The sequence below is a fragment of the Pongo pygmaeus genome, chromosome 1 (genome assembly GCF_028885625.2).
Source record: "Pongo pygmaeus isolate AG05252 chromosome 1, NHGRI_mPonPyg2-v2.0_pri, whole genome shotgun sequence".
NCBI classification, from domain to species: Eukaryota; Metazoa; Chordata; class Mammalia; order Primates; family Hominidae; genus Pongo; species Pongo pygmaeus.
The window spans coordinates 109,535,493-109,810,632 of NC_072373.2; the positions used below are offsets into that span (position 1 = coordinate 109,535,493).

At 40.3% G+C, this 275,140-nt stretch overlaps 2 protein-coding genes across 4 annotated transcripts; both read left to right on the forward strand.

Moving 5' to 3' along the window:
• Positions 1 to 49,672: 49,672 nt before the first annotated feature.
• On the forward strand, positions 49,673 to 219,900 carry NOTCH2 (notch receptor 2). Of its 2 annotated transcripts, XM_054454415.2 has the most exons (34): positions 49,673 to 54,520; positions 96,202 to 96,283; positions 120,533 to 120,792; positions 135,067 to 135,402; positions 145,463 to 145,585; positions 162,775 to 163,008; positions 164,288 to 164,443; positions 164,898 to 165,086; positions 166,028 to 166,141; positions 166,968 to 167,081; positions 168,726 to 168,959; positions 172,470 to 172,580; positions 176,845 to 177,037; positions 178,390 to 178,535; positions 181,242 to 181,355; positions 182,942 to 183,061; positions 183,502 to 183,654; positions 190,295 to 190,523; positions 191,295 to 191,496; positions 194,009 to 194,162; positions 194,548 to 194,732; positions 196,402 to 196,534; positions 202,749 to 202,985; positions 205,352 to 205,464; positions 206,156 to 206,661; positions 207,973 to 208,320; positions 209,182 to 209,324; positions 209,514 to 209,724; positions 210,150 to 210,246; positions 211,555 to 211,723; positions 212,342 to 212,643; positions 213,402 to 213,549; positions 214,193 to 214,290; positions 215,263 to 219,900. In XM_054454415.2, exons 1-34 carry the CDS (start codon positions 54,448 to 54,450, stop codon positions 216,649 to 216,651), a joined length of 7,416 nt encoding a protein of 2,471 aa, XP_054310390.1. In that variant the 5' UTR covers positions 49,673 to 54,447; the 3' UTR covers positions 216,652 to 219,900. The 2 variants fall into 2 exon arrangements, with proteins under 2 accessions (XP_054310390.1, XP_054310412.1); XM_054454437.2 differs by lacking the exons at positions 145,463 to 145,585; positions 162,775 to 163,008; positions 164,288 to 164,443; ... (25 more) ...; positions 214,193 to 214,290; positions 215,263 to 219,900 and adding an exon at positions 135,671 to 135,756 and having other exon boundaries at positions 54,299 to 54,520.
• A 13,881-nt stretch (positions 219,901 to 233,781) lies between these two features.
• Positions 233,782 to 238,068, forward strand: ADAM30 (ADAM metallopeptidase domain 30). Of its 2 annotated transcripts, XM_054454460.1 has the most exons (2): positions 233,787 to 236,023; positions 237,254 to 238,068. In XM_054454460.1, exons 1-2 carry the CDS (start codon positions 235,511 to 235,513, stop codon positions 237,911 to 237,913), a joined length of 1,173 nt encoding a protein of 390 aa, XP_054310435.1. In that variant the 5' UTR covers positions 233,787 to 235,510; the 3' UTR covers positions 237,914 to 238,068. The 2 variants fall into 2 exon arrangements, with proteins under 2 accessions (XP_054310425.1, XP_054310435.1); XM_054454450.1 differs by having other exon boundaries at positions 233,782 to 238,062.
• The last annotated feature ends 37,072 nt before the right edge of the window (positions 238,069 to 275,140 follow it).

A 275,140-nucleotide genomic window follows, 5' to 3' on the forward strand; every position in this document is an offset into this window, starting at 1 on the left:
AGCTATTTAGAGATACAATGATTTCCCTCCTCCCCCTAAAAAAAGATTTAGTGAAAGCATTGAAAATGATTTCCTCTGAGGAGTGGGAAATGAAGGGGTGGAGTGGGAGAATGCTGTTTCTTGTAATTAGTAATTTAGAACTATTTGATTCTTTAAACTATGTGCAGATTTAACTTTGATGTTTAAAAAAACTAAATAAAACTTAGTAATCTTTTTTCCTTTGCTGTATGAAAAAGGGAGGAGGTGAGATGGAAAATCTGCCTCATTCCTAGCTGATAAGGAAACTGGGCAGGCAAAATGAAAATTGCTTGTTCCATGAGTCCATCAACCCAGCAGGGTCAATGTCTTTTCAATCTTCTTGAGACAGAAGAAAAGCTATGAGCAACTGGGAAATTAAAACTGAAATTCCTTTGAAAGAGCCATTGATGCCAAACTGACATGAAATCTGGGGCTACCCTAGGAGGGCTTTGGCCTAAATAAATGGTCCAGGGTAAGTACAAAGAAAGGATTCTATCAAATGCAAAAATGAAACCAGGATTATATTAAGGCAGCTAGTAACAGCACTTGAGTGTAAGTAGAATACATTCTTAATTATGCCTAATATGAATTTCTTTAAATTCTTTAAATGCCAGTTGTTTTAAAATACAGAAATTAAAAATATTACTATATTGATTTATAGTTTTAATTTTAAAAACCATAGGAGTACTTTGTACAGTCTTTTAATTAACCATATCTATGACTGAAATTGCACATCGTTTAGGTCTCTGGCCCGATCATGATACCAGAGTCTGTTACTTTCTGATTGCAGGCAAAATAACCACAGGAATGAGGCCTCCTGAAGGCAGAGTAAGTCCTCCTTTCTCTTCCTGCCTTCAATCTTTGCTTATTAGATCCTTCTCCTCAGCTTAGAAAAATGCTCAAAAAGTTCCAATCTAAAATAAAAATAAAGAAGAAATTCTCACTTATCACCCAAACTTTCTCTTTTCCTTCATCATAATACTTCTAAAAAAAATATGCTAACTTCCTTTTCTTCCTTTACTTCCTCACCACATACTACTTCTTAACTCCTTGTAATCTAGCTTTCACTTTGACCATTGCACTGAACCTGCTGTCTCAGAGGTCTCAAAGGACTTCTTACTTGCTAAATTTTGGTCCTGCTTACCCCTCATCCTCCTCAACCTCTCTGTTTTTGACTTTCAAAATGTCTCACTGTGTCTCTCTCTGTTGCTCCATCTCTCTCTCTTCTCTCTGTCTCTCTCACCCACCCACCCCCTAGCCCCCTTATTCTGTGTTATTCCTCTGTTTTGGTTTTCCTTCCTCCCTTATTACTCTTCCTTTGACTCTTCTGTCCCTCTCATTCTCTTAAGAATAGGCATCCAATGAGATCCCATGACTCCCTGCAAGATCTGGGATCTGCCTACGTCTCCAACCTCATATGCACCCTGTTCCCCCTTGTTCATTTCACTCCAGTTACACTGATGTTTCAGTTCCTCTAATGGGCCAATGAGCTCTTTATTACCTTAGGACCTGCTCTCTCTACCTGGGACACTCTCCCCCAAGTCCCCCCACCCCCAAAGTGCTTCATCTGGCTATTTCCAAATCACCTTTCAGGTCTCAGCTTCATATTGCTTCCTCAGAGTGGCTCTCCCTAAGTTCATCCCCTCCCCACCCCTCCAAATTAAATCTGTTTCCCCATTTTTTTCTATTTTAGAAATAGCTTTTATATCAAATTATTATATGGTTTAAAATGAAAGACTAATTGTGTATTTATTTGCTTAAATCTCTACCTTTCTTTCCAGAGTGTAATTTCCATGAGGACAGGAACCATGTCAGTTTTGTTTAATAGTGTCTCCTTAGCATTCAACACAGACCTTGAAGCAGCAGACAACAAATATTGGTTGAATAAATGAGTGAACAAAGTGCCAGGCACTACAATAAGTACTTCTTCCTGCCGGGCGCTATGGCAAATACTTTATATATATCATCTCCTTTTTATTCTTACCACAACCCTATGCATAGGTACTACTATCAGATGAGGAAATGGAAGCTTACAGAGACTGACCAATATGCCCAAAATCTCACAGAAAAATGAGTGTAGCTATCACGACGTGAAAAGCTGTAGAGGAACCTTGACTGCATATTATTAAGTTAAAGAAGCTACTCTGAAAAGCCTTCATACTGTATGATTCCAACTGTTTGACATTCTGGAAACAGCAGAACTATAGAGACAGTAGAAAGGTCAATAGTTGCTGGGAGTTGGAGGAAGGGAGGGATGAAGAGGCAGAGCACAGAGGATATTTAAGGAACAAAAATACTCTGTATGATACGTAATAGTGGATACGTGTCATACATTTGTCCAAACCCATAGAATGCACCATGCCAAGAGTGAACCCTAATTTACACTATGGACTTGGATGGTGATGATGGGTTGATGTAGGTTCATCAGCTGTAACAAATGTACCACTCTGTGTGGGGATGTTGATAATGCAGAGGGCCTTTGCATGTGTGGGGACAGGGAGTATATGAGAAATTTCTATTCTTTCTGCTCGATTTTGCTGTGAATCTAAAACTGCTCTATAAAATAAAATATTTTAAAAATGAGTGTCAAAGGTAGGATTTGAAAACATTTGTTTGACTCTATGTAGGCCTTAATTATAATATTGTACTGCTTCCCAGTTGACAAATCTAATACTTTCACCATCCAAAACTTCCCTCACACTTACTTCCTGTTGTCTGTTTCTATGGTTTCTCTTGAGTCCTTCTTCCAGGATCCATTCCAAGCCAGACAATGGTATGTGGGTGAGAACTGTGGCCATGGAGGAGACTGGACAGACCGGGAAGCTTTTCTTTTCTATTTCTGAGGAGCCCTCAGGAAGCCCGTGAAGCAGGAAAACCACGGTGATGGTCAGTGCTCTGACAGCTCCCCTGCCCCTTTCTCCATGCTCTTCTCCTGCCGTGCCTTCCCCAAGGCTGTGGGTTGCTCCCCACTGTGCTGCTCCCCTCGGGCCTTCTTTCCCTGCCCACATATGCATGTGCCAGTCCTTTCCCCTGACAAAAATGTCAACATAGAATGGTAAGTAGAAAAAAAAAAAAGATGCAATATTGTACAAATAGTTGTTATGGGTTGAATTGTGTCCTCCCAAAATTGATATGTTGGAGTCCTAAACCCCATTACCTCGGAAGGTGACCTTATTTGGAAATAAGGTTGTTGTAGGTATAATCAATCAAGTTAAGATGAGGTCATAATGAAGTAGGAGGGACTCTTAATTCAAAATGACTATTATCCTTATTAAAAGAATGCCATGTGGAGAGACAGACATGCACCAAGAATACTGCCATGTGGAGAGGAAGGCAGAGATTGGGGTGATGCAGCAGAAGCCGAGAAACACCAAAGACTTCCAGCAAAACAGCAGAAGACAGGAGAGAGGCCTGGGACATATTCTTTCTCACAGTCCTCACAAAGAACCAGTTTGCCAACACCTTGATCTCAGACTTCTAGCCTCCAGAACTGTGAGACAGCAAATTGCTGTTATTTAAGCCACTCAGTTGTGGTACCTTGTTATGGAAGTACTAGCAAGCTCATAGAAATAACAGAATCCTGATCTTGTAAAGCAAAATAAACTCATGTATTACGGGTTATCATCTTACATACGCACATACACATATGCATAGATGAACATGTAGAAACAATGAAAGGCAATATATTTTAAAAGTTATCAATACTTCTTTGGGGATAATGGTTGCTGAGTAATTTTGCTTTGTACTTTTCTCTGCACCTTTGGGTATTTTCTCAGTTATCTTACCTCTCTACAATATTATGCATTATTACATAGACCAGTGGTCCCCAACCTTTTTGGTGCCAGGGACCTGTTTTGTGGAAGACAATTTTTTCCACAGGTGGGGCAGCAGTGGGGATGGTCTCAGGATGAAACTGTTCCACTGCAGATCATCAGGCATTAGATTCTTGTAAGGAGCATGCATCCTAGATCCTTTCCAGGCGCACTTCACAATAGAGTTTGCGCTCCTATGAGAATCTAATGCTTCCACAGATCTGACCAGGAGGTGGAGTTCAGGGGGTATGCGGCCTGGTTCTTAACAGGCCACAGACTAGGACCTGTCCATGCCCCGGGGGTTGGGGATCTCCGACACAGACAGATCCCCAGACCTCAGTTTCCTCATCTGTAATTTGAGAATACTTATACCAATCTTCCAGCATTGTTGTGAGGAATAAAGTGCCTGACACAAATAATAGGTCAGTGGGTCTTCCTAGAATAGGGAGAACAGCTCCAAAGAAGTAAACCTGGACAGACCTCTGTACCTCCATTCATCATCAGGCTTCATTGTTGCTGCTAAGCAGGCATGCGGATGCTGCTCAGCACTGGCCTCCCTGTGTGGTAAGGGGGGATGTGCAGAGATGAGATGGCACAGGGGAGCTAGCTGGATGTCTTGGGTTTGGGAAGGTCAGCAAAGAAAGGTAAGAGAGGGTGAAAGTTTGACTGAAGAATGTTGGCTATGTAAGGACAACTTAACCCATTGGGGTAACATTTCTTAGTTTGGGGTGGGGTCCAATGGGGCAACTGAAAAGGAAAAAGGGACTAAGAGAGTAGAAAGCATAGCCAAGAAGCCCAACAATCCCCTCCCACAGGAAGAATGCCTTGCCTCCTCATTTCTTCTCTGAAACCCCTCTGGAAATGGGAGTGGACAATGTAACTTACTTATCATTTTCCACAGCCCATGAGAAGATGTTCTTTCCCCAGGAGGAGTGTTTCCCAAACAGCCCTCCTTCTGGCCATATCTGTGATAAGCTGTTCTTTTCTGGGGACTGTTTGGGTAGCCTTGACTCTGACTTACTCAGTAGGGCAGGTTAATTGTCTTGAATCTTAAATTTAGCCATCTGTGACTTCACATTAATCTTTGGTCTCCAAAAACATTGGGCTATTTTGCCTCTTTCTACTCACTTATGTCTTCTTTATCTTAATTCCAAATCCCAGCAACTCAGAGAAGAATTGGGTCCCGCAAATGATATTCACAATCTATTGCTTTATGGGAGGTCATTGAAGCCCTTTCCCCATTTACTTTGTCAAAATCTATATCTATTTTCATTCCTAATTTTTTATCTGCAAGATTATGTAGCAACATGGGAAACATTTATAATATTAAATAGTGAAAGAAGGGGACACAAAAATTGCATGTAAATTATGATTCTATGTGAAAAAAAGACTGAGCAAATAGACAAACAAAAAGACATACACACATACGAGGAAAATAAAACTGGAAGAAAACAAAACAAAAAATGAATAATGACTATGGTAAAGTGCTGGAATTGTGGATTTTTAAAATTCTTCTCTATTTACCTAAAAATTTTAAAGTAATAAGAAAATACTTTTATAATTAAGAAACAGACTTACTAAAATAAAGTAGGGGCACAAATGAGGAACAAAGTTTGCTAAAATAAATAAAACAGGAAAACTTGTAGATAAGGTTTTATGGAAGTAAATATACGTAGCTCCCAGCTTAGTGTGTGTGAGCTGATGGAGAAACATGACTACAGAGCTCTTATGGAAAGCATTTAACCATTTGTCACCCTTGCAGTCTACTTCAAGAGTGACTAAAAGGAAGAACAACATGAGGAAGACTTCAAACCTGTTGAGGATTTGAGAAGAGGGGCTAGAAGTCCATGCATGTTAGAGTTTTGGGGCTGTAGAGAGATACTGTAGAAGTTACTAAATTGGGGGTTTTATGGGAAGTGCTTCAAGCATGGCATTGTGAGGCTATGATACTGTTTATTTTTAGAAGTCCTATTGAGAGGAGTATCTTTCACCTCTCACTAAATTAGCTATGCTCCTTGGAACCATGGACATCTTTCTGCTGTAGCAGCAATAGGATTAAAGCACGTGTTTAGAAAGAGAAGTGAAAAACACCAGATGTGAGCAAAACCACAAGGGGAATTTCAGACAGGCAGCATGCACCAGATGACCCAATTTGGAATGTGGCCCAGGCCCCAGGACAGGCAGACCCTGTAAGGATCAGGCTGGACAGTCAGAGGTTATTGATCCCGATTTAAGCCAAATGTTGCTAAAACTTGATCTGTGACCTTGCTTAAGCCATTGACCTCCTCTAAACCACTTTCACCATCTGTAAAATGCAAGGACTGTGAATTTCCTCTCAGGAATAGCTAATGGAAACCATGCTAAAAACTAGAGATAAGAATGAAGCATGATCTTGCGATCTTGAACAATGGTGGTAAATTGTATTTGATTATATAAATACCACAACATACACACACTTACAGTGTATAGATGCACACATTTTATGAGAAGAATGTGTATAAAAAACATAGAATTGGCCAGGCGCGGTGGCTTACGCCTGTAATCCCAGCACTTTGGGAGGCCGAGGCGGGTGGATATCTTGAGGTTAGGAGTTCCAGATGAGCCTGGCCAACATGGCGAAACCCCGTCTCTCCTGAAAACACAAAAATTATTGGGGCACCCACCTGTAATTCCAGCTACTTGGGAAACTGAGGCATGAGAATCACTTGAACCCAGGAGGCGGAGGTTGCAGTGAGCTGAGATTGCACCACCGCACTCCAGCCTGGGCCACAGAGCAAAACTCCATCTTGAAAAAAACAAAAAAAACCCCTATGGATTAAAGATTGTGTTCCATCAACTCACAGAGTAAATAATCTATGTGTTGACAATTGAAGGGGTAGAAAAAATATTTTTTCTCTTACACATAGCTCTTTAAGACTCCTAGGGCAGGATTCAGCATACTGTCTAGCACAGTTAGTGACAAATGAATGCTAGTATAGAATAGAGTTTATGCTTCAAATTTCAACTGTCTTCACCACTTAGTTGCTATGTGGCTTTGGGTAAGGCACTCCATCATTTTGTGCCTTGGTTTCCTAATGTGTAAAATGGGGAAAATACTAGTATCCACCTCATAGACTTGTGAAGATTACATAAAGTGATATATCTAAAGAGCTTAGATGAGTGCTGGGTGGATAATGTTAGTTATTACTATCTTCTGAAGTCTTCTATGTGGACTTCAAAGCTCTCTGCATTTCTTTATTTCATCTCCATTTTCTCATTTAAATGTTTCCCACATTCTTGCTCCATTCAAGAATATTTCTTGTTTGTCTTATTCATCTATGTAGGATATTGCTCCCTGTAGACCTTAAACCAGCTTACTCATTCCCCCTCAAAGCCATTACTTTATTCCTATTTACGTCAATTTTGAGTCAGTCTCTAAGTTGACCCCACAACCAGAAATCTATGAAGTGTCACTCAATCCTCTGTTCTCCCACCCCTGGGCTTCTTATATAACAGGATGTCCTCTTAACCACAGGGGATGTTTCACTAAAATTAAAATGTATATCTTTATTTTCTTTAATAGAAGAAATAATCAGTTATGGCATCACAGTATATAACAGAAAATCATCTTGGGATCACTGTGCATGGCTGTCTTTAAGAGGATGGGGCAGGGAAAGGAGTCCTGGGTACAGTGAAAACGCCTTCCACCCCTTGGAGAGACGTTGTCATTGGAGAGAAAGAGGGATGCAGTACTGGGTCCAGGAAGGGAAGATGTTGGAATTCATCTTAGGTCTCACGTACCAAGGAAGTGACTCTGTATGAGAACAGAGGGGAAAATCAACAACTGATCAGTGAGAACTACGGTATTTTGGACTTAGACCTACTAGGGGATGATGAGGGCAAAACTGAGAGGAATGTTAGGGAATCACTTTCTCTAAAGTATCAGTATAAATGGACTCTACTTTTGGCACTCATGGAAACAGCAGAAAGAGGACATCACAACCCCTACCTGGACAACTTCTGATGAAGTTTCACCAACAACAGCGTCACTCCTTTCAAAGAGCACTCTTGTCTTCCCCTGTTACCTTGTATGATTATGTGATTGTTGTTATCGTCCTTATCATTATCACTTTCAAATCACTTGACTTTTCTTTCATCCCTCCACTATGTTATCTTCTAAAATAATTTTACTATAAGATGATTTAATCCCATGGAAATTTTTGAGCCCCTATTATGAAGGCTAAATCCTAGGGAATACAAAGATGAGTAAAAGACTCATTGCTCTTAAGGAGCTCATACCACAAGATTTAGGCAGATTGAAATTGCTAACTGACATTTAACCCAGGTCCAGGTGTTCCTAATTATCTTCCCTATTGGTTTGTCTTGTCCTGTTCATTTATTTAACACATATTTATTTATTTCTTTATTTGAGATGGAGTCTCGCTGTGTCGCCGAGGCTGGAGTGCAGTGGCGCGATCTCGGCTCACTGCAAGCTTCGCCTCCCCCGGGTTCACGCCATTCTCCTGCCTCAGCCTCCCCAGTAGCTGGGACTACAGGCGCCTGCCACCACACCCAGCTAATTTTTTGTATTTTTAGTAGAGACGGGGTTTCACTGTGTTAGCCAGGATGGTCTCTATCTCCTGACCTTGTGTGAAAGTGCTGGGATTATAGGCGTGAGCCACTGTGCCTGGCCTTAACACATATTTATTGAGCACCTACTATGTGCTAGGCACTGGGCTAGCCTAAGGATGCAATAGCAACTAAAATAAGCATCATATTTACTTTTAGAGAATATAATTGCAATGTGAAGAATTAGGCTCAATGATATACCTGGTTGACTACAGAAGAAATATTAAGTTCTCCTGTTTCTCCTCCACAGAGTGGGGTGCACTCCAGTGCACTCCTCTTCCAACCATTATGTAGTCAAGTTATAGCTGAGACATATTTAGTTCTTATGTGAGTCCAACTTGAGAGGCACCTGACAATAAGAGGACAAATCTCCACTGTAATGCTGAGTAGCTGGTAGTCTCATGTCCAATATTCCTGTGCAAACACCATTTCAGGAACCAAGTACCCTTCATATTATGCCCTGATTCTATATGGGTTAGACATACACATCAAATAATTTTGGTTTGTCAATAAACAATCTAAATAATAGAAGGTAAAGTCAATTATATAAAGTTTCCAAAGAAGGATAGGGGAAGAGTTTCCAAGAAAAGTTTTTTCTTATTGGAAGAAGCGTATCAGATGAAGGCAAGCATTACTTTATGTATGTATGTATGTATGTATGTATGTATGTATGTATGTATGTATTTTAAGGCAGGGTCTGGCACTGTCACTCAGGCCAGAGTGCAGTGGCATGGATCTCAGCTCACTGCAACCTCAGTCTGCTGGGCTCAAGTGATGCTCCCACCTCAGCCTCCCAAGTAGCTGGGACTACAAGCATGCACCACCACACCCAGCTAATTTTTGTGTTTTTTTGTAGAGGTGGTGTCTCACCATGTTGCCCAGGATGGTCTCGAACTCTTGGCTCAAGTGATCCTCCTGCCTCGGCCTCACATAGTTCTGGTATTACAGGTATGAGCCACCACACCTCGTGGCTCACTAATTTTCACTAATGGCAATAAAACCACTACTTACAATATCAGGGTGTACAACTAATGTATTAGCTGACTAAATAGGGGATGTAGTAAATTTACTCAGGGCTTCTGCCTATATAGAGTAAGACCCCAAGGCATGGAAGAATGACTCACTGTAATAAACTAAGCCAACTAAATATTGATTAATGATGCTCACATAACAGCATAGTATTAGAACAGAAAAGAAAATTATAGATTGTACTGGATAACTCATTCAAGCATAAAATTTGGAATCAGATGGTCCTAGGTTCAAATTCCAACTCAGCTTCCTCTTTGCCACCTCTGTGGCCTTGGGCAACTTGACCTCTCTGCTCCTGCATTTTTAAATTTGAATAGTACAGATCTGTATTCCCAACTAGTAGAGTTCTTTCTCTTATGGATTAAATAAAGTAATACAATTGAAGTCACATAGTGCACAGTGAGCACTTCATAAATACTCTAGTCTTCTTTTCATTTTACAGAAAAGGAACAAAAACCTGGAGGACTGATCTAACTTTCCTGAAGGCCCACAGTTAACCAATGTCAGATCCAGATGAAAGCCCCTGGCTTCCTGACTCCTGGTCCAGCTGGCTGTCTATGATTTCCAAAATAGGGCTGTGCCAAAGACAACTGAAAATACATTTACCGCTGTTTTTTTAAAGCTGAAGAGAGTGAAGTAAAAAGAGAGGAGGAGGCTGATGTGGGGTGAGAGGTGTAAGAAGCAGATTTACTTTCCTGGTTTTGCATTACCTTCCTGAGTTTACACTGCCTGAGCACACACCCACTAACGGTGGGGGGAAGTGGCAGAGCGTAGCCAACATGGGATTAAAAATTGTGTTACATCAACCCACAAAGTAAATAATCTACCTGCCCACAATTGAAGGGGGTGTAACAGGGTATTGTGTTTTTTCTCACACATAGTTCTTTGGGTCTGCTAGGGTCATCCCAGATCTAATTTTCCAGAAGATCCTATATATGCCTTTCTATTGGAGTTTTGAGCTTGCTAATGTGTGGATTTGGCAGATAAATGCAAATTAAAGAAGATATATATGAAAAATCACTTGTAGCCTAAACATGATTTCTGTGTGGGACTGGTGCTCCACATGGATAAAAAAGCCATGGGCCAGAGACAGGATGCTTGACTGCTTCCCTGCACTGCTGTTAACACTCAGGGGGACCCAAGAAAGGAGATTAACTTCTCTGGGCATCTATTTTGTCACCTATAAAATACCATCAAGTAGTCATTTGCTATACATTGAATGCAAAAGTTTGTTACATTTTATTTTTCTGTATCCTTTTAAGAGCTTCATGGGGCAGATTGTACTCCCACATTACAAGTAAAAAAAAAAAAAAAAAAAAAAAAAAGATCAAGTAGAGGCTTGTAGGTCAGATTCCTCATCCCCTAATTAAGTTATACTGTCTGTCTATAATAAGAGAAGTGCCATGTTTGTAATGTGGTCCACTGGATGGTAAATAAGAACTCAGGTTGGCAGTATTGTGGAGCCTTGCCATGAGCAGGAAGCAATACCTATTAAAATAGCAAAGCTGAAACTAAAAAAAAAAAAAAAAGAAAAGAAATAAGGGCTTAGAGATATTGTGACTTGTCCAACGTCATTTAGCTGGTAAGTGGCAGAATCTGACAGAACCTGGATTTGAACCCAGAATCTGCTTTCAACCTCCAAGCTATACTACTTAATATTGTGAGGGAGGGAAAGGATGTTAAACTTCAAAGTACTTTACATCAGCTTAAACAAATGTTCAATACAATCATTTATTAGGGGTATAATTCCTAGGAGGTGCCTGTACTTAAGTCATTTTCAGCTCATTGACTTTCTCATTCATTGCCTCTCATCTGACCTGTGAGCCTCAAACCACAGTTATCCTATTTCATTTCCTTTGTTTTTGGTGTCAGTACTCCTCCCACATTGGCTGATTTCAGGAGGAGCCGGCACCACTTCTCTTCAAGTAGGGGAGTGTAAGTGCAGGAAGCCACTCACACACACACACATAAATATGCGCGTGTGCATACACACACACACATTCATATTAGTTTGTGATACACATATGTGGTTTCAGAAATTGACAATTTAAGAACATGTCATTATTATGACAGTGCATATATCATGTATAAATAATTCCCCAGAATTGGGGTTGGGTGAAAAAAACAGTGTGATAAGGTGATAGAAAGTGAAGAGACATGTACTAAGGAGAATACTAAGAGACTTAGAACCTTCTGGCTTCAGCCCCCACCTTGAATTTTAATACAAGTTTATGAATTTTTTCCTGTTCATTCAGTCTCCTGAAAGATCCTTACCCTTGGTAGGAAATGAGCTTGATACAACCCAGTGTTGTATCAACTGATACTGAGCTTTCACTCTGTTATCTGTATCTGCATTCCAGGTAGTGGTGGTCATCAGACTGTAAACTTTGGAGGCTCAGGGTCACATCTGTGGAATTCTCTCTTCTGTGGTCCGGCATGGCATACAATTAGCAAATTGGTGATGACAATGTTTTTCATTCCTTCTATTGCTTTTTGTTTGGTTTGTTCAGGAGACAGACACAAAAGATTTTGAGACTCATTTAATTATAGCCCACAACTGTCATGGCATTCAACAAATGCAGTTATTCATTAAATATGTACTTGTTGAACATCATGGTAATATTATTGAACATCATGGTAATATTTCATTTTTTGCATTAACCCTTAATGGTTACAAAGTGTATCTATAATTAGTGTCACACCTAGGCTTCCTAAGAATTCTTTGAGAAGGGAGAAAGGGATAAAAGCATTACCTACCTCAGGAGGTTTGTGAGAATCATACAATAAAAGACAAAAGCGCTTAGCACTGGAAGCTGATGCGGTGTAAACAATCATGAAATGTTACTATTAGCACAGTTATTAGCCCGTATTACTGATGATATACCTCACTTCCTCAAGTTTGCACAGTGAAGTAGTAGAATTCAGCTAAGAATCTGTTTCCAGACCCCAGATCTGTCTTAGGAAACTATCAGTTGAGATTGCAATTATGGAAGGCAAAAAATCAGAGCCTTAAAGGGAGAGCAAACATGACAGGTTTTATGGTGGGTGAGTAGGCAGAAGTGTTTAGGGACCTTATGTGTATTGTCAAGTGCTCAGGGGAGAGGGTGAGGCCCAGGCTATGTACCACAGGCAGCTGTACCATTCATTTTTGGTTCCTCAAATGTTCTATCTTCCCTCAGCACCTTCACATAGAATGTGTTCCTTCTCCCCTGTCTTATTCTCTGTCTTCATCTCTCTTCCCAACACTTCACCCGAGTAACACTCACACTTCCAGGCTCAACCCAAACATCTCTTCTTCCAGGAGGCTCTCCCTGAGCCCCTGTCTGCACCTACTGACAGGCACTCACAGCATTCTGCATGCCTCCTTTGGAGAATAGTTGTCCAATATTTGTCTTCCCAGCCAGGAGGTAAGCACTGAGAAGTCTGCAACTTTCCCTTGCTTGCCGGCTGATGTCTCCCCAGCAGCAGTGTCTAGCACGTTTGTCAAGTGCAGAGCAGCTGCTGGCCACCATAAAGATGGAAAGGAACAAGACTGAAAAAAGGTTGGGAAGTCATGAAAACAAATTTAAAATGCTTTATTATTTTGCCCTAGAACCACTCGGGGTGGTGCTATTGGGAAGAGCTAGGCAGTGAGAAAACATAAAGGAGGCAATGGAAAGGAGCGAGAAAAAAGACACAAGAAAGGCATGGAGAAGTCACTTGATGCAAAGAGTAGCAGACACAGGTGTTCATCCTGAAGAAGCCATGGATGCCAAGCCTTCCGCAGACATATGAACGGTTGCTGAGAATTAGCCGTTTCTTTCTTTCAAACTTCCCCTTGTTTATGTCTGCCGTCTTTTGTCAGAAAGAGATTCAGGGGCCCTGCTCTCTCCAGAAGACTAACCCCTGCAGCAGTTCGTGGAATCCAGGGCTAAACCTGCTGAGGGGAGAGGGAGGGAGGGAGAGTTTCCACCAGGATGACATATTTCTGACTCTGCCCTCTGACAACAAAGGGTGCCGGTGGTGGGACTTTTGGCAGGAAGCACCCACCTTTGGGGGAGTCAGAATCATGCTGGGGGGTGATAGTGACCGAGGCAGACCCTGGAGCCCTGGCCGTCTTCCCTGCGCGGCCCTAGGCAGCGGTGCCTGGATGATCTCCTGGGCGCCTCCTCCGACGTTCGGGCAGGGCTGAGGGAGGATGCAATGCCCGAGCTCCGGCAGGGCCCATTTTGTTTATGTTCCCACTCCTTCGCCCTGGGAAGCCCCGAGTTCCCACACTCACTGAGGCAGGAAGGTCACCACGGACACCTCATCTGTCTGGGCCGTTGACTAACTACAGATAAGCAGCAGCTGCCACATCCATGTTGGGGTCACCTCCCAGTCTGCCCACCCTGGAACCAGGGGAGAAGCCCCCATCCCCGCCCGCTTGCACATGATGCCTCCCCAGCAAAGTCAGCTGCCCCTGAGGCCAGGAATGGCGACATGGGGCCCCAGAAAAACTTGCTTTTGCGGGAGAAGCAAGGCATGACTAAGGGATTGAAAGGTCTTAGACATGACTACCCGACAGCCCAGCCTTATATTTCCACCTTACTTTGTTTTTTGTTTTTTTTTTTTAGATGGAGTTTCGCTCTGTCGCCCAGGCTGGAGTGCAGTGTTGCGAACCCTGCTCAGTGCAACCTCCTCCTCCCGGGTGCAAACAATTCTCCTGCCTCAGCCTCCCGAGTAGGGATTACAGGCACGCACCCCCACGCCCGGCTAATTTTTGTATTTTTAGTGGAAATTGGGTTTTACCATGTTGGCCTGGCTGATCTGGAACTCCTGACCTCAAGTGATCCGCCCCGCTCGGCTTCCCAAAGTGCTGGGACTAAAGGTGTGAACCACGGCACCCGGCCTACCTTACATTTGCTGAGCACTTTAGAGTTTCACAGCGCTCTACTGCCTGCATCTTTTCACATGACTCTGACCACCACCCGTGAAGATCACAGAGCAGGTGTTTTTTGTGTCCATTTTGCAGATGAGTAAACAGCCCCAGGATGTTCGAGACGCTTGCCAAATTCACACAGATAGTTAGTGGTAAAAGTCATGTTCACGGGGGCTTTGTGCTACCCCGTGCAAACACACCACACCAACTGAACAACCCCAATTTTTATCCCTAAAAGAGGACTCTTTCTCCCAGGTTTAACCTGTTTTCCACCCAAGCCTGCCGTGTAGTGAGAAACATAGCAGTTTTGGAGCTTGAATCTGATTCCTCTTCTTGTTAACCAAATGATTTAGCAGTTGTGTATTTGGGACTTGATTTCCCTGAATATTTGCTTCCACATGTATAAAATGCAGATAATGCTGCCTAACTTGAACGGTTGTTGTAAGGTTTAAGAATAACAACAAACATCTATTCTCTGTTTTCCATACCCTAAGCTCGGTTCTAAGCACCTTATGTTCATTGACTTATTAAATTCTCACAACGTGCCTGTGTGATTTCATGCATGCTATCATTATTTCATTGTACGGTTGAGGAAACAATGGCAGAGAGGTAAAGAAACATACCCCAGGTTACACAGCAAGCAGATGGCAGAGCCAGGATTGCAACCCAGGCTACAGCGCCGAGTGCTTAATCTCCAAGCTATATTGACTATGCAAATTATGTTTACTGTCCACAATCGGCACTCAATCAATAGCTATTCCTAAGAATTGGGGAAGGGTTGGTTTGAATTACAAGCAAAATGATCAGCTAACTACCTGGACTAATTAGATAAATCAAAAGTCCTGTCTACTCAAAAATATTTTCTATGTAGTATTCTGGTTTCTAATTTCTTCCCACTAGATTCATTACTTTAGAGCACGAAGTCACCCAGGGGACATTTGGCAATGTCTAGAGACATTTTTGGTTGTCCCAACTGTGGGGTGCTACTGGCATCTAATGGGTTAGGCCAGGGATACTGCTAAACATCCTACACAGAAGAGTTCCTCAAAAAAGAATTATCTGGCCCAAAATGTCATTATGCTGAAGTTTAGAAACTTTAAAATTGAGTATTTAGAGTTGAGTCATGATTACTTAAGTTTTGAAGTGCCCTGCTGGATTTAAATTTGACACATACACCAATTTGTTTATTCAAATTGGACATATATACCAGTAAAGTAATGCCCTGTTTAATATCTAGTGATACATTAACATGGTTCCTTATATGTGATCATTTGTCATTACTTATTGTTGCTGCTGCTATTGTTACCAAGCAAAGCAGATGTGTGCCCTAGAAATGGTCAGGCTGATTTGGGGTTTGTGGTAGAGTTAGAAAATTGAAGCTGCTTTTCTGTTAAATTACGTTACCAACCTCCAAATTGCTGACATTTCTTCCAATATATTGAAGTAGGTCATAAATAAACTCACAGCAATGCCATTTCCTTTCAGCATGCAACTCTATGAATCCCTGGTATCTTTCAGTGCAGTCAGCTCTTGTTTTGTGTGTTATGTACACACCAAACAGATTTTTAAAGTTTAATTTTGTTGGCCCCTTTTGAAAACTCCTATAGCTAATGACATTTTCAAAATGATAAAAGTTTTATTTTGTCAAACAGAACTTTGACCAACAGAACACCCTTGGTACCCGATGCACGTGTGGTGCATCTGTGATGCCTGGCAGCATACTGAGCTTTCTTACTTTGTTGGAAAACACTGTGTGTCACATCATCAACACTCACTGATTTTCATATCATCATGCATTAGCTTCAAAGACTGTGTTTATAATCTTCAAAGGAGTTGTATCAGTCAGTTTTAGCTGGGTTGTGATACAGTAATGGATAATCCCCATATCCTAATAACAAAATAGATTTGTATTTGTTCATGTTACATGTACACCATAAATTGGCCACTGATTACTTCACGTCTTTTGCATTCTTAATCTAGACTGAAGGAGCTGGCCCTATTTGGGATATGGTAGCATCATAGCAAGGGAAATGAGAAAGATGAAACCACATGATGGGTCTTAATAGTTTCTGCTCAGCATATATCACATATGTTTGCATTCTATTGGCCAATGCAAGTCCATGGCGAAATTCCTTCCATAGGCCCCATAGGCAGGGGCAGCAAATATTTTAAACAATAAGATAATCTGCTATAAGAGTCTGTTTTTGCCACCAAAGTCACAAACTTCCTAAGAGCCAGGGACTTGGTCTTGAATCATTGCTTTCTAAAGATGTTTTTATCAAGAAATGGGGAGAGAATATAAAATGAAAAAGTTGAAGAAGTAAAATTGTCATATTCTAATGGTTAATTTGATAAGGAGCAGAGTTGGGTGGCAATGCCAAGGAAAAGACAGAAATGAAAAATAATTTCTAAGATTCCAGCTTGGGTGACTGAGAAATGATAGTGTCAACAAGTGAGGTAGAGAAGAGAGAAGAAAAAGAGGTTTAGAAGGAGACAAAACAAGTTTCATTTTTGATGCAATGAATATAAGGTGTCTTTGGAACATCCATGTAGAAATATGCAGTGGACAGCTGGATATACGAGTGTGGCTCCTGAGAGAGTACTAAACTGGAAACAAAGCTCTGAGATGCAAGACAATGTAAATAATAATAATCACTATTAGGGTTGCATTTATTGACTATTTGCTATGTGTCAGGCACTGTGCTAAGAATTTTCATACAATTTGCCTATGTTGTATTATTTAATTTTCATGTAACCATATAAGCTGGGTATATATATATATATATAGTCGATGTTATTTATACTCATTTGGCTGATGAGTTTAAAAGAGGGAAGCTTAGGGCCAGGCGCGGTGGCCCACATCTGTAATCCCAGCACTTTGGGAGGCCGAGTCCGGCAGATCGTGAGGTCAGGAGATCGAGACCATCCTGGCTAACATGGTGAAACCCCGTCTCTACTGAAAATACAAAAAATTAGCCGGCCGTGGTGGCGGGCGCTTGTAGTCCCAGCTACTCGGGAGGCTGAGTCAGGAGAATGGCATGAACTTGGGAGGCGGAGGTTGCAGTGAGCCAAGATTGCGCCACTGCACTCCAGCCCGGGTGATAGAGCGAGACTCCATCTCGGAAAAAAAAAAAAAAAAAAAAAAAGAGGGAAGCTTAAAAGATGATATAATTTAACCTAGGTCTCACAGCTAAGAAGTTGCAAAAAAGATGCAAGTGTTTAATTTGTGTAACTGACATTTTAGCCAGTTACAGTCTCAGTTGGAACCATGATGGCAAATGAGAACATCCAGAAACCAAAGATAGAAAGAAAAGAGAAGAGCAGTGGGCCAAGGGCAGGACCCTAAGGAATATGAACACTTAAGGAGCAGGAAGAAGAAGAGCCCTTGGAGAAGACAGAGAAGGAGCAGCTAGGGGGAGACCTGAAGAGCACAGTCTCAGAAGCCAAGTGTGCAGAGAGTGACAATGAAAGGGAGGGTCTAACAAAGTCAGGGATAACAGAGTAGTCGAAGAGCAGACCTTGGAAATGTTCCTTGGTGTTGAGAGTTAGGTCTGCTCCCTGACAGCATCTCTAATCTCAGGGAAGCATCTGTAACCAGCCTATTCCCCACCCACAACTCAGGAATAATAATAATAAAAAAACACAGGTGGCTAGTCACACACTGACTTTGGAAACATCAGTCTGTTGCTGGTTCACTCTCTGGACTTTGTTTCTCAAGACTGCCTTGAATTTTTTACCTGTCTGGGTAGATCTTTGTTTCTGGGTCTTAGTGACCTGGCTTTCAGACTCTACCTATGTACACTTCTCTGAGGTTCTGGACTGTTCTCTCAGCTTAGGAAACCCAGCCTTACACCACATCCTTACTTTTGGTTACTACCCACTCCCACCTACAGTCAGTGAGGTTGGGCACTGACCCTCGATCCACAGGACTGTATCTCCAGCTGATTCTCTGAAACTCAGCCTCCATACGGGAAATGAGTTGTGGTCTCAGCTGGTGGTTGCTGTATCTGTTCTGTAGATGTAGCAAATGTCTGACAACAGGGCTGCTGCCTTTGAGATCACAGGTTGCTGGTCAGACTTGCCAAGTCTTACACTGCCTGTTGCCAGAGCAAGCTGTCTGTCTTCAGGTGAGCCTTCCCAGTTGCCATGTTATTTTTTGTCATAGCTACAGTAGTTTATGGAGATACAAGGCTTATATTTGGGGAAGAAGGATACTTATGTAAATGGAACTTCTCATGTCTTCTGGATAGTGGCCTGGCTATAGTCTGGAAGCCCACACTGTGTGGACACCACTGGGACTTTCTCATAGCCCTGACTGATCAGCAAGAGTCCTTGAAATCTGTAGAGTAGGCAACTACAGCATCAGAGTGGGTAAGTATCCAGACCTGCCTCACTCTCAGAGATTTGAACCAAATGAGCCAGTATTATGAAGAAAAGCAAAAAGCATCTCCTCGAAAATCCTGCAAGGAGAGTCCCCTCTGATGTGAGGGCACCAGAATCCTGTAGCATCTCTATTATTTTTGTTTAGTTGGAGACTGCAACCATCCATCAGCCTTCCCTGACTATATCCCTCAGTGAGGGTTACCAGACTTAGAAGATGAAAATACAGGATACCCAGTTAAATTTGAACTTCAGATAACAAATACATATTTGGTATAAGTATGTGCCACACAATGTTTGGGATATATTTATATTAAGACATTATTCATCATTTATTTGAAATTAAAATTTAACTGGTGTTCTGAATTTTATCTGGCCTCCCTGTGGCCACCGCAACACCCATAACTTGAGACTTGGTAGGAATTCATAGGCCTTGAAATCCACTGGGGCCCTACCTCTCCCAAGAAGGCGGTGGAGCACTTTGTGAGGAAGAAAAGCAGATGACTGGGCCTCTGCTAGAATTACTGGGATCCTAATACGGTCTGGTTCCCTCATTCTCCTGGGCCAGCTCAGAAGGACCATAAAATTAGATCTTCTGAGTGCCTAGCACCTTGTCTGCTTTCCATCGTTGCATTTGGATGACAAAGAGTTTGCAGAGAACACAGTGCCTCTTGACCTATGGCAGCAGCATGATCAGTATCCTGTAGGACTTTCAAGGGGATGCTTTTTGCTCTTCTTGGAAAATGTCCTAATATACCCTGAAACACCCACATGCAACCTGACCAGCTATGCTTCATGCAATACTCTAGCCCCAACAGTTCTGAGTTACCTGAAACATCAGCACCTTCAAAACAGCACAGAAATGTGTGACATTTCTGAACCAACTTCAGTGTAGCCAGTTATCTGTGATTCTGGAGTGAGAGACACCCTGGTCACTGAGGTTACCTAGACATTTCAAGAGATGTCTAACACCATTTTGTCTTTTTCTGTGCAACTGCCCTAGTAATGACCTCCTAAAATAGAGAAGGAAGTTTCCTGATGTGCTGAGGTTGACACTATGTTTGGCAAGTCAAGACTCGCTGCACCTCTGCTCCAGTACAGCACAAGCAAGCACTGACGATGTGCCAGGCACTGCTGAAAGAGCTTGCCTATATTAACTAATTTAATACTTATGATAACCCCATGAGCTATATGTTATTATTATTGCTGTTTTGCAGATGAGGAAACTGAGACATGGAGTGATAAAGTAACTCCTATAAAGCCATACAGGTAAACAATTTACTAAGAATAGAAATGAATGCAAGCAACTCAGCTCCACAGTGTGTCCTCTGCACCTGCATGCCGGCTCTACACAGCTGGAACCTAGCTTCGTTCAGCATCACACTGTTGAGACTGGTGCTGCCAACACTGTAGAGTGGGCCACCCTGACCCAGGAGAAGCTTTATGCCACACTTCATTATCCCTGCATGGAAAGGGAAAAGGCCTGTGGTCAAGCATGTTTTCAAGCCCTAGAGGGTCCAATGTGTGATAGGGACTTCAGTCTGCCATAGCCTGAAAGCTCAGCTCATGCCATGCAAGGCAGCTCACCTTATCTGTGCTTGGGTGCTCCATCAGCTGTGTGCCCAGCACTCAGAATCACAGACCAGATTCTCTATCCTGAAAGCCTGAGTACAAGGGGTAACAGAGAGACTCGCTCTGGAAGACTATGGCTTGAGTATTTCACAATCATTCTGATCAAATGATGTATTTCAGACATTTATGCATGGTCTTAAACCTGATACAGGGCCTCTTGGGGGCAATTTGCATTGATGTTAAATGCCACAAAGGTCTTTATAGGAGTAAGGTAGTGCTCATCCCTGCTAGGAAGGCCAGAATGCAGCCTCAGCACAGCCACTGGCCCTCCCTGAGGTGATATGGTCTGGTACGCTACCAGAAAAGCACCTGGACCCAAAGCAAAGATACCTCAGGCTTCCTCTAGAGCAGCAGTGACTCCTTCTGATCAACACTCACATCTGAAACTCCAGTTTGGGGACTTCTATTTGTTGTCTGCCCGCTCCTTGGATTGATTGATTGATTGTTTTAGAGACAGGGTCTTGCTATGTTGCCCAGGCTGAACTCAAACTCATGGGCTCAGGTGATCCTCCCACCTCAGCCTCCCAAGTCATTGGGAGGTCTGCCCCTCTTGACCTCTTCCCTGACTCTGCCCTCTTCCCTCCCTGCGTTGCTCCTCCACCCACTGCAGTCATTTATACCCTGATGGGTAAAAGAGGGCTTCTACTCTCATGGTCGCTCAAAGCACTGCCTTCCAACCACAGCCCTCAGCTATGCCTCAGTTTGGGCCTATCAGGTCTACATCCACATACCCACCACCCCTAGACAGGTGACAAAAGTAGTGCTTAAGAAACACATGTGCTTTTTTGCCTCCCCCACACGACTGACTGCTCTGGCTAATATGACTGCTACACACTTTGCTTTCACTAATTATTATTGCCTGCCCTCCAGAACTGCTTTTTTGCATACAACAGTTTTTGTCCTTAGTGTTTTTTTTACACCTTTTCTTGGTATTATCATTATTGTTTTTTATTTTTTTATTTTTTGAGACGGAGTCTCGCACTTTGGCCCAGGCTGGAGTGCAGTGGCGCGATCTCTTGACTCACTGCAAGCTCCGCCTCCTGGGTTCATGCCATTCTCCTGCCTCAGCCTCCCGAGTAGCTGGGACTACAGGCGCCCGCCATCACGGCCGGCTAATTTTCTGTATTTTTAGTAGAGACGGGGTTTCACTGTGTTAGCCAGGATGGTCTCGATCTCCTGACCTCATGATCCGCCTGCCTCGGCCTCCCAAAGTGCTGGGATTACAGGAGTGAGCCACCGTGCCCGGCCGTCTTCTTGGTATTATTGATACTCCTGCAGCTAGACAGTGCCCGGGAAGGAATGCACCAACTAGAAGGAGCTTTAATGAGCCTACTGTGTTATGGCTGGCATCAGCCTTCAGAGAGGTTTGAGCATAGGATGCCATCTAATTTCCCCTCAGCCCATTCATTCTATCCAACTAATGGGAAAACTAGAGGATTGCTGATAATAATAGCATCAGCAAAAATAGTTACCATTTATCAAGCATTTACTATGGGCCAAGTACTATGCTAAATGCTCTGCATATATTTTCTCACTTAATTCTCAAAAAATGCAATGAAGAGAATGCTATTTTATCTCTAGCTCACAGATGAGAAAACTGACCTGCCAAAAAAGCCACATAATGAATAAGTGATAGAGCAAAATTTTGAACGCAAGTTAATTTAAAGCCTGGGCATTCAGCCACTCTGCTGCCATTATCATACATCATCTGACTTCCTTCATGTCTCATCTCCCAACTTCTGTTTTTTTTTCTCTTTTTCTGATTCTCCAGTTACCCACCCTAGCAGTGCAGGTGATATATATGAACTACATGCCAAAGTGGGTGTAGACTCATAATGACACCATAATGACACCAACTGGACCATGGGAAATGGTGAAGGCAAGAGTAGTTATTTTAACTTGGCCCTTTGAAACAGAGAACCTGCTGCAAATTATGAGAAGTTTAAGTATTTTCCTGTTTCATTCACCCATAGATCCCAAACACCTAGAACTACGCCTAGCTCGTAGTAGGAGCCCAAGAAATACCAGCATGGAAACCTAGAAAGCTGGGGTAAATCTGATGAAGAGCACAGGAGCCTTAGTAAATCTGGGTGATCTGAAACTGGCTCTTAGTTGAGCCAGATGATAGGATCTTAATGACAATAGTGCACCACTTCTCATTTCTTGCGACTCTTTGCAGGTTTGCTTCTTGCTGTCTTATTCCAACTAACAAATTCTGTTTACTTTTCATGTATTTTCTCTACCTCAGAATTGCTGCTTATTCATAAATTCTGCCTTCTTATCACACTGTTCTGCTTCCTCATAGTTTTGGTTTGCTATAATCCTCCATGGCTCCACTCCATTGTATGCCATCCTTTCAGCTTCAGCTCCCATGGCTAACTGCTTCTTTCTATCCATGTTTCCCAATTCAAATCCCAGAAGGAGAGAATCTGATTGATCAAACTTATCTTTTCCATTCAAGCCCTGGTTTTTGGGAAGGCAGCCCCTAATGTCAAGGGCCAATCACTGGTCCAATCAGGAGCCATCCCTGGGCAAAGAACAACCTACCTCTGCTTCTCAAAGCAGGGGGCTGTGGGTGGGGCACTTTCATCTCAAAGAGGAAGTTGGGTGTGGCAGGCACTGTGTTGACATATCCAGTATAGGAGTGCCCTGGGAGCCCATCTCTCATTTCTGAAAGAGATAACATTGTAGATCTGGACGTTTCATCACATATTCCCAGGAACGCCCAGCCAAATGCGGCTGGTAAGTTGCTGAATTTGGAATTCCTCTTGGCCTTCCAACTCCTTGCACTCTTCCTTCTGGGACTACTTTGGTTTTTCAGTTTATTACCTGTTTGGAGTTGGCTTGTTTCTGGACTCTCTCTTCTGCTCAGGTGAGCAGACTTCTAACTGGAATGCCTGGCTCCTGGACAAGGTGAGTGTTTGGATCCAACTTTGGTTCTGCACCATTCTTTCAACTTGGATGACATTGCCTCACCTCTTGTATCCTTGTCCTCTCCCTTCTACTCAATCCACTCTGCTCTGGGTTATTATTTACCTGAGGGTGCCTTCCCTTCCCAGACCCACCAACATACTCCTGAGGGAAGAACATTCAAAAGCAGCTGGTGGCTTCAGTGAGAGCAATTTTTAGAGGAATGATCGGGGCAGAAGCTAGATAGAAGCAAGTTGAGGAAGTGGAAATAGTGAGTGCAAGACACTTTTCTGAGAAGTTTAGATGAAAAGGAGGGGAAGAAAACAGCTATGTGTCAAGAGTTTGGTGTGTGTGTGTGTGTGTGTGTGTTTGAAAGAATTTGCTTCTTATTATATAACACATGATTTTGTAAAACATTTTGAGAAAAACAAAAATTATAAACAATATGTTTACAATTGCCCATTAAACTACTACCTAAGTAATTACAATAGCTACCAATTTTTGAATACCTACTAAACAGAAGAATTATGCTAGGAACTTCATGAATTATTTTTCTATTTCTTGTGCAATACAATGTCCCAGATGGGTCAGAATTCAGACAGATACGGCTGTGATGCAGAATAAGACAACGTCTCTTCCCTTTAAGCAATGATTGGCATCCCTTGATTTATAAGGGGGCTGAGAAGTTTGCTGGGGGCAAAATGGAAATATTTGCCTCAGTATGGTCTTCAGCATTCATGGGCATGTCTGGAGACAGTTCCAGAGGTAGGCAGAGTGCTGGCAGGAATGGTGGGGCCCCTGGAGAGAGCACCATTGGTTGAGGAAGGAGTTTGTAATGGTTAAGACTGGGCTTTAGACCTGGAAGGTCATGGTAAGTCTGGCTGTCACAGGAAAGGGCCTAACCCAGGTTCCTTGCATGTGTCTTCCCAGAAGAAAACAAAGAAGAGCCTCTGAGTCATGGAAAGAGCCATGAAACTCTTTAATGCTCTAGGGCCTATCGCCCAGTAACTGGTAACTCAATGTTACATTAAGGAAGAGAGCTTTTCTTTTCCCACTTTGAAAGAGGATGCTGACAGACATCACAGGGGCTATCATAGCCCTCAATTTCCCATAAAACCAGCACCACAGTGCCAGCTGTGATTGCAGAGAAAGGTTTTTATCCAAGTTGTGTTAAGGAAACAGTAGTTGATTTCTGTTAATTCAGTAATAACACTTTACCTTGAGCATTAATGCTGAAAAAGTCAACTCTCTTACTTCCTGTTTTTCAAAAGCATTATTGGCTAGGGTAACTGTGCAGGGCTCCACGCTGACACAGTTTGTGGACTTTTAGCTCACAGTGGTGCTGTCAGCGCCAGCATCTTGGTGTCTGGCTAACTATAACAATACACACGATGACAGCACTGGCTTAAGAACACAGATCTTATCTGTCCACCAATGACACCCAAATGTCTTTGTACAAAAACACCTACTCAATGAGGCCCTCCCTGACCACCTTATATAAAAACGAACAACCCTTCTGCCTTCCCACCCTCTGCCTACCCCGACTTTCTTTCCATAGCACTTATCATCATCTCGTGTTTTGTAATTTTTGTTTCTTTTTCTTCTTTTTTAATCATCGTTTTTCCTATCCCATAAAGCAAATGCCAAGAAAGCAGTGTCCAGGTCTGTCTGTTTATTATTGTGTCCCCAGAGCCCACATCAGTGACTCACACAGAGTGCTGAATATTTATTGAGTTAATCCATCTCATGAGTTTCTCATAAATATTTGGGGAAGGATAAGAACTATTAAGATTTTTAATTAACATGATCACATTTGGATTTATAGCTCAGGAGAACCAAGGATATTTGCTTACATTTATATCACCCTTACAAGGTCCATACTCTAATATGGCCACTTTACGGATGAGGAAACTGAGGATTAGAGTGAAAGCAACCTGCCTCAGCCCCCATAGATAATAAGGATCAGAGCCAATATAAACTGGTGTAGTAACTAAGAAGACAAAGTAGGCAGTATTGCTATAGGTAAAGCAAGAGCTAAGGAAAGCCTTAGTTGATATGGCAGAAATAGGAACAGAGAGAAAGGGACAGAAAAGGAAGAAACTGTGAAGGCTGATTAGAAATATGGAAGGCAGAATTCAATATACTACTAGAAGCATCCTATGAAAATAAAATGAAGAAAGAAGGATTTTTTTTTCTAAGAGGAAGGTGGCTTCAGTTTCTTTCAGAAAAGATTGGCTAACTGAAAACTAAGAAAAAAACAGACCGAATCCTTGTAGCTTCTAGCACATCTATTATAAAATTCTGTTAATTGGATTTCATACTTGGATTATAACTGCACAACACATGAGAGTAAAATGCCTTATGACAAAAAGAGTAAAAATTGAGTCATAATATGCAGACGATACTATTCTGGCAATAGTATTCAAAGAACGGACCAGGGAGCAGTGCACAGCTTTGGGAAGCAGGGATTTTCGACATTAGAACTCAGAGTTGTTAGTAATGAGGTTCCCAGGCAACATAAGAGACCCTTGAAAAAGGTCTTGGCTTAGGGAAAAAGAATTATAGGGGCCAGACGCAGAGGCTCACACCTGTAATCCCAGCACTTTAGGAGGCCGAGGTGGGTGGATCACCTAAGGTCAGGAGTTCAAGACCAGCCTGACCAATATGGTGAAACCCCATCTCTACTAAAAAATACAAAAATTAGCTAGGCATGGTGGTATGTGCCTGTAGTCCCAGCTACTCCAGAGGCTGAGACAGAAGAATCACTTGAACCCGGGAGGCAGAGGTTGCAGTGAGCTGAGATTGGGCGCCACTGCACTGCAGCCTGGGGCAACAGAGTGAGACTCCGTCTCAAAAAAAAAAAAAAGAATTATAGGACCCAAGTAAGAAGGTCTGGCTCCCTTGGCATTTCTCACCCCCTGGCCCATTAGCTGGTGTTACAGACTCCACTGTGGTACTCCAAGGGGTTTTAGAGAAAGAACCAGGGCAGATGACCATCCAAATCAGAAGGGCCAGGTAGGATGGTCAGCCACACATGTGAGGGGCAGATAGGGAAACAGAAGATTAATGCATATGGGAAGCCCCAGGAAGCTAAATCCATCCCAGATCACACTGGATACTGGCTCTGTTGAGGCAGGTGGTGGGGGGTCAGCCTGGTGACAGCATATTTGTTCATTCAATCAATATTTACTGAATGCTCTTTATATTCTAGGCACTGTGCCAGACATTGGGCTAGGTGCTGGGAATTGAAATAATAAACTATTTCCTGATTTCTTTTCTCTCTTCTGGGGAAAGAATTGGATTAGAACAAGGTATGGTTCTCACTGGTACGGAGATTGGGCAAGGCCGTCTGCAAGAGGCAGACATCAGCTTGGGCAATGGGGTCAAGTTGGGGACAGCAGGCCCTGGCTGATACAATACTTATATTTCACCTGAAATCTGTGTTTATTTTCTATCTTGAACCTGGTATTGTTTATATTTGATAAGCAAATTTTATGTTTTAAGTAATTCCTAGATATACAGTTAGGACATTTTGCAGGGGAGGGCTTTTGATTTTTAATCCTAAAAGCACTAGTGTGTCTGTATTGCTGGGCTTGACAATCACCTAAAATAAGTGTATTTCAAATCACTCAATAGGAGTGGCTGCAAAGAGGGGAAAGAACATGATCTATTACTACTTTGGATTACTACTTTATACTGGCAAACCATAAATCACAGTGGGGAAGCCACAGTGGAGTATAAGGAACTTAAATCATGGCAAGAGTGATTTAAGGTCAGTCAGTGCAGCAGATAATCTGGAGAGATGATCCCACTCATAACCCTTTAAGACATGACACTTGGTAAACTACCTAACTCATAAGGGTGTCCTGGCAGTGAACCTCCACACCTCCTGGTTGGGGTGTGTGCTCCATCTCAGCCAGCTTAAGTAGGCCTGAAAGACCACCCTGTTCTCTCAGGCAAGAGTATTCCTCTTCATTACTGGAAGGGAATTAAAGACAAAGTTGGTCTAATCAATAACTGCAGGCCCTTGTCTTACTGAGAAGAATAAAAACGAATACACAATTATTCGCCATTGTGGAATGTGTTTTCCCTAGTAACAATGCTGTATGTAATACTAAGATTTCTACAGCCTATTTAATATAGAATATATACATACACACACATGCAAACACATACACACAGATGTATATATATATATGTAGTTGCCTCTTGTATGGTATCCAGTCAAGTGTCTTTACTGTAACTGGAAATCAAAATTACATCAATAGAAAAAAATGCTACACCAGTAGAAAAGGTGGGGGGGAATAGGAGAATGACAAAGAGGAGGAGCGAAAATGAAAATTCACTTTTAAACAAATGTAATTTTGGCTATATGATTACAGGTATAGGTTCTGGCTGAAAAGATTTCAATGTCTGCTTTAATGTAAATTATAAGTATTCCAGAAGACAGATAATTTTATTTTACTTTATTTTTTTTGAGAGGGGGTCTTGCTCTGGCCCCCAGGCTGGAGTGCAGTGGTGTGATCTCGGCTCACTGCAATCTCTGCCTCCCGGGTTCAAGCAATTCTCCTGTCTCAGCCTCCCGGGTAGCTGAGACTACAGGCGCCCGCCACCACGCCCGGCTAATTTTTGTATTTTTACTAGAGATGGGGTTTCATCATACTGGTCAGGCTGGTCTCAAACTCCTGACCTAAGGTGATTCACCTGCCTCAGCCTCCCAAAGTGCTGGGATTATAGGTGTGACCCACTGCACCTGGGTGACAAGATAATTTTAGGAGCCACTTTAAAAAGTTTCCGGAACTGTAGTCTATTATTTCAGTCTCAGTCCCATACACCATGAAAAATTTAGGGCATTTCATTGCTACAAAGAATTTTAAAGCAGAATCAATCCATGTAATTAAATCTTAACATTTATTAAGTGCTTACTGTATTCCAGGTACTTTTACTTTTCTAATCATTGTACAGTTATTAATTCATTCAAATCTTACAAAAGTCTATGAATTATTGTTTCCATTTTACAGATGAGGAAATTGAGGCACAAATATTGCCCAAGATCTCACAGCTAGTGATTGACAGTAAGATTCACACTCAGACCATCTGACTCTGGAGGCCACACTTGTCATTCATGTTAATCTTACTTAACATGCTTCATGCTAACTACAGACTTAGTTATCTCTGTATGCATCTTTCAAGTAAATGGCTTATCACGACAACATTTAGACCTGTTTACATGTTTGGTGCTTATTTATTGAATGATTACCTATTACACACTGAAATTCGTTAAGTTTGTTTCTAAAAGTGACAAGCTTTGTTTTAAAAACAATTCATCTTCTTCTGCTCTTTTTTTCACAAGAGGTAGTTGTTTGGATAGTAACCTTTTGAGAACCAAAATAAGTGAAGGAGAGCTACTTTTGTGAGAATAAATGATGGAGGGCCATTCATTCAAGAACTTGTTTTTAACAGGTATCAGTTGTCAGTATGCAAAAGCAACCAGGTATACCAATGTAATTAATGTTCAATAAAAATCATAAAATTTATTTATATATATTAAAATCTTCCTGTGTAACAAAAGGCATGTTTTATTTTTATCTGCCACTTTTCTTAAGTCAGTACACAATTCCCTCTTCTTTCTCCCAGGTTTGATATGAGGTTAGCTTTTCACAATTGGTACTTCTGGGGGGAAAAAACAGGCAAAAAAGTGAATGGGAAAGCACTCAGACTTATTATTTATTAATTTGTGATATTTTAGACTTTCAGTGACTCTTTTCATGCTATTTTTTTCCAACTTCTGTGGGATGGGGAAAAAACTTATCCGGAGTGACAACATTTCTCTTTTCCATTATTATTTCTTGCATAAGATATTCAAAAACAATTGCTTTGGCATCATCTCACTTCGAAGATAAAGAAAGCAATAGTAAATATCAGCCTGCATATTGGGAATTCTTCTAGAGAATATTATTTAGACTTCATGAAACAAAAGAAGAGCTAAAATTATGCTTTGTGTAAATCTCAGATAGTGGGTTTGGCTTAAAATTTGCTACCCCAGCACTTTGGGAGGCTGAGGTGGGCGGATCACGAGGTCAGGAGATTGAGCCCATCCTGGCTAACACGCTGAAACCTCATCTCTACTAAAAATACAAAAAAATGAGCTGGGCGTGGTGGCGGGCGCCGGTAGTCCCAGCTACTTGGGAGGCTGAGGCAGGAGAATCACTTGAACCTGGGCGGCGGAGGTTGCAGTGAGCCGAGATCGGGCCACTGCACTCCAGCCTGGCGACAGAGCGAGACTCCGTCTCAAAAAAAAAAAAAAAAAAAAAAAGAACTTTCTATTGTGTTAAAATTAACTAGCGAGGAGACTCTTGATTCCTAAGAAATATTAACCTTATATCCCCAAATATATTTCATGTGCAGTTCAACAAATGAAAATTAGGTGCTCTGAATAGGTTTTGGGGTTCAGTCTATTAGAATACAGGCTTTTTGTATAGCAGCCTCGGAGAGCTAGCCCAGCTAGGCCCAGTTGCTGCTGTTTCTCAAGCACAGGAGGCTGAGAGTGGAGAAAAGTTCTCTGTAAGAAGGCTGAGCCCCTCACTGGAGGTGGAACTACTACCCTACATGTTTTATTTGTTTAGATGATATGCTGAGAACCAAATCTACCCTGTCAGCTTACTCTTCAAGAACAAGCCAAGCAACTGAAAACTGAGTCCACGCTCAGCTAAGTCAAAGCCCAGGGGATTACTGGCATCATCACCCACCCCACCTGGAGCATGACAATGTCTGTGAGAGAATAAGAGATGGGTGGTGTCACCACTATCTTTCTCTTTCTGTTCTCCAAATTATAATAATAAACAGTCTCTTTTCCTCCCCTAAACATTTTTTATAAAGGAGGTTGAACTCAGTTGAAATATCTTGAAATTACTGTGGCTGGTTTACAAGCCACTCTGGAAAGTTATGCCCTAGCATAAATTTAGCAGCTATGTTTTACTGTAAAAAGAAACCCAGGGACATAGCTTATTAAGAAAATGTGGTCAAAGTGAGAATTTTCTTTGGTTTTATGAATAAATATAGATATTATATTACAAAATTAGATTTATATTGTTGAGCTTGATACTAGACAGTAAATATTATTTCTTAGGAAAAGGTTAATACATCATTAAATTTTAAAAGTTGAACACAAAATCTCTAACAAATTAAATTTAAATATTTCCATTTCAATATCATTGCAGACAGTTCACGGTAGTGAAGTACATTGAGAAAACTTGTTCTTTAAGAAAACAAACTTCTGGGTAAAAGATAGTAATATATCAGCAAAAAAAGATATTTATCAAGAGAGTTGAAGGCTATAGCATCATCAAGATAAAGATCAAATAGCATGGAGGCTAAAATAAACCTGTGCTTTTTTGAGGGGGTGGTCAATAGAAATTGGCTCCGTTGCTGGAGGTCCTGAATTTTAAATTCTGGTGATCAGGCCAGTAATATGCTGATGAAGCAGAAATGTCACAGCATATTTTACTAAGTCGAAGACAGGCAAAAGTTATGAAAGGGACATGGAGAACCTGGTAGAGCTCTGTGTACTATGCTGAATTAGTAAATAGAGAACTAACTTAAGGTGGACAAAACTGCTGGGTGTCTCTCAGGCTTCTAACGTTTTCAAAATGTATTTGAAAACTTAAAGCCTTATAATAATAAGAAGACTAGTCCAAGTTCTGTTTATTTCCTTTAAAAAAGAGTCAACATTTGAGGAGACAATTCTGTACTCCCACAACAGGAAAAATGAATCCTTTTACCGTGTGAATAATTGAACCAGAGTCATTGCCCGCTCTTCAGGAAACGGCTCATGTAAACTTTTGGCCGACCTGTGCTTCACAGTGCACTTACCTCTTGACATCCACCTCTGTCAACTTTTATTTGTATTACCAAATATTGACTGCAAACAAAAAAAAAAAAAAAAAAAAGAAAAAGGAACCTCCCTTATACAATTACAGAACGTTAGAGCAAAAGAGAACTGAAAGATGATCTTGTGTAGGCCACCATTTTATAGATGAAGAAACAAAAGCACAGGGTGACTTGCTAATGCCTCACCAAGCTGGCACAGCCTGGCCTAGAGCTACATTTGCCTGTGTCCCAGACCCACATGCCAGCACCAACATCATGGATCTTCTCTCTCTCTCTCTTTTGAGACAGAGTCTCACTCTGTTGCCGAGGCTGGAGTGTAGTGGCGCAATCTTGGCTCACTGCAGTCTCTGCCTCCCGGGTTCAAGCGATTCTCCTGCCTCAGCTTCTTCAGTAGCTGGGACTACAGGCATACTGCCACCATGGCCGGCTAATTTTTTTGTATTTTTAGTAGAGACGGGATTTCACCATGTTGGCCAGGCTGAAGATCCTCTCTCTTATTGCTTGATGAAAAAATGTATTAGGCACTGGGAGGATAGAAATTAAAGAGCCCCAATACTTGACATCAAGGAGCTCACAATCCAATAAGAAAAGTACACATGTAGACCACCCTCCAATATTTTATTGTACTGTGTACACTGTTGCTAGAATGATCTTTCTGAAAATACAAATTGTAATGTATCTAACCCTGTGTAAAACCTTGCAGTGGCTCCTTGTTGCCTATAAGGTAAAGCTTTCCCCTTGTCCTCCAGCCTCCTGTCTAACTGGGTCTATGCTGATGCTTAGGAACTAGCCATAGAGAACCAATTGCTTTTCCCTAAATATAGCAGGCCCTTTCATCCTGCCAGGTCTTTGTTATGCTGTTCTCTGCCTGGAAAGACCTCCTCTCACTACCCTTCAGGAGGGTTATCTCTCTTGTAATAGATTTCCTTAGGTTTCTCTCCTTCCACCTCCAACCCCACAGGCAGAATTAACCACTCCTTCCTTCGTTTATTTGTCCTGCCCATATTTCTCCTACAGCACCTATAGTGCTTTGTAACATTGTTTTTTTTTTTTTTTTTTGAGACAGAGTGTTGCTCTGTTGCCCAGGCTGGAGTGCAGTGGCACGATTTTGGCTCACTGCAAGCTCCGCCTCCCGGGTTCACGCCATTCTCCTGCCTCAGCCTCCCGAGTAGCTGGGACTACAGGCGCCCACCACCATGCCCGGCTAATTTTTTGTATTTTTAGTGGAGACGGGGTTTCACCGTGTTAGCCAGGATGGTCTCGATCTCCTGACCTCGTGATCTGCCCGCCTCAGCCTCCCAAAGTGCTGGGATTACAGGCGTGAGCCACCGGCCGATTGTTTTAAAATACATAAATATACTTGCCATTTACACTTATGTCTTTCTCTACTAATTGAAGATAAGCTCCTTAAGAGCCATCTTTGTAAGGGCCATCTTTATCTTTGTACCCCTAGAATCTAGCTCAGTGCCTGGCTCAGAACAACTCCATTGAATGAACCATCCATAGAGGCCCTTACATCATGCTATGGGAATGCAACAGAAGGAGCAGTGAACTGTGCTTGGAGGAGTTGCCTTGGAAGCTGAAGCATGTATACCAAATAGAGAAACATCAGGGCAGGGCAAGGGTTGGTTCATAGCTGGTCGCCAGAATAGAATGCTCAAAGGTACAGGGGCCTGAGAAGTGGTAGAAAGGTTGGCAGGTTTGGGAAATTTGAGGATACCTGAGAGGATGAACTGTGGGATGTGGTGGTTTGCTGTTATTATTGTTATTGTTAAACCAGAAGAAGAGGCTATGAGTTAGTCAGGGGCTGTGTGTGAAAAGGCCTGGCAATTCATGCTGAGAAAGGAGTTTTGATTGTATTACAAAGAGCTAAAGAAAGAAGAGTTTTGAAGGTCAGTATTCAAGAGTAGGGATGATTGGATATGCCTGTCAGAGAGAAAGGACAATGCAGTGACCAGGAGAGGTTGCTCCAGGGAGGAGTGGGACTGCAACTCAGAGTCTGGGTGGGGCATTGCTGATCTGAGGGTTCAGAGAACTGAGAATGGTCCAGGTGAAAACTGATGAGGGCCTGAGGCAAGGCAGTGGAGATGGAGAAAATGAGAATGATTGGAGAAATAAACACAGCAGTGGTGGAATGGTGAGTGGCAATCAGTTGAAGATGGGGAATAAAGGGAAATGAGGAGTCAAAAATGATCCCAGGTGTTTATCTTGAATGTTTAAGCAGATGGCGTTGTCCTGATATGGAATGCACAAAAATAACATCGAGTTGAGTTTGTGATGCTTTCGAGATACTTAAATGAAAATGTTGAGAAAGCAGTTGAAATTACGTGTCTCATACTCAGGAAAGAGTTGAGGGCATGAGTTTCTCTAGATAATAACTGATTCCACAGGAGAGGATGAGAGCATCTGAGAGCATCTGAGGGCGAGAGAAGAAGGTATAGAATGAGGCCCTCGGTTAAGGAGGAGAGAGAGGAGACTGAGACAACAAAGAAATCCAATGTGGAGTCATGAGAGCCATAGAAAAAGAGTTTATTCACAGGGAAGAAAGAGTTTGTGGTGTTAAAAATCAAAGAAAGGATATGGATTGAAAAAAAGGTCCTGAAAGAACTGTAATATAAGGCTACAGACATACTCATTGGGGGCTGGAGGAAGTCCAACATAAGCCAGCCCCAGAGTTGAGCCAGTGAATCAGAGACAAAAGCCTCCTTCTCTTTTTTAGTCCCAGCCAGTTCATAAGCCTGAGGTTGTATTGCAACTATGATTTATGCTAAATAGCTTTATCTAATTAGGGCTGGTAAAATTGAAGTGGTTGGAATACCTCTGGCAAGAACTTGATAAAAATTTGAGAGTCTTTCACGTTAATTTTAATCTTCGTTTGCATGAAACGGGATGGTTAAGGAGAAGTAAAAGAAAAACATGAAAAGGAAGGCACAATAAGAAGCATTCATTCTTTAAAGGAAAATGGTGTACCAAAGAGTAGTCCCAGAGCTCTTCCTTCTCCTGTCTCCACATAGTCTAAGGTCTGTTTACAGGAAAGACATAAGCTAGCACGGCCAATATAGGTTTCAATGGGTGAGAAAAAAAAATGCCTTAATGGCAAAAATGCCAAAAGCAATTGCAATAAAAGCAAAAATTGACAAATGGGATTTAATTAAACTAATGAACTTCCGCACAGCAAATGAAACTATCATCAGAGTGAACAGACAATTTACAGAATGGAAGAAAATTTTTGCAATCTATTCATCTGACAAAGGTCTAATATCCAGAGTTTACAAGGAACTTAAACAAATTTACAAGAAAAAAAAAAACCCCATTAAAAGATGGGCAAAGGACATGAACAGACACTTCTCAAAAGAAGTCATACATGTGGCCAAAAACATATGATAAAAAGCTCAACATCACTGATCATTAGAGAAATGCAAATCAAAACCACAATGAGATACCATCTCATGCCAGTCAGAATGGCTATTACTAAAAAGTCAAAAAACAACAGATACTAGCGAGGTTGTGGAGAAAAAGGAAGGCTTTTATGCCGTTGGTTGGAGTGTAAATTAGTTCAACCATTGTGGAAGACAGTGTGGCAATTCCTCAAAGAGCTAGAGGCAGAAATAACGTTTGACCTAGTAATCCAACTATTGAGTATATACCCAAAGGAATAGAAATCATTATATTATAAAGATACATGCATGTTTATGTTCATTGCAGTACATTCACAATAGCAAAGACATGGAATCAACCTAAATTTCCATCAATGACAGACTGGGTAAAGGAAATGTACATACACACCATGGAATACTATGCAGCCATAAAAAGGAATAAGATCATATCTTTTGCAGGGACATGGATGGAGCTGGAGGCCATTATCCTCAGCAAACTAAAACAGGGACAGAGAACCAAACACTGCATGTTCTCACTTATAAGTGGGAGATGAATGATGAGAACACATGGACACATGGGGGGAACAACACATGATGGGGTCAGTCAGAGGAGGGTGTGAGGGGAGGGAGAGTGTCGGGAAGAATAGCTAATGGATACTGCGCTTAATACGCAGGTGATGGGATGAATTGTACAGCAAATCACCATGGCACACATTTACCTATGTAACAAACCCCCACATCCTGCACATACACCCCTGAACTTAAAAGTTGAAGGAAAAAAAAAAAGTAAAAAAATGCCATCACGATACAATTAGGCACTTATAAAAAATGTGTTCCAAATCCCTCAAAACTGTTTTAGTAAGGGGCTTACTAAGTATGGAGATTTCAAATGTGGTATGTGGATGGTGCTAAAATTGAGAAATCCCTCAAAACTGTTTTAGTAAGGGGCTTACTAAATATGGAGATTTCAAATGTGGTATATGGATGGTGCTAAAATTGAGAGTAAGCATTTAGAAATTTTTAGAGCAAATCAAGAATGCTGTAACATACAAGCACATTGTCAGTGTACTCATGTCAATGAGCAGGGTATGGACTGGTTTGGGTGTCGTGGAATTCTCATAGTGAGTCACAGGTGGCATGACCTGTGCACTAGTCATATGCAGGAAGACACTTAGACCACAAGCATGGAAATTAAAAAAAATTAACCACACAGATAGTTTGAAAATCACTGCTTTAGATCACAACCCATTTGTAAGTTAAGAGTGCCTACAGCTCGTTTGGTGCAAGGAAGTTGACAGAGAGCTTAAGCATACACCAAAAAATTTAGATATAAAGTGAGAGGAAATTTGAAGCCATTGTAGAAGATATGAATTGGAGATGGAACTACCCAAAATTACCTTCTATAAGAATCTTCTAGATTAAATGCAAGCTAACTTATCTTTTAAATTGTTTTGCTCATTATGATATGAACAGAGTCTATAACAGAACTGGAACATGGCAGGCACTAAAAAATATTTTATGAATATTGAATTAGTTGTTCTAACAACGTGGTGGAGAATAGCTTGAGAAGGGGAAAGGCTAGAATCAGAAAAAGTGGCTAGGAAGACTTTAAAGACTGTCTAGACATAGGTTGATGGGTGGATTAGCCTAGTGGATACAGAGATTCAGAAAATATGAATCTAAGAAATATTGGGAGGAACTTCCAGTTTTTCCCATGTCAGTAAGCACATGGACATTCACCGAAGTCCAAATCAGAAATGTGGGGTCATCCTTGACTCTTCCCTTTCTCCTTGCTCCTCATATTTGGTCACTCTCTGAATCCTAAATATCACTACCCTGCCTTCTCCTGCTATTCACACTGCTTTAGTTCAAGCCCCACCACGTCCCTCCAGGACGTTGTTACAGCTTCCTTAAATAGTCTCCCTGCCCCGGGTTCTTCCCCATTAAGCTTTTCTTCCATAATTGAAAATTCAGTGTTTTTCCTTTTTTGTGTGAAACCATGAAATGGCTCCTGATTTACCTTCTAAGCTTCAGCATACCTAAGCTCCATGGTAGGGCTGCTCCTTACCAGGCCTTGTGTCATCTGGTACTTGCTTTGCATGCCAGTGCATTCTTCTGCTCCTTACTTGGTGGTTCTTAAACCCGACCAACACTAAACAACTTGTAACCCCTGCCCCCAAAGGTTTGCCATGCTATTTCATGCCTCTGTGCCTTTGCTTATGCTATTCCTTCTGCCTGGAATGCTCTCACTCCCAACACCCTGGCTGCTTTCCCATCTGTATTCATTTCCTGTTGCTGCTGTAACAAACTATCACAAACTTACTCTTTTTGAGGTCAGAAGTCTGAAATGAGGCTATTTCATGAGGCTAAAATTAAGGCATTGGCAGACCTTCATACCTCCTGGAGCTAGAGGAGAGACACTGTTCTTTGCCTCTTCCAGCTTTTAACCACAGTTTTTGGTTTTTTTGTTTGTTTATTTTTGGTTTTGGCTGATGGTCCCTCATTGTCACATCTCTTTCTCTGACACTCCCACCTCCTTTTTCTATAAGGGCCCCTGTGATTACATCAGGCTCATCTGAATAATCTAATCTTCCCATCTTCCTTAAACTTAGTCATATCTGCAAAGTCCTCATTGACATGTAAGGTAACATTTACAAGTTTGGGATGTGGATATCTCTGGGAAGCCATTATTCTGCTTACTGCACCACCCAACCCCAATTAATCTCTTAAAGCTCTGCTATCACTTTTTCTCTGAAACATGTTCTGCTCAGAGCTAATCACGCTCTATTTTGTGTCATATACATACTACCTTCACTGCATGGGTTGGCTTGTATTGCACATAATAACTTTTAAAACACATCTACCTCTCTATTATATTGCGATTTCTTGAGGGGAGAGCTTATTTATCTTTGTATTACCAGCAGTAAGCATGTTACATGGTATATAGCAAGTAGTATGAGCTAAATTATACTTTCTAAAAATGAATGTCCCAGGCAGTGCAACGACCCATTTGAATGTTAACTAGACATGTAGGTTTAAATGGTGACGACAGTTGCGGTGCATTCCTAACTTTCCAGAGTCGTTACCTACCACTCCCCCTGCCCACTCTTGTCTACTTCCCCTCCAGTCACACGGCCTTTCTAACCTTCCTTGGTCATTCTGTTCTTGTCCCATCCTCATCTCTCTGTCTGTAATGCCCTTCCTCCAACTTTTCTTTTCATAAATCCCTAATTCATTCTCAAAGCACAAATCAAAACTTTTTCCTTCTGCAATGCCTTTTATTTTTCTCAAGACAGAATTCACCACTTCCTCTTTTGAGTTGCTAAGACATTTTGTACAGATCTGTATTACATATTTCACATTGTGTTTTGCTTGGTTTTATATATATATCTGTTCCATCACAAGAATGCACAAAAGCCATATCTTGCTTATATCAGTGCTAGGCATATAGCAAGCACTCAACAATGTTTATGACCTTAAAGCGAACATATAAACAGATGAAAATGGAGGGGCAACAGAAAGGAACCAAAAGATTAAAAGAGTGCCTTTGATAAAAGATAAAGAGGAAGGAAGAGACTGAGAAGACCCTCAAAGACAGCATTCAGAAGACCCTAGAGGCAGAGTGTGATGAAGGCTAGAGATAGAGTGCCTGACCTCTAATTAAAGAGGAGAATGTGAGAGGCAGCACCACATGCAGTGAGCTGCAGGCCTGAGAAAGAGAAAGGCTGTTGGATGTGACCACGCAGAGATCCTAATGGTTTTAGGAAGCATAATGAGAATGCCCAGTCAGGACCCTGGGTCTGCTCCTGTTTTTAAGTTAGGAGAGATTAGGTTAGGTTAGGATCTTCAGAGGATAAATGACTTGAGGAAAAGGAATATCACACCTCATATCCAATCAACCTGCTTGAATGCTTGAGGCCATGAACACCTCAGCACAGCTCCAAGTCAGTTTGGAAGGCTTGGTTCTTTCATCTGATACCACGACTTCAAAGTACTAGGAGATGTAGATGGTTCTCAGGGAATACAGGAGCCAACATAATGTATTCCCCTATAATAATCAGAGATTTTCATCAATAGGGCACAGTTGGCTGTGTAGTCCAGGCTCCTGAGGAACAAAGGCAAAATGTCTAAATCTGGCTTCAGACCTGAGAATAATTTCTCTTTCATGGAACTTTTCTGGATGATGAGATTTCTCTATATAAAGCATTCTCTGACCCAGTGGACAAATATTTCTCACATCTCTGCCTGCCTTGAACCTTGCCCTCCTATCTTCCATCAACACTGCTGTCAGCTGTATTCTCCAACCTGTGTCTTGTTTGGCTAACCTGTATGGCCAACTGTCTGTCTTTACCTTTATAAAGCCTGATCTAGACAAACTTCTATGCCTGACATCTGCATCGATTGTTGCCCAAATCGATTGTCTAGCATCTATTTATGTGATCTTCTTCTGCTGTGTCCTGAATCAGTCTGCTGTGGTCTGATAGGTTGCATATTCTCAATGGGAGTGAGAATTGTTCTTGGGGGATAAAAAACAACTTAATTTTTTAAATGTACAAAGTGCAGATATACATACAATGCATAAACTGATATCACAATATATCTGCGTGTATTAGGGCTCTCCAGAGAAACAGAACTGATAGCATATATTATATATAGATACACAGAAATAGATTTATTATGAGAGATTGGCTCATGCAATTATGGAACCTGTGAAGTCCCATGATCAGCTGTCTGCAAATTGGAAGCCCAGGAAAGTCAGTGGTATATTATAACTCCAGTCCAAGCCAGAAGGCCTGAGAACCAGGAGAGCCAATCCTGTAAGTCCCAGTCCAAGTCCAAAGGCCCAAGAACCAGAAACACTACTGATATCCAAGGGCAGGAGGAGATGGATGTCCCAGCTCCAGAAGAGAGAGTGAACTTGTGCTTCCCCCACCTCTGTGTTTTATTCAGGCCTTCAAGGGATTGCATGATGCCCACTCACACTGCCAAGGGTGATCTTTTACTCACTCTACCAATTCAAATGCTAACCTTTTCCAAGAACGCCCTCCCAGATACACCCACAAATAATGTTTTACCAGTGATCTCAGCAATCCTTAGCCCGCTAAAGTTGACACATAAAATTAACCATCACACTATGGTACCAAAATTTGATAGAGGAGAGCAATTTTTAAAAATGTCTGAAAAGCCTCCTTAGGAAGGCAATAATGAAAAGAAAAGGGTTGAGAAATATTGTGATAGGTGATGAGGCTGCAATTCCTGTAATAGAAGGAACATAAGGAGACTGGATGGTGAGGAAATGGAGGTAGTCACAGTTGATTATTTGACTGAGAAGTAGACTACAGAGATAATTCCGATGAAGCAAACAAATTATGAGCACTTATTATGTGCCATGAACTGTGTGAAACTCTTTCACATTTGTTAGCAAAGAGCTTCTCCTTTAGTAGTAATGTACATATTCCTTGCAGAAACAACAGCGACATTTTAAATTGAGACAGTAGCCCACCTATCTCTCCTCTGCTTCAGCAGCCTTTATGCTAATTATTCTTTTGGAAGTAACTCCTCATTCACTTTTTGCAACATAAGATAATGAGAAACACAGCCCAGATTTTGTTTGTAGAAGCTCCTTTCATGGCAGCCTTTCGACAGGTAGGGTAATTTAAAAGATGCAGTTGTAATCGTGACTAACTCATTAAGATGCTTGATGAGCATCTTAATGAGTTAAAAAACCTGGATATTCTTAACCCACTTTTGGAAAGAGGCAAGAAAAATATAAGAGTGGGAATAATCCAAGGAAAACATTTCAAGTCTTTGAACAATAGACCCTAGAATTTCCTTAGCTTGAGATAGGTTAGGACAAGAAAACAGAATGTTGCTTGAAAGAAGCCCAGTGATCATTTGTGTCTACTTGCACTTCTGGAATATGACTTTTGTTTGTTAGTTGGTTCATTTTGACTTAAAAAGTGTTTTTTTGGCTGGGTGTGGTGGCTCACACCTGTAATCCCAGCACTTTGGGAGGCCAAGGCGGGCAGATCACAAGGTCAGGAGATCGAGACCATCCTGGCTAACATGGTGAAACCCCGCCTCTACTAAAAATACAAAAAATTAGCCAGGTGTGGTGATGGGTGCCTGTAGTCCCAGCTACTTGGAAGGCTGAGGCAGGAGAATGGCATGAACCCGGGAGGCAGAGCTTGCAGTGAGCTGAGATCGCTCCACTGCACTCCAGCCTCAGCGACAGAGGGAGACTCTGTCTCGAACAACAACAACAACAACAACAACAACAAAACCCACAACATTTTTCTTTGTTCTCTCTCAGTACTCATTAAGAATTTACTACTGAGTCTTTAAATTTTATCTCAGGCAGATCAATGCTATGTATTTGTCCCCTGTACTTGATCCCTGTGCTTTCCTTCTCTCCTACTTTCCTACTCTTGTCGTGAGTGCTGAGGCAGGGATGATGTTGGGGTGGAAAGCTGAAGGGCGAAGATGAATGAGCCACAGTGTCCACTTAGAATCTACAGCCAACTCTTGGCAGCTTATCCGTGGTAATTCTTGTTGCAGCTTCTTGTTGACTTTATCACCCACTCAATGTGCTTAACTCTATGATGGATGTTATCACCAGCTCTGTTTATTCACAATGCCAAGAACACCAGTGGAACAGGGAAATATTCAGGAAAACCCACTTTATGGTGTCAACTTGACCAGAAAACAAAACACAACTCCTTCATTGCTTTATTGAATTTGGCATCGTTCTAGAAATAAACTATCATTTATATTTTGTCAAACAAAAAGAAGAGAAGAGAAGATTTCAAAAGCACTGCTTCTGGGGAGGGTCTGGATCAAAGGTAAATGTGTGACTTTAGGTGACAGAAAAGCATCTCCACTCAGATGCATCCAACTTTGAGGGGGCACTGACTACAGGACAGTAGAGACAAGGGACACTCATGAACAAGCAGCTTTTCCAATTCTGGGTCCTTTTCAAACTGTAGTATCAACATATACTTTTAAGTTTCATAAATTCTTGGAACATTAAACATATCCATTCAAACAGTTCTTTCAATATGGTGGATATTTGTAGGCTGCCCTGGAAATCAGAACACGTTGAATTTAATTCCTGCTATGACATTGGCTGACTCTGTAACTTTCACCTTTTTTAGTTCTCCAAGATGATATAAATAATGGAAAACATATAGGACTCTAAAATGGTTGCAACATAGGTTCAAATCTGACCCCTACCACTTATTAGCTTGTCAACCTTGGATAAGTTATTTGACTTCTTTGAGCATCAGTATCTTTATTTGTCAAATGGAGATAAAGATATCTTTCTTGCAGGAATGTTGTATGGATCTAATGAGATCATGTATGCAAAACACCCAACACATAGTTGTCACTTTATAAATGGCTGTTCTAGTAGCCATTTGCACAGAGATGGGGAAAGGCTAGGTGACAAAAGGCATGGGCATTCTGAGCTCATTAGTTGATAGAGGCTTCCTTAATGTCATAGCTTTATTAGACAATGAGGAGGATACAGCCCAGCCACATAGGAACTCAGGCCTGTTTTATTTCCGCAGGATCTGGTCACCACAACAATCAGAATGTGCAGGGGTAAGACTAAGGAAGAGAGAGAGAGGAAGAATGGATGGTGGCGGGGGCTCTCTTCTTGCTGGCAGCAGAGAACCCCCCAGCATTCCTTCAGTTGCAGAAACCAAATGGAAGGCAAATGGCTGTCTGCTTGTGGTGCATGCACCAAGACAAACTACTAAAGTGTTTCCTCTCCAGTCCCCACAGGTGTTGCTTCTCAGCTTTGGATAAGTCCTCCAGCAAGTACTTTGCTGAAAGCAAGAAAGGCAGCTGCATAACTGCCCAGTCCACAGAGCTGACAAATCACTGTGTCATCAAAGAAGAGGGAATCATGGGAAATAGCCTGTGGTTCACCCTCTAAGGCAGGGAGTCAGGAGGCTATGAGGTGGCACGTTTGATTCTTGCTCATTAACAAAGTTTCTCTTTGTGTCCTCCTCCTCCTCTTTGCCTGCTTGCCTGTTCCACCGGGTAAGCGGCAAGTGCCTACTCAAATCATTATTTATCAAATGTGTACTATGTTCTCAACATTCATTCAATACACCTATATTGAAAGCCTTTTATGAGAATAACAAAAATAACAAGATAGATTCAGAGTAAGATTCAGAGACTGAAGCAAGTCCCCATATAGTAATCACATGTTCAACTAGTTGTTAAGTGGTATATATAATACATAGAAATCAACCATGGAGGATCTCAGGAAAAGGAGTCAGGAAGCTGAGGAAGACTTTGGAGAGGAGATGACATTGGAGCTAGGCCTTCACCCAAAATTCCATAGGTATTGGTCCATTTTGCATTGCTATAAAGGGATACCTGAGACTGGGTAATTTAAGGGTAAAAGGGGTTTATTTTGGCCAGGACTGGTGGCTCACATCTATTATCCCAGAACTTTGGGAGGCTGAAGCGGGTGGATCACTTGAGGTCAGGAGTTTGAGACCAGCCTGGCCAACATGGCAAGAGCCTGTCTCTACTAAACATAGAAAAATTAGCTGGGTGTGGTGGCACAAGCCGGTAATTCCACTTACCCAGGAGGCTGAAGGATGAGAACTGTTTGAACCTGGGAGGCAGAGGTTGCAGTGAGCGGAGCTTGCACCAGGGCACCCCAGACTGGGTGACAGAGCAAGAATTTGTCTCGAAAAAAAAGAAAAAAAGAGGTATATTTGGCTCACAGTTCTGCAGGCTGTAGGTGAAGCATAGTGCTGGCATCTGCTTCTGGTGAGGGCCTCAGGAAGCTTACATTCATGGTGGAAGGCAAAGGGGAGCCAGTGCGTCATATGGCAAGAGAGGGAGCAAGAGAGAGAGGGGGTGTCAGGCTCCTTTTAAACAACCAGGTCTACTGTGAACTAAAGAGTGAGAACTTGCTTATCACCAAGGGGATGGCGCTAAGCCATCCATGAGGGATCTGCCCTCAAGATCCAACACCTCCCACTGGGCCCCACCTCCAACATTGGGGATCACATTTCAACATGAGATTTGGAGGGGACACACGTCCAAACCATGTATCACTATGGGTCCACTATATCACTATGGATCCAGGGGAGGATGGGATAGGGGAGGGGAGGGAGCAAGGGCATTATAGGCAAAGGGAAGTGCACATATGAAGGTGAAGAGGACATGAGCCCACAGCATGCCTGGGGACTGGCTGGTAGCTTGATGTGCCTGGAACACAGGCTATGCAATCCTGGGCAGCAGCAGGAGGAGAGGTAAATGTGGTTGGAACGCCAAGGATTTTCCATGCCAGTCTGTCCAGTTTGGGCTCTAACTGTAGAGAATGGGGAGCCATTGGTGAGTTTTAAGTATGAAGTGATGGGTTTATACTTGTATTTTGGACAATCCTGTGGGCTTCAGAGTACTGAATGGACTAAAAGAGAGGCTAAAAGCTGGGAGACAGTTAAGAGCTCACTGAAATTGCCAATGATGTCAAATGCTGCAAACTCATCATGGAAAATGAAGACTGAGAATGAGTTCATTGCATTTGGCAGTTGGAGATCTTTGATGACATCTAAAAGTAATTTCACTATAACGACTGAAGCAGAAGTGGATTACTAAGCCAGTGGTTCTCAAAGTGTGGTCCCCAGATCAGCAGCATTGGCATCACTTGAGAACTTGTTATAAATGTAAATTATCTGGCTCAACCCACACCCCTTCCAAAACTTTGAGAATGAAGCCTAGCAATTGGCATTTTTATAAGTCTTCTGGATGATTCTGATATATGCTAAAGTTTGAGAACAACTAGCCTAAATGATTCTTCATCTCTTCCTCAGACGTTCCTTACTCTGATGACACCTGAATTATTTGATATTTCCTAAGTAATCATTAATATGGTTTCTCAGTTATCTGCATAAATTGTTACTGTCAGTCATGTGCAATATATGTACAGTCTCTGCCTGGTAATATCGAACTCACTGTTCAAGGCCTAACTCAAATGTCACCTCCCTAGGAAGTCTCTCCAATTTCCTCCAGGCAGCCCCCCATGGATACTTGTGCACATATTTATGTCATAAAATGTATTTTATTTGTTGTGCTGATTTGGTTTACTGTCTTCCCTACTAACTAGAAGCTCTTCAGGAGTAGGGACTGCTTTATCGATCTCTATTTCCATATTGTTTTTACATCGTAAGTGCTCAATAAATGTAAGAAGAGGAAGCTGTAATAAATTGCAGAAATAAAAACAGCAAGGGACAAACCACTGTTTTAAGAGGTTTGGAAGTGAAAGATGAATTTGAAATAGAAATACAACAGAAAGTGTGTGTGTGTGTGTGTGTGTGTGTGTGTGTGTGTGTGTGTGTGTGTGTGTGTGTGTGTGTGTCTGGAAGAAAACTGTTGGCTGAGGGATTAAGCCAGTAGAGAGAGAAAGATGAATGAGGAGACAGTGGGAATCAGTGGGTAATAAATGCAAAATGGTCCTGGAGAAGGCAGAAGGGAATTAAATCAATGGCCAATGCTGAAGAATTAGCATTGAAAGAAGGAAAGACTATTTTTTTTTCTGAGATACAACAGAAGGAAGTAAAGGTGGGTACATAAGTGATAAGTTGTGAGGTTGAGATGGGAGATGGTAGGGGGTCCTTAGATGGCCTGTCAGTGTAGAAATGGTGAGGGCTAGGGAAGGTTTTGCAGGGGAGGTGATATTTGAGGAGGATGTGTTTAGTGATGTGAGGTGATATTTGAGGAGATGTCTTTAGTGAAGTAGGAAGTGAAGCCTTTTGCTGGGAAGAAAATGGGGAACAGAAAGAAGGAAAGAGGCTACAGGAGAGTGGTGAAGGCTTATAAATGCTAGGGAGGGGATTGGAGAGCACAGCAGGGGATTCTTTTGGGCTGATCCATCTCCCTGATTCAAGATAAAGAAAGAGTCCACTTATTCATCCAATTGTGATTGGCAATAAAAGAAGTATGGAGGGATTGTCCCCAAAGGCTGTCTTTGAAATAAGATGGACAACTTCTGGATACAGATCCCAATACTAATATAGAAAGTATTCTAGCTCTATATATTAATTAAGGCTGGAATATTTTGCAGACAACAATGCTATGTATGGCAACTATGTACAATAAAGGAAAATATTTATGGTATATGAATTGCCTAAGAAATCTGGATAAAAACTATATGTATGTCGGCCAGGTATGGTGGCTCATGCCTGTAATCCCAGCACTTTAGGAGGCCAAGGCGGGTGGATCACCTAAGGTCAGGAGTTCGAGACCAGCCTGGTCAACATGGTAAAACCCTGTCTCTACTAAAAATACAAAAATTAGCTGGGCATAGTCGTGTGCGCCTGTAATCCCAGCTACAGGGAGGCTGAGGCAGGAGAATCACTTGAAGCTGGGAGGTGGGGGTTGCAGTGAGCCGAGATCGCACCACTACACTCCAGCCTGGGCGACAGAGCAAGACTCCATCTCAAAAAAACAAAACAAAACAAAGCTATATGTATGTCTTGATTACAACTCTGTAAGAACATACATATGAAGAACAAATGAATAAAACACATGAAAATGCTATTAGTGGTGGTATTATAGGTCATTTTTCCTTTAAATTTTAAACTGATGTTTTAATGTTTATAATTAGTTGGCAATAAATAGAATTTTTTTTTCCTTGCTGGCTTTAAAAAATTTACTAGGAACACTTAGAAGAGAGTATTTCAAAATAAAAAGTTGTAAGGTGAAAACAATCAATAGAATTGTATGAACATCTCCCATATAAGGGGCAGATGCCAGGAAAAGAAGTCCTTAAGTTGACCCAGAGTTGGAAGCTGACAAGCAAGAGGTTGGTTGCCACGATATAGAAGAACACAAAAGAGGTATATGACCTAGCCCTTGACTCACAGTAAACTTGAGAGACTAGGCTTACAATAAATGATTCGAGGATAACTTATTCAGTGGTTAAGTTGGTCATCTAAACAACGGATGGCACTGGATCACTGAGGCAGTGACCTGTGGGCAGGCGGGACAATGCAGAGGTCAACTATGTGCCATTGGGGTTGATCAGATGGACCTGGGCTTAAATCCCTGTGCCACTGCTTAGCAGCTGTGTGATCTGAGACAACTTACTCAGGTTTCATTTTCTGCACTGTGAAGTAGAAATAATAATACCTACTCATAAGCTGTTGAAGCATTACGAACAATAAAACAGGTAAAGTGCTTAATACAATGTTTGACACACAAAATTGCCATTATCGTTATTAACGCTTTATTGTTGTGTCATCTATGAGTATTTATGATGGAGGAAACTGATTTAGACTAGGGGCATACTGAATTCTTTGGAGGGACTTCAGGGAGGTATCTTAAGGGCCATGAGAGAGTCTCAGGGGGCCGTGAAGACTCCCTCACTGCTGGAACAATGCTGTGGGCTCACCCTAGGCCTTCAGGAGGGGAGAGAGATGTGCAAGGAGGAACTCCACGGTGGTTCTTCTTTTGCTAGTGTTTGTGCTACTTCCCCACTTCTAAACAGGTGCATAGTACTCCAGAGCACCCTTTCATCTTCCTTTCCCACTCTTCTGTTCTGTTTTTCTTCTCTTCAACTCTTCTTACTTCCCTTTTCTCCTCAAAACCAAGTGGTGGATGGGTAAGGAACTATACTATCTTTTGTGTGTTCTAACTTTGCCTTTTTTTTGTGTGTGTGTGTAACTTAAAGGTTGTCTTCTAACTTCAGCACTCGGAGTTTACATAAGTAAGCCTGGGTTTACCCTACCCACCTCTTCCCTTACTTTTAAAATATCTATTTCCCCAACCATTGTCTTTAGTAAGTACGCTAAAATGACAGTCATCAGCAAAAACGCAAGGATTCCAGGCCATAAGAGTTTGATTAAGAAAGGATTTTTTGAGGTAGCTATATCTTGCAAAAGAAACAGAGGTGTGAACTGTCTGCAGGGCTCTTCTCGGCAATGAGGTGTTCCTTCTGGATTCAGATATAGATCTTAATGGGGTAAACATTCTAGGTCTTACCACCATCTGTTCTTCTTTTTCTGCTTAGACTGTTAGTACCTGTTATAAGAGGAAAGGAGGCAAAAGCGTGAAAGAAAAATGGTTGGATCAGTGGTCTGAGAAAGAGGATAAAGTAGTTATGTGACATTATTCTTAACAGAGATTAGAATGATTAAAAACAAAAACAAGTTGGTATCCAGGATATTCAGGTACAACCACCCCTCATCTGCTGATTCCAATTTCACATTCCATTCCACATTGATGAATAATAATAATAATGTACTTTTAGCTTTGTCAGAAATCCTATTTGCATATTTATAAGGTCATTATGTTTAGTTGTTGCTAATACCTGGTCTGAGTCCAGCAATTACCACCTCTGTCTCTTTGCACATACTAGTAGACATACACACCACTGATTTGTACTTTCCTACAAAATTACTCTTTCCCTTTTTAATTAGAGTGTTTTCAGAAGCAAACCCTGTCGTTAAGGCCATGTATGCTTCCATTATAAATACCTGTTTCCAGCCATTAATTATCTCCCGATGAATTACTTACTTAGAAGGAGATTTTTTAATGCATTTTTTTTTTTTTTTTTTTTTTTTCTGGAGACAGGGTCTCACTTTGTCACCCAGACTGGAGCGGTGGAGTGGTGTGATCATGGCTTACTGCAGTCTTGACTTCCCGGGCACAGGTGATTCTTCCACCTCAGACTCCTGAGTGGCTAGGAGGCCGTGCACCACCATGCCCAGCTAATTTTTGTATTTTTTGTAGAGTCAGGGTTTCAACATGTTGCCCAGGCTGGTCTTGAACTCCTAGGCTCAAGCGATCTTCCCGTCTTGGCCTCCCAAAGTGCTGGGATTACAGTGTGAGTCATTGTGCCTGGCCTGTGCATACTTTTTATAACGGGATTTCTCTTCCTTACTTTTGATGCCCCCTCTCTCATACTTAGTTAATCATTTTGAATTCCACTTAATAAGAAAAGTTTCCATTTTCTTTTTCTTCGGGGGACTTAGATATGATCTGCACCTAGATGGTAAGAAGATTTTCCATATTTTAAAGTAGAAACTTTCTGTATGCCTGAATCTTGCTGTCAAGAATGTCTTGGCTAATCATGAAGGAAGAATATAAGAATGTGAGTAAAAACAATTCAACAGTCCCTGAGAACAACGTCAATAAATATTCAAAATTGCATAACCATTTTAGTGACTAAAGCACTGAGACTCATCCAATAATACTGTGGTTTGATAATTACACAGTTGTGAATTTATGATACTGTTAAATTGGGGAGACATCTTGGTGCATACAGGTCAACCCTTTCATACATCATTATATACAAAAAATACACACCTACTTAGCAATTGAAGTGTAATACCTTCTAGCATAAAATGCTTAAAAGAAGATTTTAAGGGAGTGACACAGTGAGCATTCCTATATGAATTTTCCTGCTTATCTCATGCATAGCAGAAGATTTGAAATTTCTAGGTAAGTTTTTTTTTTTTTTTTTCTGTTTTGACAAGGTCTTGCTCTGTCACCCGAGCTGAAATGCAGCAGTGGTAACATGGTTCACTGCAGCCTCAACCTCCTGGGATCAAGTGGTCCTCGCACCTCAGCCTCCCGAGTAGCTGGGACTAGAGACCTGCATCACCATGCCCAGTTAGTTTTTTAATTTTTTGTAGAGACAGGGTCTCACTTTGTTGCCCAGGCTGGTCTTGAACTCCTGGGCTCAAGCCATCCTTCTGCCTTGGACTCCCAAAGTGTTGGGATTACAGGCGTGAGCCACTGTGTCCTTCCTTAACATCAATAAAATTGAGATAATCACGTTCATAAAAGGGCAAAACTATGTCAACAAGCCCACCGTATTAGTCTGTCTTCACAGTGCTGTAAAGAACTGCCCAAGACTGGGTAATTTATAAAGGAAACAGGTTAACTGACTCACAGTTTAGCATGGCTGGGAAGGCCTCAGGAAACTTACAATCATGGCAGAAGGCAAAGGGGAAGCAAGGTACCTTCTTCACAAGGCAGCATGAAGGAAAATGAATGCAGGAGGAACTACCAAACACATAAAACCATCAGCTCTCGTGAACTCACTCATTATCAGGAGAACAGCATGGGAGAAACTGCCCCCAGGATTCAATTACCTCCACCTGGTCTCTCCCTTGACACATGGGGATTACAATTCAAAATAAGATATCGGGTGGGGACACAGGAAACTATATCGCCCATATTACAATTACTTATATTACTGATTCCCTTAATTAGAGCAGAGGTAATTAATTGGGTCTAGGCTCAGTGGAAGGGTCTGGCTGGTTCCCAATTCTCGGAGCTAGTTTGAATCTTTAGGTTAACTTCTTGCCTTCTAGAACTTGTCCTGTGTTTGGCTGAACTTTGTGAACCTTTCAGAAAGTAGGTCTTTATTGAGCACATACTCTATGCAAGGCAAAGAACCAACTACTGTGGAGTTTACAAACATGAATAAGGGGTAAGAAAGGACTCTTGTCACATGGTTTACAGTCCAGCTGTGTAGGCCACCACAGTTCATATCTTTCAGGCTGGGGACTGGATGAGAGGAAAGTGGACTCAAAATTAATCCCAGAGCTCTCTACTTTCCCATATCCCTGTGCTTTATCTCTCTTGTAGTTGTGTTATTTGTATGTTGGCCTGCCTCAGTACTCTGTGATCTCCAAAGAACAGGGACTGGGTTTTATTTATTTCTGCATTGCCACAGAGCCTAGTATGTGCTTTGTAGAGAACAGGCTCTCAAAAAATATTTTAAATGAAAAGAATGTATTCACTTGTTTACGTTTCCTAGTTACAGTGGGTCAGCTTGTTCTGTACTAACAAGGAAGTGACAAGAAGCTGGTGTCCCTCTATGCAGAGGTCCCCACACTAAATATCATCTTGGATGTGCTTCACATTGTTGCATAAAGGTGCAGTGGAGTGAGACTGAGTAAGAGGACAGAAATAGTGGGGGGTTTGTCTCAGCTCACTAATTACTTATTTAACCTTGGGCAAGATACTTAAAGCTCTATCTCAGTTTCTTCATCTGCGAAATGGGGATAATAATGACTGGGGTGCCTATTTCCCACGATTGTTTTGAGGATCAAATGAGATAATATAATTAAAAGTGTTTTTGGAACGTCTAAATCACTGCGCAACTGCAAGGCATTATTAAAATAAATCTTCATTTTAATTCCTGCTTCCACAAACATCTCATCACACATCCTTGGGTTCCTGGGTTACATGGAGAGATTCGTGGTGTAGCTCAATCTATGTGTCATAGCTATCCCAGAATCTCTTCTTCAACTTCTCCAACACACCAAGACATTCTTCCAGTCTTGCATTGCTCCCCAGTTTATATAGATATATATGTTCCTCATTCAACATTTATGTAAAACATATATTATTGAGCACTTATGTGATAGAAACTGGGGCAAAACAGCAAATAAAACAGTTTTATTTTGAGAGTTTTTTACAGCTTATTGGCTCTGAGAGGACAGACATGAGAAAAAATACGTGCCCAATTCTGCATTTATTTTGGAAGGCAGTTTTATGTGAGTTTAGATGTATATAGATGTATATTTTTAGTTTTGATTAAAACTAAAACAATTGGTAGCCCTTATTCATATTTTTCTATCATTAAAACTTATCTTTAAAAAATGTCTTCAGTCATATTTTTCCCTTACTTCCATTCATATTTATTCTTTACTTCTCTTGTCCTTACCAGAATGTATGCAGTAAGTTTTCATATTGTAACACATTCAACAAAAGTTATACGTGAACATAACAGCTGCTTTCTTTAAAATGGTTACTTTGAGAAACTGCATACCTATTTTTTTCTTTTTTTTTTTTGAGACGGAGTTTTGTTCTTGTTGCCCAGGCTGGAGTACAGTGGCATGATCTTGGCTCACTGCAACCTCTGCCTCCTGGGTTCAAGTGATTCTCCTGCCTCAGTCTCCTGAGTAGCTGGGATTACAGGTGCTCGCCACCATGCCCGGCTAATTTTTGGTATTTTTAGTAGAGACGGGTTTTCAACATGTTGGCCAGGCTGGTCTCGAACTCCTGACCTCAGGTGATCTGCCCACCTCAGCTTCCCAAAGTGCTGGGATTATGACATAAGCCGCCACACCTGGCCTGCACATTTATTTTAATAATGTTGTCATAGCTACAGTCGCTTCTAGAGTTGCTCTTTGGGGATAACTATCTTATATTCTTCTGAATATATTTTAATAGTGACAAAACTTATCTTTGCAGGTGATTTTTAAAATTTGTATGCAGCCAAGTCACTATGAATTATCTTTAGTGAGTAAAGAGGAAGATCGAACTGGTAACACCGTGGGTAAACAACTGAAAAATAATGTTATGTTTCTCTGAACATACTTGCACAAGACAAATTCCAAAAATATTTTGACTACGTTATTTTTGAAAAGGGTTTCTAGTATTTCAATGTAACTACTTTCACTAATGGTACTTGCTTACCTAAAGTGCTTGTTAACATGCAGTTTTGGAACTTCATAGGTCTATGCCCATACTGACTTGCACTTGCTTAGTGTTGTTTTACATTCTAGTTGAACATCTATTATGTGATAGACACTGGGGATTAATAGGCTGCGGTCCTTGCCCATGAGGACCTCAAAACGTAGTTGAGAACACAGAAATACAAAGAGTCCTGTGTGAAAAATAAGTATCGGTGTAAGATAAAGAAGCGGCAGTGGAAGACAGTGGAGGGACTGTCTGTTAGGGGTAGGAAGTTATTGCGGTGTCGGCAAAGCCTTCTTTGGACTGAAGGATGAATTATGATTAGAAGTTCATTAAGAGGAGGAGGGAAGGGGACTACAGGAGTCATTCCAAGCCAAAGGAACAGAAGGTACAGGGACAGAAACAGCAAGATATATTTGGGGGAATCTCAAGTTAGTCAATACTGTTATTGTGTGAAGTTCACAACAGAAGCAGGGAGGACAGGAGATGGGGCCCAATGACGAAAAGGCCTTGTATGTACCATGTTTAGAAGTTTGAATTTTATCCTATAGGAGTCAGGGAGAGGTTCTATGGGTAGGATTTCCCATCCCAACAGGATTGTAAACTCCCACACCCAATTAGTCACACCCCCATTTTTTTTTCTGTTTCTTTAACATTGTCTCAGATTCATTCCTTCTGAAATCTACCTTATTAGTTCAGGTCTTCTTAAATTTGTGCCTGGACTGTTCACCAACTCTTGACTGGTCCTGGGGCTCCAGTTCACCTCTTGCTCCCAACAATCAATTTTCTACAGAATTATCAAAGCAATCTTCCTTTCCATCAGTCTCAACTCTGTTCAAAAACTTTCAATAGTTTTATGTGACCTAAGAGGTAGCTGCCTCCCCACCCTTTTAGCTTGCCATTCAAGGCTGCATAATTTGGTCCCAACCCCCTTTCCGTCCTTGACTCCTCTCACTGCTAACAGAGACAGAACTCATTTACTTACTCTTTTGACTGTACCTTTGCTTTCATGAGGGCTCTTTCCTGGAATGATATGTCCCTACAACTATTGTTGTTCTTACTTTTAGCTCTTTTCTTGGAAGCCCACTTGTACCCAGGTTTGATCACACCCCCTACTCTCCTGCCCTGGAAGTAACTACTATTCTGGTTATAGTCTCTTAATATCTATATCTATATATATGCATCCACAGATAATGTGTAGCATTGTTTTGAAAAAAATATACATAAATGGTATACTTTGTCTCCTTCTGCGATTAGTTTTTTCACTATCATTTAGTTTTTAAGATTTATCCCTATTGACATAAATAACTATAGTCTTTTCAATTACTGTGTTGCATTTCATTTTATAAATATACCATACATTATTCATCCATTCCTCTAAGGGTGGGCATTTATGTTGTTTTCAAGGTTTTGCTATTACAGTGTTACAACGAATATCCTTAGCTTAGCTGATCTCCTTGTCTTATATAAATTTTACTGACCTTTCTAGATCCTGCTTTCATCCCAGCTCCTCTGTGAAAGCCTTCCCTGAATCCCCCAGCCCACACCGTCAGAGTCTTGGTCCTCAAAGTTGCTTGTGCACCTTTGGTATCATCCCACTGCCAAGCACACAGTTACGCAAAGTAAGGCACTTAAGAAATATTCGCTACACGGATGAACAAATGAATGAATGAATGGGGCAGCACCACTCCGTGATGGCTCTATTCCTTTTTAATGGACTTTGGCGCCTTGGCCCACTTTCCTTCTTTGACAGCACTGGTCCTACTCCAGCGCATTCCTCTAGCTAGCAAAGCAGCGTGTGGATGTGTGGGTGTAGGTGGCGATACAGACCTCACTGGATGAGGGCCGCCTCTCCCTGCAAGTTCACGATCCCGGCAAACTCCAGTGCTTGAAGTTCAGAGTCCTACCCCACCCCCCTCACCCCCACGCCCCTTCTGCACTGGTCAAGCCAGCGAGCCGCTGCAGCCCTGATCGAGTTAAGGCGCGGCGGCTCCCGGGGCAGCTGGAGAAGGATGCGGCGGGGCCAATGACTCGTAGTAGATCCCTCCGCGCGGAGCTCGGGCCGGCGCTTCTTCCTGCGGGAAACCCCTGGGTGCCCAAGGCGGCGGGGCCGAGGCCGCGGCGACAGTGGGGCGGGGCTTGCGGTGGGAGGAGGCGGCAGAGGCGGAAGGACACATGAGGCTGCTTCGCTGCACAACCGAGAAAGTTTCAGCCAAACTTCGGGCGGCGGCTGAGGCGGCGGCCGAGGAGCGGCGGACTCGGGGCGCGGGGAGTCGAGGCATTTGCGCCTGGGCTTCGGAGCGTAGCGCCAGGGCCTGAGCCTTTGAAGCAGGAGGAGGGGAGGAGAGAGTGGGGCTCCTCTATCGGGACCCCCTCCCCATGTGGATCTGCCCAGGCGGCGGCGGCGGCGGAGGAGGCGACCGAGAAGATGCCCGCCCTGCGCCCCGCTCTGCCGTGGGCGCTGCTGGCGCTCTGGCTGTGCTGCGCGGCCCCCGCGCGTGGTGAGTATCGGGCTGAGGGGCGCTGTCCGCGGCGACCGGGGCCGCCACCTGGGGCGACCCTTCTCCCCCTCGGTCCTTCTCTGTGCGGGAAGGCCAGGCTCGGCCGCCGGCGCGGAGCGAGGCCACTCGCTGGGTTCCCAAGAGTTTGGACATCGCCGGGAGCCCCTCCCGTGGTGCCCCGCCGACCCCCGGGGTTCCCCGCCGCCTCTGCTCCCCGCGGCCCGGGACCCCTCACACACCTCTTCGGCAGGAGGGAGGCCGGCAGCAAGTCTCTGAAACTCCTTTTTCCTAGTGCCAGGGTGCAGGGAGGTGGGCAGTTTTGCTCTTGAGTTTCCTCGTTTCCTGGGGTCGAGCGAGAGCCGACGGCGGGCCTCGGAGGGGCTGAGCGAAGGAATGCCAGATTCTGGCGTGGAGAGCGGGGGCAGGGCCGCCAAGCCAAACGGCCTGTACCTTCGCGGCCAGCCTCGCCTTTGCCATGGGGCGGCACATGGGCCGGGTGTGTGGGCTTGGTTTGGATGGGGACGGGGTTTTGCGGCGCGCCTGTGTTTTGACACTCCAACCCCACCGAAAGTCCGGAGGAGCCGGGTGTGCTGCTCGCGTCTATGAAAGGTGGAGGCAGGAGAAATAGGGCAACTGGTGTGGCTGCATGCTGAGGCACATGATTTAAAAATCTCAACTGCTGTTATTCTTTCCGAGGCGCGGAGCTCTGCTGCTGTTTCAGGCTGTGTCCAGACCCAGGAATGTGGTGTGACGATCACCAATTCCTCCAACCTGGCAGCAGCATTTGCTGCTTCTTTGGCATGGCTGGGGGTGGGGCACGGGCGGGTGAGGAAAAGTGGATACGTTAATTCAAAGGGCTTCCTTAGAAAGCTTCTTTATGGTTGGATGTTTCTAACACGGTTGGACCAAGGAAAGGGAATCAAATCATATCTTCCCCATCCCACCCACACTTTTAGATTCTACATTTCTTCAGACTCTTTGTGGAAATAACTTGGGCTTTGGAGCCCTGCTCTGTAATCCTGGATTCAAATCCAGCTCTGCTATATGAACTCACCAATAAAATGGGAATGAACTTATCCAGCTAATAGGATTAATTAAAATAATGTATATTAAACGGATGACACTCCAAAGGTGTTCAGAAAGTCCTTTGAGGGCCGAGGCTGTGTTTTACTGTTTCTGAGATTGATGCTCCCAGTGGGATGGTGTCTTGTGCGTGTTTTGTTGAACGGAAAGGAGCCCCTTCTTTTTCTGAGCCTAATCTGAACAAAGATTTTTACCTTCACCAAAAAACTAGTACATGAGCTACATCTGTTTTCAAAGAAAAGGTTAGGAAGATGATGAGTTTCAGAAAAATATGGTCTTTGTTCATTGTTAACAGTCAGTCGACACGTTAATCGCAGATGTTTAAAAAGAGAACAAGGTTATTTATCACCTGAAAACAGTACTGGGTTGTTCAGCACCAACTAGATACTTCTTGGAAAGTTCAAATTTCATACACGTCTAGGTCACTAAGAATTTCAGAAGTGGACCAGGAGGCTTTGTAGTGATGAAGCAGAGCTGTTGTTTCTGAAGCATTTAATAAAGAGCATATATGATGTTGTTTTTACTTTTCCTTTTTCTTTGAGTGAAAGCTTTAAGTGTAGCTTTAGGATAGAGAGGAGTATAATCAATGAGACAGTCTGAGGGTCATAATCCTTGGTCTACCATTAACTTGTTTTGGTGAATAACTTAATCTTCATGATATGTAGTCTCCTCACCTATGAAGCAGGACTAAAGGAATAACCTGCTTTAGAGAATTGTAGGGAATAATAAATATGATTGTAAAGTGATTTGCAAAATTAAGTATTAAATAGTATGATGTCAGAAATGGGATTACTCTGACACATAGGGCTTCTTTTATTATAGGATCTCAGTGCATAAAACTATGCCCTCCACCTCTGCTCTGCTGAGGTGCTGCGATTATTAGCTAGCTTTCAGGTAGTCAAGTTGAGTGTTAGTCAAGTTGACTCAAAGGATAGGATTTAGATATTTTGATTTTTAGACAGGTGTTCTTTAGATGCTAAACTAATGCAATAGAAGAGATTTAGAAGCCTGTTTCTTGGTACAAATCTTAAATCTTCTTAGAGTCTACAGTGAAGGCTTCTTGAATCCTCTTAATTTATTATTGTGTTTTGCTAAGGTACCAATTGCAGCACACCCTTCTAAACTTTTGAGTGTTCCTGTGTTTGGCTTGTGGCCAATTGTTAATTTAAACATCACGGAGTTTCTAAGGCAAGGAGATGTTAGTAGTATGTCTGATTGTCTAAACAGCTATCCAGGACCATCCTCTTGCTCCTTGTTTTCTTTTGCTTTGCAATGGGAAGTGACTCCCTGATTTTGCTGCCTGCTAGATAATTTCTCAGCTGAATTCTTCTCTTGCTTAAACAAAATCGGAGTAATTTTCTTTCAGATGGTGATGAAATTTAACCTAAAACTATTTTTCCTTTCACTTTCTTATTATTCCTTTTTTTTGGTGTGGTGGAGAGAAGGAGAGTGATTCCTAGTCTCTCTTATTTTTCTGAATGTTTAGATTTAAAAAATATTTACCCATAACTTCTTGGGATCTCTCTGCTCCATTCCCTCCCTACTGCCTTTCCTGTAGGCCTCTATGACATAGAGGAGCAACTTTTGGTTCACCTGGGTTGTAGTTGCTGACTTCAGGACCTTTAGAGAATGTTTAAATTCAGTGGGATATGCTTGGATGGTTCAGAGCAGCCTTACAATACATTTTAAAAATATCACACCCACAGAAATTCTATTTTGCCCACAAAATTTGCATTGATCTAGTTCCCACTCTGTGTTGCCATTCCTAGTGATCCTCCTCCCTACCTCTCCCATTGTGGTAGAAAAAGGCTCTGTGTCCTGGCTACATCAAAATCTGTTGGGGTGGATCTTGGACTCAGTGCCCAGAGATTCTGATAAGGTAAGTTTGAGAATCCATATTTTTTCAAGGTTTACAGGTGATTCTGACAAGTAACTTGGTTGCAACCCACTGATTAAGTACTTTTTTTTTTTTACCTTCAGGTGTGTGTATGAGGTCTTTCTAAATTTAAGAAATTTCCATAACGAATGTAACCTTAGTCATTCCAGTGTTTAATGCTTCTGACTCAAGGAATTTTAAAATTGCTAACATAAGAGCTATAGAATATAATGTCATTTCTTCTGTTTATCTGGGTGCAGTGTGTCTGCATTGACTCTTCAGAAGGGCTTCATATATTTGGATGATATTATAAATTCTCCACCTCTCCTTTTCCCTTTTCTTCTGTTATCTCTTTTTCCTTAAATGTCATTCATATATGTCGTTTTTTGACCCTTTATCTATATACGTCTGAAATGATTTTAGAGTAAAAAACTACAAGGCATGTTTGAATAAAGATATAAGAAATTTTACATGATTTTCTTTATATTGTATTCACAGTCCATAGTTACATGCTTCCTTTCTTGATGTCTCAATTCGAATGCCTAAATTTGAACTATTAATTTTCCTTCCACCCTTTCCTGATTTTCCTGTTTTTGTTTCCCCCTCTTTCTCTGCAAATGACTTGAAACCAAAAGGTCTTCTTTTCTTTCTTTGTCAGTCTACCATATGTGTAGTATTTTGGACAGATCACTGAACTAGGAGCCAGAAGACCAGAATTCTTCTCCAGGTCTGTTATTAATTGGTTTGGTGACCTTGTAGGAGAGCCACTGTTTTGGTCCTCCATTTTCTAATGTTCATTGTTCATGGCCACAGAGCCAATCAGAGTTGAGACTAGAATTCCTTTCTTCTGGTGTCCAGTGCCTCATTCACTGTCCACACTGCTTCCATCTCGTGTACAAATGCGCTTATGTGCACAAAAACTCTTATAACATCCTCAAGTGCTTATTGTTAATGCGTACATGAGGAAGGAATCGTGTCTTTTCATTTATGTGTTTATTCTAATGCCCATACCCTACCCCTGTACCTGGCATGATGCCTTGGTATCTAATAGGCACACAATAAATACTTGTTCAGTCAAACAATTATTTTTAGCCATTTTCTTATTTTGGACAACTGTGGTACTCCTAGACATTTTAAAAATAGTATTTGCAAGAGTCATGCTTACCTTACATTTGGGGAAAAACCAAATTTTTCCCTTCCCCAGATGTTTCATTTAAACTTGTAATTTTGAATTTCTTTGTGTGTGGGGTTTCTTTCTTTCTTTTTCTGATCACTTCTGCAATTTATAAAGGTCACTTTGACTTTGGAATCTCACTTCAAAGGCACTGCCATCCACCCCCTGCCTCTCACTCAAGTTTGCTTCCACTGCTTCCTGTATTATTGTATTACTAGGCCAGCAATTTCTATTATTTTGTCCAGAATAGCCACACCTTATTGTAATTTCATCATTTTGGGGACTAGTCATTTTTGGAATACTATTTTTAAAATTAGAGTTAACTAAGTTTATGTTTGTTTTGATAATTTTTTTTGAAATTTTTTTCATTGAGTTGGATATTGCAAACTTGTACTGGACTGAGAGAATATGTACATTTAGTAAAGTATATTTGCTTTTTTTTTTTTGAACCAAGAGAGTCCCCTGAACACCCTACTGACAAAAACTAAGGTGAAATATGATGAATAAATATTTGAGAGAATCACATGGTGTTGAGTTGTCTCTGCCACATGATTTTGCTCCTTGAGGGCCAGGACTGTGCTACACACATTTCTTCTCTGTGCTACAGAACTTGTCTGGCATGCGCCCCAAATTCAGAGTCAACTGAGCAGCAGGTCTTAGTTACAGCATCTATGACTCCTGCTTTCCCACCTTTAGAACATTCTATAGGAGAGGCTGATGGTGAGTTGGAGTGTGTTTCTATATTCTTTTTTCCTTTGAAGAAATAGGATCAGTTGAAAGCTGACCCCACCCACAGACTTTTTTTGCTATCTCTTTTGATTAATTAAGGAGTAGCTGAAATTTTCCTCTTTGTTGACTTATGCACTGGCGGGAACTTTAAAATTCATCTAGTCTTTCTGTCCATCCCATGCTGGATCTGATGTTTACAACATTCTGGTCAAGAGGTACCATATTTTCTCTCTTCTTGAACATCTCTTGTGGTAGACAGCTCTCCACAGCAGTTTATTCCATCTTTGGCCAGCTCTAATTCTTAGAAAGATCTTCTTATATTCAGCTGTAATCTGTCTCCTCATGACTTGTCCTCGTTGATATCTACTCAGAAATTTGTCTCAGAGTCCTGAGACCTGTGCAGGTGATAGGGATCCAAAGAGGTGCTTGTCTGTAGACTTTACTGAGCTGACACCCAGCTCTCCATAAAAGGAGTCAAACCCAGTGAGGAGCACGTCTGGGATGATTGCTCAGGTAAAGCATCTTAGCCCTACTTGTTTCATACCTCCCTGCACAGTTGGGCACTGGTGGGAGAATAACATTTATCAAGCAGTGTTTCCCTAACCTCTCTTATGATAAGAATAGCTCAGGTGTTCTCATGGAGATTCTGATTCAGTGCATCTGGAATGTCATCTGGGAATTTTTGTGTTTAAGAAATAGCCAGGTGATTCTTACATTAGGAAAGTTTTACAATCACTGCAGAGTGAATCTGGGAAATCAAAGTGTTTGTTTTTGTTTGTTTGTTTTTTGAGAGTATTAGAGACAGGTTGCTTTGGCTAGATCCTGTGGTCATTTTTCCCCCTTGGAAATGCCTCCTACTTGCTGGCCTCACTTAGTACAGAGAAGGAAGCTGCTATGGTATATGGTTAGTAAAGTTGTTTGTTTTGTCTTAAAAGAAATTTGCGAAATCCAGCGTTTTCAGACTTCTGTTTGTGTTGTATGACTTTGTTGGAAGCCTCTTTATTTCTCCATTAGAATGTTACCTGAGATGTTAGAATGCATAGGAGTTCCACAGCCTTTTTGGTGTCCACTGAAGAATTCAGCCCTCAGCCGTTGCAAATGGTGCTTCCTTTGAGGATTTCTGCTTCATTAGCTCATGAACACATATTTGGTGTCAGCAGTTTCCCTCAGATGTGTTAGTGTGGAGAGATATAAAGGTCACTCATTTCTGGCGGTCCTGCTTTTGGGGTTTCTGGGCTGCTGCAGCAAATGAAATAAGGAAAGGAAAATAAAGGAGGAATCTAGGGCCTCTTGAGCAGAACAAAACAATCTGCAAGAAGGGGCACAGGATTGCTCCTCTCACAAAGACACTTGATAATACTGTCCTTGATAGGAAGAAGGAAGTGGCTTCAGATCTGAAAGGATATGCTCATAGGCTTGAGACGGGACAAACTGAATCACTGGTAGTGGTAGGAGGTTTGCTGTAGATCTGTTTTTTCTCCTGTCTCTCCTTTTTGAGGAGAATATTATCTGTATGGCAGAACATACATTGTGGTCTTAAAAAGGAGAGTAAAGCCAAGAAAGGGGGATGATAAAGCCATAGCTTGGAATAAGAAAAGCAAGGGAATTATTGTATTAATTTGTGTATGTAAATATATAGGTTTCCATGTAATTCACTGGTAGGATCACTAGCCCTTGGCACTAACATTTACTATCTTTGTAGCTCTGCTGTCTTAGTGGTGTATTGGGGGAGCATTGTGGTGTGTTGTCACACTTAATTTGTGTGCTTCCCTTGGCATCATGTGGTAGCAAGTACAGGGTATTCTACTCTTCTAGATGTGTGGGAATCATTGACCAAGTAGAAAATATGGTCCTGCTCCCAAGGAGCTGACATCATCATGGAGACAAGACAGATAAGCACACAATTAGGAATATGAAATACAGTTGTTTCATCATTTATCTATGCTCTCTGAAAGCAGTTTCCTGCAGTCAGGGTGACTCGGAGCTGTAGGGTCTTGGGAGTAAACTTCAGGTCTTAATACCACCAGGGAAAGGCGACCTCCAGCTCACCCTTGCTGGGCTTGTCTGCTGTCGTGAGCTGTCTGCCATTTTCCTCTGTGTTGTAATTTAGAAGTATTAGAACTTGGCTTGGGGAAAAGACAAAAACCCCTTTGTCTGGTGAGGGTGTAAATATAAATTTGGCACATGTTGTGGTGTCTATTATGTCTGTTAGTGGGTTTGTGGCAAGAGAGAGTGCTGTGTTCTTAGTCCCGGATGCCAAGCCTGAACTAGGACAAGTTATGGTGGAAATATCTTCTTCGGAAGATGCAGTTCTCAGTGGCAGTGGCTGAAGGAACTTCTCGTCACAGCCAGGCAGTGACTGAAGTGTGGTGTGGACACACCCAGAGTTGCTGCCTCAGGTGGCATTGATTAATCATACTAATATCTCCCTCACCCTTTTGTACTTGTCTTGGCAAAACCCTGTTCTACTAGCTCCCCAGTAGTTTGGCCTTTACTAGGTATGATTGAACAAGCTCTTGGGGGTTCACCTTGGTGTCCCTTGCCCCTCTCGCATTTCCGGCCAGCTACATCGCTCCAGCCATGGTACCCTGGGTCCTCTGGCCAGGCAGTGAGAGGCCAGGTTTTTCTTCCCATTGGCCTGAAGCACCTTTCCCTGGAGGCTTGCCTAGGGCAGTTTCTGGTCTCCGAGTCAGTTCCTTCTGCAGGATACTGGCAGCCAGCAAAACTCTGGGTTATTTGAATACATCAGCCAAACATCTTGCCAAGATGGACTCATTGTTGCACAAAGACAGGTTGGATCTATGGGTGTTGCAGAACCTGTTTCTGGGTTAAGAGTAGCTCTCTCACCCTTATATATGTTTATTCATATGATGAATGTATGTGTGTATTTTGTGAAGTAAGGAAAACATGATGATAATATTGTGGTTGGAGTTAGATACTGTATCCTAAATATGTTGTTTTTTAACAAATAGCATTCCTTTAAAATACAGTTGTGCTTGCTGAATAAGGTGTTGTACAAGAAGCTGTGTTTACATTCTAAAATAAACTGCCTTGTTCTGAGGCAGGCACGTTTTAAAATTGTTGTTTGCTTCTTTTTCATCTCTTTTTATTTTCATCTTTTTTTTTGTGAGAAGATTCTGGAAGTTTTTAAGCCTCAAATATTTTCAATAATCTATTTTAACTGGTACCTAGCAGGGACAGGTTGTTCTATTGGTATACCTAACCAACATTCAAATAAGAATAATTGGATACTGTTTACTCACTAATCTATTCTGTTGAATTTCTAAGTATGAATAATCACAAAACTAGATAGTGCTGATATATTAACTTCTCTAAATGGTAAATATGGTAAGCAGCAAAGACATTTTTGTTTAATTCTCTCCTTACACATGCTTTGGTTCAGATGCTGTCAAGACACATTGAAGTTTGAGGACATGTATATTTTGATTATTTTATTATATTTTTATTTGCTGTGAATATGGCTTTATTTGCTAGATCTTCTTTAGTTAGAAACACTAAGGGTATTTACTTTATTACAACATTTAAAGTGCATTCTAATCTTCATGAGGAATTTTAGGGAAAAGACTGTATCCTGAGAAGCATGCAAGTCTTTGGCATTATGTTACTATTTAAAGTAAGTAATATGTAGTGGCCCCTCTGACATATTCTTTCTAAGAGAGTTAAGGAAAATGGTTGTAACTAAAAACAAACATTGAAACAGTTTAAGGTAGGTTTACATAGCAACAGAATTATTCCTTATGTTTACACATAATTAACTCATATTTATACTTTGCTGATTTTCTCTGGCACCTTTACAAGATTTTTTTATTTTTGTAATATAAAAAGTAATTGTGTTTGAAAAAGTAGTTAAGGATGTTTGAAGAATCTAGAAAAGCATAAATGAAATGTCCGCAATCATGCCGCCATTAATTTTTTGGTATACATCCTTGGTTTTTTTACCCTTAGATTTAGAAAAGCTGTTGATTTATTTTATATATATATGTATATATATATTTATTTTTAGTTTATGAACAGATCTACAGATATATATATATATATATATATGCACACACACACATAATATACTATTGTCAACACTAGGTTTTATTTTTAAAAATCTTTACCATTTGATAAGTGGTAAATATTACTTAATCTTAATTTGCCTCTCTGATTACAGTGATATTGAATGTTTTTTCATATCATCAGTGGTGTTTGTATTGCCTTTTTTTCTACTTATTTTGGTAAATTGTGTCTTTTACTCATTTAATTATTTTCTTACTGGTTTGAAAAAGCTCTTTAAATATTAAAGGTGTTAGTCTTTTGTCTTAAATATGTCACAATATGTATGGAAATAATTAGCAGTATATAACATAACATCAAATTGCTACCAATGTTGATATAAAAATTGTTCATTTCATAGGTTAATTTTTTTTGATCCTTTGGTTTCTAATGATATTGGTTAATTCATTTGTTAACTGGTATTTTCTGTAGCTACTTTAAAGTTCTTATCTGTATCATAAATCAGCATGCTTTCAGCTGTATGTGTCTAGGAAATTTACATTTACTTTAATACTTAATAAAAAAATATGTTGGAGGAAAGCAGTGTATTGTGGAGTCAAATACGTGATTTTGGGTGGGTGAGGTAATCGGCTACTGTCCTCGTTTTCTATATAGCCAAGATTTTTGAAGCATTTAACATCCCTGAAATGCAGGACTAATGCTGTGTCTACCATGCACTGCTAATTCTGACACTTTGACCTAATGGATAAATGCCAGTACAGTGGGTCTAGCCAGTTAGCTTGGTCAGAGAACAAGATGACTAAGATTCTCTCCCCCTTTCTTCACCAAATTGATTAGTTGTAGGACAGAACTGACTGAAGCAACCTGTTGTTTTGGCAACCCATGGACACCACCTGTTTCTTCCATTCCTCTGTCCAGCCTCCCACTGCCCTAGTGCAGTGCTGTGTGCACAGTGGGTAGGAGATCAATGTTGTTGCTAAAGAATGTAGCAATAAAGAAGAGTAGATTGCTTTTTTTCCAAGCTTGTGTGTTTTTAAGGCACCCCGCTGGTTTTGACATTCGTTGCTCCAGCTGAACTGCTCTATGCTGAAGCCCTGCAGGTCTCAAGTGTTTGGTTCAGAGTAATTTCAGGCCATATGAATGCTTTCTTAAGTATCATTGGAATTTACTGGGCTGGCTGTCTGCCAGCTATTACCATATTTAGCATGAAGAGACCTGGGGAATGAGGACATTTCTGATCAACCAAGGAAGGAAACCTATTTGAAGGATTACAATATTTTCTTTTTTTTTAAAATGGTGTAGTTCAGAAAACGCCAGTTAGACTGAGACTCAAATTTATGTCCACTAGTCTTTGCTTCTGTGCCCCATCCCAAAATTAATTTATGAATAGGAAAAGAGATTTGATAGTTAAGTTCTTTCTGACTCTGAAGTCTAATACCGTTTCTGGGAGGAAGTAAGAGAACTATTATGCCCAGACTGTGCACTGAGAGGCTTAACCAGCAGGTGAAGCTATTGATTAAAAACATAGGTTGATGAGTATTCTCATTTTTCTCCTTTGAAGCTTTCAGAAATTTTCTGCTTTGTCCTGGTCTAAATTTATTTTGGCCCAGCCCTTGTCTCCACCCTACATTTCAAACCAGTAGCCTTCCCACTACGGCTCAACATTTCTCTGCCTCAGTTTTTTCCATTTTAAAGATGAAGATATTGTTTGGAAGGACCAGTAAATACAATTAATATAAAAATTACTTCTATAGAATCAAACAACCTCCAACGTTTCTGTTGGAAATTTATAGTTTATAGAGTATTCTTACACAATGGTCTCCTTTAATCCTCACAAACTTGGTGGAAATGGAGCCTCACAGGGGTTAGGTGACTTGTATACATTGTTTACCCCTACATAATAAGTGACAGAGCTGGTACTTAAACTCGTGGCTTGATTTTTCTTTTTTTTGAGTTGGAGTTTTGCTCTTGTTGCCCAGGCTGGAGTGCAATGGCGCAATCTCAGCTCACCGCAACCTCCACCTCCCGGGTTCAAGTGATTCTCCTGCCTCAGCCTCCCGAGTAGCTGGAATTACAGGCATGCACCACAACGCCTGGCTAATTTTTTGTAGTTTTAGTAGATACAGGGTTTCTCCATGTTGGTCAGGCTGGTCTCGTACTCCCAACCTCAGGTGATCCACCTGCCTCAGCCTCCCAAAGTGCTGGGATTACAGGCGTGAGCCACCGTGCCTGGTCCTTGCAGCTTGATTTTTTAAACATCAGATTTTTTTTTTCTTTTTTGAGTTTTTATTATGTGTCTGTCATTCTGCTAGGGGCTTTGCAAATATTGCTTTATTTAATTCATATGGCTGTCCTTTGGAGTAGACAATATTTTTCTACATTATAGGTAAGGAATTTGGAACTTAGGTTCACAGCTTTGGATGTTGGCCTATGGTTAGTGAGGGGTGTAGCCAGGATTCAAACCCCTGTCTGGCTCTAGGGCCACTGCAATAAATCATGGTGTTTTATGTGCATTCATACACTTAACACTTTGCAACAACCCTAAGAGACAGGGGTAGGTATTTAGGGAAACTGGGGCTTCTAACATGCACAGGATAATGCAATTAGTAAGTGGCTTAGTCGAGATTCAGAGCTAGATCTGTCTCCATAACCCTCACTCATTCCAGGATACTGCAGGTGCCTATTTTTGTGATATGTATAAGTAAAAATTAATTTAAAAAACTACCTTCTTTGAAGGGTCAGCCAGTTAGAACTCTTTTGTATCTTCTGAATAAGTAAGAAATGGATGGACATTAGCTGACCGATACATTGATGGCTTTTAACCTTCTATCAGTTGATTTCCATTACCAGGACAAACAAATATAATTTGGAGGGAAAAGGAGGGAGTTCCCATTAAGGATGAATCTTTAAGCCGAAAGGGGCCACAGTGATGAACTCTTCAGAGGACTGCTCTCAGGAGCAATGGCCCTTCTCCTCTGGGCTCTGCTTGGGGCATTCCTTTTTGTATTTATGGAAACATCTTTTTGAAAGGCAGATGCCAGCTTTGGTGGGGAGAAGGTTGGAATACATACAAGCCTTGCTCTAAATTTACTAGCCCCGTGTCTTTGGGCTAGTTTCTGAAGCATGCTGTGCCTCAATTTTATTATTTTAAAAATAAAGATAGTAGCAGTATATTTTGGAGTTGTTATGAAGATAATATCAGTTAATAAATGTTAGATTCATTGGACAGTACCAGGCACATAGTAAAAGTGCAGTAAATAGTAGTTATTGTTGGTAGTGGTGTTATTTTATGTTGCAGTACAGACTGGCTTCTTGGTGCATTCACTTTTCTTTAATCAAAAGTGGATGAGTGATTGGGAACCTTCATGAGGAAATAGGAACATCATCTTTGCAGCATGTGGATTTTTCACTGGTTTCCTGTGATCTAATAATTATTTAAGGGTTTCATATTTGAGTCTCTTCCCTTAATGAGGTACACTTTCAATTTGGGGAGATTTTATCTATAGGCATACCTCATTTTATTGTGTGTTCCCTTTTATTGTGCTTCACAGATTTTGTTTTATTTTATTTTTTACAAATTGAAAGTTTGTGGCAACCCTATGTCAAGCAAATGTATCAGCACCATTTTTTCCAAGAGCATATACTCACTATATGTCCCTGTGTCAGTATTTTTTAGCAATAAAGTATTTTTAAACTCAGGTATAGCATTATGCTTTAGACATAATGCTGTTGCATGCTTAATGGACTGGAGTATACTGTAAACATAACTTTTGTATGTACTGGGGAACCAAAAAATTTCTGACTTGCTTTATTGTACTGTTTGCTTTATTGCGGTGATCTGGAGCTGAAGCCACAATATCACAAAGGTATGCTTGTGTTATGCAAATTGAATTGATAGGTGTTAAATCATTTTCCCATTTTTTATTAGCCACACATTTGTGATTGGATGTTATGTTTAGTAAAGATATTGTGATTTTCTGAGGTACAGCTTTGAGAACAATATCAGGTCTAACACTCTTGTTCCCAAATTTCCTATGATATGACAAACATAATCACATGCCATCCAGTGTCACCATGCAGAATACTAATGTGAAGCCAAAATACTTGGTGTTTTAATTAGCCTTAAAGCAGTTAATGAACTATCTCTGTTAGACATTTTGAAATAATAAAAATATCCCATTGTCTTTTATTACAATCTCAGGGGCTCCTGGAGATTTTGGGATCTTGGTTGGGGAACCACCCATCTAATCCATCCTTGTTTTAAAGAGAGAAAACCAAAGAAGCAAAGTGACTGGCCCAAGTACCTAGAGCTGGGTCAGGGTTGGGACCAGAATCCAATCTCTTGACTTTTAGTCAAGTGATTTTTCCACTATGCTCAGTACTCAAATTATGTATCAATATGTCGGCCCTTGTTTTTTGAGGTGTAAAAAGGGTTAGTGCCAGTCAACAACAGTAAAGGAGTAGAAAGGGTGTTGGGAGGGGAGAGGTGTGGCTATATTTAAAATTTCAATGACAGCAGTGAAAATAATTTGCCTGTGAACCTCTGCCTGTCCCTTTGGATTTCTTTGTAGTAGTGGAGACAACCGGGCAGGTCTGGTGTCATTAGTGATTCAGAATTAGATTAGCCTGGACTGGTGGAGTTACTTTCTCAGAAAAGGGCTTTATATTTTAACATTTGTTTCCCTTGACAGTTTGCTTCTTCTGAAGTTTTGGCAGCCTTGAACAAGTGGTTGTCAGGTTTTTATTTTGTTTTGTTTTAAGAAAAAATTCCAAATTTTATTTTGCCGATTTAGTAAGTTATCCTCTACCTGCCACTCCCTTCTGCTCCCTCTATAATTATTTCTAAGACTTTATTTTTCCATCGTGGGAACATTATGGAAGGTTTTCTTTTACAGTCTGAGATATTTATAATTATGTGTAAGCACACAGTTTATAGAATATGTAAATGGTCATATGTTAACTTAAATACCCTTAAAATATTTTCCAATAATTTAAATCTTTCCATAAAAGTAGCTGAAGCTGCTTACAATGAAAGAGAAGTATACACGAAGGATAGCAGAATTTGGATGTGGTTAATATAGATAAATATGAATGTCACTTTGGAGGAACTGGAAGTATTTGCATGAATACTGATCGAGTCATGCCTCCTTGTTAAAAGAGTGAACAAAACACGAATGTTTCTGTTTTCATGAAGTTTATGTGACTATCAGTAGCTTCCATTTTCTGAGGGTTTATTATGTGACAGATGCTTGGGGACAAAATACTTTACTTGTTTCCTTTAGTCCTTAAAATAGATGTTAGGATTCTTGTTTACAGAAAAGTTAAGGAATGTTCATCCAAATCACCTAGCCAGTCGGTGGTAAAGAGCAGCCACTGGAACCCCTCTTTCCTGACCCGAAGCCAACATAGTTAACCATAATAAATAATGCCATTGTCTGGTGGAATCCTGTAGTCCCTTAGATAGTGTAATTTTGTATTTAACGTAAACATTTTGTGCACTAAACTGACTTACATTTTACTTTTTAAAACAATATTTTAATTCTGAATGAACATTTGCACAATAAGAGAATGATCTAAATTGCAAACTTCCATTTTGAAGAGTTGTAGTTCTTTTAAATCTTTTTGTAACTGGGAAGAAGAATGGAATTATGTTTGTTGTAATCCAAGGAAAGTTGGTTAGCATTCTTTCCTCTTACTTTTTGATCCCAAAAGAAATTCTTTAGTAGATTAAGACCAGGAATAAATGTGTGGTTTTTTTTAATAAAAAATTGAGAGAGATTGTAACTAGCAATTCAGAGCCAGATTTATATTCAGAAATGTTTGATGCTAGCCGTTTTAGTTACAAATAGCTTTTTCTTGACTGTACAGTTGTGTTCTTATGGTACCATTCTGAAAGTGATGTAAGAGACCATGTAAAATGATTGGAATGCCTCGGCATCTGAACAATGGACACAGCCAATTATTAAAATTACCCAGTACTAACCTGTCTTGGCTTGGGAACTATGGAATTAACTGTGGGTAGCATTTCTACACATATCATTACAGAACAAGCATAAAGACAACCTTGTTTTTTTCCTCTTCTGTGGATTTGTTTTTTCTTATTACCATATCTTTTGTTACTGAAAACTGGTGGTCATCTGTACTAATAGATAAGAGAAGTGTGTTTGACACCAATACCTAATCTTAGATTATCCCTGCTATTTTAAAACCCAGTCCTTCACCTGCATGCTCAGACATGTGGGTTCTTTCAGACATACTGGACTTCCTCGTTAGGTTTTAGTTGTGTTAGTCAATAGTTGAATGATGAAGGAGAGGATGCCAAGGGATATTAAAGACGGTAAAAGAGATAAGTGACAGTAAACATTATTTATTTTTAATTATCTCTCAGAATGATTTTTAGATACCCTTCCCTACTACATTTTGATTTTGCTTTAGCATAGCTGGTGAGTTTTGGAATCAGAGAGACTGGGCTCTGATTTGTACTAGCTAAAAATATTAGACAAGCCACTTCTTTAAGTCTCAGTACCCGTATTTATATAATGGGAATAATAGTAATATCTAACTTGCAGGATTGTTTGTAAAGATTGAAAGCAACATATTTAATTGTGCTTGCGTGGTTCTGGGCACAGAATAGGCACCCGAGTGTAGGGGCCCCTGAACTTTAAAGTTCATTACTTTCATGGTAATTCCTCCTTTGGAATATATAGTCTGGGAACATTTGTCTCTAGACCTTATTTCAATTTCTTTTAATGACTCCGTTTAGGCTCTGCTCCATGGCCAATGCAAGATTATGGATCACCTAAAGAGTAGACTAAAAGTACTATTATCTAGTAACTTCAAGTTTGTAGATTAACTCACTGTGAATCAAAAGCTTTTAAAAATCTTTTGCGTGGTCATAGTTTGTAGTGTCTTGTACCTCTCATCTCAGAAGCAATTGATTCATATAAAAAATTATTTAGGATTTCAGATTAAAGATGAAGAACTCTTTCAATAAGGAGGAACTGATTTGGTTGGATTATTTGTTTCTATCTTTCACTCCTGAGTCTTCATGGAAATCACGTTTGAAATGTTAGAAGCAGTTGGTTTTCAGCATTGGGAAAGCTTATCTAATCAGGCATGCGAAGTGGCCTGTGTCAGATTTCTGAGCTAGGAAAGGCTAGGGGAGGTTGAGGAGATTATTGTACTTGTAATTCCTGAGCATGGTTGAGACACAAGGAGAGGATTGTGGAAATTGTTTTTAAAAAGTTGTTGAAGTTAATGCATTCTTGGGTGGATTTGCAAAACAGAACAAAACAAAAAGTTGTTGAAGTTAGTTACACTGGTCTAACAACGTATACTTACCACCCCCATTTGGGCTGGAGGAATGGATCTAATAATAATATAGATCTAATTGTGATCTAATTTGAATCATGTAACCATTTATCATTTCTGGGTTAGATGGTAAGGATTTTCTGTTTCACAGATGTTTAGACTGGGAATTGTGCTATTATAAAATAATATTTTACATTAAATAATGCTTTCTAGGTTGTAATCACCTTAATAGACATGATCTTATTTGAGCCACAAATGAACTCTGGTAAGAATGGAGGGCTGGTTACATTATTTTAGTTTTACAGATGAAAATAATCAGTCTCAAATAGCTTAAGGGAATTCCTTTAGACCATATGGTTAGTATATGGAAAAGCCAGAGCTAGAACCCAGGTTCTGATTTCCAGAGCAGTTCTTATTTCATGATACCGCATAATTTTATAATGTCCCTAAATCTGAATTTCATTACTCATGATGTGAAAGGATTCTCTTCATTTCTGTTTGGTTAGCTGCGTCAGAGCATGACAGTAATGGAGCAGAATTTGAGTATTCTTTCCCCAGATGGGTCAGTTAGCTTTTCTTAAAGCTATTCTGTGCTTGCATTGTTAATCAGTTGTCCCTGGTTCCTAGACAGGATGTTGATCCATGTGAAATAGGCAGGAATATGTGTCTGACTCAGCTTAACTCATCACAACTTTCATATGTCCTGCTAGTGGGTCTATAATGTCACCCTCATTTACAGGCATTTTTAATTTTCTGATGTCTATTTCTTAGTATTTTTCCTCAGCCATTTTTAATGTCTCAAGCCATAGTTCTTCCTGAGTGGCCTGAAGTGATTTTGCTGCTCTTTAAAGTTTCCTTAAGGTTTCTCAAGAGCGTACAACATAGGCTGCTTCTAAATGTATTTTTATTTCCTAGCTCTTAGCTTTTCTCACCTTATCATTATAACTTTAAATTTAAACAGAATACAAATTGTGTACACAGATGGGTGTGTCACTATTGCACTGTCACTTATGTAAGTGCAGTTTAGCATTTCTTCTTTCCTTTTAATCAAAATGAGGAAATAGAAAATGTTTTGTTATGGTAGTTTTACACATACACCCACAAGGAAATGTGTATCTAGAGTCTGTGGGAACTGTAACTGATACATTTCAGGGAATAAAATGTATGATAGCTAAAATTTTAACTCTGCCAAGTGTTCACGGGGAAAGAAAAATTAACAAACTCACATTTTACACTTTATTTTAGCCTAGTCTCTGCCTTGTTTACATCTATATGATAATGAAGCTATACTTGTCTTTCCGCAACAGTGTATTTTATAAGTTGTACCTTTTGTTTAAGGGAGCCTTCTTAACAAACTTTCTTTCAGTTGTCCAGTGTACAGAAGCTTACTGGAAGGAGTGGCCAGCTAGTTAAAGGTTTGACACCTCAATATCAACAAAATGCCAAGTGGATCATTTTGACTCTCACAGCAATCCAACTGGACATTTGACCATGCCCTGTGGTCAGTGGAGAGCTTCTTCTCTGAAGGCCACTTTTATCTAGCACATCAGGGCTATTCACCTCTTTCACTAAGAATAATTTGGCAGTTTTATGTTGTGAGAGCTGAGATTCACCATTCTCCACCATCCTGAGAAGAGCTTTGATAGGAGGGCTGCTCCTGAGGTACATAGATTATCCAAAATACATATAATTTTTTCATAGAAAATTATATATATATTATAATTTTTATTCAAGACATGTTGAAATTAATAGATTTCTTACATTGACTGCATTAAAGGAATATTTATGGCTTTGGTAATATTTTAAATTTCAAATTAAAAAATTTCAGTATCTGAATTAAACATCTCTGATTTAACTCTATGTGTGTGTGTGTGTGTGTGTGTGTGTGTGTGTGTGTGTGTGTGTGTTGGGAGGAGGAATAGACCTTGGAATTGTTTTTTCAAAACTTTTTTTATAATAGTGCCTAATCTCAGTTGGCAAGGAATAGCTGTCCAGAATGCTGCATAGATCTAGTGAAAAGATTTAGGGAAGTTGTAACTAGTTTAATAACCATCTGTGGAGTGACATAGATTGACACACCCAATTACACAAGACCTGAGTCTGAGAACTGTTGATGTGCAATCATCCCATCAGCATCTGCTCGTCATTATCAACAACAATAATGGCTCAACTATTTCTTTGAGGCCACATGAAAAGACAGTGTGCCCATAGCAAAGGATAAGTCAGACCTGAAAAAAACATAGCCCTCTGCATCCCCTTGTTCCCAAACTTCTTTTTAAACATAACCTTTTGTGAAGTTCTGAAAGAATTCATTTTATGTTTTCTTTTTATTAATTTTTCTTCTTAAATACCTTGTCTTTCTGGCTGAAATCCTTGCCAAAACCAGGAAGGGCCAGTGTACTGTGGGTGATTTTTCTAATTCATTTCTTTGTCATTTGAAGCCTTCTGTGGCTTCATGCTGCTTTATGTGTATGTAAATATTCAGTATCTTTTCTAGTTTACACTTTTGTCACAACTGCTATTAAGCCACCTATGGACACATTCTAATATAAATTATTTTGGCCACCGTGAGTGGGAGGGAAAGAATCAGTTCACAGGGATAAATTTGCATGTTGAGAAGATAATATATAATAGTTTGCAAAACACTTCTATGTACATTGTATCTTTTATAGAGACAAGGCCATGTTTTTATTTGTAGAGACTGAGACAGAGACCCCATGAGATCTAATGCAGAGTCACATGACTCCAAAGCCAGGTCTTCTATCTGCTCTTTGGTATATAACTGGATCATTATTCTATTGACAGAAATAAGGAATCTTCTTATTTTTCAAAGGCACCCTTTTGCCCTTGGAGGGTATATTTAGAAATCCTTTACCAGAGTAGAAAGAAGACAGTTATATTTTCCTGCCTTTCGATAAAAAACAGCGTGTTTTTTCTAAATCTTGTTGTGTTTGACTAGAGTCTGATTAAGGTACCTTTTGGGAAATTAAGGTTCTATAGAAATTACTGGGCTCAATCTAGTGATACAAATATGTGTTGTTTGAATTATCAACACATTACAAACCTTAACTTTGGAGTTTTAATATCTGGTTATCTTTAATATCTGGTTATCTTCTTTCTGAAGTGTATATACACAAAATTGATGCCAAATGAGGTCTTGTTGTTTTGGCAGATAGTCAAATGCAAGGTATTGGTAGATCAGTACTGTTATAACTTTGGTACAGAGTTGCTGCATGCAGATTGGCTGTAGGACCTTGTTCATTTTTTGAGAACTAATGCAGAGTTTGAAAAAACACCCTAAGCCTGCATTCCAGAAGTTCTGGTATGGATAGTGTGAGCCCAGGGAATGTGCTTAGATAAAAGATCATTTAACAAATAGGTTTTGCATTTTTTTAGGAATCAGGCTTTGTGCTGAATATTAGAGTGGTTGTTTCAGAGAGTTTGCACCAGTTAGGCTTTATTGGTGCACTAAGGAGAAGCAGAGAGGAGAAGCAATTCTTGGTAACTTCCTTGGAAGTTGCAGCTAACTCTGAAAAGTCTGGTTTGAACTAGGTAAGTAACTAATTCCTAGGATCAATAAACTTTGCAGGAGTCCCTTTGATTGTACATGTAGCTCCCTGGAATTGCTATTGGTCCCTAAATCATCACAGTTTGTAATGCTGGTTTTCAAACTTGAGTGCACATCAAGTTTTGGAGGACTTGTTGGAACACAGATTGCTGGGCTCACCCCCAGAGTTTCTGATCTGGTAGGTCTGGAGTGGGACCTGGTAGATTGCATTTCTAAAAAGTGTTCAGGTAATACTGCTGCTGTTTGGGAAAGTACACTTTGAGAGTCACTGGCTTACAGCAATCTCAAGGTGTGTGGATTTTTGGGCAGGGGTGCTGTGCAGGCGTTGCTGGGATCTCTTCACAGCACCTCCACTGCATAGAGGTGAGCCTCCAGATGTTTTCGTTCTTTCAACAAATATATGTGCCTATTATGTGCTGGGCACTGCTTAAATTGCAAGGGGATATTGTGAAGAAAGTGAGCAAAACCCCTTTGTTTGTGGAATTTCAGTGAGCATAGTCCTGGGTTAACCTGACAACAGTCCTACTGGTTATTGATGCTTATAGGTGAGCCTATTCCTCTTTCTAGCTTTCTTACACTTAATTTACTTTCTTTTGGAATTCTTGAATTTAATAATAATAATATTGATGTTATTAGTCATCACTATAACTTTTTATTGAGTGTGTATTTTATGTCAGACACAGTGTGGCTAAGTGCTTTACATACATTATCTCATCTAATCCTTAGAAAAAACCCTGGCATATTAGTCTTAATTTAAAAGATATACTTTGGAAAGGTTAGTAGTTTACCCAAGATTATGCAGCTAGTTAAAAGTGGTGCTGGGGCTGGGCTTGGTGGCTCACACCTGTAATCCCAGTGCTTTGGGAGCCTGAGGCAGGAGGATTGCTTGAAACCAGGAGTTTGAGACTAACCTGGGAAACATAGCAAGACCCCATCTTTACAAAAAATCAAAAAATTAGCTAGGAGTGGGGGTGCATACCTGTGGTCCCAGCTACTTGGGAGGCTGAGGCAGGAGGATTGCTTGAGTCCCAGAGGTCGAGGCTGCAGTGAGCCATGATTGTGCCACTGCACATCTGCTTGGGTGACAGAGCAAGATCCTGTCTCAAAAAAAAAAAAAAAAAAAAAGTGGTATTGGGCCTGTCTAATTGCAAAGCCACATTCTTTACTGCATGCTTTAGTCCGTTGTTTTTTAAACTGCGGATCATGACCACAAATGGGTCATGAAACCAATTTGGTAGGTCTCCAACATCACTTTGGGGGAAAAAAAGGGTAGAATAGAGAGTATCACATAGTATGGATAAGCATTGTTTCTGGAAATTTTTGTTTTTGCTATGCACGTATATATGTGAATATTGAGGTCTGGTATAAGATGTATTTCTCACTGTAGGTCACAGTAAAACATGTTGGTAAGCTACTATTTTCTTGGCTATGGGACTATAGGTCATCTAATCACTTTTTAAAAACAGATTACAAACTGTAGGCCTTAGAAAGGTAAGTAATTTTTCAGCTGGGCATGGTGGCTCATACCTGTAATCCCAGAACTTTGGGAGGCCAAGGCAGGAGGATCACGAGATCAGGAGTTCAAGACCAGCCTGGCCAATGTGGCAAAACCCCGTCTCTACTGAAACAATGCAAAAATTAGCTGGACATGGTGGCGTACACCTGTAATCCCAGCTACTCAGGAGGCTGAGGCAGGAGAATCACTTGAACCTGGGAGGCGGAGGCTGCCATGAGCTGAGATCACGCCATTGCACTCCAGCCTGGGCAATAGAGAGAGACTCCATCTCAAAAAACAACAACAACAACAACAAAAAAAACAAAAAACAAAAAAAACCAAGGTAAAGTAATTTTTCAAGAGCACAAAAATACTCAGTGGCAGTACAAAAACAAGATGACTGACTTTTTTTTTTTTTTTTTGAGACAGGGCCTCACTCTGTCACCCAGACTGGAGGGCAGTGGCGCGATGTTGGCTTACCACAACCTCCACCTCCCAGGCTCAAGCAATTCTCCTGCCTTAGCCTCCCGAGTAGCCGGGATTACTGGGGTGTGCCACTACCACCCGGCTAATTTTTTTGTATTTTTAGTAGAGACGTGGTTTCAACATGTTGGCCAGGCTGGTCTTGAACTGCTGACCTCAAATGATCCACCTGCCTCAGCCTCCCAGAGTGCTGGGATTACAGGTGTTAGCCACTGTGCCAGGCCAGAAGTCTGACTTTTTAGCCGTTGGTCCACTGCTTTATCCTTCACACCATACCACTTCCTTAGAAGTGCACCTGGGAATGCCTGGGAATTGAATTTTATCTTTCCACATGATGGCAGATATGCTATGGAATCTTCAGGGATGTCGGTGAAACCTGAAAAGGGAAGTTGAATCTCAGCCTGCTCTGAGTAGGTGAAAATTCTGCCCTGGATCCCCCAAAGTCTGCAGATAAAGATGTGACATTTCTCGTGTTAGTTCTGCTGTGCTTGAAGGAGAGAGGGTGATAATCTTAACAGTGCCAAGCCGTAAGCATGTTGCATATATTAACTTGTTTAATTACTAATTATTTTGATAGAGTGGCCATGCCTGGGATATGAACTCAGCTGTTTTGAGTGAGAAGGGGCATCCTACCAGTGTGAGTTAACACTTCTCTTGTACTCTCCCGGGTTCCTCATTTTGTTCCTGCTGAGTTCAGAGCTATGTTCCTCATAGCCTGGCTTACCTGTGGATGTTCTCAGCCTCATTTTCTTTTGCTAGATCATATATCTTCATTAGGTGGGTGATTTTGGTTTCTGTTACTTTTTCCTTAATATTAGTGTATTGCTGATTTGGATCAGGGGCCGGGCTGTAGATTTTCAGCATGGTGAGGTGATGATACATGTTGGTCCCCCATGCAGAATGCTGCTGCAAGCACTTTAGCCAAAGGAGCTCTACAGTCTGTCCAGAAGTACTGGGGGACACTGGTAATAACCTGAGAACACTTACAGAGCCTTCCAGAAAGTACCCTTTCACATCATATAAACAGATCATGGGAAGCTGAGGGAATGCAAAGTCAAGGCCTCATTGGAGAGCGGAAAGGAGGCTGAGATTGGTGGAGAGGAGTGGCTGTTAAATTCTAATTAGAAGAATGACATGAAGCAACTGAAGATGGGATGAAAAACTTAACTTGTGAATCGCAAAATTTGAGTAGGAAAGAGCTGGAAAGGCCTGGAAGTGTGAAGTGATTGGCCCTTGGTCAGATGGCTAGATGATAGAGAGCCAGGCATAGAACCCAGAATCCAGGCCATCATTTTGTGGCCTCTTTTATCCTAAAGACATGTTAGCCAGAGGTGTCTACCAAAGCACCTGATTATAGGGAAGAATGAATGTCACTTACCCTAGAGTGAGTGAAATAGAGATGCCAGGAAGATATACCAGGTTTATCCAGTTTTTTTGCATTTTTTAATTTTATTTTATTTTATTATTATTATTATTATACTTTAGGTTTTAGGGTACATGTGCACAATGTGCAGGTTAGTTACCTATGTATACATGTGCCATGCTGGTGTGCTGCACCCATTAACTCGTCATTTAGCATTAGGTATATCTCCTAATGCTATCCCTCCCCCCTCCACCCACCCCACAACAGTCCCCAGAGTGTGATGTTCCCCTTCCTGTGACCATGTGTTCTCATTGTTCAATTCCCACCTATGAGTGAGAACATGCAGTGTTTGGTTTTTTGTCCTTGTGATAGTTTACTGAGAATGATGATTTGCAGTTTCATCCATGTCCCTACAAAGGACGTGAACTCATCATTTTTTATGGCTGCATAGTATTCCATGGTGTATATGTGCCACATTTTCTTAATCCAGTCTATCATTGTTGGACATTTGCCTTGGTTCCAAGTCTTTGTATATTTGCCTTGGTTCCAAGTATTGTGAATAGTGCCACAATAAACATACCTGTGCATGTGTGTTTATAGTAGCATGATTTATAATCCTTTGGGTATATACCCAGTAATGGGATGGCTGGGTCAAATGGTATTTCTAGTTCTAGATCCCTGAGGAATCACCACACTGACTTCCACAATGGTTGAACTAGTTTACAGTCCCACCAACAGTGTAAAAGTGTTCCTATTTCTCCACATCCTCTCCAGCACCTGTTGTTTCCTGACTTTTTAATGATTGCCATTCTAACTGGTGTGAGATGGTATCTCATTGTGGTTTTGATTTGCATTTCTCTGATGGGCAGTAATGGTGAGCATTTTTTCATGTGTTTTTTGGCTGCATAAATGTCTTCTTTTGAGAAGTGTCTGTTCATGTCCTTCGCTCACTTTTTGATGGGGTTGTTTGTTTTTTTCTTGTAAATGTGTTTGAGTTCATTGTAGATTCTGGATATTAGCCCTTTGTCAGATGAGTAGGTTGTGAAAATTTTTTCCCATTTTGTAGGTTGCCTGTTCACTCTGATGGTAGTTTCTTTTGCTGTGCAGAAGCTCTTTAGTTTAATTAGATCCCATTTGTCTATTTTGGCTTTTGTTGCCATTGCTTTTGGTGTTTTAGACATGAAGTCCTTGCCCATGCCTATGTCTTGAATGGTAATGCCTAGGTTTTCTTCTAGGGTTTTTATGGTTTTAGGTCTAACGTTTAAGTTTTTAATCCATCTTGAATTAATTTTTGTATAAGGTGTCAGGAAGGGATCCAGTTTCAGCTTTCTACATATGGCTAGCCAGTTTTCCCAGCACCATTTATTAAATAGGGAATCCTTTCCCCATTGCTTTTTTTTCTCAGGTTTGTCAAAGATCAGATAGTTGTAGATATGCGGCGTTATTTCTGAGGGCTCTGTTCTGTTCCATTGATCTATATCTCTGTTTTGGTACCAGTACCATGCTGTTTTGGTTACTGTGGCCTCGTAGTATAGTTTGAAGTCAGGTAGCGTGATGTCTCCAGCTTTGTTCTTTTGGCTTAGGATTGACTTGGCGATGTGGGCTCTTTTTTGGTTCCATATGAACTTTAAAGTAGTTTTTTCCAATTCTGTGAAGAAAGTCATTGGTAGCTTGATGGGGATGGCATTGAATCTATAAATTATCTTGGGCAGTATGGCCATTTTCACGATATTGACTCTTGCTACCCATGAGCATGGAATGTTCTTCCATTTGTTTGTATTGTCTTTTATTTCATTGAGCAGTGGTTTGTAGTTCTCCTTGAAGAGGTCCTTCACATCCCTTTTAAGTTGGATTCCTAGGTATTTTATTCTCTTTGAAGCAATTGTGAATGGGAGTTCACTCATGATTTGGCTCTCTGTTTGTCTGTTATTGCTGTATAAGAATGCTTGTGATTTTTGTACATTGATTTTGTATCCTGAGACTTTGCTGAAGTTGCTTATCAGCTTAAGGAGATTTTGGGCTGAGACGATGGGGTTTTCTAGATATACAATCATGTCATCTGCAAACAGGGACAATTTGACTTCCTCTTTTCCTAGTTGAATACCCTTTATTTCCTTCTCCTGCCTAATTGCCCTGGCCAGAACTTCCAACACTATGTTGAATAGAAGTGGTGAGAGAGGGCATCCCTGTCTTGTGCCAGTTTTCAAAGGGAATGCTTCCAGTTTTTGCCCATTCAGTATGGTATTGGCTATGGGTTTGTCATAGATAGCTCTTATTATTTTGAGATACATCCCATCAATACCTAATTTATTGAGAGTTTTTAGCATGAAGCGTTGTTGAATTTTGTCAAAGGCCTTTTCTGCATCTATTGAGATAATCATGTGGTTTTTGTCTTTGGTTCTGTTTATATGCTGGATTACATTTATTGATTTGCATATATTGAACCAGCCTTGCATCCCAGGGATGAAGCCCACTTGATCATGGTGGATAAGCTTTTTGATGTGCTGCTGGATTCTGTTTGCCAGTATTTTATTGAGGATTTTTGCATCAATGTTCATCAAGGATATACTCTTGAGCGCATATGTATCCTACTTTGTGAAATCTGGGGGTAAAGCAGGACCCTCCCTTCAAACCTTTAAAAAATGTATACCCCAAGAAAAACATTTTTAAAGCATGAATGCTTCCTCAAGTAAATACATATTTATACATTATATAAATGTCCAGCTATTAAACCATGTATGCATATGTTAACTCTAAGTAAAGCTTATTATGTGTTTTTTTGACCATAAATATGGAGATGTTTTAAAATTTCTTCCAGTGCCCCAGTGGATGGTCTTACACCTCCCCTATTTCTGGGGTACACACACCTAATTTTGCAGACCACTGGTCCGGAATGTAAATTGAAGAGTTTAATGTCTGAGATATTTGTTTTTTTGTTAGTAGATTATCTTTTACTCCCCATGTTTCAAATATCCGTTTGCAAAATAATTTTTGAGTTAAAGTTTTCAATTAAAAAACTGTATCCTTGAGGTAGAAAAGATAAAGATAGAAGATATATGTGAATTAGGTTGTATCTCTCCTTAAGAGGGAATACTGTTTTTTATCTGAGGAGAACTAACAACCCTCCCTTTCATTGTCTGGGCTGGTATAAGTAAAAATCCTTGTTTGAAGTTATTAAGCCTTCCCACCCATATGATGATTAGTTTGGTTCATAATCTAGAGTTAGGTCTTGGTAAAGGCTCCTTTTTTTTTTTTTTTTAAAAGTCTTTCCGCCTTGACTAGCAAGTAAGCTAGAAATGACAGAGCAGTAGAAGGGGGAATCTACCAGCGTGTCCTACAGGACCTTGTTGAATGATACTGCTGCATGCAAGGTTGTGGATTTGGTGTCGGCCTTCTGCAATATCACCCAAATTTGATCAGTACGTGTAACTAAAAGTAAGAAAAATAAATTAGACAGTTTATTTCATTTCAGACTTTGGAAGCCCAGGACTGTGGGGATTAGCTATTAGCTAAGACAATGATTCACTGAGAAAATGCAGTGAAAGATTCTTTTGTTACACTGATCATCATTTGTGGAGAGACTCTGAAGAAGGATAAAGCTCTGGCTACATAGTCAAACCAGACCTACTACTCAAGGACATGCATACTAGATATGTAGGTGTTTCCAAATATTTTTTTCAGTTGTGGGGATGCAAATCATTTCAATAGTAGAGTAACTCAGTGCATTACTGTTACTGGAAAAACAAGTTTAACCAAGCACATATCCTACTGAGGGTGAGTCAATAGTGTCATTTTAACATAAGAAGGACAGTACATGAAGTGAGTTATTCCAAGTCCTGTGGTTTTCCTACAGCTGAGCAAAGACAGCTGTTCTTTCGGAAGTGGGGCTTAGATGCACAAAAAGAAGTTGCCCATCTCCTTTCTTTCTTGATTATAGCCTTTTAGTTTTCTTTTGGCCTGAGACATTTCAAAAATTCATTTCCTCCTTAGATTTCTATCACCAAATACCCTGAATTTTGATAATTTATTTATAGAGTATGTTATTTATTATTGACTTATTATAGTTTAAAACTTTAATTTATCTCCCATTTCAAGATCCATGTTTGCTATATGTGTCAGATAATAAAAATGCCATAAGGAAAACAGAGGAGTGATCTTTTCTAATATGTCATTATTTTCTATAGTTCTTTAGTGGTATGGACATGGAATAAGGTGGCATTTTGTGGGACAGTATACCAAACTTAGTGATAAAATTTATACTTTTAATTTTGGAGGACAAGAGTCTTGTATTCTCAGCCTTGTGGATAAGACAGTGCTCTGAGCTGTCTGAGGTTTCCTAAATTGGGATTCAACATCATGAAGGGTATGTGTCTGGATAGTTTATTTCTTGGTTTGGGAAGATGAGTTTTTTTCTTTTTTCCCCCTCTGAGTTGATTTCTTTAGTTGGAGAGAAGCAGACCAGATGAAGAAAATACTGTATCTCTTATGGCATTTTTGGTTTACCACATTAGTTATGACCTGTCTTCTCTGAGCAGCAGGCCATGCTTCTCTGTTGAGTAGTTCAGTTTTCACTAACTTAACTGCAGATGTGTTCTTGGAGGGATTTATTTCTAATCAATTGAATTATGTGTACTTGGATAAAATGATGATGGGTTACCTACTTTTAATAGGGCCATCGTTTCTAAGAGTAAAATCTTGTCAAGATAGGGTATATCATACTTATGATCTGGTTCCATCTCTAACTCCATAATTTCCTTTTGCTCCTGTGATGCTACTCTATTATTGAGAAGAGATGGTATCTTGTCAAGTGTCAATTTTACAAAGAAAAAATTCTAAACAATTTCAGTCATAGGGTAGTTTTTTTTTTTTTTTCCTGGAGAAATAATGCATAGTGTAGTATGTTGAATCCTAGAGTTGGCAAGTTTTCAAAAGTGGGGTTCTTTTGTTGTGTAGGTAGGGGTGATGCTAATCAATGGGTGTTAGTCATTAGGGCATGTGTATGAACGGTGGCTCTGAGATACAGCATTGGTAGCCCCTCTTGTCCCTGGTTTTGTTTTTGATAAGCAAGTCCTGGTTTTGTTTTAATAAGCAGGTCATTAGCTGATCTTTGGTGTAAATGTTTTTGATTTGCATAGCTGCTATGTGGGTGGTTATCTACCTGAGAATGTTGTAGTCACAAATGTGTATTATGGAAGTTTGCAGATCATGGTGAATATCAGGTTTTTCTAACTGCGTATTTACAGATGTAGTGAGTGAAAGGAATGCTGGGTCAGTAGGTAAAAGACTTGTGCTGTGGTCCTGGTTCAGACATCTTGATTTGTGTGACTTTGGGCAAGGCCCTTATTTCTTTGAGTTACAGTTTCTTGTGTAAAATGGTGCTAATACCAATTTACATGCCTCATAGTGTTGTTGTGGGGATCAAATGAGATCACTGTTTATGAGCAGCCTTCTCAGGAGTGAGAAATTGAGGGTTGTGAGCTGACTTTCTGATTTGTTTGGCCGCTCTGTTCACACAAGCCATAGAATGCTTTGTAGGCTTGGGTGGAGGAATGTAGATGGAAATCAGCTGAAAATCCCTGCCTATTAGAAGCTGAGATGTTAATCCTAAATATATTCTGTGGAGTACTATCAGATGCCTTGCTTTTCTTCATGATGCCATATTAGCTTCATCTTCAGGTAGCATAGGTGCCTGTTACTCTCATTTTACTTGAAGAAACTGACCAGCCAACTGATTTAGGATATGGCTGGCTATCTTCTGGAACTCACATTAGAGTTACTCCTTGAGAGTAAAGTCTTGTATTTTCTGAAGGTTGCTGCTTTTGGGGTATTTTCTGTGGAGGTGGGTGGGCACACACAAAAACTCACTGTGCTCAAATTTATAAACTTGTTCTTCTTAACAATTTTAAAGCCAGATCACATTGGATTGGGGGAGGGGAGGATACTAGATTTATTTAGTGTTTTTTAATATAAAACTTTGTATTTGAAACTTTCTGTGGTAACATATATTTAGGCTCATAGCCAAAGTGATTACAATGCATTGGTTTTAATATTTTCAATGAGGTAATGTGTGCTTTAGTGGGGAGGAGGAGAAATGTTATTTAATCACCAGCACTACACTAATAACCACATTTACTAAATCCTATGTCCCTTTGCTTGAACTGAGGGTTACTTGCTTTTATACTGGTTTTCCAAAGGACTTAATCTTGTTAATGTGATGAAGTGATGATGGGAAGGACATTCCCACTGGGCCTGAAGTGGTGAAACTGGTAAAACTCCCTTTGTAAGTCCCTCTTGTTCAACATGAGTGTCATTACCATGTCCCTAAAGTAGAATGGAGTTTTATTGAAGAGAGAATTTTAAGAGTGATAAACAAAAGAGATGGAAATATCTCCTGTGCCAGGTCATTGTTACCATTAAAGACTAGAATAAACTGTAATTTTGCAGATTTTCTTTTTGTCTTACGGGAAATTAAAGACTTGGTTATCCTCTCTCGGAGGAAGGTAGAAAACTACTGGGCCTGCTCATTAACAGTTTAGTTTGGCTGACATTTTTCAAGCACTTACCGTGGTATTATAGCTGGGCCGAAGCTAGGTGGAGCAGACATCACCTAGGTGTTGCCTAGCTCCAGAATCTGTCTTCTGGTGGGATTCCCTTAGGCTTCCAGACAGGAGTGGCAACAAAGCAGATGAAATGGAAGGTAGGCCAGGGCATCTGCTTGCTTGCTCGCTCGCTTGCTGTCTCTCTCTCTCTTTTCCTTTCCTTTCCTTTCCTTTCCTTTCTCTCTCTCCTCTCTTTCTTTCTTTTGCTTCCTTCCTCTCTCTTTCCCTTTCCCTTTCCCTTTCTCTCTCTTTTTCTTTTCTTTCTTTCTTTTTCTTTTTCTTTTTTTTTCTTTCTTTTCTCTCTCTCTCTTTCTTTAGCAGTTTATTACTCATTTGTGAGAATCAGGGAAGCACTGGGCTCAAGAAAGCCAACACCCCTTCTAGGGCTTACCCCCCATTTTAAAATTTAATATATTGGAATTTATATTGTTTCTTTTGATCCGAGATCTTCAGGCTGAAGCTGGAGAGAAATCTTTTGACCTCTCTAGAACAAAGAAAGCCTTTATCAAAGACCATGTAACTTTTTGAGTTTGCCAAATTAGGTGTTGCTGCAAATGGAGAAACCCAGAGTTCTCTTCTGTGCTTAAAGACACAAACATGGAAAGTTTAAGTTCCAATATGGTCACTTAATATATACAAAATTTTCTGTCTTTGCTGTCTTTGTCATTCCAGCAACAACTGGATGAGCAAATAGAATGATTGTGAGCACTTGCAAACCAAATTGTGACTGTTAGTGTGTTGAGCTGCTTTTTTATTAAAATGACTGCTGCAACTCTGCAGAAATCTGAGTAGTCTTGAAGATAAATTCTTGCTTGCATTTACAATAAAGAAAGAATATGAGTAATCAAAAGGCTGATGGAGTTGGAGGACTGGCGTTTTTAAGAGGAACTGATTTGGACATTGAGATTATCAGCTCCTCATCAAATATCTTTAAGTAAACATTATTATTTTTTTCTGTTGACCAGGAGGCCCAGGTTGTGTTGATGTGGGACATAGTTGTATGTCTGAAGAAACAAAGCAAGGGAGAATAAAATAAATAAAAATTGAAGTTCAGGGATATATATATATATATATTTTTTTTAGATAGAGTCTCGCTTTGTCGCCCAGGCTGGAGTGCAGTGGCGCAATCTCGGCTCACTGCAAGCTCCGCCTCCTGGGTTCATGCCATTCTCCTGCCTCAGACTCCTGAGTAGCTGGGACTACAGGCACCCGCCACCACGCCCAGCTAATTTTTTTTTGTATTTTTAGTAGAGACGGGGTTTCACCATGTTAGCCAGGATGGTCTCGATCTCCTGACCTCGTGATCCGCCCACCTTGGCCTCCCAAAGTGCTGGGATTACAGACATGAGCCACTGCGCCTGGCTGTTTAGGGCTATATTTTATGTTTTCTTCTCCCTTTGGTATTTAATAAAGATTTGATATTTTTCTATTATCTGCTTTCCTCTGTTCCAAGGTTTTTGGCCTCAGGTGTATTCTCTGGAAATGGCAGTGATAGGCATTTATAATCTGCATATTTAGATATATCCCTCACAGTGCTAGTTTCTGAGCTTATTAGAACCTAATGTTAAATGACAAGTTAATGGGTGCAGCACACCAACATGGCACATGTATACATATGTAACAAACCTGCACATTGTACACATGTACCCTAAAACTTAAAGTATAATAATAATAATTAAAAAAAAAGGAATATCCTGGCTATGAGTCAAGGGTTTAGGACCTTTTGAGGCACTTGGGTTTAGACAATTCTCAGTGATGTGTACAGGAATTTGAGTACAGGAATACTATTCACAGGTGAACAGAGTTTGATTTTGGCTGAAGGCATATTATTTGATCCAGATAATAATACAAAAATAATCCAAATGTTAGGACCTTAGCTTCTGCGAACGCTGACTTGAGAATAGTTAGCCATACATGTAGTTGGACTTTATGTAGGACTGACCAATCTCCTCTGCACTATTTTTGCACAGTACATTGATTATGGTATCCCTGATGACCTCTGTCCCCATCCTTGTGAGTAGCCTTCATTGCTACCACCCAAGGATGTTTTAAAAAGGCTGTGAGGAAGGATGCATGTAGGGAAATCTGAGGTTGTTCTTTGGATTTTCCCTATTTTGTTTTAGGAAGTATCCATGATTTTATATAATAATATGTAGCAATCTTAGGTTTTTCCATTTTCATTTTTAACATAATTTTGTTATTCATTCTGTTTGGGTGTCTACCTCTAAATTAACAAACACGAGAAATTGTGTACTCCATTTAAAAAGTGTCCTGAACAATTTAAGCTAAAAGAATATGTTGTTTCTTTTGGGTGTATAGCAAGAAGATTATATATATTTATAAATTTTTTTCCAGCAAGTGTACTTAAAAGCATGTACTTAAAATTAAGGACTTAAAAAAACTAAGCTGTACTTAACAAAATAATCTTTAGAAAGCTTTAAGGCCGGGCACGGTGGCTCACGCCTGTAATCCCAGCATCACGAGGTCAGGAGATCCAGACCAGCAGGAGAATGGCGTGAACCCAGGAAGAGGAGCTTGCAGTGAGCTGAGATCGCGCCACTGCACTCCAGCCTGGGCGACAGAGCGAGACTCCGTCTCAAAAAAAAAAAAAGCTTTAAAAAGGGAGGGTTTACTAAAAGCACAGGAAATTGGTGACAGGCAAAATTTGTCTTGATAATAGTACAAATACAGATAGTGCAACAGAACAGATAATACAAGATATAAGAGAAGACATGGAATAACACTTCATATTCACCTTTTTTGACCACTAAGCAGCACACAAATATGTAGCACTTTTTGTAGAGAATAAACTTCTAGGTATGATACAGCTTCTTCCTCTCTGTTGGATTTTATTACACTGAGATCCTGAACCTTTTGGACATGTAAACTCTGTGATCATGTTGGTCAATGTCATTTGGATCTCGTTGTGCTTATTGTTCTGCCGATGTGTATTAGTGAACCTACTCATGGGGAAGATAATACTATACAATGAATTTTCCCATTCAGTTGGAATTTTTTTATTACTCTGTGTTCTATGTTTTTCATTTAGATGTAAATTATTTTGGCTTCCATTCAACCTATTTCAGCTAGTGTTTACCATAATACACATGGCTTAAGATTTATAGGAGTCTAAGAGTGGAGAGTGTATCTTCATTCAAACAAATGGTAAGAAAGGAACTTTCAAAACTGTTTTAGTTTTGCAAAGATTAGAAAAGTACAATTCTACTTTCTCAACTTTTCATCCTTGTTAAAGGCCTGGAAATTTGCAGCATTTTTTTTCTTTCTTATTTTACTTTTCTAATTTGTTACACAAAGTGAAATTCCACACATAAACATACAAGCTGAAGGTTAGGTTTATTCATAGGTTTTGTCTTAATTATAGATATTTAGTTTATTGAATATCTTATTGAGTATTGAGTACCTGCTGTGGTCCAGGCACCTTCTTAGGTCCCAGGTCTATAAAGAGGAGCCAATTGTGGTTACTGCCTCTATGGAATTTGCATAGAAGTGGAAGAGAGAGAGATGAGTGAGCCAGCACTTAGAATACATCTACCTAGGATAAAGTGGGAGCACAGAAGAGGAACATCTATATCAGTGGGTCTCTGAGAGCTTCTTCAGGAAAATAATGCTTTATCTGTGATTTGAAATATAGTAGGAATTTAGCAAGATAGAGAAAAAGGAAAAGGAGGTAAAATATTTTTCAGGTAAAAGAATGTACATGGGTATAGAGGTGATCATTATTAGCAAATTGGCTACATTCTGATTTGTAAGTATTTGTGGATTTTTCAAACCTTAAATTTCATGTAGAAGAGCTGAATGCATTAGTCTCATCTCCAAAATCCAGGTATTGAAATTTAACCCATGCATAAATTGAAATTTTTTCTGAAGTCTTTAATAAGAGAAAAATAAAAGAAAAAACCACACAGTGTATAGTAGATTTCAATATAGCACAGCAAACACTGATGAATTTTTTTTTGCAATGAGTTCAATATTATAAAATACAACAAAATTGGAATTTTTAAAACCAAAAATTATTCTAGATTTATCAGCTAACTGGAATGATTTTTTATAGTATGAAAATTCTATTAGTAATATAAAAAATATTCATTTATAAGTTGTTATCGTTGATTATATTTTCTTAAGGTATATTTTCAGTTTTTGAAAAGCAGTAATAATTTGCTATGACCCTATAGCCGAGTTCTTAATTTCTGGATCTGATACTAGCATCTCTTAGGTAGAAAACACATTTTCTATATGATAATATCTGTAAAGAGCACATAAATCGTTGGAACACTATTAGGAAAACAAAATTGATGTATCTCTTATTGCTTTTTTTGTTTTGTTTTGTTTTTCCTTTTAATCAAGACAAATTTCAAGGAGGAAGACAGATGTTTCTCCACTTCGTTTTTATTTAAATGTACCACTTGGGATTTGAAGCTTCCGCACTTCTTCTGTTTGTTTGGATTTTTTTTTCATGGCTTGATCCCAAACAATGGAATAAAAAATTTAGAGAAAGTTTTGTTTGAAATTGCAGGGTGCTATGAGAATTATTGCAAATCCCTGATGTCTCCTCGTCTGCCCTCAATTCTCCTATTTTTGGTAATAATGCAGGCAGTCATTTTAGAAAACTTTGCTTTGTTCATTTTACTGAGCCTCTTGCAGAGGCCATGTGCCAGAATCAACAGCAGCCAACCACAGCCAAGATCCTAGGGCGTAAACTCAGACTTCATCTCTCAAATATTGCTACTTGAAATTTGCATAAACGTTGAAGAAAAAGTTAAAAGAGCCTGTATAACTCCTCTTCATGTATTTTAGGAGCCTCAGACAGCCAAGACATTAAAATATCTTCTGATTGAGCGAGCAGTGGATCTAAGCACAGATACCACACTGCAGATAGGGAGGAGGATATGAAAAAAATCATGTGAGATAGACGACAGAGGCTTATTTGAAGAGGCTACAAAGCAACAAGTAATGCCAGTTTAAAATGATTACATGTTAATGCAACAAGTAAAACACATTGAAGGCTGCTCAGATTACACTGGCTGAAGTACAGACTTAATTACTCATGTTAGAGATTCCTAAAACAAAGGGAGGCTTTTAAGCCAGTGATGTGTAGCTGGTATGATATTGAAAAGCATTGGAAAACCTAGGTAAATGCCTAGAGGAAATTTTAAGGAAGATTCCATCAAGTCTGGATGCCTTAGCCTTATCCTTAAATGAATAAATTTCTGAGGCGCTGAAACTGGTTAAAATCAATGGCAGCTTATTCTGTTGTTTGCAGTTTTTATGTACAGTTGGGGCTGATAAACCTGAATAAATAAAAGACCCTTGTCTGGATTGAGTTACAGTTAGTGCTAAACATCAAGGGTTCATATTGTATTTCTTAAAAGTTCTTTTTGATTCTGAGATTGGTATTAAGAGGGTATGCCAAGGGTATATATTGGCAATTTTTATTTTGTTTGTATTTATCTTAGAGTCATTTGGGTAGATCACATTCTCTCTGCTCCTATTCACAACTTCTCATTAGATTGTAAGGACCATGAGGACAGAGATTGTTTTATTTGTGCTTAATTTTCATGCAGTGCCTAGTAGGGGACAATGCTCACAGTAGTTGCTCAACAAATATTAGTGGAACTGTATTAAAATTGAGTTTTTGCTCACATTTATTGTTTATTTTACCTTTAGTGGATCACTTCTCCTTATGCCTTCAGTGCTATACTTTTTTAAAAGAAGTATGTTAGTCTGTTTTGCATTGCTCTAAAGGAATACCTGGGGCTGAATAATTTATAAAGAAAAGAGGTTTATTTGGCTAATAGCTTTGCAGATTGTACAAGAAGTTTAGAGCCAACATCTGCTTCTGGTGAGGGCCCAAAAAACTTTCATGGCTGAAGGTGAAGAGGAAGCAGGTATGTAACATAGCAAGAGAGATGTCAGTCTCTTTTAAACAACCAGCTCACATGGTAGCGAGAACTCACTCATTACTGTGAGTGGGCACCAAGCTATTCATGAGAGATCTGCCCCCATAACCTAAACACCTCCCAGTAGGCCCCACCTTCAACATTGGGGATTACATTTCAACATGAGATTTGGAAGGGACAAAATAGCCAAACTATATCAAGCACAAAGAAGATACAGAGATAGTCAATGGTGGAGCTAGTATTCAAACCCAGATTCATCTGATTTCTGCATCCGTGCTTTCAACTGCTTAACTGCATTGCTTCAAATACTCAGAAAAGAAGAAATGTTTTCTGTATCCCAGGAACTTAAAAGTGAAAAAACAGAGAGCTAGAAGACCATGTAGTGCTGAATTGAGAGTCATGAGTGTTACAAGGATAAGGGGTGGTGGCCCTGTGAGGACCAGAACCCTCCAGGGGAAGCTTTCTGGGTGAGGCAAGAGGTGAACTGGGCCTTGAAGGAATGGGTAGAATTTAGATAGTAATGAGGAAGGCAGAAATCAGAGGAAGCACAGACATGCATGGAGGAATGGAACTGAGTTCAATGACGATCTGTTCCAGAAAGAGGGCATAAACTGAGCAGAGAATGCAGTGGAAGTGGTGGGGAGTAATACTGGGCAGATAAGGTAAGCTCTGATCTGGAAGGCCAGCATGGGAGCCTAGACTGGTTAAAGTAAGAAATGGCTTGTCCTTGGAAGAAAAAGTGCCAGACTTGGTACTGTGTGAAGGTACTGCACAGACCTCCCAACTGGTTCTTAGGAGAGCCAAACTGAGGCTAAGTTCTGAGAACTAAGTAAGAACTGACAGCCATTGTAGGTTAGAAAGTAGTGGGGCAACATGTTACAAGTAGTGCTTCTGGAAGGTTAGATGCTGTTAGAATAAAATCATTGCCATTTTGGGGAGCTGAGAAAATGGATGTCTTCAGTCTAGTCTGAAAAGGGATGACTTGAATAAGCTTGTATAAGAAAGAAAAGAAAAACCTTTTTACTCACTGGACCATTTCATAATCTTGATTTTTTTCAAACATAAATCTGTGTCATTTTTCTTATTTAAAACAGCTGAGTAGTTTACTGTCCTACTTAGAGCTGTGATCCTTATCATGGGCTCCTGTGATCTAACCCCAGCCTGCCTCTGTGGCCTCTGTCCTTGCTTAATAACCTCTAGCCATATGAACCTGGAATACCAGTCTAATTCCCACTTCAAGGCTTTTACACTTGCCGTTTCCTCTGCCTGGGGTGCTTTTCCCTCATATCTTCATGACACTTGTACGTTGTAGCTCAAAGCATACCTCCTCAGGGAGGCCTTTCCTAGACACTATCTGAGGTACGCTCCTGCACCCCCAGCCTTCATGATTGCTTTTTATACGTTACTGGGTTTTGTTTCCAATGGAACTTATCACTTATTACTGTCCAAAATTATTTTATTAATTTTTTAGCCACCTTTCTCTTATAGATATAAGGTTCCTGAGGACAGGGAGTTTATTCTGTATACTACGGTATCCCTGACATCAGGGCCTGTGCCTGCCAATAGTAGATGCTGTCTAAATATGTTCTGAATATTAGATAGCTAGTTCCCAAATGCACTGCACTGAAAGTGTATGAAAATTGGAAATTGGCTTCTAGATTTTTGTATTATATTGCCAAATGATGGAGTGATGAGATTGAAATCTACTACTTCTTTTTGCCTTTTTTTTTTTTTTTTGGTGGAGTAGAGAAGGGCCTGCACAAACAGCAGATACATACACAGTAAATAAGATTTATTTCAGCCAGCGAGTATTTATTGACATGAAAATTGGGGTTAAGTGTGACTCTTTGTGAGTGACTAGTTTCTTGGAGTCTATTAAAGCATCAGTTTAAGCATCAATTCTCTATGGTATGATTTAATGTTTCTTTTTTTACTTTATAAGCATGAAGCTGCCTTCAATTTTATTGTTAAATTTAAGTGTTTTACATTGGAAAAAAGTAAATTGAATTTTGAAATAAGGTCTTTCCCGGCCTCACTTTCATGGCTTCAGGTTATCAAAGTTTTAATTTCTCTTTGTATGGAAGATAATTATAGTATTCATTTTTGCTCCTGAGTAAAGCCACGAGTCTCAAGATTATTTTTCTTTTTTAAAAATTAGAATTGTCAATTTATAGTTGTATACATTTATAGGGTACAAAGTGATGTTATAATTTGCTAATACAATGTAGAACAATTAAAAGATAGTGTATCCTTCATCTCAAATATTTAACATTTTTTGAAATTTACTCTCAGCAATTTTGAAATGTACAATACCCTATTATTAACTATATTCACCACACTATACAATATATCTCAAATATATAAAAAAAATTCTTCTTGTCTAGCTTTAGTTTTTTGTATGCATTGACCATCGGGCCCGTAGCTTCCGTAACCACCATGCTCCTTTCTGCTTCTATGATTTTGATGGTTTTCAATTCTACATATAAGTGAGAACATGCTGTATTTGTCTTTCTGTGCCTTATTTCACTTAGCATAATGTTCTCCAATTCTATCCATGTTGTCTCAAATGACAAGATTTATTTCTAAAGGTTGAATAGTTGAATAGTATTCCATTGTATATATCTACCACACTGTTTTTTTTTTTTTTGAGACGGAGTCTTGCTCTGTCACTCAGGCTGGAGTGCAGTGGCGCGATCTTGGCTCACTGCAACCTCCGCCCCCCAGGTTCAAGTGATTCTCCTGCCTCAGCCTCCTGAGTAGCTGGGATTACTGGCGCGCTGTAATTTTTGTACTTTTAGTAGAGATGGGGTTTCATCATCTTGGCCAGGCTGGTCTTGAACTCCTGACCTCGTGATCCACCCGCCTCAGCCGCCCAAAGTGCTGGGATTATAGGCGTGAGCCACTGTGCCCGGCCTATCTACCACCTTTTATTTATCCATTCATCTGTTGATGGACACTTCCATAACTTGGTATGGGTGTACAGACATCTTTTCAATAAACTGATTTAAAATATTTGGGGTAAATACGCAGCAGTGGGATTACCAGATCATGTGGTGATTCTATTTTTAGTTTTTTGAGGAACATCTGCACTGTTTTTCACAATGGTTGTACTAATTTACATTCCCATTAACAGAGTAGAAGGGTTCCATTTCTCCACATCCTGTTTATTCAGGCAATATGTTATCGTCTAAATCATCTAAGACCTCTATATTATATAGCTTTTGAGTATTTTTAAAAGTGGACACTCAAGCGTTCATATAGTCATAGTCAGTGTGTGGTTCCTCAGACCTGTGGTATCAACATCACCTGGGAATTTGTTAGGAATGCAGATTCCCAGGCTCCCTACGGACTTAGTCAGAAATTGTGGGGGTCGAGTCCAACACTCTTTTAAAAAGCCCTCCAAGTGATTCCAATGCTTGCTAAAGTTTGAGAACCGTGGCTCAGTAAATGTTAAAGTTCAAGGTAGCATGATCCCACACATCAGCCAAGTGGCATTAATTATTAGCCTGTTAAGCCCACCTTCTTTTCAGTCCCTGAGTTTGATTGGTTCACTAAGGCTAGGCTGTAAAGTTCTTTGCTAGATTGATTGCTACATATTGACTTTGGGTTGTTTGTATTTCTCTGAACCTGTCACTGTAATGATTTGTCAGGACACTTAATAGGAACAGGCTGTGATTTTTGCACCCACGGCATTCTGAGTCATGGGTGGCTGGGTCGTTATGTACTCCAGGTTTCTTCAGGCATTGGGCATGCCATTCATGTACTTATAAAGAGGGAGCTGTCACTGGTGGATCACAGGGAACCTTCAGGGACATTTAGTTCACTCTCAGCTTGGTTTACAGGTAGGGAAATTGAGCCCCCATGAAGTTGTGCTTTGCTTGCAGTTAGGGGTACAGACAGGATTTCAGGTCTCCTGAGTCCCTCCACTGTACCAGGATTCCTACAGGGGGACAGAGCTACAGCTTTTTCTGTGCCTACAGGACATTCCTTTCCTACTGTGAGGGTTTTATTTATTTATTATTTTATTTAAAGAAAAAAAGTAAATAGAAAAAGCCCCGGAAGTTCTCACTGAAACTAATAAAAATGTCTAAAGAGAATGAAAAGATCAGTTTGAGAACTTTGGTATGGAGGAAATAACCTGACATTAACTGTTTTAATTATAGTTGTTGCATTGGGCTTATCAGTGTGGGAAGAGGGAGCATTTGAGCCTTACAGGGAAGTGGGATATGGACAACAAGATGACCCTCTTCCTGAATTTGCCTGTTTGGGCCTGAAGCCTGGTGACTCTTTGTGTGATCCCAACAGCTGTCATAGAGATGGGTTGGACTTTTACTGAGACCTGGGTCCTAGGCCCAGCACTGCCACCAGCTAGTGGTGCGATGCCCCATAAAGAGGCCACTTATTCTGTCTGGCCTTTACTATTGGTAAATGGGTATAATAATATCCACCCTGCCAATCCTGAGAAATTTCAGGTAGTGGGAAGCAGTGTATCTTGGTGGTTAAGGGCAGAGTCTCTGGATTCAAACTCTGGCTTTCTAACTCACTGGCATGACAGTAGGCAGGCCACTTATCCTCCCTGTTTTCTCACCTGAGAATGGGTATAATGAAATTTACTTCTAAGGGTTGTTGTGAAGATTGAATTAGTTAGCTAATTTATGTAAAGTACTTAGGACAGTGCCTGGTATTTAGTAAGTTCTATGTGTTAGCTCCTATTATTATTATTATTACCATTTAAAAATATTATTTCAAGGATGGGATGCATTTTCTGTAAACATGTTCTCAAATGATTCTACTACTGGATACAATACTGGGCTTTTATGCAGTAATTGTTGGTGGAGGAGTTGTTCTGACATCCAGCTTGCACCTGGGCTACTGGTTTTGAGGCCAGGGATGGCCAGGCCTAGAGTCTCTGATCTTGCACAATTTATGCATAGAGTGATGTGGTTAGAGGAAACTTGGAGGGGGGAGCTTCTCAGTTTTGCTTTCAGGTATTTATACATTAACTATCATAAGAGATGGACATCTTAATAACTTCCAAGAAAGAGTTCATGAGCTTCAATTTTGATATTTATTGTTTGACTAGGTTTCTTTCTGTCTTACCTTTCCAGTTGTTAGGGTTCTCGATATGTATTTTGGTGATGAAAATTTCGACTCTAAAAGCTAAACAATCAAGTTATTGTAATTATCCAGCACGTGATTGGCAGATTTCAGGTAGACTTCTTCCATTCTTGGCTGAAATCAAAGAAAATGTCTACTATTGCTGTTGTTTTTGTTCTTTTTTCTGAAAAGTCTGTTTTTGGGAGGGCCTCAGATGGTAAAGTGCCTTTTCATTGTCTCTTAAAGGGAATGGGGGAATCAACAGTTTGAGAATTTTTGTTTTATCTGTATGTATAAAATTACCTTCTTTTATTTCTTTTGATACTCTCTCTACAGTCTCTATTCATGATCTACTCCCCATCTTTTTATGGGCCCCTTAAAGCTAGAGATTATGTTTATTTGTTTATTTATGTATTCCATTTCTCCTTTTTTCTGGATCCTAATTTTGTGCTTGGTGCATACTAGGCTCTCAATTTTAGTTTGTTGAATTACTGTTATTGCTGTTTCTGATTACTTCTTGAAGTGGTCTGTTTTAAAACTTCACCTGAAGGCTAAGTAATTCATCAGTATAATGGTGATCTATTATTTATCTAGCATTTTCCTAAACACTCATTGATGAATCCTTATAATACTCATCTGAAGTATCTAAATCCCAAGATGATGTGTCATGTCGTAGATGGTATGGCTTTAATTTTAATTGGGAGATGGAGATGTAACAGCTGGAGATATTGAAACACAGAGAAGTAAGAGCATCATTCAAGACCACAAACGTGGTTATTGTTGGAAGATACTTTTGGGATGGGCTTCTGTGCTAGAAGCCAAAACATAAAAAACTGATTAAAACTCTAAAAAGAAACCCAGATTAGGTGGGAATGAATGCTGATCTGGATTGGATTACACTTCTTTGGTGTCTGAGGGTTATGATTAGTGACTTACTTCTAATGTGCATTTGTTTTTATTTTTAGCATTGCAGTGTCGAGATGGCTATGAACCCTGTGTAAATGAAGGAATGTGTGTTACCTACCACAATGGCACAGGATACTGCAAGTAAGTTTTTCTCTTCATATATTTTCTTTTTGGGATAGAACACTGGACAAGATTTGATTCTACTCCTCTATTTTTAATGCTTCTGTGGAATGTTACTGATTCTTGAGCTTTCCTGGTACAGATTTTGGTTGGGGGTGAGGATGGAAGGATGTGGATGTCAGATAATTGGCTAATAAGAACTTCTTACTATCTTACTGTTATCTTTCTCACTATGAAAAATACTTTTCAGTGAGTGGCTAGTTAACGTATATGGGGTAGACCGGGCATGGTGGCTCATGCTGGTAATCCCAGCACTTTAGGAGGTTGAGTCGGGTGAATCACGAGGTCAGGAGTTCAAGACCAGCTTGGCCAACATAGTGAAACCCTATCTCTACTAAAAATACAAAAATTAGCCGGGTGTGATGGCGCATGCCTGGAGTCCCAGCTCCTCGGGAGGCTGAGGCGAGAGAATGACTTGAACCCAGGAGGCGGAGGTTGCAGTGAGCTGAGACCACGTCATTGCACTCTAGCCTGGGTGACAGAGCAAGACTCCGTCTCAAAAAGAAATAAAAAAAATATATAAAAAAATATTAGATTCCCTTGTGTTTTTCAGATTAAGGCATACTCTTAGAGTCTCCCCTTAACATGTTACCTATGATCTTGTTTTTAAGTAAAACCAAATAGATATCAACTTTAATATTCGGCCGAGTACATGTGAATATTATATTCATATTTTTTTCTAGTGTAAAAAATCTAATTCTGAAAGTGAGACAGTGAGAGAGGAAGATGTGTGCATATGTGTAGATTGAGGGGGAGCAGGGGCTTTGGGTGTGTATTATTATATGGGGATAAAAGAGTAAGGATGAAGGAAAATGTAGGCTAGTTCTTGGCTTAAGAGCATTTTTTTTTTCTTTTTCTCCAACCATCTACTCTAGCCAAGACATTTTATTTGTTGGAGGAAGGCTGTGAGATAATTTCATAATAACTTTTCTAGGTTTCCTGCAAATAATTTTTTTTCTTCTGCCTCAATTGAAAATTTTTGAGAGGAATATGTATCCAGTCTGTTTATTTCAGGGAAGATGCTGCAGAAATAAGATTTGGTAATATGAAATTTCTCTTCTTTTCCTTCACTTTTGTGAGGAGTAGTTCTTCTTTGCTTTGGTGGAGGTACTTGCTTAATAAGCATTTTAAGTGAGTTTATCCAACACATTTTTATTTCTTACCAGAAATGTAATTACAGCTTTTTTCCAGTGAGATCTGTTCTAACACCAGGATTTAGTTTTTTAATATTATAAACAAGATTTTTTTTTCAAGTCAGAAATAATTTTCTTCACTAAAGTGAAAATATTTTAAGCTGTGATGACAGTAAAGCTTAACAATAGGTTGTTTGGATTGGAATAAAGATAACATTGGAAATAAAGGTTTTATGTAGCTTATTATGGGCTGCTCATTTAGTTTTTCTAGCTGGGGAAAAAAAAACATGTGGTGCATTTCTCCTCTAAGAATGGAGATACAACCGGAGATAATAAGGGAGGGAACTTAATACCTTAGAGTAGGCCACTGAAATCTTTAGTCTTTTTGTGGCATTTGGTGCCTTAGTTGCTTGCTTTATTCTGTTATGCAACTCTTGTGGTAGTTAACCCCATTGCATTATGGTCATTTGTTGATGTGTTTCTTCTACTAGAATGTGAGGTCTTAGTCTTATGCATTTTTTGCATAGTTAATGCCTAGTACAGTACCTGGTGTAGTTATTGTTCAACAGTGTGTTTCTTAAACTAAAAGGTGCTAAGTAGATACCATCACGCACATGTTTCTTATCTATTTATGTTAAATAAGAAGACACTGGTTCTCTCCTTTAAAAATTTCAGTGTGGCGATTCCTCAAGGATCTAGAACCAGAAATGCCATTTGGCCCAGCAATCCCATTACTGAGTATATACCCAAAGGATTATAAATCATTCTACTATAAGGACACATGCACATGTATGTTTATGGCAGCACTATTTACAGTAGGAAAGACTTGGAACCAACCCAAATGCTCAATAGTGATAGACTGGATAAAGAAAATGTGGCATGTATACACGATGGAATACTATGCAGCCATAAAAAAGAATGAGTTCATGTCCTTTGCAGGGACATGGATGAAGCTGGAAGCCATCATTCTCAGCAAACTAACACAGGAACAGAAAACCAAACACGGCATGTTCTCACTTGTAAGTGGGAGTTGAACGATGAGAACACATGGACATCACACACTGGGGCCTGTCAGGGGGTGGGGGGAAAGGGGAGGGAGAGCATTAGGATGAATACCTAATGCACGTGGGGCTTAAAACCTGGATAATGGGTTGATAGGTGCAGCAAACCACCATGGCACATGTATACCTATGTAACAAACCTGCACGTTCTGCACATGTATCCCAGAACTTAAAAGTAAAATTAAAAAAAAATTTATTTACTTCACATAGCATTCAGCATGGTAATACCATACAGAGAGGCAAATCAGTTCTATTTGAAGATCATTCAACTTGGTGACTTACATATGGAGAATTTCAAATAAGTTCTAAGTGTTTGCCTATATATTTTTGGTCTGACATGGGGAGAGAAGGTTTCTAGGGGATACTAATCTCTGAGCACTTACCAGGAGAGGACACCTAAGGGTCACTGTTGGGAAGAAGTCCAATAGTTCTTTGTTGGACTGTTGGGCTGCTAGTCTCATACTCTCCAACCAGGGTTGGAGACCATCCTGGCTAACACGGTGAAATCCCATCTCTACTAAAAATACAAAAAATTAGCTGGGCGTGGTGGCATGCACTTGTAATCCCAGTTACTCGGGAGGCTGAGGCAGGAGAATGGCCTGAACCCAGGTGGCGGAGCTTGCAGTGAGCCAAGATTGTACCACTGCACTCCAGCCTGAGTGACAGAGCGAGACTGTGTCTCCAAAAAAAAAAAAGAAAAAAAAAAGAAAATGGAGCTGCCTAAATTCTGTCCCTGGGTACTTGTTAATTGTTGATAGGATGGAATGCTTATGGATACAGTTCTGGGTATGTTCCTCAGATATCTTTCCTGTTTTGAGGGAAATGAACTCCTTGAGAGAGAGTAAGAAAAAATTTGGCGAGGCCATCCTTTTGGGAGACCAAGATGAACACCAAAACTTGTATAAAGAGAGTGAGTCCTTACCTCAGCAAAAGTAATATTAGCATATTTAGGAGTGGCAGGGTCAACATAAATGGACACAGAAAAAGCAAGAACAATATCAAGGCAGCCATGTCAATCATTCTACAGTGCTTTGCCAGCCTCCACAGAATTTTAAGCAAAATTTTATGCAAAAATAATGTGTACCTAGCAGAGCTTTCAGTGTATTTTCACCAACCTTACCTTTTTTTCTGTGGAGAAAGAAGATGATCTAGCTTGTTCAGTAAATATTATTTTCACAAAATAGTAAATAAATATTAAAACACTTAGAAGGTTTATAAAAATTCTATCAGGCATGCAGGGCATGTGATTATCTTTTTATTCATGAGATTGCTTAGTGGATTAAGAAAAGAAAGTTAAGCCAAATTCCTTTTACAGGGCCAGGGTGGGGGTGAGTGGTGAGTGGTGGGATGGTAACTGGTAGAAAGTGTTTTAAAATAGAAGGAATCTGATTGTTTAGACAGCATAATGCTACTGATTCAGCTAAAATATAATGATTGTTTATAGAAATTATAAAAATCCTTGATAAGATCACATTGACAGATGAAGATAAGTACTTTTGAAGATTAGTTTTGTACTCAGCTCAACTGTTTTTTCTCACTGTTAGGAGCCTAAGTACCCTCTCAGTCTGTGATTAGATTTTGATGCCAGATAAGGAGAACTTGTGTAATCTTGCATAAAACTCAATTATTGCTGTTAAATAACTATTGTCAAATCATAATAAAGCCCTCTCACTACAGAGAGATAAGATATTTTATTCTTTCCCTTGTCCTACTGGGAGGTGTGAATATATAATTAAATTTGATGTCATTAATCACTTTCAAGTTGTTTGCTTTGGACTTTCAAATATAAACTATTCTAAATCCCAATTTGATTAAAGATCATGGACCACTCAAGTTCACTAGGATTCTGGGGGTAGGTTAGGTTATGATTTGTGTAATTGACAAAATGTGTATTTTAAGGACATTTATTATAGTTAGTTAAAATCTTTGTCTGCTAGTTCTTAACATCTGGGTTGTCTATGGATGTGTTTCTGTTTCTATCAACTGCTCCTTCTTTGGACCATGGGTATGACTTCCCTTTACTTTACACATGTATGGTAGTTTTACATTATTTGCTGGACATTGTGGGTGATAGATTTTAAAGTTTATCTCCCACTAAAGAATGTTGAATTTTGTCAAGATTGGCAGATCATCTTGATCCTATGGATGCCAGGTTTTAGGACACGTTAGGGTGGGCCTACTTCTGTTCTGCCCTTAGTCCGATGATACAAATCTTAGTCATGGGATAGGGCTCTTATTCCCAAGATGTGACCGTTCTAGGGGTTCAGTGGAAAGTGTGAGGGGCCTACCAAGCCCTGAGGTGTTCATTAAGCCCCTCTAAGGCAGAACTTGTCCTCCCAGCCCCAAGAGCCTTCTGCTCAGTCTTTTCAGCTGTCCAGCTCTTACTTTCTCTTGGGTTTCTGAATCTTATCTTGGTCATGCATAGTCAGGAATTATTTAAGGATTTGAGCAGAGTTGTTTGCATACTTTGAAGCTACCCACTCTGTGGTTCTGTCTTTTCCAGGATTTTTTCTCCTCATATTCTAGCCGCTGTGACAGCTCCAGATACCTCTGACTCCTCAGCATCGCAGGACTTCCGTTTTCTGCTTGCACACTCTTCCTCTTCTGCTGCATGAACTGGGGTGTACCTTCACGATAAAAAAAAAAAAAAACTGTAAATGTGGGTTTCATATAGTTTGCTTCACTTTTTCTGAGGCTTATATCCCTTCTAGTTTATGCCTGCTCTCAGTGGTTCTCCAGTGCCTTTGATATTTTGTCCAGAGCAAGAGGGTTAGTCTGATATAAGTTACTCTGCAATTATTTTTAATGATGAAAATTGGAAATATAACCTTTCAGAATTTCGTACATACCACTTGGTAAATATCTAACATAGGGTTTGTGAAACAGCAGAAAGTCACCGTGAGTTGTATACGTTCCTGTAGATGGGTGCTTGCATTGAGAATGTCCACTTTTTGCCAAAGTGCTGATCTAAAAACTATACTTTAAGGTAAATTATTATAAATATAAAGTGTTATAAAATATAACTTAGTGTCACATTTTATCTAAAACTTGTCTGCTAGCTGTAATAAACATTAAACATTAACAGCTAACAATTTTCCTTGCCAGGATTAGGCAGTCATGTTGGTGGTCCAGATTTCCTGAATCCATCCAAGAAAAACTAGAGCCATTGCCTTCTTTGTCTTCTTGGTAAATGTCCGTATAGTGAGTAGAGAGTAGAGACACTCATAATCCCTTAGAACTTAGCTTTTTATGGAGGATGCATTCGCAATGTTTCTGTTGTGGTGCTTCTCCCCTAGAAAGGCATTTTCGGAAGTCATGGCTGACTCAGCATTTTCCCCTTTCCTTCACCTTCTTGTGAGTGCATTCAGGGAGGCACAGGGGCATTGTCAGATCAAAGAAATAGACAGGGAAAAATATCAACTGTTAAATTACTTTCTCTTTCTTCTCAGCTGAAACTGGTTCTACCAACCTAGTTCCTTCAAGTAGGGTGCCTATTTAGCTGAACATTGTGTATATAGTTTTTCTGGAAAATGATAGAAGGTTGGCCACTCTTCCATAGTTCGTTTATCTTTTTAACATAAAACAAAGAATGCTGTTTTTTTGGCTCATTAAATACCTTTCATAGAGTAATCTTTTCTTAAAATGTAATACGTTCAGGATTTATTAATTCAAGAGTTATTTATTGCATGCTATTTATGTGTACCACATATAACAGATAACTCAAGTCTGTGGTAGTAGTTGCAATTAATCAATATTGTTATCATATTATTTCACACTTCTTTGGGAAGTCATAAAATAATTACCAGTTCATTAACCTGGGCTTCTTAGAGAGGTTCAGAGTAAAGCCAAGTATGAAATAAACTGACTATAATGTGGCCTTCTGTACAGGGGCCGCCAGTGAATGGCAGGGCTGGGACCGTGGTGAGGCGAGTAAGGCACAGGCCTCTCTTGTGAAATTTAAGAGAGTGCCAAAAAACTCACTAATCAAAATCAATAATATTTGTATGTAGTTGTTCAAAAAATCAAAATTAATGCAAAATAAGTTGAAAATTATCAAAATTTTAAATAAGGATATCAGTACTACTGATTTTTTCTTTTGCCTTATGACCTAGTATGGTTCAGCCTGCACTGGTGAGTGCAGTAAGGGTCCTGGAAGATCCTTGACCGGTGACATGAAGAGGACATAGTTTTTTTTTGTTGTTTTTTTTTTTTTTTTGAGACAGAGTCTCGCTCTGTCGCCCAGGCTGGAGTGCAGTGGTGCTTTCTTGGCTCACTGCAAGCTCCGCCTCCCGGGTTCATGCCATTCTCCTGCCTCAGCCTCTCGAGTAGCCGGGACTATAAGCGCCTGCCACCACGCCCGGCTAATTTTTTGTATTTTTAGTAGAGACAGGGTTTCACTGTGTTAGCCAGGATGGTCTCTATCTCCTGACCTCATGATCTGCCCGCCTCGGCCTCCCAAAGTGCTGGGATTACAGGCGTGAGCCACCATGCCCAGCCGAGGACATAGGTTTTTTTATGCCAGATAGACTTAAGTTTGAGTTCTGATTCCTGTTAACAATTGGATCTTTGGCAAGTTAAAGTCTATAATGCTAGCTAACATTATTGCGTATTAGGGTCTGTTCTCAATTAAGTAGTTTACATGTATTTACTTCAGTCCTCATGTGAGAGAGAGACTGTATGGAAGCTAAGAGAAGTTAAATAGTTTGCTCAAGATCCCATCACTCTTTAGCTGACCTGAGATATACTCGTGGAAAATGTACTGTCACCTTGAGTCTCAGTTTGCCTGTCAATAAAATGGGACAGAATTACCTGTTTTAAGTTGGTAGTTCAAATGGAACCTTCTAAAAAGGAAGTGTGGAACATTTGAAAGTATACAAAAAGGGGACTTTTCAGATCAGGAATATGATTAAAACACTGCTTTATGTAATTTCTAAATTTAAAGACAGTAGCATTAGGTAGGCCTGAGTACCTCATATCATTCTAGAACACTGAATCTGCATGTAGTTACATGAGGGTACATGGGCCAGGTTTGGTGAATACTGCATTTCTGAGAAATGGCCTTTAACATGAAAGCTCAATGTAATAACTATGGATGAAATAGAAGAAGAGGGCAGTGAAGGTGGGGATAGAGGATATTGTCTGTTAAAGTGTGCTTCAGTAGAGAGAACTAATTTGAAACTTCTCCTTTCTTTTTACTAATGGAACAGGAGCAAGTCCAGACAGATTTATGCAGTTGTGAAATTGAGACAGGTTAAATTCAGTGATTTTTGATAAATGTTGTTGCCAGCACAAAAGTCACAAGTTGGTGAATATGGCACCTTACATTTGCATAGTGAGGTACAGATGCATATGAGTATGTCCTGTGAGGCTTTTCCTTGTATTAGGACTTGAGATCTGGACCCTTTAACAGTACCATTCCTAAGTGATTCTTATTAATACTTATGTCCTATTAAAATCCTTTATCAAATATGATATTTCCCTAAGGGGTCTTTTGTAAAGGAAGTCTTGGTTACTAGCATCTCCATCTGTGGCCCAGGCTTGAGTGCAGTAGAGCAATCATGGATCACTGCAGCCTCCACCTCCTAGGCTCAAGCCATCCATCCTCCTGCCTCAGTCTCCCATTTTAAAAATTTTTATAGGGACACGGTCTCACATGTTGCTCAGGCTGGTCTTGAATTCCTGGGCTCAAGTGATCCTCCCACTTCTGCCTCCCAAAGGGCTGGAGTTACAGGCCTGAACCACTGTGTCTGGCCAGTTAGTAGCTTCTTAACACATAGCAACATAATTTCCATACTCTTTTCAACTAATTTTTATTCTTTCAGTTGGGACCTTTATGTATTTCAGTGTTCAGTGAAGAAGTAGGAGAATCTGGTTCTTAGGCTCTGCCTATATCCTTTTACCTGTCTTGGGTAACTGCCAAGAAATTAAATCAACAAATTTTGGCCTGCAATCTGGCATTAATAGATGTGAATTTAGCTAGGTTTCTTTCAACACAGTCTCCAGGTTAATCATAATCTTATGTAAAGTTTCTTATTCAGGCATGTCTCATTAGCACCATTAATTTCACATAGGAATTCTCTTTTTCTCCCTTTTTTTGTGACTAAGCAAAATGAGAAATATTTCTGTTTCAGGATATGGAGAAGCTTAATTAAATTCTTTAATTTTGTCTATATCTGCCCTTATGAATGATAGTAAAGGAATAGGAGATATCAGAATATGAGAAAAAGAAATCATCTAAAAATTTCCAAGCACTTTAAAATTTGTTAAGCTAGCATAAATATGTGGGTGTGATAGAGGTTTTCATTAGGCCTCCTCTCAACATTCAGTAGTTAGGAATGAAGTTTAGTGTCTCTCTGCCCTCCTGTCATATGTGTGTGTGCACACACATGTGCACATGCGACTGTGTTATGCATTTTGTGTTCATATTTCTCTTAGTTGAGTTTTACGTTACAACCCAGTGTAAGGTAAATTAAAATTTCTACTGGATTTCCGCACATTTTCTAGATCCTATTTATTCACTGTCAGTGACCTTCACTAGCACTTAGTCCTCTGTGTCCAAAAATGTATTGCCAATTCTTAGACTCCATCAGCCTTCCCCTATGAAAAAGTAATGCAGTTAATTTCTGCTCGAAATGCTCTTCTCCTAAAGTCTTCTATTTGATCTTTATGAAAAGGGTTTTATGAAAGAAAAGTGAAAATAAAGACTAAGAAAGGCATTATTTAAGTAATGGGTGATATTATTCAGCGAACACATTCAACTACAGCATTCTATCCAGTTTTTTGCCTTCACGTAAATATGAGGAGGAAGGTAGGTGTTAATAAGAAAATAATCTGATTAGGATTTATGTAGAATGGTAGCATTTAGGGTATTAAATCTGTATAGATTCAGGTCATTTTCCTGCAGTCACTGTCTATAATCCTGTATGCTGAACACTGAAGGTTAGATGGACTCTGAAGCACTATAGAATCCTCACTTTTCAAACACAAGTATTTATTGAGCAGGCTACTATAACTGATCACTGTACTGGGTATTGTGAATAGACAGAAAAGCCCGAGAGGCCTATGTTACCTGACTTATTTATTCACAAGTATACGTACCCAGAGACTGTCTGACAGTGAATGCAGTTTTTCCTGCATAAGACATGGTGGCAGTCTTCTGAAGTCTTGCTGGGGAGATGAAGCATACAGAGATGTGTAAAATAAAACAGTCTGTGATATCCCAGTGTAGGGGCACAGATAATAACTATGGAGACTCAGACAAAGGAACAACTACTGTGGGACAAAAGAGTAAAATCAGAGGACTTTTGGTGCACTGCTTAGATCCTAAATCTTTAAATATTAGTGGTACCTTAGAAGATGGATAGGTAGGAGAAGGGTGAGAGGAAGGGAGCTGAGGAGACTAGAAGGGACTGTTATTTCCTGGAATAATCATTACCAATTCCTTCATCACGTTTTCTTAATGACATAGTTTCAAACGTTTTCTACATCTTGATTGCTGTCTTCTGTGTATACGCCAGTTTGTGTGAGGTTTTACTAAACCAGTATGTGGATTAATCTAGTTTCACAGTGACAGGTAAGTGATTGAGAAAATCATTCCTTTAGCACATGTTAACTTGAATGTTTGGAGGTAGAATGCCTAGAGTGAGGGTGAAGGAGAGGACCTGGGGACAGGAAGAGAGGGCAGCTGGGAGCAATTACCCTCCTTCCCTGAGACCTTTTTGGCCTTGACTCTTGATTCTTGTACTTCTACCAGACAGAGAGGTGGTAGGCTTGTGGCCATGTTTTGTGAGGAAAGTCAGAATCTAAGAATCTCTAAGGCAAGAGCAAGAATGGGTTGGGATAGGGGAAGTGATAGAAAAACAGAGGCACTAAGAAGAGGGTTGGTTTTCATGTACTGCATAGTTCATTCCCTCAGTTGAGAATTCAGGTATCTCAACCTCAAATATCTTCTGTCCAGCATATCGCTGGCCAGATCTGATTCATATGAGGGATCCAGAGTAAGGAAGCATCTGTTAGCCAAGTCTTTGGTTACCCCAAATTAGCTCAGGTCCTTTACTGCTTGTTTCCTCTGATTATATAGTACATATCCAAACCCTCAATTATCCAGAATAAACTAGGGCTGCCTATTCTGTGTGGAAAACATTTGATGGTGGTTAAGATTCTCTTGCCTGGACGATGGTAGCGCCTTAGTCGTTTAACTGCCTGTCACTTTAAGATTTTGAAATACTGGTTCTTGTTATGTAAGCCAGACACATCTTGAGGATATTTTACGGGGCAACTTGCCCTTTCTGAAACCTCAGTCATCCTGAAAAGTAACTCTGTACCTCCTTGACTTTAATTTTTCTGTCTTAATTCTGTTTGTATACAATGTTTGTGGTGTCTGATTCTCCGTCTCGTATTGCTGAAACTCATGGCCTTGAATTTCTGGGTCACTCTTAAAAAACAGACATAACTTGATTACTAATGAAAAAGTGACTCATTTTCTTCCAGGCAAAGGCTGACACTGACTGTCACAGTTCGTGACAGAAGCAAACTCTCTAATTAGGAGACATCACCTATTCTTTTCTAAATTTTATAAGAATTGATGATAGCATCATGAGATGAGAAGTAAGATAAGCGTTTATGCTTTGTAGAGAGGATGCATAAAAATGAAATCTGGATAAAGTTCTATCTGAATTTACCTTTTTAAGTGGTTGATTCCCTGTGAGCTTAAATTTAGTGCTTCTCTTCCCAGACCGTTGTCTTACATACACACTTCAGTCAGTTTTGGCCTTATATAACTAATCAGCAGGTCAGATTCCATAGAGGCTGAAATACCTACCACCATTCTATGCTCAAGAAAACAGGCTCTCATGTTGGCCAGTTGTTTGGGAGAGAAGATGGTTAGACCTTCCTATCCATTTTAAACACAAGATTCTTTTTCATTCCCCTTATCTTGTTTAAATATATTGTTCCTTCTCTTTGGTTGTTCTTTGCTTTCTTATGCATCTGTGAGGGGCTAGCTGAAAGTGTGAGTTGTGGAACAATTCATTTACATAAGTGTATATTGAATTATTTGTGCACCTAGAGGGTGATGGGCACTGTGAGGGATATTAAAAAAGAGACACAGTACAGTTCTTGCCCTAGGATCCCCTGCTTGGAGTGGGACAGTGGTCAAGACATATACAACCACAAACACCCAAACATTAACATCAGCAAGCATCATTACATCCTTGGGTGGTATTGCCAAGAGACTTCAAAGGCCAAGATTATAGAGTCATCACACTTACGAGGTCAAAGGGACTTTGGAAAGCACCTTTGTCACTCATTTTGTTTTAGAAGTGAGGAGCCTGAGGTGTAATACGGCTAAGCGAATTAGCCTTTATTACATAACTCATTAGAATGTAGACTGGGACTAAGAGCTGTTTCTCCAGATCCCATTAGGCAATCTAAAGATTCTGCACTATTTCTTTTCATTTTTGGTATCCAAATAGGTACAGTTGTTTTTGAACTAGGAAAATCCTTTTAGACTAAACAGTAAGCTTTTTAAATTACTCTGCTTTTAGATATTTTTTGGACTTCAGAACTTTGAAGGTGGTCATCCACCAACATTGGGGAATGGAAAGAAGGCTCCAACACTTTTCTTTTAGAGATCTTACTTTTCTTTCTAGAGATCTTCTTTAATTTTCAATGGCAGTCACTACAGAATCTAGCAGTTCATGCTATTGAGGCCACTTTGTAGGTTTTTTTTTTTTTTAGTCAGGGCTACAGGTCCCTGGTGGTTTATGTAGTCAGTCTTTTATCAACAACTGATGAAAGACTAATAAAAGTGCAAGAGGGAATGAGGACTGTGTGTGTGTGTATGTTTGCACATGCACACATGCCTCTCTGTTTGTGTTGGTTAACTTCATATTTGGTGGGTGGGAGGGAAGGTGATTAAAAAATAATCTACTTTGCATGGAGTTGGCCCAATTTGACTGATTTAGGGGTGAGTGGGGGTTAAGAAGTAGTCTATATATCAGGAATCTTAATTAGTTTTGAAAATCCTTTAGGTAAATAGCTCAACCCAGTTGTTCCCAAACTTCAAGTGTATTTATAGGGTCTTTTTAAGGCGTACAGATTCCACAGAGCCCTTCATTTTGACCTTTTGCTTCTGCACTGAATAGTTGAATGCCTTCTATATGCCAGTCATTGTGTTAGGCACTGGGAGTATGAGAATTAATAATTTTAGTCTGTTGACAAATAATCATAATAAGGGCTAATGAGTAACACAGGCTCAGGGTTATAAGAACAGAGGGGGTGTCAAGGCTGTTTTTCATAGAAAATAACATTTAAGTTGAGACTTAATGAAATTTTAGGGCTTAGCCATGAGAAGGTGGGGAAAAGCATTTTGGGCTGACTGAACAGCGTGTACAGAGGTCTGGAGGTAAGAAGTAGTGTACTATAGCATTTTCTAGGAGCTGAAAGGCCTTTAGCAAGAGTATAGTGCATAAAGGAGAGAGCTTGAGATGAAACAATTTCTCAGTGTGTTGTTTGAATACAATGTATACTGTCAAAATCTAAGAATTCAAGAATCATTTAATATATCTTTATGTTTTACTAGTCATAAAAGCATATACATATATTTAAATATGGACAAGATACTGTTTAGTAGTTTAGAAAGTGATTTATAAGGATTGCAATCCCTTGCAATAACTCCACAGCCCATAGCTTGGGAACAACTGAGCTAACTCATTCAGTTTTGTCCATTACATTGAAGGGTGTTCTTTGTAAACTCATATGTCTAGAATGTGCTTGCCATGTTTTAATCACAAGTAGATATTTTCTCAGGGTCCAGTGTAGTGAAGTATGGTAAGATCCAGAGGAAAGACCACCTTCTGTTATAGCAACAACACAAGTCTTTTAACACTGTGTGCCCCTTCCCAATCTTTCAAGTGATGATTGAAGAGACTAGGTGCTCAGCTCAGCCTTTGAGTTCTGATAAATGAGCCCAGACTGTAAACTGGAAGATAAGGATGTTTGCAAAGTTCTTGTGTAAATAAAGCATGGTTTCTCATTGCAGTGGTTACTGATTTCATAGTCTCCAGTGAAGATGAATGATGCTGTGAATCAACAGCTTTAAAGTCCGTACCACTTCAGCTTCTTTTTGGTTTAGGTTTATTAAAATCAGTGTGTATTTAATGCTTTATTCAGATGAGGGGGTGAAAAACCTGAACACATGTAAACTAAGTGAGGTGGAGTTTCAGAGATAATTCCCAGCCTCACAATTCCTCGTGAAGTTCCTTTCCTGTGGGAAACTTTTAATTTGGAAGCATGCAACCTAATGTGGGAACCAAGATTAACATTTTCTGAAATACTTCTACAAGAAAAGCAGAAATGGTCTGTCCAGGAAGCTGAATTTACATAGTAGAAAAATGAGCTGCCCTGCAGTATTTGGTAGTCTTTGTGTATTAGTTGTGATAAAAGTGTGTATGTGTGTGTGTGCGTGTGTGAGTGTGAGAGACTGTATACTTGTCTTTGTTTCCTTCACATACAACTAGTAAGGCCCTAGAAAAACTACACTAGAAAGTGTGTTTTACCACAAGCATCTCAGTTCTGGACACCAATCTATACACAAATACTTTTTTTAAAAGTTCTTTTTGTTTTTCCTTCTTGCTGAGTAAGCTATAGTATTTCCTTTTTTTTTCTTTCTTTTTTTTTTGAGAGAAGGGGGGGTTGAGAGTAGAGTGGGAATGGCAAGAAGTAGTATGACAGAGCTTCTTCTCTTTTTTTCCGCTCTTTACCAGGAAGTTAACTAGAAGTCCTCATGCATGTTTTTAAAACAAAGTTGGTAATTAGCATAACCTAGTTAGTTACCTTTACACAGAGTGACAGAATTAAAAAGTTGACAAACCCATCAGACCTCAGCCAGGAGGTACTGAAAGGAGGGAGACCAGTAAGGCTAGACCAATAGGTGGGTTAGGCCTCCTGAATGTCAACCTAGAAGTTTAGACTTGATTCTATAGGCTCTGGGGTACCTACAAGTTTGTAGTCGGAGCCTTGGGAATTGAATGTTACATAGGAACTTTCACTGGTTACAGCTAGCCTTGGCTGTTAGCAATTATTTTTATCTACTTTAACAGGGGGGACAGAGAAGGGGGGCAGGAAACTAAGCTGGCATTATGGTCACAGGAAAGAACAGACTGATTTGGAGCCTTTCAAACTGCAGACCTTTGTTACTGACCGATGCTTAATTTGGTTTCTGGGTTTTGTTAGTTTTTTCCCCTGCCCTTACCTCATTTACCTTAACGACAGCTCCCCCCTCTAGAGCTCAGCTAGGGCAGGCTGCCACTGCGGATTGGGGGGCCGAGAGGCCCAGTGCAAGAAGAAAGTGGGTTGAAAGCAGAGTTCTGTTTAAAGAATTTTCTGCTGGAAACTAGCCCAGAGGGAGTAAAGAGGAGCTTTAATGAGGAGCAGCTGCAGTGCCGACGCAACCCACATGAGACATTTTTTTTCCCCTTCGTTCCACATTCTGTATAGTTTTTTTAAAAATCATGATTTTGAAATAGCTGTTTTGTAAAGCATGCCTCTCTTTTTCTTCTTGTATGTGGTGGGATTTTGCTTTGTTGTTGTTGTTTTTTTTTTGAATGGCCAAATCCTCGTTAAAAAAAAAAAAAAAAGCTAAAGACAGAGCTGCAGCAAAGCCCTGGATGCAATTTGGCCTCACCCTGCTGATACAGAACATTCGGTGGAGAAAACAAGGGGAGAGAACACTGGCTTTTATTTGGAAAAGGGGCTTATTTCCTGCTCAGACTTCAGTCATCTTGGAGCTGACACAAGCTGCTACACTGTTTTAAGCTTTTCTGTAGACGAGTGGCTATTCACTTAGGAAACGTGAAAGGACAAATTTTTCTGTCCTGTATTACTAGGGAGACTGATCCTGAACTGCAGCCCTTGCCAGATAGATTGGAATTGCTATTCAGATCCCAGCTTCGTTGAAATCTGTAAAGTGGCTACATGTAAACTAATCCAGGCTGCTAGTGAGATGTGAGGGTTGGGGTCTGGTTTTCATCTGCTTAAGTGAGAGGGAACTGTAGGGGTATCCTTCAAATGGAATGTTTTCTAGTTCCATTAGGAGGAATCCCTTGTTTTTCTCTGTTTTCTTCCTTCCTTTGCTTTTCTACACCCAACCCCATGTGTATGTTTGAACAGTAACAATGAAAATGTGGACCTCTCAATGTCAGAAATGACACTTTTTTTTTGAGATGGGGTTCTCACCATGTTGCCTGTGTTGCCTAGGCAGGTCTCGAACTTCTGCTCTAGCAATCTGCTCGCCTTGGCCTCCCAAAGTGCTGGGATTACAGGTGTGAGCCACTGTGCCCAGCTGAGACTTTTAAAGAAAAAGTCATAAATATATCTTTATGGACCTGGTAAGTATTCAGATTAGTTTATGGAGTTTAAAATGGAAAAATGCTCCCCAAACCTTTCTCTGTATTCACAACCTCATCTGCAAAGTATGTTCTTTCAGAGTTCCAATGCTAGAGAAGAGAGAGTAAGTAGAAGTCACTGAGAGACATTGAAGAGACAGTTATGAAAATAATTAATAAATTCCCTACAGGAGGGAAACATTCATATAGTTTTGGGGATGAAAGGCATCTGTTAGATTTTTGTGGTTATTTTTTAGAATATACACCTTTAGTTCAAGTGGTAGACTATTTTCCAAAATGTGTACTGGATAGCTTAATGGAATTATAGATATGTAAGGAATGTTGGGTGTTTAGCCATGTTTTCACCCTCTAACCAAATTCAACTTTAGCCATCTCAAGAAGACAGCTATTTAAGCCCTTGTTTTCAAGCAGAGAACCTTACTTTCCACCAAGACTAACAGAATATATGTTCTCCTTATACCACAGTTGAACAGGGATTTGCAAGTTGAAAGATCTCCTGCCTTAAGAAACAAGGGTCTGTTATTTCTGCCTGTCTAACCTATTAGTCCCCTTTCTTCCCATGTCCATAATGCTGCTTAGCTTCCTGGGGTGTGAAGGATAATTCTATACCTCAGGATGACTATTAGGTTGATTTGGCCTGTTGTTCTACCCGACAGATCACAGAGTAGAGATGGATTTTGTGGAACATTTGGATTGAGAGACTGACTTTATCCATCGCATGAAATTTAGCCTGCTTTAGAACCAGCTGCTTAGTGGGATTTGGTACTCAGGTATTCAGGGAACCTACACGAAGGGTTCAAGACAGGCTCTTCCCCACAAAAATTATCTAGATGGGAGTTTGAGAAAGGTACAGCAAAGACATAACAGTGGCTTAAATAAAAAAGAACCATACCAGTAGAGACAATGTAGTGAATGACATGGCACTACATCTACTGTTGGAAGGATCAGAGATAGGTGGGATGATTTGGAGAAGGCTTACTGTAGGACAGGCTTACAGCAGATTTTTGAAAAAAGAATGGAAGAAAGGAACATAAGTTGGAGATATACCAGAAGGGAAGCATGATGTTTCTCACTGGAAATTAAAAAGATTTTAATATAGGGGACAGTTGACAAGATTGTGGAAATAATATGGGGTGTTCGAGTTATGGGTTACTAAAGAGTAAGATGGTTAGATGATTGGAATGGGACAGACAAGCAGATCAGAGATTGTAAAGAACTTGGATTTGAAAGGCTTGGTATTAATACTGTTGCTAGTTTCTGAGCAGAAGAATAACATGAAAATTACGCTTAGGAAAGATTATTCTTTTAGTCATATGCTTAGGTTCAGCAAGGAATTTCCATACTGTCCTTAGGGAGAGGAGAGGTATGGATAGGATGCTGTTCCATTTAGGTGCTAGTCTTGGGGCAAGACTTAGTCATACACTTTCAGTTAAGTACTATTTCATTGCAAGGTCTAGGTGAAGATAGGGATATATTTGTAAAACTGGGGAGATTGCTAGATTCACAGATAACCAACTTTGGGTAGATCAGTTAGCTTTGGTGTCCTTTTCAGTGCTATAGGGGTTCAGACCATTTGGCTTCTGAGATCAGTGCTGAAATTCTGTGATTGTGTGAGTATAATGTAAAAATTGTCTCAATCAAGGAAACTTGGAGTAAAGACTCAATGTGATGGATTTAAAAGGAATGAATGACAGTTCCAATTATTGGGTTCAAAAAACATGTGCTACAAGTATAAGATGAGAAAAATAAGGCACAATAGTAGTTCATGTGAAATAAGGCTCTGAATATTTTAGCTGAGTGTGTATTCCATAGCACATAGTAGTATTTTGTGGCTTCTAAAAAAGTACACATATCCACTGGGTATGAGTGGGAGCATTATTCTTTCTTGAACTGCGCTCTCACGATGCCTCCTCAGTTTAAGAACTTACTCTGAAATAGTAAAAGCATAGTGTCCAGATCAGGGGGTCATGGTTCAGCTCTGTGCTGCACTGGTGAGAACATGTGTTAAGCCTTTTTCCATTTTGAGCCTTAGTTTTTAAAGAGGTTTTTGATGAACTGGAGTCATCCAGTGATGGGGAGGCAGGATAGCCTAGTGTTGAAGCACATGCACTCTAGAGTCTACTTGGGTTTGAATCCTGCCTCTCCCATCTATTAGCTGTGAATTTTTTTTTTTTTTTTTTTTTGAGAGGGAGTCTCGCTCTGTTGCCCAGGCTGGAGTGCAGTGGCGCGATCTCGGCTCACTGCAACCTCCGACTTCTGGGTTCATGCCATTCTCCTGCCTCAGCCTCCCAAGTAGCTGGGACTAGGCACCCGCCACCACGCCTGGCTAATTTTTTATATTTTTATTAGAGACGGGGTTTCACCGTGTTAGCCAGGATGGTCTCGATCTCCTGACCTCGTGATCTGCCCGCCTCGGCCTCCCAGAGTGCTGGGATTATAGGTGTGAGCCACCGTGCCCGGCCTAGCTGTGAAATCTTAATCTTTCTAAGCTTCGAGTTCCTCATGTATGAAATGGAGATTATAATATAGCACTGGAGCGAGTAATACAAGAGACAATAGCTATCAAATGCTTAGCAAATATATAATACATAGTTAAGTACTTAGAAAATATGTTTTCAGTTACTTCGGGTATATACCTGGGAAGGGAGGCAGAAAATTTTGGTCATTCTGATTATTATTACTACTATTAAGCATAGAAGCACGACTAAAAAGGTGAAGAAGCCTGGAAATAACCTTATACTGAGGAATACGCCAAAGTATTGAATCCTGGAAAAAAGAAAACAAAAGGCCCACATAACTATCTTTAGATTCTTGAAGGGCTACGTGTAAGAGAAGCAGAAGGCTTGTTCTTTTTTGTTCTAGAGGATAGAGATAACCTGGAAATTGTAGAGAGACAAAGTTTGTTCTTTTCAAAGTTAAGACATAATTTATGTATCATAAAATTTACCCTTTTAAAGTGTATAATTTAGTAGACTTTAGTATTTCCAGAGTTGTAAGACCACCACCATTATCTAATTTCAAAACATTTTTATCACCCTGAAGGAAACTCTTTACTGCTTAGTAGTCACTGTCTATTTCCCTTTCTTTACAGCTCCTGGCAACACTGATCTACTTTCTATCTCTACGGATTTGCATATTCTGGACATTTCATATAAATGGAATTATATAATATGTGGCCTTTTGTGTGTGGCTTCTTTCACTTAGCATGTTTTCAAGGTTCATCCATGTGGTAGCATGTATCAGAATGTCATTCCTTTTCATGGCCACATATTTCATTTATGTATATACCACATTTTATTTATCTATTCATCAGCTTATAGGCATTTGGGTTGTTTCTACTTTTTAGCTATTATGAATAATGCTGCTATGAACATTTTTATTATGTGGGCATATGTTTTCAGTTATCTCGGGTATATACCTAGGAAGGGAGGCAGAATTTGAAGAATTAAGAAAGAAAGAGCTTTCTCACAGTGGGATCCACCCACATTGAAGACTGTGCTTTCGTTGAAGTAGTCAGCCAGTAATTTCACTTAACAAATACATAATGTTTACTATGTGCTGGATAGTGTTCTAAGTGCTTTACACTTATTTAAAAATCCTATGAAGTAGGCACTGTTATTACATCTCTTTTACAACAGGGAAGTTTAGTACCTTGCCCAAGATTACACATTGAGTAAATGGTGGAGTTGGGATTGAAATCCAGGTGGTCTGGTTCCAGAGTCTATACTCTTAAGAGCAGAACAATAATAACTCCAAGCATTTATTAAATTCTTAAGATTTATCCGGCACCATGCTACATGCTTGTATTCAAGCAGAGGCTGGTGATCATCTTTTAGAAATATTTTAGAAATGATTACTTAATTGGATAGAAATTAAATTTCTTGAATCTCAAGGTTCTGTTATTCCAAGGATGGCTGGAAATGGGGGAAAAGCCAGCAACAAGATGATGTCTGGCCTGAGGCTTTTAAGATGATCAGAATTTGTATCAAAAAGGAAACTGTGAACATGAATGATAAGTATTATAGGAATTCAGTTAACAAGTGTTGTCAGAATGTGGTAATAAATTATATACAACTTAGAGATTAAGTTACTTTAAATTGTGTGTGGAAGCCTTAGAAAAATTGAATAATTAAAGTTTCTTGGGAAGATGATCTCCTTTTACAAATGTTTAGTTTCAAATAGTGGCAGCACAGAGTAGAGACATGACTTTTAGAAAACTGAACATATGGAACTGGAACAGTGTATTTTGGAGTCGGTTACAGGAAGGAAGTTGTTTAAAACCAAGTGAACAACAACAGTAACAAATACATTTGAGAGAAAGAGCAGTGCAGTCCAGACTTAAACGTTAAGGTGGCCATAATAGATGGGGAAGAAGGAGAAATCAGCAATCCAGACTAAGACTTCACTGGGCTTTGAGTTAGACAGAGGGAATCATAGAAGCCAAGGTAAAATGATTAAAGCGGTGCATGGAGTGGTTAGCAATTCTCCCTATAGGAGAGAGAATTTCATTATGAAGTCTCAGATGAGACCACTGAACTTGACTAGAGGAAAGTCATTGTTTTTAGAAAACAGTTTCTAAGCAATAATTAGAATTAAAGTTTTGTTGCAGAGGGATAAATAAGAAGTAGATGGAAAAGAAAGAGAAATATCTGAAATTAGGCTACAGTCATAGAAGGTTAGTTGTGAAACAATAATTTGGAAAGGGAAATGGGACCTCATGAAAATGTAGGTTAAAAGAGACTTGTATATCTTCTAAGGTAAAAGTAAAGAACTAAGCTGATGTCCAGCCCTCTAAAACATTTTAAATAGAAATCAAACATTATTATATTAATACAGTAGGTCTAGTTTCACATAAAGCAAATACGTGGTTCTGTACACGGGCTTTAGGAGAGTAAGTCTGTTGTACCTCATATGTAAGTATTATCCCATTTAGAGGAAAACCCTAAGTCTTTCTTTACAGTGGCTTAAAGGCCCCAACTGATCCACATCACAGTTACAGCTCTCATCTGTTTTCTGCTGCTGCAGATCTTCTTGCCATTTCTCAAACACGCCAGGGCTGGTCTCTGTGTTATGGCCTTTGCATTTGCTGTTCCCTTTCTTATGAATGTGTTTCCCTAAGATACCTGCATGATTACTCTCACCTTATTCAGGTCTCAACTTAAGTATTCTCAGTGAAGGTCTTCTCTGATTTTCCTATTCTAAACTGAGATACTTCTCTTTACTCACCCCACACCCTCATCCCCAGCTCCATTCCTTCCTGTTTAATTTTTTTTCACAGCACTTAACTCCATCTAATGTGCATCTTTTACTTAGTAATTTTGTTTTCACCTTCCCCTATTAGAATGTAAACTCTAAGAATGTAAGAATTTTTCTAGCACTGGAAAAATGCCTGGCACATAATAGGCACTTACTAATTGTTGTGTGAATGAATAATTATGAGTTTAATATTCTTTGTGGAAACTAATAAGGTTGATTTCCTATCAGAAACCGATCATTATTAATAAGCATATTGGATGGTATTTATAGAATTAGGCTTCATATATTCTCTACTCAGAAGTTGGCAAACTTTTTCTGTAAAAGTGCCAGAGAGTAATTATTTTTGCAGGCTTTGTGGTCTCATTACAGCTACTTGACTCTGTTGTTGTAGTGGAAAATCAGCCATAGACAATCTATAAATGAATGAGCATGGTTGTGTTCCAGTAAGACTATTTATGGACACTGAAATTTGAATTTTATATAATTTTGAAATGTCAGAAAATATCCTTCTTTTGTTTTTTTTTTCTAATCATTTAAAAATGTAAAAAACTATTCACAGGCCAAACAAAAACAGGCAGTGGTCCAAATTAGACTTGCAAACTATACTTTGTCAATCTCTGGTTTTCCTGATTTCTTAAATATATCTTAGGTTAAAACTTATTTTTCCATACTTGATAGGGAGCAACAATGTGAATTAAACTCTAGAAACAAATAATTCAGAAATACGTCTGTTTAGCTTTAGAAACTTCCATTTTGCTTCATTTTTTGTTTTCCTGGGAACCTTATATTTCCATTATATGTTTATGATGCTACCATTTAAGTGACTTTGCATTCTCTTAGCATATGCCACATGATAGTGTTGGGGTGGTGTAATAGTTGAGGAGCAAAGCTGAGCAAAGCCCACCCACGTTTAAAAATTTGCCATTATTTAGAAGGTACATAATTCCCATATGGGAGAATGAAGAGTCATCTAATAATGTCCAGAGGACTGCACTGTGAATGAGAATTGTGTTGCAGTTTTTAACATCACTCATAACACATTTCTTGAATAAGCTGCAAATGCTTTTAATAATATATCTCAGAGTTAATTTTAGCTATGCTACATTGGCACTTTTTGCTCCTCCACTTCAAAAAACCAACACAAGAAACTATTCTAAAATCAAGCTGTGATTTGGATGGGGCATTGTATTTTCCTTAATAAGGACAAAGAAGAGAGAAAAGATGTTTTCACTTGCAAAACTTTTTTTTTTTTGAGACGGAGTCTCACTCTGTTGCCCAGGCTGGAGTGTAGTGGCACAATCTCGTCGGCTCACTGCGACCTCCGCCTCCTGGGTTCAAGCAATTCTCATGCCTCAGCCTCCCGAGTAGCTGGGATTACAAGCGTGCACCACCTCCCTGGCTAATTTTTGTATTTTTAGTAGAGCCAGGGTTTCACCATGTTGGCCGGGCTGTTCTCAAACTCCTGACCTCAGATGATCCTCATACCTCAGCCTCCCAAAGTGCTGGAATTACAGGTGTGAGCCACTGTGCCCAGCCCACTTGCAAAACTTTTTAACATTTATAAGGTTTTTTACATACTTGATTTTGTTCAGTTCTTAGAATAATCTCATGATGTAGGTGACCTTATTAACTATTTACAATGTGAGAAAATGGATAGTCAGTGAAGATAAGTAACTTGTCCAAGGTCACAGCACCAGAACTCCAAACTAGACCTTCTGACCTTCTTGATACAGACTCCTCACAGTCACCTGCATGCCATCTTTGGTTTCAGTGCTATGAACTTTCTTCACTGCCTGTTGGTCTCTAGCTACACCTACTCGTGAAGATGCCCAGAGCCTTAGCCGCTCCTTGCTCTGCCATGCTTATCTTATGCAGCTCTGGGAGGGGTGAAGAGGCTGTGGCCAGTTACCTCACTACCACTGTAGCTATTCACCAACCCTGTTTTCTCCTCTAGTCATCTTAGCTACTACACAATTCTTCTGGGCATTTTCTGTCTTAGTTCCCTAGTATCTGGCCTTCCTTCTTTTCTCAGTAACTGTGACCCCTGCAGAGCTATCCTTGCCAACCAATGGTTAATGAAAGGTCTTGGATATGACTGTCAAAGACAAAAGCACTCATGACCCCAATGTTTCAGGTCACAATGATTAGGAAAATCAGGACAACAAGGCTTGGGCACAGAAGAGCTGGTTTTTGAGTGGGGGATTTAGAGTTTGGTTTAAATGTGTAATCTTTGAGGTAACGGTGGAACAGCCTACTAGATTCAGTTTTCTAGTCCCTGAAAACTAAAACGAGGGATAAGTTGAATCACATATTTGGGGCACCAGCCAAATATATAGCAGCATTTATAGTTAGAATCAAAGTGTTTGTGTTTCTTAATTTGAATGCTCCTCAGAGATTCCATTTAAACAACTTCATTATGAAAATGGAGACTTACCATGCCTTTTTGATATTGTTCAGAGAAAATTGTCATAAATAATACACACAGTTTGAAATGGTTGTGCATCTTATGAATCAAGGGGTGGCATATAAAAAGGTTCCTCAGTGCCTCAATGTGGAAAATATCATAGAATGTTATTCTTCAATTGTTTCCTTCCTTCACTTTGGTGTTTATATGGTATCTTAGATATTTTATGTTATTTTAATTATATTTTGTGCCTTTTTATTTGGCTAAAAATGCCTACTACTTAAATATTAACAGATTTTTAAATATCCCTTTGAACCCTTCCCCATTCCTGTACCTCCTTTCCCTTTTTCCGTTGTAATGTCAACCACCTGAACATAACCCAGAAAACTAGGTATCAGCCAATTGATGTTTCAGTGGAAATAAAAGAAGCACGCACTATTTCTCAATGCTTAATTGAGGAAAAGCACATGATATCTTACATATTTTAAATTGGAGGGGATAATAGGGTCAAGTTCATGCATTATCTTGTGGACATCTTAATCCTATCAAATGGCTTAGTCAAAATGAGAAAGTTAATGAATTTAAGCAGACAAGTATGAACAGTGCTCTCAAAAAGGTGCTGTTACACCATCCCAGCCTGTACACACATGAAAAAAAGCTGGGGTGCATTTTGCGTTTGCATAAGGGTCATGTTGACTGGCCATGGCAGACCATGCTAGACCATACACCTGATACTCTGTCACCTGCCAGGACTCAAAAGGACATGGGAGTATGTGGTTAAGTTCTCTAAGGACTCCCTCTTCTAAAGGGAGGCAGTTTTATAGGTGGTACTTGTAGGTCTGTTGATTCACAATCTTGTGCTTTCTTGATTCGACTGTATTGTTTTACTGTAATTTTTTGGACTTACAAGAAGTCAGGTGTTTTCATGGACTCTTCTCTTTTCCATACAGATGTCCAGAAGGCTTCTTGGGAGAATATTGTCAACATCGAGACCCCTGTGAGAAGAACCGCTGCCAGAATGGTGGGACTTGTGTGGCCCAGGCCATGCTGGGGAAAGCCACGTGCCGATGTGCCTCAGGGTTCACGGGAGAGGACTGCCAGTACTCGACATCTCATCCATGCTTTGTGTCTCGACCCTGCCTGAATGGTGGCACATGCCATATGCTCAGTCGGGATACCTATGAGTGCACCTGTCAAGTCGGGTTTACAGGTAACTAATGAGACCAAAGCCAGTGCTTTCCTACCTTCAGCAGATACTTTTATTTAGCATCTTTTAGATCATGGTGTCTGGCTCTTAAGTGTCCCCCAGCTCTGGTGCACATTTAACATTATGATAAGGAACTGGGATGTTCCAGACAACTATCCCTAACTTCCTTTTAAGAGTTTCAGGGGGCACAGAAAGAGAGAGAAAAAGGACCAAATACTTTGACTGCTTACAGTATATATGTCAGGGCCAGGTGTGGTGGCACACGCTTGCAATCCCAGCACTTTGGCAGGCCAAGGCAGGAGGATCACTTGAGGCTAGAGGTTTGAGACCAGCCTGGGAAACATAGCAAGACCCCATCTCTACAAAAAAAACAAGAATAAAAATAAAACAGAATTAGTCATGTGTGGTGGTGTGCACCTGTAGTCCTAACTACTTGGGAGGCTGAAGTGGAAGAATTGCTTGAGCCCAGGAGTTTGAGGCTGCAGTGAGCTATGATTGCACCACTGCACTCTAGCCTGGGTGGCAGAGTGAGACCCTGTCTCAAAAAAAAAAATATATGTATACCAGGATGGGGAATCAGAGTTTACTTCACTAAAAGAAATAAGTACACTGTCACCAGAGGAAAAGTTGCTGATGTTATTGACTATTTGCTTTTAGAAATCTCCCTCCCTAGACATTCAGGGCATTGGCTTTTCTGGTTTTCTGAACCCTGTTCCTTTTGCTTCTTCATTACCTTGTTCTTATCCATTAAATGTTTGTGCTCCCTGGAGCACTGTTTTGCGCCCTCTTTTGAGCCACATCACAGCTCTCCCTAGGGAATTTCACTGTCTTTATTCGCCTCCACTGCCACTGTCTTCATTAGTTGCTGATGAATCTCACCATCATTCCCTTAGCTCCACCCAACCCTGACATTCAGGCTCATGTTTCTAGCTATCCTTTGCATGTTCTCCTTGGAGATATTCTACCGGTACTTTGAGTTCACCATGTTGATAGAAATATGTAGCAACCATGTACATCCCAAATATCCACGCTAGAAACTCCCTGTCCCTTGTTCTTACCTCATTTCAACTCAGTCACCCAAGCCAACCTCTGAATTGCCTCTAACCTGTCTACTATTCCTCCCATTTCCTCTGCTACCCTGTAGTTGAGGGCCATGTTATCTCTCACCTGGACTTCTGAAGTAGTTTCTGAATACATTTTCTTGCCTTTATTCTCTCCCCATCTCATTCACCCATGATGTTACTACATCTTTAATTATAAATGCAAATATTCTAACAATCTCACCTGCTTACAATGTCTAATGCTTTTTCGTCATCCGCAGAATAAACTGCAAAGTCTTTTACATGACTTCCATAGCTCTTTACAGCCTAGACTTTACATCTTTTTGTAGCCTGGCCTCCCCACAAGCATCTAGGCCTAGTCACACCAAATTCTCCTTATTTCTTGAAAATGTTGTACTTATTATTGCTTCTGTACAGTTACATACCCTTTTGCCTGGAATGCCCCTTTCCACAACTGGTGATTGTCCAATGTTATTTAAAACTGTGTCTTAGTGACCCTTTCATGATTCCTTTAGGCAAATGGTCTCTAAGTTTTATTATTTTTATGTATCACATTTTATCGTAATTTTTTTTTTACTCATATCTCACCTGAATAGATTGTGGGTTTTTCTAGGTGGGTCTGAGCTTTATTCAAAAGTGTTTATTAAATTAGATGAGAAAAGGAGAAACATTCTTCATTTTTTTCTCCTGCTTTAAGCACTAAACCAAGAGTTCTATAAATGCAATAAGCAAAAAGTGAAAAATGTACTCAGAAAACTATACTGGATCAGTTAGTGTAGAATAGTTATATTAATTTTTCATTGTATTAGGGTTCTCTAGAGGGATGGAACTAATAGAATATATATGTATGTATATGTATTCCAACCCAAAGTGTCTTGGTGGCAATCTTAATATATATATATTGGCAATCTTTATATATATATAAAGGAGAGTTTGTTGAGTATTAATTCACATAATCACAAGGTCCCACAATAGGCTGTCTGCAGGCTGAGGAGCAAGGAGAGCCAGTCTGAGTTCCAAAACCGAAGAACTTGGGGTTCGATATTTGAGGGCGGGAAACATCCAGCACGGGAAAAAGATGTAGGCTTGGAGGCTAGGCCAGTCTCGCTTTTTCGTGTTTTTCTGCCTGCTTTGTATTTGCTGACAGATGATCAGATGGTGTCCATCCAGATTAAGGGTGGGTCTGCCTTCCCCAGCCCACTGACTCAAATGTTAATCTCCTTTGGCAACACCCTCACAGACACACCCAAGATCAATACTTTGTATCCTTCAATTCAATCAAGTTTGACACACTCGGTTTTAACCACCACAAATCTACCCCTTGTCAACTTGAACCCATACACATCTCCTGAGATCACACATAATCTTCAAATAAAGACAATAATTAGGTCATAATTACACCTAATGTAGTACAACTATTCTTCGTACATCTGGAAACACACCAATCCCCAACTGAAACACTCTTTTTTTTTTTTTTTTTTTTTTTAATTTATGAAGAAAAGAGGTTTAATTGGCTCACAGTTCTGTAGGCTGTACAGAAAACATGGATGGGTGGTCTCAGGAAATTTACAATCATGGCGGAAGGTGAAGGGGATGCAAGCACGTCTTACCATGGTGGAACAGGAGGAAGAGAGCAAAGGAGGAAGTGCTATACACTTTTAAACAACCAGATCTTGTGAGAACTCACTATCAAGAGAACAGCAAGGGGGATATCCACCGCCATGATCCAATCACCTCCCACCAAGTCCCTCCCCCAACACTGGCGATTACAATTAGACACGCGATTCGGGTGAGGACACAGAACCAAACCGTATCAGTATTTTTTTATATGTAAATGAAAGTGTTGTGGGAAGGCAAATGTAAGTGATGTCTATGGTTATTGATACCGACTGGTTATATCTCTAGATATACTATAGTTATTGCTCTGACTGGTATAGTTATTGCTCTAACTGGTGTTACTTGATCTCTGAAAAATATTCAACAGCACAGAAAGGGTTCAGGGCCACAGTTGCCAACTGGCTGTAAGAAGTGAAAGAACAAAACAGGCGCATATAACAATAAATAAATGAAACCTCGTTTTCTTGGTGAAGAAGAAAAAGGAAAATAAAGAAGAAATTAGATTTCTAACCCTTTCACTCTTAATGAAAATAAAAGATTTGATCCTTTCGATCTCCACTGGAAATCAACACAAGTTACTAATTTTCTTGGTTAAATTGATATAATCAGTACATATATATTAAGCATATATATGTAGACATATGTATATACATATCTGTGTCCCTCTTAGTTTTTTTTTTTTTAAAGACAACTATGTTTTATTTTATTTTTTTTCCAACTTTTTATTATTATTATTATTATACTTTAGGTTTTATGGTACATGTGCGCAATGTGCAGGTAAGTTACATATGTATACATGTGCCATGGTGGTGCGCTGCACCCACTAACTCGTCATCTAGCATTAGGTATATCTCCTACTGCTATCCCTCCCCCCTCCCCCCACCCCACAACAGTCCCCGAAGTGTGATGTTCCCCTTCCTGTGTCCATGTGTTCTCATTGTTCAATTCCCACCTATGAGTGAGAATATGCGGTGTTTGGTTTTTTGTTCTTGCGATAGTTTACTGAGAATGATGATTTCCAGTTTCATCCATGTCCCTACAAAGGACATGAACTCATCATTTTTTATGGCTGCATAGTATTCCATGGCGTATATGTGCCACATTTTCTTAATCCAGTCTATCATTGTTGGACATTTGGGTTGGTTCCAAGTCTTTGCTATTGTGAATAATGCCGCAATAAACATACGTGTGCATGTGTCTTTATAGCAGCATGATTTATAGTCCTTTGGGTATATACCCAGTAATGGGATGGCTGGGTCGAATGGAATTTCTAGTTCTAGATCTCTGAGGAATCGCCACACTGACTTCCACAAGGGTTGAACTAGTTTACAATCCCACCAACAGTGTAAAAGTGTTCCTATTTCTCCACATCCTCTCCAGCACCTGTTGTTTCCTGACTTTTTAATGATTGCCATTCTAACTGGTGTGAGATGGTATCTCATTGTGCTTTTGATTTGCATTTCTCTGATGGCCAGTGATGGTGAGCATTTTTTCATGTGTTTTTTGGCTGCATAAATGTCTTCTTTTGAGAAGTGTCTGTTCATGTCCTTTGCCCACTTTTTGATGGGGTTGTTTGTTTTTTTCTTGTAAATTTGTTTGAGTTCATTGTAGATTCTGGATATTAGCCCTTTGTCAGATGAGTAGGTTGCGAAAATTTTCTCCCATTTTGTAGGTTGCCTGTTCACTCTGATGGTAGTTTCCTTTGCTGTGCAGAAACTCTTTAGTTTAATTAGATCCCATTTGTGAATTTTGGCTTTTGTTGCCATTGCTTTTGGTGTTTTAGACATGAAGTCATTGCCCATGCCTATGTCCTGAATGGTAATGCCTAGGTTTTCTTCTAGGGTTTTTATGGTTTTAGGTCTAACATTTAAGTCTTTAATCCATCTTGAATTAATTTTTGTATAAGGTGTAAGGAAGGGATCCAGTTTCAGCTTTCTACATATGGCTAGCCAGTTTTCCCAGCACCATTTATTAAATAGGGAATCCTTTCCCCATTGCTTGTTTTTGTCAGGTTTGTCAAAGATCAGATAGTTGTAGATATGTGGCATTATTTCTGACGGCTCTGTTCTGTTCCATTGATCTATATCTCTGTTTTGGTACCAGTACCATGCTGTTTTGGTTACTGTGGCCTCGTAGTATAGTTTGAAGTCAGGTAGTGTGATGCCTCCAGCTTTGTTCTTTTGGCTTAGGATTGACTTGGCGATGCGGGCTCTTTTTTGGTTCCATATGAACTTTGAAGTAGTTTTTTCCAATTCTGTGAAGAAAGTCATTGGTAGCTTGATGGGGATGGCATTGAATCTGTAAATTACCTTGGGAAGGATGGCCATTTTCACGATATTGATTCTTCCTACCCATGAGCATGGAATGTTCTTCCATTTGTTTGTATCCTCTTTTATTTCCTTGAGCAGTGGTTTGTAGTTCTCCTTGAAGAGGTCCTTCACATCCCTTGTAAGTTGGATTCCTAGGTATTTTATTCTCTTTGAAGCAATTGTGAATGGGAGTTCACTCATGATTTGGCTCTCTGTTTGTCTGTTATTGGTGTATAAGAATGCTTGTGATTTTTGTACATTGATTTTGTATCCTGAGACTTTGCTGAAGTTGCTTATCAGCTTAAGGAGATTTTGGGCTGAGACGATGGGGTTTTCTAGATATACAATCATGTCATCTGCAAACAGGGACAATTTGACTTCCTCTTTTCCTAATTGAATACCCTTGATTTCCTTCTCTTGCCTAATTGCCCTGGCCAGAACTTCCAACACTATGTTGAATAGAAGTGGTGAGAGAGGGCATCCCTGTCTTGTGCCAGTTTTCAAAGGGAATGCTTCCAGTTTTTGCCCATTCAGTATGATATTGGCTGTGGGTTTGTCATAGATAGCTCTTATTATTTTGAGATACATCCCATCAATACCTAATTTATTGAGAGTTTTTAGCATGAGTGGTTGTTGAATTTTGTCAAAGGCCTTTTTTGCATCTATTGAGATAATCATGTGGTTTTTGTCTTTGGTTCTGTTTATATGCTGGATTACATTTATTGATTTGCGTATATTGAACCAGCCTTGCATCCCAGGGATGAAGCCTACTTGATCATGGTGGATAAGCTTTTTGATGTGCTGCTGGATTCTGTTTGCCAGTATTTTATTGAGGATTTTTGCATCAATGTTCATCAAGGATATTGGTCTAAAATTCTCTTTTTTTGTTGTGTCTCTGCCAGGCTTTGGTATCAGGATGACGCTGGCCTCATAAAATGAGTTAGGGAGGATTCCCTCTTTTTCTATTGATTGGAATAGTTTCAGAAGGAATGGTACCAGCTCCTCCTTGTACCTCTGGTAGAATTCGGCTGTGAACCCATCTGGTCCTGGACTCTTTTTGGTTGGTAAGCTATTGATTATTGCCACAATTTCAGCTCCTGTTATTGGTCTATTCAGAGATTCAGCTTCTTCCTGGTTTAGTCTTGGGAGGGTGTATGTGTTGAGGAATTTATCAATTTCTTCTAGATTTTCTAGTTTATTTGCGTAGAGGTGTTTGTAATATTCTCTGATGGTAGTTTGTATTTCTGTGGGATCGGTGGTGATATCCCCTTTATCATTTTTTATTGCATCTATTTGATTCTTCTCTCTTTTTTTCTTTATTAATCTTGCTAGCGGTCTATCAATTTTGTTGATCCTTTCAAAAAACCAACTCCTGGATTCATTTATTTTTTGAAGGGTTTTTTGTGTCTCTATTTCCTTCAGTTCTGCTCTGATTTTAGTTATTTCTTGCCTTCTGCTAGCTTTTGAATGTGTTTGCTCTTGCTTTTCTAGTTCTTTTAATTGTGATGTTAGGGTGTCAATTTTGGATGTTTCCTGCTTTCTCTTGTGGGCATTTAGTGCTATAAATTTCCCTCTACACACTGCTTTGAATGCATCCCAGAGATTCTGGTATGTTGTGTCTTTGTTCTCGTTGGTTTCAAAGAACATCTTTATTTCTGCCTTCATTTTTGTTATGTACCCAGTAGTCATTCAGGAGCAGGTTGTTCAGTTTCCACGTAGTTGAGCAGTTTTGAGTGAGATTCTTAATCCTGAGTTCTAGCTTGATTGCACTGTGATCTGAGAGATAGTTTGTTATAATTTCTGTTCTTTTACATTTATTGAGAGCTTTACTTCCAACTATGTGGTCAATTTTGGAATAGGTGTGGTGTCGTGCTGAAAAAAATGTATATTCTGTTGATTTAGGGTGGAGAGTTCTGTAGATGTCTATTAGGTCCGCTTGGTGCAGAGCTGAGTTCAATTCCTGGGTATCCTTGTTGACTTTCTGTCTCGTTGATCTGTCTAATGTTGACAGTGGGGTGTTAAAGTCTCCCATTATTAATGTGTGGGAGTCTAAGTCTCTTTGTAGGTCACTCAGGACTTGCTTTATGAATCTGGGTGCTCCTGTATTGGGTGCATATATATTTAGGATAGTTAGCTCTTCTTGTTGAATTAATCCCTTTACCATTATGTAATGGCCTTCTTTGTCTCTTTTGATCTTTGTTGGTTTAAAGTCTGTTTTATCAGAGACTAGGATTGCAACCCCTGCCTTTTTTTGTTTTCCATTTGCTTGGTAGATCTTCCTCCATCCTTTTATTTTGAGCCTATGTGTATCTCTGCACGTGAGATGGGTTTCCTGAATACAGCACACTGATGGGTCTTGAGTCTTTATCCAATTTGCCAGTCTGTGTCTTTTAATTGGAGCATTTAGTCCATTTACATTTAAAGTTAATATTGTTATGTGTGAATTTGATCCTGTCATTATGATGTTAGCTGGTTATTTTGCTCGTTAGTTGATGCAGTCTCTTCCTAGTCTCGATGATCTTTACATTTTGGCATGATTTTGCAGTGGCTGCTACCGGTTGTGCCTTTCCATGTTTAGCGCTTCCTTCAGGAGCTCTTTTAGGGCAGGCCTGGTGGTGACAAAATCTCTCAGCATTTGCTTGTCTGTAAAGTATTTTATTTCTCCTTCACTTATGAAGCTTAGTTTGGCTGGATATGAAATTCTGGGTTGAAAATTCTTTTCTTCAAGAATGTTGAATATTGGCCCCCACTCTCTTCTGGCTTGTAGGGTTTCTGCCGAGAGATCCGCTGTTAGTCTGATGGGCTTCCCTTTGATGGTAACACTCTTACATAAAGTTAATGATACTTAAATGCTGATGTGAAGTCAATAAATCTTATGTCACATGATAAAGGAGAAAGGAAATAAAATGAAGATATTTTCTTAGTACAAGTGTGTGCAAGCACAGACATGTTTTTAATAAAAGAAGGAGGAAATACTGAGGACAATTACAGTCCTCATTTCTGCAGCTGGTCACATGGTAGTAGCTGATATTGATGACTACCTTCTTCTACGCATTTTGTATTCCTTTTGCCTTCAGCAAGCACCTCAGCAGATTGTGTTTTTTTTTTTCCTGGTGGAGAGGCCCAAACCTTCATTCCTGAGGGGTCTGGACCATTTGTAGTCCCGCCTGGATTGGGCTGTTGTAGTTGCCCATTGACCTTAATCACAGGGCATGGTAATACTAAGTAAGAGACACCCTAATGGATCTCCTGTATTCCATGAATACTCTTCCTTACCTCTGTTGTGCAGTAGTAGACTGATTTCATCTTGATAGCCTGGGTCTTGATAGCCTTGATGTCCCAGCCAACACTGTAATGCCTTTCTTAGCCTGTTTACTTAAGGGTAGGAACCCAAAGTGTCCTGGTGGCAATCTTAACTACCAGTTTAATGGGATTGTTGTTGTGTCTTCTGATGGCAGCGTTCCTCCCTCTGGAACTAAGACCTCTAGGCCAGCAGAACTTAATATTGCGGGAACAGGAAGCAAACATTTTGCTAGTGGATCACTAGGGGTGATGGTGAGTGGTACCACTTCCATTTCTACCCCTTGATTCCTGGACCTGTGAATCCTGGCTATGGGAGAAACAGTACCATATATTGGACGCTGATTGATAGCATACACAGCCTTCTTGAGAACTTTGCCCCAACGCTGCAAAGTATTCTCACCTAGTTGGCATTGTAATTCTGACTGCAAAAGGCCATTCCACCATTCTGCTTCAGGATGTTGGGGAACATGGTAAGACCAGTGAATTCCATGAGCATGAGCCCACTGCTGCACTTCTTTAGCCATAAAGTGAATGCCTTGGTCAGAGGCAATGCTGTGTGGAATAACATGACAGTGGATAAGGCATTCCGTGAGTCCGCGGATGGTAGTCTTGGCAGAACCATTGCATGCAGGATAGGCAAACCCATATCCAGGTAAGTGTCTATTCCAGTGAGGACAAACATCTGCCCTTTTCACGATGGAAGAAATCGAATATAATCAACCTGCCACCAAGTAGCTGGCTGATCACCCTGAGGAATAGTGCCATATCAAAGGCACAGTGTTGGTTTCTGCAGCTGGCAAATTGGGCACTGTGCAGTGGCAGTAGCCAGATCAGCTTTCCACTGGCCCATCTTGTTTTCCGCACTGGGAAGGTGGGGCACGAGCACAAATGTTAGGACCTGAAAGGTGGTGAACTCTGCCTGGGCAGGGCAAAGCCAGAGGAAACTCTGGTGGAGGTCCGTAGCAGTCCTGATGTGCAAATCGGTCATCCAACCTGGGTGTAGGGGCAAAAGACTAATTGGACTGTCTAGTAGCTGGTTCCCTCCAAAGTTTCCCTCGGGATAGCTGGCACTGTCACAAAAACCCCACTCTTGGTACCAATTTACTGTATTAGTCCATTTTCACGCTGCTGATAAAGATATCCCCGAGACCAGGAAGAAAAGAGGTTTAATTGGACTTACAGTTCCATATGGCTGGGGAGGCCTCAGAATTGTGGTGGGAGGCAAAAGGCACTTCTTTCTTGGTGGTGGTGAGAGAAAATTAGGAAGAAGCAAAAGCAGAACCCCTGATAAACCCATCAGATCTCATGAGACTTATTCACTATCATGAGAATAGCACAGGAAAGACTGGCCCCCCTGATACAATTACCCCCCTGGGTCCCTCCAACAACACATGGGAATTCTGGGAGATACAATTCAAGTTGAGATTTGGGTGGGGACACAGCCAAAGCATATCATTCATCAAAAGGTGTTGGTGGGGTAGAGGGTAGTTAGGATGATCCATTATCTCCATCATGACAATGATGGCATTGATGATGTAAGTCATTGAAAATATTTGGTGTTATAAGAATAATTTCTTCCTGATTGTCAGTTTTGAGTTGTTTTGCTATTACGAGGCAAAGTAGGGGGGCATATACCCATTTAAAATATTTTAATTCTGGCTAGTGGAAATGACAGTAATGCCTTCTTCATAATTAAAATGTCACTCTGAAATGGTCCCAAATTAAAACTTCTTCCTTTGCTGTTAAGAAGGATCTCTTCTTGGTGTGTTCTGCAAGATTCTGATCATCTTTTTTTTTTTTTTTTTTTTTTTTTTTTGAGACGGAGTATTGCTTTGTCATCCAGGCTGGAGTGCAGGGTGCGATCTCGGTTCACTGCAAGCTCCACCTCCTGGGTTCATGCCATTCTTCTGCCTCAGCCTCCCGAGTAGCTGGGACTACAGGCACCTGCCACCATGCCCAGCTAATTTTTGTATTTTTTTATTTTATTTTATTTTACTATTATTATACTTTAACTTTTAGGGTACATGTGCACAATGTGCAGGTTAGTTACATATGTATACATGTGCCATGCTGGTGTGCTGCACCCATTAACTCGTCATTTAGCATTAGGTATATCTCCTAATGCTATCCCTCCCCCCTCCCCCCACCCCACAACAGTCCCCAGAGTGTGATGTTCCCCTTCCTGTGTCCATGTGTTCTCATTGTTCAATTCCCACCTATGAGTGAGAATATGTGGTGTTTGGTTTTTTGTTCTTGCGATAGTTTACTGAGAATGATGATTTCCAATTTCATCCATGTCCCTACAAAGGACAAGAACTCATCGTTTTTTATGGCTGCATAGTATTCCATGGTGTATATGTGCCACATTTTCTTAATCCAGTCTATCATTGTTGGACATTTGGGTTGGTTCCAAGTCTTTGCTATTGTGAATAAAGCCATAATAAACATACGTGTGCATGTGTCTTTATAGCAGCATGATTTATAGTCCTTTGGGTATATACCCAGTAATGGGATGGCTGGGTCAAATGGTATTTCTAGTTCTAGATCCCTGAGGAATCGCCACACTGACTTCCACAGTGGTTGAACTAGTTTACAGTCCCACCAACAGTGTAAAAGTGTTCCTGTTTCTCCACATCCTCTCCAGCACCTGTTGTTTCCTGACTTTTTAATGATTGCCATTCTAACTGGTGTGAGATGGTATCTCATTGTGCTTTTGATTTGCATTTCTCTGATGGCCAGTGATGGTGAGCATTTTTTCATGTGTCTGTTGGCTTCATAAATGTCTTCTTTTGAGAAGTGTCTGTTCATGTCCTTTGCCCACTTTTTGATGGGGTTGTTTGTTTTTTTCTTGTAAATTTGTTTGAGTTCACTGTAGATTCTGGATATTAGCCCTTTGTCAGATGAGTAGGTTGCAAAAATTTTCTCCCATTTTGTAGGTTGCCTGTTCACTCTGATGGTAGTTTCTTTTGCTATGCAGAAGCTCTTTAGTTTTTAGTAGAGATGGGCTTTCACCATGTTAGCCAGAATGGTCTGGATCGCCTGACCTCATGATCCACCCGCCTCGGCCTCCCAAAATGCTGGGATTACAGGTGTGAGCCACCACACCCGGCTGATTCTGATCATCTTTTATACATATGCTACTTTTGTCTATCACTTTAGGAATCATCACAGATCAAGGTCATCCTTTTGGTTTTTGTGATAGCTCTATACCTCAGTGAGCTTACTAGCTCATCTCCACTCAGAGATGAAGAAGCAGAGGCAGCAAGTTAGTGCCTATACATAATATATATGGAAACCAAATTCAGGGTTGATTCTTTCTTTCTTTCTCTCTTTCTTTTTTTCTTTCTTTCTTTCTTTCTTTCTCTCTCTCTTTCTTTCTTTGTTTGTTCTCTCTTTCTCTCTTTCTCTTTCCCTCTCTCTGTCTTTCTCTCTTTCTGTCTTTCTTTCTTCTTACTCTGTTGCTTAGTACAGTGGCACAGTCTCGGCTCACTGCAACCTCCACCTCTCGGGTTCATGTGATTCTGGTGCCTCAGCCTCCCAAGTAGCTGGGATTCCAGGCATGCGCCATGAAGCCCGGCTAATTTTTGTATTTTTAGAAAAGGTGTTGTTTCACCATGTTGGCCAGGCAGGTCTCAAACTCCTAACCACAAGTGATCTGCCCACCTCAGCCTCCCAAATTACTGGGATTACAGGCATCAGCCACCACTTCTGGCCCAGGGATCTTTCTGTTTCAGTTGTGGGCATCACTCTGAAAATCACACTTGCTAAAAGTGAGCATTTATATATCTTCTCCACTGTAAATAAGTGCCTCTTAGTGACATGAGTGGAAAGACAAGAAGAATTGCAGTTCCTTCATTTTCTGTCTTAGCTCCCTGAGATGTATATGCTGTGCCTAAATTTGTGTTACACTTTTCTCCTTTGATTTGACATTCCTTGATAGGCAGAGAGCACTTTTCTGTGCTCATATGTCACATCTCACATCTTTTTCCCTTATAGAAAAACTCTTGTGTCTCCTATTTACCTTTCTATGGGGTCAGAGATTTAGATACTTTCCTAGACAATCAATTGGAGTACTAACAAATTCAAGGAGTTCTTGCCATCCCATTACTGGGTATATACCCAAAGAATTATAAATCATGCTGCTATAAAGACACATGCACACGTATGTTTATTGCGGCACTATTCACAATAGCAAAGACTTGGAACCAACCCAAATGTCCATCAGTGATGGAGTGGATTAAGAAAATGTGGCATATATACACCATGGAATACTATTCAGCCATAAAAAATGATGAGTTCATGTCCTTTGTAGGGACAAGGATGAAGCTGGAAACCATCATTCTCAGCAAACTATTGCAAGGACAAAAAACCAAACACCGCATGTTCTCACTGATAGGTGGGAATTGAACAATGAGAACACTTGGACACAGGAAGGGGAATATCACACACTGGGGCCTGTCCTGGGGTGGTGGAACGGGGGAGGGATAGCATTAGGAGATATACCTAATGTAAATGACGAGTTAATGGGTGCAGCACACCAACATGGCACATGTATAATACATATGTAACAAACCTGCATGTTGTGCACGTGTACCCTAGAACTTAAAGTATAATAATAAAAAAAACAAATTCAAGGATTTCTCATCTCTGTAGTTTAAATAATAAACGACTTAGACTAATGACAACAAAAAGCCAGCCATGTGAATATCAAATTTACTAGTTCTGTGAGCATATTTTTTTCTCTTTCTCTTTCTGCCTCAAAGAATCTGCTTTGCTTCCCCTGGCATCATGATTTAGTTTTCAACCCGTCAGAGTCTTCCTGCTAGTGCTGGTACTTTCCTACTTGAGAAAGTCCACAGAATACCTTCTAGACCTCTGTCCTCCTGATGGCTTCTATTTCATTTGTTATATAGGGACCCAGAGGTCCTTCATCATTTTCAAACACATCAACTGATATTTATAGCAAGGCCACAATTAATAAAATGTTTCCCAGAATATATGTGTGTGTTACATTTAGAGGAAACAGAAGTAGTATTGACTTGTTTCTATCACCAGAGGTCTATTTAGTAACTATATTTTGTGGAAAATATCGATATATTTTATCCATTCAACAGACATGATTTGGGAGCATACCATGGAGACCCAACCCTGCCAGTGTGGCAGGTGGTATAATAGAAGGAAATAGCAAACTTGGTGTATCTGTGTTTGCGCACATGTATGTATGTGTGTGAGGGGCACTAAGGATGACTTTGCAGAGGTTGGAACTTTTGAGTAGAGTTGCCAAGATAAGCGAGAGTTCACTAGGAAAACAGAAGGGAAGTTGATATATATTTTTTTTTTTTTTTTGAGATGGAGTCTTGCTGTGTCACCCAGTCTGGAGTGCAGTGGTACAATCTCGGCTCACTGCAACCCCCGCCTCCTGGGTTCAAGTGATTCTTCTGCCTCAGCCTTCCGATTAGCTGGGATTACAGTTGCGCGCCACCATGCCCAGCTAATTTTTGTATTTTTAGTAGAGACAGGGTTTCACCATATTGGCCAGGCTGGTCTTGAACTCGTTACCTCATGATCTGCCTGCCTCGGCCTCCCAAAGTGCTGGAATTACAAGTGTGAGCCACTGCTCCTGGCCCAGAAGTTGATATTCAAACAGGAGCAGCATATGCAAAGACAGTGAGCTCTGAGAGAGTAGATGGATCCAGACTCCTATTGCTGATAGCGTCCTGCAGGATTGGGCTTCAATGTGACTAACCTATAATTGCCTCCAGGTGCTCCACCCAGTGAGTCCTTGTGTCTCAGCTGAGGGCCTTGGAGAGTTACTGGAGAGGGCTCTGTGTCAGATGACCTTGAAGAGGCTCTGATTTAGCCTTTTGTAAAATGCAAAGAGTTGAGGTCTTCTCCACGCAAGAGCTCGCTGGTATCAATGAGGTATTGAGGATGGGGCCATCTCCTATTTCTGTGGCCAGTACTGAGTTTTGTTATCCTTCCTTTAGGTAAGGAGTGCCAATGGACCGATGCCTGCCTGTCTCATCCCTGTGCAAATGGAAGTACCTGTACCACTGTGGCCAACCAGTTCTCCTGCAAATGCCTCCCAGGCTTCACAGGGCAGAAGTGTGAGACTGATGTCAATGAGTGTGACATTCCAGGACACTGCCAGCATGGTGGCACCTGCCTCAACCTGCCTGGTTCCTACCAGTGCCAGTGCCCTCAGGGCTTCACAGGCCAGTACTGTGACAGCCTGTATGTGCCCTGTGCACCCTCGCCTTGTGTCAACGGAGGCACCTGTCGGCAGACTGGTGACTTCACTTTTGAATGCAGCTGCCTTCCAGGTAAGGAGCTCCCTTGTGTCCCAGGATTAAGGGACAAACCCCTAGCACAGGAGGTAGTGGGTGTGGCTCAATTGCTTTTTTTAGGAAGCTTCCTAAAGCAAGGAAAAAGGGAAGTGAGAATTTTGTGTGGGGTGGGTTGCTAGTGAGGGAGGAGTTTTATGGGCCTACTGTGGTCCATAAACTGAGCAGGGGGTAATTTAGCATGTCAGGGTTTATGATGATGAGTGGCTAGAAAATTGTTTATTGTCCCTTTTGTAGAAACAGTGAGAAATAAGAGGAACAGAGCTCTGGGAAAGAGACAGGCAAGTCTGGAATGGAGAAGAACATGATGAGAATTAGACATTGGAAAATATGTATGTGTGGTTAATAAAGTGCTTTAAACTGAATTGACATTAACAGTAGGTGATCAACTTACCTATGTGCTTGTGCTTTTGCTTTTGTTGGAGTAATTCATTGTTTTCTTATCCACCTAAATGCACCCAGCTGCCCTTAATTTTCTCTGGGCTACTGGCCTTCACAACCCTCTCCCATGTACCCTCTCTGACTTTGGGGTAACCCTCCCCTAACTTAAAGCTAGAGAATTCTGAAACTAAGGAGGGGATCCTCTGTTAATCAGTGAGCACTTTTTGATGAGCTGATAGATGATATATGAGAGACTGTGCATGGCACAATACTTTGTTACACTCTTCACTGATACAAATGTTCTAGAGTGCACACACAACCCAAAGATAGAAACAAAAAGAGGACCAGTGTCGGGGAGCTTGGGGCCTGGTGTTCCATAGAGAGGGAGAAAGGAGCAAGCTTGGCTAATTCATTCAACTCCTTATAAAAATGATGAGGAGGCTGAAAACCAAGAATTTTGATTGGGAACAGAATACAAGCAGCTGGAGCAGATGAATTACTAAGCAACAAAGATCCTGTTTTTATACAAATATCCTTAGTACAGAAACAAAAGAAGGAAAACTGTAGGGGGGAATAATGTGCTAAGCAAGCAGAATTGCCTCAAAAAAAGTTGTTCTAGTTACTCTTTCAGAGTGGGAATCTTAGATTCTGGTATTGTGGATATGGTTCACATATAATGGGATTGTGTATTTTATTTTGGAGGGATTAAAGGTCATAGGTTGGTCCTCAGTATAAAATCAACTGGTAATTTATTCATTTCATTTGGTAAAAATGTATTGACTGCCTGCTATGTTCTAGGCACCATGCTATGTATTTGGAATACAGCTATACAAAGCATTGCCACATAATTGAAATGAAAACTTTATATTATTTAAGTCACAAGAACAAGCTATTTAATTGTGTTACTTTTAGTTTCTCTTTTAATAAAGAATAGCTAATGCTATCATTCTAGATACCAAATAAGTGTTTTCTTAACATAATATTACTATCCACTTTATCTTGTAGAAGAAATAACTAAAATACATCTGTCTTCACTCCTGTATTTGTTTGCATTTTAAGGGTTAAAGACAGAAATAGAAATGTAAACAACTTTATTTTGAAAATATTTCAGTATTGCAAATATTCTCTGGGTCTGATATTCTAGTAATCTAATTGGCTAGTAACTGATGTTAGTGTGATTTATTGTTGAAGGTTAAATGTGTTTTTCAGTTTCAAGAAAATTGCTTTAATAATTGCCTAGAACAAGAGGTTGATTTGGCAGCAAGATGTTGACGGGAAGTTAGAGAAGTCAATAAAGGAAGTTTTTAGCTGAGAGAGAGTGATTATTCACTCCCATAGCCTCTGCATTGTTATCCATTAGCCACGATAAGAACCTTAGGGAATTCTGAGAGTGTGTCCAGGAAAGGATCTGTCAAACTAGAATAGTATCTCCTCCTTGAGAAAGGAAATAACCAAGGATTCCGCAGCTGAGAGGCTGCCAGGGCTAGTGAAATAGAGTAAGGAAATCTTGGCTGTCTCTTATTCTCTGCTTGTAGTTTAACGCAAGACACTTATTTACTCACTGATGGTGTGTGTGTGTGGGAGGGGAGATTAGCATGAGGGGTGGGAATGGGGAGATTTGGTGAAGAGAAAGCTAACATTTTTTTGGTGACTCAGGAACTGTGCCAGGTACTTCCATGCTTATTAGCTCAATTACACAAAAATCTTGGGACCAGGTATTATTTTTCAAGTCTTCCCACATGAAGTAACTGAAGTTTGGAGATGTTAAGTGATTCACCCAAAGTTGTACAGCTAATATGTGGTTAGGCTGGGTCCTGAAACCCAGGCAGTTTATTTTCAAAGCCTTTGCTTTGTCCATCTTACCGCGCCACACTGCACTGCACATCTGCTTCCTGAAAGCACTTTGTAGGTGTGTAAAACTTTTCGTTAAATGCTTTAAGCTGTTTGGGTTAAAAATATATGTTCATGTTATAAGAAAACCAAGACACTCCTAATTATAATCAAATAGTACTTGTTACATATCAATATATATGTGTGTGTGTGTGTGTATATATATATATATATATAGCATTGTGCAGATGTTTAAAAGTAGTTACATAGACTAGTTCTTGCTTTTCAGGGTCCCATAATCTAAACCAGATGACTTCAGCTTTGGATAAATATATAGAAGGAAATTTAAAGAGAATTCAAAACAATAGGTGATGCAGTGACACTGTGAATAAATGTTATTTATACAGTTTGTAAGATTTCATGCTCATTGTTCGTATGTCCCAGGTGGAGTTCAGAAAATATTCACTTCATTTCTACAAAGGGAAATAGTGCCTAGAGATGGTTTTCTTTTAAAAAGTCCTTTTCATAATGCAGTGCCCTTCCTTCCATTGCCCTTCATTCCATTGCTTCCCATGCTTGTCAAGAGACTAAAATGTTACTTATAGTAATAGTCACTATCTTAATGTAAATAGCACCCTTATTTGATGAGAATTATTTCAGTTCTAAAAATGGGGAAACAAAGTCAGCAGGAGGCAAAGTATTCTTGTTAAAGTATTCTGCAACTCTCAAATGGTTGCTTCCACTGCATTTCACGTCTTGGCACTTCTAATTGAGGGTTACTCTAACCACCCTATTTAAAATTGTAACTGTCCCCCACCCCCTTAATTACTAACCCTGGTCTACTTTTTGTTTTCTTTTTCTGTAACTCTTATCTTCTTACTATATAATTTATACTATATAATTTACTTCATTATGTCTATTGTTTATTGTCTGTCTTTTCCAAATTCTACTGCCTCTTACCCTCTCCAGAATGAAAACTAGTATCTTTGCTTTTGTTTACTGATGTAACCCAAACACCTACAAACAGTGCCCAGTATATACTAGGCCCGCAAATATATATTGGCTGACTGACTGTATAGTTTAGTATCATGTCATAGTATCGAGACTGTAACTTTGGTCTTCTCATTTTCTTCTTTGTATTGTGCGTCCTAGACTTAGTTTGGCCTCTCCTTTTGTCCTTGTGTACTCTAATACTGGATAAGAATTTTGGAGTCTTTTTCAACTCTGAGTCAGTGAATGCCACATAACTTAGTGACTATATTTAAATGGTTAATTTACAATTCTTTCCCTGCAAAGGATACTGTAGTCACTGTGAGTATTTTAGTATTATTGTAGGACTCAAGAGGGAATTAAAACTACAAAAATGACTCATCTTGTATGACACAGAAAGAAATGTTTCTTCACAGAGGGAGGAGAAAAATATCTTCAAGAGAGAACTAATAGAATCAAATCAATGAACCATGTCTCATCTTTTTGGATAAGTAACTGTTAGTAATCCAGACACTTCATGAGCTTTCATTATGTAAAGTCTTTAGCAGAAGCTAAAGGAGGGGCACCAACCACAGTAATTTTAATTTAAGAACAAAATGGAGCATGAAAATAAATTATTAAATCATTTACTCCCACTATTTTTGGGTTAGGGCCGATAATGGGGAGAGAAAGAGGTAAACTAGTTTTGTGTTTGTGGCTATTTTAATAAAGTAGCACAAGTAATCAAAACACAGTAGGCTGTTTTGAATTTACTGGCTGTCCCTTATGAGTTCACAGTTGGATTGGACTGTCCTCAATGCACTTTCTTTTTTTCTTTCTTTCCCACATCTCTTTTTATTTATTATTTATTATTATTATACTTTAGGTTTTAGGGTACATGTGCGCATTGTGCAGGTTAGTTACATGTGTATACATGTGCCATGCTGGTGCGCTGCACCCACTAACTCGTCATCTAGCATTAGGTATATTTCCCAATGCTATCCCTCCCCCACCCACATCTCTTTATTTCTCTGATTTTGTTGAAACTTCATAATGAGCTCTCTGATCTTTCCTTTCCAAACAATGAAGGTTTATCCTTTGTAAACTACCTCTGTACTCCACAGGCTGATGATATGTGATATCCCTATATCATTAAAGTAAAGCCTAAGCACATTCTGTGGCTTTTGTGTCTACTGTGTTGTTGCTGAGCTTAAGAACTATTAGAAATAATTCCCTCTTGCATTTTCACACATGGGGAATGTGACGTTCTCTTGGGTATTATGCTAATCATATTTTGGCAGGTTTCTCTGGAGCAGATGCAGAAATGGTGTATATTTCCAGAGTGTATTATTTTAGCTCCTTTGACTTGGGCCCTAAGTCTGTTTTACCTGATGTTCCTGAAAGATGTTCGTGATGTCCCTCACTGTTCTTTCATGCTGGATGTTCTTGCCTATGCTGCCTCCTCAGCTTTCTATCACCCTCTCTTCCCCTTTTTAATGTAGAACTCATTCTTAATGATTTGTCAAAGGCACCCTATTTCACTGAAATGCCTTCTATATTCCCTACCCTCCAAGTGGATTGTAGACCTTCTAAGGTGTTTTGACATCTGCATATCTCTAGCACAGCACTTATCACGGTGATTATTTATCTGTTCATCCTTCCAAGTAGACACTCTCATTTTAACTCCCTACCCTAGTCCCCAGCATCCCCAGCATAGTGCCTGTCGTAAAATGGTGCCTCAATGAAAATTTGAAAAATGAATGAACATGGTAAACATAGATGAGAACTCCTATATTCTACAATTTTTTAAATGTACTGAAATTATTCTTTTTGAATCCTCCTATTTATTTCTGTGACTTCTTTGGTGACAAAGTTAGAAAAAAGTGGAGGTCAGTAGGGAGATATGAAGGGATGCAGGTGGAAGCAGTGAGCCTGGGCGGGTGATGGAGTGGGAGATACGTGGCACAGGGGTCAGTGAGTTAATCTGGGCTCATTCAGAGAATGGAAGGTGTGTGCCAAGAAAACTGGTTGGATAGGGATAGGTCAGGGATTCCCTCTTGCATTGTCACACTTAGGGGCATGTGTCATTTTCTTTTCTTTTTTTTTCTTTTGAGACGGAGCATCGCTCTTTCGCCCAGGCTGGAGTGCAATGGCGCGATCTCGGCTCACTGCAACCTCCACCTCCCGGGTTCAAGCTATTCTCACGTCTCAGCCTTCCAAGTAGCTGGGACTACAGGTGCCTGCCACCACACCCAGCTAATTTTTGTATTTTTAGTAGAGATGGGGTTTCACCATGTTGGTCAGGTTGGCCTCGAACTCCTGATCTCAGGTGATCCACCTGCCTCGGCTTCTCAAAGTGCTGGGATTCCAGGCATGAGCCACCATGCCCGGCCGCATGTGTCATTTTCTTGGGTGTTATACTGATCGTATATTTGCAGGTTTGCTTTTGTGACAAATTTCTTCTGGGGGAGAAAAAGTATCCTTCTATCTTTTTACTTTTGTCCAGTTCCAGGTATCCCTGTTTTTCTCTTCACTCTTTCTTCCTTGTTCATGGGAGTTTTTCTTGAGGACTTCGAGCCCAGCTTCGGAGAATCCTGGTTGTGTCATCTCATCTCCTTTCTGCTCTCTTCTTCTCTACCTAGCCTTTCCACCGTCACACCTCCCGGGGTCTGAAAATGGAAAGATAAGGGTGTTTCCCTGAAAGTTGCTGTTCTGTGTGGGGATGACAGGTTCGAAAGACTCTTTTCTGGTCCCTGCCCTCATTGCCATGATTAATCAGTTAAGTGGCCCGAGGTTTTGTAACAGCACAGTCTTAAAATGCTACTCCCAAGTTTAATTTCTCTCCATTTGACCTTTTAAGGATGTGAATTGGCTTTAAGCAGTAGACTCCCTTTAGTACGACGCTGTGAGCCTCTCAGTGAATCTGCTACACCCATTCCACCCACGGGTCTGGAAACTTGTCTGTTTACCTTTCCCTAAAAACTTAAGATATATTTTTAAGAAGTGCCTTGTAACTTTTCATGTAGCCTTTCCTCTACTTTGGGTAGACTGTTACAAGAATTTGGTAGATCTTTCCAAAGAGAATTCTGTATCTCTATTTTTAAAGCATAAATCCTGTCTTAACTTTGGAGGAGAACTGATTTGGCTTGAATTTTCTGAGACATGGGAACTTTTGACCCAAGTTTGTATTTTTACATTGTTGAAAGGGAACTCTGGGATCCCAGAAAACATATGGACTGCAATTGGGTGAAGTTTCTGGTTCAGTACTTATTCCTACTTACTAGCCGTTTAATCTTGGTCAAGGCAGCCATGTGGCTCTCAACTTCCTCATCTGTAACGTAAAAGGATTAGAGTAGACAATCTCTAACGAATGCTATAATACCACTGACAATTAATAATATTAGCTAATATGTGTAAGGCACTGTGTTTAGTGCTTTTTCCCTTAATACAATAGCTTTGAGATATAATTTATATACCATACAGTTTACTTCTTAAAAAAGTACGCAATTCAGTAATTTTAGTAGATTTATAGATAGGAGTAACCATCACCACAGTCAATTCTAGAATATTTTTATACATCAAAAGAAACCCTTTACCCATTATCAATTACTCTCCACTCCTCCTAACTCCCTCCCAGCCCTAGGCAACTACTAGTCTACTTTCTGTCTTTATTTGCCTCTTCTGAACATTTCATACAAATGGAAACATGCAGCATGTAGTAATTTGTGACAGCTTCTTTCACTTAGCATGAGGTTTTCAAAGTTCATTGATGTGGTAGCATTTATTAGTACTCTGTGCGTTTTCATGGCTGAATAATATTTTATCATATGGATTTACCACATTTTATCATTTTATTTATCCATCATCAGTTGATTGACATTTGAGTTGCTTCTACTTTTTGAGTATTATCAATAATTCTGTTATGAACATTCTTGTATAATTTTTTGGTGGACATATATCTTCATATTTCTTGGATATATACCTAGGAGCAGAATTGCTGCGTCAGATGGTAATGCTGTTTAACCTTTTCAGGAACTGTCAGACTATTCTGAAGTGGGTACATTATTTTACATTCCAACCAGCAGTATATGAGAATTCCAGTTTCTCCACATCCTCATCAACACTTGTTATTGTCTATCTTTTTTATTATATTCATCCATAATGTGAAGTGTTTATCTCATTGTGGTTTTGATTTACATTTCCCTGATGGTTGACGATTTTCAACATCTTTTCATATACTTATTAGTCATTATGTATCTTCTTTGGAGAATGTCTCTTCAGATCCTTTACCTACTTTATAGTTGGTTTATCTTTTTAATATTGAACTATAATAGTTTTTAAAAAATATATCCTAAATACAAGTCTCTTATCAGATGATATGATTTGCAGATATTTTCTGTCATTCTGTATGCTGTCTTTTCACATTCTTGATAATATACTTTTCAGCCCAAATGTTTTTAACTTGATGAAATACAATTTATTTTTTCTTTTGTTGCTTGTGCTTTCAGTCATATTTGTGAAAACTTTGCTTATCCCACATTACAAAGATTTACTATTTCTAAGTGATTTATAATTTTACCACCTACCTTTAGGTCTCTGATCCATTTTGAGTTAATTTTTATGTGCGAGGAGGGAGTCTAACTTGATTCTTTTATGTGGATATTTAGTTGTCCCAGGACCATTTTTTGAATTAAGTGCTGTTTTTATCTAATTCGTTTAATCTTTACAATAACTATTTAAGGTGGGTCCTGTTAATTCCCCAAGAAAGTTTAAGTATATTGCCCTTGTTCACTCAGCTATTGCATGGCAATGCTGAGAGTTGAGCCTAGACAGTTTGGCCCCGGAAGCCATGCTTTTAGCATGAAATAACTGTCTTACCTACCTCCCTTCTTACCTACCTACCTACCTATTGACAGGGAAAAAGTACCTCAACAATAGTCAATCGGTTATAAAAAGAAAACACTTTATTTCTTTTCTCTTGTGGTTCTGCTGAAATGCTTCTGCTTTCTTGTCTGTGGTTGGTGAATTCAGTTAGTTGTAACATTGACTAATATAAAGTTAGAGTCACAGTTTCTATTCCTTATAGTTGAGCTACAAGGGCTTTACTACCTCCCTGACACCCTAGTCAACTGTATTTAGTCTTACTCATCAGAGAGATCAAGTTAGGGGAGGATGATCATTGACATTCTAGTACACCACCAGACCTCTCAAGTTTAGCAGTTGTAGGCCAGGGGCCCCATTTTCCCCAACAATCTAAAACTATGTCTTTAAATTTTCCAAAGAATATCTTCATCAAGAGCACCAGACTAGGGGCAAAGATCCTAGTTCTTATTCAAGGACCTAGTAGATCCCATAGATTCTGTAGTGGTGGGCTTCAATGGCTCATCATTTTCTGGCTCATTAGTCTATTTGTAAGACTCATATTTCTGTATGAGTAATATGAAATATGAGTAATATGATACATTTTTGAAATTTGAGTAAATTTTCATAGTCTTTTTCAGGCTTTAGTGATTCATCTGCTTGAATGGACTGAGTACCAGATACTTGGAGAAATATAATTTCCTTCAATAAAGCCTTCAATGATTTCTGTCTTCCATGGAATGATTTTTGGCTAATGTTTTTGGTCACTCAGTTTATACTTATTTATATGACTGCCATTGTATTAAGAGAAATCAGCCATGTTCCAGTATAGCAGAGCAGATGTAGAATGCCACAGCAACTTATGGTAAGGAATAAAGCAAGGTGTGATTGATGTGTGTCCCACTCACAAGGCTGTAAATGCCACAAAAGCAGGGACTCACTGCTATATCACCAGTGCCTAATGTAAGTCCCAATAAGTATTTTGAGTGAGAGAGAGGAACCTTAAGGGATATTTTGAGGAAGCCAAATATGTAATCATACTATATTTCAAATAGGAGAATGTTTAGAATAGAAGCTGGTAGTCTTCTGCTTAATTAGCTCAGGAGTTTGGTAGCAAGGAAAGAGAAAGTAAGAGGCCCAACATATAAACTACAAAGGACCACACTGTGGGCAGTTAGAGTGAAGTTTGGTGTACTAGTTTCGTTTTTCATAAAAGAAAAAGTCAAGAGGAATGAAGCAATGCTATAAGTTTAGAGAGGAGCCTGATGAATTTGAAGTGCTGGTAAGCTTAGTTAGTAATAATGCCACCCAATTTTCAGATACCTTTTAACATTTGTATAGCACTTTACTCATGATGTGGCACTTATAATTAGAAAGACAGGCTAGGCAAGTGGAATTAGCCTCATTTTTTACAGGTGAGGAAGTTGATGCAGAGCTTTAGCTTACCATGTACGAATAGCTTGCAGGTGGTGAGTTTGGGACTTGACCCATATCTTCATACTTTAAGTTCAATATTTTTCCTATATCCTCCCCCACTCCCTTCCCCACCTGGCTTGGAGGCCTCCTAGCAATCATTCAAAGAAAAAAAATAAAAGGAACTTAAATTTAATTAGGTAATATTTTATCTGTTCTTCCCATTAGTCTGGTATGGAGCTGGGGAAAATCCAATACCCTGTTTTTTTAGAACCCTTGAATGTCTCTGTCCCAAGTAGACGTTTATCATCCCTGGGATTTTATTTCATGAAAACATTTTGAAATACTTGTGAGGTAACTATGAAGGCATGCCATTGGCACAATGAGTCACTTTCACTGTCTAGCTATGCTTGAGGCCAGAGAAGACAGAGAATTGGGGATTTTTCATATGGTGAGTCCTGGGTGAGCAGCTGTTGAACTGAAGTCATGAAGCGGGTCTATTCTAATAACCATGTTCTGTGGGAACAGAGCAGGTCGTTTCTTCTGTATGAGATTTCATCATTTTCTTTTGTTCTTCATTTACCAGGTTTTGAAGGGAGCACCTGTGAGAGAAATATTGATGACTGCCCTAACCACAGGTGTCAGAATGGAGGGGTTTGTGTGGATGGGGTCAACACTTACAACTGCCGCTGCCCCCCACAATGGACAGGTAGGTACACTGTGGAGAATCCACCAGAGTGGGATATGGATTGGTAACCAGAGGCAGACTGTTTTTTTAAAATATCAGTAACAAATATCTTAGGCCTGCTTTGGAACCAGTACGTGAACTGAGCAGGATCTCCATGCTAGATGACTGCTTATTGTACTAACCTCATACATTTTCCTATATTCACTCAAAGACATATTTTCACAGGTATTAGGCAGCAACTCTGAACTCAGCACCATGCTAGATGCTGTGGCAGATATGAGAGAAGGGCATTACTGGTACACTATAAGCTTATTATCTGGGAAAAGCAGGACATTACCTGGAACATAGTAGATGCTTAATAAATATTAAAGAGGAAAAATTTCCTGAAATGCTAAAATAAATTGTACAGGCTACAAGAGTTCAGAGCTTATTTGTTCATGGACAGAGATCTGTCCCATCTTAATGTCATGTTCTATAACTAGGCAAAGTGTTCGGCAGGTACTCTTAATGACATTATTTTTATGATATGCATCCTACATTTGTTTTTTTCTTCTATCCCTTTTTGCACACAAACAAAAATAGTTTTTTCTACCTCTAACATTAGAAGGGTAGTCTTGCTTAATTTTATAGCCTCTTGGAAGTTTCTCATGTAGTCTTAGGCAGGTCGAGTGATTTATGCAGACATTTGGTTCTAATTTCTCTTTATGTCTGTTTATCTACTGAAAGTAGAGACAATTAAGAACTGATTAAGGGACTAAGAGCTGGGCCTTTTTGAGAGAAATTAATTTAATGTGAAAACCCAACAGGAAGTTAGTATTATAAGAAAAAATTACAGTACCAGTAGTGGGCTATCTCCTACAAAGAATCTTAATGTTGAAGTGCAGCCATTACTACCTGGTAATCTTTAGTGTCTCTGAATTACTTTTCCTTATCTGTAGCATCTAATTATTTAGAGTACTCTTTAGAGCTATAGACTATGAATAGAAAAAGATGAAAAGCATTTAAAAACTCAATCACAGGACTTCCTGGGGAGGCCAAACATTTCTGCTTTTAATTCCCAAACTGTCCCTTTTAATGCTTTCCCACCAGGTTTTCCTAGAATTGGGACTTCCCCTAGAATTTCTTCATGGTGTCTTGATCCTAGAACTTCACTTCTAACCCTCTGTACTTTTTGTCACGTTCTCTCTTCTAGTTTTTGCCATTTTTCTATGGTAGATTTTTCGGAGGCTATTTTTTCAACTTAAAAAATTACTGTAAAGTTAATTACATGACATATAGTAACTGGAAAAATTTGTGTTTTTTTCTCTTTTTAATGATCCTTACAGTATTGGACAGGATGAGATACTTGTGAAGAACTTGACCACATTCTGATCTCCCTTGCTCTGTGAGAGAGTAACTGTGTAGTACTGAGGCTTCTGCCAGTGAAGATTAAACAGCATTGTAATATTGTTGCTGGTTTTTGTTTGATACCACACTTGGTTTCTTGCTTTGATATTAATTAGGAAGGCCTGCTCTTGGGGAAAACTTTCCCAGTGAAATGATCTTTTTATTCAAATTTGTTATCTCAGGACATTTAATAAATGCCTCTTTTTGATAGAAGTCTTTATAAGATGTTTGTTTTTATATTTTCCAAAAAGGGTGGTGGAGATCATGGATAAGTTTAATGTGGCAGTTTTATTTCTTTTGATTTGCTGTCTGTCATTTAGAGTGACCTTCAGTTTTTTTTTGTTATTCATCACAGGTTTTCTTCTTCACTTATGCCAATTCTTTGATTCCCAATGAGAAGCCTTGTTTTTGCCCTGCCCATCATCAACAGGAGAAAGTCTAAGATCCTTCTGTTATATGAAGCCTTTCATGGCCTCAGCTTTGTCTGCTTCCCCAGTCTCCTTCTCATGCATCTAGCAGCATACCCTAGCAGTTCTCTGCTCCCAGTTTTCCTGTGCATACTGCATAGTGCTTCACATCCTGTGTCTTCACTGACACCATTCCTTTTCTCTAGGGTTTCCTTCTCCACTCCTCCCCCATTTTTCTCATCATTTTTGGCATGCCTGACTCGGATCAAGTGGTTACCTGCTTCAGGAAGGCTTCCCTGATCTTGCTCCAGGCTGAGCTAAATGTTCTACTCCGGACTCCCTTAGTACCCCATGTATTCCCCTGTGATAACACTTACCACGTTTGTATTGATATTATTATTTGCTTGATGTGAGGGATGTACCAAGTTATGGGGGCGGTTGGACTGTTGATGACAGCAGTTACTAGCACTCCTTACAGACCTTTGTTCTCAGTAGCATGTAGCTGAGCTATTTACCATCCCAGCCCCTATCCTATTGTAAAGAGAAAAACAGAAGGAAAATTTTGTGTCATAGGGCTTCTATTTCTGCTGATATTAGATGTATAAATTCAGATTAGTATTTTCTGTGTTACACAAATTAAAGAAGTGAATGGAGCCGGGATCTAGTAGGAGTTAACTGTTTATTAGCATCCAAATACTGTGCTAATTACAATGTTTTATCTTGTGTAATCTTTGCAATAACTGTATTAGAGATAGAGTTTAAATATCCTTTTTTCAGATGATGATGCATATTCAAAAGGGATAAATAATTTGCCCAAGACCCGTAGTGGTTGGGTTAGGGTTTGAATCTAGGCTTGTTGAACTCCAAATCTGTGCTCAAATCTGTGGTCTTTTTTCTATATAAAATTGATTTTATAAATTATCTTGTTTTATTTTAAGAACTTTGGTTTTTTTTTAATAGACTGAAAATTTCCTTATCCTGAGATATGGTGATTTACTCCGTGTGTTTTCCCTTTTTAAGAACCTAGCTGGTTATTTTGAGGTTAGAAGTTAACATTATGTGTATGCCTTAGATTCAGTCTGATGCTTTTTCACTATACCTAAGAGCCTATTACAACTTTGTTCAGAATTCCTTTTACAATTTCCAGCTGTAGACTTGAAGCATTAACTATTTGGTCTGGCTTTTGACAAAATGAAAAAGGAGGGGTTGGAGTAGTGAGGTGAGGAAATGAAGGAAATGAAGTTGCCAGCTATTTGAAAAAGAATGGGTAAGACTATATGGCTGAAAAAAGATAGGCATTAATTTTAAATAAATGGAGATTTGGAAATTTGCCATGCTTTTAATGAGATGAACCTGATAGTTACAGCGTTGTTTTGTAAGTACATATACATAAAAGGCTTGGTCTTTTGTAGCAAGTTCTACACTTCAAGATGAGCATAAATTCCAGCTCTATTCATGGTTTGATTTAGGGTAAATTTGTCAGCCTCCTTTTCTCAGAAGCCTTTATTTGCTATTATCTCTTTCTTGGGATATTGAAACAATAAAAAATGCAATAAAAAGTTTATTTTTTCATTTTTCTGCAAACAGCTATTATGCTAAACATTCTAAATTCATCCTATTCTATATGGTGGCCCCTAGTTTCATCTTGCTATTGAGCATCTGAAATATGGCTAATGTGAATTGAGATGTGTTGTAATTGTCAAATAACTGATTTTGAAGACTTAGTATGGCCAGGCACAGTGGCTCATGCCTCTAATCCCAGCACTTTGGGAAGCTGAGATGAATGGATCTCTTGGGCCCAGGAGTTTGAGAACAGCCTGTGTAACATGGCAAAACCCTGTCTCTACAAAAAATACAAAATTAGCTGGGTGTGGTGGCGTGCACCTGTAGTCCTGGTCACTTGGGAGGCTAATCACAGCACTGCACATTCCACCCTGGGGGACAGAGCGAGACCAAGAACCTGCCTCAAAAAAAAAAAAAAAAAGAATTTCGTATGGAAAAAAGGATATCTTTTTAATAATGTTTAAATATTGATTAGATGCTGAAATAATACATTTTGGTACATTGAATTAAATATAACATAATATTAAAATTAATTTCCCCTATTCCTTTTTACTATTAAATATTTTAGTAGCCACTGGAAAATTTGAAATTATATCTGTGACTCTCATTATATTTCAGTTGGACAGCATTACTTCAGATGCAAAGATGGTCTGTAGGTATTACCATTGCTGCTGTAATAGAGGAATACATGGCTGCTGAAGTAGAGGAATAGACGGTTTCCCCATGGCCTGTGGGCAGAACTGTGTTATACCCCACTGCAGGCGTTTTTACCTACTGTGGCTGTCTAATTCGTGTTTGTTTGTGCCTTCAAAAACTACCACTCTTGTGGACTAGCTTAAGCTCAGATGGAAAAAAGAAATTGGTCTTAGGGAGTGGGTGTGGGGAGATGATTTACTTCTTTATAGGAATTGTCTTATAGGGATAAGCCTGAATACTGGATGTTCCTTTAGGAAATGGAAGTAGACCTGATGGTTGGATGAAGATAGAGCACTAATGTCTTTATTATACTGTATTTGGCCTCAGGCCATCTTATCAGAGAAGTTCTGCTCTGGCAGATATCCATTTAAGGAAAAAAAGGTTTTAAAGGGCCCAAAATTTATTAGAGCAGTGTAGATTAATGTTTTGTCTACATAGACTGTTATTTGAATTTTCTTTTTAAAGGGTCATTTCCTTCAGAATTAAAGTTGACCCTAAGCTCAACTAACAAATTCCTCTCTGTGGCTGCTTTTGACTCTGGGCTCACTTCTGGGGCAGATGTGATTTATTTTCTTGTGCTTGTTATTAATCCAGAAATGTAGTTTCAGCGTGGGCTTGGAATAGTGCTCTGGGACATGAAGCAGAAGTGAACAATGGAAGTTAGGTGGATATGAGTCAGAGAAAACTGACCACACTTTCTCTCAGCTCTCCTTTACAGCATGATGAGCCTCAAGAGCTGGAGGAGGTTTCCATTGCTGTCAGTGCTCCCAATTCAGTAAAAATGTTTGGTGTGAGTTGGCAAGTACATTTGCCAGAGGTGGTGCATGAGCTCCTTGTTTCTGGGAATGGAGATTTTCATGATGGTGCTTTTATTTTGAGCTGGATGTTCCTGTCTCAGTCTAGCCTTTAGCTGGTGATGAATTATTCTCTAGAGTGAGGCTTTTCTCACGACCATTTTTCTATTTTTTTTTTTAGGACTATAGGGATGGAGGTTTTTTGATTGAAAGAGAAAACTACTTAATTATATATGGTACTGCAAAGCTGCTCTCATTTATATTCTACATGGAGGAATGGGAAAATATGTCTCACATTTCAGTTTTGCTGCTGTAAGCCTGATTGTGAGGCGTATAATAAGCCTGTTCTCTGAATTCTACCTCCTCACCCCAAATTCAGTTTCCTATCACTTGGGCAGACTGCCACAGTGCTAACCTGAAGCACCCTTGCCCCAGATGTCCCAGAGTTGATTAGTGGCGCTGTTGGTGGAAACAAGGACGAGTGGATAGTCTAGCCCCAAATGCAGGAGGTGAGACTGCAGGATCTTTCCTGCCCTGCAGTCCATGACTCGGGGTGTAGCCTTGGCTGTGTTACAGGCACGATCCAGTTTAACTTCATGGCTCTCTAAGCCCCCATGGAATGGTTGTTAGTAGGTTCAATAATTTATCGATTGGACCTACTTACAGATATTTATTGAACAACTACTACATGGAATATATTATGCTAGATACTGTAAGAGACACAAAGAAAAAATTCCTATTTTAAGAGTGGTAAAATTGACTAGGAAGACATAAGAAAGTCCACACATAACCACACTAGGAAGTAGAAAGTGTGTGTGAATGTGAATTTGAAAGAAACAATGGTGGGAATTGGGAAGTATCTAAGTACCTGGTGGGGTAAGGAAGGTGATCGAGAAGAGTGAACGTCTGTTTTGAGTCTGAGTAATGGATGGGAACAGTTGACAGAGGGTAGAAATGATGGTAAGTTGGAGATGAGTTTTCCAAGTGAAAAACATGCAGCAGTAAGACCCAGGAGCTCAGAATACAGGCAGGGACAAGAGACTCAGATTTTGAGTCTCTTTTTGGTTACCATGGAATGTGTCAAGTCTGTGAGGGAAATTGGTTGGAGTGATAAGAACAGAGGATTTGGACCTAAAGTATGAGAAACATCCACACTTCAGAAAATGGATGAGGAAGGGGGTCCAAAGAAGGAAAGTGAGAAAAGGGGAGGTTTGAGAGGTGGGAAGAGAGCTCGGCCATGATAGCATCCTCAAGTTAAAGGATACAGCCTTAGAAGCTTGCCCTGAACTCAACTCTACACGCCTCGGTGGCAGCTCCTGTAATACTTTACTACTCTTACTGGGTTATGTGCTTAGCTTGCCTAAGAGACTATCAGCCTCTGGAAGGCAGGAAACTGCTCTTACTTATTTTGACATTCCCAGGACTGATTTTAACAAACCATGGTTATTAATAACTGACAACCAGGAGACTCAAATATAAATGATAACTGCAAAATATTCATTAGAATATTTGAGTTATTAGAAATTTTCTGAAATACAATTTTAATACAAACAAGACTAAAGCTAGATTGCGGAAGTTAAAGAAAAAAGTAGGCTTTGGGGAGGAGGAAGGGGCAAAATGGGTTTAGATCACTATGTAAGATTTTGCAGAACTAAAAAGGAAGAGCGAGAGAGACACAACGCAGGGTTATAGGATATAGAAACTTTATTCATCTCATTTACCATAGAGCTTGGCTACACTAAGAGCTAAGGCAGTTCAAAGGGCGTTGGCTAATAAAGTGGATTATTGGGAGGGGTTTACTCTTACAGGTTTTAGTGGGGAATACATTAGGTAAGATGTCTGCTGGGAATGGGAAAGGAAGAAGATGGGAAAGTTATAGTCAGAGAGTGGAAGTACCAAGTTTGAGATCTTGGACTAGAACAATGAGTGTCTTGTAACGGGTGTAGAATGTGAGTGTGCTTGTGATATGGAATGGATGCGGAGGTCTGTAAGGTTGAGAAAAGTAAGAACTCTTGACTCAGATGACCTTACTGGTCCTCAACCCAGATATTGATTTCATGAGAGACAGGAGAGGAAAGAGTGAGAACGTAAGCCACGTGCTTGTCATTCTAGGAAGAGGAAATTGGTCCACGAGAACAACAGACCATGGTGTGATAATTTTTATTATACTATGTCTTTTTTTTAATTTTTAAAGGACTTCAATTCATCTATTTTTAATGTCAGAAATTAGAATGTATTTATTGATTTCTTTCTCTTGAAGATGAGGAATTAGCATACTTCTCATATCTTTCATTCACTCCCTAGATTTTGTATAAATAATCTGGGTTTCAATGTTTATATTATTGTTATCAAATTTATAAACATATACATATTCTTTAAAATTATTCTTTATATTTACAGTTTTATAACCCAATTTATAATATTTTCAACCTAGTTGTATGTGCTACTTGTTTTGTGTTAACTACCAGTGCAATTATGTCACAACATTTTCATTTCTGAGTTCCTTATTTTCATTAACATTTTAGTTGAATAAGTATCTTTGAATAATTTTATTTCAGAGGAGTTACATGTTGGACCCATTTGGTTATTCAAAAAATGTCTTTTGATTTAGTTGCCTTCATACACAAGTTGTATCTTGACTAGATATCAAATTCTTGGGTCACGAATTAATCTCGTCAAGTTCTTAGACACATTGTTCCTTTGTGTCTTCTGGTTACTGTTCTAGGGAAATGCAATGCCAGTTGAGTGTTTATTCTTTTTCATAAGTAACGCTGGGCTCCCTGCCCTCTTTTTCATTTGTTGTAGAGTTGTCAGGAAAGCCTATTATCTTCGCAATTAGGTCTTCATTCTTTCTTCTGCAAAGCTGAAATCTCTCTTGATTTTTAATCTGTTCATTTTTTTGTTTTGTGTTCTGTGAGAGCTCTCTTAAGTTTCTTCTTTATAACACTGCCTTATATTTCTTCATTGTCAGGTCAGTCCTTTATAGCTTCTTCTGCCTGCCTCTCAGCCCCTTTGATCAGAGACTGATGTCCTATATTATTTTTTATTTCTTTGTAGAACACAAACATGTCTAAATGTCTTGAGTGTACAGAACCAGTTCTTTCTAAAATGTATTAGCTCCTGGAAGTGAAGAATTTTCCCAGTGTGCTTTTCATCAACATCTTAAGCATTACATTCTCCGTGTTTTATGTTGTAGAATGTTTTAATAGGTGCCATGTTGTTTTTTTCCATTTTACTCATTCTGAGCAGAGTAACTGCCTGCCCATAGACAGGGGAGGTGGATGCTCCTTGGATCCCCTCACTCTCAACCTGGCTGCAGCTAGTTTTTCCTCCTGGTGCAGCGAGGGGCTTTTACGTAAACTGGCTCAACAACCCAGCAGCCTAAGGTGGGGAGAGCCAGAGAGTGGGGCCTCCTAGCAGGAGACCAAAGCTTGGCACCACTTTCTTCTCTGTGGCGGGGGTCAGCTTTCTGAATGCCCGGTACTGGCCCAGCCTCCATGGCAATCCACACAGTGGCTGAGCCTGGATGCTTTTCAGTGCTGCTGCCTCCGGAATCTGCCCCAGATGCACTGCAGTATTTCTCATTGCTATAGTGGCCACAGGAGCCTGGACTCTGCAGTGCTTGAAGTTTTTGTTGACTTCAAAAAGTGGAGGAGTTCAGTCCATTCTCCTCGCTGCGGCAGAGTGGACTTTCTGAAACACGCATTGGATCGAGTCATTTCTTTGCTGGAAACACTTCAATGGGTCCTCCTTGTCTTTGGATTTAGTCCCAAGGCTGTACATGTAACTCACTCTCCAGCCACACCTCTCTGCACTCCCCTAATGCATTTCTTACAATTCAACCACAAGAATTTTTTTTTCATTGCCTCAAATGAGCCATGCTGTCTCTTCAACTCAAGCCTATGCTTTCTGCCTGAAATACTCCGCACTCCAACCTTTCTCTACACACCCTCTCACACACTTCTCCCTTCTTTCACAACCTGGCACGCTCCTCCCAGGCCTTCTCTTAAAAGTTTCATTCTCTAATTCCTCTCTATTCTTCCTACTCTGTACTCCCAAGGCAATAGGTATCTATGAAAGCACCTATCCCTCTGTGTCATCATTGTTTGTTTGGTTACAAATCTGCTATTTGTAAGTTCTGCAGGCAGAAGCCATGGCTGTTTTGTTCACCATTATAATCCCATTGTGTATAGTCAGAGCCTGGCACATTGTGTTTGTGTGTGTGTGTGTATGTGTGTGTGTGTGTACATATATATATTTTAGATAAACGAATGAATTACAGCATTAAATTTTCCAGTTGTTCCTAGCCCAACCTCATCTCCAAATTCACAGCTCTTCTTACCTTTCTAAGATACTTTAGTATTTTTCTTCAGTGTGTACCAAGTTTGTACTAAATCTGTAAAACTAGACTAATTATACATGAAGACTATAGTTGACAATCAATGTAAAGCACGTATCATCTGGAACCTAGAAATAACTCAGTACATATGCTTTTACTGCTGAGGTTAGTGGTGATGTTGGGGAACAAAAAGAAAACCCGCTCTTTCTCCCCTAGTTTCCTGTCAGTGGCAGTGTTTAAAAGAGGAGGACTGCAGGAGCTCTACCGCAGAGGGCTGACTGGGCTGGTGTCTTAGGGAAAACTCAGGTTTCAGTCAAAGAAGGAAGTTGTACACCTTAATGTAGAGTTGCCCTTGAGGCGTAGTTGAAGGATTAGTGGGCAAAGGCAAGGTGAATCTGGGTGTGGTACAAATGAGATGGAGTTTAGTGACACAGGAAGGGGACTGGGATGAGGGGTTTGTGTGTGGACTGGTGGTGTAGACAAGGGTGACAGACACTTTGGGTAGGAACAGAATAGAGATACTGTTGCTATGAGAAGGGTGAGTTGAAAGATAATTATTATTTTGGGATTAGGATAACTGAAGAGAACCTTAAGCAGATAAACATTCATTTAACGAATATTTATTTAAGCTTGGGATTGTGTTGCATGCTGGGGATTCAGTGATGAGGTAAACAGCTACCCCCCATTTCTTCATGGCACTGACAGTCTAGTGAGAAACACAGGCATAGACAATATAATTCTCTGTAAAATTTTGAACTGTACTAAATGCCTTGCAGGAAACATAGAATGTATCTGGAGAGCATATTAATAGGCAGAACTAATTGTGTTTAGTTGACAGGCAAGTAAGGTCTCTTTGAGAAGGTAACATTTTCGATATAGACAATGAGTAGGAGTTGGGGAGAGTGAGGATAAGACTGTCCCAGGCACAAGGAATAACATGTGCTAGCCACTGAGAAGGGAAAGAATGTGATCATTTTGAGAAATGAAAAAAGCCCAGAGTGGCTGGAGCTAGTGATATTTCATGGTTAGAGCCTAAAGAGATAGGCAGAAAACACTGGTAGGTGTTAGAATTTTATCCTAAATGCAAAATAATTCATCAAAGGATTTGAACAAGCGAGTGGCACAGTCCACTTTACATGTTAAGATCATCCTGGCAGCTCTTTAGAAAATACATTGGTCATGATGCAGGGAAACCAGGCCTTTGAGAAGTCCTGAAAAAGATGATGGTGTCTAGAATTAGTGGAGGAATTTCTTGCATTTATTTTGTATGAATATCCTTTCCACAACTACATTGTCCCCTTAGCCACATCTATACTCCCAGACCATCCTCTCAGTAGGCAGGCCCTGTAGACAGCAGTGTTTATACAGAATGTTTCACCCAACTTTATTCTGAGCAGGTGATGGGACACTCAAGCTTGTTCTTTGTTCTTCAGCTCCAACTTCAGCAGCGTGATAGAAAGCCTCCTGTGTATGGAGCTGAGGTTTTGTAGGATAGAAGTCCCAGGAATGATCTGCTCTGACACAGAAAGAGATGAAACCCCAGAACTCAGGAGCTTGGGTGACTGCTGGTTGGAAAGGTATATTGGAGACGGAGCTCTCTTGACTCAGCCATAGAGGAGAAGGTAGCAGGGTCAGGGCAAGGGCCATCCAAGCTCATTTTTTATCTGTTCCTCTTGTGGAGATTGTTGTTGCAATGAGAGCTGACGCTTAACAGGACCAGTGATGTGATCAAACTTTTTCCCACAGACTTCACAGTTGAGAGATGACTGGAAAGGGTGAGAGTCGAGGCTCAGCACCTTACTTTTTTCAATTCCTTTCTCTTCTTTTCTTTCTTTCTCTTGTTGTCTCCCTCTATTTTTTTTACCCATCACTTTTAGCTCCAAATCAGATTAGTGGTTTGTGGGTGGGGCCCTTGCCTTGAGAGAGCCATAATGAGCCGTTTGTGTCCCTGCGTGTTACAGCTCATAAATGCTGACTGTTTCGTGGTCCTTGGCTCACTTGGCTGAAGTGTGGTGCTAATGAGACCCAGGCCATGGTTTCTATTTCAGCACAGACCTCTTAGGTTCACCCTGTTATATTTACTGCCACAGGCTGTGCCCATAATTTTTTTTTTTTTTTGAGATGGAGTCTCGCGCTGTCGCCAGGCTGGAGTGCAGTGGCACGATCTCAGATCACTGCAACCTCCGCCTCCTGGATTCAAGCGATTCTCCTGCCTCAGCCTCCCAAGTAGCTGGGACTACAGGCATGCACTATCATGCCCAGCTAATTTTTGTATTTTTAGTAAAGATGGGGTTTCACCATGTTGGCCAGGATGGTCTCAATCTCTTGACCTCGTGATCCACCTGCCTCAGCCTCCCAAACTGCTGGAATTATAGGCGTGAGCCACCGCGCCTGGCCGACTGTGCCCGTAATCTTACTTGTTCAGCCTGAAGCCAGAGGATGGAGCAACAAGAAAAGATCAGCATGGAGGTGACCCTACTCCTGCAAAACCAAAACAAGATACTTCCTTTGCTAATGGTGGGTTGGTAATGCCATGTCATCTTCACTTGTAGCACTCTGAGTTTCTTCCTCTTTCGCTACATCCCTCAACAGTCAGCTCAGATTGGCCTTCTTTATTTTGAAAACTAACTTGATCTGCAGCAGTCTCACACCCCAAAGTCTTTATTAGCACTGAACTATTTCCACTTCCAATTATTTTGCCAACTAATTGTGCAAAGTTGGGCAAGTTGCTATACCTCTCAGGTCCTAGTTTCCTCATCTGGAAAATGAGCATGTTAGATTAGATGCTGTCCAAGGTCAGTTCCACCACTGACACCAAGTGTCTAGTACAGTGGCTGGCATAAATACCGAGGTGAATGGCAGACACAGTCCCTGCCCTCCTGGAGCTTATAGCAAAATGGGGAAGAGACTGTAAAGAGTAAATAAATATAAAATCACAGCTCGTGATACATTCTAGGATGGATTGAATGGAATGATGCAGTGGTGGAGAATCACGAGGAGATGTGCAATTGGAGACGTACTCTATTGATAAGATAGGTACCTCGCCATGTGAATAAGCAGGGAAAAAATGTTTCAGGTGGACAGAGCAGCTTATGCAGCAGCACTGAGGCAGGAGAGAACTTAATGTTTGAGGAATCAACAAAAGTTATTGTGGTTAGCGTAAACTGTACAAAGGAGAGGTGTAGACTTGAGTATATTTACGAGGCAAAAGTGATCAACCAGAAAATTTTCAGTAGTTACAGGTGGCACTCAGTGTTTAAGGCATCAGCCAAGGATATGCTAGTTTGACATTTCATTTCAGATTATTCCAGAGTCATTGTGGCATTAGAGAGGGTAGTTTTTAAAAACAAGTTATTTTCTTTCTCTTATGCCCATAGGAAATAAGAGCCTAACTAGTCCACTGCCTCAGTCCTGATGTTAAAAAAATGACAGTAGCCTGCAATATCTGGCAGGTGGAAATTACTGAGAGGGATAATTATTGCTCTTGAAAACTTGCCTAACTGAGCTTTGTGCAACATTTTGGGAGTTCACCAGCAAAGTTTGTGTGTTGACACAGGTGATGATACATGCTGACACTTGTTTGTATTGAAGATTTAGTAGCTTGGTAGGACATGGAAACAATACAGCTTTCCTGTTTCACCAAAGGCTTTTATTTGCTAGGTAGCCTATAACTTAGTGCTCTCTCCTGCTTTCCCTACTAACATAAAGTCATTTACTTTTAATCCCTTCTGTGTTCTATTGGCCAGCTTACCTTCAAACACAGTATCGATCATGTCTTTCCTCATCCTCCTTTACTTGTTGTATCAAGTTCCGAATTCATACTCGAAATCAAAGCCTCAATGGCCTCCCACTTTTGCTTCTTTTAAAACCCCAGCCAAAGAATACACTGCAGTTATTTTAATACGTTTAAGACTTAATCCTGTATTCCTCTGTAAATCTTCAACCACCAGCCCAGGCTGGTGCTTTCTTGCACCAGTGGTATAAGCTCAATGATCATAGAGCATACACGTAAGACCTCTAGGTGATTGCCAAGAACTTTTCCCACTCAAATATCTAGTGACCTTCTGCCTTTATTCCTCTCTAATACGAGTGTTCCTTAACTGTCTTATGCACCTATGCCTTCTCAGGATGCTGTAAGACCCTGGGATCAGCGACCTCATCTGTAGATTGTGTTGATCACATCCAGGGCTGAATACTCAACTCTGCTGCAGTCAAAGAGCATCAGATTTGCAGTCAGACCAATCCGGGTTTCAGTGCAGCACTCTCACTCACCAACCGTGTGAACTTGGGAAGATTTTATTTCCTTTTTTTTACCTTCCTGAACCTGAAGTTTTTTATTTTTAGTCTTCTGCATTGGTTTTCTCCTGTGCCAGAGGGTGGTGACGTGAAGGGAGTTGTTATATCATAGCAGATGTTCCACTGGGAATTTTAGAATAAGCAAGTTTTATGGCCACGCTGGTTATTGTTTTTCCTATTCTGAATTTTAGAGCCGGTTGATAGAATTTTAATAGGGAGAAAATAATCTGGCAGAAATAGGACTAGGAGGAAATGTGCATTTGTAGAAATGTGCTTGAACCTTAGAGACGTATGATCCATCCAGTAGCTAATTACTTATAAGTCACTGTCTTCTCGGATCTCTAAATTTCCTGTCCCTAACAAGCACTATCGAACAGATGCATGTTCCAAAGGTGTTCAGTGAAGGCAGCTAATCTTCAAAATTCAGTCTCGTTCAAAAACCAGTCGACTGTACCTAAAAATACATTTCCCTTTTAGACAGGAGTTTGCAGTCACAAGTGTTTCCAGTAACCAATTGTTTGAGTCATGATTTGAGTCCTCACCTCCTCCATCCCGTCCACTTCCCCATGCCTGTGTGCCCTTGGGAAGCCCGAGACATGCAGAGATGGCTTGATATGGTCAGGTTCTCACCTCAGGTCTTTGTTAAGAATTTTAGAGTGAGGGAGCTCCAGTTCAAATCTCAACTGTCCTTCACTCACTGTCTTACAAAGGCAAATTATTTTACCTCTTTGAGACTGTTTCCTCAGATATAAATGAGAGAATTTTTATGAGAGCCCAAGCACAGTGCTTGCTTCTCAGTAGGCAGTCAATGGCTACTGGTTTCCTCTCCCAAGAGTGCCACATTTCCTTTCCTTTATTTACCTAGTTTGTCTTGCTACATTATTTCAGTGTCTGTTTATTATAGTGCATAAGAAATGTATACAAAATAGCTTTAAACACATTGTGTCTTATAGTACCCAAAATTATCACAAAGCCTCAATAAAGAAAAATGACATCTGAATTGTTCACATTCAGCAAGTCAGTTTGGTTGGTGGGCAGTGTGGATATTTGAGTTAGCGTAAGTGTAATAGATGAGACTCAGCAATTTTCATGTTGCAGTAGCTCTTCACCTACTTCTTGGTCATGTTTTCATTTCTCAGTCCCACCTGCATCCTAACAACACAGCTGTCATTACTTTGAGGTACCATTTCTGCTAGCACTATAAGACAGCAAAGTTTCTGTAATAAATGACATCATCTGCCCTGAGGGAGATTATTGCCAGTGAGCTCACTCCCTCCCTCCTTCACTCTCTGATTCCTTCACTCACTCACTGACTCCCTCCCTCCCTCCCTTTCTTACCTTCCTCCCTCCCTTTCTCACCTCCCTCCATCTTTTACTCTCTCACGCACTCCCTCCCTCGCTCACTCACTCCTTGCAGTCACTCCCTCACTCACTACCTCAGTGTTCTCACTTTCTTATTCATCTTCTCCCTTCCTTCCTCCCTCATTTCCCTCATTACCCTCATTACCTCCCCCATTCACTCCCTCATCCCTCACTCACTCTTTCTGTATTAATACTTTGGAATGCAGTTGACACAGCCTCGTTTCAAATTAGAAAGACCTGTTGCAAGAGGCATCTCTCAGAATGGCTATGCCACTGAGTAGGCTTACTAGTGGTTGGGCTTCAGTAACAATTGGAACCAACAACCTGAATGCCACCATGTTTTTTTCTCTTTGTGCACATCTTTTCTATTTTTCTTTTTTTGAGACAGGGTCTTGCTCTATTGTCCAGACTGGGGTGCAGTGGCATGATCATGGCTCAAGTGATTCTCCTACTTCAGCCTCCCAAGTAGTGCCTGCAGGCTGGTCTCTAACTTGTGGGCTCAAGTGATCTTCCTGTTTGGCCTCCCAAAATGTTGGGTTTACAGGTGTGAGCCACTGTGCCTGGCTCTCTGTGCACTTCTGATTCACCCATATCACTTTCTCTGCAGACCAGCCTCCTCATCTTTTTGGTCTATGTGGCAAAGTGGTCCTACTCCAATAATTTGGGAGAGATACAGTGATGTAGCTTGAATCAGATGCCCATCTTGGGTCAGTCAGCTATGGTCAGGAGGGTTTGATCATGTAAAGACATGGTTGCTCCTTCAAGAATTATATGGCTGGAGTTAGGAGAAGAGCATGGAAGGGTTATGCTGAGCACAGAGTTCCGGAGACATCCACATACCCATCCTGCCATCCTAGGCAGTTGGCTCTTGCTGGGAATACAAAAAAACCCCTCTAAACTGCAGCCAAGTAGTGGGAGACAGATGTGCAACCAAATAAGTGTGATAGAGTGATATTGGTTCTATAGTAATGGAGATACATGTAAGGTAGGAATAGAGAACAGGCAGTCAGTTAGGTTAAGTCAGACACAGCTAGCATCTGCGAGTAATGATGGCTAACACGCCTTCTACAGATACATGAGCCAGTCAAATTGCTAGGTATTCTGGGTCTAGAGATAGCCTTGGCATTTTCCAAGCACAAATACTCCGTTCTTTTTTTATTAGGAGGCCTCTTTATCAGACTGCCTTTTAAAATTATTTGTTGAGTTTTCTTTACAAAGGAAGAATGAAGGACACCTTGACATTTTTTTTATTTTCAACAACTTGTCATGTTTTAGAGAATTTGGATGATCTAAATTTTAGTTCCTTTGATAGCTCTCTAAACTGTTTTTAAAAGACCTCAAACAAAACCAATCACCAATTTATTTTATAGCTCATATGATCTGGCCCTATACTGCTTTTGTTAATCACAGATTCCTGGGTTGTAAGTTGAAGACATTATCTTGTTCTTTGTTAAGGGACGTAGGAGCCTTTGCCTTAGTCTCCATTGTTGCTATAGTGGTGACCTGCAACCTAGCCAGATGTGGGCTCATGTTTAGCTTCCTTTAGTGTGATCTTTTTCAGGCAGTGCATACCAGTCCTTTTTCCATCTCCTAGTACATTGGGTGGACTTTCCTTGTCTTCTTCCACAAATTCCCATCCTTTAGTATGGGTGCCTCAGGCTGAGCACAGCTCGCTCCAATCTCATTATTCTTGGCCTTGCCCTTCACATCCATACTTTACCAGAGATTTTCAACATCTTTCATGTCTTCTCTCTACCCTATGTTGCTTGCCCTAACATTTTCAAAAATTAGACTTTTTATTTTCAGATACTTGTAGTTTTGCACAGTTATAAGAATTAATATAGAAAGATTTCCTGTACCCTTTATCAAGGGTCTTCCAGTGGTAACATCATCTTATGGAACTGTTGCATAATATTACAACCAGGGTGTTGACATTAATACAGTCAAGATATAGAACAGTTACCCTAATGTTTGGCATATAGGTTCCTTCTCATTATTTTTTCTTACTCATTTTTATACTCTTCTCTCCTTGCTCTTCTTACTTATATGTTCGTTGACCCAGGGATTAGTTAACTCAAGGGTCCTACAGGTTTTACCTTCTCTTTGATAGGTTGGCTAAACCCTCATGTTGTTAGAGTTTCTAGTGGTAGTAACTATTCTATTCATCTTGAAATGATTTGCCTGGAATAAATATCATTTAGATGGCTCAAATTGCCCTTAAAATTCATGTGAAGACCTGGCCTTCTGTGAGCTCTGCTCGCCTTAATTTCAGACAGGTCACATGAAGATGAAGAGTATGGGGGGCTGGTATGGTACTAATCCTTTGAGACTCAAGAGCCCTAATCAAAAGTAATTTCCCCCTAAAAGGACAGTTCTGCACAGAGGATGTGGATGAATGCCTGCTGCAGCCCAATGCCTGTCAGAATGGGGGCACCTGTGCCAACCGCAATGGAGGCTATGGCTGTGTGTGTGTCAACGGCTGGAGTGGAGATGACTGCAGTGAGAACATTGATGATTGTGCCTTCGCCTCCTGTACTCCAGGCTCCACCTGCATCGACCGTGTGGCCTCCTTCTCTTGCATGTGCCCAGAGGGGAAGGCAGGTAGGTTAGCAGAAGGACGGATCTAGAAACAGGGAAGGGGCAGGGGGCATTCAGGACTCTGCCTTCTCTTTCATCTGAAACAGCGTATTCTTTGAGTTACCATCTGTGGGAACGTATCACTCAGGACTGTTCCAGAAATGTAACCTGCTAGCCAAAGTGCTATGAAGATAGTCTTCCTCCTTAGGACTTTAGGCTCTCTTCTCAGCTCTACATACATTAGTTTTTCATTCCAAAAAAGGAAAGTTAGTAACTATTGTCTTTGGAGCATCTGCTGAAGTCCTTAAGATCTTAGACTGAAAAGCACCTCAGCTATTAAGATAAAATGGCTAATAAATGGATCCACAGGCTTCATTTTAAGAAGAAACCATCCATTTACTCAGAAGAAGTTGGCAGGAGAGAAACATTTAAGTGCCTTCTAACCCTCAATGTCTATGAAAATATTCCCCTCAGGGAAGATTTTTACATGCTACAAAGTTAACATTGCTCTAGCCTCTCAATTTAACAACTACTAGTTCTAGGAGAAGGAGAGGAATGTAAGGAGGAAGGTGATGGGAGAAGATAATTTAGCTGGGAGAACTTTCTGCCCAGCAGTTTTGAAATGTTCTTTCATGGATGCCTTTCCAAAAGCCCTAGCTCCAGCTTTGTGGAAGAAGCCTTAGTTACCTCTTCTTAAGTTAATTGCAGACTGGAAAATCCAGTTCCCATGTGAACTATATAAAACAGGAAGCCTAGTAATATCTTCAGAGACCTGGGGCCACCTGAATCAGGAATGTTGATGCTATTAAAAGGCTACTCTAGTAGAGGCTGATGGTGTTCAGGTGGCCCCATGATCATCAGGTAGCATAATTTTGGGGAAGTAGGATTCCAGATAAAATATAGGATGTATGGAATATTTGAGACATACTAAAAATTACTTCTTGTTTATCTAAAATTCAACTGGACGTCCTCTATTTTATTTGCTGAATCTGGCACACTATGTGGAAGATAGCTCCACTTTCCTGTCTCCGTCTTCTTATTTTCTGGCCTGTAGATGTCTCTGCCCTGGAGGAGAGGTCTAGCTGAGAGCTCAGGGTCAGAGTCTAGGGTTGCAGCTAGGTGCTTTGCTGGTGGCCAAGCATGTCCCCAAGGTAGGGTCAGGCAAAGCAGAAGTTGCCTGTAAATCTCCATGTTGGATTCTGAGGAACTGATCATGAGGTTTTCCCTCCTGGGTGAAAGAGAAAGCTCTTCCCCAAGTGAGAGACATTTTCTCTTAGTTCTCCTTTGCCCCACCCTGTGACAGGTCTCCTGTGTCATCTGGATGATGCATGCATCAGCAATCCTTGCCACAAGGGGGCACTGTGTGACACCAACCCCCTAAATGGGCAATATATTTGCACCTGCCCACAAGGCTACAAAGGGGCTGACTGCACAGAAGATGTGGATGAATGTGCCATGGGTGAGTACCCAGAACTTTTTTGGTTCTGTGAAGTGTCTGTTGAGCTCAGCAAATGTTTAAACTGAAGCACATTTTACTGTAGGAGCAAATTACATACACCCAAACCTCAGATTCCTCTTGCTACATGGCCAGTGTTTACAAGTGGCCTTTCAGCATAACCATAACCATATATTCCATTCTGGGGATTAACTGTGTGAAAGATATGTACTTGATTCTTAATATAAAGCCCTACCTCAGTGACAGTTTGGGCAGAAACTGCAATAGCAGAAATGCATACCAGTTGAGTATACTCTGCTTTTATTTCTTTTTAAATTAAGGAAAAAAAATAGAAAATTGGGAATGATATTATTAAAGGCCTGGCCCTGATGCTATAACCATCAGATGCTCTTCTATTGTTCACGTTTGTGGAAACTCAACTGCTTTGATCCCAGTAATTGGTACTTGTGTCTTTCAGCCAATAGCAATCCTTGTGAGCATGCAGGAAAATGTGTGAACACGGATGGCGCCTTCCACTGTGAGTGTCTGAAGGGTTATGCAGGACCTCGTTGTGAGATGGACATCAATGAGTGCCATTCAGACCCCTGCCAGAATGATGCTACCTGTCTGGATAAGATTGGAGGCTTCACATGTCTGTGCATGCCAGGTAAATGGGCCCATCAGCGTGTGGGGTCTAGAGAGGAGGGACTGTTAGAAACTTCTCTTGGGAGAGCATTCAGTATACTATTGCAATCTGATGAGCTCCGTCAGCATTTGATTTCCTTTGCTGACTGAGGACTAGAGGAAGTCAGGGTTCACAAGCAAACCTTCCTTACTCAAAGAGTAAGGCAGTGCTAGAATTCATCAAGCTATGTAGACCAAATTAAACAAGCCTGTTATATCAAAATCCACATGTAATAGAAAATTTCAAAAATGATTTACTATAAGAATCCTTTAAATAGCAAGTTTTCCTGATACCTTCATGTAATTACAAATACCATACCATTCCATTTATAGAAATAAATTTTATCCACAATTATATAGGAAGTTTCCATTTGTATAAAGTGCAGTACATGTTTAGTTGTATTCTGGAGCTCTTCTGCAGAGACCATGTCTTTAATTTTGAGAGGATGCAGCCAAATCCAGCTTGAAATGATGGCTAACATTGGCTGCTCTGCCTGATTAAGGCTGCCAGCCACTCCAGCCTTGAAAGGCACTCCTGACCTTGAACTGCACCCTGAAGGCAACAACAGCTCCAGCTCGGCTTGTCTTTGGGAACAGAGTGGGGACATTTTTGGCCTTCCACAGTCCAGAAAGTATGGATTTATCACAGAAAATGTGGAGCAGTCCTTGTTTATATGCTAGGTCTTACCAATGTCTTTTAATGTAATCCCTTCCTGCTTTTCACAGTGACATGGGTATCTTACAGTATGCCCTGTCCTGCTTGATGCTTGGAGTGACTATTTCTCATCATGGCAGAGTTTCTTTTCTCTCTGTAGAAATGTGTGTACTCGCAAAAGATGTAGTTATCATTGCAAATTTGTGCTTCCTTGTCTGGAATACACCTTTCTCTCTCTTTAAGCCACTTGTGTGGTCTCTTTTGTTTAGGTTTCAAAGGTGTGCATTGTGAATTAGAAATAAATGAATGTCAGAGCAACCCTTGTGTGAACAATGGGCAGTGTGTGGATAAAGTCAATCGTTTCCAGTGCCTGTGTCCTCCTGGTAAGTGCCCACCACCTGGCCCTGTTTTCTCTTAAAGCACAAAGCCAACTGACCACAGGGAAGAGAGCAGGGAGAGAACGTGTGTGGGCTGTGCATGAGGAAATCATTAGAGTAAGTGCTTGGTGATAGGAGTGTGTGTGTACAGAAATAGAGAATTTGTTTTAGCTACTATATCTTACAAATCCTTTGTGGCCAGAAGTCCAAGTCTATTCTTGAATGGCCCATGACCTCTTCGTCTGTGTATATATTTCAGAATGCTCATACCTCACAGAAGCCTTAGTTGTAGGCTATTTGGGATTTTATTTTTTTCCCATGGGTCATATTCTTGAAGGCCCTCTGTGAGACTGTTATTTTTAGACATTTCACCCATGAGTTCGGAAACAGACAACACATGCCAATTTTTCCAAGATTCTCTGTCTCTCCTTTTTTTACCTCAAGCTATTTTTGAAGATATGCCAAATTGTCCTCCATAGACTGCATCTTACCCCATTGTATCTTTAGAGAGAAGGTTTCTGTTGCCTCTGAAGCTACAGTTACTTGTTTGAGGGTTCCACCTATAAATTTCACTTCCTACATCCTTCATTTAGAAGTGAAGTCTGTCTGTGAAGAAGCAATGGTAGAGACACACCACAAGTGCCTCTGATTCCCTGAGTGTCACCTGGTTATTCCAGTTACCTGTTGGGGAGAATAATAAAGCATAGGCTTATTGACCCATTGGTATAAGCCCTGCCAGTAACCTAACCCACCCCTCCCTGGACATCATTCTCATGGTAAAGGAAGACACAAGATAATCCTTCGACTCATGTTACCACTGTCGCTTTTTGAGGTTTTACTGGGCCAGTTTGCCAGATTGATATTGATGACTGTTCCAGTACTCCGTGTCTGAATGGGGCAAAGTGTATCGATCACCCGAATGGCTATGAATGCCAGTGTGCCACAGGTAAGATTCTTCTCACTTTTCATCTCCTTGGTAGGTCCATCTGAACAAAATAGGGTGATTGTCCCTGTCGTCTGCTAGCTGCTCTACCAGGCCAGTCCACTCCCAGAGGCTCCTCTGTGTTTAGGAAGAGCTGCTTCTAGCAAATTTTTTGCTGCTCTCTTTTTCTACAGCACCTGCCTCCTCCACCACAACAGTGGTCTGGCCCAGATATTTCCATTTGGTATCCATGTCTTTCTGGGACAGATTTTGGCAGCAGTAAGTTTCCAGCTGGCTAGATTTACTCGTTTAGGAAAGAGAAGAAATCCAGTTGAAAGCTATTTTTCACTGAGGCTTCTCAGCAGGAGGCCTGGCTCTGTGTTTCTTGAAGCAAGCGACTGAAAGAAGGCCCAGAAATTTAAAGGCTGAATGTGTACAAGTGCAGGGGTATTCTGCATAAAAGACACCAAATAGGATTGAGAGTCAAGTGTGTAAATGACAGGAGAGAGAGCTCTAACTGGGAAAGTTTGGGTCCTCTTTGCTGACTTCTGCAATTAGAGTCAAAAACAATCTGTGCACAAATATTCTGCATTTCTGGGTTTGTAATCACATTTTGTACTTGGGGTTGGATTTCAGTAAGCCAGATGTTCCCTATTACACATTTCCTTTTACACAGGCAAATATTATACAGAAAGGTTAGAAATTATTAGAAGTGAACTTTTTTATTATCTGACTGCTTGAGAAAGAAGTTATTTATGTAATTCAAGACATTAATTTTAGACAATGGAGTCTTAAAGATTACAGGCATCATGCATATAATTTATTTCTGATCACAGAAAAGCAAATTTAATTGTGAAAATTACTACAAAAAGTTAATATTTTAATTATTAGACCTACTTAGTTTAGGACAACTCAGATGAGCCACTTTGTTTCTTTTTGCAAATAGTTAACCCTTGTCAGAGAATCCAGATTTTGTCTTCCCCTGGCCAGATTCTTCTTGTAGAGGATAAGTTTCAAAGAGATTAAAAACCTTTAGCTCAGGTTTAAAAGTGGGGAGAAGACTCCTGGAGTCTTTTAGGGAAAGATATAATGTTTGTCTATTTAAACCTCAAAGAAAGGAACTCGTACTTGTCTCTTTTTCTTTTAAATGCTCATAACAGGTTCATTCATTTTATTCAACCATTATTTATTTAAAACTACTATATATGCATAATACTCTCAGAGGAGTTGAGAGAAGTAAAAATAAAGCTCTCTTACCTCCAAAGTCAGAATTGGGGACATAAGATACATGAAATCGTGAACCTGTATATTGGGCTTGGGAAGAAAGAAATACAAAGATAAATATATAAAGGAAAAATGTTTTGAGCTGTTACACCTGAAGCCTAATAAGAAATGAAGATGCAGTTAAAGCATCTCTACAATGAAATTATTGATCAGTTGCAAAGGTATTTCAACTCTAAAATTTGATTTGGAAATCTTTATTTTAAGCATCTCTCTCCAGGCATGCTTTCTAAATCAGTGCAGATCGTCATTTTCTACTGCTCAAGGCCTACAGTATTAATTGACTACACATGGAATGTGTAGAGTAAATGGATGTAGCTACACTTGTGTTCTGGTGTGGAAATCTGCCTTGGTCTTTGAGAATCCTTGATAAAATTCTTTCCAAAGGTTTCACTGGTGTGTTGTGTGAGGAGAACATTGACAACTGTGACCCCGATCCTTGCCACCATGGTCAATGTCAGGATGGTATTGATTCCTACACCTGCATCTGCAATCCCGGGTACATGGGCGCCATCTGCAGTGACCAGATTGATGAATGTTACAGCAGCCCTTGCCTGAACGATGGTCGCTGCATTGACCTGGTCAATGGCTACCAGTGCAACTGCCAGCCGGGCACGTCAGGTAAGCCCACTCTGTTTATGTTTGCTATGGGGTTTTCACTGTTTCTCAAATCTATTTACACAGATGTTTTAGACTGTTGGCATATGCTCAGATACCTAAAAAAACAGTCCTGATTCTGAGAAGCACAGCCAAAGCCACAAACATGAATGTCTCAAGGCAAATGGCCCTAGCCAGTGGAGAAGTCAGAGACAATAGCTCTGCCAATCTGATGATTGTGTGTGTGTGTGTGTGTGTGTGTGTGTGTGTTTTAAATAGAGGCATACCACTTCAAAAATTAAAATTAATGATTTAAAATTGAAAACCCTCTTTTTTGTGGCTATATTATCTTTTTTTCTTTAAGTTCCACCCCACCCAGATTAATAAATTCAGTCCGTCCTTCCTTCCTTCCTTGCTTCCTTCCTTCCTTCTTCCCTTCCTTTTATGTATTTTCTGTTTCACAGTTCAGTCTCTTTATTGTGACATGTTTTTTCAGTCACTTGTCTCTGGTGGGGCCTTAGCCATCTTGGGGGATTCTAAGGAAGAGGAGATACCTTACAACACACCACAGTAACTAAAGTAGAACGCAGAGCTGTCATTTCCTATCCTCAGAGTTCATCATTGTTCTCTGACCTTGGTTGAATGACTCCTTGTTGATCGTGAGGACATGCTGCTCCTTTCTGGGGGGATGTGGAATTATTTTCTCAGGCAGCAGCATCTCACAGGTTTGAATGGTTCTGTTTACTTATTAGATGAATGATTATGGTCACAACTATGGTTAGTGGACAGAGAAGTACTATGTTCCAGATCAAAGGAAAATGTATTAGTGGAAGATTAACCAATTGTGCCTTTGTTAGAAGGAAACCTGCCAATATAAAGGAGTGATTTATTGAGAACTCATTCTGGATGTAAGGAAAATGACCTATGTAGAGAGCAGAGGTGGAGAAGGTAGTTAGCTACCCTCATTTTCTTTTACTGTTTAGAAATCCATTTCTTCAAATTTGTCAAAGGCTCTGGTCTTTACCCAAGGCTTCATACATGCCAAGTTTGAAAACAAAGTCCTTTTTGAATTGCTCAAGCATACGAAAAACATCCCATGCCGTCACAGCTGAAAATGCCTTTCCCTCCCCACATTTAGATAACTCACTAAAAGGGCTGAATAGATCTTTGTGAAAACTTCCAAAAGCAATTTGCTTCCGGGCTGTTCCTCAGACATGAGAAATTACAGTAGGAAAAGAAATTTGAGAGATTTACAAGCAATTGACTGGATGTCTTTAGAATCGAGGGGCTTTAGACTTTGCTATCATTCCCATCATAATAAACATACTGGAAACCTGGGTGAGTGGTGGGTTGGCAAGCACTTTGTTTTCTCTGGCATTATATCATTATACCAGGATATATCAGGTGTTTTCTGGGGAGGACAGAGAGGGTATGGTATAAGTAGCTGTCACTGAGAAGGTGAGAAGTCAGTATGAGTGATCTGTAGGCAGCATGGAAAGGAAGGCCCGGAATCTGTCAGAACCTGCCAAAGACATTCCTGCAGTTATTTGGAGAATTAAAGCAAGCAACGGTCAGACAACGTTAAAAAAAAGTTGGTCTGTAATGGGTGGAGAAAGAGCTGGCATGTATTAGGGACCTGGGTGGAAAATCCATTAAAAGAGGCATTATGAATAGAGTCTCAAGTTCTAGAGTAAGAATTCCTGTTCCACTTATATGGCCTAAGTTGGTAGTTTGGTGTTTGGATAGGGGAGTGGGTAGAAGAAATATTTTACAGTTTGCCAGCTAAAATTGTGGTAGTCACTCACTGGGTACTTAAAGTGAGATATACTACCCAGAGTTACCTTCAGTGCCTTCTCTCATCTGTGCTTTTATGATAGTAAAGTTTTAAGTAAGTTTCTTTGTGTTTCAAGTAACAGACCAACTTGAGCCAGTTTAAGTCATCATTTACAAAAAATAAACAACAACAAAACAAAGAAACAGAAAGAGCTTAGCTAAAGCACCCAGAGCCTCTTATAGATTCCAAGCAATTGAATAATAAGGCTTTGGAGAACATAACAGGAAACTGGGCATTTGTAGACCAGAGGTCACACAGTCTGTGTTTCAGTGTTGTAATGAGAGAATCTCATTGGCCTGGCTTGATCCAGGCGTCTTTTCCTACTCAAATAAACCATGGACAGGGGGCTGGAGTCACATTGGATCATCAGGGCTTCATTGGGAGGGGGTGCTGCCTTCTTGGTTTGAGGGTAAAGCGGGGTTGTCAGTCAAGGGTTAGAAACATCTCCTAAAAGTATCCACTCCTCTGCAGGGAATATGGAAATCTTTCCCTCATTTATGGCTAGTTAGGCAGTATAGCATCATTAATCACGGTATGACAGTATGGTGTGGTGGAAGGAGGATGCTGTGGAGCCACACAAACAGGGTTCAGAGCCCAGCTTTCCTGCCCTAATGGTGGCACTGTGCAGGTCAGCCCTGTTGTCTGTAAAATGGGTGTAACACAGACTAATGTGCAGGGTGGGTGACAGAGTTAGAGAAAACTTACTTGACAGGCAAAGCAGCGTACTTTGCTCATAGAACTCAATAAACTGTTCCTCTGTAATTATTATTAATAAACATTATTGCAGAGTATGGGCACAGTGGCTCATACCTGTAATCTCAACATTTTGGGAGGCCGAGGTGGGACAATTGCTTGAGTCTGGGAGTTTGAGACCAGCCTGGGTAACATAGCAAAACCTCGTCCCTACAAAAAATAAATAAAAATTAGCCAGGTAAGGTGATACACACCTGTAATCAGGAGGCTGAGGTGGGGGGATAGCTTGAGCCAGGGATATGGAGGTTGCAGGGAGCTGTGCTCGTGTCATTGCTCTCCAGTCTGGGTGACAGATCAAGACCCTATCTCTGAAAAAAAAAAAAGAAAGAAAAACAAAGTATGGGTGAATCACAAGTATGGCATTTTATCCTGCGTGTTTTGTTTTCTTATATTCTCATTACCAGTTTTTATTTTTAGTCTTTTTAAACTACCAAAATATTATTCTATGATACTCAGAAAGCATCCCTAAATTCATACAAAAATAAAAAGTAAATATTGTTACCATTATTTGTAAAAAGATATTTGTGAAATATATTACAAATATAACTTCCTCAACAAAGCCACTCGAGTGAAACTGGCGTTTTTGCTTGTTTAACTGTGGCATGTGGAGGTGAGCAGTAGAATAATTATAGTACAGCTTGGTTCTACTGCCTTGATTCATGCTGATGTGATCAGTTTCACCCCATTGCCTCTGCACCATCAGTTTGAATGAATGTTAGCACAGTGAAAAGGAAAGATCATGGCTAAGTATGATTAATAAAATCCTTTGGACCTCTATATCTTCCTGAACGAGTCTGTGGACTGCATTTTGAGAACTTCTGCTTTATTCTGTCCAGGGTTGGCTGGAATTCACCTTAGATTTCTTACCACGTTGCTGCATCACAAGCAGAAAGCCTTAGTATTTCTGTGGTAATATTGAATGGTTTCCCTTGGGTTTTCTTTTCCAGGGGTTAATTGTGAAATTAATTTTGATGACTGTGCAAGTAACCCTTGTATCCATGGAATCTGTATGGATGGCATTAATCGCTACAGTTGTGTCTGCTCACCAGGATTCACAGGTAAAGCTCCTTTTACTGCAAGGCCCCTCCTTCAGCCCTATCACTTTGGGAATATAGCATCCAAAGGAATATTGCTTTTCAAGTGTTTCCTATTTCTTTGTCTCTCTGGAAGATTAGTAGTCTGTTTCTCTGCTTCTCTAGATCAGTTTTCTGTTCACAGACCTTTTCTAAACTGAAACATACTTTTCATTGATTAGAGTTTTTCGATTTTGTGTTTATTGCTACCAGAAAATAATTCCTAGACAGACCATAAATTGCCTTTGCTTTGCTTGAGTTACATTGCTTCCAAAGCTATGTTTATTGACTACAGGTAGTAGTCAAGGCCTTCTGTAAAGACATATTCAAGGTAAAATCTTATGAAAATACTGAATGCTTGTTTCTGGGTACTTCCTCTTTGACATACTCAAGGTAGAATTCTGTGAAAATACTGAATGCTTATTTCTGGGTACTTCGTCTTCTGAAATATTGTTGGATGAGGTCAGAGCTTGGGGAGACTGCCCTAATTTGGGTAGCATGAGAGAGATCTTTCTGCCCAGGAGGAAGAAAGTAAATGGCTAGAAGAATTTTGAATATAACTCCTCTTAAAGTATAAACAGCCTAGGCATTTACACATACACACGTGTGTGTACATGCACACGCACACACACACACACACACACATCTTCTCTCTCTTTACTTGTCAGTATTACCTTTATCTTTTACCCTCCTGATCAAAAAGTGCTAGAGGCTACTACTGCAGAAACCTGAGGCCCCTCACTGACACACCTGAGTTTCTTCTTGGCATCATCAGAAGGCACACACTGTACATTCTGTTCTTTCTGGACAGTGACACACAGAAGCAGCCACTAACTTGCTACCCTTTAATAATTTCCATGTGGTTGTTTGTACTCGAATGTGAGAAACACCCTTCAGAGTTTTTGATAGAGTCTGCAAAAAGCAGCCAGAGCAAAGTGAAGTGAATGTCCACCATTCATTTGCCAAGAATGTACTTTGCTGTCTATTTCACAAGAATTTCTCCTGTTTGGTATGATTGTGGACATTAGAAAGGAAAGTTTGCACCCAAATGGGTCACAGTGATCCCTGTTCAGTGAAAGATCACTGAGAAGCCAAATCTGAAGAAAACTGTCATGCCGAATGCCCAGTGCTGCTGTAGTAGCCTGATGTTCTGCATCCTGAAACTTGTTACTCCAAGATCAAGTGGCAGTCAAGTGAATACACAAAAATCCCTGCTAGATAGGATAATAGGTACATTGTTGATAAGTGGGTAATACAAAGAGAATAGGTAACATTTATGAAGAACTAATTTTGAGCTAGGCACTAAATTAAGTGCCTGGTCTCAGTTGTCACTGATGTTGAGAATACCTACAGAATAAGAAACCCAGAACACAGAGACATTAAGTAATGTTACCAGTGCACAGCAGCCAGAATTACATCCCAGGCAGTCTGACCCCAGAGCCCATGCTCATTCCCACTACACTGGACATCCTGATTAGGGGCCTGTTGGGGGTGTGTGTGTGTGTGTGTGTGTGTGTGTGTGTGTGTGTGTGTGTGTGTGTGTGTGTGTGTGTGTGTGTGTGTGTGTGTGTGTGTGTGTGTGTGTGTGTGTGTGTGTGTGTGTGTGTGTGTGTGTGTGTGTGTGTGTGTGTGTGTGTGTGTGTGTGTTTATATAAGGCTTCTACTGGACTCATTTTTTCAAAATGCCAATGAATCATATTCTTTCTCTTTTTAACATTCAGCAAACCAGGAAGGTCAAGAAGGGAGAACATAGACTAAAAATATTCTAAAATAAACCTAAGGTGTAGCATGAAACCTTGTAAGCAAGAAATGGAATGTTTTGGTTACTAGGTGGTCTCCTGTTCATGGAACTGTTGCCTATGTCTGAGATGGTTTTTTTAATCAGCTGCTAAAAACGTCAGAGACGACTGTGGTATATACTCATGAGTGGTAAATGTGAGGAGTTTTATTCTTGCTCTTGTTTTATTTTAATATATTTTTCCCATATCATTCTAATAATAGCTTTGACAGCTTTAAAGGGGATTTTTTTTTGTTTTAATACTAAGTTATCTGTTCTCTTAGAACCTTTTTAAATGGGGGAAGGTAAGGAATTATGTGATACTTCTATAAACTGCTTTTCAGTTTTACAAAGCACCTTCGTACACATTATCTTCCTGAATTCTCATAACGATCCAGAAAGGAAGTTCTACTATACCCATTTAACAAATAAGGCAACTGAGAGACAGACCTTGATGTATATACTCATGGCCTCTGCCAGTGAGTTGCATAGTGAGGACTGTGAGTTCCCAGAAGGCAGAGAGCTTGTTTAATCATCTTTATAGCAAATGTCTAAAGCAATGTCTAGCACACAGGAAACGCTTAGTGAATGTTGCTGAATGAACAAATGAATGGGACTCAAATATAGCACTTTTGCTAGCTAATGCCAGACTCTGAAGTGTGGACTATACCATGTTTTCATTTATTAAACACCAATTTATTGAGCGCCTAAGTCAGAAGAAACACTGGGTAACTTCTCATTTCAGTTACTGAGCTCAGCAAATTGCTTGGCCTTCCACTGGACTTTCCTGATGCTCAGTGGAAACTCCTTGAGAGCAGGACCTTCCTGATGGAACAGCTGTCAATCAACATGGTAGACTGCATTTAATACTTTCAGATAAAGATGGCTTGAAAATTTATTCTGCAAAGAATAAATTTAAAAGCAAATAAAGAAAACTTGGGAGGAGTGGCTTCTGAGGAGATGCTTCCAAGAAAAGACCAAAAATGAAAAAACCTTTTTCCTGTCATCCTCCACTATATTACAGGCCGAGGCTAACTGTGTGGTTGAAGAGCTCTGGTTCATATTTTAGTGCCACTGACAAACAGCTCAAAGAATCAGTGGTTGAGGCCAAGGAAATAGTATTTAAAAATAAGCTATTAATAAAACACTTAAGAGGAAAACAGCAGCCACTTCCAGATTATGGGTTTTTACCACAAGAACCACCAATGATGGTTTAGAGAGCAATGGAGGGTGAAAAAATGTGAATACTCATACTTCATAGGAGTGGGTATCTATTTCATTTGGAATGTCCTGTTCTAAATACAGGATTGCTCTTTCTTAAATGAGAAAAATGCATGTTTTCAAAATCAGAATCAGAACATTGTATTCTTTGAAATATATAAATTCATAGCAGTTGCTTAATGCCACTCATTTATAGAATTATAGGTAATTTTAACATTTCATATCATTTTGGAATATATAGTTAAATCTCAGTTACTCAAAATGTAACAAATGGAAACACTTGTATAACTGGCCCGTATTACTTTATTCAGCCTAAGAAATATCAAGGTTATAGCAGACATCTTTTTAAAGAGCAATCTTGGCTATGTCTTGGAGGAGCAACATATTCACTTCAATTTCACTTACTCCCAGTATCTACATTGTGTGATGATGATAAGTAATAATTGTCTAGAACAGAATTTCTCAAAATCTAGTTTTTACACCACCTACATTTTAAAAAATATGGTTTGCTAGATTCTATTCATCACAATCTATGGTGATAGGGCCTAGGAATCTCCACTTAAAATAACAACTTAAAGTGATGATTTTGCACATTAAAGTTTAAGAACCATAGGTCTACAGTGACAGACTGCATTATTTTCTCTAATATCAGAGGACAACAAAATTATACTTTGAGACTCTACTTCCTGAGGTCAAAAAAATGGATTAATAGGACTCTAAGAATGAAAACAAAATAGCCTTTCTTTACAATCAATTTAATTATTGAATTAAGTTACTAGCCCATTCATTAAGCATTCCAGTTAATTTGGATTTACCATAAATAGAAATGTAAGAGGCTAACTGAGAAAATGAATTTGTGCTAAACCAGCACAAAGCAGGTTAATGAATGCTTCTTTGAGCTGTACTCAGGGCAGCATTAAGAAGAGAAGCCTTCTTTGGTAACATTTGACATTCTCTTCTTAGAACCTTGTGAAGTTTCCCCATTTCTGAGTTGAAAGAAAATGCCAAATTGCCATAACACTTTTCCAGCCTTTTGTTAACTTTCCTTGATTATCTAAAGTCAATGCTCTTTGCCCCTTTGCATGGCATTAAGTGTTATTGGATATCTAATTCCTTACATCTTGACATTTGGTGCCCCAAGGCACCTTATGGCCTGAGCAGATGAAGGATGTCAACATAATGTGTCTTATAGTTCTGGGTCTATTTCCTAAGCATTTAGGATGTGAATAACACTGTCCCCCTTCTCCACAGGGCAGAGATGTAACATTGACATTGATGAGTGTGCCTCCAATCCCTGTCGCAAGGGTGCAACATGTATCAATGGTGTGAATGGTTTCCGCTGTATATGCCCCGAGGGACCCCATCACCCCAGCTGCTACTCACAGGTGAACGAATGCCTGAGCAATCCCTGCATCCATGGAAACTGTACTGGAGGTCTCAGTGGGTGAGTAGCTGCCCCATGTGATAGTTTCTTATTGACCTGTGTTAAGCCAGTTGGCTTGTAGTACTGGTGACAGCCTGAAGTTGTCAAATGGGGCCTTGAGCTGAAACTTTGCTGAAGATTTGGTAGTCTGCATCAAAGCCTTCTGAATTACCATTTAATCCATGGAAGCTGGCCCCTCCCTTCCATAAGTGAGGACCTAGATGGAACATAAGGAGGAATGTCTCCCTTATATGGGTCATTAGCAAGGACCTCATGCGAGGAACCCATACTCATTGTATGAATCTTTGGCAGTTATGTTTTTGGTACGTATTACTGGAATGATTTCTGAAGAACGTTCTAGCTTTTGATTTTTTTTCCCCCTGCTTCAACATAGCTCAGCTCTGTTTTGTCACAGTGCCAGTGTGTGCTCTGAAGTGTAGGGCTGCTTCAGCCAACTTTAGAAATGTCCCTGATAAAACATTTGCAATTTTTAAGCCCCACAGACTTGTGTGATGTGTTAGTGATTTTCTAGAATCATAGAGTGACCTTAGGTCTCACGAGACGCTCTTATACTCTTGCTGTGTTTGCCATAGGATATGGCTTTGGACATTTTCCTTTGCCAAACTTTGAAAGATGAAAGGATAAAGAGTGTTTAGAGGCAAATAGTAAATAAAGTTATTTAAAAATTAATTAACTTAGTATTGGTGTTTCAGATATAGCAGCCTTCAAGGCACCCTTCCTTATCCATCTCTCTTTTCTTAAAATTCTCCTGATAAGAAAGCTATCATTTCCTGATATCACATTTTAAGTGTTAGTGATGTTCAAATTGGAGATTATATTTACAATTCAAATACCTTCATTCTTGTGCCTTTTCCTGCAGAATACCCTAGGTGCTTTCTGAAGCCAAGTTTTAGGTCAAGACAAAGCATGACTTAGATATGAAATATCCCAGGAGCATCTTAGAGTGGCTCAGGGTCCCTGACAGTGACCTAGGTATCTATTTGGCACCAAAAACTAATGATCTTAATGTTTGCTTTACTTTACTTTTATGTATAATAACATACATTGTGCAGATTTATCCATGATATTGTTTCCTTCAGAGTGGCCCAGTATATTGTACAAACCATTGTTTACATAAGAAATTTCATTATAATTTCACTAACTTAGTGAGCCAGGAAAGCACCAAGAAGGTTTCTTTACTGGGTCCCGATAGGGCCACATGGTACACACCATGTGCAAGGTGATGCAAGGATGGTTCCATGAAAGTAGAAATGAGATCAGTTTACCCCATTTCTACACCAAGTGAGTATTTCACTCTATGACTCAATCATACATTTATACCTCCTATAGTAAAAAGTTCTGTCTTCTTTCAGATATAAGTGTCTCTGTGATGCAGGCTGGGTTGGCATCAACTGTGAAGTGGACAAAAATGAATGCCTTTCGAATCCATGCCAGAATGGAGGAACTTGTGACAATCTGGTGAATGGATACAGGTGTACTTGCAAGAAGGGCTTTAAAGGTGAAAACAAAAGTACATCTTTCTGCATCTGCTCTTTGTCTTCTTGTTGTTGCATACTACTTGACTCACTTCTTAGTTCCTTTTCTCTTTTTCATTCATTCGTGTAACAAACATATTGAGCAATTAGACTTGTAAGGCACTTAGGGAATAAAAACATGAATAGATACAATTTCTTCCTTCAGCCTAGCAGAGAGGTAACCTATTGAAATAGTAATTTTTTTTTTTTTTTTGAGACAGAGTTTTGCTCTTGTTGCCCAGGCTGGAGTGCAATGGTGCGTGATCTTGGCTCACTGCAAGCTCTGCCTCGCGGGTTCAAGCCATTCTCCTGCCTCAGCCTCCCTAGTAGCCGGGATTACAGGCATATGCCACCACACCCAGCTAATTTTGTATTTTTAGTAGAGACGGGATTTCTCCATGTTGGTTAGGCTGGTCATGAACTCCTAACCTCAGGTGATCTGCCCACCTCGGCCTCTCAAAGTGCTGGGATTACAGGCGTGAGCCACCGCGCCCGGCCTGAAATGGTAATATTTAAGATGAGCAGTTAAGACTCCAGTTTTACAGCATTGGCCAAGTGTCTAATTATAAACTTCCTGGTCCAGGTTTGAGTCTATGATAGTTCAAATAGATATATGGAAGTAGAATGAAAATATTATGCTTACTATAATTAAGATAGTAATATCAAGGAAGAATCCACATGTTCAGAACTCTTTCAACAAACTTTTTAACACATTGAGATATTCTTAGTTACTTAGTCATCTCTGATCTACACCGGAGGTCCTCAACCCTCAGGCTACAGACCAGAACCTGTGTGTGGCCTGTTAGGAACCAGGCCACACAGCAGGAGGTGAGCAGCTGGCAAGGGAGCAAAGCTTCATCTGTATTTATAGCCACTCCCCGTCATTCACATTACTGCCTGAGCTCTCTCTCTGTCAGATCAGTGGTGGCCTTAGATTCTCATAGGACTGCAAACCCTATTGTGAACTCCACATGTGAAGGATGTAGGTTGTGCGCTCCTTACAAGAATCTAATGCCTGATGATCTGTCACTGTCTCCCATCACCTCCAGATGGGACTGTCTAGTGGCAGGAAAACAAGCTCAGGGCTCCCACCAATTCTACATTATAGTGAGTTGTAAAACTATTTCATTGTATATTACAGTGTAATATTATAATGATAAAAATAAAGTGCACAATAAATGGGATGTGCTTGAATCATCATCCTAAAATCATCCCCCCAACCCCGGATCATGGAAAAATTGTCTTCCACGAAACCAATCCCTGGCACCAAAAACGTTGGGGGACTGCTGGCCTACCCAACAAATGTATAGTCATGGGAATTGTGTAAAGTCTGCTTCTGAGTTATCACTGTTGTATTTCTACCCTCAGTTTTCTCTTGGAAACTCACAAAAGAGAGCTGTGTGGGTAAATCATTATATTTGCACTCATCTGTCTATTTATTCATTGATTTCCTCACTCAAATATTGTGCCATGCTATTGTGATACATCAGCATGTTTTAGAGCCACTTTATTTGATTGCTTGAAACTTTTCTGAGACCGTATTTCAGCCATTAATTTTCTGATATATTGTATTACATTGGCAAAGAAACTTGTAGATTTCAAAACACTTTTATTTCTTTATCTTATGAGACTTGCTTATCAGTGAACAAAATAAAATTCAAAAGGTAAAATCCCAAGTTATATGCCCAGTGAGCAGCAGAATACTCCTTGAACCCATACCACTGCATTCCTAGACCATGTTTTCTTTTCCACAGTGCCATAGTTTCTCTATTTTAAGGCTCTGTGCTAGGCCCTATTGGAGATGCAGAGGTGTGCAGTATTTGGGTACTGTGCTGTCTCCACTAATCTTTTATTCATTTTATCCTTTTCTTAGGGGGAGAAGGTTTCATACCTTGAATCAGGAGAAAACAGCTTTGTAACTTCAGGAAGTACCACGTGGGTGGTAGACACGGTGCCTATGAAAAAATGGGCATAAACCAGAGGCTTTGATTAATGTATTCAAAAACATCATCCCTTTTCCTGACCAGAAATGTTATGTACAAAGGGCTTACGTTTATCGTGCAACAAGCTATTGGCTGGGTGCGATGGCTCACACCTGTAATCCCAGCATTTTGGGAGGGTGAGATAGGAGGATCACTTGGCCGCAGAAATTGGAGACCAGCCTAGGCAACATAACGAGACCTCATCTGTACAAGAAATTTAAAAAATCAAGTGGGCATGATGGCATGCACCTGTGGTTCTAGCTACTCAGGAGGCTGAGGTGGGAGGATTGCTGAGCCCGAGAGGTCAAGGCTGCAGTGAGCCATGATTACACAACTGCACTCCAGCCTGAATGACAGAGTGAGACCCCCTGTCTCAAAAATAAATAAATAATAAATAGATCCTTCAACAAGCTTTTGAACCAAGAACTTCATTATTGAGAAGTTATTTGTAGTTGGAGGGGCATTAGGCTTTCAGACCATTAGAATAGACTGTTTTTCCATTCATCTTTTCAACTAATTGACTGCTGTCATTTACTGACTGTATGTCAGGGACATGGGGCTGAAACGAATGAACAGGTATTTCAGTGGCCTGAAGAAATGAATGCAATTTCTGATGTGTTCAGTTTTTACCCCCAAAGAGAATTGGTTAGAAATTGATGAGGCTGTCAGAAAGTTTTACTGTTTTTGGCTTTTTCCTTTTGTCTACAGGCTATAACTGCCAGGTGAATATTGATGAATGTGCCTCAAATCCATGCCTGAACCAAGGAACCTGCTTTGATGACATAAGTGGCTACACTTGCCACTGTGTGCTGCCATACACAGGTGGGTCCTGGAGGTACCAGCAGGGACCAGAGGGGATACTTGGCCTTGCTTTGTCAGTGCCTGAGTCTCAGTGCTCAGGTCTGTGGGGCTGCAATGCTCCTCCGAGGGCTCACTCCTCAGTTGTCCTTCCTGCCCTTACTGACTGGATCTTGAGCTTTGAGGAAACATTGTGGCCTCCTAAGATGCAAGTGGTGGACAGTCATTTGCCTACATTGTATTTTAGTGTTTGAAAGAAAATTTTTTTTAATTGTATGTGGCTGGAACCAGGCACATAGATGATGGTTGTCTATCATTTGGACATTAGCTATTTGTCTTAGTTTCAGTAATACAGCTACCACTTATTGGTAATTTGCAATGTGCCAGACACTTTTTGTACTTTGGATTATTTAATGTATTCCTCAGTAATTCTACAATGTAGAAGTTCCTATTGCCATTTTACACATGAGGAGGCTGAGGCAAAGGGAGCTTGCTTGCTCAAGGTCATATAGGTAAGTGGTACATCTAGGATTTATTTACCTGTTAGGTCTCTTTGAATCTGAAGCTTTTCCTCTTAATGGCCTTTTTACTTCCCACATTCAGTACCGCTACATCTCACTCAGAGGTGTCACCCCTTCGATGGCTGTTACAACTGAGAAGACGTGAGTGTGACTGCATGTCACATAGCTGTTCTTTGTTTCAGGTGTTATGTTTGGAGTGTGCTTGGGACATTTATTCTTTGTTTTCTAGTGGCTTATTACTGCCTTCTTGTGATTGGTTATATTTCTATGGCTTGTTTATCTCCTCTTCATCTATTTTCCTCATTCAGAGGGAACAAAACACAAACATAGACAATAACTTTGCCTGTTTCATCAGGTTGCGGTATGCAGTCAGGAGCATGGCTGAGTTATTACTTCCCTGGAGTCTTGAGCTGTTAATAGCGACTCTAAGTTGTGTAGAGTAGCAGAATAGTCATAGCATGACTGTGTTACGTGAAAGACTTGATAGCACATTGTTACTTTTTCCCCTCTAGAAGAAATAGTAGGCTGGGCGCGGTGGCTCACCCTGTAATCCCAGCACTTTGGGAGGCCGAGGCAGGCGGATCAGGAGGTCAAGAGATCGCAACCATCCTGGCTAACATGGTGAAACCCCGTCTCTACTAAAAATATAAAAAATTAGCCGGGCGTGGTGGCGGGTGCCTGTAGTCCCAGCTACTCGGGAGGCAGAGGCAGGAGAATGGCATGAACCTGGGAGGTGAAGGTTGCAGTGAGCCAAGATCGCATCACTGCACTCCAGCCTGAGAGTCAGAGTGAGACTGCGTCTCAAAAAAAAAAAAAAAAAAAAAAAGAAATAGTAATGTAGGGAAACTATGTTTAACAGACCTAGTTCCTAAAATCACAGTTGTAGGAGGTCCCTAACTATCTTGCCCAAGGTTACACAGTTAGCAATATCAGAGCCAATGCTGAAAAGATCATGGGTTTCTCCATTTTTGAAGCCTCTTAATCAGGACTTTTGACTTGAATTCGGAGAACATCCTTGGGATACAACTTGGGAAAATTTTCGTTTTCTTACCTGTTTATCTGTCATAAACTCTGTCATTTACTTTCCAGGCAAGAATTGTCAGACAGTATTGGCTCCCTGTTCCCCAAACCCTTGTGAGAATGCTGCTGTTTGCAAAGAGTCACCAAATTTTGAGAGTTATACCTGCTTGTGTGCTCCTGGCTGGCAAGGTAAGAACATGGGTGTGGAGAAGCCAAGAACGTGCATTCTGACTTTAAACAAAGTGGTCAGGTTATCAGATCATATGGAAGGCCCTGCTGGTCTTCTGAGGCCTGTCCATCTTGTCAAGAGCGCACAGGTTTTGCACAGGAGCTGCTAACTGGAATGGCTTAGAAAGCCTTTCCATTGTCCGTGTCTTCGGGGCCCCCTAGCGGCTGGAAGGATACAACCCAAGCCTCTCAAGCCGTGATGTTCGTTCTTCAGGGAGTTTAAGCACCTTGGCAGCAACTTCCTAGGCCACAGAAGTCTTCCTGGAACTTTCTAAAGCAGGGGGCCAACCAGTTTGTCTGTGGAATAGCTCCATGCACCCCAACTAAGCTCAGGTCCTGCGTAGATTTTTGTGGGAATCAGCTTCCAAGGACTAGGTCATTTATTGGCCTTGTGTTCCTAGGTCAGCGGTGTACCATTGACATTGACGAGTGTATCTCCAAGCCCTGCATGAACCATGGTCTCTGCCATAACACCCAGGGCAGCTACATGTGTGAATGTCCACCAGGCTTCAGTGGTATGGACTGTGAGGAGGACATCGATGACTGCCTTGCCAGTGAGTATGCCAGTCAGCTCTTAAGCCCCCTGAGGAGAGGAAAACACACAGGGAGCAGAGGAGAGCCCAGTGGAGGCTGCCGCCTTTCATGCCTGACATTGGGCATACCGGTCATTTATCCAGCATATTTAACAGTAGTGTTTTAACTCTTTCTTTTGAAGCTAGTGTCCTTGGGAGTTGAGGCAGTGGAATATATTTTAAGCATTCCCTTTAATTTGTGAACATTGAAAATGTGAGGACAATGCTATGATAGTGCTTTTTAAAAAACAGATTTATTGAGATATAATTAATGTACATTAAACTGCACATATTTTCAGTGTACAATTTGGCACATTTTGACATATGGTAACTGAAACTATCACCCAAAATAAACATATTTATCACCCTAAAACTATCTTCATCCCATTGCAATTTAACCTTCTCTCTTTCTTGCCTGTGGAGTCACAGATTTACCTTCTGTCACTATAGATTATTAGTTGGCAGTTTTTATCATTTTATATAAATGCAGTCAGATAAGCATAAGTCAGGAGAGGTTTTGACTTGTTTTAATGAACATAGTATTTGAGATCCATCCATGTTGTTTATATCAATAGTACATTCTGGTTTATTGTTCTGCAGTATTCCATTGTATGGACATATTACAGTTCATTGGTTGATGGCCATTTGGGTGTTTTCCAATTTGGGGATATTACAAATGAAGTTGCTATGAATGAGTCTTTGTGTGGACGTATGGTTTTAGTTCTCTTGAGTAAATACCTAGGAGTAGAATCGGTGAATCATGTGGTAAGTGTATGTTTCACTTTTTAAGAAATTGCCAAAATGTTTTCCAAGGTGGTTGTACTATTTTCATTCTCACCAGAATTGTATGAAAGTTCTGTTTGAACCATATGCTCACAAACTCTTAGTGATATCATTTAAATTTAGCTCTTCTAGTGGGTGTATAGTGGTATTTCATTGTGATTTTAATTTGTATTATTCTCTTTGCCAATGATGTTAAGCATTGTTTCGTGTGCTTCCATCTGCCTATCTTCGTTGGTGAAATGTCTGTTTAAATTTTTTGCCCATTTGAAATAATTGAGTTATCTTCTTGAGTTGAAAGAGTTCTTTATATTTTTAGATAAGAATTCTTTGACAGGTATTTGCTTCCCAACGATTTCCCTCCAATTTATAGCTTCTCTTTTGATTTTCTTTTGAAGAGGAAAATGTTAACACTGATGAAATTCAGTGTATGCATGTGTTTCCTTTATAGTTCATGCTTCATGTATCTTGTTTAACAAATCTTCACCTAATCCAAACTCGAGGTTTGTCTACTGCGGTTTCTTCTAAAAGTTGTGTAATTTTAGCTTTTACATTTTGGCCTATGATCTGTTTTGAGTTAATTTTTACATATTGTGTGACTTAAAAGTCAAGTTTAATTTTGTTTTCTTACTGTACTAAATTAACTTATTAGTTGTAGGTTCATAGGTTAGCCTCTAGATAGTTTAGATTTTTAGGATTTTCTACAGATACAATCATGCTGTCTATAAATAACCCTTATGCCTTTTATTTCTTTTCAACCCTGTATGCCTTTTATTTATTTTAGTATTATTGTACTAAGATCTTCAGTAAATGCAGAATAGAAGTGGTGAGAGAAGCCTTACCTTGTTTTTGATCCTAGGGGAAAAGTATGTAGTCTTTTACCATTAAGTAAGATGTTACCTATAGGTTTTCATAAAGGCCCTTTATCAAATTGAGAGACCTTGTACTTCTGGTTTGTTAAGGGGTCTTTTTGTATTTTTTATAATGAATGAATGTTGATTTTTTGGTGTGCAATTGATTTCTCTACATCTGTTGACATGGTGATATTATTTTTTGGTCTTTTAATGTAAGTAAATTGTCATCAACTTTATTTAACATTTTGCAAATGTTAAGCTAATCTTAAATTTATGGGCTGTATTCCACTTGGTCATTATGTGTTATTCCTTTTATGTATTATTGGATTTGATTTGCCAAAATGTTGTTAAGGTTTCTATATCTGTGTTCATGAGGGATATTGTTCTCCAGGTTTCTTGGACTACCATTGTCTGGTTGTGACAGGAGGGCAATGCTGTCCTCATAGAACATATCAGGAAGTGTTTCTTTCTGTTTTCTGGGAGAGTTTGTGTAGAACTGGTGTGTTTTCTTCCAAATATCTAGACATGGAACCTTCTTTCTGGGAAAGTTTTTAACTACAGGTTTGGTTTTCCTAATACGTATAGTGCCATATGGGCTATCTGTTTTTAATTGAGCTTTGGTAATATCTGTCTTTCAAAGAATTACTCCAATTCATCTGTTTTGTCAAATTTGTTGACATAATATCAATTTGTTTCATAACATTTCCTTACTGTGCTTTAATAGTCTATAAGATCTGTGATGGTTTCCTTCTCTTGTTTCTACTATTGGTAATTTGTCTCTTCTTTCTTTGAAAGGGAAGAATGTCTGTTTTGCAGATTTTTTACATACAGTGTTCTATAAATGTTATTAATTAAAATTGGATAGGGTAGTGTTATTCAGGTCTTTTATGTCCTCTATGACTTTCTGTCTACTTATTATTCATAGAGTATAATAAGGAGGCTTTCTGTTTACTTCTTATTCAAAAGTATTGAAATCTACTATCATTGTATATTCATCTGTTTCTCTAGTAATTCTATTTGTTTTGGCTTAATGAATTTTGAAACTCTAATCTTAAGTGCATAAACATTTAGCGTTCTTATGTCCTTTTGAGGAATTGACCCATTTATCATTTTGAAGTGGCCTTTTTAAACTCTTGTCATATTTCTCTCTCTGAAGTCTACTTTGCCTGATATTGATATAGCTACTCTAGCTTTATTTTATTATTAGAGTGTGTTTTTAAAAATCCTTTTACTTCTGGCCTGTTTCTCTAAAATGGGTTTCTTGTAGAGAGCATATGTTGGGTCTTGTCTTTTTTTCTCCAGTATGACAATATCTATCTTTTAATTCAGGTATTTAGACTGTTTAAATTTAATGTAGTTTTTTATATGGCTGGCTTCAAAATATGCCATCTTGCTGTTTGCTTTATCTTTGTTCTTTCTGTTTATTGTTTCCATTTTCCTTTTTCTGACATCTTTTGAAATAATTGAGTATTTTTATGATTACATTTTATCTACATACATAAATTTCAAAACTTTATCTGTATTCACTACCATATTGGTTACATATTTTTTAGTAGTTATGGTAGGGATTACTGGTGTGCAGCTTTAACTTATTATAATGTACCTTCAATTGTACCACTTTATATAGAGGAGAAGAGCTGTACACTCACATTTACATTCCTCCTGGCCTCTCTTCTATTGTTGTTATAAAATGTATATTAGCATTAAACCCACCAAATATATAACTAAAAGGTCAATTTTTTTCAAGATATTTGAAAAGTAATTTAAAAGTCTTTAAGTTACCCACATATTTTCAAGTCTTGTTGGTCTTTATTCTTTTATGTAGATTTGTGTTTCCATCAGGTATCATTTTCCTTCTGTCTGAAAAAATTCCTTGAATATTTTGTGTAGTCTTTGTCTCCTGGTGATGAAGTCTTTCTGTTTTTATGTGTCAGAAAGGTTTTTATTTTGCTTTAGTTTTCAAAGATATTTTCACAGGGAAGAGAATTCTAAATTGACTTTCTCTTTCAGCACTTTAAAGCTATCCTATTATCTTCTACCTTGCATTATTTCTGAGGAGAAATCTGCTGTTATTCCACAATTCTTTTTTCTGTTCCTTTATATATAATTATCTCTCCTGTGGCTGCTTTTAAGATATCCTCTTTCCACTGATTTTTACCAACTTGATTATAATGCCCGTTGGTGTGGTGTTCTTTTTTTTTTTTTTTTTTTTTTAGACGGAGTCTCACTCTGTCGCCCAGGCTGGAATGCAGTGGCTTGAACTTGGCTCAATGCAAGCTCCGCCTCCCGGGTTAACGCCATTCTCCTGCCTCAGCCTCTTGAGTAGCTGGGACTACAGATGCCCGCCACCACGCCCAGCTAATTTTTTGTATTTTTAGTAGAGATGGGGTTTCACCGTGTTAGCCAGGGTGGTCTTGATCTCCTGACCTCGTAATCCACCCGCCTGGACCTCCCAAAGTGCTGGGATTACAGGCGTGAGCCACCACGCCTAGCCTGGTGTAGTGTTCTTTATGTTTCTTCTGTTTGGAGTTTACTGATATTTTTGGTTATGGGTCCAAGTCTGGAAAATATTTAACCATTATTTGGTAAATATTTAACCATTATTTTTTTCAAAAGTTTTTGCGTCTCCCTTTTATAATATTCATTATGCATTTATTAGGCTGCAAGGTTGATTTATTTATTTTTCAGTGTTTTTTCCACTTAGTGTTTTATTTTGGATTATTTTACTATTTGAAGTTATCTTGTTATACTTTCACTAATTGTTTCCTCTATAGTTTCTTGTTTACTGTTAATCTCATTTAGTATATTTTTCCCTCAGATATTATGTTTTTGTATGTGGAAATTTAATTCAAGTCTTTCTTTTAACGTTACCTCCCTCTTTGTCATGTTCATGCTTTTATTTCCTTCTTGAATATATTGAGTATCGTTGTTTTCTAGTTGATAATAATTGACCATATTTTATTGTCCTTACCTACTTTTCTACCATATGAGAAATTCCTGAGTATGTTTCTGTTCATATTTTTTCTACTCATTTTGAGTTGTATTTCCTGCTTCTTTGCCTGCCTGGTAATTTTTTACTGGATGCTAGACATCCATTTTACATTGTTCCATGCTGAATTTTTAAAAAAATCTTTTTAAAAAAATTTTTTTGAGCTTTGTTCAAATATTCAATTATTTGGACATAGTTCAATCCTTCAGAGTCTTACTTCAAGGTTTGTTAATTGGTTCCAAAATAGTCTTTAGTTGAGGGCTAATATGGCTCACTACTACGACAGGGGTCCCTCAGGACTCTACTTACTGCCACGTGGTTTTTTTCATTCTTATTGAATAAACATGAGCTATTCTCAGCCCAGTGAAAACTCTAGGGATTATTCTGCCTACTTCTTTCTGGTGGTTCTTCCCCAGCCTTAATAGTTTTATTACGTGTATGTACTGACCAATCCTTAGTTACTTGTATAGTGATTTAACTTCAAATGAGATTATCACAGTGCATTAATAATGGCACCTTAATTTACAGGTTATATAACTTCAGATTATCATATGGAGGCCACCATGCTAGGTGCTGGCAGTGATAAAATAAATAAGTTTTAGTTTCTATTTTCATGAAGCTCATAGTCTATTAGGGAAGAAAGACATACAGACACAGTTCGAGACCAGCCTGGCCAACATGGTGAAACCCGGTCTGTACTAAAAATACAAAAATTAGCCAGGTGTGGTGGCAGGCACCTGTAATTCCAGCTACTCGGGAGGCTGATGCACGAGAATCTCTTGAACCCGGGAGGCGGAGGTTGCAGTGAGCCAAGATTGTGCCACTGCACTCCAGCCCAGGCAACAGAGTGAGACTTCATCTGAAAAAAAAAAAAAAAGACATATGGACAAATAATTTTAATGATATATTACAAATAGTGAAAAAGTATCCAAGGCACAATTGATGGAGAACTTTAGGGAGTGAGATCAAGCTGTTTGTATTCCTTTCTCACATTAAGTAACATGTCATTCAAAATATTGAGTATTTTTAAATTTTTCCATATGAAGTGGGACCAACAATATTTACAATGAGTTTAAAATAATTCAGTAAATTATAGATGGTGAGTTTCCTGAAAGATGCTATGGAAATTATAGTAGCTGTGTACTGTGGTTAAGAAAAACTGAAACAATTTTTACAATTGCTTTAATAGAGATTGCAGATGAGTCTTATAAGGGAATTAGTTCAAGAGATAAATAAAGTATATTAAACGTTTCTCTAATAAAATAAGGGTCACATTACCCTTTAGTTTAGTATTTAGTTTTCATTTTACATGTATGACCTGTCTTTGCAATTATATTTTTAAGTTCCTTAAGAGCCATAGCTACAGCTTATTTTTCTTGTTCTGATTTGTATGGCATATAATTGTAGAGTGCTGTGGCATGACTGTAGCTTAAAATTTGTTGGTTCCTTACTATGAGTATAAAGTGTTCCAAGATCAAGCTATGTGATATTTCAATTTTTATTTAAACTGTGTTTCATAAGGCTCCTGAAATCTAAAAGAGAGAGAGAAAAAGAGAGAGGAGACGGAAGTGAAAGGGAGAGAGAAGATTAATTTATATAGTTAATATGCCTGGAAAAACATGAATATGTGTATTTTGTCCTCCCCCACACACTCCACAATCACATATACCTTTTGAAAATATTGATTGATATTCTGTGTATTGGGGCACATATTTGATTTCCAAATATGTGAGGGACCAATGCAAGTTTTATGACTATTAATTTTACAAAACTGTTGGTGGTGACATAGATGAAGTTTATTCCAATTAATAAACAAGTTAAAAACTTCAAGCAAGTATTACTGAATTCATTTTCATAAATGAGGGAGTTGGCAAAATTGAATGAAAAAGTCAGAATTATGCTGCCCTCAGCATGACTTAGTTCAAGTCATTCACTTTTATGAATCTAAGATTAAATTGATGCTACTCTTCAGAGGTCTAATTCTTTTGTAATGGCTTAGATCCTTGCCAGAATGGAGGTTCCTGTGTGGATGGAGTGAATGCTTTCTCCTGCCTCTGCCTTCTGGGTTTCACTGGAGATAAGTGCCAGACAGACATGAATGAGTGTCTGAGTGAACCGTGTAAGAATGGAGGGACCTGCTCTGACTACGTCAACAGTTACACTTGCAAGTGCCAGGCAGGATTTGATGGAGTCCACTGTGAGAACAACATCAATGAGTGCACTGAGAGGTGAGCATTCAGTCACTCGGGCATCAGCATCTTACGAGAGAAAGGGAGAAAGGGAAGGAGACTTCAGAGCACAATGCTAGAGTTGTAGAGCAGGGATGAGGTGTCCATATGGATCCCAGTCCACAGTCATCTCCTATTGCCCAGTTACTGGTTCCTGATAAACATATATAATAGAAAGTTAAAGGTCAGAGGTTGCAAAGTTTATAGGGATGGTTTATTATTTCTTGCTTAGGAACAGAAAGAGCTATAATTTTGTTCTATTCTTCCCTTGGCTTCTCATTCATTTCAAAAATCCAAAAATTCCAGTTTTTCTGCAGAGATTGGAATTGTTACTAGTCTTTAAGTAATTTCTGGGAGTTTTGTTTCATTTCTTTTTATAATATTATGAACATGTTTGTTCTATTTGTCTTTTATAAATAATCTATAGTGAAGAGGACTTTTCAAATAAATTAAATTGACTTAGAGATAAAATGAAATGTGATACATGGGAAAACTGCAGAAGAACTGGGTAAAACCTAGAAAACTTCATTTTCTCTAGGTATCTTTAGTAAGCTCAGTCTTTTAAATACTTCTAAACCTGTGATTATAGAAAGGAAGTGGGCACTCAGAGCTTCTGGCACCCAATCTAGCTTGTAAGAAAGTTTAAGGGATATGGGTTGCTCAGAGGTATTTGCCTCTGTATGATCTTAGATTCCAGAAATCTTACTTTGTAGTAGTAAGTCACAGGCACCAGATACATAGCTGATGTTGCTCTCTCTGTTTGCTTCTTAGCTCCTGTTTTAATGGTGGCACATGTGTTGATGGGATTAACTCCTTCTCTTGCTTGTGCCCTGTGGGTTTCACTGGATCCTTCTGCCTCCACGAGATCAATGAATGCAGCTCTCATCCATGCCTGAATGAGGGAACGTGTGTTGATGGCCTGGGTACCTACCGCTGCAGCTGCCCCCTGGGCTACACTGGGAAAAACTGTCAGGTAATTAACTTCCTTCCCATTCACTCAGCTCCCCTAGAACAGCTGAATATTACACCTGTTCACTTTCTAGTCTGAATAAGTTCCTTCTAAAAGAGAAAATTGTGGATCTCAGGGATGTTCCTGAGATAATCTAGGTAACTTCTTAATAACTTGCAGATTCCAAAATGGTGCTGGCAATATGATATAGATTCGCAAACGTAAGATCTTGAAAAGAGGCTAACCAAGAACTGCAGAAAAATACATGTGGGAAATAAACACAGATTTTTGTTTTTTGTTTTTTGTTTTTTTGTTTTTTACATTGGAAGCACAGAAAGAACTGAAGAAAATAGAGAATAATCAAAATAACCTTTTAAAGGTCAGATGCAACATCTAAGGGGGGTAATAATGATAATTGTTATATCTTGCAATGTGGTAACATTCTCAAAACCAAACAATTTACATATCTTTTAAGTTCAAATATGTAAATACACACTTCCATTAAATTTTAGGATGGAAAGAGCCCTTATAGGCAACTAATCGAACCTTAGATTTCATGGAAGGCAAAACAGCCCCAGAGGGGCAAAGTAACTTTTCCAAAGTTGCATACCAAACAGCACTCTGTTTAATTTAATGTTACTCTACCTCTTTAATAGTGATAGAATAATAACTCCAAAGAACATAGGAATAAATGGCCAAACTTGACTTACAGGGCGCACTTAAATAAGGCTTAGGCTATATTAGACATGCGAGCACCCACCTCCACAAAATTAAGCAGCTTGTTGCTGATTCCATGGATCACGAGAGCATTTTTGGTTGGGCTCCTATTTGTTCTCACAGTGTAGATTGGAAGTGCTGGTGAAGCACTGCTCCCTTCCTCCAGCAAACTGTCTATATTGTGAATTTGGCCTTCCTCTCCTCAAGGGGCCAAGCCACTCAGTGTGTGAATTAAGATGAAAGGTACCAGTCCTTGTGCACTCTTTGCCTCAGATTTTTCATAAGTCTGATTGCCTTCCTTAGAAATAAGCTCTTAAACGGTTTTAGGCTTGTTAACAGGCATTAAGTCCTTTTACCCATATTCACCAAAGATAGATTTAGTCAAGACCCATGTGGATTTCTCACACAGGATTAGCACAGAAAGTATGAACCTGTCTGACAGCTTTAACTCTTTCTTTCTAGCATTACAGGGTGGCCATACATGTAGGCAAATCATGTCTAGAGCATTGGGAATAGCTTAACCTGTTGGGTTTCCCTGAATTTTTAAACTTTTTTGGTAAGAACTTTTTAAATAGAAGACCTAAGAGGAATTAGACTACAGCAGGCCCTCAAACAACTTTGTTTCCTTCAGTGTCATTTTGTTATAACATTGAGTGGGGGAAAAATCTGTTTTTGGCCAGAGCTGCTATCTGTGTGGGGTTTGCATGTTCTCCTCATGTCTGTGTGGGTTTTCTCCAGGGACTCCAGTTTCTTCCCACAACTCAAAAGTCATGTATGTTGGGTGAAGCGGACATGTCTGCATTGTCCCATTATGCCAGAATAGGCTCTGGCCACTCATGAACCTGAACTGGAGTAAGTGGGTTAGAAAATAAATGAATGGGGCCGGGCACGGTGGCTCACGCCTGTAATCCCAGCACTTTGGGAGGCCAAGGCAGGTGGATCACGAGGTCAGGAGATCGAGACCGTCCTGGCTAACACGGTGAAACCCCACCTCTACTAAAAATACAAAAAATTAGCCGGGCGTGGTGGCGGGCGCCTGTAGTCCCAGCTACTCGGGAGGCTGAGGCAGGAGAATGGCGTGAACCTGGGAGGCGGAGATTGCGCCACTGCACTCCAGCCTGGGCAACAGAGTGAGACTCCGTCTCAAAAAAAAAAAAGAATGAATATAAATGAAAACTCATAAAGCCTATGATAATCATATGAGTGCACAACAATAAACGATGTGGTACAAAACCACCCAGCAAGCCTGCCATATTGGTTAGTGTTGCTTTCTGAACTGTGTGGTGGTAAGAGGTGCTGACAGTTTTGCTTTGCAAACATTTATTCCTTGACTTGACCTGCCACCACTAGGACTGCTATTACTTATGGATTCACCAAAAATTGGATAAATAATTATCTTACTTGTTTTTATTAATATTTCTTAAATGAATGTATAGTTTATTTTAATGTTTAATATTAGAAGTGGGTGTTAATTTGAAGTTTAGTGATTTTTTTTTAACCAGAAATAAGTAGAGGAACTTAACTCTTTTTTATATCAATTAGACTGTGGTAAAATTGGTTTCGTTATATATCGTTGTCCTTAAAGTCACAGTTTCCAAGAACCTAATGATGACATTAAGTGAAGACTTAACAGTATGTAAAAATGGTTAGGTGTACCTCAGAACACTGAATCTAGTTTAAGGGCTCTTTTACTAGATGAAGGCTCTTTTTCTTTTTAATCAGTTTGCTTTTCTTTGATTTCTTGTAACACAATATAACTTCTTTTCTTCCTTTCTAGTATTTGAATTTTGATGTATGTATACCCCTGCCTCTGTTTCAGACTCTGGTGAACCTCTGCAGTCGGTCTCCATGTAAAAACAAAGGTACTTGTGTTCAGAAAAAAGCAGAGTCCCAGTGCCTATGTCCATCTGGATGGGCTGGTGCCTATTGTGACGTGCCCAATGTCTCTTGTGACATAGCAGCCTCCAGCAGAGGTAAGCTTTGCTCCCTTGGGCTCAGGTCATTCACTGCAGTATTGACTGACCAGTGGCATTTAGAGCAGGTATCATTTTTTGTGGGATAAGAGGGGAGGGCAGATAGTAGTGGGTGGGCAGGGCTCTGGGGAAAGGGCTTAAGACAGAAGGTGTAAGGGTAGAGGAGGAGGAATAGGTTCAGAGGTTCCGAGAATAATGTATTTGAAATGAAACTAAGGTATATTCCACTTTCAGGGTTTATCTTTAATATGCATCTGGTACTGAGGGTTGTGAAGAACTGGCTAAGAATGAGATTTGATGTGTCAGCCAGTTTAGATTTACTTGCTCATTGACCCCATGTGTCGGATGTTCTTCTATGACATTTCTTCCTCACTGGGTTTCCCAGGTGTGCTTGTTGAACACTTGTGCCAGCACTCAGGTGTCTGCATCAATGCTGGCAACACGCATTACTGTCAGTGCCCCCTGGGCTATACTGGGAGCTACTGTGAGGAGCAACTTGATGAGTGTGTGTCCAACCCCTGCCAGCACGGGGCAACATGCAGTGACTTCATTGGTGGATACAGATGCGAGGTGAGGACACTGAGCAAGCAGAGGTCATGGACCTCCCAGGAGATTGTACAACTGTTTTGAGCACTGATATATTGAATTTAGCTGCTTGTATCTTATATTTGTAGTTTATAGATTTTTACCAATCCCCTTCATAATGTTTACCACTGTTTCTTTCAGCCTCTCTATGCAATAAGTTAACATGTCCCTAGTATGATATTTTTATAGACGTCTGGAACCATCCCAGCCGCTTAGGCTTGCTTTTAGGATTCAGAGCCAAGAGTCACTACCAGAGTGCATTTTACAGGCCCACCCAACATAGCAGTCCACACTTCCCTGAATAGCAGCTGAGATAGGAAAAACTGCTTTGTGGAGTGTCCCTTTGGCCCCTGTCACCTTTGTATTTAGTCATTAATCAGTCAACTAGCAATTTTCTCTAAAAAAAAAAATGTCGCTCATCCTGTTCCTCATAGCATCATGCTAAATGTTACATGTATATATTTGAGAAAGTATGTGTCTTCAAGGTACATGTCACTATTTTAACCTCTGGGCTGCTAATGGTTAGAGCAAGCAAGATATTAGCAAATGCCTGAGACATTAATTTGATACCAATTCAAACCATCAAGCAACACTGAGAAAAGCTTTGCTTCTCTATTGTTATATAAATGAGCCAACGATAGCTTCTGTATTTTGGCCCCTAGGTTGTTTATTTCTTCACAGCAGGCTGGGACTCATTAGCTCAAAAGCCTGCTGGTGCCAAACCCAAATTTTGACACAGCTAGTTGTTTTAAACATAGCCCTCAAATAAGCAGATTTTTAGCTATTTAGAGCTTGCCTGCTTTGCATAGCCTGTAAAACTGCAGCCAAAATCTGCTAGCCATAGTATAAGTAGGACAAGATAAACCCTGGGGCCATACATACCCCAGACTGATGCTGACCTTTAGAGCTCTCTGACCCAGAGATTCCTGCCACTGGCTGCTGAGTGACATCACCTAGACTCCCTCTCTGATCCTTCTTTCCCAGAGTTTACTTGCTGTCTTCCCCTTACTCACCTACCCCTCTGGAAGGTCTCATGCTATTTGGGACTTCTCCCACGTGCAGACCTGTCAAAGTGTCTAAATAAAGCCACCTCACAGCCATATCTTTTTTCTTGGTCAGCCCTGAAATCCTACCAACCCCTACAGCCACCACAGCCAGCCAGCCAGCCCCACCTGCCTCTACCCCTAAGCCTATCTCAACCAGTTTCTCACACATACATGCAGTTTCCTAAACCTGGAGATCAATAATTGCATGTCTGTGCTACCATCCACATATGCCTTTTGACTGAGTCATAGGGTCCTCATCACATACAGAGGAATGTGTATTTTAAAGATGAGGAAACCTGTACCCAGGAGGAACAAAAGGTTTGCACACAAGTCAAATCTGAAATATCCTTCATTGTATTCAGTCCTTGCCTTCCCTTTAAAGTGCCTTTTTCAACTGGAAGAGGAATAGGTAAATGCCAGTAAGCTGCAGGTTTTCTGTCCCTGCATAGAATGAGTAGCAGAGAGTGTGATGGTTCCAGAGAAAACATACAAAAGCTAAGTGGGGAGGTGGGAGACGGTCACAGAGATGTTCCAGATCTCACTAGCTCTCATGGTCTGTTTCCAGTAATGGTCCAATATTTCTTGTCCTTTTTGTTTCCTCATGGCAGTGTGTCCCAGGCTATCAGGGTGTCAACTGTGAGTATGAAGTGGATGAGTGCCAGAATCAGCCCTGCCAGAATGGAGGCACCTGTATTGACCTTGTGAACCATTTCAAGTGCTCCTGCCCACCAGGCACTCGGGGTATGAAATCATCCTTATCCATTTTCCATCCAGGGCATTGTCTAAGTTATAAATCCATTCTTCGTGTTCAGGGGATTTTATAAAATTAAAGATAGTAAGACTAGCTTCATTCCAAGCATTTAGTTCTGCATCCTAGTAATTCAAGCCATTTTATTCTCCCATCTCTTGCTAGCTGTGATGTTGTGGTTTATGTTCTCAGTTTATCTGGTTGTTTGGTATCTTGATATTCCATGAAACACAGAATATGGAAGGGATACAACATTAGCATAACCTAACAAAATTAGCCTGGTCAGTAAGATTTCTTGTTGCTTCACAGAAAAGCAACTAATGGCCTCTAAAATAAACAATTTACATTTATCTGCTTTTGTATTTTTTTAATTAGCCAAGTCTTACCTCTATAAGGTGGGGGCATGAATGAAATGAAAATATCTGCCTATTTTCATAACTTCAGGGGAGGATACTGATGGTGTAAGGTTCTACCTTAGGATGCAGTAAGGCCTGATGAGAGATGCAACCCTGATGGGGCCATCATTCTTCTGTGGGCATTGCCACTGCTTTTGAACTGAGTGGTATGGCCATCATTCTGCGGTGGACGTTGACACTGCTTTTGAACCATCCCTTGGAAAGAGCTTTGAGTATTGTTTGTTAGAAGGGATGTAGTTATGATGGGGCCTACTCTGAGAAGGCTGTGAAAAAAACGTAAAAGGCTATCCACACTGGTGAGAAATTCATTCTTGTTAGTGTCAAAGAGAATAGAATGCCAGAGAAGTATTTGTATTGCCTTAGAGCTTTGTGTCAGTAAAGTTTGATAATTTGCCTTCCCAGATATCAGAGTTTGACTAAATTAAAATAGGAGAGTACCCTACTAGTAGGCTGATTATTAAGGAATGAGGTTAATGGGAAGAAGAAAACTAAGGAGAAACAGTCTTTAAGTATTTGAAGAATTGTCCTGCGAAAAGGAGAATTGTTCTTTATTCTAGAAATCAACGGTTGAGTAGAAATTAATTCCAATTCATTGTTAGTTTGTTCCTTTGAGAAACTGTACTGGTTAGGACAAGCTACAATTCTGGTGATAGCTGTTATCGTAGTTCATTTATGTTGCTATAAAAGAATACCTGAGACTAAGTAATTTATTTTTCAAAAGAGGTATATTTGGCTCACAGTTTTATAGGCTGTACAGGAAGCACGGTGCCAGCATCTGCCTCGGGTGTGAGCGTCAGGCTGTTTCCACTCATGGTGAAAAGTGAAGAAGATCCAGGGACCCAAACACCTCCCATTAGGCCCCACCTCCAACACTGGAGGTCACATTTTAACATGTGGTTTGGTGCAGTCAAACTTCAAGCTATAGCAGCTAATTAAACCTCAAATCTCAGAGCTTAATATAACACTGATTTTATCACTCAAATAAAGTCGAATATGTGTTGGGCTACCTTTCTCTGTGTTTTAGGTATGTGGTTTGAAACACCTGGCCTCCAAGGCCTCCACAGTACAGGGAAGAGGGACAGACTTGAAGGGTCGTACAGCAGCTTTTACTAGCTCAGTCTGGAAGCAACACACATCACTGTCCCTCGCAGTATATTGACCAGAATTATTAAATGGTCTCTGTGACTTCAAGGGAGGCTGGGAAATATAGGAGAGTACATGAGTATTCATCAAACTCTAAAATCACTACTATACCATGAACTTTTAATTAATAAGACATGTCCAGTCCTAGAATTGGTCATTTCAGAAGGAAACAAAATTTTTGTCTCTTCTAACCATATGGTTAAAGATGGCTTAGAATACTAGTTTCGATATTATCATTGACAGTGTTTTTCTTTCAGCACTTTGAGTATATCATCCCACTGCTTTCTGATATCCATGGTTTTTAATGAGAAATATGCTGTTAATCTTATTGAGGTTCCCTTATATGTGATACATTGCTTCTCTCTTGATGCCTTCAAGATTCTTTATCTTTTGATAGTTTGATTGTGATGTATATAGGTATGAATTTCTTTGAGTTTATCCTACTTACAGTTCCTTGGATTATTTTACTATGTGTGCTTGTTTAGGTATGTAGAACAGTATTTTTTTTATCCTGACTTAACTTCTCTGGCCATTGGTAAACATTCCAGGAAACTCTCAAGTCCCATAACCCCATTGTTAGAGTCATCACAATGTGTGTTTTGGTCACCATATTTCTAAGCCTTAGATCTTTGCCTGCATGTCCCACCAGTTTCCCAGGTCAAGGGCTAACTGTAACAGTTCTGCCTCTTCCTACTACTTTGCTTCAGGCTGAGGTTGAGTTCTCTCTCAGGTGATAGATCTCTTTATTTCTAGTGGTTCCATTCTGATGGGGAAATATGCATTTATGCTCATTTTACTAGCAATCCCTAAATATCAAATATTCTTTGAGACAGGGAGCATATACTAGATTTTGTTTGTTTTTGCTTTTTTGTTTTCAATTTACTCTATGTATAAGATGAGATATGCATATATGCATATAGACCAAAAATGTATTCATACATAGAAAAGTATATAGTGAAAATACTTCTCATTCCCATCTCTCTTCTGGTGCGCAAATTTTCCCTCCCCACAAACATGTAATCACCACTTTTAGTTGTTTGTGTTTCTTTATAGAATTTTTCAAAAACTGTATCCTTCAGAATTCCTCTATGTAGAGAGAAGCCAAATGCAAAGATATTTTATTTCCTTTACTTTTTACTCTGAAGATAGAATATTAGACACATTTTTTGCACTTGATTTTTTTTTACTTAATTGGAGATATTTTCATATCAAAATATAGAACTTCCTCTCTCTGAGAAAGAAATATATATATATATATTTTTGTTTGTTTGTTTGTTTGTTTGTTTTGAGACAGAGTTTTGCTCTTGTTGCCCAGGCTGGAGTGCAATGGTATGATCTCAGCTCACTGCAACCTCCGCCTCCTGGGTTCGAGCGATTTTCCTGCCTCAGCTCCCTGAGTAGCTGGGATTACAGGCATGTGCCACCATGCCTGGCCAATTTTGTATTTTTAGTAGAGACAGGGTTTCTCCGTGTTGGTCAGGCTGGTCTCAAACTCCTGGCCTCAAGCGATCCACCCGCCTCAGCCTCCCAAAATGCTGGGATGACAGGCGTGAGCCACCACACCCGGCCCGAACTTCCTCAATATTTTTTATAGCTACAGAATTCTCTTTTACAAGCATACCATATTTTACTTAACCAGTGCCATCATGATAGATATTTCATTTATCTTGGAGGCATATAAGTATTTTGGTGAAATAAATTTTCAGAAATAGAATCGCTGGATTGGATAATATGTGCATTTATAATTTTAATCAGTAGTTGCAGTATATCAGCATATTGGCTTTTTCTTAAGGTGGAGAATATATTAATATATTTTCATTTAAGAATCATTTTCTTTTGCTTTTCTTGCAGTTTCTTTGTGTGTGTGTGTATATGTATATATATATATATATATAGTCTTTTTTCCCTCATTAAGTTGTTGATGTAATGTTTTGTGGAAATTGGCTGTCTATGATATAAAAAAACAAATATTTTCCCAGTATTTTTTAAATCTTTTTTCTTTATAGTGATTTTTAGCCCTTTTACTTTTTAATCAAGTTGAATTTATCATTTTTAAAATGGCTTCTGGATTTTGAGTTGTAGTTAGCAACATCTTATACACTTGAAGATTGTAAAGAAATTCTCCCATATTTTCTTCAAGTACTTTTTCCATATGGCTACTCATTTGTTAATACACAATTTATTGAATATTTTGTTTTTTATATAATGATTTGAGATGGCACCTTTGCCAGATTCTAAATTCCCATGTGTATTTTTGGTGTTTTTCTGGACTTTCTTTATTTTCTGTGTTATTCTGTTAATTCACCAATAACATTCTATTTCAATTATTAAGGATCTTCTTCATAGTTTTCCTGGTTATTTTTTTTTCACATAATTTTATAATCAGCTTGTCTGTTAATAAATTCCTGTTGGTAATTTTTAGTGGGGTCTCATTAAATTTATGAATTAGTATAGAGAAAACTGATAACTTTATGATGAGGAGTCTTGCTAACCAAATCCTGGTATGTCTTTCGATTTATTCAAGTCTCTTTTGTGTCTGTTAGGACAGTATTAAAGTTGTCTTCATATAGGTGTAACACATTTCTTGTTAAGATTGTTCCTAGGTATTTTATCTTTGGTAATTTGGTAATTGCTATTGAAAATTGGGCCTTACTTTACATTTTTAAAAAAAAATCTTGCTTTTGTTAGTGTATGCTACAATGCAAGTGGCAGGAATACAGAACTGTTTTCTTTTGTACCTTTTTTTTTTTTTTTGAGACAGAGTCTCGCTCTGTTGCCCAGGCTGGAGTGCAGTAGCGCAATCTCGGCTCACTGCAAGCTCCACCTCCCAGGTTCATGCTATTCTCCTGCCTCAGCCTCCCGAGTAGCTGGGACTACAAGCGCCCGCCACCACGCCTGGCTAATTTTTTTTTTGTATTTTTTAGTGGAGACGGGGTTTCACCGTGTTAGCCAGGATGGTCTCGATCTCCTGACCTTGTGATCCACCTGCCTCGGCCTCCCAAAGTGCTGGGATTACAGGCTTGAGCCACTGCACCCGGCATATACCTTTTTTTTATTATGATGATTATTATTTTTTGAGACAGAGTCTCACTCTGTTGCCCATGCTGGAGTGCAGTGGCATGACCTCAGCTCACTGCAAGCTTCATCTCCCGGTTTCAAGTGATTCTCCTGCCTCAGCCTCCCAAGTAGCTGAGATTACAGGCATGTGCCACCACACCCAGCTAATTTTTGTATGTTTAGTAGAGATGGGGTTTCACTATGTTGGGCAGATTGGTCTTGAACTCCTGACCTCAAGTGATCCACCCACCTTAGCCTCCCAAAGTGCTGGGATTACAGGTGTGAGCCACTGTGCCCAGCCTCTTTTGTACCTTTTTGAATTAATCATAGAATAATTTCTAGAATAGTCATTGATTTCTTTTGTTTCTTTGTAAGACACTGTATGCAAATATTCATAATAGATGTCTCATTTACATCTATAGTACAATAAATTAGTCGTATTTTAAATGGAATAACTTTTGAACTCTCAGCAGGAAATTTATCCTCTATTTTTGTTACATAAAAAGCATTGGTGCACTTATACACTATTACAGAAAAAAGCCAGTGATTATAAAACTTAAAAATGTATTTCATTCAAAATTCAGTTCCAATTGTTACCAATATTTTTATATAACCTATGTATAGTCATGGGTCACCTAACAGTGGGGATATGTTCAGAGAAATATGGCCTTAGGCAATTTCATTGTTGTACAATCATCATGGAGTGTAATTACACAAACAGAGAAAGTATGGCTTACTACACACCTAGGCTCCAAACCTGCACCTTGTTTTACTGAACTGAATATTGTAGGCAATTATAACACAATGGTAAGTATTTATGTGTCTGAACATATTTAAGAAGAGGTACAGTAGAAGATTTAAAAGGTACAGTAAAAATACAATATAAAAGATAAAAAATAGTACACCTGTATAGGGCATTTACCATGAAAGGAGCTTGCAATACTGGAACTTGCTCTGGGTGAGTCAGTGAATGGTAAGTGAATGTGAAGGTCTAGGACATGACTGTACACTACTGTAGACTTTGTAAATAATGTACACCTAAGCTACACTGAATTTATTTAAAAAGTGATTGTGCTATGACATTACAAGGCTATGATGTTACTAGGCAACAGGAATTTGTCAGCTTCAGCTTCATTATTGGACCACTGTTGTATATGCGACCTGCATTGACTAAAATGTCATTATGCGGTTGCATAACTGTATTTATTGTTATGTTCTTTTTTGGACTGTTTTTATATTTTGGATTATACTTTGGAAAAATTACTGAGCCTCTCTTGAGCTCCAGTTTCCTTGTCTTTGAGATGGGACAGATAATAGGACCTACACCATAGGGTGCTACTTCACTGGATTTGTGTGGGAGAGTACATGCGGAGCCCTAGTATATTCTTTCCTTTACTTGTACAACTCACCAGAAGGATGACAGCTGTCATGAATAAAGAGTGTACTTTGCCCTGCCCAACTACAAGGTCCCACTACCAGTTGAGGAGTATATTCTGATTCATTGTGAAAATGCCAACAAGGGTGGTTATCCCTTGCAGGAAAGCAGGTTAAAAGGATTTCCGTAATTCTGTACCTCTTCTCTTTCCTCCAGGCCTACTCTGTGAAGAGAACATTGATGACTGTGCCCGGGGTCCCCATTGCCTTAATGGTGGTCAGTGCATGGATAGGATTGGAGGCTACAGTTGTCGCTGCTTGCCTGGCTTTGCTGGGGAGCGTTGTGAGGGAGATATCAACGAGTGCCTCTCCAACCCCTGCAGCTCTGAGGGCAGCCTGGACTGTATACAGCTCACCAATGACTACCTGTGTGTTTGCCGTAGTGCCTTTACTGGTGAGAAGCTGTCTAGCCTCCTGGCCACTCTGCCTTGGAGGATGGTTTTAGTGAACAAATTGGGCCCTGTGACTTGTCCCAGACCCAAATGAAGCTTTTCTTATATAAGAAAAACAACAGCAGCTTAATTTTTAAAAGCCAGTTTTTTCTTAGTCTGTACTCTATGGATGTTATAATCAGTGTCTACCTTTAATTTTTCCTGAGAGATTCTTTTGTTGTGCATTGATTATATCATGCTATGGCAGGAATATTTTTTACAATGTATATTGAAAGTAGTTGAACAAAATAACATTTTTTAATAGTGGCAAAATATCCAAAACCTAAAATTTACTATCTGAATCATTTTAAAGTGTACAGTGTACAGTTCAGTGGCATTGTTTAGTACATTGACATTGTTGTTCTACTATCACCCCCATTCATTCACCGAACTCTTTTCATCTGAACAAAATAATATTTTGTTTTGAGGAACCTTAGTCTAACTCCGGTTTCTTCACTCTGCCTCCTTTGACATCTGATGGCTTGAATTACTGGGTAGTTCCTGCCACCGTGATCTTTCCACCCCTAGGACTCAGAGAAGCTTAGGACCCTGCTTAGATACTTAAAGGGAGCAGGTCCAAATTCAAGTGTGTTTAACCAAAGATCAGTTAATGTGGGTATGAAATGAAAAGTTGCAGTGGTCACAAGTAATGCCTTGCCCAGTAAAGTCTTGGCCATGTTCCTACTCTGTTCCCAAGCTTCTTTCTTTCATCACAGGGCCTGAAGATGACCAAGCCCTGCCTCAGAATAGGGGTCTTATCACAAGAACTTACGAGTTACTTCTGGAGAGGGCAGCATGGTGACTTTTGGGAACTAAAATAGTTGTTTGTATCCAGATGTGGCAGGATACTCAGATTTGAAATTATCATGCATTTCCTGGGGTCTGTAGTATTTCTTATACGGAGGGTGTGATCAGATTCCTTAGGAATCAGAAAATAGGCTTTAATAGTCTATTTACAAACAGTTCATCAAGCTGAACTCTGCTACATCCTGAGCCCATCTCCAGCCATCTTTCCTTCCAACTTTAAAGATATGCTACCTTACAATCTTGGAATTTTATAAAGAATGGGAGGGATTCTGCAATATGGAAGCTCCCTGGATACACTAACATCAAAAAAGAAATAGTCCATTGTGAACATAATAGCTATTGAGGCAATGTGGAACAGAATGAGTATGAACAATCTGTCTACAGCCTCGTATTGGCCACACTGCACTTGGAAAGCCAAAGAATCAAAACTGGCTCCCGTTTCTTTCATTGCCCCTGAGGCTTTTTTTTTTTCCTGGAAACACTGACAAGCATTTGCAAAATAAGGGGGAAGCAGGAGAAGGAAGGAAAGGAGACCACTTTGAAGTAGTATCCCACAGCCAGAAAGTGGTGTTTGTGCATTTTCCACATTTGTGAATGAAAAAAAAAAAATCCCTTGAATACATTGAGCACAATTACCGTGGGATGCTGTTGCAGAGATAAACAGCAAGGGGCCGGTGGTCCACCAAGCTGTGTCCATATGGTGGCTGCTCTTGGTTAGCGGCTGCTGCTGTGACATGAAGAGACAAACATTTATACCTCTTGCTGCTTGATCTCGTTGGCCAAAAACATTACTATTTTTATTTCATTTTTAAAGCTACCTCTTCTTTCCCAAGTGACCACAGGCCAAATGGGGCCTATCTCCTGCTATTGGCCAGGAGTCCCAGCTGTGCCCTGTGTCTCCTCCGTGGTTCCAATTGCCTCGTTCTTTATCTTGGAGCGGTGGCCTCCAGGGGCCTTCTGTTTTAGAACTATTCCTAGAGGAAACTAACTCTAGGAAAATTAAGCTGCGTTTTAAGGAATATGAGTTAGGTTACAGAAGGGCCAAAAAGTGATTGAAATGAGGTATCACAGATGAAAATTCTCTATACCGCAAATCACCATTTAAATGTATTGGCCTGGTGTAGCCTCTCCTATGAAGTAGATGACATTAACAAAATGCAGTGAATAGTTTTTCAACTGTTTTTCGCAACTTATGAAAGCTAAAATGACTTCAAAAAGCTGAAGTGTGATTTATCTTTTTTTGGTGGGATTTAAGTCACTTTTCTCACCCATCCTGTTGTGTGAGTTGGTACTTATTGTGTAGGCAAGACAGAGTAAGGGACTGGCCTGAGCCAGTGACAGGGCAATCATTTTGAGATGCAGTGAGTGTTTTCTTCCTATGCTCAGATTACCACAGGCTTAGAACTGAACTCTCTCACACTTGCTTCACCTATGGCTAGTTCCCATCCCAGCAAAGTTTGTTGAGTAACTTGCAGTGACTACTTCCGCCTTTTAAAACCTTTTTTATTTTTTATTTTCTGAGGCCGGCACTGTGAAACCTTCATCGATGTGTGTCCCCAGATGCCCTGCCTGAATGGAGGGACTTGTGCTGTGGCCAGTAACATGCCTGATGGTTTCATTTGCCGTTGTCCCCCGGTAAGTGCCCTGTTGCTCATCTAAGAAGGGGCATTCTCTCTTCCATACAATCTGTGACAGAACTGAGATTAAACCTGGTTTTATCAATCTTCAAAATGGGAAGATTTCTCCATTTTAGCTCTTTCAGAAGAAAGTGCTTGGGTTTTTCCATTTAAAGCTGTTTACAAGTGACAAAACAAAACAAAAACAAATAAAAGCTGTTTAGACACTCCCAGAAACAGTGAGCTTCCTAATCCATGACTGTCAGTCTTAAGAAAAACTAAGGGAAAACCACAAAAAGTGGTGGAATGCCCCCTTGAAAATAGGGCTGATGTATGTGGCTTCTTGGGCCCCAGGCTGGAGGGTAATCTCACTGCCCAGATTGGGCCAGAGTTGGTGGAAATGCTGCTCTGCTTACATTCTTTAGCAGGAACCATTTGGAAGCAAGTTGTCTCTTAAAGTAGAAGGAAGCTTAATTTTAGCTATTTGCTATACCCATTCTTTTATCACTGCCAGAGGCTGAAACCTTTCCAAAACAAGAGATCCCTATGCCTCAGGAGATACCGAAAGGAAACCTGTCTAGTAACCTTGGCTTGGGCTGAACGGGAAGTACAGAAGGGAGTGAGATGTGGAGGTTTTCTAGAAACCCCAAACTTCCAATATGACTGTTTTCCTACCAATGCCATTTTTATTTCCTCACTGATTTCCACAGGGATTTTCCGGGGCAAGGTGCCAGAGCAGCTGTGGACAAGTGAAATGTAGGAAAGGGGAGCAGTGTGTGCACACCGCCTCTGGACCCCGTTGCTTCTGCCCCAGTCCCCGGGACTGCGAGTCAGGCTGTGCCAGTAGCCCCTGCCAGCACGGGGGCAGCTGCCACCCTCAGCGCCAGCCTCCTTATTACTCCTGCCAGTGTGCCCCACCATTCTCGGGTAGCCGCTGTGAACTCTACACGGCACCCCCCAGCACCCCTCCTGCCACCTGTCTAAGCCAGTATTGTGCTGACAAAGCTCGGGATGGCGTCTGTGATGAGGCCTGCAACAGCCATGCCTGCCAGTGGGATGGGGGTGACTGTTCTCTCACCATGGAGAACCCCTGGGCCAACTGCTCCTCCCCACTTCCCTGCTGGGATTATATCAACAACCAGTGTGATGAGCTGTGCAACACGGCCGAGTGCCTGTTTGACAACTTTGAATGCCAGGGGAACAGCAAGACATGCAAGTAAGGGCTTCATGTTTTCCAGAAGCTGAAGGGGACTGTCACTAACACACTTCAGTTTCTCATTCTTGCTCCTAACCACTCCAGTGCTTCAGCCTAAGCTGCCTCTGCTTTTCAGATGGTGCCAGCCTTGTCCCATCGCACACTACCCTGTGCTCTCCCTTGCTGACAATGGGCCAGGAATGCTCATTGCATAATGACCCTCTCTCTCTGCCTATCTCTGCCTTCTCACCTGCTGCCTTCGTGACCTCCTGGGGGATATAACTTTTGGAAGTAGTGTTTCCCACTTCAAGCAGCCTCTCACATAACCTGCCTGCAGGATGGATGGAAAGGTCTGTATCTCTCACTTCACCCCATTCCTTTCCCTAAGACTGTTTTTCCCTACCTACATTTATCAGGAAGCATGAATTAGATTAAGTCTGTGAACCCTCCCAGTCTTAATTGTATAGGATGCTGTATGGTTTACTTAGGAACTTTCCTATTAACTAGCCATTCCATCTAATTTAATCCTCAACAACTCATGAGGCATAGGTATTACTAACATTCTTTCATAGGTGAGAGAACTTAGGCCCAAGGGTTAAAGAACTTGCCAAAGCAAGTTGTTTCATTGACTCCTAATCTTCTGATTGAGCTAGCATGAAAAGTTGTACCAAATAGTATAAATATCAAGGGGTAGGGGATGAGGAGAGGAGAGTATAGATGGAATAGTTTGTACATCATTTAGGTTTGGGGGTTCTAATTCCTTTTCCAAATATTGAAAGAGCCTGTACAAGTAATATCTGGTGTGCTATAAGGACATACCCATCCCCCTTTACCTTCTGTAGTTGGGATTCACTCTTGAAAGGGAAAGAAATGGGTCATGTTAATATGGTTCTCTGTTTGGCAACTCTCAATGGTTCAGGGCCTTTTATCAAGTTTCTAGAGGCATCTTTCACTTCCTAAAGCCCGTTGTTACCTTATTGGGGGCAATGGATTTCTCTAAAGTAGAGGAAACATGTACCAGGTTGACTTTTGTTTCAGATATGCAGCTTTGTTTGAAAACCTGACTTAACAGGCTTGTAAACTGCCTGGGAGCCCCTAAGCTCCTGCAGCATAGTGAGTACAATGTTCTTCATTTAGGAAGTACTCAACAAGGATGAGCGGCACAGACATCAGGGATAGGAGATGCAAAGAAGGTTTTGTGGGGCATTTGGGTCCTGGGTGTGGGCCACAGAAAATGGGTAGGAAAATCCACAGTAGTTCCAAATGAAAAAGCAAATAGAGCTCCAGTCTAATCTGAGCTCTTTTGCCTGTTCTCTGCTTCCCCTTACCTAGGTATGACAAATACTGTGCAGACCACTTCAAAGACAACCACTGTGACCAGGGGTGCAACAGTGAGGAGTGTGGTTGGGATGGGCTGGACTGTGCTGCTGACCAACCTGAGAACCTGGCAGAAGGTACCCTGGTTATTGTGGTATTAATGCCACCTGAACAACTGCTCCAGGATGCTCGCAGCTTCTTGAGGGCACTGGGTACCCTGCTCCACACCAACCTGCGCATTAAGCGGGACTCCCAGGGGGAACTCATGGTGTACCCCTATTATGGTGAGAAGTCAGCTGCCATGAAGAAACAGAGGATGACACGCAGGTCCCTTCCTGGTGAACAAGAACAGGAGGTGGCTGGGTAGGTGTTTGGTTTCTGAACTTCAAGGCTAATTTTATGAAGCCTAGCACTTTGACATATAGCACAAGTCATAACTCAACCTATAGAAATGCAAAGATCAGACAAATAGAATGGCCCACCACTTAAGATAAACCCATTACCCCAGTACTTATGTTTAAATGTAAAGATGTGCCTTCGTCTTGGGGTCCTGAAAAGTGGGCTGGGGTACACAGGAGGCAGAATGTCTGGAAGGCCTCCTCAGATGCCAGAATCCATAACCTTTTGCCAGAGTTGCCTCAAATCCCTTTATTAGTGACATTCCTTTTTACATTAATCATTGCCTTATTATCAAGGCCCTTCTTTAGAATATACGTCTCTTTGACACAGGTAATGATCTTCAGTTGCTCTGTCATTCACACCTCACTCTTTGTTGGTATATTCTCAAACTTTCAACCCTCCAGCTAGCTGAGATGCCAGTGCAGAGACAAAGAAAATAAGGACTAAAAACGCACAGGGATGTATTTTTAGAGTAGCACCAAGTACCACTGAGTAGGTAGGAAAGAGTGGAAGAAGACCACTGAAACCTTCAGGAGGAAAGCACAGCTTCTCACTTTGTCATGCATTGCCTCAGCCGGAAGGCTTTGGTCAGCCAGACTAAGGAAGGTGGGACATCCTCTATGTGGGAATTAGTGTTTAAGATCTCAAGGGACAGTATCCTAATTTCTGAGATATGTCTTAAGGCAGCATCCCAGAGGTAGGGATCTGATGCTGAAGGAGAGGAAGGGAGGCTCCTGTCATCCTTTATGACACATTCTGCCTGACCTGCACTCTTCTGTTTTACCCCCATCTCTCCTCCTCTGCTTCTCCCTTGGCATCCCACAGCTCTAAAGTCTTTCTGGAAATTGACAACCGCCAGTGTGTTCAAGACTCAGACCACTGCTTCAAGAACACGGATGCAGCAGCAGCTCTTCTGGCCTCTCACGCCATACAGGGGACCCTGTCATACCCTCTTGTGTCTGTCGTCAGTGAGTGGCACTGGTGTAAAGGGGAAAGGTGGCGGGGAGAGAGTGTCAATTGGGGGAACAATTTTCATTATGTAGCCCTCTATTTTTTCAGGACTGTTGAGGTCAAAGTTGCCCTCTAAATGAATCTAATGCTGACATTGAGAGGTTGATGTTTTATTCAGCACTTTCCCTGTCTCTGTGGACTTTCAGGTGAATCCCTGACTCCAGAACGCACTCAGCTCCTCTATCTCCTTGCTGTTGCTGTTGTCATCATTCTGTTTATTATTCTGCTGGGGGTAATCATGGCAAAACGAAAGCGTAAGCATGGCTCTCTCTGGCTGCCTGAAGGTTTCACTCTTCGCCGAGATGCAAGCAATCACAAGCGTCGTGAGCCAGTGGGACAGGATGCTGTGGGGCTGAAGTAAGAGGCATTGCCAACAAGCCACTATTCACAGTATAAGTAGGGATGACTAGAAAAGCATATCTTGTTGAATCATGATTTTAAATTCTAAGCTCTGGGCGTTTACTCGCACTGACCATGATTCTAAATGCCTTGTGAGTGACTGAAACCACAGTCAGAGCCTGGGTGCATCTATTCTGTGCATATTATCACAGTGCTGCCCAGCTTCTGTGTTGAGGTGCCCTTTTTTTGTAAGCTCACGATCAGTGGGAAGGGAAAGGATGAATGCCAAGGGAATGTCACAAAAATACTGCCCATCTTCTCTGGGCCAAGACCCTGCAAAATTGTAATATAGCCATGGGAGTGTGTCAGGGTGGAAAGTGTTGAAAACCACTGTATTAGTTTATGACCGCCATTCTTATTTTTTCTTTTTATAATCATATTAGAAATCTCTCAGTGCAAGTCTCAGAAGCTAACCTAATTGGTTCTGGAACAAGTGAACACTGGGTCGATGATGAAGGGCCCCAGCCAAAGAAAGTGAAGGTGAGTGAGGTGGCCATGGTAGAACCACCATTGTCAGCCATTATCTGGTTACATTTCAAATTTCTGTCCTTTAGCTCCAGAGTGTCCTGAATGGGAGTAAAGAGTGATAGTCTTTATGTCTTACCCAGACAATAACTATCCTAGGTTCTCCTAAGCAGCAGGAATCCTTAGGACATTAATGACCTTGGGTTACCTATATATGCTCTTCAAGAATAACTCTTTAAAAATACTAAACACATCTCTTTCCTTTAGTGTTATGCTGGCAGTAGTCAAGTCAGGAATGCTGTGTGTAGATGGCAATTCCTTCATGGCCACATCTCTTCCTTATCCTTTATGGGCACTTCTTCTATAAGAGAAGATGAACTTAAGCAGTGGAAGAAAGCCAGTTATCATTGACATTGGCAAAACGAAAGCCAGTGATCATGGCAAAACGTTGACATTGGAGGCTCCACACCTTGAGCCCAGGAAACTAAAGCCATATAGAAGCAAGTGGTAGATTGGGCTGAGACTGACATGAAAAAGGAGACCATCCATCCATAGCTGTGCATGGCTGGGAGCTGGTGGAGCATGATGGTTAAGAAGATTGCTTTAGTTAATATCAGAACTGGATTCAAATCCAAAACTCTGCCACTTAGTAGCTGGCAAGTTACTTAACCTCTTTGTAATTATCCTTCCTTGTAAAATGCAGATAATAATAACCCTTTCCTCTGTGAGTTGTTGTGTTGGCATATGTGCCTTATCTACTTTCCTGTCATGTACTAAGTATTCAGTAAAGGGTAGCTGCTTTTAAATTATCATAATTATTATTATTGAATAGTCTTTCCTGAGTGCTTACTACATGTTGGGTGCTATGTTGAGTACAAGGAAACAACCTTGAACAAGGCTTATTTTCCCTTCTCGAGAAGCTTACAGCCTTGTGGTGGAGGTGGCCATGTAGTGCTGTGTAAGCATTTAACACATGATCAGTTAAGCAGAGGTAAGCAGAGTATGCTTTTTAGGGCCAACAAGAAGAATTAAAGTTTACTTTCTAGTGGAGGGTAGGAAAAGTGAGAATTGGGTGTTCTAGAGATCTAAAGGCTAAAGCCTAGAGTTTGGGATTGGGAGAGGGAATTGTCTAGATGATGCAGGAAAGGTAAGCAGGAGCCACATCACGAGAGCAGTGGGAAGCCAAGGCCGAGGTAATCCTCTGGAGTAGGAAGAGAGAAAACAATGGGAGATAAGCAGGGGTAGTGGAGGCTCTGGACACCTTCTGATTAGCAGTTTCTGGTGGTGGCCAGATTGATAGGGAGCATTGTTTTCACCTTTCAGGCTGAAGATGAGGCCTTACTCTCAGAAGAAGATGACCCCATTGATCGACGGCCATGGACACAGCAGCACCTTGAAGCCGCAGACATCCGTAGGACACCATCGCTGGCCCTCACCCCTCCTCAGGCAGAGCAGGAGGTGGATGTGTTAGATGTGAATGTCCGTGGCCCAGGTCAGCACCGGGCCTCTTCCCCTCTTCACTGGGCTGTGTCTGCCCATGGTTCCACATTGTTGTCTCTGTGTTTGCCCTGTCCAGCCATACACCCCTTCCCAATTTCACAGATTCTAAATCAGCTTGAGGAAATGAATGCTTAAGGAATGTAGCCACGAAGACATTATCAACTCAGAAAGGGAAGGATTTCACATTGCTTCATGTACAGTGTGTTGAGACTAAACAGGCTGATAAAATGGGTTAGATTGTAGTAGGATAGAAAAATAATATCCCAAAGCAGAGGATAGTTAGTATCTTATGCATGTATTAATTGTTCTATTAATATTAGATATTTTTAAATGTCCAATTAAAATAACAGCACTTAAACTTGAACAGGAAAACTTGTTTAGAGAAGAGCCCCCAGCTTAAAAAGACTTGTACTTTCCCATTATTCTTTACAGAAATGATGTTATCAGAGGAAAAGGTGGCAAATGTGAAACTAATAACCAGTTACTACAAGAAGTACAGGGAATTCTTTGCCCCTAAGAATAACTTTAGTCAGACTATAGAGCTGTTTCAACCATAGGGTTAACTACCTTCTCCTTCTTGAGTACTTTATGGAATTTTCCATTCCTACAGATGGCTGCACCCCATTGATGTTGGCTTCTCTCCGAGGAGGCAGCTCAGATTTGAGTGATGAAGATGAAGATGCAGAGGACTCTTCTGCTAACATCATCACAGACTTGGTCTACCAGGGTGCCAGCCTCCAGGCCCAGACGGACCGGACTGGTGAGATGGCCCTGCACCTTGCAGCCCGCTACTCACGGGCTGATGCTGCCAAGCGTCTCCTGGATGCAGGTGCAGATGCCAATGCCCAGGACAACATGGGCCGCTGCCCACTCCATGCTGCAGTGGCAGCTGATGCCCAAGGTGTCTTCCAGGTAAAGAACATGAGAAGAGTCACTTGAATAATAATTCCTATGGCTCTATAATGTTTTATCGTTTTTAAAGAATTAATATCTCATTGAATTTATTCAGTCATTTGAGAGATTAGGGCAGGTGTTAGAGTCATGGTTGCTAGATGGGAAAGTGGGAAAAGGGAGGCAGGCAAATTGACCTAGCTATATATAGGAAGATAGTGATAGAGCCAACTGCAGATAACACCAGTCTTTCTGATTATTAGTGATAATTTGTTGTGCCAAGATGCCTCCCAAATGCATAGATTAGATGAGAGTGATAGCTGGTCCGGAGCCTTTGACTAGCATCCGCTCCTTCTTATGGATTGGCCTGACTGTATGGGCTTCTAGCTGCTCATTGGCAGTTTTCTTGACTTGAGTTCATATTATATTCCCTGATGCCTGTTTATCCTTATGAGGAAATTGGAAGCATTCTGAATCACCTTAGGCTGTATACTGACTTAATTTGTGACATTTCCCCACATCCCTCTTCTTTCCTGAGAAAGTAGAAGGCTCATCACTTTACATCAGCCATTATTTATTGAGCATGTATTTATTTATTCATGCAACAAATATTTATTGATTGATCATGATAGAATCTTGGGCACAAAGATAACAAGACTTTCCCTCTCCTCCAGGAACCTACACTGTAGCCTCAGCTCTGATGCCCTTGTTTCTTCACTGAGTTTCATTATTTTCCTTCATCCAGGTGACTCTCTTTTCTGTACTTTCTCTTCTTCTAGATTCTGATTCGCAACCGAGTAACTGATCTAGATGCTAGGATGAATGATGGTACTACACCCCTGATCCTGGCTGCCCGCCTGGCTGTGGAGGGAATGGTGGCAGAACTGATCAACTGCCAAGCGGATGTGAATGCAGTGGATGACCATGGTAGGGATGAAAGGCAGGGATTTGGATTCTTACCTGCAAAGCATGCCTCTGAGGAGGGGAATAGAGTTACGTGACCCTTAGAGAACTGTCTGAGATCCAAATACATGGGAGATTCATTCATTCTTTCATTCATGCATTTATTTAACATGCTGAGCTCAGAGATCCAAGCCAGTCGGAGATCCCTAATTAAAATGAGGGATTTTTAATGAAGGTTCTTGGACCTCAGAGCAGATACGTGAAAGGTGTTCCCATGTAGTTTCCTAGGCATGACACTTGATTTGAGGATTTATGAGAGCTGACTTCTCTAGGAGAGTTGTAGAATATTCTCAATATAAATTCTGACGTGTAATATATAGGTTTTTATCTTCAGTATGTAACAGGGTAGATTCTGCCATGTAGGGGACATGAATACCTCATACAAGTGATCCTTTCACCTAGAGGTCTTCTGCAGGCTAGGCAGCCTGTACTGAAGTATTTCTAGAACAGAGGAAAAAGAAGAGATTACTTTGGTTTTTCCTGTAGACCCCTACAGAGAACTGCTTCCTGCTGATCTCTGGGGAGTTTAAGGTTTCATTGTACAAGTCATAGTGTTTTATACTAAGAGTAGGATATGTCTGTTTATAAAAATGTGTCTCCCCTGCAGGAAAATCTGCTCTTCACTGGGCAGCTGCTGTCAATAATGTGGAGGCGACTATTTTGCTGTTGAAAAATGGGGCCAACCGAGACATGCAGGACAACAAGGTACAATTTTTGGGCTCTGAGCTTGAGGCTCATAGCAGTGCCTCAGTTATAAGCCCCTTCCCGTTTCTCCTTACAGCTTCTCTTGTGATATGTATAGACAAAGATGGAAGCAGTTTGGGCAGACACTGGGTTTGGAGAGCTTGATGAGGATATTGGGCTTGTCCAGGCATGTGTCAGGATGGAGTTCTCTGCCCTCTCAGTACTCAGCTTGCAGTAGGCTGGCTATAGATAGCTTGGTGTAACCCTTTCTCTTCCCTGACATTTCCTTTTCTCCAGTTGTCTCTTCTGTTCATAATCACTTCTTTTTCTCGTTTTCTTTGTTTTTTCCCTCTGGCTGCTTTTTTGTCTGTCTTTGGATACCCTGATGTTTTCCTGTTTGATTTTTCTCCATCTGAGTTTTTTGTCCTGCTTCCTTCTCTCGTTCATCTTCTCTCAGTTTTCTTTGTTTTCCTTATCTTAGTCCTTTCTTGCACATGTTTTGTCTCTTCTTTCTTTCACTGTTTCCCTTACTTTTCCCAGTTCTGTGCATGCCTTAGTTTTTTCTCTTCCTGCCTTTCTTATTTCTAACTCCTTTTCCTATTATTTCTTATTTCTAACTCCTATTCCTACCTTTCTTATTTCTAACTCCTTTTCCTTAACCTTATTTTGATAAGCTCAGTACTCTTTTAAGTGAGTCTCTGGCTCAGGGGCATGCTTTATTTTATGAATTCCCAACTAAAGAGATGTTCCCCCTAAGGGGCAAAATTGTTTTTTTGAGGAGAGGTGAAATAATCTTAACTCTTTTTATGTATAAATCACAGATATACATTTAGTACATTGGTAGAGGCACAGCCTATCTGTGGTGTTAATATTTCATCGGGAAGATAATTAGGAAAACATGTCTAAGGGGGTGATAATGAAAAAGATTGAGAAAAACTGCCATATTCTCAAGAGTGTTATTAACATGTGTTCTGTGATGGGCCTTTTCTGTAGGAAGAGACACCTCTGTTTCTTGCTGCCCGGGAGGGGAGCTATGAAGCAGCCAAGATCCTGTTAGACCATTTTGCCAATCGAGACATCACAGACCATATGGATCGTCTTCCCCGGGATGTGGCTCGGGATCGCATGCACCATGACATTGTGCGCCTCCTGGATGAATACAATGTGACCCCAAGCCCTCCAGGCACCGTGTTGACTTCTGCTCTCTCACCTGTCATCTGTGGGCCCAACAGATCTTTCCTCAGCCTGAAGCACACCCCAATGGGCAAGAAGTCTAGACGGCCCAGTGCCAAGAGTACCATGCCTACTAGCCTCCCTAACCTTGCCAAGGAGGCAAAGGATGCCAAGGGTAGTAGGAGGAAGAAGTCTCTGAGTGAGAAGGTCCAGCTGTCTGAGAGTTCAGTAACTTTATCCCCTGTTGATTCCCTAGAATCTCCTCACACATATGTTTCCGACACCACATCCTCTCCAATGATTACATCCCCTGGGATCTTACAGGCCTCACCCAACCCTATGTTGGCCACTGCCGCCCCTCCTGCCCCAGTCCATGCCCAGCATGCACTGTCTTTTTCTAACCTTCATGAAGTGCAGCCTTTGGCTCATGGGGCCAGCACTGTGCTTCCCTCAGTGAGCCAGTTGCTATCCCACCACCACATTGTGTCTCCAGGCAGTGGCAGTGCTGGAAGCTTGAGTAGGCTCCATCCAGTCCCAGTCCCAGCAGATTGGATGAACCGCATGGAGGTGAATGAGACCCAGTACAATGAGATGTTTGGTATGGTCCTGGCTCCAGCTGAGGGCACCCATCCTGGCATAGCTCCCCAGAGCAGGCCACCTGAAGGGAAGCACATAACCACCCCTCGGGAGCCCTTGCCCCCCATTGTGACTTTCCAGCTCATCCCTAAAGGCAGTATTGCCCAACCAGCGGGGGCTCCCCAGCCTCAGTCCACCTGCCCTCCAGCTGTTGCGGGCCCCCTGCCCACCATGTACCAGATTCCAGAAATGGCCCGTTTGCCCAGTGTGGCTTTCCCCACTGCCATGATGCCCCAGCAGGACGGGCAGGTAGCTCAGACCATTCTCCCAGCCTATCATCCTTTCCCAGCCTCTGTGGGCAAGTACCCCACACCCCCTTCACAGCACAGTTATGCTTCCTCAAATGCTGCTGAGCGAACACCCAGTCACAGTGGTCACCTCCAGGGTGAGCATCCCTACCTGACACCATCCCCAGAGTCTCCTGACCAGTGGTCAAGTTCATCACCCCACTCTGCTTCTGACTGGTCAGATGTGACCACCAGCCCTACCCCTGGGGGTGCTGGAGGAGGTCAGCGGGGACCTGGGACACACATGTCTGAGCCACCACACAACAACATGCAGGTTTACGCGTGAAAGAGTCCACCTCCAGTGTAGAGACAACTGACTTTTGTAAATGCTGCTGAGGAACAAATGAAGGTCATCCGGGAGAGAAATGAAGAAATCTCTGGAGCCAGCTTCTAGAGGTAGGAAAGAGAAGATGTTCTTATTCAGATAATGCAAGAGAAGCAATTCATCAGTTTCACTGGGTATCTGCAAGGCTTATTGACTATTCTAATCTAATAAGACAATTGTGGAAATGCAAGATGAATACAAGCCTTGGGTCCATGTTTACTCTCTTCTATTTGGAGAATAAGATGGATGCTTATTGAAGCCCAGACATTCTTGCAGCTTGGACTGCATTTTAAGCCCTGCGGGCTTCTGCCATATCCATGAGAAGATTCTACACTAGCGTCCTGTTGGGAATTATGCCCTGGAATTATGCCTGAATTGACCTACGCATCTCCTCCTCCTTGGACATTCTTTTGTCTTCATTTGGTGCTTTCGATTTTGCACCTCTCCGTGATTGTAGCCCTACCAGCATGATATAGGGCAAGACCTTTGTGCTTTTGATCATTCCGGCCCATGAAAGCAACTTTGGCCTCCTTTCCCCTCCTGTCTTCCCAGTATCCCTTGGAGTCTCACAAGGTTTACTTTGGTATGGTTCTCAGCACAAACCTTTCAAGTATGTTTCTTGAGAAAATGGACATACTGTATTGTGTTCTCCTGCATATATCATTCCTGGAGAAAGAAGGGGAGAAGAATATTTTTCTTCAACAAATTTTGGGGGCAGGAGATCCCTTCAAGAGGCTGAACCTTAATTTTTCTTGTCTGTTTGCAGGTCTTCATATAAACTTTACCAGGAAGAAGGGTATGAGTCCGTTGTTTTTTTGTGTATGGGCCTGGTCAGTGTAAAGTTTTATCCTTGATAGTCTAGTTACTATGACCCTCCCCACTTTTTTAAAACCAGAAAAAGGTTTGGAATGTTGGAATGACCAAGAGACAAGCTAACTCGTGCAAGAGCCAGTTACCCACCCACAGGTCCCCCTACTTCCTGCCAAGCATTCCATTGACTGCCTGTATGGAACACATTTGTCCCAGATCTGAGCATTCTAGGCCTGTTTCACTCACTCACCCAGCATATGAAACTAGTCTTAACTGTTGAGCCTTTCCTTTCATCTCCACAGAAGGCACTGTCTCAAATGTTGTACTCTTGCCGTTTAGGACTGAACTTTCTGTAGCCCAAGGGAGCCAATGACAGTTGTCTTCCTTTTGTCAGATGATCAGTCTCTACTTTCTGATTATCTTGCTGCTTAAAGGCCTGCTCACCAATCTTTCTTTCACACCGCGTGGTCCGTGTTACTGGTATACCCAGTATGTTCTCACTGAAGACATGGACTTTGTATGTTCAAGTGCAGGAATTGGAAAGTTGGACTTGTTTTCTATGGTCCAAGACAGCCCTATAAGAAGGTTGGAAAAGGAGGAACTATATAGCAGCCTTTGCTATTTTCTGCTACCATTTCTTTTCCTCTGAAGCGGCCATGACATTCCCTTTGGCAACTAACATAAAAACTCAACAGAACGTTTTCCTTTCCTAGAGTCACCTTTTAGATGATAATGGACAACTATAGACTTGCTCATTGTTCAGACTGTGATTGCCCCTCACCTGAATCCACTCTCTGTATTCATGCTCTTGGCAATTTCCTTGACTTTCTTTTAAGGGCAGAAGCATTTTAGTTAATTGTAGATAAAGAATGGTTTTCTTCCTCTTCTCCTCGGGCCAGTTAATAATTGGTCCATGGCTACACTGCCACTTCTGTCCAGTGCAGTGATGCCCATGACACCTGCAAAAGAAGTTCTGCCTGGGCATTTTGTAGATATTAACAGGTGAATTCCCGACTCTTCTGGTTTGAATGACAGTTCTCATTCCTTCTATGGCTGCAAGTATGCATCAGTGCTTCCCACTTAACTGATTTGTCTGTCGGTGGCCTCATATGGAAACCCTGTGTGTCTGTTGGCATAATAGTTTACAAATGGTTTTTTCAGTCCTATCCCAATTTATTGAACCAACAAAAATAATTACTTCTGCCCTGAGATGAGCAGATTAAGTTTGTTCATTCTCTGCTTTATTCTCTCCATGTGGCAACATTCTGTCAGCCTCTTTCATAGTGTGCAAACATTTTATCATTCTAAATGGTGACTCTCTGCCCTTGGACCCATTTATTATTCACAGATGGGGAGAACCTATCTGCATGGACCTCTGTGGACCACAGCATACCTGCCCCTTCCTGCCCTCCTGCTCCAGTCCCACTTCTGAAAGTATCAGCTACTGATCCAGCCACTGGATATTTTATATCCTCCCTTTTCCTTAAGCACAATGTCAGACCAAATTGCTTGTTTCTTTTTCTTGGAATACTTTAATTTGGATCCTTTGGGTTTGGAGAAAGGGAATGTGAAAGCTGTCATTACAGACAACAGGTTTCAGTGATGAGGAGGACAACACTGCCTTTCAAACTTTTTACCGATCTCTTAGATTTTAAGAACTCTTGAATTGTGTGGTATCTAATAAAAGGGAAGGAAAGATGGATAATCACTTTCTCATTTGGGTTCTGAATTGGAGACTCAGTTTTTATGAGACACATCTTTTATGCCATGTATAGATCCTCCCCTGCTATTTTTGGTTTATTTTTATTTTTATAAATTCTTTCTTTCTTTGACTCCTCTTCTGCCTGCCTTTGGGGATAGGTTTTTTTGTTTGTTTATTTGCTTCTTCTGTTTCGTTTTAAGCATCATTTTCTTATGTGAGGTGGGGAAGGGAGAGGTATGAGGGAAAGAGAGTCTGAGAATTAAAGATTTTAGTATAAGCAATTGGCTGTGATGCTCAAATCCATTGCATCCTCTTATTGAATTTGCCAGTTTGTAATTCTTGCATAATAAAGAACCAAAGGTATAATGTTTTGTTGAGAGGTGGTTTAGGGATTTTGGCCCTAACCAATACATTGAATGTATGATGACTATTTGGGAGGACACATTTATGTACCCAGAGGCCCCCACTAATAACTGGTACTATGGTTACTTCCTTGTGTACATTTCTCTTAAAAGTGATATTATATCTGTTTGTATGAGAAACCCAGTAACCAATAAAATGACCGCATATTCCTGACTAAACATAGTAAGGAAAATGCATACTTTGTTTTTACTTTTCCGTTTCATTCTAAAGGTAGTTAAGATGAAATTTATATGAAAGCATTTTTATCACAAAATAAAAAAGGTTTGCCAAGCTCAGTGGTGTTGTATTTTTTATTTTCCAATACTGCATCCATGGCCTGGCAGTGTTACCTCATGATGTCATAATTTGCTGAAAGAACAAATTTTCTTTTCTTTCTGAATCCCACAAAGCCTAGCACCAAACTTCTTTTTTTCTTCCTTTAGTTAGATCATAAATAAATGATCCTGGGGAAAAAGCATCTGTCAAATAGGAAACATCACAAAACTGAGCACTCTTCTGTGCACTAGCCATAGCTGGTGCAAACAGACGGTTGCTCAGGGACAAGGTGCCTTCCAATGGAAATGCGAAGTAGTTGGTATAGCAAGAATTGGGAATTGGGATATAAGTCATAATATTAATTATGCTGTTATGTAAATGATTGGTTTGTAACATTCCTTAAGTGAAATTTGTGTAGAACTTAATATACAAGATTATAAAATAATATTTTGTGTATAAATTTGTTATAAGTTCACATTCATTTATTTATAAAGTTAGATATTTGAACATGAATACTTGATGTTGTTAATATGTATGGCATTGGCAGTCTCATATTGACCCTAGCATCTTATTTCCATTTTCCATTATTTTGCAGAAACTTATCAGTCACACATGCATAATTATAAATGATAACAGTTTTTTTTTAATGACTTGAAATCTTAGGATATGCTTCTGCCAAGCAGATAAAGGAGCCTTGTTCAAGATCTGCACAGTTAAGGTTTTAACATAATTTAGCATTAATTGGTTATGTTCAGAATGTTTTAATTTTATATAAAACATTTAAGACTTCATATTGGGTTTTATAATGGTGGAAGAATAAAATGAATTTGAGAGCTAAGGAATGATCACCTGTGCAGGCCGGCCACTCAGAGCTCAAGTTGCCACTTGCAAACTATTTGGGAACTAAATTGCTCCATGAAAACCTGCTTCAGTGGATCCAGGCTGCAGGCCATTGGGTGGCTGACCACATCCTGCCCCTGCAATTACAAGTCTTGAATGCTAGCCTTTGATTATGCAGGGAGGACTCGGGGCACTCCCAGACGTGAAAGCCAAAAAAGGAGAGTAGGGCTGAAGCGAAGTGCCACCCTGTCACAAAGCTGGAGCAGTAGGCTTGGACACTAGACCATGAGCATGCCAGGAGAGGGGCTAGTGCCTCAGTTATGCAACTAAAAAGCTTCATGACCCAAGGAGAGGGGCTGCTTACTTTATCAGAACAACCTCCTTAATGCCCACATGTTTTTCAGGATGTGGGCAATGGGGGAACTGTGAGCCTGTTATTGCCTCTGCCACTACGTCTTTCCGCCACAGGGTATATGAAGTTGTGTGTGTGTGTGTTGTGTGTGTGAAAGAATACAACTTTTCCTTCTTTTGCCTTAGCACTTAGCAAAACACATTTAAAATATTTGTACCAGTCAAGTCCCAACCACAAAGTGTGGGCACACTCAAATTAGGATACATCAAAGAGGGCTATTTACAAAGGATTAATTACAAAAGTGTGTGTGCGATGTCAGGGACCAACACACAGTAGTGCAGAAACCCGTGTTAGCATCAGCAGAGCTATTTCCACTTCTGGGCCCAAAAGGCCAGGAGAAGTCACTAGGACCTGGAAGCAGAGTCCTGTAGAGCAGAGGTCCCCAACCCCCCGGGCCACGGACTGGATACCTTAGCCTGTTAGGAACTGTTAGGAACCGGGCTGCACAGCAGGAGGTGAGCGGCAGGCAAGCAAGCATTACTGCCTGAGCTCTGCCTCATGTCAGCTCAGCAGTGGCGTTAGATTCTCATAGGAGCACGAACCCTATTGTGAACTGCATATGTGAGGGATCTAGGTTGCACACTCCTTATGATAATCTAATGTCTGATGATCTGAGATGGAAGAGTTTCATCCCCAAACCATTCCCTGGCCCCAGTCCATGGAAATATTGTCTTCCATGAAACTGGTTCCTGGTGCCAAAAAGGTTGGAGACTGCTGCTGTAGAGCAGGCTACCTCAAGAAGAGCTGTGACTTCCTTCAAAGCACACAGTGGGCCTTAAGCCCTCCCAGAAAGAAGCTACGGAATGAATGAATACCCTGATCTCATTTGCTTCACTGGGCTTTCTGTTTGCTGACTCCAAGTGGAAGCCTGCAAATATGGGAGCTGTTGATTATAATCTATCAATGTAAGTCAGCTTTCTGGCTGGGAGCTTGGTGGAGAAGGAAAGAGAGTGAATCTGAAGGGGCAAACATATGACCTAAAATAACATTCTCCTTCCAACTATATTTCTGAGAAATTTCCACTGGTGACCTGTTATTGATGTGTCTAGGCAGAAAGCATAAAGTTAAAAAAAAATATGTATTTAGAATCCTGACTTCTTTTTCTGATCTAGTCGTGTGTTTCTTCACCACTTTGGCTTTGAGCACTCAAAGTGGAGACAGTCATCAGCAGTGGGATGGATAAATTCTGGTACATTCATTGAAATGAATGCTATGCATAAATGAAGAAGAGCAACTTGCAACAACATGAAGTATATTCATCAAAATAATGTTGAGCAAAATAAGCTAGACACAAGTAATACATTCTGTATGATTCCATTACATAAGTTTAGGAAAAACCAACCAATAGTAAATAGATAATCTGAACAGTGGCTACTTTTTGGGAGAAAGGTCTAGACTGAAGTGAGAGAAAGAAGAATCTTTCTGGAGTCTGAAAGTATCTTGACCTGGGTGGTGACTACATGAGTGTATATATACGTAAAACTTCATGTAAAATTTAACTTAAGATTTATGCATTTGACTTATGTAAATTATACTTCAATAAAATGTATCTACAATAACCTACAGAAATGTACAAGCATCTAATATTGGAATTCATAAAATGTTGATATTTTATACTTATTTCAGATGTTTGAAGATGCATAGTGCTTATGGCTTAAAACTCCTATATTTCATCCTCTAATTCCCTTCCTGTTTTTTCCTTCCTCCTTTCTTTCCCAGTTAGTTATTTTTATAAATTTGGTCTGTGGGGATTATTTTTTTTCTGGAAAACATTGTTATTTGGAATAGTTGGTCCATGAAAAAAGTCTGTTTTCAAATGCAATTGTATAAAATGTGGGACTCCATTATTGTGAATTTAATTGACCGAGTGACACAAGCCAGGGGAGTCAGGTTGCAAGGCAGGAGTTCTGGGCTCCAGCTGAATAATTCATACCCATCTGGGTCATGGCTGCCATCTGGCACTACCTGGTGGCACTTGTGTGCCTCAGCATAAATATATGATTGATTGAATATGGGCTTTGTAACCTGGCTGAGAATTTTGAGAGCTTCAAGAGCCTCATTGTAAAACATCATCTGTCTATTTCACGTGCCTATTTGAGAAAATTTAGGCTGGGCAAGCACTGAGATGTACGGACCCAGCCCTTGTCCCTCTGTCATGCAATTGTCTCACATTTCTCTGTCTCTCTCCTTTTTCTCTCTTCCATGACCCCTTTCCCTTGCCTCCTAGGAAAGTTTTAAGAAAGTGGATTTGGAAGAGGATAGGCATCAACCACTAATCATGTTACATCAGAATGTGTGTTACTGTGCTTAGGTTTTACATATAAAACTAGGGTTTTACATATAATAGTTAGAAAGGAGGTTAATACGACTATATACCTGGACAACTGAAGAAAACAGAGGAGAACTACCATAAACTATCAGGGATTCAGTAAATAAAATGATGTAAAACCAATTCACAGAAGAACCATTTGGAGGATGTAATTGAAAAGACCACATTTACAATAGTGCACACCTGCATGCACACACACAGACACACCCCAATAACCTTAAAAAAATTCAAACCCAGTGGAGGGGCTTCAATATAGCTGACTAGAGGCATCTGGTACTTGTGTTTTCTACAAAGAACAAAAATAACAAGAAGATAATCACACTTCAAATAGATCATCTAAAAGAGAACACAGGAATTCAACAGAAAAGTGGCCGGAAACACCTAAGGCAAGGAAAGAGAGAAGTGAGGCAGCCTGCTCAGCCATGACCAGCTGGGAGCCCAGAGAGGCTCTCCAGTGTGGGGAAAGGGTAAGTGAGAGACCCCCAGCAGTCCACCTTCCCACTGTAGATTCTTGCAATCCTAACCATGAGATAACTCCTCGACCCTTGAGGACCTTAAAACTAACATAGGAAGCTGCCTGAAGACCATACAACTCTACTGCTCCAGAAGGGGAGCTCACGCTGGGTCCTGCACACACCACCCCTGGCAAATCCTAAGCAGCTACAGCAAGGTTCCATTTTGAGAATCCATCCCTCAGCAGACTGAATCCTGTCACGAGGCCCAAAAGCCTCTGCATCTCCACATCCTGGGTCCCCCGTTGATATCCTCCACCCATAGCTGCTGCTGCTGGTTGCTGCTGTTGGCTGCTACTGCCAGGCCCAGAGTGTAAGCCATTGGCTGTGACACTGCCCACCCCCAGCAGTTGGCCACAACACATTTATAAGCAACCTAAGGACAGGCTACCTCATGCACATCTTCCACTTAGGGCCAAAGCATGCACTCCCCAGCCACCTGCCCATGGTTGCTGCCACTGAAAACAACCCTGCCCACTAGCAGCAGGGTCACAGGGCATCTGCTGCCACCCTCACCCAAGCATTCTGCCAGGGACCTGGTGTATTGGCCAGAGTTCTCCAAAGGGACAGAACTAATAGGATATATGTATATATGAAAGGGAGTTTATTAAGGAGAATTGATTCACACGATCACAAAGTGAAATCCCACAATAGGCTGTTTTCAAGCTGAGGAGCTAGGAAGCCAGTAGTGGCTCACGCCAAGTCCCAAAGCTCAAAAGTAGGGAAGCCGACAGTGCAGCCTTCAGTCTGTGGTCAAAGGCCTGAGAGTCTGCAGCAAACCACTGGTATAAGTCCAAGAGTCCAAAGGCCTAAGAACCTGGAGCCTGATGTTCAAGGGCAGGAAGCATCCAGCGCAGGAGAGAGAGATGAAAGCCAGAAGACTCAGCAGGTCAGCTTCTTCCACTTTCTCCCACCTGCTTTTTCTAGATGGGCTGGCAGCTGATGGGATGGTACCCACTTAGATTGAGGGTGGGTCTTCCTCTCCCAGTCCACTGACTCGAATGTTAATCTCCTCGGCAACACCCTTACAAACACACCCAAAACAATACTTTGCATCCTTCATTCCAATCAAGTTGACAGTGTTAACCATCACATCCAGGATCACTCTGCCCCTGTCTACCACAGCTAGCACCTGCACACACTGCCAGTGGGTGTTGAAGACAGGCCTGCCTGGCCCAACTCTGCCTCTTCCCACAGTGCCCAGGCATACTGTTCAGGAGCCTGGAGATCACCCTGCCCCATCCACCACCTTTGGCATGTGAGCACTCCTTCCAGGAGCCTAAGGATGGGCCATCCAACCTGCTGCTACCACCACAGCTGGCACCCACCTGCATGCATGACCTACGGGCTTGGGGACTGGCCCAACTAGCAAATTTCAGCCCCTGCCAACCCCAGTGCAGACTGCTTGGAAACAAGAAGGTTGTCCCACTACTGCTACTGCCATCATCTATGCCTTGCTCACTGTGCAGGTGCCCAAAGACCCACCAACCTGTCCAGCCCACCACTGCCACTGCCAGCACCAAAGCAAGCCATTTGGAGGTCCAAGAACCAGCCTGTCTAGACCTGCTAACACTGGGGCCAGTGCATATTACCCTGGGGCTCAACAACAGGCATTGTCAGCCTGCCACTGCCACCACTGGGACACAAGGACTGGCCCATTTTGTGTCCCCATCCCTAGCAGAATGTCACCACAGGCTCCACCAACAACCACACCCTAAGCCACTGCTATTGATGCTGGTTACAGCCAAAGAAATCATACAGAGACTACACTACTGCACGCACCTGGAATCAAAGCCAAAGTGCCCTACACAACCAATACCATAGATACATCCTCAGAAAAAAGTCCTCCCTTATGAAAGCAAATTCACAAAATTGGAAGAAGTGATTGTTACACCAGATGTGCAGATATCAGTGTAAAGACACAAGAAACATGAAAAAGCAAGGAAAGATAGCATCCTCAAAGGAACACAATAATTCTCCAGCAAAAGATTCCCATGAAAAAGAAACTTACAAAATCCCAGAAAGGGATTCAAAATAACGATTTTTTAAAGCTTAGTGAGATACAACAGAACAAAGTAAACAATACAAAGAAATTAGAAAAACAATTCAGGGTATGAATGAGAAATTTACCAAAGAGATAGAGGTCATAAATAAAAGAACCAAACAGATTCTGAAACTGAAAAACTCATTGAATGGAATTAAAAATATATTCAAAAACTTCAATAATAGACTAGATCAAGCAGAAGAATTTCAGAACTTGAAGACAGATCTTTTGAAATAACCCAGCCAGACAAAAATAAAGAAAAAAGAATTTAAAAGAATGAGTGAAGCCCACATGACATATAGCATACTATTAAGCAACCAAATGTTTAAATTTTTGGTGTCTCAGAAGGTGAGAGAAAATATAAGATTGAAAACCTATTTAACAAAACAATAGCTGGAAATTTTCCAAGTCTAGCAAGAGATTTAGACATCCAGATAACAGGAAACTCATAGATCTCCAAATAGATACAATTTAAAAAGGTCTTCTCCATGGCCCATTATAGTCAAACTGCCAAAAGTCAAAGACAGAGAATTCTAAAAACAGCAAGAGAAATGTGTTTAGTCACTTATAAGGGAACCCCCATCAGACTAACAGCACATTTCTCAGCAGAAACCTTATAGGCCAGAAGATAATTAGATTATATATTCAAAGTGTTGAAAGAAAAAACGCCAACCAAGGATACTATACCCAAAAAATTATTTATAAATGAAAGAGAAATAGTCTTTCCCAAATAAGCAAATGCTGAGGGAATTCATCACCACTAGACAAGTTCTACAAAAAATGATTAAGGAAGTCCTATACCTGGAAACAAATGGATGATATCTACCATCATGAAAACACATGAGGGTATAAAGCCCACTGGTAGAGCAAACACACAAATAAAAGAAAGGACTCAAATGTTACCACTAAGGAAAATCACCAAACCACAGTAATAAATGATAAAAGAGAAAGAAAGGAACAAAGGATATACAAAAAACTCAAAATCAATTGATAAAATAAAAACAGGAATAAGTCCTCACATATCAATAATAATCTTAAATGTAAGCAGATTAAACTTTCCACGTAAAAGATATAGACTGGCTAAATGGATTAAAAAAAACAAAACAACATGCTCCAACTATATGTTGCCTTCAAACATAGTGAAAGTATTCTAAACATAGTGAAAGTATTCTAGCTTGATGTGTAAACAAGTTGTAAACTAACCTAGGAGTATACCCTTGTAACAAACCAACTGAGTCTCAGCCAATTATAGTAGCTGAACCTTCAGCAAATCCCAGGCTTTAAATTGCCAGATTATGCCCAAATAAAACAAACCTCAAACTGTACCACTCATTTAATCCCTGTATGTAATTTCTTGTTTTCTGATTTTTAAGTATAGCTCACCATGACGGAGTTGGGGGTATTCTGAACAATTTTTGGTTCAGAATGCTTCCCAGTTCTAAAACCTGTTTTTTGCACAAACTTTGTTAAATTTAATTTGTCTTAGGTTTTTCTTTAATAATTGTAAAATACAGCATATAAAGAAATGAGGATAAAACTTTCAGGAATATTTTAACAAATATGTACAGCAAACCCTAGCAGTCAAGAAATATATTGCCAACACCCCAGCAAAAGCTACACCAAGCATACCCTTCTTCCTCCCTCCCTTCTTTTCCTGAGTATAGCCTCTTCCTTTCACTCTAGAAATAATAACTCCCTGACAGGTTTAGTAATAATTTCTTCAATTTATTTTACCAACTATCCGTTTGGGTTGCTATGACAAGATACCTCATGCTGGGTAATATATAAATTGAAGACAGATCTTGCTCACAGTCCTGGAGGCTAGGAAATCCAAGATAAAGACAACAGCAAATTTAGTGTCTGGTGAGGACTATTTCTCTCTTTGCTTCAAAGACGGCGCTTTCTTCCTTGGTCCTCACATGACAGTAGGGGCAAAGAAGCCCCCTCAGGCTTCTTTTTAAGGGCACTAATCCCATTCATAACTCATGGAACCCTGCTGATCACCTCCCAAAAGCCTACCTCTTAATACCACCACAATGGGGATTAAGTTTTCACATTTCAGCTTAGGGGAGACATAAACATTCAGACTGTAGCATTCTGCCTCTTGTGTCCCAAAATTTATTTTGTTCTCACATGCACATTCCATGCCAATAACCTCAAAACTCTTAATTAATTTCAGCATCAACACAGAAGTCTAAAGTCCAGAGTCTTGTCTAAACATCATTTAAATCAGGTATGAGTGAGACTCAAGTTATGATTCATCCTGAGGCAAATTGCCCTCTGGTTGTGAATCTGTGAAATTAAACTTACATGCTTCCAAAATACAGTGGAGGAGAAGGCATACAATAAATGTTTCTATTCCAAAAAGGAAAAATAGGAAGGAATAAAGAGTTAACTGGTCTCAAGTAAGTCCAAAACCCCTCAGGGTAAACAACAGTAAATCTTAAACCTTGACAATCAACTTTGACTTGATGTCCTGCCTTCTGGACATACTGGTGCAAAGGTTGGAATCCCAAGGCTCCAGGTGACCTCACCCCCATGGCTTTGCTGAGCACAGCCCACACAACAGCTTTCAGGGGTTGGAATTAGGTGCCTGTGGCTCTCCCAGGCGGCGTTTCACACTGGAGGGTCTACAGTTCTGGGGTTTTGGGGCAGCCCTGCTCCCATGGCTCCATTAGACGTTGCCCTGTTGGGGACTCTCTGTGGTGACCCAAATCCCACAGTTCCACTGAGCAATGCCGTAGTGGCAGCTGTCTGTGGTGGCCCTTCCCCTGTGGCAGCTCTCAGCCTCGATTTCAAGGCTCCCTGGGGTATCTTTTGAAATCTATGTGGAGGTGGCCATCCTCCCACAGTTCTTGCATTCTGAGTGCCTGGAGATTTGGCACCATGTGAATGCTGCAAAGGTTTACTACCTGCACCCTCTGGAGGGCCAGCCACTGCTGCTGGCACCACAACTGGGCCCACTGGAGCCACACCGGGGGTGGCCAAAAAGGGCTGAGTTTGAATCAAAGAGCAGAGATTTGAAGTGGCACTGGGCAGTGAGATAAAGGCCCCACATATGTCCTGGGCCCCTCCTTTTAAACCATTATGCCCTCATGGCTCTGCCATCGTGGACCTGTGATGGAAATGGCAGTCCCAAAGATCTCCACATGTGTTCAAGGTCATTCTTTCATTGTCTTGATGAATGACACAGGGCTGAGTGATGCTGATCTCCTTATCAAAGAGTGATTTGGCCACACCCATGGTATTTTCTTCTGAACATGACCCGGCTGAGAATTTTCCATATATTACATTCTTTTCCCTTTTTGATTATCTGTCTTTAGCTCATTTCTGTCTTCTCACATTTTATCATAAGCAATCACGAGAAGTCATGCCACACCCTCAACACTTTGCTTAGAGATTTCTCCCCCGCAAATATCCTATTTCGTCACTCAGAAGTTTTACCTTGCACAAAACACAATTCAGCCATGTTTTTGCCACTTTATAATAAGGATTGTCTTTCCTCTCATTTTCAATAACACGTTCCTCATTTCCATCTAATACCTCATCAGAATAGCCTTTACCATTCACATTTCTATTTAATACCAACATTCTGACCATGACCACTTAGGTAATCTCTGTGAAGACTGAGGCTTTCTCTACAGCTCTTCTCTTCTAAACACTCACCAGAATCATCCTTAATGTACAATTTAAAAAGAAATCATGTACCGCCAAACTCTTCTAACCTTTACTCATTAGCCAGTTCCAAAGCCACTTTTACATTTTAGGTATTTGTTAAAGTGACAGCCTATTCTCAATAACAATTTCTGATCAAAACTCTAAAAACAGAGTTAGATTTTGCCAGGTTTTGAACTTTATATTCCTTATGTTTTGTTTTTCCATATTTGTAAAATTCTTCCGTGTTGTTGCATGTAACTGATTCATCATCTCCATTGCCACAGTCACTGTTGATAGAAATTTGGATTGTTATCAGTGTGGAGAATATTGTTATGTCCATGTATCCTGGTGTACATACATACACATTTCTGTAGGATATATACCTAGAGTGGAATTGCTGGATCACAGGGTCTTCATATTTTCAGATACATAAGAAACTCTAAACAGGGCTTTAAAGTGGTTTTACTGATTTACATTGCCACCAAAGAATATAAGAGTTCTTACTCTTCTACATCCTCACCTAAACTTCATGTTAATCGGCTTCCTGAATCATTTTCAACCTGACGGACATCCGATAGAACCTTTGATTTGCAGTATTCTGTTTGATAATGTGGTTGAGAACCTTTCCAATTGTTTACTGACCATATAAATTCTCTCTTTTGTGAAGTGTTTGTTAAACTCTTTTGCTCATTTTTCTGTTAGATTATCTGTCTTGTTCTCATTGACTTGTCAGAGTTACTTCAATGTCCTTTGTCAGTTATAGGATTATTCAATATCTTGATCCAATAATAAGACAGATTCCTGCCTTAGAGGGGAGACAGAATTATATTCCATATAAAAGAAAAATCAGAGACATACCACAATAAATTTGTTAAAGCACATATTAGGCAGACATTTTTACAATCATAGAATGAAGAAAGACAGAAGAATGACATGAAACTCAGCAACCAGGCGTGTTTAAAATGTTCTGCATGGTGAAAAACATTATAAAAGTTAGTGACAAATAATTGACTGGAAGAAGAGATTTGCAAAATATAAATAGCTCCAACAAATCACTAAAAGCAGAACAAAGCATGTAATATAAGAACAAACTGACAAATTTAAGAATAAAAAAAGTAGATTGGTTTTCAGCTACTAAATATGCTCAACTTCACTAATAACCAGAGAATGCAAATTGAAATAATGACTTGCCTTCTTTTTATAATGCAGGTGTAGGTTAAAGAGTTGGATACTATATACTACTGGAAATGTTGGGTGAATATGGGCCTACTATACCTGTACTGTATAACATGGCAGCTACTGGTCACAAGTGGCTATATAAATTTAAATTAGGTCAGGCGCGGTGGCTCACACCAGTAGTCCCAGCACTTTGGGATCACGAGGTCAAGAGATGGAGACCATCCTGGGCAACATGGTGAAATCCCATCTTTACTAAAAATACAAAAATTAGCTGGGCACAGTGGTGCGTGCCTGTAATCCCAGCTACTCAGGAGGCTAGAGGCTGAGGCAGGAGAATCGTTGAACTCGGGAAGTGGAGGTTGCAGTGAGCCGAGATCGCGCCACTGCACTCTAGCCTGGCGACAGAGTGAGTCTCTGTCTCAATAAATACATTAATTAATTAAAAAATGAAACAAATTTAAATTAAATAAATTTTAAAGTATAAAGTTCAATTGCTCAGTCACACTAGCCACATTTCAAGTGCTCAACAGCCAGAGGTGGCTAGTGGCCACAGTATTGGGCTATGTTAACATTTTCATCATCACAAAAAGTTCTATTGGGAAGCACTATTTTATAGATAGTTTGCAAAGAAGTAGAAGATTTTTAGAGGGAGGTTGTATTCTCTTGGATCTAACGCTTTCAATTCTAGGACTCTATCACAATGTAAATGCTTTTCGGGGGCAAAGAAAATGTATGTGTATTTATTATGTGTGTGTGTATAAATTGTTGTAAATATACACACATATATTTACTGTCAAAATATAGAAAACCTTATAAACAAGATAAATGTAATATTTTAAACAACATAATTACATCATCCTTACATGAGGAAAATTGTTAAATAAATATTTGCTTCCATACTATAGAACAGTATACATCTATTGGAAGCAATAATCTAAATTAGAAAACTACTTACAATATGTTGTTCACTTTTTAAAAAAAAATAAGAGACAGGGTCTCACTATGTTACCCAGGCTTGTCTTGATCATCTGAGCTCAAGTGATACACCCGTCTCACTTCCCAAAGCGCTGGGATTACAGGCGTGAGGCACCACTCCTGGCCCCAATATGTTGTTCACTAAAAAAGGCAAGGGTAAAATAATATGAATAGTATGTACTTATTTATTTATTTGAACCATTTTATTAAGGCAAAAAGTTGTACATATTTAATGTAGTTACATCTCAGTGAATTTGGGGATAAATATATACCTGTGAAACCATCACCATTATCAAGGTCATAAACATAGCCATCATCTCCAAAGTTTCCTTGCACCCTCTTTATCATTATTGACGTGTGTGTGTGTGTGTGTGTGTGTGTGTGTGAAGAATACAAGAGCTCGACCCTCTTAGTAAATTTTAAGCATACAGTACAGTACTGTTGCCTATAGGCACTGTACTGTATTACGGATCTCTAGAAGTTGTTTATCTTGCACAGCTGAAACTTTGTACCCTTTGACCATCACCTCATTTCATCCTCCCCCCAGGACCTGGAAACTACCATTCTACTCTCTGCTTCTACGACTTTGGCTATTTTATTCCACATATAAGTGAGATGATACAGTGTTCATTTTTTTGGGTATGGCTTATTTCACTTGGCGTAATGCCTTTAAGTATTACATAGTTTCTATACTTGTAAAGACATATCAAAAAATGGAGAAAGAATTATACTTATTAGTCTCATCTGCGGAGGGGAGTGTATTAGACAAGCATGCAGGGTTGGAGGATAATGGAGGCTTTCATTTGTTACTCTACTATCATTCAGGGTTATTTGTATCCTTTGTGATACACATGTATAATTTCCATAAATAAAGAGAAATATTTCAAAGCAGGCTGTTTACACAAGGCTCAGGGTCCAACACTCAGATGCTACACATCTGTGTTTAGCACACAGATTATATTGTAGCAATGGGAATTGATGAATTAGTGTTTTTCTTCAAGAAATTCTATAACAGCCCAAAGAAAAATGGTACAGAGATGAAAATGATGATTTGATTAAATAGAATAGATCCAGAAGATATATTCAAAGTGCCCTCCCCAATTTAGGCTGCTGGGTGTTGCTTGAGAAAATCAAATTAATTTACAGATGGGAAACTGCAATTTCTGATTTCCAACCTGAATTAGGCCCTCAACACACTTGGTGATACTTTTATTTTTCCCTAGTCCACTGTCTCCTGAGCTCTCTTCTTCATCTTTCAGCTCTATCACCCCTACACTCCCAAAAGCTGACGTCACAGAGAAAGCTGAAGCCTTCTGACTAGCTCTCCCTTATTTTCTCACTGCACTCATAGCTTCACTGCCTGCCACCCTGCTGTCTGCTCCACCCCTGCCTCCTGCTCTGATGCCCCCAAGGAGGATCTCGCTGCGTCATCACCCAACCTCTCCTGGAGGCTGAGCAAGGCTCCAGCAGGGACTCTTTCCTCTGACAAGTCCTCTTTCTACCACATGGTTCCCAAGCTACTTTCTTACCTTTTCTCTCTCCTTCACCCAATTTCTTGAAAGTGCAGTCTAGGTTTGTGATCTCCTCTTTCTAACCTCCAATTTACATTCCAACCTCCTGGTATGTGGCTTTGCTCATCAGCAGTGCCCCGAAACAGTTTGCACTAAAGTTTCTATAACTTCCTTTGTGCTCATTGCAGTGTTTCTGGAACTCTGCTCAGCATTTCACCTTTTGGCCATAACATCATTCATGACGTGCTTCTGCAATCACCTGTTATCCTGCCTTTCTTTTTATATCAATATCCACTCCTTCACAGGTCATTGCAAGCTTCTTTCCTTCAGCCTGACCTTAAATCCTACTATTCCTGAGCGCTCCAACCTGGTCTTTCTCTGCTCATTCCTCACCATCCCATGAAGCATCATCATCACCTTTTATGACTTCAATCAGCACCACTGTGCAGAGGACTCCAGTTTAGCTCCAACTCAGGCATCTCAGCCCAGAGGACGCTGCCTACTCATCTGCAGTTGAGAAATCCCTTCTTCAATGCTCCTTTACTGGCACCTGGAAATCTATATTTTGCAAGCAGAGCTTTTCATATTTATTTCCTTTATCTAAATCTATTTGTTCTGATGTTTTTCTTCTTTGAATGGTTAGAGCCATGACACACACATACACCTAAGCCAGAAACATCAACATTCTTTTTCATTTTTGCCTCTTTCATTCTGGGAGAATCCATGCAAGCATTAAGTCCAGCAGAGTCTAAGTGGTTTTAAATCTCTTGAAGCCGTCAACTTTTGTCCTTCCCCAAAGAGACAACAGAGTTGACTAGTAAAGAACACAGGCACTGGGTAGAGCTGCCTAAATGTTCACAGGGATTGCTTCAGCTGACGCCACGTTCTGAACCATGGTACAGTTTTCATATCCTCATGTGTAAAGTATGGGTGATAATAGTAGTACCTATAACCTAGGGTCATGGTGAAGATTTAATGGGCTGATTTATGCAGAGCATAGCAGGGTGTGTCGCATGAAAGAAGCCAGTCTTCCATAAGTACTGTTTATTATCAGCCCTAAGGCCATGCTTTCTGCCAACAGACAACATTGCTTGGTACAAGAGCTTTTAACTAGTCTCCCTGCCTCAAGCCTGTTCCTTTTTAACCTTCCCTTGTAATTCAGCCAGATTGAATCTCCCAGGAACAAAACTGAAAATATTCCTCTCCTATCAGAATCCCTCAGAATCACTTCATGACCTTCTGATTTGCCCTTTTATGGACGATAAACCTTTCCATTTTCTGAGCCAGAGGCTTCTTCCTTTGTGGAGTCAGCCTCATCACTCAACTAGGAACATAACCAGCTATCTACCTTTCTCAGAAGGCACTTGGGTTTGCTCTTATAACAGGCACTTTTTCTAGGTTCTTCCCACCACTGCACATGGACACACAAAAATTACACTGACCCCTGGCATCCCAAAGACAAACAGCAGAAAGCACTCCCAGGAAAAATGAGCTCAGAACCTTTCTGTCGCCTGGGCCCACAACTGAGGTTCAGGGCCTTCTCTAAAAAGAAGCCGCAGCCGAAGCCAGAGGAACTGCCCAGAGTGGGGCTGGAGGTGTGGAGTCTACATTGATACTCTCAGGCTGTTTCCACTCTTGCTGGTTCTGATGCTCTTTTCTTTTGCCGCAAGCAACCCTAGTGGAAAACTGGGAAATGTCCAACAATGAAGTTAGGACAGTGGCCCGTAAAACATCGGATTCCAACCTGTGTCCTAAGGTGTAAAGACACAGATTAAAGGCAAAGATATAGTGAGCCTTTAACACGTTCTCCTTTGTTCTTCCTATTTCTCTATTCCTTCTCCATTTCCGATGGTGTTCTCTACCCTCTCTCCATCCCACGTGCCAATAGCCCCTCTTTTCTCTTTTATTCTCGCCCACGTTTCCCTCCTTTCTTCCACCTGCGCCCAACGGTACGGCCCGGAAAACGAACTGGATGCGTTGGACAGAGCACGCGCGCATTGCGGACGCCAGCTAGACCGAGCCCTGGGGGGCTACGGGGTCCCCCGGAAACCCTGCCAGGGGAGCCGGGTTTTGCGCTCAGGCGCCTCTAGCGGCGGCCCCGAGAAGTCTGACTCGCGAGGCCCGAGTTGCAGGGACTGAATAGCGAACTGAGGCTGAGTAGGGAACAGACCATGAGGTCAGTGCAGATCTTCCTCTCCCAATGCCGATTGCTCCTTTTGCTAGTTCCAACAGTGCTCCTTCTTAAGTCTCTTGGCGAAGATGTAATTTTTCACCCTGAAGGGGAGTTTGACTCGTATGAGGTCACCATTCCTGAGAAGCTGAGCTTCCGGGGAGAGGTGCAGGGTGTGGTCAGTCCCGTGTCGTACCTACTGCAGTTAAAAGGCAAGAAGCACGTCCTCCATTTGTGGCCCAAGAGACTTCTGTTGCCCCGACATCTGCGCGTTTTCTCCTTCACAGAACATGGGGAACTGCTGGAGGATCATCCTTATATACCAAAGGACTGCAACTACATGGGCTCCGTGGAAGAGTCCCTGGACTCTAAAGCTACTATAAGCACATGCATGGGGGGTCTCCGAGGTGTATTTAACATTGATGCCAAACATTACCAAATTGAGCCCCTCAAGGCCTCTCCCAGCTTTGAACATGTCGTCTATCTCCTGAAGAAAGAGCAGTTTGGGAATCAGGTTTGTGGCTTAAGTGATGATGAAATAGAATGGCAGATGGCCCCTTATGAGAATAAGGCGAGGCTAAGGGACTTTCCTGGATCCTATAAACACCCAAAGTACTTGGAATTGATCCTACTCTTTGATCAAAGTAGGTATAGGTTTGTGAACAACAATCTTTCTCAAGTCATACATGATGCCATTCTTTTGACTGGGATTATGGACACCTACTTTCAAGATGTTCGTATGAGGATACACTTAAAGGCTCTTGAAGTATGGACAGATTTTAACAAAATACGCGTTGGATATCCAGAGTTAGCTGAAGTTTTAGGCAGATTTGTAATATATAAAAAAAATGTATTAAATGCTCGCCTGTCATCAGATTGGGCACATTTATATCTTCAAAGAAAATATAATGATGCTCTTGCATGGTCGTTTGGAAAAGTGTGTTCTCTAGAATATGCTGGATCAGTGAGTACTTTACTAGATACAAATATCCTTGCCCCTGCTACCTGGTCTGCTCATGAGCTGGGTCATGCCGTAGGGATGTCACATGATGAACAATACTGCCAATGTAGGGGTAGGCTTAATTGCATCATGGGCTCAGGACGCACTGGGTTTAGCAATTGCAGTTATATCTCTTTTTTTAAACATATCTCTTCGGGAGCAACATGTCTAAATAATATCCCAGGACTAGGTTATGTGCTTAAGAGATGTGGAAACAAAATTGTGGAAGACAATGAGGAATGTGATTGTGGTTCCACAGAGGAGTGTCAGAAAGATCAGTGTTGCCAATCAAATTGTAAGTTGCAACCAGGTGCCAACTGTAGCATTGGACTTTGCTGTCATGATTGTCGGTTTCGTCCATCTGGATACATGTGTAGGCAGGAAGGAAATGAATGTGACCTTGCAGAGTACTGTGACGGGAATTCAAGTTCCTGCCCAAATGATGTTTATAAGCAGGATGGAACCCCTTGCAAGTATGAAGGCCGTTGTTTCAGGAAGGGGTGCAGATCCAGATATATGCAGTGCCAAAGCATTTTTGGACCTGATGCCATGGAGGCTCCTAGTGAGTGCTATGATGCAGTTAACTTAATAGGTGATCAATTTGGTAACTGTGAGATTACAGGAATTCGAAATTTTAAAAAGTGTGAAAGTGCAAATTCAATATGTGGCAGGCTACAGTGTATAAATGTCAAAACCATCCCTGACTTGCCAGAGCATACGACTATAATTTCTACTCATTTACAGGCAGAAAATCTCATGTGCTGGGGCACAGGCTATCATCTGTCCATGAAACCCATGGGAATACCTGACCTAGGTATGATAAATGATGGCACCTCCTGTGGAGAAGACCGGGTATGTTTTAACAAAAATTGTGTCAATAGCTCAGTTCTGAAGTTTGACTGTTTGCCTGAGAAATGCAATACCCGGGGTGTTTGCAACAACAGAAAAAACTGCCACTGCATGTATGGCTGGGCACCTCCATTCTGTGAGGAGGTGGGGTATGGAGGAAGCATTGACAGTGGGCCTCCAGGACTGCTCAGAGGGGCGATTCCCTTGTCAATTCGGGTTGTGTCCATCATAATGTTTCGCCTTATTTTATTAATCCTTTCAGTGGTTTTTGTGTTTTTCCGGCAAGTGATAGGAAACCACTTAAAACCCAAACAGGAAAAAATGCCACTATCCAAAGCAAAAACTGAACAGGAAGAATCTAAAACAAAAACTGGACAGGAAGAATCTAAAGCAAAAACTGGACAGGAAGAATCTGAAGCAAAAACTGGACAGGAAGAATCTGAAGCAAAAACTGGACAGGAAGAATCTAAAGCAAAAACTGGACAGGAAGAATCTAAAGCAAACATTGAAAGTAAACGACCCAAAGCAAAGAGTGTCAAGAAACAAAAAAAGTAACCGGACAATCCATACTCATTCAGTAACACAGGCTCATTTATTTAACCAGCTAATCATTTATCCAAAGGCTTTCCATTCTTCTCCCAATATTTTTTTACTTTAATTTTTCCCACAAGTTTTGATCAGCAAATAAACAACATTCTTGTTTTGGAAACAAACCAGTGCATTCTACTCCTCTAGTGTTCACTTGCCCCTGAATTTGTGACCAAGTTGTGGGTATTCTGAAAATCATGCTCTAATGGCTTTTCCATACACTAAAGCTCTGAAAGTAGTGAGTTTCCTAGAATTACCGTGGTATTCAAGGTATAGTCTTGTTTCTCAGAATCCCAGGGAACAAAGCAATTGTCTGCCTCTCCCTCTGCCTCCCTCAACTTGATCCATGTGAACATCCGCACCTGCACCCATGCTGATCAATAAATGACGACAACACATTTTATGAATAGAAAATGCTTCTATAAGCATTTTCAGTATTTGGGGTGATCTTAGGTGGGTTAATTACGCTGATCTGTCCTAACTCTTGCATTGCACCACAGTGCAATGATGACAAGATGATGCCAGGCCCTGGCAGTGTCCTGGGGCAAGACTGTTAAGAAAATTTTGTGTTTGCAGTGTCTGCTTGCAGAGGCAGAGCTTTTGTGAGTGCGTGTGTGCTGAGTGACACCTGGCCCTATGTTTGCCACTCTCCTAAGTAGCACAGAGGAGGAGTGAGGAACGCCTTTCAAGGACCCCCGTGTCTCTGCCTCCACATCTTCCTTCCCATTTGCACAGTGCTTTGGGTGGGAGGAGAGGACTGAGGAGTGCCTTGGCAGGAGTCAGTATCCACTTCTTATATCCAAGGAGGGATTGTCCCTCTTGATTTGTGTCAGGCTAAGTTTTTTGGTCTTGTTCTAGGCTGGGTCTTCCTGCTTTTCTCTCATCTTACCCCAGTGCTCCTCTCCCTCCTCAGGCAACACCGCAGGCCTGCAGTGCCCCATCCCAATCTTCTGTTTCTTTCTTTTTTTTTTTTTTTTTTTGAGACTGAGTCTTGCTCTGTCGCCCAGGCTGGAGTGCAGTGGTGCGATCTCAGCTCACTGCAAACTCTGTCTCCAGGGTTCATGCTATTCTCCTGCCTCAGTCTCCCCAGTAGCTGGGACTACAGGCGCCTGCCACCACGCCCAACTAAGTTTTTGTATTTTTAGTACAGATGGGGTTTCACCGTGTTAGCCAGAATGGTCTTTATCTCCCAAGCTCGTGATCTGCCTGCCTTGGCCTCCCAAAGTGCTGAGATTACAGACGTGAGCCACCATGCTCGGCCTCCTGTTTCTTAGTCACACTTCTAATGAAAGATGAACTTGTGGCAGTCTCACAGGGAAGGTTGGTCCCCAGACTGTTTTTTCTCAGCATATGTGCCAGCAGCCTTCTAAGAGCTACATGTGTATTATTAACATGCATACTGCTAACAACAGCTCCATGAGATAGGTGTCATTATTTTCTCATTTTACAAAAGAGAAACTGAGGCACTGCAAGGTTAAATAAACTGCCCGAAGTTACACAGCTAAGTAATGACATTATTGAAGGAAACTTTATATGAAAATTAGAAAACTGAATTGAGAGCATTTATTTAAAAATCATAAGGATATTTACACATTAGGATTTTTAAAAAATTTCGATTGTGGTAAAATACACATACTATAATATTGAACGTCTTAACCATTTTCATGTGTGTGGTTCAGCAGTGTTAAGTATTTTACATTGTTGTGCAAATAATCTCCAGAAGTCTTTTCATCTTGCGAAACTGAAACCCTATACCCATTAAACAACAATTCTCCATTCTTCCATCCCTTTACCCCTCCCAACCAATACTACTTTCTATCTGTGTGAATTTGGCTAATCTAGGTACTTCATATAAATAGAATCTCATAGTATTTGCCCTTTTGTGATTGGCTTATTTCACTTAGCACAATGTCTTTAGGGTTCATCTATGTTGTAGTATTTTGTGTTGGAATTTCCTTATTTTGTAAGACTGAATGATAGCTAGATGTTTCTGCCTACCACATTGTGTCTAATCATTCTTCACTGATGGGCACTTGGGTTGCTTCCACCTTTTGCCTATTGTGAGTAAGGCTGCCATGAACATAGGTATACAAACATCTGTTCATGTCTCTGCTTTCAATTCTTTTGGATATAAATCCAGAAGTGGAATCATTAGATCATGGGGTAGTTCTATTTTTAATTTTTTAAGGAATTGCCATACTGTTTTCCATAACAGCTGCACCTTTTTATATTCCCACTAGCAGTGTACAAAGGTTCCAATTTCTCTACATCCTCCCCAACACTAGTATTTTCTGGTTTTTATAGATAATAGCCATCTTAATGGGTGTAACATGGTGTCTCATTGTGGTTATGATTTGCATTTCTCTAATGATGAGTGATATTGTGCATCTTTTCTTGTGCTTATTGGCCATAAGGATATCTTTTTCAGAGAAATGTGTATTCAAATCTTTTGTCCATTGTTTGAGTTGTTTGGTTTCTTTTTTGTTGAATTGTAGGGGTTCTTTAGATATTCTGGAAATTAACCCTGTATCCAAATATATGACTTGAAGATATTTTCTCCCATTCTGTAGGTTGCTTTTTTATTCTGTTGATTTTGTGCTTTGATGCACAGAAGTTTTAAATTTTGATGCACAGAAGTTTTTAAATTGCATAGTACAGTTTATCTATTTTTACTTTTGCTTCCCATTTTTCAGTGTCACATCTAAGAAATCCAATTACCAAATTCAATATCATAATACACTTTTTTCTGTATTTTTTTTTTTTTTTTTTTTTGAGACAGGGTCTCGCTCTCTCACCCAGGGTGGAGTGCAGTGGCGTGATCTCTGCTTACTGCAACCTCTGCCTCCTGGGCTCAAGCAATTCTCCTGCCTCAGCCTCCCAAGTAGCTGGGAATACAGGGCGTGCACCACCATGCCCAGCTAACTTGTATGTTTTTCTCTAAGTGTTTTATACTTTTAGGTCTTACATACAGGTATTTGATCCTTTTTGTTTGTTTGTTTGTTTTTTTTTGAGATGGGATCATGTTCTGTCACCCAAGCTAGAGTTTGCAGTGGTGTGAACACAGTTCACTGCAGCCTCAACCTCCTGGGCTCAAGTGATCTGATCCTTTCAACTCAGCCTCCCAAGTAGCTGGGAGTACAGGCATGTGCCACCACACCCAGCTATTTTTTTTTCTATTTTTTTGCAGAGATGAAATTTCACATGTTGCTTAGGTTGTCTCTAACTCCCGGGCTCAAGCAATCCTCCTGCCTCAGCCTCCCAAATTGTTGGGATTATAGGCGTGAGCCACCATGCTTGGCTTTTGAACCATTTTGAGTTAACTTTTGTATGTGGTGTAAAGTGCTTTTTTCTTTTGCATGTACATATTTAGTTTTGAAATCTTCTACTATTGTGGTATTTCTTCTATTTCTCCCTTCAGTTTTGTCAGTGTTTGCTTTATATATGTAGGTGCTTTAATGTTGGGTGCATACATAGTTATGACTGTTGTATCTTGCTGGTGGCTTGATATTTTATCATTGTAAAATCCTTTTTTGTCTCTTGAGACAGTTTTTGACAGAAAGTTTACTTTGCTTGATAGAAATATAGTCACTCCTGGTCTCTTTTTGTTACCATTTGCATGTAATTTCTTTTTCCACCCCTTTACTTTCAGCTGATGTGTTTCCTTAAATCTAAAATGACTTTGCCATAGACAGCATAGGTTGGGTCTTGGTTTTTATTTTTATTATTTTTTATTTATTTATTTTTTTTGAGATGGAGTCTCATTCTGTCACTGAGGCTGGAGAGTGCAGTGGCATGATCGTGGCTCACTGCAACCTCCACCTTCCGGATTCAAGTGATTCTCTTGCCTCAACCTCCCGAGTAGTGGTGCCCACCACCACACTCAGCTAACTTTTGTATTTTCAGTAGAGACAGGGTCTCACCATGTTGGCCAGACTGGTCTTGAACTCCTGACCTCAAGTTATCCACCCACTTTAGCCTCCCCAAATGCTGGGATTACAGGCATGAACCACCATGCCTGGCCGGCCTTGCTTTTTAAAAAAAATCCATCCAGCCACTCTATGTCTTTTCATTGGGGAGGATTTTAACCCATTTATAGTTAAAGTTATTATTGACAGAAAAGGATTTACTATTGGCATTTTTAAGTTGTTATCTGTTAGTCTTGCCATTCCTTTCAGTGTCTTTTCTTCTGTTTCTCTCTTCCTTTGTGTTTTGTTGGGCTGTTTTTCTTTTTTTGGTATAAGTATGCTTTGATTCCTTTCTCTTTTTTAATGTAATCTCTATGGTATTTTTTTTGTGATTACCTTGGGCTTAAATAAAACATCTTATTGTTATTACAGTTTAAGCCGATAACAACTTAAGTTTAATCATGTACAAATGCTACACTTTCAATTATCCCCCCCAAACACATACTTTATGTTATTATTGTCACAATTTACATCTATTCATACTGTGAGTCTCTTAACATTTTTTAGTGATAGTTATTTTTAATACTTTGTCTATTAAATTTTATACTAGAGTTAAAAGTAATTTACCCACCACCATTATAATAATACAGTATCCTATATTTGTCTATGTATTTACCTTTACCAATGAGTTTCACTCTTTTTTTTTGCTATCAGGTTGCTGTTTTGTGTCCTTTTATTTCAACTTGAAAAACTTCCTTTAGTGTTACTTGTAAGGTAGGCCTAGTGGTGATGAACTCTCTCAGCTCTTGTTTGCCTGTTAAAGTCTTTATCTTGTATATTTGAAGGAGAGTTTTGACAGTTAGAGCATTCTTGTTTATCAGGATTATTTTTTCCTTCAGGACCTTGGATATATCACCCCAATTCCTTCTAGTCTGCAAGATGTCTGCTGAAAAATCTTTTGACAGTCTTCTGGAGGTTTTCTTTTATGTGACCAATCGCTTTTGTCTTGCTGCTTTCAAAATTCTCAGTCTTTGACTTTTGACAACTTGATTATAGTGTATCTCAGTGTGGAACTATTTGTGCTCCTTTTGTTTGGTGTCCTTTGGGCTTCTTGGATCTGTGTGTTTCTTTCCCCAGATTTGGGGAGTTTTCAGCCATTATTTCTTTGAATAAGCTTTTTGTTCCTTTCTCTCTCTATTCTCCTTTTGCAACTTTCATAATGTGTATATTGGTCCATTTGATAGTTTTACATAATTCCCCTAATCTTTCTTTATTCTTTAAATTTTGTTTTTGTTACTCTGACTGAATTATTTTTGGTGCCTTGTTTCAAGTTCACTGATCCTTACCTCTGCTTTATCTATGTGCTGTTAAATCTCTCTAGTGAATTTTTCAGTTCAGTTATTGTGTTCTTCCCCTTCATGATTCCCATTTAGTACTTTTCAATATTTTCTATCTCTTTTTGTTGAAATTCTCCTTTTGTTCATTTATTGTTCTCTTGGCTTTGGTGAGCATCTTTATGAGAATTATTTTTAATTTGCTGTCAAATAAACCATATAACTATGTTTCATTAGGGTCAGTTTCTAGATATCTATCTTGTTTCTTTATTCAGAACATCCTTGCTAATTTTTTTTTCTTGACTCTCTGTGTTGGTGTCTACACACCAGAAAGGGCATGCACCTTTCTCAGTCTTTATGGGCTGTCCTTACACAAGAGAAGGTTTGCACCAATCTTCACAGCCAGAGATTTTTGAGGCCTCTACCAACTTTCCGTCCCCAGAGAGAAGCACATAGGTGTGGCTATTGGCACTTCACTATGTGCTAAGCCAGGGGGGAAACTATATCACCTACAGGCTCAAGCCATTATCTGTATTCTCTCCCACACAGACAGACAGTGCTGAACCCATTAGAATTTCAAGACTGTTGTGACAGATACTAGGTCTTTGAGCATCCCTGGAAAAGTTGGAGCACTGGACACATGGATCAATGCTTTCTCCAGAGAGAATCTTAAAGCTGGGTTTTTTACATGCTCACTCTGTGCTGAGCAGAGGGGTAGGTCAGTGGCTTCCACTAGCCCAAGTGACTGCCTCTGTTTGCCTCCACGTGACTGTGCTGCACTGGATCCATGAGATCTCCAAGACCAGTATGTGGAAATCCAGTCTTCTATGGAGTCCTTTCAGAAAAGTTGACACCAACTCCCTCCCTCCCCTAGGTGAAGCTGGAAACTAGGTTGTCTCTTCCTGACTGTAAGGGGATGAAATGGGGACAGGGTCTTTTGTGAAGGTCTCCTGAATCTCCCTATCAGCTTTGTTGAGTTTGATTTTTTATTTTCCCAGGGCTCAAGATGCTTTCAATGTGTGTATGATATCTCACAAAGAGAACTTGTCTATAAATTATTGCTGAATCATGTGTTTGTGAGGAGAAGAAGGGTTGAGAACTTCCACCACCATTTTTCCCTTCTCCCAGTTATGGTATTTTTAAAGGAAAAGAAACAAATAAGAGGTCCTTTCTTCAAGGCTTAAATAAATCAACATTAAACCTTTGCTAAAAGGCTCCATTTGACCTTTCATCCCTTTTAAACATGAATTCAAGGGTTTTAATTTCTCTCCAGTGAAGCTTATCCTTCACAAGAAGAATCTGAAGAATCTGTCCAGGGAAAGACAAAAACGTTTGCGGAGAAAACCTTTGCACTTGCATGTATTCCGCCCTTAAATTTCTGGGCCTTCTTTCAGTCACTTTCCTCAAGAAACACAGAAAGAGGCCTCTTATTGAGAAGCGCTGATGAAAAATACATTTCAACTGGAATTCTTCTATTTTTCAAGGGAGTAAACCAAACCAGCTGGAAACTCATTGCTGCCAAAATTTGTCGCAGAAAGACATGGATACTAAGTGGAAGTACCCAGGCCAGACCACTGTTGTGGTGCAGAAGAAAGCAGCTGTTGGAGAAAAAAGAGTGAGAGCAGCAAAAAATCTGCCGGAAAAAGCTCTCTAAACACAGAGTAGCTCCTGGGAGTGGTACTGGTAGAGTAGCTAGCAGAGGATGGTCCCTCTATTTTGTTCAAATGGACCTACAAGGAGATGAAGAGTGAGGAGAATCTTACCTGTGGCACACTGGCATTCATAGCTATTCGGGTGATCAATATGCTTTGCCCCATTCAGACACGAGTACTGGAACAATCATCAATACCAATCTGGCAAAGTGGCCAGGCCTTTTATAATCTAATTCTTAATTCTTAATTTCCAATTCTACCCTCTAACTAGAAGAGAGGGGAAGAGTGTGTGTGTGTGTGTGTGTGTGTGTGTGTAGGGGTGTGTGTGTGTGTATGAGAGAGAGAGATGTGTGTTTCTGCTATTCTTTTACCCAAACTATTACTGAGGTGGGGCTTTATATTAAGAATCAAGTGCATACCTTCCATATGTTTAATCACGAGAATGAAATATATGGTTATGGTTACACTGAAAGGTTAATTGTAAACACTGCAGATGTAGCAAGAGAAATTCGAGGTTTGGGTGTAACTAGCTCTAACAGTAAAATGTGCTTCTGTTTAAACACTTGCTGAGTTCGATAGACACACCAAGGAATAGGAAAGTTTCTGTGTACTGCCCCATGACACACTCGTCCACGTCTTCTGGGCAGGTGCAAATATACTGCCCATTGAGGGGGTTGGTGTCACACAGTGCCCCCTTGTGGCAAGGATTGCTGATGCATGCATCATCCAGAAGACACAGGAGACCTGTTGCAGCGTGGGCAAAGGAGAATTAAGAGAAAATGTCCCTCACTTGGGGAAGAGCTTTCTCTTTCACCAAGGAGAGGAAACCTCATGATCAGTTCCTCAAAATCCAACATGGAGATTTATAGTCAACTTCCGCTTTGCCTGATCCTACCTTGGGGACACGCTTGGCCACCAGCAAAGCACCTAGCTGTAACCCTAGACTCTGACCCTGAGCCCTCAGCTAGACCTCTCCTCCAGGGCAGAGACATCTACAGGCCAGAAAATAGGAAGATGGAGCTATCTTCCAGATAGTGTGCCAGATTTAGCAAATAAAATAGAGGATGTCCAGTTGCATTTGAACTTCTGATAAACAGCGTATCTCTCTGTATTCTTATAACTGCTCATTAAACTAAAATTATCTCAGAAGAAGAAGTTTACTTTTTAACTATTAGGGCAAGTAAAGATAGAGAGAAGTGATTAAGGATGCAAAGCCCTGGTATAGTACTGCTGTGAATGGTAAAGCCAAGAATGATGAGACTGGAGCAAATTGTGCTCACACAGAGGCACCCTAGTTTCAGGGATGTGGATTCATGGAATATGATGAAGGAAGCCCACACAATGTAACAGGATAGGTTGGCTCTGCCTGAAAAAAAGAGCACATTGAAGGATGAAAAGCATGAGACCACCTGTGCTTTATATGGTAGGCCACTACAATAGCAAAGGATGGGGGTCTAAGGCAAAGGCTCCCAGCCCCCATGACAAGGAACAAGGGCGTGACTTTAAGTTACACCCAAGGTATTTGTGTGAGGCAGTGAGTGCAGGAGAGCTGGGATTTAAACTGGGGCTGCCTCACTCTAAAATTCTTAACAAAGATCTGAGGTGAGAACCTGACCATATCAAGCTGTCTCTGCATGTCTTGGGCTTCCCAAGGGCACACAGGCATGGGGAAGTGGACGGGATGGAGGAGGTGAGGACTCAAATCATGACTTAAACAACTGGTTACTGCAAACTCCTATCTAAAAGGGAAATGCATTTTTAGGTACAGTTTGCTGGTTTTTGAATGAGACTGAATTTTGAAGATTAGCTGCCTTCACTGAACACCTTTGGACCATGTATCTGTTTGATAGTGCTTGTTAAAGACAGAAAATGTAGAGATTCAAGAAGATATTGGCTTGTAAGTAATTATCTACTGAATGGATCACAGTTCTCTAAGGTTCAGGCACATTTCTTCAGATTCACATTCCCTTCCAGTCTCACTTCTGCCAGATTTTTTTCTCCTCATTAAAATTCTATCAACCAGTTCTAAAATTCAGAGTGAGGAAACAGCAGCCAGTCATTGTACTTGCTTATTCTAAAAGCCCTAGTGGAACATCTGCTATGATTCAGCAACTTCTTTCTTGTCACCACCCTCCTGGCACAGGAGAAAACCAATGCAGAAGCCTAAAAATAAGAAACTTCAGGCTCAGAAATTAAAAAAAAATCCTTCCCAAGTTCACACGGTTGGTGAGTGAGAGTGCTGCACTGAAACCCGGATTGGTCTGACTGCAAATCTGATGCTCTTTTACTGCAGCAGAATTGAGTGTTCAGTCCTGGATGTGATCAACACAATCTACAGATGAGGCCCCTGATCCCAGGGTCTTACAGCATCCTGAGAAGGCATAGGTGCACAAGACAGTTGAGGAACACTCATATTAGAGAGGAATAAAGGCAGAAGGTCACTAGATATTAGAGTGGGAAAAGTTCTTGGTGAGCACCTAGAGGTGTTAAGTGTATGCTCTGAGATCATTGAGCTTATCCCACTACTCCAAGGCAAGAAAGCACCAGCCTGGGCTGCAGAAGGAAGGTTTACTGACGGCAGTAGTGAGGGGTTTAATGGGAGAAAATGGTTGGAGATCATTAGGAGATTTGACGTCAAGTATAATTCTGAACTTGATACAATAAGCAGAGTATAGGTGCATGGGTGGGAGACAACATGATAAAAGATGTGTTTGAAAATTCGTTGGGCAGTAGCACATAGAAGAGGCTAAAGACAGATGACTGCTAATAGGCAGAGAGGGAGGAGAGAGCACTAAGTTATGAGTTACCTAAATATAAAAGCCTGGTGGAAATGGAGAGCTATGTTTTCCCCAGCCCTACCAAGCTACAAAATCTTCAGTTCAACAAGGCTGAGCATGTATTGTCATATATGTCGACACGCAAACTTTGCTGGCGAACTCCCAAAACATGTTCTACGAAGCTGAACAATGCAAGTTTTTGAGGGCAACAATAATTCCTCTTAGTAATTTCCTCCTGCCAGATATTGCAGGCTAGAATCACTTAACATTGGGCTATGGCAGTGGGCTAATACATCTCACTTCCTAAATGCAAAAGAGAAAATAAAAACCAGCTAGTGTTTAAAAATTTCCTTCTCTAATGCCACAATGAGTCTGGGCTAACCTAGTATGACATGTCACCCTCCCCAATTCTTGGCTGATACATTAACCTTAAAACACTGGAGTCACTAGTAGCTACTGATGGTTTTCTGACCGTTTACTTGTGCCTCTTAAATATGTTTCAAGCCTAACTCCTTCCATTTCACATGCCACCACATTTGTCTAGGAACTCAGGACCTCTTCCCTCTTCTAATCCTGCCCGACTTCAATCTATTATCCATTCAATAGCCATAAAATATTTCAAAGATATAAATCAGATAATATTTTTTTCCTGCTTAAACTTCCAATCCTTTAAATAAAATTCAAACTACTTTTCTGGACTCATTATCCTCATTATCCTGCATGATGCCGACTCTTCTTTCTCTGCAATCTTATTTAGTTTCACTCTCCCATTCGTACTTTTTACTTTAGCCACAATGATTTCCTTTTGGTTCCTTAAACATTAAGTTCTCTCCTGCCTCAGTGCTGCTGCATAAGCTGCTCTGTCCACCTGAAACATTTTTTCCCTGCTTATTCACATGGCGAGGTACCTATCTTATCAATAGAGTACGTCTCCAATTGCACATCTCCTCGTGATTCTCCACCACTGCATCATTCCATTCAATCCATCCTAGAATGTATCACGAGCTGTGATTTTATATTTATTTACTCTTTACAGTCTCTTCCCCATTTTGCTATAAGCTCCAGGAGGGCAGGGACTGTGTCTGCCATTCACCTCGGTATTTATGCCAGCCACTGTACTAGACACTTGGTGTCAGTGGTGGAACTGACCTTGGACAGCATCTAATCTAACATGCTCATTTTCCAGATGAGGAAACTAGGACCTGAGAGGTATAGCAACTTGCCCAACTTTGCACAATTAGTTGGCAAAATAATTAGAAGTGGAAATAGTTCAGTGCTGATAAAGACTTTGGGGTGTGAGATTGCTGCAGATCAAGTTAGTTTTCAAAATAAAGAAGGCCAATCTGAGCTGACTGTTGAGGGATGTAGGGAAAGAGGAAGAAACTCAGAGTGCTACAAGTGAAGATGACATGGCATTACCAACCCACCATTAGCAAAGGAAGTATCCTGTTTTGATTGTGTATGAGGATGCCGATATTTTCTTGTTGCTCTGTCCTCTGGCTTCAGGGTGAACAAGTAAGATTATGGGCACAGCCTGTGGCAGTAAATATAACAGGGTGAACCTAAGAAGTCTGTGCTGAAATAGGAACCATGGCCTGGGCCTCATTAGCACCATGCTCCAGCCAAGTGAGCCAAGGACCACAAAACAGTCAGCATTTATGAGCTGTAACACGTGGCGACACAAACAGCTCATTATGGCTCTCTCAAGGCAAGGGCCCCACCCACAAACCACTAATCTGACTCGCAGCAACAAGTCATTAGAAAGAAAGACAGGAGGCCAACAAAGGGAAAGAAAGGAAAGAAGAGAAGAGAAAAGAATTGGAAAAAGAAAGGTTGCTGAGCCACAGTGCTCAACCTTCCTGATCATCTCTCAACTGTGAAGTCTGTGGGAAAAAGTTTGATCACATCACTGGTCCTGTTAAGCGCCAACTCTCATTGCAAAACAATCCCCACAAGAGGAACAGATAAAAAATGAGCTTGGATGGCCCTTGCCCTGACCCTGCTACCTTCTCCTCTATGGCTGAGTCAAGAGAGCTCCGTCTCCAATATACCTTTCCAACCAGCAGTCACCCAAGCCCCTGAGTTCTGGGGTTTCATCTCTTTCTGTGTCAGAGCAGATCATTCCTGGGACTTCTATCCTACAAAACCTCAGCTCCATACACAGGAGACTTTCTATCACGCTGCTGAAGTTGGAGCTGAAGAACAAAGAACAAGCTTGAGTGTCCCATCACCTGCTCAGAATAAAGTTGGGTGAAACATTCTGTATAAACACTGCTGTCTACAGGGCCTGCCTACTGAGAGGATGGTCTGGGAGTATAGATGTGGCTAAGGGGATAATGTAGTTGTGGAAAGGATATTCATACAGAATAAATGCAAGAAATTCCTCCACTAATTCTAGACACCATCATCTTTTTCAGGACTTCTCAAAGGCCTGGTTTCCCTGCATCATGACCAATGTATTTTCTAAAGAGCTGCCAGGATGATCTTAACATGTAAAGTGGACTGTGCCACTCGCTTGTTCAAATCCTTTGATAAATTATTTTGCATTTAGGATAAAATTCTAACACCTACCGGTGTTTTCTGCCTATCTCTTTAGGCTCTAACCATGAAATATCACTAGCTCCAGCCACTCTGGGCTTTTTTCATTTCTCAAAATGATCACATTCTTTCCCTTCTCAGTGGCTAGCACATGTTATTCCTTGTGCCTGGGATAGTCTTATCCTCACTCTCCCCAACTCCTACTCATTGTCTATATCGAAAATGTTACCTTCTCAAAGAGACCTTACTTGCCTGTCACTAAACACAATTAGTTCTGCCTATTAATATGCTCTCCAGATACATTCTATGTTTCCTGCAAGGCATTTAGTACAGTTCAGAATTTTACAGAGAATTATATTGTCTATGCCTGTGTTTCTCACTAGACTGTCAGTGCCATGAAGAAATGGGGGGTTGCTGTTTACCTCATCACTAAGTCCCCAGCATACAGCATGGTGCCAAGCTTAAATATTCATTAAATTAATGTTTATCTGCTTCAAGTTCTCTTATTTAAGTTATCTTAATCCCAAAATAATAATCATTTTTCAACTCACCCTTCTCATAGCAACAGAGTGTCTCTATTCTGTTCCTACCCAAAGTGTCCGTCACCCTTGTCTACACCACCATTCCACAAGCAAACCCCTCATCCCAGTCCCCTTCCTGTGTCACTAAACTCCATCTCATTTTTGCCACACCCAGATTCACCTTGCCTTTGCCCACTAATCCTTCAACTATGCCTCAAGGGCAACTTTACATTAAGGTGTACAACTTCCTTCTTTGACTGAAACCTGAGATTTTCCTAAAGACAGAAGCCCAGTCAGCCCTCTGCGGTAGAGCTCCTGCAGTCCTCCTCTTTTAAACACTGCCACCGACAGGAAACTAGGGGAGAAAGAGCGGGTTTTCTCTTTATTATCCAATGCCACTTCCATCAGGACACCCTCCCTCTGCTCCTCCTTTGAAACTAAATCATCTTCAAATCTTCACAACTGAATTTCAGGTCAGTCTACATATATATATGTATGTATATAATATGATATATATTATATATATGTATGTATATAATATGATATACATTATATATATGTATGTATATAATATGATATACATTATATATATGTATGTATATAATATGATATACATTATATATATGTATGTATATAATATGATATACATTATATATATGTATGTATATAATATGATATACATTATATATATGTATGTATATAATATGATATATATTATATATATGTATGTATATAATATGATATATATTATATATATGTATGTATATAATATGATATATATTATATATATGTATGTATATAATATGATATATATTATATATATGTGTATATATGTGTGTGTGTACAGTGTGTGTGTGTGTGTGTGTGTGTGTGTGTGTGTATATATATATATATATTTATTTATTTCTGGGTTCCAGGCATGGAATACTTTGCCTCAATTGTCAAATATAATCCTCACCTAGGATTAGTCCACTTTTGCAAATGTATTAGAGACCTGGTCCATACTAAAGACAGATACTAAAGTATTTCAGGGAAGTAAGAAGAGAGTCTGACAGACCTTAATTAACAGCCTGAATTTGGAGGGAGGAGTTAGGTCCAGAAAGAACTGGAAATGTGATACTCACAGTCATTCATCCATTTGTTTTTTTAACAAATATGAACACACTATGTGCCGGGCCCTGACGTATACACACTGGGATTATTATGATAAATAGCCATGGCTTCTACCCTGCAGAAGTTACAGATAGCAGATTTCCAACAAACAAGCAGGGATGACACAGAGTGATAGGCGCTCTCAAAGATACCTGTGGCCTTTGGAGCACCGAGGAGGGAGAAGAGAGAAGAACTAGAGAAAGGAACTTTTAGGGGAAAGCCTGTAGGGCACACAGGAGGAGTGCGCCAGGTTGTGTGAGAATGTGGAAGTATGTGAGGGCGTCTGAGAGAAGGGGGTAGGGTGGGGAACATTTCAGGCAGATGGAAGTGATGTGCATAAACTTGAATTGAGAGAACATGGCTCATTTGAGGCAATGAAAAAATATCCATGTAGTTGAATTACAAGGCATGCATTAAGGGAGTGCAGAGAGGTGTGGCTGGAGAGGCAGTTACATGCATAGCTTGATCTAAAGACAAGGAGGACCCATTGAAGTGTTTCCAGCAAAGAAATGACTCGATCCAATGCGTGTTTCAGAAAGTCCACTCTGCTGCAGCGAGGAGAATGGACTGAACTCCACCTCACCCCTCCAGGTCAACAAAAACTTCAAGCACTGCAGAGTCCAGGCTCCTGTGGCCACTATAGCAACGAGGAATACTGCAGTGCATTTGGGGCAGATTCCGGAGGCAGCAGCACTGAAAAGCATCCAGGCTCAGCCACTGTGTGGATTGCCATGGAGGCTGGGCCAGTACTGGGCATTCAGAAAGCTGACCCCCGCCACAGAGAAGAAAGTGGTGCCAAGCTTCAGTCTCTTGCTAGAAGGCCCCACTCTCTGGCTCTCCCCACTTCCTTAGGCTGCTGGGTTGTTGAACCAGTTTACATAATAAAGCCCCTTACTGGACCAGGAGGAAAAATTAGCTGCAGCCAGGTTGAGAGTGAGGGGATCCAGGGAGCACCCACCTCCCCTGCCTATGGGCAGGCAGTTACTCTGCTCAGAATAAGTAAAATGGAAAAAAACCAATATGGCACCCATTAAAAGATTCTACAACATAAAACATGGAGAGCATAGCACTTAAGATGTTGATGAAAAGCACACTGGGAAAATTATTCACCTCCAAGAGCTACTACATTTTAGAAAGACTAGCTCTATACTCTCAAGACATTTGGAAGCATATAGGTTTTATAAAGAAATAAAAAATAATATAGGGCATTAGACTTTAAGGAAAAGAGGGAGAGCTAAGAGCCAGAGGACCTAGATGAGATGAGTAAATATTAAAGAAAAGAAGAACGCAATTTAAACAAAAAATCAGGATTTGAAGCTATAAAGTACAAAACTGTCAATGCAAAAAAAGAAGGCAAGAAATGAAAAGCTAAGAAGGTCTTGTAAATACAAAGGGAAAAACAAACAGGTTAAAATATTGAAAGAGAACATTTGAGCTACGGGGAAGAATGAGTGAAGACTCAGTGAAAAGGTAGTAGATGTTCCTGAAGGCATGAAAACACATTGTGAATACACTCTTTTCTAGGTTGAGGATAGATCTAAGTTGGCAAATCTAGTACTAGGAGAAAAAATGGTAAAAGACAATATACTTAGACAAATATTAGTTGAAAGTTGAATACTTTTTTTTAAAGAGAGAGAGAAAGTGGGGAAGCCAGGGTACCTACCAAGAAAGAAAAGACCCCAGTCTGACATTGGATGTCCCTATAATATTCTCCACCAGAAGTTAAGAAATTGTCTAGGAGCTTCATGGGATTAATTTCTCAGCCAAGAATTCAGTGCTTAGGAAGAAATGGAATCTTTTCTTCTTTATGTCTTTTATAGCATCTAGAACAGTATATTAGATGAAATGGTAGTTCAAAAATTATTTTTTATTGAAGCTACTTGCGACCATTCTGTGGGAGTGTGAAAAGCCATGAAGTGAAACTGGATCTTGCCTGGAATGTAGCCAAAGCAGGCCATTAAGCATATGCCATTTGTGTATGAAAGCAACTAGCTCAAAAGAGATTTTTTAAATATCCAAGGGCTCTGAAAATATGCCAACAAGTGCCCTTCCTGCAAAACAAAATTACTCAAAGGTATGGTCATTTGATGGAAAAATAGTAATCAAAGAACTTAGGAATGAAAAAGTTGTCACATAAATGTAATGATGGTTAAGACAAACCAAATACATACTGAACTAAATCCAAACGATTATAAATTGAGTTATAAAACATTATGAATATCAAAAATAATTTTAAAAGGCTGGGCAGGGTGGCTCATGCCTGCAATCCCAGCACTTTGGGCAGCCGAGGCAGGTGGATCACTAGGTCAGGAGATGGAGACAATCCTGGCTAACACGGTGAAACCCCGTCTCTACTAAAAATATAAAAAATTATCTGGGCATGGTGGCACATGCCTATAATCTCAGCTACTCAGGAGGCTGAGGCAGGAGAATTGCTTAAACCCAGGAGGCGGAGGTTGCAGTGAGCCGAGATGGCGCCATTGCACTCCAGCCTGGGGGACAGAGCAAGACTCTGTCAAAAAAAAAAAAAAAAAAAAAATTAAAAAAGATGTATGAGATTTTCAAGTCCAATCATAATAATAATACTATAAAATAAATGTTTAAATTCCATATATATAAACAAAATATGGGGAGTGAAGGAAAAACAAAGAAGGAGAAATAAGCCTATGCGAGTTTTGCATTTTACATAGAAGGGAATCAATACATATACTTTCATTTTTCATACAAATAGAGAAATTAATTCAAGTTCAAACTTTTCTAAACTTGTCTTCTTTAAAAATAAAAAACACATGACATAGTGTAATTTAAATTATCACACCATGGTCTGTTGTTCTCGTGGACCAATTTCCTCTTCCTAGAATGACAAGCACGTGGCTTATGTTCTCACTCTTTCCTCTCCTGTCTCGCATGAAATTCAATATCTGGGTTGAGGACCAGTAAGGTTATCTGGGTCAAGAGTTTTTACTTTTCTCAACCTTACAGACCTCCGCATCCACTCCATATCACAAGCACACTCACATTCTGCACCCCTGTTACAAGACACTCATTGTTCTAGTCCAAGATCTCAAACTTGGTACTTCCACTCTCTGACTATAACTTCCCCATCTTCTTCCTTTCCCATTCCCAGCAGACATCTTACCTAATGTATTCCCCACTAAAACCCGTAAGAGTAAACTCCTCCCAATAATCCACTTCATTAACCAACACCCTTTGAGCTGCCTTACCTCTTAGTGTAGCCAAGGCTTTATGGTTAATGAGATGAATAAAGTTTCCACCTCCTACAGCCCTGCCTTGCCTCTCTCTTTCTCTCTCTTCTTTTTCAGTTGTGAAAAATTTCACATAGTGATCTAAACCCATTTTGCCTCTTCCTCCTTCCCCAAGCCTACTTTTGTCTTTAACTTCCTGTAATCCAACTTCTTTATCTCCTTTGTATTAAAATTGCATTTCAGAAGATTTCTAATGACTCAAAAATTCTGATGAACATTTTGCAGTTATCATTCATATTTGAGTCTCCTGGCTGTGACTTACTAATAACCATGGTTTGTTAAAATCAGTCCTGGGAATGTCAAAATAAGTAAGAGCATTTTCCTGCCTTCCAGAGGCTGATAGTCTCTTAGGCAAGCTAAGCACATAACCCAGTAAGAGTAGTAAAATATTACAGGAGCCGCCACTGAGGCATGTAGAGTTGATTTCAGGGCAAGCTTCTAAGGCTGCACCTTTTGACTCGAGGATGCTATCATGGCCGAGCTCTCTTCCCACCTCTCAAACCCCCTTTTTTCTCGCTTTCCTTCTTTGGATCACCTTCCTCATCTGTTTTCTGAAGTGTGGACATTTCTCATACTTCAGGTCCAAATCCTCTCTTCTTATCACTCCATCCACTTTCCCTCACAGACTTGACACATTCCATGGTAACCAAAAAAAGATTCAAAATCTGAGTCTTTCATCCCTGCCTGGATTCTGAGCTCCTGGGTCTTACTGCTTCATGTTTTTCACTTGGAAAACTCATCTCCAACTTACCATCATCTCTATCCTATTTCTCTATCTCTGTCAATAGTTCCTGCATTTTCCCATTACTCAGACTTAAAACAGAAGTTCACTCCTCTCAATCACCTTCCTTACCCCACCAAGTACTTAGATGCTTCCCAGTTCCTACCATTGCTTCTTTGAAATTCACATTTACTATTGTTAACAGTGCTGCAGTAAACATACATGTGCATGTGTCTTTATAGTAGAATGATTTATAATCCTTTGGGTATATACCCAGCAATGGGATTGCTGGGTCAAATGGTATTTCTGGTTCTAGATCCTTGAGGAATTGCCACACTGTCCTCCACAATTGTTGAACTAATTTACACTCCCACCAACAGTGTCAAAGCGTTCCTATTTCTTCACGTTCTCTCCAGCATCTGTGGTTTCCCGACTTTTTAATGAATGCCATTCTAACTGGTGTGAGGTGGTATCTCATTGTAGATTTGATTTGCATTTCTCTAATGACCAGTGATGATGAGCTTTTTTTCATGTTTGTTGGCTGCATAAATGCCTTCTTGTGAGAAATATCTCTTCATATCCTCCTCCCACTTTTTGATGGGGTTGTGTTTTTCTTGTAAATTTGTTTAAGTTCTTTTTAGATTCTGGATATTAGCCCTTTGTCAGATGGATAGATTGCAAAAATTTTCTCCCATTCTGTAGGTTGCCTGTTCACTCTGATGACAGTTTCTTTTGCTGTGCAGAAGCTCTTTAGTTTAATTAGATCCCATTTGTCTATTTTGGCTTTTGTTGCCATTGCTTTTGGTGTTTTGGTCATGAAGTCTTTCCCCATGCCTATGTCCTGAATGGTATTGCCTAAGTTTTCTTCTAGAGTTTTTATAATTTTAGGGCTTACTTTTAAGTCTTTAATCCATGTTGAGTTAATTTTTGTATAAGGTGTAAAGAAGAGGTCCAGTTTCAGTTTTCTGCATATGGCTAGCCAGTTTTCTCAACACCATTTATTAAATAGGGAATCCTTTCACCATCGCTTGTTTTTGTCAGGTTTGTCAAAGATCAGATGGTCATAGATGTGTGGCATTATTTCTGAGGCCTCTGTTCTGTTCCATTGGTCTATATATCTGTTTTGGTACCAGTACCATGCTGTTTTGGTTACTGTAGCCTTATAGTATAGTTTGAAGTCAGGTAGCATGATGCCTCCAGCTTTAGACTGGATAAAGAAAATGTGGCACGTATACACCATGGAATACTAGGCAGCCATAAAAAAGGATGAGTTCATGTCCTTTGCAGGGACGTGGATGAAGCTGGAAACCATCATTCTCAGCAAACTAACACAGGAACAGAAAACCAAATACCACATGTTCTCACTCATAAGTGGGAGTTGAATAATGAGAACACATGGACACAGGGAGGGGAACATCACACACTGGGGCCTGTTAAGGGGTAGAGGGCTAGGGGAGGCAAGGCATTAGGAGAAATATCTAATGTAGATGACGGGTTGATAGGTGCAGCAAACCACCATGGGACGTGTATACCCATGTAACAAATCTGTACATTCTGCACATGTATCCCAGAACTTAAATATAATAAAAATTAAAAAAAAGAAATTCACATTCACACATACTTTCTACTTGTTAGTGTGACTGTGTGTGGACTTTCTTATTTCTCCCTAGTGAATTTTACTGCTCTTAAAATAGGAATTAATTTTTTCTTTGTGTCTCTTACAGCATCTAGCATAATATACTCCATGTAGTAGTTATTCAATAAATATGTTATTGAACCTACTTACAATCATTCCACGGAGGCGTAAAGAGCCATGAAGTTAAACTGGATCATGCCTGTAACACAGCCAAGGCTACACCCCGAGTCATGGACTGCAGGGCAGGAAAGATCCTGCAGTCTCACCTCCTGCATGTGGGGCTAGACTATCCACTCGTCCTTGTTTCTACCAACAGCGCCACTAATCAACTCTGGGACATCTGGGGCAAGGGTGCTTCCGGTTAGCACTGTGGCAGTCTGCCCAACTGATAGGAAACTGAATTTGGGGTGAGGAGGTAGAATTCAGAGAACAGGCTTACTATAGAGTCCTCACAATCAAGTTGACAGCAGATAAATTGAAATATGAGACACATTTTCCCATTCCTCCATGCAGAATATAAGTGAGAATACCTTTTCAGTCCCAGATTTAAGTATTTTCCTCTCAATCAAAAAGCTCCATCCCTACAGTCTTAAAAAAAAAAAAATAGAAAGATGGTTGTGAGAAAAGCCTCACTCTAGAGAATAACTCTTCACCAGCTAGAGGCTAGACTGAAACAGGAACATCTAGCTCAAAATAAAAGCACCATCATGAAAATCTCCATTCCCAGACACAAGGAGCTCATGCACCACCTCTGGCAAATGTACTTGTCAACTCATGCCAAACATTTTTACTGAACTGGGAGCACTGACAGCAATGGAAACCTCCCTCAGCTCTTGAGGCTCATCATGCTGTAAAAGAGAGCTGAGAGAGTGTAGTCAGTTTTCTTTGACTCATATCCACCTAACTTCCATTGTTCACTTCTGCTTCATGTCCCAGAGCACTATTCCAAGCCCACACTGAAATTACATTTCTGGATTAATAACAAGCACAAGAAAATAAATCACATCTGCCCCAGGAGTGAACCCAAAACCAAAAGCAGCCACAGAGAGGAATTTGTGAGCTGAGCTTAGGGTCAACTTTAATTCTGAAGGAAATGAACCTTTTTTAAAAAATCAAATAACAATCTATGTAGACAAAACATTTATCTACACTGCTCTAATTAGTTTTGGGGTCTTTAAAACCTCTTTCTTTCTCGTGTAGATATCTACCAGAGTAGAAATTCTCTGATAAGATGGCCTGAGGCCAAATACAGTTTAATATCCAACCCTCAGGACTACTGTCATTTCCTAAAGGAACATCCAGGTATCCAGGCATATCTCTAGAACATCATCTCACTGGGGCTTATAAACCACCTGCCCTTTCTGTCAGGACATTTCCCTGTGCCATCAAGTTCAAGTAAAAGGCTGCAGTGCGGTCACTGCACCATTGCTGTGAGCTTCTATTTTTTATTTTGTTGTTGCTCTGTGTGTGTGTGTGTGTGTGCGCATACACGTGCATGCAAGCATGCTTCCACATGTTTCCATCAGGAATCATCTTTCCGGAGAACATAAGAAGTGCATGTGGGAATCTCATGCTATGTCTTGTAGGCTCTGTCTCATCTCTGCTGTCCAGTCTCTCCAAATTTTCTGGACTCTGTTGGAGACTACCAACCCTCGCTTCTGCCTTTAGACATCCTGTCTAAATGCTTCTAAGACACCTGGAACACTCTGACAACCCTGTCCTTAAGGAACTCTATCCTCTGGGCTCACAAAATACCTGCAGGTAACTGGGCTGTGCTGTGCTGTGCCAGTTTCCACACTCTCTGCTTTGAGAGGTCCCAGGAGTCAAGACAAGCCTTTCCCCTCTGGAAAGCACTTGGCACCGCAGTCCAAGGCTTTGGAATACAAAGGGCTCCAGGCTCCTCTGAAGCACTGCTGTTGCTCTGGGACATTAGGTATGGCTTGTGGTTGCCAGCACCATCTCTGCACAGAGGGCTTCCTAGAGTCCTGGTGACATCGCTGGCCTGGCTGGGACCAGGGTTACTTAACCTCCTATCCTTTCCCTGTGTGTCATATGGACATAATAGTACCCACAGCTCAGTATGCTGTGCCGACTGAAATAACCCAAACGCACACTTAGAACAGTATGGTTCTTGGTAAAAGCTCTGCTAATATTAGTTATTAGGATATGTACCGACAAGAAATAATAATTTTTCTTTAATTGTGGAATGCAATATACAGAAGTTGAATAAAACATAGGTATAAATTCTTGCGTATGTTAACATGCAAGCACTAGCTAGGACTAAATACTAGCTTCCCACATGCCCCTTCCTCACCACAGCACCCCTCATACCCTTAGCAATGATCATTACCTGATTTTCACGATGTTTGGTTCTTTATAATTTTCTGCTTCTCATGCCCGCCCTCCTACTGGCTCTAGGTTTTAACCTGTAATCATACACGTGTATTCTCTTATGCCTGGGTTTTTTTTTTTTTTAAACTAAATGTTATGGATTTAATAGTCATCACTGATTCACCCACTTTCGTTGCTACTGAAATATACCATAACCTGTTTATGCACATGCTTCATGATGGGCATCTGGGCTGTTTCCAGTTTGTGGCTGTTAGGCACAGCGTGGCTGTGGTCATTCATGTAATGGTGTCCGGGGGCATGGGAGCACCAGTGTCTCTGGGTTACACACAAGGAATAGAATTCCAGGCCCTGTGTTTCACTAATCTAAGCCTTTTTGAGGTTAAGAAAAAATTGGGCTGGGCATAGCGGCACACACCTATAGTCCTAGCTACTCAGGAGGCTAAGGTGGAAAGATTGCTTGAGCCCCGAAGTTCGAGGCTGCAGTGAGCTATGATCACATCATTGCATTCCAGTCTGGGAGACAGAGTGAGACCCTGACTTTGAAAAAAACAAAAAAAAAACAAACAAAAAAAGAAAATGAAAGAGTCCCCATAATCAGGGGAAAGGAAAAGGGATGAGACGCTGTTTTGTAGAAAGAAAGGCAGCTAGGGGATGCTTGACCACGGTAGAATGTGTGGGCACAGAGTAGGGTCGGGGGCATTTCAGAGAAAGGGTCTGCCCTTCTGGGGATGACAAGAGAACCACCTTGATAGTCAGCTAGCCCACCGCCCCCCGCGCCCCACCACCCTTCCACATGTGTCTCTTTGGCCCTTTTCTCATCTGTCTCCACCTCCCCATTCTTGCCATTCTCCTCCTATCTTGTTACTGCTTCTCCTCCACTCTCCCAATTGAATCCCCCCAAAGCACACAGCAGGAGGCCCCGGACTACTGGAAGGTTTGCCCAGTCTGAGAGAAATACGAGGGAATATTTTCCACCAGCAGAAGCAGCATGAATGCATCTTTCTCCAGTTAGGATCTGTTTTCGAGGAAATCAGATAAGATTGCTTCACCTGAGGCTCTGAGCTTCCACAGCCAATTCCCGAGGCCTGGGCAGTGCAGGCCTTAGGCCGCTCCTTGGAATGGTGTGACCAAAAGTCAGGAACCTCTGGATACGCAGGGCTAATATTTGCCACAGTCTCCCAGGAACTGAAACCGGCAGGCATCTTGCTGCATTACAGAGTTCCAAGGGAACGCACCATGGCGCACTCTTGTGGCCCCCGTGGGGACTGCAAACAGAGAGCCCTAGGGATCCTCCTGGCCCTAGAAGCAGTGCTAACCTGGTAGACCAACTTATTCTTTAAGTATAGTAGGCACCCGCGCGTGTTTTACTTTGCTTTTAAATCAGAGGAAAATAAAAGGAATCAGCAGGTGTAGCGCAAGTCCTTTGTCCTTGGTGATCCCTAGCAAGGAACTTCCCTCCTCCAGGGAAGGGGTCCTACCTGGAAGGCCCAGAGTAGAGTTCCTTCAGCTCTTGGAGTTCAGCGTGTTTATCTTTTCTCCTTTTCATGCTGGAGGATTTCGGAGCTGAGGGAAAGAGTTTTCTTGAAGGTCACAGTTGCTGCCTGTGTTAGGAGAGATGAGGAAGAATTCCATTATGCATTTTATAAATGGCCCAATTTTCTTCCAACCTACATGGATGAGCTGAAGTGAAATAATGGTTTAAGGAGGTCAAGTCACCAAAGAGGTCTCAGTGGGACATGGCAGCACTAGGACAGCTCCTAAGTGAAAAACTCAGCGCCACCACCAGACAACAACTTCCTCAGTCCCATGGACCCGGAGACTGTCGTGGGTGGGAGAAAAAGAGAGATACAGCCATGAGGGGAAGGTACAGGATCCCAACAGTGTGTGAGAAGAAAAAGAAACAGTGAATAAAATGATTGAAAACAAAGATGTTTTAAATTATGCTGGGAATGAGGAAGCTGTGATTACCTCCCTGTTGAAGTAGAGTCCCTTGAGATACCTCTCATCTGTCAGGAAGCCCGGTAAGACCCCACATCACCATAGAGCTGTTGACGACAAACAACAAGGTTCAGTATGCCAGAGCTCCAAGCCATTTGGCTTCCCTCTGAAAATCACATTATGATGATTTATGAGGAGTGCTAATAAAATTAAGCTTATCACATACCATATACTGAGCAATTATGTACCAAGCTTATTAAGAGCCATTGGAGTCCTAGCCTGTAATTGCTCAGTGGGTAAAAGTAAGTTTTCAGAGTGATGAATTATCTTTGAGTTACTGATACAATATGAACTCACTTCTCAATGGGATAAATAGAGGCAGTATAAATAACTCTGTATAAAACTTTTAATAATAAATATAAAAATCACCCACTTTCCAGATAAATATAAAAGATAATTCATTAAGAACAAAGAGGGCTGCTCAACTCCATTGTTCTGCAGAGAAACAAGAGTCTCTTTATGCCCTTCAATAAGCTGTACTTATCTTGACCTCTCAGTCCATGTAATAAAACAGAAAGCTTCAATTTGTAAGTTAAGATTACTGGAGTTCAAAACAAAGACCGTAAGATAGCAGTGAAAACTGGCATCATGCTTCTGGAGTTGCAAATGGGCACATATAAAAGAATATATGGTTTGGGAAGGAACTTTGGTAACATATTTAGTTTAATAGGGACCTAAAGGCCACGGAGTATTTGATCCATAAGCTAACCATGACCCTACACACTGATTATTCTGGTTTTACTTTGGCCAACAGTCACTAAGTTTTTAAACTTTTATTTTAGGTTAAGGAGTATATGTGCATGTTTGTTATATAAACTCATATTCTATAGATTATTTCATTACCCAGGTACTAAACCTAGTACCCAATAGTTATTTTTTCTGCTCCTCTCCCTCCTCCCAACCTCCACCCTCAGGTAAGCCCCAGTGTCTGTTGTTCCCCTCTTTGTGTCTGTGTGCTCACATTGTTTTGCTCCCACTTATAAATGACAATCTGCAGTATTGGTTTACTGTTCCTGAGTTGATGTGGATAATGGCCTCCAGCTCCATCCACGTTCCTGCAAAGGACATGACTTCTATTTTAAGAAAGGTCAGGGAATTGCATAAGAGAATATCCACATGAAATGGAGAAAACACAAAAGATCGAGTTGCAAATAAACCTTATGAGAATCATAAACCATACTTAGTATCAAATTTTATTAATTGATATTATTGTACTCAGAAGAAAACTAATTTTGAGACACACACAAATCACAAGTATGAGAGCACCACCATCACTCCCCAAAGAGCCTCCCTTCCATATTAGGAAATAATGTAGCCCAGATGTAATATAAGAGCTCTGTAAGTGATGTGCGAGATTGTAACTTACATAAATATGGAGCCATTTTTGGTCATTTCCATTTGATAAAGCTGATAGTCGCATAGATTACGTGACAATTTCCAAGGAACAATGGCATGCAAATCTACAGATTCCCGGTTTCACTACCGTGATTACCTATGTAGATCAGACACATCTTACTAAAAGCATTCCACATGTAAGAAGGTTTCCAATAGTAAGGACCATTGGTGTATTTACCAGGCAGTCTGTCACTATCTGTTTACAATGAAAATTGACTTGGCTACCTTTTTCCTTTTCCCAGGCTATCCTTCAGTAAAGGGAGATCATAGCAGCTGAAAGAAACAGTTCTTTGTGTCTTTTCTCCAAATCATTTTGTGGAGATTTTAGCCAAATCAACAGGAGTTCAATTTTCCTTGTCTAAGAAAAGGAACAATGATTCCTTCCAGCATTGGCCATTAGTCAGTGCCAGATCTCAGAGAGTTAGTTCAGAGTATTATTCTTAGAAATAGCATGATAGCAATCCTATCTGGAATCATTACACACTTAAGAACACCCCTATGGTGTGCAATAATCTGTCTCTAAGGCTTTTTATTATATCCTGGACACATATCCTTTTCCCAGTGGTGAAACCAGTTTAGAGGTACTGTTTAACCTGGGATAGGGCCAAGCAGAAGCCTGACCAAGCCTGGAATTGAGTTGCATACAAAGTTGGCTTCCATAAGGCTACATGATGTGAAGTTAAATTCCACCCTGAAATACTATTAGGAATACGCCTTCCAAATTTAAATGTATAGATATGGTATCTTTGGGATGGGTATCAAAGTTCTACACCTGTAATCCCAGCACTTTGGGAGGCCAAGGTGGGCAGATCACGAGGTCAGGAGATAGAGACCATCCTTGCTAACACGGTGAAACCCCGTCTGTACTAAAACTACCAAAAATTAGCCGGGCTTGGTGGCAGGCGCCTGTAGTCCCAGCTACCAGGGAGGCTGAGGCAGGAGAATGGCTTGAACCTGGGAGGTGGAGCTTGCAGTGAGCCGAGATCGCGCCACTGCACTCCAGCCTGGGTGACAGAGTGGGACTCTGTCTCAAAAACAAACAAACAAACAAAAAAACAACAAAGTTCTTGGTACAGGACGTGCTCTCAGAAGTTATGTTGCTGGACTCCGTTAAAAGCAACCATCCCCTCACCTGCACACTTGGGCATTTCCTGTCCAAAGGCCTCTGAGACATCTAGGACATGCCAGCAATCCTACCTTTGAGGAGCTCCAACTTTATAGGCCCCCAAATAGTGAAGGTACCTGGGAAGTGGATTCTTCTCTGCCCATGGTTAGGCATTGGTGCTAGACTTGGGCCTGGAACCCTGAGATCAGACAAAATAAAAAAAATTGTGAGGTGGGAAAGATATTTTATTATACTAAGCTATATAATTGCATTCTCCCTTTACCCTGCATTCCACTTCACAAATCTAGAAGACATTCCAGTGGGATCTGCACTTTACTTACCCTCATTCAAGCTGAGGACCCAATAATTTAAACTACAAACCCAACCTTTATGTTTTGACTACACGTGTTTCAGTTGAATATCAGGGATTTCGTTTTCATTTTCAGGAAGGCTACTGCAGAGAGAGTGATAAGTAATGTGTTATAACTATGTAACATTGCATTCCCTGAACTATCTATTTACTCAGAGTGTCAAATTCATTAGGCTAGTGTTCCTTTGATCATGCATAGGAAACCCAACAAATCTTTAAAGTGTGGGGTCTGTGGGCTGAGATAGGGCAATATCAACTAACACTTAGGATTCTCTCAGAGCTCACTGGTTCTTAAATAGATGGAATCCTTGATTGTCAAATTTCTCTATCTTTTCTTTAGGAGATTATAAGTCTAGATGCCTACTATTTTCATGTTGACAAAAATATGTACAAACTATGAAATGCCTTCCATATGTTCCTAACTCCCAAGACACATGTTTACCGAGTCCTTGATATGTGCAAGTTCCCCTTTACATCCATCTCAGGAGGAGACTTCCTAGGAACCCAACCTAGATCACCTGAGATCCCTGTTAGCCCCTCCGTACAATCCTTCCCTGCCTTTGGTGTGTTTTTGCTCCTAAGGATTCTTCTAGTAGGACTATCCTTGGGCTACTGTAACCATTTTGCACCCAGTCTCCCAAAACGGGATGTATATGGGAGTGTATAATTCACATATCCCATTTATCTCTCTTCCCTCAAGGCATTAGCCAATCACTAACAGATGCAGCAGGGAATCTGTTTCATGGGCTGGGGAAGGATAGCTCTTAAACATAACCTACCTCCAAGTTCTGCTGCTGCTATCCAGATAAAGCTCCCTCATGGCACTTTGCTTGACATCACACATACACAGCAATTGACTCAAAATGGATATAGACCTAGTTGTAAGAGCTAAAATATAAAAGTTCAGGAGGAATTCATGGGAGAAAATCTTTGTGAATTTGGATTAAGCAAAGAGTTCTAAGATAATACAGCAAAAGCACAAGCTATAATAGAAATCATTAATAAAATGGACTTTATTAAAATTAACAACCTTTCTGCTTCTAAGGAGACCATTAAGAAGAAAATAGTCATAGGCTGAAGGAAAATGTTTGCTAATCATACATCCTACAAAGGACTTGAATTCACAATATATAAAGAACTCTTTTAACTCAACAAGAAGGAACCTAATTTTAAAAATCAGCAAAGGGCATGGATGCACATTTTAACAAAGAAGAAATATAAATGGCTAAAAAGCATATAACAGGTTACTCAATGTCATCAGTCTTTAGGTAGATGCAAATTAAAACCACACTAATACACCACCTACACCCATGAATATGATTATGCTTAAAAAGACAGAGAATACCAGGCCTTGCTGATTATGTGGGAAAACTGGAATCCTCTACTATTGTTGGTGGAAAGGTCAAATAATAGTCACTTTGGAAACCAGTTTGACAGTTTCTCAAAAAGTTAAACATATGGTTACCATATGATCCAACATCTCCACACCTAGAAATCTATCCAAGAAAAATCAAAACGTATGTCTACACAAGATTTTTCTGTCAGATGAGTAGGTTGCGAAAATTTTCTCCCATTTTGTAGGTTGCCTGTTCACTCTGATGGTAGTCTCTTTTGCTGTGCAGGAGCTCTTGAGTTTAATTAGATCCCATTTGTCAATTTTGGCTTTTGTGGCACATATACACCATGGAATACTATGCAGCCATAAAAAAGGATGAGTTCATGTCCTTTGTAGGGACATGGATGAAATTGGAAATCATCATTCTCAGTAAACTATCGCAAGAACAAAAAACCAAACACCGCATATTCTCACTCATAGGTGGGAATTGAACAATGAGAACACATGGACACAGGAAGGGGAACATCACACTCTGGGGACTGTTGTGGGGTGGGGGGAGGGGGAGGGATAGCATTGAGAGATATACCTAAAGTATAATAATAATAAATAAATTAAAAAAGAAAAGAAAAGATTTTCTGGAATGTTCACAACAGCATTATTCACAAGGGTCAAAAACTGGAAGTATCTCAATGTCCATCAGCTGCTAAACGGATAAACAAAATGTGGTGTGTCTGTGGAATGGAATTCTATTCAGCAATGAAATCTCATATATGCTACAACATGGATGAACCTCAAAAACATGTTAAGTGAAGGAAGCTGATTGCAAAATACTACATATTGTTTTATTCTATTTCTATGAAATGGCCAGAAAGGACACATTTATAGAGACACGGAGCAGAGTAATGATTGCTTGGGGCTGGAGTAGCGGGGGTGGGTGAGGGAAGAGAGATTGACTGCAAAGGAGCTGAAGGGAAATTGAAGAGGTGAAGAAACTGTTCTAAAACTGGGTTTTGGTGACAGCTGCACAACTCTATGAGTCTACTAAAATTGTATGAATTTGTCAAAATGCATTAAGGTGTATACTTAAGAGGAGTCTTTTTTTTTTTTTTTTTGCTACAGAGTCTTGTTCTGTCACCCAGGCTGGAGTGCAGTGGTGCGAGCCTAGCTCACTGCAGCCTCCAACTTCTGGCTCAAGTGATCCTCCTGCCTCAGCCTCCACAAGTTGATTAGGAACAATTATATGGTATTGGTACATAAACCAACAAATAAATAGATAAGTGAAAAAGTATAGATAACTCATTATAGATCATTGTCTATAAAAATTTAATACTTAGTAATGATATGTCAAATGAGTGTAGGAAATAAATTTTAAAAAATAGTCTATGCTGGCAAAATTTAGTGTCCATCTGGAAGAAAATAATGTTGGACCTCATCACACTCAAAAGTAATTTCTAAATGAATTTAAACCTAAAATGTAAAATAAAATTTTAATTTAATTTAAAAATCTTTCAAGACAACTTAAAGTATATACATAATATTGGCAATGGGGATAAATTTTCTAACCAACACTGGAAACCCAGGAGATGCAAAGTAAAAATGACATCTGTGATAGCATTAAAACTTTCCCATTTTTTCACATGTTACATCTCTTCATTTGTTGAGGCTTTCTGGCTTTTGTTCATTTAATCCTGTGACCCTGCTAAATTCACAGATTAATACTAGTAATTTTAAGAATGTTTCTTAGGATTTTCTACATACATGTTTGTTGTGAATACAGATTGTTTTACATATCATTTCCACACTTTATTCCTTTTAATTTGTCTTTGCTTTTTATTATTGCACTAAGACCTCCCGGATGTTAGTGAATAAATCTAGGAAGAGCTGACATCAATCCCTTATTCCCTGTCTGAGATGTAAAGCATTCAGCATTTCACTATTAACCACGATATTAACTCTATGTTCTTCATAGATGAATTTTGCAAGTTAAAGAAAATTTCTTCTATTCTTAGTGTGCCACGTTTTGTTTTCTTTTTAAAATCATGAATGAGTTTCAATCTTGTCAAATACTTTTTCTGCATTTCTTGACATAATTGTATAATATTTTTATTCTGTCATTGGGCTGAATTACATTAATTGATTTACAAATGTTGAACAAACTTTATATTCCTGGGATAAACTAGACTTGGTCAGGATTTATTATACCTGTTATATATTTGGATTTGATTTGTTAATATTTTGTAGAATTTCTTGAATCTATGTTATGAGAAAGAGTGGTGTATAATTTTTTTTCTTATAAAATTTTCTGATATCAGTGTTATACTTACTTTGGTTTTGGTATCAGGGTTATGCTTGCCTCAAAAACATTGAAATGTTTCTTCTTCTATATTCTGAAAAAATTTAATATTTGTATCATGTCATCCATAGATAAAGAAAAGAATTCAACTTGAAAGCATCTGGGCTTAGATTTTGCTTAATGTCAGATTTTTAAATTATAAATGCAACTTCTTTCATAGGGGAAGGGATATTCTTGCTATTTCTTCTTGTCAGTTCAGGTGAATGGTACTGTACAAGGGATTTGCCCATTTTATCTGAGTATTGCTTTTGTGGACGTAAAGTTGTTTATCGTGATCTTTTATTATCCCTTTAATGTCTGTGGAATCTATGGATATCACCTTTTTAATTCCTGATAAAAAGAAAATTTGCATTTTCTTTCCTTTTCCTTAATTCATCTTTGTAGGTATGTATCAGTTTTATTAATCTTTTAAAAAACAGCTTTTGGCTTTAATTTTTAATTGTTTATCTGATTTTTATTTCATTGTTTTCTGCTTTTTATGATTTCTTTTGTTCTACTTTAAGCTTAATCTGCTTGTCTTTTTCTAGAATCTTAAGACTATAAATTCAGATCATTAATTTTAAAATTTTCTTCTTCTCTATTATAGACCTATAAACTTATATGTTTTTTCCTAAGTATCACTTTAGCTTCATCTCACAAATTTTAATATGTTTGGTTCTTATTTTCATTAAGTTTGAAGTATTTGCCAATTTTCTCTCCAGCGAGACTCCCTCTGGCCATAGCACTGGTTACTCCTGGACCGGCTTTGGCAGTTCCATTTAAAGTGATTACAAAGATGGCTTTATTTTGGGCGAGAAGTCGGTGTTCTAATGAACATAGTCATGATATAGTCGACAGATGAAGTGATGGTAATTTCCCTTGTGCTGGGGTTTCCAAAGGCTTGAAGTATTTCATTATTAAAATTTTCAAATATAAAACAAAGTTGAAAGACTGTTACAAAGGTGGGGTGCTTTTACCTATATACCTATCCCCTAGATTCTATCGTTAATATTTACTATCCTTGCTTTATCATATATCTATATATTTACCCATTTCCCAATCCACCTCTTCATTCATCTACGTTTTTTGATGCATTTCAAGTAAACTACAGACATCAATACACTGAATTCACATCCCACTGACTCCTTCAGCATTCATGTCCTTTCCTAAAGTTCAATATTTATCTACAGGTTTTTTTGCTTTTCAGGTAAAATTTACATACAATAAAATGCTCAAATTATAAGTGAACATTAGATGAGTTTTGATAAATGCATATGAACATATGGAACATTCTCATCACCATAAAATTTCTTCATGCCCCTTCCTGGTCAATTCTGACTTTATCTGTAGGCAAATACTGCTTTTTTGTTTTTTTCCCATCAGAACATCTATCAATGGAATTAAAGAGTGAGTACTCTTTTGCATATGGCTCCTATTGCACTCAAAATGTTCTTGAGATTCATCCATGTTTTGTGTGTCAACCATTTGTTCATTTAGCCATTCCATGGAATGAATGTATCACAGTTTATTGATCCATTCTTGTATTGACAGATACTTCAATTTTTCTAGTTTTTCCTATTATGAATTAAACTGCTATGAACCTTCTTGGATAAATCATTTTCTGGACATATGTTTTAATTTCTATTGGATAAATGCTTAGGAATTACTGAGACACAGAATAGGTAGTTGTTTAGTTCTGTAAGAATATGCCAGACATTTTTTCCCAAAGTGTTTATACTATTGTACATTCCAACCATTAATGTATGAAGGTGAGAAAGCTTTTGCTACTTCCAAAGAGGCCTCTCTATATACATGTAATTTTTTCTAACTGGAGACTGGCTGATGACTTCAGGGACATGAGCCTGGGATACAGGACACCTGTCATCACCACCACCATGAAGTTGGGATTCAGGAAGGAGGTTAATCATATAAAGAACCCTGTGACCAGCATGAGCTTCTGTCAGGCCACACAGGGCACTCAAGTGAACAGGGCATAGAGGGCCCTGGGATCATGGTGAGAAAGTGTCTCATTGGTAAAACCTTTTCTCATGGGGAAGTAAATTCTTTCTTCCTTCTTGGTAGCCCTTGAAGATAAGGATGGTCAAACAAAATAATATCATACCTGGAGAAACTCAGATCTTGCTAAGATTTACTGGTTGGGTATCCACTGTTAATGCCAAGAAGCAGCCGCCAGTTGGGATCAAATGTGAGCCTATGGATCAAGGTACGTACTCAAACACAGAGAGCTTTCTGAAAGATGCTACCAGTAGTTTTTCCGGGGCAGAGATGGGTCCTTTATTTTTCTGTCTAATCTAGCCCATATGCTTAGCTGAGAAGGTTTCTTCATATCACTTTAAATGATGATGTCCCTTGATTTTCTAAACATTCTTTAGATAAGAATTTTACGGGCATTCTTTATTGCATTAGGTTTAAAATTAATGCATCTTAAGGTTTTATTGCAAAGTCTTGCCTTGTTTCCTTTTTAAGATGATACAATTTATAACATGCAAGTTTGCTGTCTGTCCCCTCCCTTTATGTACATAGAAAATGAGCAAACATGTGGCCATGAAACAGATGGTCATAGAAATGGTTCAGTGGTTGTGAGTGCAGCAACCCAAGAGTGTCTTGTCTGAAATACTACCACGAATGTCTGGACACAGTAGACAAAGGTTGTTCAACTGGACACCTTAGGATACATGCTTCCAAAAACAAAGTAGCTGAAAAGAAACCAGAATCACAGAATATCAGAGCCAGAGGAGCATTTGGAGGTAATTCAGTACCTCCTCCTTTTCAACCTACAGGGGAGATAGTAGAACAGAAGCAGGGATGGGCCTGCCTTCTGTGCCCACAATTCACTGGGGATTGTTGTGGTGAAGAATTTCATTTATGATGAAGGAGAAATAAACTCCCATCAGCTTAAATTCAGGCAGGTTTATTGAAAAGGTGAAGAAGCATCCTGCAGAAGCAAAGCATGGCTGAGGCTTGTGGGCTCTGTCTGGGAAAATGAGCAGCTGACAGTGGCTGATGCTGCAACTGACTCTGGGGCCTCATGGTCTGTTGTTCTCTGTGAGCACCTCTTCCATTCTCTTGTGTCTTCCCTCAGCCTGGCAGTCTCTGTGTTTTCTTCAACACATAATTGAACATGGCTGTGCCAGCCCCAATGCCACCTGGCAGTTTAAGTCAAATTAAAAAGGCATGAAATGAACTGGCCCTTTATAATATAGCTGTTGGAACAACAGTTGAAAATATAATATCTTGACTCCTGGTTGAGTGCTTTATGATGAATTTTCTTTTCTGAATAGAGCAAAGACTTTGGGATATTAGTGTCATCTAGCATTATTAGCTAGTATTCTCCTTTTGTTTCCCCTATAACATCTCCTCCACCTGACCACAGATCCACTGTCCACTCATTTCTATCCTGTCTTATGCCACTCGGAGCTTGTCCCTTCTAGAATGCATCCCTGGCTCCCCTGCGTGCACACTTCCCATTAGGTTTAGCAATGGGGGCACCCAATGGTGCCTGGAAGTGAGGGGAAGGTGAGGTCCATATTTCTTCCCTCTCCCTCCCTGCTCTGTCACTGAGTATCTGGCAATATCTGCATCTGTATATTATTTCAGTGGCCACTCTTCCACAGCCCCAATTCTCAGTGGGTCCCACAGCATTATTTACCTTTGTTCCTTTAGCTCCCGCCAAGGAAGATCCAGAGACATTCTCCTCACCAAGGCATTAAGAAATGCATGGGTGAGGGGAACAGCGGCGTGCGTGTAAAGGTCCTGTGGCGCTTCTCCTCTGCAGACTGGAGGTCATGGCGGGAGATGCTGCATGGATTTGCCCTCCCTGCTGTCAGTGAGAACAACAGGATTCTGGAAGAGTAGAGGACAGGCCGTGGGACTCGGCCATCTAGAGACAAGGCAGAAGGGATTTCCTTGAGAGGCAGGGACCTGTGGTGGTTACTAATCATTGTGAGGTGTCTGGGAATGTAATGGGTGGGAAATCTACTAAGAAACCAACTTATGTAATAATTAGGAAAGCTCTAGTTCTGAGTACAGAGACCTGATGGAGTCACCGTAGTGGGAATTTATGACCTGGCATCAAGTTCAGATGCCTGGAGCTTCTTTTTTTTTTTTTCTTTTATTATTATTATTATTATTATTATTATTATTATCATTATACTTTAGGTTTTATGGTACATGTGCGCAATGTGCAGGTAAGTTACATATGTATACATGTGCCATGCTGGTGGGCTGCACCCACCAACTTGTCATCTAGCATTAGGTATATCTCCCAATGCTATCCCTCCCCACTCCCCCCACCCCACAACAGTCCCCGAAGTGTGATGTTCCCCTTCCTGTGTCCATGTGTTCTCATTGTTCAATTCCCACCTATGAGTGAGAATATGCGGTGTTTGGTTTTTTGTTCTTGCGATAGTTTACTGAGAATGATGATTTCCAATTTCATCCATGTCCCTACAAAGGACATGAACTCATCATTTTTTATGGCTGCGTAGTATTCCATGGTGTATATGTGCCACATTTTCTTAATCCAGTCTATCATTGTTGGACATTTGGGTTGGTTCCAAGTCTTTGCTATTGTGAATAATGCCGCAATAAACATACGTGTGCATGTGTCTTTATAGCAGCATGATTTATAGTCCTTTGGGTATATACCCAGTAATGGGATGGCTGGGTCGAATGGAATTTCTAGTTCTAGATCCCTGAGGAATCGCCACACTGACTTCCACGAGGGTTGAACTAGTTTACAGTCCCACCTGGAGCTTCTTGACTGAGGGGAGATTGGATCCCTTGGGGAAGAATGAAGCCTTCAATGCTGCCACAAGTGTATGCTGTAAATCTGCCTCCAGGTCTTCCCCAGAAGGACCTGAAGCCATTTATGTGGGTGACTGAGGAAAGGGAAATACTCAGAGCTTCTGTGGTTTGTTGGATTCTGGCTCTGAAGAATGCTAACCTAAGAGCACCTGTGGTGGCCATGAAAATGCACTGCTTGCATCTCCAGCTGCAGGAGGCCTAACGAATCAACAGCCCCAGATGCTACACTCTGAATCGAGGACTTGATGACATTTCCCCTGGATCTGTACTAGCCCATGAGGAGGAAAGCCTCATATCAAGTCCTCCCAACAGAACACCCATGATGACCCATGAGGATGTGGAAGCTGTTTTCCTGTGGCAGCTGTGACTTTCTTTCTTCAAAGTCTGTTTTGTTCATGCACATTAACTGATGCATATAAAATAAGAGAATAAATGCCTAGACTTCCATGAGTCTATCTTTTACTGATAAACTCTAGTTCTGCGAACAGAAGCTTGATGGAGTCAGTATAGTGGAAATTTATAACCTGGCATCCAGTTCTGAGACCTGGAGCTTCTTGACTGAGGGGAGATCGGGTCCCTTTGGGGAAGAAAGAAGCCTTCAATGTTGTCACAAGTGTATCCTGTAAATCTTCCTCTAGGCCTTCCCAGAGAGACCTGACATATGACTTATGATACGGTGACCCCAAATTCAGGATGTTCTCGTCTACTCTCAAGAATGCAATATCTTCTCCCTCGGGATTCAACCTAGTACCAGTATTTGTGTATAGCTATGCACATTAATAGACCATAGCTAATTAGATGAGGAATGGTAGACCAAATTCAACCATACAAGCATCAACTGTATCAGCATACAGGCATCCCTCTCCCACCATTTCATTCTTGTCCCCACTCCAAAGTTTCCTTCATTTTATTTGTATTAATTTTCCATTGCTGCATACTAAATTACTGCAAGCTTTAGAGGCTTAAAATATCAACCATTTACTTTCTTGCAGTGTCCACAGATCAGAAGTTCAGGCCTGGATTAGCTGCGTCTTCTTCTCGGGACCTCACAGGCTGAAATTAGGCTGGATTTCTTTCTGGAGGTTCTGGGGAAGAACTTCCTCTCAAGTTTCCTCAGGTTGTCAGCTGAGTTCAGTTCCTTGTGACTGTAGGACTGAGATCTCTGTTTTCTTGCTGGCTGTCAGCCAGGGGCCTCTCGCTGCTCCTAGAGGCCTCCCGTGTTCCCAGTGCATGCTTCCTCCAGCCAGCAGAGGAGAATCGCCCTGCATGGAAACCCTCCTGCACTTCACATCTCTCCAGGAAGACCTCAGTCCCTCCAAGGAACTCATCTTCATTAGGTCAAGCTCATAAGATAATCTCTATCTTAGATTCGACTGATTTGGGATCTCGATTACATCTGCTAACTTGTTTTTGCCATAAATTGTAACACAATCACAGGAGTGATATCTCATCACTGGCTTTGTCTACACTCAGGAAGAAGTGATTATATAAGAGCAAAGATCACTGGCGGTCATCTTAGGATTCTGTCTACCATAATATTATAAAGACACAGTAATTAAAAGAGTATAACAGATTTCTGCTTCTGTCTGTTAGAATAAATCATATCAGACCAATCCTGCCTCCATAAACAACCATAAAATTGTTTTCAGACAGTGGACAACAGGCAATACAACAGGAAACTTAAGAGGGAAGCCCTATGATTTCCTAGTTCTTCATCTGGGGAGAATTTCTCAGCAGCTGCACAGTGGGCTAGAGTCCAATCAGAGCAGGGCAGCCCCACTGAGCTGAGAAGGCAGAGATCAGAGTTCAAGGCCACTGAAGAAATTGCAATCTGCAGGGCAGGGCACCAATAGGAGACAGCTGTTCAGAGAGGCAGCTCTCGAAGTCCATGTGGGGTTCCATGTGCATACTTATCAAGGACTGGACTGTACCTGCACAAGGAAAAGACTAACGGATTTAACAGAGTGGTGGCTGTTA

Bases quoted from the DNA above. Each gene is read 5' to 3' on its own strand.
- ADAM30 (XM_054454450.1), top strand. From the start codon at position 235,511: ATGAGGTCAGTGCAGATCTTCCTCTCCCAATGCCGATTGCTCCTTTTG.
- NOTCH2 (XM_054454415.2), top strand. From the start codon at position 54,448: ATGCCCGCCCTGCGCCCCGCTCTGCCGTGGGCGCTGCTGGCGCTCTGG. The intron at 145,586-162,774 runs GTAGGTACACTG...TCCCCCTAAAAG, and splicing joins CTGCCCCCCACAATGGACAG to GACAGTTCTGCACAGAGGAT. The intron at 172,581-176,844 runs GTAAAGCTCCTT...CCTTCTCCACAG, and splicing joins CTGCTCACCAGGATTCACAG to GGCAGAGATGTAACATTGAC.